The sequence below is a fragment of the Ornithorhynchus anatinus genome, chromosome X1 (assembly GCF_004115215.2).
Source record: "Ornithorhynchus anatinus isolate Pmale09 chromosome X1, mOrnAna1.pri.v4, whole genome shotgun sequence".
Classification (NCBI taxonomy): domain Eukaryota; kingdom Metazoa; phylum Chordata; class Mammalia; order Monotremata; family Ornithorhynchidae; genus Ornithorhynchus; species Ornithorhynchus anatinus.
Window position 1 is genome coordinate 43,820,179 of NC_041749.1, and position 287,486 is coordinate 44,107,664.

At 49.8% G+C, this 287,486-nt stretch overlaps 3 protein-coding genes across 8 annotated transcripts; 1 reads left to right on the forward strand and 2 right to left on the reverse strand.

The window, feature by feature from the left end:
• Window positions 1-55,645: 55,645 nt before the first annotated feature.
• Window positions 55,646-183,602, forward strand: TCF7 (transcription factor 7). 6 transcript variants are annotated; one of them, XM_029051590.2, is made up of 13 exons: window positions 55,646-55,818; window positions 55,958-56,024; window positions 56,864-56,964; window positions 98,876-99,052; window positions 154,577-154,685; window positions 158,314-158,404; window positions 165,431-165,520; window positions 167,215-167,328; window positions 170,478-170,640; window positions 171,191-171,298; window positions 176,012-176,060; window positions 178,896-178,968; window positions 180,752-180,838. In XM_029051590.2, the coding sequence occupies exons 1-13, from the start codon at window positions 55,669-55,671 to the stop codon at window positions 180,753-180,755; spliced, it is 1,296 nt and encodes a 431-aa protein (XP_028907423.1). In that variant the 5' UTR covers window positions 55,646-55,668; the 3' UTR covers window positions 180,756-180,838. The 6 variants fall into 6 exon arrangements, with proteins under 6 accessions (XP_028907423.1, XP_028907424.1, XP_039766234.1 ...); XM_029051591.2 differs by lacking the exon at window positions 178,896-178,968 and having other exon boundaries at window positions 180,752-183,602; XM_039910300.1 differs by lacking the exon at window positions 165,431-165,520.
• Window positions 183,603-190,057: 6,455 nt separating this feature from the next.
• SKP1 (S-phase kinase associated protein 1) lies at window positions 190,058-204,784 on the reverse strand. Its single transcript, XM_029051620.2, has 6 exons — window positions 204,590-204,784; window positions 200,404-200,500; window positions 194,631-194,704; window positions 193,731-193,874; window positions 191,445-191,585; window positions 190,058-191,006 (listed from the first exon to the last, which is right to left on the reverse strand). Exons 2-6 carry the CDS (start codon window positions 200,498-200,500, stop codon window positions 190,971-190,973), a joined length of 492 nt encoding a protein of 163 aa, XP_028907453.1. The 5' UTR covers window positions 204,590-204,784; the 3' UTR covers window positions 190,058-190,970.
• A 31,320-nt stretch (window positions 204,785-236,104) lies between these two features.
• PPP2CA (protein phosphatase 2 catalytic subunit alpha) lies at window positions 236,105-263,986 on the reverse strand. Its single transcript, XM_029050789.2, has 7 exons — window positions 263,610-263,986; window positions 241,588-241,797; window positions 240,470-240,643; window positions 240,264-240,353; window positions 239,920-240,081; window positions 238,079-238,197; window positions 236,105-237,000 (listed from the first exon to the last, which is right to left on the reverse strand). The coding sequence occupies exons 1-7, from the start codon at window positions 263,709-263,711 to the stop codon at window positions 236,928-236,930; spliced, it is 930 nt and encodes a 309-aa protein (XP_028906622.1). The 5' UTR covers window positions 263,712-263,986; the 3' UTR covers window positions 236,105-236,927.
• Window positions 263,987-287,486: the final 23,500 nt, after the last annotated feature.

The following is a 287,486-nucleotide window of genomic DNA, read 5'->3' on the forward strand; positions in this document are numbered from 1 at the left end:
GGCTTTTCCCTTTTCTTTCGCCACGATGACAAAATGCAGAATCATTCTTTTTCTAAACTAAAGGGCTCAGAGCTTGTCTCCAAGTCTTCACTGGAGCCTGCTTCATTGGAGTCTGCTTCTCTTGCCAGTTGGTAGAAATTATTACCTCACCCAGCTGTTGGAGTTCCCTTGGAGAAATAGAAGAGAAATAGAAATAGACAAGAAATAGAGGAGGGGACAATAAATCAATAAAATTTGCCTTACCCCCTTGCTCCCTCCTACCTCATCTCGCTACTTTCCTGCTACAACCTAGCCCGTGCACTTTGCTCCTCTAGTGCCAACTTACTCACTGTAGCTTGATCTCGTCTATCTCACCACTGACCTCTCTCCCACATCCTGTCTCTGGTCTGGAACGCCCTCCCTCTTTCTGACAGACAATTACTCTCCCTACCTTCGAAGCCTTATTGAAGGCACATCTCCTCCAAGAGGCCTTCCCTGACTAAGCTTTCTTTCCCTTTTTTTCACACCCTTCAGTGTCACTCAGACTGGCTCCCTTTATTCATCCCCCCTCCCAGCCCCACAGCCCTTATGTACATGTCTGTAATTGTTTTATTTATATTAATATCTCTCTCCCCCTCTAGACTATAAGCTCCTTGTGAACAGGGAATGTGTCTGTTATACTGTTATTTTGTATTCTTCCAAATGCTTAGTACAGTGCTCTCACACAGGAAGAGCTCAATAAATATGATTGAATGATTGACTGAGGGACTATTGTAAAGCAGTGTGGCCCACTGGAAAGAATACAGGTCTGGGAGTCAGGGGATTTGGTTTCCAATCCCAGCTCCATCACTTGCCTGCTGTAACCTTGGGCAAATCTCTTAACTTCTCTGTGGCTGTTTCCTCATTTGTAAAATGGGGATTCAGTATCTGTTCTCCCTTGCATTCAGACTGTGATCACCAAGTGGGACAGGAATTGTATCTGATCTGATAATCTTGTATCTATCCCAGTGCTATATAAGCACTTAACAAATACCACAATTATTATTTTACTCTTGCCTTCAGAAGCTTAAAGCCATGCTTTACTTGAAGGTCCCAGCGAGGTCGAACATTTCTACTTATTTTGGAAGAAACTTTAAAACTGCAGATATAAGATGGGCAATCTGAGGAGAAACTGAATCCTTTGATTTGAACAACAAAATGGTGGAAGGTGAAGGGGAGGGGAAGGTATCTTGAGTTTCACTACTACTCACCTAATGGTTGTGCCTGAACAGAGAAAACTGGGCCCTCTGTACTGTCACCCGACTTTGAAAATGAACTAAATCCACTAAGGCTAAAACAATCAGGAAACCTCTGTAATAAGATTTGGGTGATTTTTAGAGGGAACAGATTGCCTGACAGAACCCCCTCACAGTTTACTGTTTCTCTCTCTGGTTAATGTGGTTTTCATTTTAAGGAAGCTTTTACTCCTTTGGAACATATAACCAATATGAAAAATTACATAAATTAGAGCTCTGGGGAGCAAATTTTCTATGCGGGATTCATTGGCATAAACAGAAAATGAATGCAGTGTTTGTGTCCAGCCCAGTGGCACTTGGGGCAGAGGGCATAGCAGGGAGAGACGCACTCTCTCCTGGAGTCAGTCATGACTGTACCTTACCAGAAGGTGGATTTTTTTTATGGTATTTGTTAAGCACTAACTATGTTTCAAATACTGTTCTAAGCGCTGAGATAGGTAAAATTAGTTAGGTCAGACACATTCCCTGTCCCACATGGGGCTCACAGTCTAAATAAGAGGGAAAACAGGTATCCCCATTTTACAGTTGAGGAAATTGAGGCACAGAAAAGTGAAGTAACTTGCCCAAGGTCACAGAGCAAACAGTTTGCAGAACAAGGATTAGCTTAGTACAGTGCTCTGCACACAGTAAGCACTCAGTAAATACAATTGAATGAATTGAATGAAGCCAGGTCCTTCTGACTCCCAGGGCTGAGCTTTATCCTCTAAGCTGCTTCCCTTTTGACTAGTTTGTTCTTGAACCTGTTTTTGAGAATGGGACTTCGCAGGAAATTACTGCTCCAGGCCCCTTGGGTTGTGAACCAAAATGCTTCCTGGATAACTTTCCATTGACTCTTCATTCCGTCGTATTTTTTGAGCCCTTGGGAGAGTACAGTATAATAGTAAATAGATACATTCCCTGGCCACAATAAGACTATGGACGGAGGATCCAGTTGGTGACTTTCCCGGCCTCTGAATCTCCTGCCACCACAGGTGGTGATGCCGGTCATTAGACCAAACCCTTATTTGCCCACACCTTCAGAAAAGGTGGAAATTTCAGTACACAAATAAATTTAAAAGCCAACTCCTCCAAGAAGCCTTCCCAAACAACCCCCGTCTGGCCCCAGTCATTCCACATTCTCCAGCTTCCTTTAGGATTTATCTGGATCCTAATTAGTTTTGCTTAAATGTTTCCATTGTTTGGGTCCTGGCATCTTTCTAGTTTTTCCTGACATTTTTTCTCTTATATATATATATTGCTTTGTGTGCTCGATACCTATTCCATTCATCTTGACTCTAGTGTTAAACGTGAGCCTCCCGGAATGCAGAACTTTTCTCTTTTTTCCTGGGTAGCTCACCCAATTAATTCCCAATCCCCCAGGAGCAATCAATCCAATAATTACCTTGGCCCTTATGTATGCCTTCTTCAGCTCTTATGGATCTATGCATATTTTCATGTTCAGTGAACTATTTATTCTGATTAATTTTGCTATTTCCTCTTGGCATCTTCTCTCCACAACCTATTTTATTCTTCCTTATTCTTCCTATTGTTCCTCACTACATGTAAATGCTTTGTGTCTGTCTGGCTCCCTGATCAGATTGTAAACTCCCAATGGCCAGAGAATGCTCTTTCTTTTACTTATGGTATTTGTTAAGTGCTTACTATGTGCCAGACACTGTACTAAGTACTAGTGTAGATGCAAACTAATCAGGTTGGGACATAGTCCATGTCCCATTTGGGGCTCACAGTCTTAATCCCCATTTTATAGATGAGGGAAATGAGGCCCGGAGAAATGGAGAGACCTGACCAAGGTCACACAGCAGGCAGGTGGCAGAGCCAGGATGAGAACGCAAGTCCTTCTGACTCCCAGGCCCGTGCTCTAGCCACTGGCCAACACTGCTTCTCTGTGGGTGTATCTTGCAGCTGTTGTACTCGCTCAAGAACTTGAGACAGGGATAAAGGACTGGCCAGTAGATGTTCAGTAAGAACCATGGTTTGATGGCTGCCAGGGCAGTACTCGGCCCATGGTGGGTCCTCTATAGGTACCGCTGACTAATGGACTCGACGGTATTCACATCCGTAAAATGAAATCCTCCTTGGTGACGATTGTTGCTGTCACCCCAAGTTGCCACCCAAACTGTTAGATGCTTCTAAAAATATGGCGTTTTTGTCAAAGGTGAACCTGCTTCCGCTTCTTTCCATCTTTGATCTCCTTTCTCTCTTGTCTTCAAGGGGAAAGTGAAGCCTTGATCAGGGCATCTTAGAACCTCCATCTCTCTTTGGGAGGGTGCATCTCCTGGTTCCCTGCCTCCTAGGGCAGGTCTCTTGCACCTGTTGCATCTTGAATACCTACCCACCTGCCACTTTCTTTCTAAATGGTATTTTTAACATCCCCAGGGCTGAGTGCACCGGAAAGAATGTTTTCCTGACAAGCATCCCTTTTTCCTAAGCATCTTCATTCATTTGATTCAGTTGTATTTATTAAGCACTTACTTTGCGCAGAGCAATGTACTAAGAGTATGGCAGAGTACAATATAACAATAAACAGACACATTCCCTGCTCACAAAGAACTTACAGTCTTGGGCATTCAGGAGCTAGGAGCAGGGTGGGCCATTCTTTCCTTTTTGATCAACAAGATCAGATTTCTCCAGCCCATCTCCTTCCCTTCCCTGCCACTTGGGAAAATTATGACTGAATTGATAGGGCAAAATTTATCTGTGTTTTCTTACATCCTCCAACATCTCTTTAGGGCTTCATGGCAACTGGCTCCTTTGCAAAATGCAAAACTGTGGCCAGGTGGGTTTGATCTGGGAAGACTTCCTGGAAGAGTTAGCTTTAAAATATAGCTGAGGAGGGAGACTAAACTGCCATGAATTTTTAAATTTGGACTGAATTTATTTCCCTTACTCCACCTTTCCTTGGGTGGGGTGGGAAGGGTGAGGGGAGTTACAAAGGAGGGATCTAGTCTGTGCTTAATCTAATGACTCTGAGTCAAATTTTAACCAAAGTGAACTCCAACGCCCCTCCTCTGCGCTACCAACTTTCACCTGAATGAGCTCCCTAGAGTTGGGGCCTAACACTGTGCCTGGCCTATAGGATTTCTAGCTTTGGATAAGGGAACCAAGTCTAAAGCAATTTGGTGGGGCTCAGAGAGGGGTGAGAATTGGGAAGTCAAAGGGAGGGGCCAGGGGATCTACAGGCGCAGATATCCCGACACGGGCATGAGAAAACACATACCATCCTGCACACTCAAAGATGATCATTTGAGAGATTTTATCCTTGGCTAAGGGTGAGGCAGAAGTGACCATCACGTGACCAACAATCCCTTCAGCATTGTTTAAGGATTGCCCCTGGTGGCAATCAATTAATCAGTGGTATTTATTGAGCATTTACTATGTGCAGAGCACTGTATTAAGTGCTTGGGAGAGCACACCACAACAGAATTAACCTTTCCCATAGCGAGCTGTTGCATTTGTCACCTACAGTGACTGGTGCTGTTTTCATTTCTCCTTCTTGCTCGATATTCTCAGGACTTCTGCTCTAAGGCAGTGCTCTAATAAAGTACACAATAAATACCACTGTTGGATTGATTGACGATGGGATGGGTATTGCTTCAAGGCTGGCCATCTGACTGCATTCCAGGGCCCTCCCTTTTCAGGATCCCATCTTGGCCATTTGATGTTTAGCATTTACACGTTAGTGAGGGCACTGTTGAAATTTCTCTAGATGTCAAATGTGTTGTCTTTGGTAGGTCCATGTCTCACAGCTAGAAAGAAAGTTGGACACTACAACTGGCCTAAACGTTGACACCACACTCTTTCAGTCCCCCAGGGACTCCTTGATTTGTGGTTGAGAAGCAGTGTGAGGCCTAGTGGAAAGAGTACAGGTCTGGGAGTCAGAGGACCTGTGTTCTAATTCCAGCTCTACCTCTTCCCTACTATATGACCTTGAGCAAGTCACTTAAATTCTCTGTGCCTCAGTTTCTTCATCCATAAAACAGGGATTTAATACCTGTTCTCCATCCTAATTAGGCCTTAATTCCCATGTGGGACAGACATTTGACCTGATTATCTTGTATCTACCCCAGTGTTTAGTTCATTGTTTGGCACATAGAAAGAGTTTAACAAATACCATTATTATTACTTTTCTTCTTCTTTTTCTACCCTTCCATTATTGAACAGTGTGCTACCCAGCTCTTTTATTCAATACCAGTACTCAACTGTATGTCATCATCATCATCGTCATCAGTATTTACTGAGCATTTATATTATATTGAACACTCCTGTGAATAGAACACTGAGTTCAGTGCTGGTAGCTTACAACAAAAATAGATAACATGTCCCCTGCCCTCTAGGAGATTTCAGATCAATCAATAAATAGTATTTATTGAGCTCCCACTATGGGCAGAGCACTGTACTGAGTGCTTGGAAGAGTACAATAGAATAAGAAAACATGATCCCTGCCCTTGATGATCTTATAATCCGTAGACAGACACAAAATAATTTACAAATAGAAGAAGAGGAAAAACAGATATGTAGATGATAATGTGCTGTATGTTCAGAAATACCATAAGAGGATGTGAATGCATCGGACCACCAGTGTCCGAGGTGGTTGTTGGGAGATATGACCTGGGAGAAGAAAAATGAATCAAGGAAGGTCTCCTGGAAGAGGCCTCAGAAGGGCTTTGAAGATGGAGAGAAGTGTGGCCCTTCGGGGGTGAAGGGAGAGGGAGTTCCTAACAAGAGAAAGGGTGTGAGCAAGGAAAAGGAGAGAGGAGAGAAAAAGTAGTTTAGCTTGAGAGGTATAGTGAGAGTGAGCTGGGGTGTAGTGAGAGATTAGACAAGAGATTAGACAAGATCTGAAAGGATGCCTTAAAGGTAATCAATCAATCAAGGAAGCAAGAAATTGTATTTATTGAGTGCTTACTGTGTGCAGAGCACTGTACCAAGTACTTGGGAGAGTACCTGCACCTTGCCCACAAGAAGTTTACGGTCTACAGGGAAGCCTGGGTCAGAAACTTCTGCTTGGTGCTGGGAAGAAGGAGTAACTACTGAGGTTCTTGAGGAGTTGGGAGACAGGTGCAGAATTATGTTTGAGAAAAATGATCTGGGCAACAGAGTGAACTACGGTCTGGAGAAGGGAGAGACTGGAGGCAGGGAGACCAGTGGAGACCAGTGGAGACCAGTAGTCAAGCCAGGCTATAGAAAAGGGCCGAACCAGGCTGGTGACTGTTTGAACAGGGAGGAGGAAGTGGATTCCGGAAATGTTCTAAAGGACCGTTCCACAGACTGGCTATTTAGAGTTGAAAGACAGGGAGGAAACAAGGACAATGCCACAATTGTGAGCTCCAGAGACCGGCTAATTTCTAATGGGGGGAATCCCATAATAAAGTCCAAAGTCACTCCTCTCTCATTCTTCTTAAACACCTAATCACAGTGGCATCCTGAAAAACCCTGTGACATTTCCTCAGTGATCCACTTATATCCCGCCGTCGACCCCTGGGCCACATCCTCCTGCTGTCCTGGAATGCCCTTCCTACTCACCTCCGTCAAACTAATTCTCTTCCCCTCTTCAAAACCCTACTTAGGGCTCACCTCCTCCAAGAAGCCTTCCCACACTGAGCTTCCCCTTTTCCCTCTGCTCTCTCTGCTCCCCCCACCCCCCCTTCACCTTCCCTCAGCTAAGCCCTCTTTTCCCCCCCTTTCCCTCTGCTCCTCCCCCTCTCCCTTCCCCTCCCCTCAGCACTGTGCTTGTTCGCTCAGTTGTATATATTTTCATTACCTTATTTATTTTGTTAATGAGATGTACATCACCTTGATTCTATTTATTGCTATTGTTTCAATGAGATGTTCATCCCCTTGATTCTATTTATTGCTACTGTTTTTGTTTGTCTGTCTCCCCCAGTTAGACTGTAAGCCTGTCAGTGGGCAGGGACTGTCTCTATCTGTTGCCGATTTCTACATTCCAAGCGCTTAGTACAGTGCTCTGCATATGTAAGCTCTCAATAAATGCTATTGAATGAACGAATGAATGAATGAATGAATGAATATTGTTCTCTCCCAAGCACTTAGTATAATGCTCCTCATTACACTACAGCAAGCACTCAACAAATACCATGGATTGATTAATTGATTGAGCCACAGGTTGGAGAAGATCCCCATCAGAGGACTGAGCAGCATGCCCACACACCCCTAGTTTGTGGGACTCAGCTGGTAGCCATCTGGCCCGGTCCAGTCCGGTTGGGTCCAGTCCAGTCCGATTCGGTCTGGTTCTTTTCACCCAGCTCTGACTGCAGGGGTGTCTTCATGAATGTTGGAACGAAAGCCAGATCTCCACAGGTTGATGGGCAAACTACACTTCATAAAGTGTCCTCCTCAGTGAGGGGTGAGAGGAAAGGTAGAAGCTTAAGGAGATGGTCTCTTTGAGTAAGACTCCCTCCTTGTCAGTGATGAGGGAAGCTCGGGCTCTACTCTCCAGCGGTACTGGGGGCTGGGTGGGGGTGGGGAGTGGGTTCATGAGAAGCAGTGTGGCTTAGTGGATAGAGCATGGACCCGGGAGTCAGAAGGACCTGGGTTCTGATCCCAGCACTGCCACATGTCTTCTTTATAACCTTAGGCAAGTCACTTCATTTCTCTGCCTCAGTTCCCACATTTGTAAAATGGGGATTAAAATTGTGAGCACTATGTAGGACAGGGACTGTGTCCAAACTGATTAACTTATATCTAGCCCAAAGCTTCAAACAGCGGTTGGCACATAGTAAGTGCTTAACACATACCATGATTATTATTATTATTATTACCCTAGGGGAGGAGCAGAAGTCCTTAATTGGGTTTTGCTCTGGGGGGCTCTGTAGCTTTTCACCTTGGCATCCCACCCCTGGTCAGGCCTGCTTCTTATCCTCACAGCTCCAGTGCAGACAAGAGGAGAAGAAGGAGTATAAAGAGAAAGTGGAGGAAGAGGTGTTGGAGGAAGGAAAAGAGGAGAAGGAGGAGGAGGGGGGACAGGGGAAAGACTGTAAGATCATTGTGAGCAGGGAATGTGTCTGCTGACTCTGTCACATTGTTATAATGTACTCTCCGAAGTGCTTAGTAATGTGTTCTGCACACAGTAAGTGCTCGAAATATAGTATCGATTGATTGAGGAGGATGAGAAGGAGGAGGGGGAGGAAGAAGAGAGTGATAAGTAGAGAGAGGAAGAAGAAAAGAAGAGGGAGGAGGGGAAGGAGAGGGAGAAAGAGGAAAAGAAGGGAGAGAAGGAGGAAGAGCAAGAGGAGGGGGAGAGAGAAGAGAGGGAGGAGAGGAAGAAAGAGAAAAGAAGGGAGAGAAGGGGAAGGAGGAGGAGAAGGAGGAGGAAGTGGTAGAGAGGAGGAGAATGGGTGGAGAACGAGGGGGAAGGAGGAGGGAGAAGGAAGAGAGAGACGAGGAAGAAGAGGAGCCCTGTCCTCCAGCAACAGGAGCCACCCCCATTGTCGCCACAATCAAGTGGTTCTCTCCCGGCACCCCAGCCCAGGATGGGATCCACAGCCATTTGAGCTTCCCAGTTCTCTTGTTCCATGTCATTTCACGTCCAAGTCGACTATTTCCGCAGGAAAAACCTCAAAGTGATAAGACCATCCCAGGCAGACTCGGCCTTCCTCTTGACCCTGTCTCAGCAGCATCGTTTGTTCTTGAGCCATGCAGACTGCTTCTCCAAGTCAGCACAACGTCCGGCCCAGGGGTCTCCATGAGGTCCTGGACCCTGGCTTGGCCTAAGACCCCCCACTTGGCTTGAGACCCCTGGCCTAAGACCCCCCCTCCTCCTTGGTGAGGGTGGAGAATGGGGGTGGCGGTGAGGGGGGGAGCCATCTGGGAGGAACACACCCCTCTCCTTAGTAACAAATCTCTGGCCCAAAGCTCATCCCATTGCCATTCAGAAGGCAGATTCTCCCTCAGGATCTCTTCCAGAGAGGACACATTTTTCAAACCCCAAATGCAAAAAAAATGAAATGATCGCTCCACTTTGATCTTTGCTTCAAAACCACAAAACTAAAACACAGCTTGGAAGTGTCTCTGGAGTGGGCAGACCCACCCCAGTCCCCGGGAGTGAATGAATGAGACCCACAGATATTCACAAATGAAACAGAGTCAGGGGGCACCCAATCAAATAGCCAGTACACACATTTATTGACTGTCTCCTGTGGGAAGGGCCAGATGCTGGGCACCCACTCTGTCCAGGGGTACTAATCACTGCAGGTCACTGTACTGGATACCTGCCTTGGGCAGAGCACTGTACTAGACATTCACTATGTGCAGGACACTTTACTGGACACCTGTGGTTCTCAGACTACTGTATTGGGTGCCTACTATTATGCAGAACACTGTACTGGGCATCTGCCATGTGCAGGGCTCTGGCCTGGGCCCCTACAGTACAGGGACTGTACTAAACATTTACTGTGTGCCAAGCACTGTACTAGACAACTTCTGGGTGCAGAGAAGCATTCTGGGTACCTTCTGCACCCAGGGCACGGTACACCGTGCAAAGCATAGTGCTAACTGCTTTGCAGAGAACAATGGAGGCAAATTTCTGCCCTCACCCAGTCAGCACCTGGCAGATGCCAAGAGTTAGAAACCATGCCCCCCAGCAACTCCTCAGATGTGTAACTGCCAGGGCCAACCAAGCCACACTGACAACAAACTGTCTTGCCAGACAGCAGAGAGAAAAAAAGAAAAAAAAAGTCTTCTAGGCCTTCCTGCTTCTCAGCAAGAGCTCATTCACTCTGTCCAAAGAGCGCTTCAAATTCCCTCCAAATCCATGTTTAATAGTAATAATAAAATAATTATCATGGTATTTGTTGTTTACTATGTGTCAATTACTTTTCTAAGCACTGGGATAGTTAATCAGATTAGACACTATCCCTGGCCTACATGAGGCTCAGAGTATAAGTAAGGAGAACAGGTATTGAATCCTTATTTTGCAGATGAGGGAATGAAGACCCAGAGAAGTTAAGCAACTTGCCCAAGCTCACACAGCAGAAAATGGCAGATCCAGGATTTGAACCCAGGCCCTCTGACTCCCAGGCCAGTGCTCTTTTCACCAGGCCATGCTGCTTCTCCTGCTTGTAGAACGCGGTTCTAAGGACTGGAAAGCCTATGCAGAGAAGAGAGAGATCCAGTTCCTGGCCCTTCGGTACTCACAGTCTAAAAGTAAGGTAGGGGAGTGGTTTAGTGACAAACACGGCATGGAGGCTGACATAATGAAATCCAAAACAAGATGAAAGATTCAGAGTCCAACAGGTCTGGTGGTAAAGGGAGCCTGTAAGGTTCTCGGGGGGGGGGGGGGCTACCTGGGTCATCAGGAGTCTAGTCTCATCCGAAGCTTCCCAAAATTCTAAAAATTTGTAGCACCTGCCCCTGTTCAAACCCCCGGAACCCCAGAAGAACAAGGAGTGATGAGAGTCAGTTTCTTAAGTGAGGAGGGTGGGTGGGAGGCATGAGGGAAGGTGGCCATGATTCTGGTGGCTTTGCTTGCCAGTTTTGCTTGCCGGCCTGGGGGAAGAGAAGTCCTGCAAACCAGGCCACCCCACTCTTCTCAGACAGGCTCTCTGTCAGTCAGTCAGTCAGTGAGCCAGTCAATCCTATTTATTGACTGCTTACTGTGTGCAGAGTACTGAACTAAACACTTGGGAGAGTGCAATATAACAATATGAACAGACATCTTCCTTGCCCCCAGTGAGTTTACGGTCTAGAGGGGAAGAAAGACATTAATATAAAAAAGTAAATTACAGATATGTATATAAGTGCTGTGGGATTGGGAGGGGAGATGAATTAAGCATATGGCCGACCCAGCCCGGCTCAGAACTCTGCAGCCCCAAGTTTTACCAGACCAAAAAGCAGAGACAGTGCAGAGTGGTGAGCCTCGCTCAGCGACCAAACCAGCTGCTCCATAGCCCTCCCAGGCCCACTGCTGTTTTCCTCGGCCGCACACTGGTTCCATTCACTCATTCATTCATTTGAGTGTGTTTATTGAGCACTTACTGTGTGCAGAGTACTGTACTAAGCATTTTGAAGAGTACAGCATAACAATAAACACATTCCCTGGCCACAATGAGCTTACAGTCTAGAGGAGGAAGACTGAGGGCTCATCCTCACCAGGTCACAGGGGAGATGTATCCTCTGCACAAATTCATTCATTCATTCAGTTGTATTTACTGAGCATTTACTGTGGGCAGAGCACCATACTAAGTGCTTGGGAGAGTACAATACAAGAATAAACAGTCACATTCTCTGCCCACAACGAGCTTACAGTCTAGAGGGAGGGGAGACAGACATAGATACAAATAAATTGCAGATAGATACTTAAGTGCTGTTGAACACACATGGCTTTACTGAGCATCTCCTGAATGCAGAACACTACACCGAGCACTTGGGAGAGTCCTAGAGGGAGAAGATGGGAGCCCTGCCCTCACAGGACTTACCATCTAGTCAGAGAGGAAGACAGACATTGATGATTGTCAGACGCATAGCCCTAATGGTATTTTCTCCACGCATCTCAGCTAGACAGCCACAGCGAAATGAAAAGGGGAACGCTCGTCCAGTAACACCAGCCTGGGTGGACACAGCACTATGTGGTGTCAGAAACAACAGTTTGGGTGTGTGTGGTGCGGCTTCAGACTCGGGATGACTGCTGCAACACATGTTGTCCTTAACACTGGTTTCTGCAAGAATGCACATGCCACATTCTAGAAGTGGGCAGAGTGGAAATGAGTGGAATATATATCAGCTTAGTAGAGTGGTTGGCACATAGTAGGCAATCAATCAATAATGGTAAGCTTTGAATGCTTACTGTGTGCAGAGCAGTGTATTAAGTTCTTGGGAGAGTAAAGTACAACAGAGTTGGGAGACATACTCCTTGCGCACAAAGGGCTTTCAGTCTAGAGTCTAAATACAGTCTAAATACCACAGTGATTATTACTACAAAGAAAATCAGGATGAATAAATGAGTGAATAATTAAATGTACAAGTAGCTTGCCACTTGTCTGCTGAGTGACCTAGGGCAATTCACTAAACTGTTCTGTGTCTAAGTCTCCTTATCTGTAAAATGGGAATTACATCCTACTTCCTCCTACTTAGACAGTGCATCCCAAGAGGGACAGGTAGTTGTCCAACCTACTTATCTTTTATCTACCCCAGAGCTTAATGCAGTGCTTGGCACATAATACGTGCTCAATAAATACCATAAAAATGTATTATTTGTAAATATATATATAATAATAATTATGGTGTTTGTTAAACACTAATTATGTGCCAGGTACTGTACCAAGGGCTGGGGTGGATATAAGCAAATCGGATTGGACACAGTACCTATCCCAAGTGGGGCTCAGGGTCTCAATCTCCATTCTAGAGACGAGGAAACTGAGGTACAGAGAAGTGAAGTGACTTGCCCAAGATTACACAGCAAACAAGTGGTGGAGCCAGAATTAGAACCCATGACCTTCTAAATCCCAGACCTGTATTCTATCCACTAAGTCATGCTTCTTTTTTACAGCATATTGCTTCTCTACGCCATGCTGCTATTTGCCATCTCTCTCTCTCTCTCTATATATATATATATACACATAGATGGATAGATAGATACACATCTGTATGTATGGCTATATAGATATCAGTACTGAAGTTGGGTTTGAATACACAAGGGCATAATGGAGCTATAAATACGTTGTTGTATGAAGGGAATGAATGTAGGGAGGACAAGGGGACCGAGACCGAAGGTAGATGTGTGTGTGAACAAGAAGAAACCTGAGGGCAATAATCTGCAGGTTATTAGACGATGAGTCCCTCTGGGAGTTGGGTCCTCGGCAGTGCAGGCGTTGGCCCACATGTGGCCATCCCCTACCAGCCCCACACTTGGGAACCGCTGCCCAAACCCAACCCCGTAATTGCCCTGGTCCCTGTTGCCAATGGCTCTTGCAAATGGCTGGCCAGAGTTGCTATTTTTTGATTTAATGAAATGTCATTAACTTTTATGCCTGGAAGCGGGAGACCTTTTTTAGCCTCCCCGCACCCCCACCCCGGCAAGCTGCTAGATGGTCAAGAAGGGGAAGAGCCATCCTGTGGGATGACTGACGGGGATCACGCGGAGAGACTCCTGGGAAACAGCTCCTGATCCAGGGAGAGGCAAGTGGGAGGGGTGGGCAGATGAGACAGACCAGGTCTGCCCTTAAGGCAGCCCCCCTGGGGATGAGCCCACCCCGGAATCTGTGGGTCCCACCACAGCTCAAAGTTTTTATTGCTTGAGTCCAACCCAGTGCTTAGTACAGTATCTGGAACACAGTAAGGGCTTAACAAATACCATAATTATTTAGTCTGCCTACCCCTCTAGACTGTAAACTCCTGATAGGCATGGATCGTGTCTTCCATCTCGATTGTCTTGTGCTCCCTCAAGTACTCCGCACTCAGAGTTCAGTAAATGCCATGGATTGATTCTCAAGTCTGTAAACTCATTGTGGGCAGAGAATGTGTCCATTTATTTTTGTATCGTACTCTCCCAAGCACTTAGTACAGTGCTGTGCACACAGTAAGCGCTCAATAAATACAATTGAATGAATGATTAATACTTAACTGGGGTTCCAAGCCCCTCCCTCCTTCTGCCCCCCTTCCCTCCTGGATCCTAGGACTCCTTCCCCCAAAGGCCCAGACTCCGTATGGCTTTGGGCAGATTGCTTATTATTAATAATAATAATAGTATTTGTTAAGTGCTTACTATGTATCAAGCACTGTTCTAAACCCTGGAGTAAATACAAGCTAATCAGATTGGACAGTCTTAATCCCCATTTTACAGATGAAGTACCTGAGGTACAGAGAAGCGAAATGACTTGCCCCAAGTCACACAGGAGACTAGTGGCAGAGCCTGGATTAGAACCCAGGTTCTTCTGACTCCCAGGCCCAGGCTCTGTCCACTAAGCCGCTCTGCTTCTCTTAACCTCCCTGGGCCTCAATTTCCTCATCTTTAAAATGGGGAAAAGTTTTGTCTTCTCCCTATCTTTTAGTTTGTGAGCCCCTTGTGGGACAGGGACCCTTGTGGATTTGATAAAGCTGTAAATACCCCAGCGTTTAACACAGCGCTTGGCACCTAATCAGCATGCAATAAACACCCTAATTAGAGGGTCAGGCAAGCACTTTCCACCTTCTGAACCTATGTGCATTTGGGATCCAGCTTCCAATGGCCATATTCCCCCAGACTAGAGTTGACCAAAGTTTGGCTTCTCGTCTCACAGTAAACAAACTCCCCAAAGCCTTTCGATGACAATAATGGAAAGTGTGACAGCCACTGATGTGGCTTCTCCCGGCTTATTTACTGTTCTCGTTACTGGAATAAGCAATCGCCGGCTAGCAAGGTGAAACCCAAATGGATGCCCATGATATTGAGGCCTGAAGTGAATCAATACCATCAACTGTGGTTTGTGCTCACTACTGATATGATGCCCCGTGAAAGTCTGTGTGGAAAACGTTTGCGGCTAAAGCTTCAGCGGCCCTCGACGCTCCCCAGTGGTGCATCTGCGGTGGTCTGGGCCCTGTCAGAAAACGGTTGCTTCAGGCCCTCTGTCTGACTTCTCCGTCAGATTGTAAGCTTCTTGAGAGCAGGGAGCTGGTGTCTTGCTGTGTCTGGGCCCTCCCAAGCCTCTAATTCCATACTTTGTGCTCAATTAAGCTCTCTAGTAATGTCACTGTGAGGGAAAAGGTCGGAAATGCCTTCTCAGGAAAGGGACAGATTTCTGTAGGAAAGGACTGATGTTCTGACGTAAAGGGTGGATGACGAGGTTATCATGAGAAGCGTTGGGGCCTGGTGGAAAGAGAACGGACCTGGGAGACAGAGGACCTGGGTTCTAATCCTCACTCCACCACTTGTCTGCTGAATGATCTTGGACAAGTCACTTCACATCTTGGTGCCTCAGTTACCTCATCCGTAAAATGGGGATTAAGACTGTGAACCTTTGTGGGACAGGGACTGTGACCCAACTGATTATCTTGTATCTTCTCCAGTGCTTAGTATAATGTCTGGCACATAGTAAGCACTTAACAAATACCAGTTTAAAGAAAAATGATGTCAGCCTAGCCTACATCCCCACTAACAAAGCTAAAAATACTGGGGACTAACAATCTCAGTTTCCAACAGCTCCTTCCTTCCAAAATTTCCAAGAGATTTCATGTACATCATAAATGGTTCCTGCACATTGCAGAAGGTAAGAAAGGGCACCCTGGGCTTGCTCCATTTTACAGAGGGGTGGGAGGGAGGGGAACGGAGGGCCAGAAAAGTAAGGGACTCACCCAAGGTCACACAGCAGGTCAGTGATAGACCTAGGACTAGAATCCCGGTCTCCTGACCCCCAGCCCAGTGCACGACCTATTAGGCTATTCTGCTAATGAGGGGACCCCCTCCCCCTGCAAAGGAACTCATTGGCAACTTCTTTGCACATGAAAAGGAAAAGGTGAGGACAGATGATTCTGGAAAGGGAGACTAGCTAGGCCCTTTCCACTCAAACTGCTATCACCTGCTCTCCAAGAGTTTGCATTATAGCCACCTGACAGTGGTGTATAATAGCCTCCACCCTGTTGCAAAATATCAAAGAGCTCGGCAGCCATGAAATGGATGCTTTAGGCAGTGAGTGGCAGGAGTTTTAAGGAATGTTCCAGTAGGAAATGAGGGGTTTGTGTCCAGTTCTGCCCAAGATGAATCAATGTGGGTGAGCTGAGCAGGCAGGACCATTGGCCCAATCCCAGTGGAGCTGCCACGAGCCCCACCCCTCAACCTGCCCCTGTCCTCAGCTGGCATCAATCAGGGGGACAGGTGGTTTTCCAGGACTTTCCATTCCTTTGGCCCTTTGCTCCATCCCTCTTCCATCCCAGGTCAGTGGGAAGTGAATTAGGCCATTCCCAGAGTCCAGGCAAGCTGCAATGGATTATGGGAAGAACTGAAAGGGAGCTGGTGAATGGGCAATCAATCAATCAATGGTATTTATTGAGCTCTTATTGTGTGCAGAACACTGTGAAGCAGCATGACCTAGTGGATAGAGAGCAGGACTGGAAATTAGAAGGACCTGGGTTCTAATCCAGACTCTGCCACTTGTCTTCTGTGCAACCTCAGGCAAGTACTTAAATTCTCTGTGCCTCAGTTACCTCATCTGTAAAATGGGGGTTAAGACTGTGAGCTTCATTTGGGACAGGAAATGTGTCCAACCTGATTAGTTTGTATCTACCTCACTATTTAGAACAGTGCTTGACACATAATAATAATAATTGTGGTATTTGTTAAACACTTATTACATGCCAAGCGCTTTTCTAAGCACTGGGGTACATACAAGATATTCAGGTTGGACACAGTCTCTGTTCCACATGAAGCTCACAATCTCAAGCCCCATTTTACGGTTGAGGTAACTGAGGCTCAGAGAAGTTAAGTGACTCACCCAAGGTCACACAGCAGACATGTGGCAGAGTCATGTCCTCTGACTCCCAGGCTTGTTCTCTTTCCACTAGGCCATGCTGCTATTAAGAACTAAACAAATATCATCATTATTATTACTTTACTAAGTACTTGGGAGAGTACAGTACAACCGAGTAGGTAGACATGATCCCTGCCCATTAGGAGCTTACCATTTACAAGAGGAGACAGGCATTTACTGAGTGAGTTCGGGGCTGAGCACGAGGACACGATCTCATGGGGAGAGATGCCCTCTCTGCATGACCTCTTCTTAATGCTGTTCTGCTCTTCCCTGTTGCCTGATGGCCGATGATAAAGGCCCTTGATCCCTCTAACGTCAGCGGGCTCACCCCGAGGAAGAAAGAGGACCAGAAGTGAAATATCCAGAAAGCTGCAAGCCTCCTCCAATACTAATGATATTTTTAAGTTCTTATTGTGTACAGAGCACTGTTGACAGCACTGAGCACTTCCTCCAACCTTGGAGTTTGGAGAATTGACCTTCAACCCAATTTTCCATCTTATTTTCCAAACCCTGTTTTAAAGGGAGAAGTAGTGTAGCCATGTGGAAAGAGTGGCTCAGGCACGGGAGTCATAGGACCTGGGTTCTAATCCCAGTTCTGCCACTTGCCTGCTGTGTCATCCTGGTCAAGTCAATTCACTTCTCTGGGTCTCCATTTCCACATCTATAAAATGGGGATGAAATTTCTGTTCTCCTTTCCCCTTGGATCATGAGCCTTACGTAGGGTAGGGACTGTGTCTGACTTGTTTATCTTGCATCTCCCCCAGTGCTTAGAACAGTGCTTAGCACATAGTAAGTACTGAATAAATATCATTATTATTATTGTTGTTGTTGCTATTATTATTATTGTAAAAGGTCTTGCCACCTCCTCAGACCATCTACCTCCTTCCCTACCTGGTCCTTCCTTGTTCTTGGGCCAGAGGGGTAATAAAGGCTTTCTAAGTCTGGGCCTTTTTCCAAGGCCATTGAAGTGTTCTGGGCTAGTCTGCCCAGGCCTTGTCTCCTGCCTTTTGTCTGTCTTGTCTGCATGCTTGAGGAGGAAGGCTCAGGTCTTTGGGCCCAAAGCCACTTCCTGGGGAGATCAACACTTCACCCAGACAAAGGGGAAATGCCCTTTTCTCATTCAGGCCTGTTACAATCCTGCCTGGCCCCTGGCCCACCTAGCCGCTCCAAGATGCAAGGAGCCCCAAGCAGTCAGAAAATACATATAAGAAAGAAAAGGAGACCAAGTTCCTCTGATCAGTGGGGAGACCTAACTGGAGCTAGAAAGCCAAGGCCAAGGCCCTGGCTTCGAGGCCAGGGACTCCAAGGTATGTGTTCTGGTTTCGGTAATGACCTTGTCAAGAGAGCTAGTGACTTTCCTCCTAACATAATGGATCCTAGACTGAGCCGAGTACAGAAATGCAAACTCTGTGGATTCCACTGTAACCACTAGGCAACCCTTCTTGGTGGGCCCAGGGAGAAGATGGGAAATGCTTCAGGGAGTCATGCCTGGGCCCAGCCATTTCTGTTTGGGACATATCAATGGCACAGCTGGTTGGACACTAGAATGAAATCAATTGGAAATGGCTAGCAGCTAAAACCAGCTGGAGTGTCACTGAAATACAAAAGAAAACCGAGGCCATGAAGTTCCTCTCTCCCCCCATCATGCTCAGATAAGAAGGTACTGGTGGACAGCCTGGAGAAGCAGGATGGCCTAGTGGCTAGACCCCAGCCTGGGAGTCAAAAGGAGCTGTGTTCTAATCCCAGCTCTGCTATTCATCTGCTGTGTGAACTTGGGCAAGTCACTTCACTTCTTTGGGCCTCCTTTACCTCATCTGGAAAATAGGGATTAAGACTGTGAGCCCCATGTGGGACCTGATTAGCTTGTATCTACCCTAGAGCTTAGGACAGTGCCTGGCATGTAGTAAATGTTTTGTTTTGCGTTTTTTTTAATAAAAAGGGTGGCTCCTCTGGTTCTTCCTAAATTGGCAACCTGTGCCTGTGACTTATCTAGCCCAATGTTTGAGTGTTTGGCACAATGCTTGGCACATGGTAAGTGCTTAGCAAATGTCATAATTATTATTATTATTATCAAAGCCTCCAGCCCTCAGTCTCCAGCCACTGAAGTGCATTCATTCATTCAATCATATTTATTGAGTGTTTACCTTGTGCAAAGCACTATACTAAGCACTTGGGAGAGTACAACAATAAACAGACACAATTCCTGACCACAAAAAGCTTACAGACTAGAGGGGCTCAGAGTAAACTTAAACTGGATAAACACCATTCTCAGTTTAGATGCATCATCACCATCATCATCATCACAATGATTCTTTGGATTCCTGAGGTGCTTTTTTGTTCCAAAGCACTTTCACATGACTTCACATTTTGTCTTCACAACATCCTTGTGAAGCAAGGTAAAGTAGGTATTTCTATCCCCATTTTGTAGATGAGGAACCATAGTCCAGGAGATGTTAAGTGACTTGTCCAAAGTCACACAGCAGGCCAGAAGCAGAGCCCAGTCTAGAACCTGGGTTTTCTGACTTCCAGAAGAGTCTGGGTTCTAGGCACGGCCCACTAGACCATACCTCCCTCCAGGAATCCAGCTCTGACAGATTTCAGGAGTGCCCCCATTTCCTTTTTTTAATTGTATTTGTTAAGCACTTACTATGTGTCAAACACTGTTCTAAGAGCTGGAGTAGGTAAAGGCCACTTAGGTCAGACACAGTCCCCGTCCCTCATAGGGCTCATGGTCTAAGTAGGAGGAGAACAGGTATTGAATCCCCATTTTATAGTTGAAAAACTGAGGCCCAGTGAAGTCAAGTGACTTGCCCAAGGTCATACAGCAAGTAATCAGCAGAGTCAGAATTAGAACTCAGGTCCTCTGACTCCAAGGCCCTTGTTCTTTCCACTAGGCCACGCTGCTTTTGCTGGTTTCTCCTGCCCTGCCAGTTCCTCTCAGAATGCTCTTATGAAGCGTTGATCACTCATCGGCACCTTCTTCTGAATCTGCCAGCATTAGAAGCCAGCTGCAGTTGGGAAAGCTTTGGCCAAGCAATTCTCCCCGGTCTATTTTCAGCCCAGACAAACTCTGTGATCACTTGATTTTATTGCTGGTCGTTAGTGGTTGGAAGAGCTGCCCTATGCTCTTTATATTAGCATGGCTGCATTCTCTAAAATGACATCTTAAATATATATTTCCCCATCTTGCTTGGCCCCATTCAGAATGAAACCCAAATTTGTATATTAGAGGGATGCAGACGACGGTTCACGAAAAAGGTTTTGCCTTCCTTAAATCTAGGGGATTCTTGTAAGTTTTCCCAGTAGCTTTCTTTCCTCCCATCCTCCATAAACCACAAAAAGAATGAATGGGGTAAACCCTCAAATGTCTGATTTTGCCATAGCCCCAACCTAAACAGAACCAGAGAGAAGGAAATCGGGAGAAGGGAGTCTTGGAGTATATAAATAGTAATGTGGGGAGGAGTCACTGGGGAGGAATGGTGAGGTGCTTATGAGGAATTAGGTGGAAAGAAAAAGAGTTGAGAGAAATCTACTACTCGAGTTCAGAGAAATGCAGGTCAGTCCAGGCAAGGACTCCAGGGACACACAACTCTTGTCGGAGCTCGATGCCAAATGCAAACCACTTTTTCACCTTGGTTCCTTTCATCTGAGGAGCTCGGGGTAATTCACAAGCCCCAATGAAGCTTCCACTCACCTCTATTATAGCCATATCCCCGATGAGTAAACTGAGGCGAAGGGGAGTCAATAATGGCGGGGATCGATCCAGGTCAACAGGTAAGCCAGTTCAGAGTCAAAGGTCTCTCACTAGTCTAGGGAAGAGCAGACAGACAAGGAGGAGGAGGAGCAGGACGAGGTGAAACTACAGAGAGAGGGGTCTCTGCTTGTTCTCCCAAGCATCAGATCCAGTGTTCTACACACAGTAGGCATTCGACAAGTGCCACTGATTGGTTGAACTACCACTTCAGCACTTCTGTGCCTGCTAAAGACTAGTGTAGTCAGTCATTCGTATTTATTGAAGGCTTACTGTGTGCAAAGCACTGTACTAAGCATTTGGAAGAGTAGAATATAACACTACAAGAGACACACTCTCTGCCCACAGCGAGTGAAAGTGTACTCAAAACTTTCCAGACCACTTACATACATACCCTACAAATTCAATTACTTAAGCATGAACTCAGGTGCTTAATGTTGGTATTTGTTAAGCGCTTACTATGTGCCGAGCACTGTTCTAAGCGCTGGGGTAGACACAGGGGAATCAGGTTGTCCCACGTGGGGCTCACAGTCTTCATCCCCATTTTACAGATGAGGTAACTGAGGCACAGAGAAGTTAAGTGACTTGCCCACAGCCACACAGCTGACAAGTGGCGGAGCCGGGATTCAAACCCATGATCTCTGACTCCAAAGCCCGTGCTCTTTCCACTGAGGTGCTTACAACCCTTTCCTCCTCCCTCCTAGCTGCAGGTTATTTTAGTATTTGTCTCCCCACTATATTGAAAATTCCTTGTAGTCAGGCACCATGTCTACTAATTTTATTGTCCTTTCCCAAGCGCTTACTCGATATGTCGAAGGTGCTCAGTAAATACTGTTCAATTACTATTAAATCACCAAACTCCGGGAACTCAGCAAGCTATCCCTGCAAAAATTAAATCTGTGCTTTGATGGAGATTTTTTTTTTGGTATTTGTTAAGCACTTACTATGTGCCAGGCGCTGAACTAAACATTGAGGAAGATCAGCTAGGGCACAGTCCCTGTCCCACATGGGGTTCACAGCCCAAGTTGGAGGGAGAAGGATTTAATGCCCATTGTACAGAAGAAGTAACTGAGGCATAGAGAAGTTGTGACTTGCCCAAGGTCACAGAGGAGGCAAATGATGGAGCAGGATTAGAACCCACATCCTCTGACTCCTAGGCTACTTCTCTTTTCTCTGGGCCATGCTGCTCATTCATAGAGATGATCATTATCAGCTGGTTCTTCATTACCCATGTAATGGTTCTTGGATTCTCACTCACAGAAAGCCTGCTCTCCCTTCCAATCTTCTACCACTCAGTGCCATCTTCAGCATCAACAACAGCGTTTCCTGAAGGATGCCTGGGTGCTGTGCACTGCACTAAACAATGGGGAAGCTGCATTATTCCCTGTCCTCAAAGAGGTTTATAATCTAATGGTGATTCCCCCCGAGGAAATCGGAATGAAGTGTTAACTGATCCAGCCCAACTGTCAGCATAGCAGAGATGGCTCAGCAGGGAGCAGCCTCTAGATGCCCACCCCCATTCTCAGGGGACACTACCTCAGTGAACTTCCTCGGGTCGAGACCACCAGTAACCGGATGACGGTCTCCGTTCCTCTGGTTCTGCTGGTTGGCTCCAGCCGTGCCGAGCTGGGTCCAGCTCCATTTGACAAAGCTGCCAAAAGTCCCTCTCAGCCCCATCCACATCCTTCGGGACCAGGAGAGATGGAGGACCCCCATGTCATCATGAGTGGGCTTCCCTGAATGCTCCGGGGCCCAGGATGCTCCCTGACCTCACCACTTGAGGGGATCTTTTTGTGAATGGAGGCCGGCCACAAGGTCCCGACCCTCCCAAACTGAACCATTATTTCAGATGTGAAATTCCCAGTCCTCGTGTCCTAAATGGGAAGCACATTAAGTCCACAATGGGCTCTTAGGGCCCCCATTGGATGGCACTTTATCATTGTCAAATAAATAAATGACAGTGGTGATTCCCACTGACTGTGAGAGACCATTAATAGTATGGCAATCAATGGGACCTACAGAATCTCAATCATCCAAATTCCAACATTTTGACAGCAAACATGCTCTTTTCCTTTCTGCGGAAAAGCAGGTTGAATGGATTAGTGAATAACATTATTTAACAATAGAATTGGGTTTTTAAATTAATTTCCCCTCCCCCTAAATGACAAAGTCAAATAATCCCTTTAATTATACGTTTAAAAATCCAGAATGGAAGAAATTAAGGAGGACAAAAGAGTAAACCTAAACTAATTATTCCTTGTTTTGCAGCTAATATATTTCTATGGTAACCAGCTGAGCTCTTGAAAGAAATAAATGACTTTTTAAATCAGTTCATCAAGAAATTCACCCAGATTAGCCACAAAACAAAAATCTTTCAAATGAATCTTTAGATGATGAAGTGGGAGAGGATGGGAGTTTCTTCAGTTGTTTACCCCCAAGTCAATTGAAATAGCCTGGTCATTAGCAAGCCTCATCTCCTATTGGAGGAGGTTTAAGCTACATGTGCTGGAGTGTTTGCATCTGTGCCTGTACGGAATGGAGAGGGCAGTGTCTCTGTGTGTAGATCAGTCCATCACATAATCTTATTTACTGAGCACATACTGTGTGAGGAGCACCACACTGAGCATTGAGAGACTATAGTATAATGGAATCGGTAGACATGTTCCCTCCTTACAAGAAGCTTAGAGACTAGAGGGGCCACAGGACTGAAAGTCAAGACCCGGGTGTGTGAGCTGGGGCGTCACTTCCCTTCTCTCTGCCTCAGTTCCCTCATCTGTAAAATGAGGAATTAATACCCGTTCTCCCTCCTTCCTAATAATAATGATGACAATAATAATAGTGTTATTTATTAAGTGCTTACTATGTGCCAGTCACTGTACTAAGTACTAGGGTAGATATGAGCAAATTGGGTTGGACACAGTCCCTGACTCACATGGGGCTCCCAATCTTAATCCCCATTTTACAGATGAGGTAACTGAGGCACAGAGAAGTGAAATGACTTGCCCTAGACCGAGTCCCGTGTAGGTCAGGGGACTGTGTCTCATCTGACTGTTTGGTATCTACTCCACTGCTTAGCATGGAGCTGACACTCAACAAACACCACAAATATTACTACTGCTTCTCTTCTGACGATGACATTATTTGTGAAGCGCTTACTATGTGCCAGGTGCTGTACTAAGCTCTGGGGTGGATACATGCAAATTAGGCTGGATGCAGTCCCTGTCCCACGTGGGGCTCGCAGTCTCTTCTGGGACTAGGGGAGCTGGGCCGAGCCCAGGGGACATAGTACCTCTAATCTCACGGCTTGCCTTTTCAGGGTGGGGACTACCAATGGAAGGGACACCTGCGGTTCATATACTTTGTCCCCTCTTCTCCCCCCCACCCCACTGCCACCTATGACGGGCCCCAAGAGAGAGGCTGCTGTGTTCACATGCCTTGTCGCCACTTCCAACACTGGCATGGTGCCCACGGACACACACCCTGTACTACTGGTCCAGCCCTCCCTTCCCCAGAGGTGAGGTGGGTGGGGGTGTTCATTATCATTAGTAGCAGTAGAAGTTGTTGTAACACATTTGTTAAGCACTTACTATGTGCCAAGCAATGTCCTAAATACTGGGATAGATACAAGATAAGAAGGTCAGACACAGTCCCTGACCCACAAGAGGCTGGTGGTCTAAGTTGTGGGGAGAACAGGCTTGACTTCCCATTTTACAGATGTGAAGACTGAGACAAAGAGCAGTTAAGTGATTTGCCCAAGGTCACACGGCATGCAACTGGCATAGCCGGGATTAGAACCCAGGTCCTTTGTGTTCTTACCACTAGGCCATGCTGCTTTTCTTTAGCAGAATTAAGCCACCTGGGCCCGGGGCAAGACTGGGTACAGCAGGAATGGGGCTGATAAAGGTGGACTTCTCACCCTGCTCTTCCACTTCTTATGCTGGCAAAATTTGAGTTCAGATTTCCCAGGACAGTCAGATGGCGGACTACGGTCTGTGGGGCACAGACGCTCGTGAGCCCCTCATCCAGTTCAAGTGTTTCCCGGCTTCCAGGCCCTGCTTTGGGGGTTCTGGGCCAGGATATCTGTGGCCAGGAAGAGCCCAGTGCCAGGCCTGTGGGTGGTACTCTGCGAAAGAGGGGGTCTCCTCTCAGGGACTGGTGACTGTCTCCGAGAAGTCAGTGGGTGGGGGCGGACCTAGGTGTGAGGCAGACGAAGAGGCAGAGCCAATGCTGTTCCTCCCCTTTGATGAGGTAATAGCCCACCCTTAGAAATTGGAGCCCTTGGCCTTCTCTCTCTCCTGTAGAGTCAGGACCACACCTTCTATCCAGTGTGTTCAACACCTAGCAGGGTGTCTGGCACACTACCAGTGCCCAGTATACAGGATATGTACAAGTAACAATCTTCCACTTCCCTCAGGGTATGAGTTAGGGAATGGATTTGATGGAGGAAAACATATCTCCATCTCATACTCTGTCAGCATGCGTGAGCTTAATTTGGGCAGGAATGTGTCTATTTGTTGTTATACTGTGCTCTCCCAAGGACTTAGTACAGTGCTTTGTACACTGATTGAATGAATAGGTGTCCCCTCCTCTGGGGCAATGGGAGTGAGGTCCCCAAAGCTGTTAGACCTGAACTCCCAGCCCAGCTCAAGCCAGGGCTCTGACCAGATTTAGGAGTTTCCAATCAGAGCTGAAAAACCCTCTCTCAATCCTCACAGTCACCTAAAAATCCCGGCCCACCTCTCGCCCCCAAACTCAACATGAAAAGCTGGGCATCTGTTTTTGCAGAATACCCAAACTAACCCTGCAAGGATCTGGGGCCGCCATGAATCCTTTGACAGAGACTCCTGTGGTCCACACTGATGACTTCAAATCTCAATCAACTGATCAATCAACCAGTTGACCAAAGGTATTTATTAAGCACTTAGTCTGTGCTGAGCACTGTACCAAGTGCTCGGGAGAGTCAAGAGAGTCAGTAGGCACGATCCCTCCCCTCGGGGAACTTACAGTCTAGTAACCTATAAGCACCCCACTACCGTGCTAGCTAACGGTCTAGTAATTATAATAAAAATAACAATCATAGTATTTGTTAAACGCTTAATACTTAAGGTCAACCAGCAAGCAAGCGATGGAGCTGGCATTAAAACCCATTAAAACCCAAGCCTGTGCTCTTTCCACTAAGCCATGCTGCTTCTTCTAACAATCCAACCTCCATTTTCTTCGACTTAGAAGACTAACTGGCCCTCTTCAAATTCTGTTCAGTTGACCCAGAAAAGCAGACAAATCAGGACATGCTAATAATAATAGATATTGTTATTAATAATTATTGTTATTATAATAAAGGTATGAAGTTAGTCAGTTGAGTGCTTACCGTGTGCGGAGCATTATATTAAATGCTTGGGGGAGTTCAATATGCCAGATACATTCCCTGCCCACAACGAGCTTACGGTCTAGAGGGCCTTCACTATGGCAAGGACTACATCAAATGCTCTGGTTGGTCCAGGATAATTACTAACAATAATAATAATATCAACAATAATAATGGTATTTATTAAGTGCTTACTATGTGCCAAGCACTCTTCTAAGCACTAGGATAGATACAAGGTAATCAGGTTGCCCCACGTGGGGCTCACAGTCTTAATCCCCATTTTACAGATGAGGTAACTGAGACACAGAGAAGTTAAGTGGCTTGCCCAAGGTCACACAGCAGGCAAGTGGCAGAGGTGGGATTAGAACCACATCCTCTGACTTCCGAGCCCCTGCTTTTTCCGCTAAGCTATGTAGTTCCTCCGCTGCTACTTCAAAAGTTCCTACATGTGGCTCACCACCTAAGAGGAAGACAAAGCAGTTTATCCACTCCTCATTTTGCAAAGGAGGAAACAGAAGTCCAGAGAGGTTTAATGACTTGCCCGGAGTCCCGCAGCAGACGGGTGGCAGAGCTGGGGCTAGAATCAATCAATCAACAGTATTTATTGAGCGCTTACTGTGTGAAGGGAACAGTACTGAGAGCTTGGGAGAGTACAATGATTGTTGTATTGAACTCTATTCTTGTATTATACTCTTATTGTATTATACTTATTGTTGTACTGTTCTCTCCCAAGTGCTTAATTCAGTGCTCTGTATACAGTAAGCGCTCAACAAATACAATTGACTGACTGACTACAATACAGTGGAGTTGGTAGACATGCTCCCTGCTCATAATGAATTTCCCGTCTAGAGGGAAGGTTTTCTGATTCCCAATACCGTGTTCTTTCCACTGAGCCATCCTGCCTTTTCCAGCCCAGAGCAGCCCACCCAGGGCCAGGGAGACTCCTCCTGACTTCCCACTAAGGTGAGAAGTCTCCCCAGCCTAACACAAGGACTGAATAAAAACCTATGAGAAAACAACAGAAAGGCGCTGTGGGGAAGAAGAGATAAGAGATTAGATAATACCAAGAGATGATTCAAAGCAAGAAAGAGAGACTCAGAAGTAGGGAATACATTCTGAGGAAGCGATGGTGCTAAGGACTAGATGCAGGATTTCTCACTAGGCCTGGAGCATCGGAGCCACGCATCCATCAGAAAGTCCTTCCTAATGCTCAATCACAACTCAGAAGAAAATGCCAGTCCATTTCCTCTTTCTCCTTAGACCAAGAGTGTGGCAGTTTCACTCTCATACCTACTTGTGCTCTCCCATCCCTCCTGCTCATGTTCCATTGGAGAAAGCCTGCTTTCCCTCTGTGCCACACCCAGTTTCTCGGAATAGTAATAATAGTAACAATAATAAAAATAACAATAGTAGTATTTGTTAAGTGCTATGTGGCAGGCAGTATACTAAATTCTGGGATGGATAAATGATAAGTCTCACATCGGGCTCAGAGTCTAAGTAGGAGGGAGAACAGGTATCGAATCCCCTTATGTGGATCAGAGAACTGAGGCCAAAAGAAAGGAAATGACTGGCCCAAGGTCACACAGCAGACGACTGGCAGAGCCGGGATTAGACCCCAGGTCCTCTGATTCCGAGGCCCGGGCTCTTTCCACTAGGCTACTCTGCCTTTTGGGGAGTGCAGGGTGGGGATGGGGCTAGGGGTTGGCCATTGGCCCCTGCCCACTGCTCCAACCAATGACCCCGAACCATCCTGGGGCCCGGCTCCTGACCTGCCCTGTGCCAGCAGGAAGGAGACAAGTGGCAGCAGTGTTCAGACACTGGAACTTCACGAATGCTGCGGCTCCGCTATTGTGAACTCTGGGTTGTCAGAAGCCTGCAGCTCTGATTCTTTAGCCGCCATTTCCTCCCGCTCCGGTTGCGCTTCTTATTTTCCTTGTCTTGTATGTTATTTTGTGTTTATATCGTATCTTTCCTTAGAGGTACACTGCCAACCCACTCCCCCTTATTCTTAGATTGTGAGCCAGGGATCCAGTCTAATTCTCACCCATGTATTCTTTCCCAGCACTTGATACAGTGCTTTACACACAGTAGGAGCACACTTCCCCCCTTCAAAGCCCTTCTGAAAGCTCACCTCCTCCAGGAGACATTCCCAGACTAAGCCCCCCGCTTTTCCTCTGCTCCTCCTCCTCTGCCCATCGCCCAGACTCTCTCCCTCAGCTCTACCCCCCTCTCCGCCCCACAGCACTTGTGTATATATGTACATATTTATTATTCTATCTACTTTATTAATGCTGCATATATACCTATAATTCTATTTATTTATATTGATGCTATTGATGCCTGTTTACTTATTTTGATGTCTGTCTTCCCCCTTCTAGAATGTGAGCCCGTTGTTGGGCAGGGACTGTCTCTATTTGTTGCTGAATTGTACTTTCCAAGGCTTAGTCCAGTGCTCTGCACACAGTAAGTGCTCAATAAATACGATTGAATGGATGAATGAATGAATGAATAATAACACCATTGCTATTATCACTACTGGTATCTAGATATAGATATCACTGGAGTAGATATAAGATGAGCAGGTCAAATACAGTCCCTGTCCCACATAGGGCTCACAATCTTAATCTTATTTTACAGATGGGGGAACTGACGCACAGAGAAGTGAAGTTACACAGGAGACAAGTGGAGTCTCAGCTGGGATTAGAAGCCAGGTCCTTCTGACTCCCAGGCCTGTGCTCTATCCATTAGACCATGCTGCAAATGTCCACAAAGATCCTTTTCCTACATGTCCTTAGGAAACCCTTACCTACTCTTGTAAATTTTGTTATGGGAGACTGAAGGGTGACCAGAATTCTTTTGTGGTGACATTACCGGAAAGATCCTGTGCCACCTGGAAAATTAAATATGGCATCCGGGGATGGCTTCAATTATTTGACCTCCCTGAGTGGGCAAACCAGCCGCCCACCGCTCCTGTTCTGCATGACATCAATCCCTCAGGTGGTGGGCAATCACTCAGTGGGATTTTTTTGAGAGCTTATTGTATGCTCAGCACTGTGCATACACAACATAAGAGTATTTAGAGAGCTCTGCACAAAGTAGGTGCTCCACAAATACCATTGATTGATTGACTGTTCTCCAAGGGGTCCAGACTCTAAGAGGTAGAGGGAGCAGAGACGCACTTTATAGATGAAGAAACAGATTTAGAACAGTTAAATGCCTTCCCTTAGTGCATTCAATCATTCACTCATTCAAATGTATTTATTGAGCATTTACTGGGTGCAGAGCACTGTACTAAGCACTTGGAAAGTACAATTCGACAACAGAGACAATCCCTACCCAACAACGGGCTTACAGTCTAGAAAGGGGAGACAGACAACAAAACAAAGCAAGTAGACGGGCATAAATAGAAGTCTCATGGCAGGCCATTGGCAGAGCTGGGAAGAGGACCCCAGATAATAATGTTGGTATTTGTTAAGCGCTTACTATGTGCCGAGCACTGTTCTAAGCACTGGGGTAGACACAGGGGAATCAGGTTGTCCCACGTGGGGCTCACAGTCTTAATCCCCATTTTACAGATGAAGTAACTGAGGCACCGAGAAGTTAAGTGACTTGCCCAAAGTCACACAGCTGATAAGTGGCCGAGCCGGAATTTGAACCCATGACCTCTGACTTCCAAGAGACAGGCCCCCCTTCACCAGCAAACCAGGCCAGAGTCCAGCCCTAAGGGGGACACCTGATGGCTAAATTCCCTGACAGGGAATCAGGAATCATTACTCTCTCCCTAGTTCTGTCCTCACTTGCCTTGCTGTGTGACCTTGGGCTAGTCACTTGGTGTCTCTGGGCCTGTTTCTCCAATCTGCAAATGAGTTTAATCTCCCCTGTGCTACTGGGAATAGCACGAGGGTGAATGAGCCAATGACACAGAAATCTTCTCTGGAGGAAAGTATGTCTGTGGACAGGAATAATTTATTTATATTCATGGACACGCATACACACACATACATAGACACACACACCCCAAATTGTGGAGAATTTTTCAGCTAAGGCAATTTGCAGAGACTTCATATTTTCGGTTTGGGTTGTATATAAATTACTAGTTTTTGAGCTGTGATCGGTGTTTTGCCGGCAAAATCTGGAAGAAATATCAAACAAAGCAACTCACAGAGAGCAGCCCACACACGCCGTGGCCCACATCGAAGATATGGAACGTGCCTACAAGGAGAGAGAAAGAGGGACGGAGAAGGCGGGGGGGGGGGAGAGAAAGAGAGACAGAGACCCAGAGATAGACATGGAGAGAGATGAGAAAAAGATAGATGGGGCAAAGAGAGATAGAAGGGAGGATTTGGGGCAAAGATAGATAGAAGGGAGGATTTGGGGGAAAAGAGAGTAAGAGAGAGATGGGAAAGAGATGGGAGAGAAATAGAAAGATAGGGAAAGAGATGGGACAGAGAAGGTGGAGGTGGGGGAAAGAGGTGAGATGGAGTGGGGAAAATGGGGGAAAGCAACAAGGGGGAAGAGAGGAAAGAGATTGTAAAAGAAGTGGAAGAGAAAGAGAGCTAGTTGGGGGAAGAGGGATGTAAGAGAGCTAGTGGAGAAGATGGGGAAAAGAGATGGGATGGAGTGGGGAAGATGAGGGAATGAGATAAGGGAGAGAAAGAGAAACAAAAGTGGAGGAGAATGAAGGAAAGAAAGGACAGAGCATATGCAGCTGTTATCTCCTTGTCTGTTATTTGGCCGCCTTTTGGGAGGTGTGCAAGCGCAGACAGAATGGATTTCTTTCTTTCCCACCCATCAGCCGACACCCCACCTAACCTCCCCCCCCCCCCCCCCCCCCCCCCCCCCCGGCTCCCAGCCTTTCCTGCCACAAGCCAGCCAGAGCCACGAGGGCTTGCCAGCCCTGGGACAACCACCAGGGGGCAGAAACGGGCAGCGCTCCCGGCCTTGCCTCCGGCTGCCGCCAGAAACACCCCAGGTAGGTGGGAGATGGGAGATTATTAATAACAATAATGGTATTTATTAAGCACTTACTATGTTCCAGGCACTGTACTAAGCACTGGGGGGATACAAGCAAGTCCAGTTGGACACAGTCCCTATCCCACTTGGGGCTTATAGTCTCAATCCTCATTTTACAGATGAGGTAACTGAGCACGAAGAAGTGACATGACTTGCCCAAGGTCACCCAGCAGACAAGTGGCAGAGCAGGGATTGGAACCCATGACCTTCTGACTCCCAGGCCCGGAGATGGGAGATGGGGCAGAGGCGAGGGGCCTGGGACCCTCAGAGCCCTCCGGGTGGAGGCTCAGGAAAAGCCAACCTAAATGTTGAGCTAGCCAGCCAGGGAAATAGCCTGCCCCAGACAGTTGAGATCCAAATCCACTTTTACTTGGGACTGTAAGGGTAGCTGAATAGGGGATGGGTTTTTGTCTGGCAGATTTGCCAATGTAGACCAAAATGCAGGAGTCCAGCCTGCAGGACCCCTCTGGACTTTAAGCTCTTTGTGGGCAGGGAGTGTGTCTGTTTATTGTTGTTTTTCACTCTCCCGAGCCCATCGTACAGTGCTCCGCATACAGTTAAGTGTTCAATAAATATGACTGACTGAATGAATGAAAGGACAGAGCTTGAAAGCTTCGGGGACAAGTGTCCAGAGACAGACCACCCCCACACCAAGCCCCATAAATCAGTGACTGGGGCAGAGTCCCATCTCTGCTCACCAAATCTGTATTCCAATCGAGAGTTCAGCGGGAACCTACTATGTGCAAAGTACTCTACTAAGTACTTAGAAAAGTACAATAGGATTGTTGGTCATGATCCCTCCCTTCGAGGAATTTACAATCTATAATCTAGCCAGAGATACAGACGCTAAAATAAATTACACTGAGGAGGAAGAAGGAAAAGGGAATAGGTACATGAGTAAATGCTTGGGTAATCGGATATGTTAAGATATGTACAAGAGTACTATGGGTGCTCTAGATGTACTGAACTAGCAACAAGGGAGATTGGAAATTAATCTGGGAAGGCCCCCTGGAGGAAAGTCACATCAGAAATGCTTTGAATTGAGAAGAGCAGTGGTCTGTCTAATTTGAAGGGAGGCAGAGGGGTTTTTGCTTTGTTTTTTAATGGTATTTAAGCACTTACTATGTGCCAGGAGATGTACTAAATGCTTGGGTAGGTACAAGACAATCAGGTTGGTCACACCCAACAAGTGGGGGGAGATGGGATTAGAACTCAGGTTCTCGGACTCCCAGGCCTCATTCCACTAGGCCGTGCCACTTCTCGGTTCCAGGCGGAGGGGATGATGTGAGCTAGGGAGAGGTGATGGGAGATTAGCAAGAGATACAGTGAGTGAGTTGGCTTGAGAGGAACAAAGAGTGCAAGCTGGGGTATAATAGAAGAAAAGGGTGGGTAAATTGGATGGAGAGAGTTGACTGAGTCCTTTAAAGCCAGCGGTGAGTAGTTTCTGCTTGATGAGGAGAGGAATGGATAACCCTTGGAAGTGTTTGAGGAGTGGGGAAGACTAGTACAGTGGCCAATTTTAGGAAAATGATATGGGTGGCAAAGTGAAATATGGACTGAAGAGAGAAAAACCTGGAGTCAGGGAGGTCAGCATGGAAGCTGATGCAGAGAAGCAGAGAAGGAGAGTGGCCTAGTGGATAGAGCATGAGCCTGGGAGTCAGAGACCCAGGATTCTAAGCCCAGCTCTGCCATTTGCTGTGTGACTGTGGGCAAGTCATTTCACTTCTCTGGGCCTCAGTTACCTCATCTGTAAAATGGGGATGAAGACTGTGAGCTTCATGTGGGACAACCTGATTACCTTGTATCTCCCCCAGTGCTTAGAACAGTGCTCTGCACATAGTAAGCGCTTAACAAATACCAACATTATTATTTGCTTGCTGTACAACCTTGGACGAGTCATTTAGATTCTCTATGCCTCAATTATCTCAACTACAGAATGAGAATTTGATACCTCTTCTCCCTCCCCCTTAAACTCGAAGTCCCATGTCAGGCAGTAACTGTATCCAACCTAATTATCTTATATCTACCCCAGAGCCTAGGACAATGCTTAACACAGAGTGGGTGCTCAACATATACCAGTTATTTTTCTTGCTGAAACTCTAAACCAACCTTGACCTCTTCTTCTTCCCAGCTACTTTCAACCAGATCAAGTTCTTCCATCCCTGACCTCTACTTTGAAAGCAGGCCCCCACCATCCTACCTACTCTCCGCTTGGAAGAGTACGATATAACAGACACATTCCCTGTCCGCAGAGTGAGGGTTAGGGGAAGGGCAGGTATTATCATCCCCATTTTACAGTTGAGGGAGCTGAGGCCCAGAGAGGTTAAGTGACTTGCCCCAGGTCACAGCTGATCAGTGGCAGGGCTGGAATTTGAACCCTGGATACCTGCCTCATAGCCACATGCTTTTTCTGCTAAACCACGCTGCTTTCTGAGGGAGGGGGAAGGGTGTTCTAGGGTCCACACCACTAACCCACATCTAAGCCAGTGCTAAGCCCCTTGTTTGGTGTGTAGTATCCCAGCCGGGGAGGCAGTTAGTCTGGGCAGAGGGTCGAATGAAGTGGAATGACTCATGACCTCCACTATCACCGTGCTGCATCTCTCGGCACCACAGGCAAGGTAGGGCCTGAGGGAGGCCGTTTGAGGTGCGAATCACCCCATCTGTGCTATTGATTGACCACCTGCTGAACTCGAAGCAACAGTACCAAGCACTTGGGAAGGTTCTCCAATCAATCATATTTATTGAGTGCTTAGTTCATTGATTCATTCAGTCTATTGAACGCTTAATGTATGCATAGTACGGTACTAAATGCTTGGAAGAGTATAATAGTCCTTCAATCCTATTTATTTAACGCTTTCTATGTGCAAAGTACCGTACTAAGCTCTTGGGAGAGTACAATATAGCAACAAAAAGACACATTCTTGCCCATAGTGAGCTCACAGTCTGGTGCCGGGGGTGGGGGGGGGGGGGGGAAGGGAACGGGAACGGGGATGGGGACATTAATTTAATTAAATAAATAGATAGATAGATAAATAAATAAATAGATGAATAAATAAATTATAGATATGCGCTTTGGGGATGGGAGGGAGGATGAATGAAGGAGCAAGTAAGAGCAGTGCAGAAGGGAGTGGAAGAAGACGAGAGGAGGATGTAGTCAGAGAAGGCTTTTTAGAGGAGTTGTGCCTTCAGTAAGGCTTTGAAGTGGGGGGGAGAGCAATTACCTGTCATCTTAATGAGTGCAGAGCACTGAAGTAAACTCTTGGGAGAGTACAATACAGCAAAGTTGTACGCCTTCCCTGCCCATAAGGAGTTTACAGTCTAGAGGGGGAGACAGACATTAATACAAATAAATAATGGTTAGGAGTATAAGTGCTGTGGTGCCTGAGTGGGAGAATAAAGCATGCAAATCCAATTGCAAGGGTGAATCCAAATATGAGGGTGAATCCCAGTGGAAAGGATTGAATTGAACCAGAATCACCCCCATCATCATCATTCATCAAATGATATCTATTAAGCGTTTTCTCTGCAAGTGCTGTGGTAAGCACTTGAAACACGAGAAACAGTGTATATTCCCTGTCCACAAGGAGCTACCAATGTAAGTTGGGAAGATGACCGAGAAACTCACTGCATCTCAGGTTTCCGGCCCCCTGCTGGGCCTTTTTGGGGCCCTCCAAGGAGCTTGGGAATCTCCCTGACAAGCCTGAACTACTGGGGGAAGGGTCTGGGTGAAGTCTGGGTGAAGGGAAGGCCAGAGGAGGTGGACTTTCAAGAAGCATGGCCTAGCAGAAAGAGTATGGCCCTTGGGGTCAGAGGCCCTGGTTTCTAAGCCCAACTCTGCCACTTGCCTGCTGTGTGATCTTGGGCAAGTCACTTAGCTTCTCTGTGCCTCATCTGCAAATTGGGTATTTGATACCTGTTCTCCTTCACCCTTAGATTTCAAGCCCTATGTGAGACAGGGAATATGTCCCGCATGATTATCTTATAATCTAACCCAGATCTTAATACACTGCTTGATACAGAGTAAGTGCTCAACAATATCACATTTTTTCCTGTTGGAACTCTAACCTAACCTTTCATTCATTCATTCATTCAATAGTATTTATTGAGCGCTTACTATGTGCAGAGCACTGTACTAAGCGCTTGGGATGAACAAGTCGGCAACAGATAGAGACAGTCCCTGCCGTTTGACGGGCTTACAGTCTAATCGGGGGAGACGGACAGACAAGAACAATGGCACTAAACAGCGTCAAGGGGAAGAACATCTCATAAAAACCGATGGCAACTAAATCCCCCACTAAACCTTGACCTTTTCTCCTCCCCAGCTATTTCCAGCCAGATAAAGTGTAGGCACTCTCCTCCTCAACTTTGAAAGCAGGCCCTCACCATCCTAGTCACCCCTACCCCAACACATTAACATGCACACACACACACACACACACACAGTATGGCCTTGTGGAAAGAGCAAAACCCTAGGAGTCAGATAATTTGTCTTCTATGTGATCTCGGGGAAGTCATTTCACTGCTCTGTGTCTCAATTCCTTCATCTGTAAAATGGGGATTAAGAGTGTGAGCCACATGTAGGACAGGGACAGTGTCCAAGCTGATGATTTTGTATCTGCCCTAGCGCTTAGTATGGGTACATAATACATAGTAAGCACTAAACAAATATTACTACCAAAGAAAAAAAACCCCAACACAACGAGCCCCTCTAGTCAGCCCAGAGTTTGGGGGTGATGGTGACGATGTTTTTCCAAATTGTTTGAGCACTGTGAGTCATGATGCCTATACGGATACAAGTCAGTCGCCAGTGATGTCATGCTACACAACACGAGCTAATGATGACAAGTGCACCATGGCCTAGAAAGAAGAGCAGTGTGGTCTAGTGGAGAGAGCATAGTCCTGGGAGTCAGAAGGATATGGGTTCTACTCCCGGCTCTGCCAACTGCTTGCTTTGTGATCTTAGGCAAGTCACTTAATTCTCAGTTTCCTCAATTGTAAAATGGGGATATCAGTTCTCCCTCCTATGTAGGCTGTGAGCCCATGCAGGACAGGGGCTGTATCCAACCTAATTAGCTTGGGCTTACCCCAGTGCTTAGTACAGTATTTGATACTGAGTAAGCACTTAACAAATACCATAAAAAAGTTCTTAACCCCGTCTAAAGCTATAGCTTTCTCTACAAGAGGACCCCTTATCCCCAGCCCCCAAACCCAGAGCTACTGTGGCCCCCTCATGGACCCCCACAAACATGAGAGCCACTTCCAAGCTGCAGAACTCAGCAGCAGGAAGACAGCAGGCATTTGGGGATTTAAAATAAAAATTGGGGGCACAAAGGCGCCCAGTGCTTTATCTGTCCTAGACAGCCAATGGACCAGCTGAAAGTCCGGCTGTCCGTCCCTGTATAAAACCGGACCGCCGCAAACCACACAGATGATCACCCCAGGTGAGAGTGCTTCCTGCTGTCTCTCCCCGAGTCAGCTGAGTGACCTTTACCCCTCTGGACAAGCCAGCCAGACGAGTTTCGCTTTAACATATACTTATATATCTGTAGCGTATTTATTTATATATTTATGTATATTAATGTCTGTCTCCTCTTCTAGACTGTGAGCTTGTGTGATAGGCAGAGAATGGGTCTATTTATTGTCATATTGTACCCTCCCAAGTGCTTAATACAGTGCTTTGCACACATTTAATGCTCAATAAATACGACCGGATGAATGAATGAATGAAAGGAGCTGAGGGGACATGGCCATGAGTGGGACTTTGCCTTGCCTAGCTCTGGGCCTGGGGCTCCAGCAGCAATGGTGTCTCGGGAGAGCACCAACCTGGGACTTCCCAGCCACCACACCACTAGACAGTAAACTCCTCAGAAGCAGGGATCACATCTACCAACTCAATGGCCTAGTGGTTAGAACATGGGCCTCAAAGTCAGAAGAAGCTGGGTTCTAATCCTCGCTCCGCCACATGTCTGTGCTGTGTGACCTTGGGCAAGTCACTTCACTTCTTTGGGCCTCACTTACCTCATCTGGAAAATGGGGATTAAGCGTGTGAGACCCATGTGGGATAGAGACTGTGTCCGACTTGATAAACTTTTATCTACTCCAGTGCTTAGAACAGTGCTTGGCATATAGTAGGTAAGCACTTAACAAGTACCATAATTATTATTATTATTATTGTACCAGCTAACTGGTTGACTGACTTCTCTTGCAAGCACTGAGTACAGTACTCTGCATGCAGTAAGCTTTCAGTAAATACCATTAATTGATTGATTCACACCTAAGAGTGCTTTCTGAGGCTGGGATGTCAGGAACCAATTTCTTAGATGGAAAAGAAACTCACCTTGAATTTAGTGGGAGGGAAAAATTTTGGCGTTCAGAACTGGTCATAGGATGAATTGGTGACTAATCCAGCAGGTTCTTTATTTTCTGAGCTAGAGAGCACTTGTCAGATCACATCTCTCCTACTACATCAACCTCCTGGCTGACTTCCCTGCCTTCAGCCTCTTCCCTTTTCAATCCATTCTTCACTCTGCTGCCCAGATCATTTTTCTTCAGAATCGTTCTGGGCACATCTTCCCACTTCTTAAATGCCTTCAGTGGTTGCCCATCTGTCTCCACATCAAGAAGAAACCCCTCACCAGTGGCTTTAAAGCTCTCATTCAGCTTTCTCCCCATCATTTACCCTCAATTCTCTTCCACTACAATCCAGCCTGCACACTTTGCTCCTGTAATACCAGCCTACTCACTTTCCCTCCCTCTCACCTCTCCCACCATCAATCCCTTGCTCACACTCTCCCTCTTTTCCCTAGCCTGATTTTGTCACTGGTCTGATCTACTTCTTTTTCTCCTCGACCCCTATGAGTGGGAGGGGTGGAAGCTGCTGGAAGACTATTTGACTGTTCCCTCCACCCACCAGATGACAGAGAAGCACTCCTCACCCCCATCCTCCCCACAAATCTCAAAAATGAGTCCAGGTTTTCCCATCAGCATTAAGCTGGGGAGTCCCGTCCTCTCTCTGATTGATTTCAATCAATTTAGTGTCTGTCTCCCCCTCTAGTCTGTAAGCTTATTGTGGGCAGGGAACGTGTCTGCTAATTCTATTGTACTGTGCTCTCCCAAGCGCTTAGTACAGAGCTCTGCATATAGTAAGCACCCAATACATACCCTCAATTGTTTGATAGTGCTCAATAAATACCATTTGTTGATTGATTGATGAAATTCCTTAGGCACCAGGAGCAACTATTCCCCATATTTGCAGAATGTCCTGAACAATGACACTTTAGTTCAGCTCCGTCTCCCTTGCTTCATCCGCCATCAACCCCTTGTTCATGCCCTCCCACCTGCTTCCCTCCCACTTCATATTCAAAAGGCCAGGACTTTCCCCAGTTCTAAAGCCCTACTGAAATCATAACTCCTCCAGGCAACCTTCCTGGACAAAGCTCCCACCCCCCTTCCACCCTACTGTCCCTCCCTACTGACTCTCCCATGCACTCATTTGCAACCCCACGTACTTAGATACCCTCCCCTGGCCCTAGAAGCAGTTACATACATTTTCTTGTACTCACTTTCTTATCTTACCTGTAATTTATTTAGCCTCTGCTTTCCCCACTAGATTACAAGCTCCTTGAGTGCAGGGACTGTGTCTACCAACTCTATTTACTCTCTCAAGTGTTTTGTACAGTGCTCTGCACAAAGTGAGGGCTCAATACATACCACTGACTGAGTGATCAATTCAGTCAACTGATGAGAGGACATGACTCCTCAGCCTAATGTTTATGTGAAAACCTGGACTTATTTCTGGGGTGTATGGAGAGCAGTGGAATGGGAGGTACTTATCTGTCATCTTGGGGAGTAAATAGCCATCTAGAAGCTCCTTCCCCTCCTACCCAGGGGGGCAAGGAGAAGAAAATGCTGGTCAGAGCAGCAGAATCAGGCTAGAGTACAGAAGGCAACTACGCCAGACTCAGCTTGGTGAGGATGCCGATTGAATACAGAGATTTTTCCAAAAGAAGGAAAACATAATGCTCATGCTCTGCCTAGAGAGCCCCCAAAATGTGACACCAGAGGCATTTCCTGAGCCTCTCTAGGAAACCAGAGCATGTCCTCAATGGTTTGATCTCTCCAGCAGGGCCACGGGCAAGAGGAAGATAAATTCATCCTCCCTGCCTGCCCCCTAGAGACATGGCAGCCCAAAGCCAAGTTGTCACCAACTCACACATCCTTCCCACCCTTCAGCCCCCACAACTGAGAATGTCAGTTGACAAGGAAAAGGGCTCCACTTGGTGAAATTTGCTCCTGGTACTCAAACCTCTAGTGACGTCTGTGGGGCTGAGCTGACAGCTGGTATTATGCAGCTGTCCGAAGGCACGTCCCACCCTCATGCCCCTTCCCACCACCACCCTTGAACTGCAAAATCCCTGTTTGGCAGCTTCCTCAATGGCTGGTGCAATCCGAATTAGAGGGGAGAATTCAGAGCTGCCAGCCAGCAAAAGGAGGGTGAATACATCCAAAGGAATGCAGGCTATGCAAATCAAGCGTCCTGAGCTATGTCAATAGTAGTAGAAGGGGTAGTAGTAGTACTGGATTCATTGAGCAATCCACTGTACTAAGCACTTGGGAGATACGTCAGAAGCACCAAACGTGTTCTCTGCCCACAGGAAGCTTACAGTCTAACTGCAGAGGCAGCCCTGAGAATGGACATAAATCAATAAATGCAAAAGTGCAAGAGGGGGCTGAAGGTTTGATAAGAATCTAGGTACTGATAATTAGTTGAGATAGGCTTATTGGAGGAAGTGGGATTTAGGAGGGCTTGAAGGTGGGGAGGGCTGAGGTCTGACTGATAAGAGGGGGGCAGTTCCAGGCCCTGGGGGCCCTGCCAGTCAAGTGTTCAGAGCTTTGCAAACGAAGTGTTGGGAGTGGCAAAGGGGCCACTGGCCATTGGACTAAGCAACCTAAACCTGTCCTGGGGAAGAGTTGGGAGTCCCTTGGCAGAGAGAATGCAGTCAGTCACCTATGACTTTTGGTTCTTGTTTGTTATCTTCAAGCCACTTAGCTGCTGAAGCAATCTGAGCAACTCTGCTTCCTTCCTGCCTCCCACCTCCTTCCACCAGCGGTGAAGACTTTGGGGCCAATAGATGCTGACTTTGGGGGAGGGGGAGGTGAAAGCGGCTGCCAGCCCCAACTCCTTTATAAGTCAGGGGGAGGGACTTGGGAGGGAGGTGTCATGTTTTCTCGGTGGGCGATAGTCACAGAATCAGCCCACATTTGAGAAAGTTGTTAAGTTACTGCAGAGGTAACATCCGGGACGAAAAGTACTAGAGTGTTGAATGAGAAAACCACGGACAGCCACCCAAGGGAAGAGAAACGGTTCCATCTTGGGCACAAAGAGCAGGTAAACAGGCCAGGTGAGGAGATCCTCACGGTGCAGAGGCGGAAGACAAGAGGCCTGGCTTGATTAAACGGGCAAACAAGATCCCGTGAGAGTTCTGTGCTAGTCCACTCTGGGGGAAATTAATACTTGAGTCCAGCCAGTGAGTCAGAAGTGAGTTTGGATTTGCTTCCACCAGAATGTTCTGCAGGTGGGAGAGCATCTGGCTGTCAGGACAGGCTGCCGCACATTGCAATCTCTCTTGGATGCCCACGCCCACTCTTGAAATGAGGGGAGCCCCCTCAAGCTCCCCAATCCAGGTTGAGGGGAGGGGCTCGGTTTTCCCCAGGGAAGCTCTCACTGATGATCCTCAGGGATTCACCCTGACAGATCTATTCAATCATTTATTCTGCTCTTTCATCCTGACCCAATAGTATCACTTCCTTTTACATCCTTGACTTCCTCCCGCTCCCACTAATGTGTAATGTATAAATTTCATTTCTTTCTACTAAATCATGCTGCTTCTCTTATATCTCAAACTCCCTCAGTTTGACAGCTTGCTGATGATATTCACTCAGTCATTTTTTGAGCACTTACTGTGTGCAGAGCACTGTACTAAGCACTTGGGAGAGTGCAATACAAGAGACACATTTCCTTCCCGCAATGAGCTTACAGTCTAGAGGGGGGTGGAGACTGACATTAATGTAAAAAAAATTACAGATATGTAAATAAGTGCTGGGAGGCTGGGAGGGGGGTGAATAAAAGGGAGCAAGTCAGAGCAATGCAGGAGGGAGCAGGAGAAGAGGAAAAGAGGACTTAATCAGGGAAGGCCTCTTGGATGAAATGTGCCTTGGATCTTGGATGAGATAAGGCTTTGAAGATGGGGAGAGTAATTGTCTATCGGATTTGAGGAGGGAGAGCATTCCAGGACAGAGACATGACAAGAAAAAAGGGTCGGTGGTGAGATAGACGAGATGGAGGCACAGCGAGAAGGTTAGCATTAGAGGAGTGAAGTGTGCAGGTTGGGTTGTAATAGGAGAGTAGTGAGTTGCGGTAGGAGGGGGCAAGAGGATTGAGTGCTGTGAAGACACCGGTAAGGAGTTTTTGTTTGTCGTGAGGTGGATGGACAACCATTGGCATTTTCTGAAGAGTGGGGAAACATGTCCTTAACGTTTTTGTAGAAAAATTATCCAAGCAGCGGAGTGAAGTATGGACTGGAGTAGGGAGAGACAGGAGGCTGGGAGGTCATCAAGGAGGCTGATGCAGTAATCCAGGCAGGATAGGATAAGTGATTGTATTAACATTGTAGCTGTCTGTCTGGAGAGGAAAGAGCAGATTTTAGTGATGTTGTGAAGTTGGGACTGACAAGATTTAGTGAATATGTGGATTGAATGAAAGACAGGAATCAAGGATAATATCAAGGTTACGGGCTTGTGAGAGAGGAAGGATGGTGGTGCCGTCTACAGTGATGGGAAAGTGAAAGTGAGGACAGAGTTTGGGTGGGAAGAAAAGGAGTTCTGTTTCTGACACAGTAAGCTTAATGGAAGGGAGTGATGGCCAATTCTTGGGTATTTTCAACCCCGGCTCCCCATCCAGCACCCTGCAACACTACCATGTCCCAAATCCATCTATTGCTTCTCCCAGTGGCTTTCTGGAAATGCTCCTTTTCCAAGCTTCCTTATTTCAAAAAAGTCAAAGAGCCAGTCTGGGTCTTTCAGATTGAAGGCATTTTTCTTTTTTAATGGTATTCGTTAAGTGCTTACTATGTGCCAGGTACTGTACTAAGCTCTGGAGTAGGTAGAAGATAATTAGGTTGGATAAAGTCCCTGTCCTACATAAGGCTCACGATCTCAATCCCCATTTTACAGATGAGGGAACTGAAGCCCAGAGATGTGAAGTGACTTGTCCAAGGTCAAACAGCAGACAAGTGGTGGGGCTCGGACTAGAACCCAGGTCCTCTGACTCCCAGGCCCACGCTCTTTCCATCAGGCCATGATGCTTTCCGAACCAAAGGCTGAGCCATGCTACAGTGAGTTTGGTTTATGGATACATTACAAATAAGTTACCGCCAATTAGCATGGCTGGATTTTGGTTCCAGAGCAATACAGAAGCTTAGAAAAGTTGAAAGTATCACAGAAAGACAGTGCCCATCCAAGTTCTCCATCATCTTTGAGTTAGAATCTCTGGCTATCAGTCAGTCAATCAGTAGTATTTATTGAGTGCTGGCTGTGTGAAGTACTCTTCTAAGCACTTGGAAAAGTACAGTAGAGGCAGTGGATCACATTACCTGCCCTCAAGGAGTTTATCTTCTAGCTTGTGATTTCTTAATTACCTGCTTCTGTATGTTTTTGGGTCTATCTCTCTCTCCCTCCCCATCTGAGTCTCTCTCTATGGGAACATGCTTTTTCTCCAGGTGCTCTGAGATATTTGGGGAGTGGACCAACCCTCAATCACAGCAACTAGGTCTGGCAGGTCAAAAGTTCCAAGAGCATGTCTTAGTGAAAAGAAACTGGGTCTGGGAGTCAGGAGACAAGGAGCTGGGGGTGGGGACTGGTCAGGTGGGGGATGGGAACCCCAGGAAGGGAGGCTTATCCCTCTCCACCTTCCCTGCCACATCTAGAAGGGCGGGGGTGCCGGGCCACTCCCCCAGGGGCCCCCTCCAGGACCAGGGGAAGGAGCCACCTAGGCAGAAGTAGAACCACAAAATTCAGGTCTCACTATCTACCCCAGAGCTTAGTATTGGACCTGGCACATAGTAAGCACTTAACAAATACCACAATTTTCATTAAAGTGAAGTTTAATCATGTAGAACTCAATAGCAGGAGCCACAAAGGAGAAAGGCTCTGCACTTCCAAATCCTCCATAGAGGAGCACTGGTTATGGTACTTGTTGTTTTACAGGTCCTATAACCTGGTTTGTTATGGCTTATTTTCATCTCCATCTCTGGGGTAGCGACATGGGGGCTCTCGAGGCTGCTGTTGCTGCTTTATTCAGCTCACAGTGAGAGATTTGGGACCCCTGGTGTGAATCCCCTCTGCATCCCCTCCCCACGACATTGCCATGGGGAAGGGATGGCTCTCTCATCTTCAGGACAAACTCCAAAAGAGCTCCAGCACACGCTGCTTCTCCCAACACATAAGAGGACACCCTTTAGTAAAGACAGCGAGTCATAGGAGATAGCATGACTTAGCAGAAAGAGCATGGGATGGGACTAAAAGTCCTGAGATATGGGTTCTAAATCTGCTCTGCCATGGGCCTGCTGGGTAACCGTGGGCAAGTCACTTAATCGCTCTGGGCCTCTATTTCCTCATTTGTAAAATGGGGATAATAATACCTGCCTTACCAGGATGCTGTGAAGATAAAAATGAGATGAGGAATGTGAAAGTGCCATGGGAAAATGAAAGCCCTATATAAAAACACTCTAGGTGTTTTAAGGAATGGGATGCCTATTGGGTTGTGTCAACAGAGAGGCCTTATATTTGTTTCTGAAGGCTGCATGGTGTTTTTCCTTTAGACTGTAAACTCCTTGTGGGCAGGGAAATGTCTACCAACTCTGCTATATTGTACTCTCCTAAGTACTTAGTTCAGTGTTCTGCACACGGTAAGCCCTCAATAAATACCTTTGATTGATTGACAATACTATCCTCAGTAGGGTTGATTCTCTTCCTCTCAGCCCTCTCCCCTCCCCTTAAGTGCCCTCTCCCCCCCGGCATAAACCGTGGCCCCCACAAGCCCAGGACACAAGGTGAACGAGCCTTATCCTGGGCAAAATGAGGCCATAGAGCCTGAAAGGGGGGCTTGACCCTAGGAGATGGAGTGGGCAGCAACAGGGCAGTGGTCTCTGGCCAGTCCACCCGAGAGGAGACAAAACATGTTCACGTAGAGAAAGCTGTTAACATCCTATGAAAGTTTCCAGCCCCCCAGCCTGGAACGTTTCTCTGGGGGAGGGATCCCTGACCCCACCCCTCTGCAGAGCCTCCACTTTCCCTCCCAGTCCCTCCTTCACACAGGCATTGCTTCCAACTTGGGAACGTGTCAATGTTTAATAAGGAAGCAGCATGGGCCTAGTGGAAAGAGAACAGGCCTGGGAGTCAGAGGACATGGGTTCTCATCCCGGTTCCCCACTTCCCATCACTTCACTTCTCTGTGCCTCAGTTCTCCTGTTCTCTCCCCTACTTAGATTGTGAGCCCCATGTGGGACAGGGATTATGTCCAAGCGCTGGAATAGATAACTAGGACACAACCTAATTAACTTGTATCTATTCCAGCGCTTAGAACAGTGTTTGACACATAGTAAACACTTAACAAATACCACTAATAAAACAAAACAAATCAACTGTATTTGCTGAGCGCTTACTGTGTGCAGAGCACTGTACTAAGTACTTGGGAGAGTACAATATAACAGACACATTCCCTGCCCACAACAAGCTTACAGCCTAGAGAGGGAGACAGACATTAATAATAAAGTATGGATATGTACATAAGTGCTGTGAGGCTGGGAGGGCAGAAGAATAAAGGGAGCAAGTCAGGGTGACACAGAAGGAAGTGGAAGAAAAGGAAAATAAGGCTTAATCAGGGAAGGACTCTTGAAGGAGATGTGCTCTTCAATAAGGCTTCGAAGGAGAGGAGAGTAATTTTCTGTCAGATATGAAGAGGGAGGGCATTCCAGGCCAGAGGCAGGATGTGGGCCAGAGGTCAGCGGTGAGATCGATGAAATCAAGGTACAGTGACTAGGTTGGCATTAGAGGAGTCAAGTGTGAGGGGTGGGTTTTAGTAGCAGAGCCGCGAGGTGAGGTAAAAAGGACCAAGGTGATTGAATGCTTTAACAAGCCAATCAAAGAGCTAGTGGCCTCACAGAAACCATTCTCCATGCCAACTCTCTTCCCCATCTCTCTGCTCTCGTGCCCCCCTCTCTCCCCTCTGCCAGATTTGAGAAGCTGGCACACCCGTAGCCTGCCCCTCTGCCAGGAACGGATGTCTGTTCATACACAACACTTCTCTCGCAGCTCACTGTTGGAACATGTAGATGAACTAAAAGGTTCTCTTTATATACAAATGTCCCCAAACAAGCGCTTCGATTGTCCCTGGCTGATGGGAAGGATTTAGCCTCTGTCTGTTTGGTCTGGGATTAAGTACCTCCCTGGGCCTGTGCTCTTCTGGCTTGTATTAAGTTGGTTCAGTAGGCAGCAAGGGGGGCAAGAGGAGGTGGGAGGGGGCAGGGCTCCAGGTTGCAGAATTTCAGCCTCTTCTTCCCCTCTTCCTCCTAGCTGTGCTACCTCTGTCTCCAGGCGCTCTGCCTGAGGTGGCCCAGAGGATGGAAATGAACTGTCAAGCATAGCCCCTTCTCCTTCAGACCTGTTCTTCCTGTTCTGGGGGCTGGCTGGTGGGCAAGTGGGGGTGGGGGGCGGGGGGTTGTCCTTCTTTCAGCGTGGCTCAGTAGAAAGGGCACGGGCTTGGGAGTCAGAGGTCATGGGTTCGAATCCCGGCTCTGCCACTTGTCAGCTTTGTGACTGTGGGCAAGTCACTTCACTTCTCTGTGCCTCAGTTCCCTCATCTGTAAAATGAGGATTAAGATTGTGAGCCTCACGTGGGGCAATCTGATTACCCTGTGTCCACCCCAGCGCTTAGAACAGTGCTCTGCACATAGTAAGCACTTAACAAATACCAACATTATTATTATTATTATTAAGAGCCAATCGATCAATCAATCAATCATATGTATTGAGCACTTACTGTGTTCAGAGCTTGGGAAAGTAAAATACAATAGAGTTGATAAGCATGAGCCCTGCAAGGAGAGATGGGGGAAAAGTCAAAGACTGTCAGGCCCAGCTTTGGGCTAAAAGGAGAGACGTTGCCCCTCAGAATCTGGACACATCTGTCATCCCCTCTCCACTCCTTTCCCTACCCCCACTGTGACCTATCTCAGACTGAGACGCTATGCAACCTCTAGACCATAAGCTCCTTGTGGGCAGGGATCGACTGTACCAACTCTGTTATATTGCAGTCTCTATACAGTGAGTTTTACATACTGTGCGGGCTCAGTAAATCCTATGGATTGATTGAAAGATTGACCCATATGACTATAGATGATAGCTGTGGGGGTGAGGGTGGCTGGTGCCCCAGCTTCTGAGCTCTGGAGGGGTGGCAGCCAAAGCCCCATGGTGTTTCCAGCTGAAGGGGTGAAGCCATTGTCTCCTTCACAGCTGTCCTGGATTGGACTCCCATGCTCCCTCAATCAGCTCTTTGCCTAGGCTGGGAGCTTCCCCATGGGACACGGGGAAAAGAACAGTGTGTTGAGAATCAGTCCGTCGCCCCCCCCCCCCACGCCCAGCTCCCCAGCCCCGGGGTTCTAATCCCCACTCTGCCCCTTGCCTTTTCTGTGGCTTTGGGCAAGTTGTTTCACTTCTCTGTGCCTCATCTCTAACATGGAGATTAAATGCGTGTTCTTTCTTAGTCAGTGAGTCCCATAGGGGACAGGGACCATGTCTGGTCAGACTGTATCTACTCCAGTGCTTAGCCTAGTGCTTGGCACACAGGGTGCGCTTATCAGTCAGCTCTGTACAGTCTGCCAGCACCTCTCTACCCCCTTAACCCCTTTATTCATTCCAAGACAATTCCCAGCGCTGGGGGGAAACCCCCTGGGAGTGACGGCTGTCCAGGGAAAGTGGGTGAGACAAGGGGAGGGGAATTCCCCTCCATCGGCCCTGGGACCCCCGTTGCAAAGATTGGCCTTGAGGGCCTGCCCAGCCCCGTTCCTTCACAGTGGCGGCTCTCGGACTGTAGCCCTGGCTCCGGTGACCCCCTGACGCCCACCCGGCACAGCTGGGCCGGAGGATGCACATCTGTCCAGTCCGGATAGGAGGGCCGGATCTGGACCCTGTTGTCCCGGGTTACGGTGGGGCGAGCTGGAGCCCCGCTAGAGGGCCGGACCCGGACGGTTGGCTTCACTTCCTAGGACATTTCCACCAGGCCCCGGGGGCTTTATCATCCAGGGGCGGGGCGGGGCGGGGGGGAGGAGGGGGGTGGAGGGAGGAGGGAAGGCTGGAGGAAGGAAAAGAAGGGAGAGGAAGGGAGGAGGGGGAGAGAAATGGGGGGAGGGGACAGGGAAGGGGAAAGGAAAGGGAAAGCGGGAGGAAGGTGGGAGGGAAAGGGAAAGGGGAAGTGGGAAGAAGGTGGGGAAGGGGAGGGTGGGAGGAAGAGGGGAAGGGAAGGGGGAAGCGGGAAGAAGTGGACAAGGAAGGAGAGCGAGAGGAAGAGAGGGGGGGAAGGAATGGGCAAGGAAAGGAGGAGGGCGAGAGGAATGAGGGGAAATGAAGGGGGAAGTGGGAAGAAGGTGGGGAAAGGAAGGGGAGGGCAGGAGGAAGGGGGCAAGGAAAGGGGAGAGAGTCAAGAAGGTGGTGAAGGGATGGGGAGGGCGGACGGAAGGCAGAAGGGGAAAAGGATGAATAATAATGTTAATAATGTCGGTATTTGTTAAGCGCTTACTATGTGCCGAGCACTGTTCTAAGCGCTGGGGTAGACACAGGGGAATCAGGTTGTCCCACTTGGGGCTCACAGTCTTAATCCCTATTTTACAGATGAGGTAACTGAGGCACAGAGAAGTTAAGGGACTTGCCCAAAGTCACACAGCAGACAAGTGGCCGAGCCAGGATTCGAACCCATGAACTCTGACTCCAAAGCCCGTGCTCTTTCCACTGAGCCACGCTGCTTCTCTAATGAGGGAAGGGAAGGGGAGCGGGAAGAAGAGGGGAAGGAGAAAGAAAAGGGGAGGGAGGAGGAGAGGACGGGAGGGACAGAGGGAGGGAGAGAGCGACCCCGGGAGCTTTGGCAGCGTCCCCCTCCCCCTTTTCTCCTCCCCCTCCGCAGCCGCTAGAAGCAAACCTCAAACTATGTTAGCGACACCGCCCCCACTTCCCACTCCATCTCTCTAACCACCTCCCCGGGCTTCCGGAGTGAGAGAAGACGCCCAGGGCTCCCTGCAGCGCAGCAGGGGTCGGTGTCACCTGCGGGGCGCTGGGTGCGGATTCTGCGCGGGGCAAGCGGCCAAGCCTAGGGCAGTACGGTCCGCCTAAGGCCTCGGCGGGGTTGGCGAGGGGGGAGACGGGGGAAGGGACTCTAACGGGGTGATGTGTGTGTGTATGGGGGGGGGTCCTTCTCCTTCTGCGGGGTGGAGGGCAGAGTGAGTTTACCCCTCCCCCTCAGGCCCGGGGCTGCGGGGATCAGGGACCGTCCGGTCCTTGGGAAAAGTCGTCCGGATGAGAGGCGGGGGCGGGCGGGGGCGTAGATAGGATCGGACACCCGAGCCGGACTTCTCCCGCCGCTTTGATCCCGGTCCAGAACGGAGGGGGCCAGGAGGAGGGGCAGGGCCCGGGCAGGGCCGGACAAGGGCAGGACCAAGGCAGGGCAGGGCCGGGCGAGGCGCCTTCCGCCTTTGATTTCTACCTTGGGCGTGAGTCCGAGGAAAATGTTAGGCTCTGGGGCGAGGACTCGCTGCCCCAACTCCCCCCAATCGGTCTGCCAAATCTGGGCTTTCAAATTTACCTCCCGATTAGGGCCCGGAGGGCTGTGTGTGTGTGTGTGTGTTGGGTGGGTGGAGCGAAAGGAGCCTACCCTGCGGGAAAAGCGCGGGCTGGGGATATATTTCCCCCCTCCCGTCTTCTCCTCACCTCACCTACCCCCCAAATACACCTTTTGCTTCCAAACGAAGTACCCGAAACACCTGTAGTGTGGACCCAAGCGAACGGGATCCTGGTTTGAAAGGGGAAGGAGTCTTGGCCCTCCCGCTGCTCCAAACCAATCAAACGCTCAATCGGTCGTATTTATGGAGCGCTTACTATGTGCGGGCCACTGGACGAAGCCCTTGGGAGAGCACAATATAACAGAATTAGTAGCCTGGCTTCTTCTTCCCTGGCCCCTCCTCAATCGCACGGCTTAGTGGCAAGAGCACGGGCTTGGGATTCAGAGGACGTGGGTTCTAATCCCGCCTCCGCCACTTGTCTGCTGTGTGACCTGTAGCAAGTCACCTAACTTCTCTGTGCCTCAGTTCCCTTATCTGCCAAATGGGGATTGAGACTGCGAGCCCCCTCACTTGGGACAACCTGATTACCTTGTATCTACCCCAGCGCTTAAAACAGTGCTTGGCACATAACGTTTAACAAATACCATCGTTATTATTATTATTATTATTAGTCCGGGACTCAGAGCCCTGAAGGAACTCTGCATCCCTCCTTTCTTCTCCCTCCGCCCACACATGCTGATCCGGAGCTCCTAGCCGGGGGACTAAGTTCTGATTCTCGCGTATTTATTGCCTTTTTTGAAATCCAGATGTGGATTTTAATTTTGACTTTGGGTTTCCAGATGAAAAAGAGAAGGGGAGAGAAAGCTTCTTCTTTGGCTCCTCCCTGCCTTTGCATCTTGTTTTAACAACAGGATGAGCGTTCTGCAGTCCCGAGCAGAGAGACAAAGATCTGGAGAATAAAGATGGATTTCTAAAGGATTTTTTTCCCTCTTTCTTCCTTCAAACAAATTGGCAACTGTTCCGGGAGGACAGAATTAGTCTGGTCCCCGGGCCCGCCGCTTTCTAGGGGTCAAGGTTAACGGAAATAAGATAAAATTCGTGATGTTTTATTTTGGGTCTTCTCGAACTATTATTATTAAACGGCGACCACCCGAAATGGCAGGAGAGACTATTTACCCTGCCTTGAAGATTCTGTGATATTGGTGTTCTGAGCTTCACCGCAGCCGGTTTCTTTAAATAGAAGCCTATACTTTGCTCCTAAATTGCTTAAGGCGAAGGAAGCAGAGACGATGTTTTTATGAATGTTTAAATGCAAATGGATCCGTGAGTGAATGCTATGCTAGCTAACATCAAAGGATCACCAAAGTCTCTGCATTAATGAGGCTCTTTGTTTCCTGGATCAGAGATTACAACAGGTTTCCAACTCATTGCCAAGGTTTTATCTCCATTTGGGAGGGCTGTAAATCTCAGACATTTTTTTTTCACATGCAAAACAAGAAGATCTTCGAGAGAGAGAGAGAGAGGCGGCGGGGGGCACCCCTTAACCTGAAAGTAAAAAAAAAAATTTCTTCTATCTATTCCCCTCCCTATGGGTGTACCTTAGTTCGGGGGTCGGGGAGGGGGAGGGGGAGGGACGTTGGAGATGAGAGAGTAATCTAGAGAAGGAAAGAAATTTACCAGTGGATCCCTTTGAGCAGGAGAACATATTCCCACTCGAATGAATACCCGCCTGGAAGGAAATGAGGTGAGATCATTCGATAGATTCAGCTAGCGCAACTCTCCCCACTCCAAATAAACAGGCAAACTCCAAACACGGCACCGGTAAGGAAACAACAATTTGGAGAGACCACGTGGCTATTGCTCACAGGTCGTTGTCAGTGGAAGGTTCGCACGATCGTTTATGTTTTTAAGCAAAACCCAGGAATCTCTCGCTGTCATACCTGGCCTGGACAGCCGTTGTTTTCGGTTGACTCTACTAGACTGTCGTCCGGACAGTCCGTGGTTTATGAAGCAGTGTGGCTAAGTGGCAAGAGCCCGGGCTTGGAAGTCAGAGGACGTGGGTTCTAATCCCGACTCCGCCACTGATCTGCTGGGTGACCTTGAGCAAGCCACTTCACTTCTCTGTGCCTCAGTTACCTCCTCTGTAAAATGGGGATTACGACTGTGAGCCTCACCTGCTTACCTTGTATCTACCCTAGCGCTTAGAACAGTCCTCGCACATCGTAAGCGCTTAACAAATACCATTATTATTACTATTATTGTTATTATTATTATTCATGAGTGGATTATCCAATGTAGGCATAATTGGGAAGAGGGCCCCTTCCCTGGCCCTGCCACCCCGTCTACCCCGCTTCCCTTCTACTTTCTTCCGCATGCACATTCCTGCCTCCCCCCAAGACATCAGTGACCCACCGTTTCCCCTCTTCCCCCATCCCCCCCACACCCTCTTTCTGCCCGCTTCCCAGCTGGGGCCCAAGCATCCTGCCACAGTTTTCATTATCCGACGGTTCCTCATTTTGTCTGGGCTGGTGCGTGTAATCGAGAGAGCCTAGGAGTACATCCTAGGGCCCCATAGTTCATTCAGGTGGGAGTCCGGTGAGCCTTCCGGTTGCTGCAGGCCATGGACGGCCTCCAGGAGCCCCAAGCTCCATTTTATGCTATCTGCAATGAAGAACAGATCGGGGTCTCTTCTCCCCATCCTCGTGAGACGAGCACACCGGGCTGAGCCACGCTGAGGGAGAAGGAGGGGACGAACGGGGAGGGGGAGACTACTGGAGCTGGCTTTCTTCTCCATTTCAAACCCCGCCAGTCTAGAGGAGAGACAAGAGAGACAGAGACACAGGTAGCGAGACACAGAGACAAAGACAGAGAGAGGGACAGAGACACGCACGGAGAGACAGAGTGTGTATGTGTGGAGGTGTATACCATGTTACACAGAAAAAGAGAGCAGAGTCATACATGTTACGTGTGTAACATATAGCACACCATGTTAGACAGAGACAGACACAGAGAGAGACACACAGAGACAGAGACACGGAGAGATGGAGTGTGTGGGGTCTGGGTGTACACACCATATTACACAGAGACAGAGGCACAGAGAGAAAGACACGCAGAAAGACAGTGTGTGGCGCGTGTTTATATGTGTGTGCACACCTTGTTACAGAGAGAGAAAGACACAGAGTGTGGTTTGTGTGTGTACACCATATTACAAAGAGACAGAAACACAGAGAGAGTGTATGGGGTGTGTGTGTATATCATATTACACAGAAACAGACACACAGAGACAGACACAGAGTGTGTGTGTAGGGGGGGGGTTGTGTACAACGTGTGACAGAGAAAGAGACAAGAGTGTGAGGGGTGTGTGAGTGTGTGTATGCGCGCGCGCGCCCGTGTGTTTGTGTATACATTGTGTTACAGGATCTTGGAGAGGGAGCCGCGAAGATGTTAATTTCAGGTTTCCTGCCCCTCCGGCAGGTTGGAAAAGTAATAATTTTCTGCACTGCCCAAGTGCCGCCGGTGGCTCAGCCGAGGTGGCTTTCTTTCACCGGGTCCAGAGATGAAAAGCTTCCCCCGCTCCACCCCCCCCACTGCTGGGGCAGAGGGAGCCAAGAGCCGGTCGGAGGATACGCCGGAGGCGGCCGGGGGCTCCGGGGTCTCAGCTCCCCAAGGTCCCCGACGGTCGCAGAGCTCCTGGAGAGACAGATCTTTAGGGTTGGCGGGGGGAGGGGGGGAGGAGGTGGCGGCTATCCTGGGGGTGATTCGGCCCGTTCGCCGGGCTGGTCAACTCGACACTATTGATGCCCGTCTACTTGTTTTGCCTTGTGGTCTGCCTCCCCCTTCTTGACTGTGAGCTTCTTGTTGGGTAGGGATTGTCTCTATCTGTTGCCGAATTGTACTTTCCAAGCGCTTAGTACAGTCCTCTGCACACAGTAAGCCCTCAATAAATACGATTGAATGAATGAATGAATGACCATGAGCTATTCCTTGGCCGGACACGGAAAGACCGAGCTGGGAGGGGGAAACAGCAAGAAGTCTACAAGGAAGCGCTCTAGTCTCCCCTTCTAGACTGTAAACTCCTTATGAGCAGGCCACATGTCTGCTAATTCAATTGCACTGTGCTCTCCGAATCAGTCAGTCAATGGTATTTGCCCAGGGCTTAGAACAGTGCTTGGCACGTAGTAAGCGCTTAACAAATATCATCATCACTGATCGCTTAGTATATACGGAGCACTGTCCTAGGCGCTTGAGAGAGTACAATGCTACAGAATTAGCAGTCACGTCCCCCCGCCCATAACGACCTTACAGTCTCCAAAGCGATTAGTACAGTGGTCAGCGCAGAGTAGCGCTCAATAAATACAATTGATTGATCGAGTCCGTTACCTCTCACCCTGTCCCAGCTGATCCTGGTGATATCGCCTTCGAATGTGGCCACACCCTCCACCTCTACCCTCTAGTGGAGAGAAAACACACACATACACACACAGACACACACACACACACGCCCCCGACCCAGCCTCAACCAAGCCCTGAAACAAAAGCCACCCACTCAAGTCCCACAGAGAGCCCCATCCCAGCACACGGAGTCATTCAGAGACAGCAGCACTTGAAATCCCACAGAGCGACGCACATCACCGGCACACAATTGCCCAGGGGGACATAAATTCACACAAACACGCGGGAACCTAAAAGCATCGCTGAGGACAGACTCCCCGGAGTCAGCCCTAGAAACACACACACACACTACACACGCCGTGATGCGGACAAGACCCACTCCCAAACACGATGCCACACAGAATCAGTCAATCGCCCCGTCCCACAGAGACATAACTTCACAACCCCAGTCACAATTACACCCCTCCCCACATATCTACATAGAGCTACCCACGCTGAAGTAGTTGCGCATACCCATAGTCAGAACCCCCCCCCCCCCACACACACATTGACACACAAACACACAAGCACACACACACACACAGACCCACTCTTTTGTCGGCCAGCCCCCCGCCCTCTGCTATTGCCGGCAGCCTCGGGGCGAGGTCGTGGAGGGGTCGGGGCGGAGTTGGGGGCGGGGGAGGAGGCCTACAATCCGTCCAACCCCGGAGGGAAGCGCGGGGGAGGAGGGCGCCGAGCGGGAACCGGACTTGGCAACTTTCTCGCAGCCCGCACAACTTGGAGAAGCAGCGTGGCTTTAGTGACAAGAGCCCGGGCTTGGGAGTCAGAGGACGTGGGTTCTCAGCCCGGCTCCGCCACTCGTCTGCTGGGTGACCTTGGGCAAGCCACGTCACTTCTCTGTGCCTCAATTCCCTCCTCTGTAAAATGGGGAGTGAGACTGTAAGCCCCATGTGGGACAACCTGATCAGCTTGTATCTACCCTGGTGTTTGGAATAGTGCTTGGCACCTAATAAGCGCTTATCAAATCCCATCATTATTAGGGTTATTATTGTTCTGTGTGCCTCAGTTACCTTCTCTGTAAAATGGGGATTAGCACTGTGACCTCCATGTGGGGCAACCTGATTAGTTTGTCTCTGCTCCAACGCTTAGAACGGTGCTTGGCACCTAAGCAGCGTTCAACAAATACCATCATTATTAGGTTTATTAGTATTCTGTGTGCCTAAATTACCTCCTCTGTAAAATGGGGATGAAGACTGCGAGCTCCTTGTGGGACAACTCCGCTCGCTTTAGAGAAGCAGCGTGGCTCAGTGGAAAGAGGCTGGGCTTGGGAGTCATTCATTCATTGAATAGTATTTATTGAGCGCTTACTAGTGTTGGAATTTGTTAAGCGCTTACTGTGTGCCGAGCACTGTTCTAAGCGCTGGGGTGGATACAGGGTAATCAGGTTGTCCCATGTGGGGTGCACAGCCTTCATCCCCATTTTCCAGATGAGGTCACTGAGGCACCGAGAAGTGAAGTGACTTGCCCAAAGTCACACAGCTGACAAACGGCAGAGCCGGGATTAGAACCCACGACCTCTGACTCCCACGCCCGTGCTCTTTCCACCGAGCCACGCTGCTTCTTTATGCGTACTATGTGCGGAGCGCTGCTACTAAGCGCTTGGAACGTACAATTGGAGTCCGAGGTGGTGGGTTCTCATCCCGGCTCCTCCACTTGTCAGCTGGGGGACTTTGGGCCAGTCGCTTCACTTCTCTGGGCCTCAGTGACGGCCTCTGTAAAACGGGGACGAAGCCTGCGAGCCCCCCTTGGGACAACCTGAATGCCTTGGGGCGCTTAGAACAGACCTGGGCACCTAGTCAGCGCTTAGCGGAGACGGTGATTGGGGTGATTGGGGTGATTGATTGGGATGATTAGGATTCGAGGACGAGGGACAGGGCTGCCCTCCTGGGCTGGGGTCGGGGGGAGTCTTACCACCCTACCCTCGGGGTTCGAGGAGAGCGCGGCCTCTTTAAGGAGCCCCCGTCCGGGGCCTCTCCCCCCCCAGAGCCGCCCCGCCCCGGCCCGGACACGCCCCGGCCCCGCCCCCAGCCCCAGGCCCCGCCCCCAGCCCCAGGCCCCGCCCCCACGCTGTCAATCAGCCGGCGGCGCTTTGATGTCGAGAGCCGTGGCCTCCCGGGGAGCCCGCACTCGGCCGCTCCGCGCCGGTCCCGCGCCTCGCCCGGTCCTGCCGCGCCGCCCCGCAGCCCCCCGCAGCCCCCCGCTCCCCGGCTTCCCCGCACGCCGCGGCGGGGGGACCGCTCCGCCGGCTTCCCGGGCCAAGGGAGCCCCCCGCCCCCCGGCCCCTCCTCCTCCTCCTCCTCCTCCTCCTCCCGCTGCTCCGGCGCCCGCAGCCCCTCTCCCAAAGTTGGTCCGGGCGCGGGAGAGGGGAGCGCCGGCCCGCACCATGCCCCAGCTCGGCGGCGGCGGCGGCGGCGCGGGGACCGGCGGCGCGGGGGCCGGCGGCGGCGGGGCGGACGACCTGGGGGCCCCGGACGAGATGCTCGCCTTCAAGGACGAGGGCGAGCAGGAGGACAAGCTGCGGGGGGGCGGCGGCTTCACCGAGCGGGACCTGGCCGACCTCAAGTCGTCGCTGGTCAACGAGTCCGAGGGCAGCGGGGGCGGCGCGGCCGCCGCGGGGGAGGCCGAGGTCAGTGGCGGGATGCGGGGCGGTCGGGAGGGGGGCGGCCGGGGAGGGGGACGGGGGTCCCTGGCCGCCCCGGCCTCCCCCCGGCCAACCCCGCTGTCTCTGTCGCCCTCCCCCTCTGTCTCTCCCGCCGCATCTCCAGGCGATCCGGCGAGCTCAAAACCCCCAGAGGCTCTTCCAGGACAAACTCCAAGACCCCTTAGAAGACGGTAAGTTTGCAACCCCCCCGCCCCCTTCCTCCTCTTCCTCTTCGCTCCCTGATTCCCCTCCGCCGCCCAAGACCCCCTCAAAACACAGACACACACACACAGGCACACAGACACAGACACACACACACACACACACACACTGCCCCTTGTCGAGCCGGCCGGGGGCGGGGTGGAGGGGGTCACCAGGGAGGGGGAGGCGGGGTATTATTTTTCTTATCTCCTTCCCCCAAATCAAAACCCAGACGAGTCAGCGAGACTTTGATTTCTTTGGGGGGGGAGCGGGGGGAGGGGGCGAGGAGGAGGGGTTCCCCGGCCCAGAAAACGCCGCCACCCCTGGGTCGAGTCATTTCCTGCTCGTGAGAAAGAGCAAACGGACCCCACAGCCTGGCCAGTTAGCTTCGGGGGGGACTCCGTGGAGGGAGCTGGACCTGAAAAAAAGTTCAGGGGGGGAAAACAAGTTGTTCCGGCCCTGGAAGCAGGTAAACAGGGAGGGGTTGAGGTACTAGGCGGACGCTTAGTACAGTGCTCGGCACACAGTAAGCGCTCAATAAATACGATTGAGTGAAAAAGAGGGGGCTTTGAGGTGGTGGTGGTGGGGGTCTTTCCTTCCCCGATCAGGTGGGTGAGTCTCTGCCAAATCGTAAATCTGACCCACCTCCCGACCCCCATCCCCGAGATTCAGGGCCCCAAGAGAGAACAGATACCTTCCTACCGTCCTCCCCACCGACTCCTCTTGCTTGAGACTTAATCAGTGGGAAGGCACAAAGGAACACCCATCCTGGGACACGTCTTTGGCGGGTTGACTTTTTTAAAAAATTATTATTCTTATTCTTTCAAAGGTTTAAAACCACAAGACGGCGGAGGGATGTACAAAGAACCTGTTTATCCTGGCTACAATTTGCTAGTGCATTATCCACCCAGCGGGTCCGTCCCTCCTCTGGTGAGTCTTGGATTTCCTTATTAACGAGTTTTTTTCCTCTCCTCACCAAACCTAGTGGATATACCGGACCGAGTTTCGTCTAGTTTATCGTTGCTGCTGTTGTTGTTGCATCTGTTTCCCCCATTGAAGGGCAACGGCCCCTTTTCTCTCCCAGTTAGGCCATGCCACATGAAAGCCAACTCGGGGATAGCAGGTAATTAGCGAAGATGGACAGCCTTTCAGAGGCAGTATTATCTGGAGAAATCTTTTAGCAGGCAGCAAAACGCTCAGTGAGTAAGCAAGGCTCCCATCCTGACCCAGTTCTACTGATTATCATCGTGTTGTTTCAACAAATGAGGCGTCCATCCGAAGGTTGTCAGTGCAGGTGGCAGATGGGAGAGGATCTTTTCCCCAGTTCTGATCACTTTCTCCCCAGATCCATCTCCCAACCCCAGGCCTCCAGGGCAGCACTCAAAGCAATAGCTACCTAGCCTCCAGAGAGGCAGCTTCACGGAAAGAAAGCAGCAGCATCCAGCAAAAGTCTTCAGGGTCCCGGTATTAGGGGAGCTGGACTTGGTTCTTCTTCGATTTCAACGGGAAGCTAACCACTCCTGTCAGAGCGGATGGAGCTATTATTATTACTGTTGTTATTCTCGTTATGAAAGGAAGCATTCCTCACCTTGACAGCAAGGCCAAAATTTGAGTGGGTGTTATGCCTGATATTCTGGACCAAAGCGTTTAAAACCCTAAATCTTGGGCCTTGTCCTGGGTAATAGCTTCCGCCGTGAGTGAGTAGAGCTAAAATTTAATTTCTGTTCCCCATCCAACCTGTAAATGAAGTAGCACCATAGGATTAATGGAAAGAGCGTGGGGGGGGTCTTGCTTGTATTAGCCCCCAATTATCTCCAAAGCGCACACAGTCTTCATTTTACTGGATCTTGCCCCGTTTTAAGCAATGTACAGAGGGCGAGGGATTTTGCCGGGCGAGAGCGGTTTTGGGCTATAGACAGTCCAAGGCTGTGGGTAAGCAAGTCTACAAGGGTTTTTTTTCTAGGTTCTGCCAATCGCCCCCTTATCATAGCTCTGATTAATGTAGTTTTTCAACTCCCTAGCCAAAGCCTTCAAATCTCTTAAGTAAGATTGATACTTGTGTGCTGGCGGGCACTGAACCCTGCCACAATGCTTAGGGGAAAGCAGCTCCATAAGTGCTGTCGAATTATGGAATTACACCTATGGAAACTGTGAGAAATGGTGGATACCTTTTCCATCAAGAACGTATGTGTGTGCGTGCGTGTTTGTGTTGAGATTACTCATTATCTCAGTAAATAGATAATGCCCCATATATCATGGCATTTATGCTGTAGATACTCCCTACTGGGCCACTTAAAGTTTAGAAGTGGAAAGGCGTAAAGAACACATAATCCTAAAATGTTTTGGGTTGCAATCCTCATTTATTCAATATTACAATAGGATCAAAGCATTCATTTTATACCCTTATTAGAAGATGCTTCTCCCTCTCTCCTACCCCCTGTCCTCACCCCCAGAGCAGGTACAAAAAGCAAGTGTTATCCAGGTTAACAACAAGTTGCTTGCATTATCTGGGGGAGGGAGGGCAAACTGAACAAAAGAGCCAGCTGCCCTAAAAGGGAAAAAAAAAAATCTGTGTTAACACAGCAAAACTTTGTACCGCATGCAGTCAAACCGTACACAGTTTAAGACCATACTGCTCTCTAAGTGGCACTTGATCCACCGTATATGTGTTCAATGATTTGAGGATCAGGGTGATAATTTAAGATTTAGAGTTTTAACCGCCAGGGGAATATTGCGCTTAATTAAAATGCTTGCCGGCAGAGGATCTTTGAATGTGTAAACAAATGGGATTTTGTATCGTGTTCTGCATCTCTTTTTGTAGCAGAGAGCTTATTCCATCTAACTGAGACTTCCTGTAAACATTCGTAGGCAGCCAGGATTAGTTTTGTAATCCCCTTCTTAAAAAACAAAATAGCCCACAGTGCTTTTCCAAAACTGTCAAAAGCTTCTTGCTATTAAACCACCCTAAATATTACAATTCCCCCTCACACCCACCCACTGCCCCGAGAAGGGAGAAAGCGTCCTCCATCGGGACTCCCTCCAGCCTGAAGTGTGAGGCTCAAGCCGCCACCCGGCACGGACCTCTTCCGTAGACTGACTTAAGGCGGCGGGGGAGGCCGGGGGCCCGATGTCTGCCTCTCCCGGCCCAGTGGCGGCAAACGTTTTAACTTCTTTTTGGTGCCGGGTCCACCGCTCCCGGGCTCTGACTGTTCTAGTTCCTTTCGGGGGGCTAGGGTCTGGTCACCACAACCCAGTGGTTTTGCAATTTGGCAGCCTGAAGGGCTGGGAGGACAGCTCGGCCAGAGGTGGAACCAGACTTCCGCCTGCTTGCCCTGCCTCTGGGTTTGGGGTTTTTTGTAATTAGGGTTTTTTGTGTGTTTTTTTTTTTGTTAATCAAACCATAAACAATAGGACTGCAGCCATCTCACCCCGGTGTCTTCTCTGGGACACTGGCACTGGTTCCCCTGGCAGAAGCCCACACCCTGCAGAGTTGATTCTGGAACCCCATCGTTCTCCCCTTGCCCCCTCTCCTCCCTTTTCTGCCCCCACCCCCCAAACCTCTCCTCCTCAAGCCTCAACTCTGGCCTGGACAACCCCGCTTCCTAGACCTTAAGCTGCTCTGGAGAAGCTAGTCCAACCTTCCTCAGGCCGGGGAGGGATGCCGTGGGCCAAGTTTAGGACTGAGCTTTTCTTTGAATTTCCAAACGAAAATGCTTCTCCGACACCCAGACCCGGCCTCGGCTGCCAACCACTACTTTGGAAGGAGCAGAGAGGAAGCCAAGCTGGGTTTGGAAATACAGCTCCTTGTTAAATGGAACGGTCTCTCCTGGGCCCACGTCCTGGGTAGATGGATCCCGGGAAGGCCCAGCCTCCGGCCAGATCCATGAAATCTCATTCCATTTGAGCTCTCTCCCAAGAATAGTCATGGTGAAACCCCAGAGTCATTGCCTTCTGTTTCTGGATTCATTATTGACTTGTTGGCCCACACCGAGGCCCATCCCACAGCCTCTCTGGTTCTGTTATTTCCCTGCACCATCAGGTGGACTCTGGGCTCCCCAGTAGTTGGCCCCAGCGTGTGGCAGGGTCAGAGAGGGGACGGCAACCCATCGGCAGACCGGTGGCTTCTAGGAGCTGAGGGTACCGACGATTACCCCGCGAGCAAATCAGCAAGTACCCCCATCTCCCATTTGGGGACTCGGAGAGGGTGCTACTGCTAGGCTATTTAAAAAAAATTTTTTTTTTGAAAGGCGAATTTAGGTGGACCCTTGTGACACTCTTCGGGGCTGGCTAATTGTCTCCATCAGCTGTTTCAGAAGGGCCAGTAGTAAAGAATCTTGATTTCCGGCACCCCCTCCACACCCACTTGGCCTTTTTAAATATCAGTCTAACCTTGAAGGGGAGAGCAGGCTGGGAAAATGGGCCGCTCTACAGTGGTCTAGGCCACCTCCCCAGTTTGTCTGCAAGCCTGATTTAGTAGCTAAAAATGGTGTCAGCTGGGATAGCTTTCTCACTAGCTCCCTCCCTTCTGCAACTGACTTTTCTCTAACTTTTTGGGCAGCTAAAAGTGTAGCCTAAGATCTTTGGAAAAGGATTGAAGCAGCTCAACCCAGATTGGGGTCCAGACCAGAACCTCTTTGTAATTCTAAAGTAACGTTCAACATTCTTAGAAGATAGGGATGGGTCTTTAACTTCCGGCGTGTTCTCCCAGGCGCTTAGCTGTGTGACCTCGGACAAGTCACTTAACTTCTCTGTGCCTCAGTTACCTCGTCTGTAAAATGGGGATGAAGACTGTGAGCACTACGTGGGACAACCTGATTACCTTGTATCTACCCCAGAGCTTAGAACAGTGCTTGGCACATAGTAAACGTTTAACAAATACCAACATTATTAATATTAGCACACTGTTCTGCACTCAGTAAATAGATAATCCTGATGATTAATTGCCCTTGCCCCAAGGAATAGAGTAAGGCACACAGAGACAGGGCCTTTGTCCTGAAGGGGCTTAGAGTTGAAGGTCATAAGGTAGTCTTGCCTCCCTAGCCACTTGTCAGAAGGAAAAAAAAAATCGTGCACCAGATACCCGTGATTATTATTTGTGGGGATTGTCAGCAAGTGTTAGGTGCTTTGTCCCCTAACCATTATGCAAGATAACCAGAAGGGCAAGCATCCAGTCTCCATAATTGAAGACAGCCTGCTGGGTAGGATGGACCACTGGGTTGATCCAGTGAGGCCGTTGCCCATGGTCTTCTGTTGGAGACGAGTCATCTTCTGCCATTCTCAGCAGCTAGGGACTGGGATGAACGTGTGTATTTGCCCAGAGACGACACGCTGACTGTGAACCAAGATCAGAAAGCCTCATTTGACTTTCACTTCCTCCTGGCCCCTCCCTAGAGACAAGTAGAAGGGATCGCTCGCTTGAGTTGATAACCCTCAACAGCTCCCAGAAAATTCAGGTTAAAACTCCGTTCCTTTCCTTCTCTGCCTTCCCTAACAACCTGGCCAGCTACGAGAGTCTTCAGCTCCAGAGCCAACCCAAGGCCAGAGCTAGTTGTGACCTTACAGGCTCAGGCCATCTGAATCTTGCTGTGCCCCCAGGGTCTAGCAGGCAGATACAAGACCAAATGCTGAATCAGGTCAGAGTACTTAGCCACGTCTGGCTGAATGTCGTCCCTTGGATCAAGAGAGTTCTGGTGGCATTTACTGAGCACTTGCTGTTTGTAGGGCACTATACTAAGCGCTGGGGAGAGTACAATACAGCAGAGTTGGTAGGCATGATCCCTGACCTTGAGGAGCATACAGTCTACTGGATATACACCCTCAAGCCCCTCCCTTTGCCACAGGCTAGACATCCCTTACCAAGTCACTGCTCCCCAGAAAGCAGTCAGTCAACAGGGTTTACCAAGGGCTTACTTGAAGGTAAAGCGCTGTAGTTGGTGTTTGGGAGAGTCCACTAGAAGCAAATCATATGTTCTTCGCTCTCCAGGAGCTTCCAGTCTAAACTTCCGTCTCCACCTTTTGCTGGGGAAGCTCTGGGTTCAGCATTTACCAGTTTGTTACTTCCCCTGGTGCGGACCAAACTGGAGTCAAAGGTCGTTTGGTTGTGTTCTTAGGCCCCATTCACCAGTGGGGTAACCCGTCGCTGGGGTAAGCCAAGGGTTACGATGCTATTGCCCATTTGATGGTCAACTTTTGAGCCCCAGGGATCTTGCCTCCCACCTCTCCAACCTGGGAATTCCCCAGACCCAACCTGGGGTCCAATGGGAGCTGTGTTCCCTTACATAGCTACACAAAGGCCCCGGAGAAGGTGGCAGACCCCAGGTGGGGATCAGTAAAGTTGTCTGATCAGGAGCCCATCTTTTGCCCTATTTCCTCAAAGATCAACAGGCAAGGCCAGTTTGGGATATCATCCATTTTCTAGGAAGGCGTGGTCTGTCTGGAGGCCATGGATTGGGCCGGTTGGCACCTCCCTCCCTCCCTCCCCACCCTGGTCCTTCTCATTTGTGGTAGTCTGATCATCCTGATGATTTTAAGAGCATTCAGCCTATGCCTGAGGATCTGTTGGGTGGGGCTGGGAGAAGGCCCTCTTCCTTCTGCACCAGCAGGACCACCCTCCCAAAAGCTCAAAGGAGAGGGAGCAGCCCCCCATCCTCCACCTGGTTGTAATCTCCGTGGCCTCTGGCCAAATGGACGGCAGCTTCCCCTTTTGCCCCAGTTTCCGCCCTTCCCTATCCCTTTCCCTCTTCCCCCTCACCAAGTCTGGGGAGGAATGGGAGGAATCTCAGGATATATCTCAGCGGAATGTGTCCACCCCAACTACAGAAGGAGATGAGGACCCAGAGAGGTCCCCCGGGTCAGAGGCTCACCCACCCTCACCGGGCCAGACAGCTGGGGGTGAACCCTGGAGTCCTGACTCTTGTAATCCCAGGTTCTCTTCTGGCTGCAGAAGTAGGATGGGGGGGGCTCCGGCTGACCATCCCAGAGGGCACAGCCATCCCCTCGCCCTCCCGTGTGCCCCTCTCAGGGTAGGACTTGGAGGTTTAGTTTCTGTTTGTTTCCACGTGAAGCCGTTTGCTTCCAACGGGCAAACCTGTTCTGGAAGCAAACGAATGTTACCAGAGAGGTGCCGTGGGCATACCGAGCAGGTCCTGAAGCTGGGCCCCTTGACTGAGAAGAGCCCCTCTTAATATATTGTGGCTAATAGCAGTATATCTCTGGAAATGTTCCTTTCATTTTCATGATGTATCTATTCTTGGCTTTTATTCCCCACCATTCATGTTGGGGGCTCATCTTCAGATGCGACTCAGGATGTGACTTTAGCCCTTTAAATGATGTCACTATGGCACAGAAGCACACTTATTGTGGGAATATATGTAAGTGTATACGAATGTATACACTTACATGTATAAGAATGCCTGAATGTCTTCCTTGTCTTATGATGAGAGGTCCAGAAAGCTTCCATACAGGGAGACACTGATGATTGTTTTGGTGGCTTGGAAGAGGGCAAGGTATTTTACGCAGGGTCTTCTTATCAGAAGGGGGGGGCGAAGATCTCCTCTATGGAGGAGAGAACCACCCTGACTTCCTTGTTGATCTAGGATTGGAGTCCTTTGTCCTACCTATGCTGATTACAGGCTAGAGTTTGAAAAAAAACCCAGGATGCCACTACTCCCCCCCCCCCCCCCCCGCCTCACCACCACCAAAAAAAAGAACAAAACGCTCATTTATGAGGTCTTGAAAATGGGGAATTCTAAATGAAAAATCTTTTAGACATGGGGTTAAATCAAGCCAGTAAACAAGTTCCAGAAATGTATCATTGGTTACCAGCCCCCTATGAGTGATTTCATGGAGAAACAGCATGGCCTAATGGAAAGAACATGGGCCAGGAAGTCAGAAGGACCTGAGTTCTAATCCCAACTCCTGCCACTTGTCTACTGTGTGGACTCGGGCACGTTGCTTAACTTCTTTAGGCCTCAGTTACTTCTTCTATAAAATGGGGATTAAGACGGTGAACCCCACCTGAGACATGGCCTATGTGCTATACAATTATCTCGGATTCACCCCAATGCTGACTACAGTACCTGACACGTAATAAACGCTTAACAAATACCTTTTTTTTTTTTTTAAAAAAAAAAAGGAAAACAAATGAAATCTGCAGGTTGTTGTTTTTTTCTTTTTCCTCTCCCGACATAAATCATTACTCATGCAGAATCAATCATCGGGTATTTCCAAATTTCCCTGCTGCATTTTTGGCACTCAGTTTCCAAAATGTCTCGCACGAGTGGGTAGCACCATCCTGTCTTTCCACCCCCGAGAAGGCAGGTGAGCACTCTGTGTCCTCACCCTACACACCCTCATCCCTCCTCGCTGGATGTCTAGGGCCCCGCCGATTCAGGGAGCTGGATTCCAGTGCTTACTGTACATCTAGAAAGGTGGTGGATTCGATTCATATGGGTAAATTTCAAGTTATTTATGGAGGTGTCACTCGGAGACATTTACGTCTTCGGGTCTGGATGTAGTAATACCGTAAATGGTGAAGTCGGGCAGCAGACGGGCCTTTCACACACCTTAACACTCTGGCTTCCTTTAGTGATTCATTTAATAGCCTCTGAGATAGCAAGAAAATGCCTGGCTGGGTGCCTGGCCCATCCTTTCTGCTACAGGATTTATTCACACGAGCTCTGCTGGGGGATTTTGCGTAGTTTAAGGTGGCAGATGACTTCGCTGAGAAGGTCTCGGATGGTGCCGTGCACTGTCGTCTTCTCATGAAAGATTTTTTCTAATTAGCCATTCCGCCAGTTGTCCTTGGGTCAGGTATGAGTCACTCGACTCCCTGTGCGGTCTGGCAGGGCCCAGCCATCCCGTCTGGAGTCGGGTTGGCCCGGGAGAGCACCTCGACTTGGTGGAGGGAGCTGGAGGGTGGCAGCGTCCTCTTGGAAACTCACTTCCAACTGAGGGGGGCATGGAGGAGGGGGCGCCCGGCCCGGGGACCTTCACCCTCTGCATCTATCTGAAGGGAGCCGGCCAGGAGGACGGCCAGTTTGTCCGATCCGCCTCCTGCCGCCTCAAGAGCTGGACTTCATGCCTCTCTCTCCTACTCCGAGGTTGGCAGTACCGGAAGGGCTGCCCGGCCGGGTGGGTTCCGGAAAAGCAGGCAGTCGGCCAGTTCATGGGCCACCCCCTCCCCCCCCCCAAAAACCTCGGGGGTTGGCAGCGGCAGCCTGATCTGGGCAATCTCCTTCTCAGAGTCAGGATCACCTCATTAGAGGAGAAAAGGCTTCCTGCCTCGCTCTGGCCGACATAGAGCACTGTGCCGTTGCCGGGGGGCAGCGGGTGGGTGTCTGGGGCAGGAGGAGCACAGCTGGGGAAGTTGCATGTAGTAAATCACTCTGCGACTCACTCCCTCTCCAGGTGGACTTTCTCACGTCGAGCTCATTGAGACACTTTCCCCCGGGAAGGGGCCTCCGCGGGGTCTGTGCTTTCATCTCCCCCAGCAGCCTTGCAGCCCTTGTGCCGCAGCACCCTGGCTGGGGTCCCTTGCCTGGTGGGGTGGGCCCCCCACCTCAGAGAACCCTCTGGGAAGCTCAGGCCTCCTCTTGGGTCCCTGTACTTGAGGATGCTCCTTGGGACTGGCGGCTGGCGCTGAACCAGGCCTGAGGACGTTGAGTTTCATGTCCGGGGCGGGAGGATGGAGGAAATACCCTGAAGATTTAGACTGCCTTCGGTTAAAGCCTGAGCTCCCTGTGGGAAGGTTATGGGACCATGATCTTCTGTTATAATCCCATAAGTGTTTAGGACAGTATGCTGCACTTAGTAGGTGCTCATAATAATATTAATAATAATCATGGTATTAAGTATTTACTCTGTGCCAAGCTCCGTTCTAAGCACTGAAGTAGACAAGGTAATCAGGTTGGACACAGTTCCTGTCCCAAATGGGGCTCACAGCCTTAATCCCCATTTTACAGATGAGGTAACCGAGGCACAGAGAAGTGAAGTGCCTTGCCCAAGGCCACACAGCAGACAAGTGGCGGAGCCGGGATTAGCCGCTCACTATGTTGCCCATCAGTGGTTTGCATCATTCATTCATTCAATAGTATTTATTGAGCGCTTACTCTGTACAGAGCACTGTACTAAGTGCTTGGAATGTACAATTCGGCAACAGATAGAGACAATCCCTGCCCAATGACGGGCTTACAGTCTAATCAAGCACTGACTCTGTGCAGAGCACTGTACTGAGCTCGCGGGAAAGTACAATATAACAGAGTTGGTGGGTGTGATCCTTGCCTACCAGGAGCTTCCAGTCTGAGATGGCCTTTTCTCTCTCCCCTTCTCTCCTCTGTAGAGACTCGTCAGTTTCCTCTTCTTCTGCCACCTCTTCCCTTCTCAATCCTTCCTCAGCTCCATTTGCCACTTGCTTCTTCTAGCATCATCATCGTCAATGGTATTTATTGAGTGCTTACTATGAGCAGAGTACTATACTAATCACTTGGGAGAATACAGTACAACAGAGTTGGCAGGCATGTTCCATGCCCACAACGAGCTTCCAGTCTAGCACCCACTCAGTCAATAGGAAAAAAGAAAAAAACATTTAATAAAGGATCGAGCTCCCCTTCAGGCCACCCTAAAGCTCTCTGGCCCTCCCTCCCTCCCTCCCTCCCTCCCTCCCTCCCTCCCTCCCTCCCTTCCTCCCTTCCTCCCTTCCTCCCTTCCTCCCTTCCTCCCTTCCTCCCTTCCTCCCTTCCTTCCTTCCTTCCTTCCTTCCTTCCTTCCTTCCTTCCTTCCTTCCTTCCTCTTTCCAGCCTCAGGGAGACCGCAGGGAATGCTGTAACTCTTTGCAGAGCACCAAGCCACCAGCGTGGGCGAAGAAAGCAGTGCCATGTCATAATGGCCCACTGCCAACGAGAAGGGGGCGCCTATTGTACAATGCTTATTAAATGGTAATGATTATTTTTATTCTAAGGACAAAATTTAGTTAGGCATTAAAAATTTCTCCAGAGGACCTGATTAAAAATGTAATTATTGGATGAAAGGCAGAGCTAATTGGCTGGGATCGTGATATCCTCATTAGCCTGACGTTCCCACAAACTCTCCCAGCAAAGACCGTCAAGTGTCAGTAACCTGTAATTTTCTCCGCCCGCATTTCCACTTCCACGGTCGCGCTGTTGTTGGCTAGGTAGGCGAGGCCTCATCTGGGACGCGTTGGCTCCTGAAACTTGTACTTGGATCTGCACCCTTTAGACACTCGAGAGAAGCAGCATGGTTTAGTAGAAAGACCCCGGGCTTGGGAGTCAAAGGTTATGGGTTCTAATCCTAGCTCCACCATTTGTCTGCTGTGTGACTTTAGGCAAGTCACTTAACTTCTCTGTGCCTCAGTTACCTAATCTGTAAAATGGGGATTAAGACTGTGAGCTCTACATGGGACAACCTGCTTACTTTGTCTCTACCCCAGTGCTTAGAACAGTGCTTGGCACATAGTAAGAGCTTAACAAATACCATAATTACCAAGCGCTTAGTACAGTATTCATGTGCTTAGTACAGTGCTCAAGTGCTTAGTACAGTGCTCTGTACACCGTAAGCATTTAGTAAATACGATTGAATGAACGAATGATATTCACCCCATCGTCAGCCCCATAGCACTTATGTACACACACAGAATTTACTTAATAATAGTAATGTTGGTATTTGTTAAGCGCTTACTATGTGCAGAGCACTGTTCTAAGCGCTGGGATAGATACAGGGTCATCTGGTTGTCCCACGTGAGGCTCACAGTTAATCCCCATTTTACAGATGAGGTAACTGAGGCACAGACAAGTTAAGTGACTTGCCCACAGTCACACAGCTGACAAATGGCAGAGCTGGGATTCGAACCCATGACCTCTGACTCGCAAGCCCGGGCTCTTTCCACTGAGCCACGCTGCTTCTCCATTCAGACATTATACTAATGTCTGTTTTCCCTCCCTAGACTTGTGCTCCTTGTGGGCAGGGGACAGATCTGTGAACTTTGTCGTACTCTACCCAGTGCTCAGTAAAGTGCTGTGCACCGACAGTAAGCACTCCTTAAGTACCACTGATTGATTGAAACCAGTCCGAGCCAACAGGTGTCCCATTTGGTCTCGTTCTAACCTAGCAAATGCTTTGGCTACAAAAGAATACGTGTGTTGGGCTGTAAGGGAACATTCATTTTGATTCTTGGAGCCCAAACAAATGTTAATATTTTATAACACTCCCTCTCTCTGCCCCCGCCTTCACCCCCATCCTCCTCTTGCCCTTTTCAAGCCATGCTTACTAATAGGTATGTTGCAGAGGGCTTTGGGCAGACAGGCTGGTCCAGAACTCCTTAGAAATGGGTGCTTCGCAGGAGCTTGATTGCAGCTAAGACACTCCATTTTGCAAATGTTTGTGCTTTCCTGGAATGGGATGGGGCTGAGCCTAACCGAGGCCGGACTTCTATAATAATAGTGATAAGAACAACTGTGGTATTTGTTAAGCACTTACTGTGTACCCAGCACCGTACCAAGGGCTAGGGTAGGTATGAGATAATCAGGTCCCTCATGGGGCTCACAGTCGAACTAGTAGGGAGAGCCCATATTGACTCCCCATTTTGCAGATGAAGGAACTGAGGCAGAGAAAAGCAAAATGACTTTCTCAAGGTCACACAGGAGGGATGTGGCAAAGCTGGGATTAGAATCCAGGTCCTCTGAGTCCCAGGCCCCGGGTTCCTTCCACTAGGCCTCGCTGCTTCTCGTATCCCTCTCCTCCTGAAAGGGCAGGATCCCTCTTCAGGTTTGGGGTGGGGGGGAGCAGGGAAGGGCAGGAGAGACTTCTGATCAGAAAGCCTAAGATCTTTAGCCCTACCACCTTCATCTGTTCTCCTAGCTCTCTTGTCCTGGATGGCACCGATCTTACCCGACTCTGTCACCCTTTAGGCTCCATGTCCCCTGCTTGGGCACCCCACCTCAACTCCAACAGCCCACCGTAAGGTTTCGGGTTATCCACGGCAAATTCGGAGTCCTTAATTTCCCAGCTGTCCCCCAAGAGCTGCCCCGATCTTGACTGATCCTGGCTAGTTGCAGTGTCACCATCCCAGCCACATCTGGAAATGCGTCTTTTAGATTGGAAGTTCCTCGAGGGCGGGGAGCCTATCTTTCACTGCTGTTGTACTCTCCTAAGCACTTGGGACAGTAGCCTCCCCACAGCAGGACCCAGAAGAGCGCCCTGCTGCTCGCTGATGCTCCATAAGCACCATCGATTGTTTGGCCCACTTAGAAAATCACTGCCGAAGTCAGTTATCGATCCTCTCGAGGGCACTGGGGGGTGGGCGGGAGTGGGGAGACCGGATAAACACCAGGACCAGGGCAGTCCTAGGCTGCCAGGCTCATAATCGCAGTTCCATCACTGGCTCGTTGTGTGAGCTTGAGCAAGTCACTTCACTTCTCTGGGTCTCAGTTCCCTCCTCTATAAAATGGGGATTAAGTACTCGGGCTCCCTCCTACTTAGACTCAGCGACTGTGTCTGACCTGCTCGCATGCTCAGTGGAAAGAGCCTGGGCTTCTGAGTCAGAGGTCATGGGTTCGACTCCCAGCTCTGCCACTTGTCAGCTGTGTGACTGGGGGCAAGTCACTTCATTTCTCTGTGCCTCGGTTACCTCATCTGTAAAATGGGGATTAACTGTGAGCCTCACGTGGGACAACCTGATTACCCTGTATCTACCCCAGCGCTTAGAACAGTGCTCTGCACATAGTAAGTGCTTAATAAATACCAACATTATTATCTCTTATCTACCCCAGCACTTGATACAGTGCATGGCATGTAGTGAGTGCTTAACAAAGACCACCATTTTTATTGCGTGCCTCAATTGTTAGGACAGTCAGACTAAGAGCCATGCGGTAGTGGTGCATTAACCCTGCAGAAAGGCCATCTCCGTGATCCCGGGAAAGCTGTGGAATGCCCAAATAAAGCTTCCCTCCTCCCGCCAGCATCTCTTCACGCTCCCTCCCCACCCCCACTTTTTTTTTTTTTTAGTAGCCATTGAAGCTGAATTTGTTCTAGTGTGGTTTCTCCTTTGGAATGACATATGTGAGTGTAAACAAACCCTCCCTGGGGATGGGGCACACATGAAAAGGAAATGTGAGGGCCTCAGATCAGAGGGGAGATTTGACTCAGCGTATGCCCAAGTGACCAAATTGTGAATCTAGGCCAAGGGTCCAGGGCCCAAGACTCCCTTCCCCATCCCCCCCATCCCCTCCCACCCCATGACCCAGGGTCCCGCCCCCAAATCCCACTGCCCCAGAAAAAGGGGGGCCGTCCTGGCCCGGCTCCACTCTGTGGGATGTCCGGGGATCCAGAAGAGCAGCCGAGCGGATGGGCCCAAGCCGCCGGAGATGCGGCTGGGATGCTTCTGCGCTCTGGCAGAGGTGGATGGGCATCATCCCTCTCTGTGAAGTATGTGGCTCGAACCTGGCTGTCCTGGAGACAGGGGGCTGGATGAGGTAGCCTCTGGTGACCCCAGCAGTCAGATACCCAAGCGACAGAGTTTGAGCCTGTTTTGGGGCCTTGTGGGGTTTTTTGTTTTTTTTTTAATTCACCTCACCCCTGCTCCGTCCCCCTCACGGAGCTGTGGTGGCAAGATTCCACGCCATCTGAAATGCATTATAAACGTTCTTGTAAAATCCACATTATTCTACCACATGAAAAGCTGGACCTAAAAATAGTCATTCACAGAGGATGCAGGGTAGTAGTAATTTCTCCGATCATGAAATGGGTGTGTTGCCCTCCACACGCACAAACACACGTGTACACCCAAACACAGCACTTTCCCCAGAAGGCATCTCAATAAGGGATTTTTTCCACAGTATCATCCCATAAATATTTCCCCAGCCTCCCCCGGCCACCAACCTATTCTAGAGAAGCAGCGTGGCTCAGTGGAAAGAGCACGGGATTTGGAGTCAGGACTCATGAGTTCGAATCCCAGCTCTGCCACTTGTCAGCTGTGTGACTGTGGGCAAGTCACTTCACTTCTCTGTGCCTCAGTTCCCTCACCTGTAAAATGGGGATTAAGACTGTGAGCCCCACGTGGGACAACCTGATTCCCCTATGTCTACCCCAGCGCTTAGAACAGTGCTCGGCACATAGTAAGCGCTTAACAAATACCAACATTATTATTAGATATGTGTCTCTACCCAGAGTTCTTCTCTAATCCAAGAATATGAAAGTCAGTAAGAATTTGCCACTAGCTCTGAGTGTGAGGAATGGAGTTTAAGCTCGCTGTGGGCAGGGAATGTGTCTACCAACTCTGTTATACTGTTATATCTCGAGTCTGTAAGCTTGCTGTGGGCAGGGAAGGTGTCTGTTATATTGTTGTGTTGTATGCTCCCAAGCATTTAGTAAAGCGCTCTTTGTACACAATACAGTTGATTGATTGAACTCTCCCAAGTGCTAAGTACAGTGCTCTGCACTCAATAAGAGCTCAATAAATATGATTGATGGATTAAACTCCTCGTGGGCGGGGATCACATCTCTCGACTCTGTTGTACTCTCCTAAGTGCTTAGTCCAGTGCTGTGCATACAGAAAGTGCTCAGTAAATACCATCAATTGATTGATTATGGAGTGAAAGAATTAGTTGGATGGAATCAGCCCGTTGCCTTTTCCTTTCCACTTGCTAGGCTCCTCCAAAACTTTCCTTGCCCTTCCTCATAGACTCCTGGGACTGGAGCCTGAGAGATCACCTACTTTATTCTGTCACCTCTAGACCCCCACCCCCTGACCGCCCCCCATCCTCCTCCTAGACCATCCCAAACCAATGGACAATGCCATTGTTTTTGTGAGATGTTCTTCCCCTTGACTCTATTTATTGCCATTGTTCTTGTCTTCCTGTCTCCCCCATTAGACTGTAAGCCCGTCAAAGGGCAGGGACTGTCTATATCTGTTGCCGACTTGTACATTCCAAGCACTCAGTACAGTGCTCTGCACATAGTAAGCGCTCAATAAATACTATTGAATGAATGAATGACAGCTGAGCCTATCTATAAAGACCTCCAGAGAAAGAGACTTCACAACTTTCCTTGTTTCTCCCCCTCCTCCCCCTACCCATTTTCAGTGTTTGAGCAAACCTCAGGACTGGGAGTTCGTTCTCCGAGCTTGCCTAAATTCCTCATACTGCAGCTTAAACTTGTTGCCTTTTAACCCTTTCCCTGGGAACTCCGAGAAGAGCTGGCCCCCAGATTCTTGGGGAAGACCCCTTTATGGGCACAGACACTTACAAAATGGTGCCTGTCCTTCCTCAGAGCCTACCCAACTGAACAGAAACCAAAATCATGTTGGGTCTGATACCTTTTTGGAGCACCTACCTCTCAGAGATCTTAAAGCACCTTCACAAACACTCCTCTTCCTCCCTTTTTGCTGCCTCCTCCTTCAATCAATCAATTGTATTTATTGTATCTACTGTATGCAGAGCACCTACTGAGTGCTTGGGAGAATACAATATAACAGAGTTGGTAGACACCTTCCCCGCCCCCAGGGAGCTCTCTCCTCCATTTCCTCTTCCTCCACAGTCCTCCATTTCCTCCTCCTCCTCCATCTCCACTTCTTCCTCTTTCCCCATCTCCTCCTCAGAAGGCATCATCTCCTCCAGCGGGAGGGAGGTCAGCAAAAAGGGATAATAATAATAATTATTATTATGGTATTAAGCGCTTACTATGTGCTGAGCACTGTTCTAAGCGCTGGGGTAGATACAGGGTAGTCAGATTGTCCCGCGTGGGGCTCACATTGAAGCAGTGTGGCTCAGTGGAAAAAGCACGGGCTTGGGAGTCAGAGGTCATGCGTTCTAATCCCAGCTCCACTGCTTGTCAGCTGTGTGACTTTGAGTAGGTCACTTAACTTCTCTGGGTCTCAGTTACCTCATCTGTAAAATGGGGATGAAGACTGTGAGCCCCATGTGGGACAACCCCAACCTGATCTCCTTGAATCCCCCAGTGCTTAGAATAGTGCTTTTCACATAGTAAGCGCTTAACAAATGCCATCATTATTATTACTATTATTATTAATCCCCATTTTTACAGATGAGGTAACTGAGGCACAGAGAAGTTAAGTGACTTGCCCAAGGTCACATAGCAGACAAGTGGTGGAGCCAGAATTAGAACCCATGACCTGACTCCCAAGCCCATGCTCTTTCCACTAAGCCACGCTGCTTGCGTTGCCCAAGACAATCAACCACCAATGGTATTTATTGAGTGCTCTCTGTTTGCAGAGCACTGAACTGAGCGCTTGGGAGAGTACAGTACAATCAAGTTGATAAATGTAATCCCTGCCCCCAAGGAACTTACAGTTTGGAGGGGGAGGCAGCAAAGGGATTTAGAGTCTTCATGTCTGAGGAGTATGGATCTGTGTTTTGTGTGGTAATAATAATAATGTTGGCATTAGAGAAGCAGCATGGCTCAGTGGCAAGAGCCCGGGCTTTGGAGTCAGAGGTCATGGGTTTGAATCCCAGCTCTGCCACTTAATAATAATGTTGGTATTTGTTAAGTGCTTACTATGTGCCGAGCACTGTCCTAAGCGCTGGGGTAGACATAAGGGGATCAGGTTGTCCCACGTGGGACTCACAGTCTTAATCCCCATTTTACAGATGAGGGAACTGAGGCACAGAGAAGTTAAGTGGCTTGCCCACAGTCACACAGCCGACAAGTGGCAGAGCTGGGATTCGAACTCATGAGCCCTGACTCCAAAGCCCATGCTCTTTCCACTGAGCCACGCTGCTTCCCCACTTCCTGCTGCTCCCCATGCTGCTTCCCCACGCTGCTTCCCACATTTGTCAGCTGTGTGACTGTGGGCAAGTCATTTTACTTCTCTGTGCCTCAGTTACCTCATCTGTAAAATGGGGATTAAGACTGTGAGCCCCACGTGGGACAACCTGATTCCTCTGTCTACCCCAGCGCTTAGAACAGTGCTCTGCACATAGTAAGCACTTAACAAATACCAACATTATTATTATTATTATTATTATTATTATTATTATTAAGTGCTTACTATGTGCCAAGCACTGTTCTAAGTGCAGGGGTAGATACAAAGTAATCAGGTTGTCCCATTCGGGGCTCATAGTTTTAATCCCCATTTTACAGATGAGGTAACTGAGGCACAGAGAAGTTAAGTGACTTGCCCAAACTGTAGAACTATGCACTTCAACCCCTTAAGGAGGAAAAGGGTCCTGCTCCCCACCCCCGACACTTTGGGGGCTTCTAGGAAAGGTCTGATATGGAATCATGTGGGATTGATTTTAGGACTCTTTTCTTGTCCTGGCTTTCAGTGTTTTGGGTGCAGGGGAGACTTTGCATGATTTCAAGCCAACTGGTTACCACTTTATCCCCCTAAAAATAAATTTGCTTCTGGAATTGGGGAAAGCTTCATCGCTATCCAACAAAATAATAAAGGGTTTGAGAAAACGATATCGCTTTTTAAATAGCTGGCATGAAAATCGTTAGGTTTGAAGTTTCATTCGAATCAGATGTAGCCGAGGCTCCACTGGGAGGGGACCCAAGGTCTCTGGGACGCGGACCCATTAAGTGGTTCCCTGTGGGAGCCCTGCTTGGCTTTCAAATTAGGCTTTAGCATTAAGGAGAAATCTTGCTACATATCCAGCAGTGGGACTCTTCAACCAGATTTTTAATCAGGGTCGATTTAATTCCAGTTGAGGCTGTGAGTGTTTTTGAAGTATGAAGCCACATCTCCCAAACCTCTGAGTCGTGAGAACCAGGTGCCGCTAGCAGGAAAATGTAGAGCAAGTAGGCAGAAATTCCAAGAGATTCTCCAGTCTCGGAGTTTCCCTTCGAGAATGAACGGCCTTGGTCAATCAATCAATGGTATTTATTGAGCGCTTACTGTGTGCAGAGCATTGTACTAAGCGCCTGGGAGAGTTCACTACAACAGAGTTGGCTGACACTTTCCCCTTGTTTTTATGGTATTTAAGCGCTTACCATGTGCCAGGCCGGTATTAAGTGCTGGGGTGGATGCAAACTAATCAGGTTGGAAACAGTCCATGTCCCATATGGGACTCACCTTCTTAATCCCCACTTTACCGATGAGGTAACTGTGGCACAGAGAAATGAAGTGATTTCCATTCAGTCATATTTATTGAGCGCTAACTGTGTGTAGAGCACTGTACTAATCACTTGGGAGAGTATAAAAACAATAAACAGACACATTCCCAAGGTCACATAGCAGAAAAGTGGTGGAGCCCACAAGGAGTTTACAGTCTAGAGGGATTTCCGCCTGGAAGGCTGCAGATATGTTGGGGAGAGTGTAGTCCATTGAGCTCCTTCCACCCAGGAAGATGAGGGTGCGAGCAGGGTCAAAACCACTCAGGAAGGCAGTGGGGACTAGGAGAAATCAAGTGCGTTCTCTCCGATCTCTTCCTTGTTCGTGTCTTCTTGGTTGGGCTAGGTCTTGAAACCCATGTTTTGGCAGAGTGGAGGGGTAGAGGGCTGAGTGTATCTGATTGTGGGGTGGGGCTGAGTGAAAAAGGGCTGTCTCTTGTTTTCTATGGTATTTTATGGTATTTACTAAGTGCCAGGCACTGTACTAAGCGCTGGGGTAGATACAAGATAATCAGATTGGACACAGTCCATGTCCCTCGTGGGGCTCACACTCTTAATCCCCATTTTACAGATGAGGTAACTGAGGCCCAGAGAAGTTTAAGTGACTTGTCCAAGGGTACACAGCAGACAAGTGGCAGAGCTGGAATTAGAACCCAGGCCCTTCTGACTCCTAGGACTGTGCTCTATCCAATTGGGTAGATTGCCTTACCTCTAATCCCAATGATAATAATAATGATGATAATAATTGTGCTATTTGTTAAGCCTTCACTTTTTGAGCCAAACACTCCACTAAGCACTGGGTTAGGTACCAGATGATTAAGTCCAACGTAGTCCCTGTCCCACAAGGAGCTCATAGTCTAAATAAGAGGGAAAACAGGTATTGAACCCCACTTTACCCATGAGGGAACTGTGGTACAGAAATTAAATTACTCTGCACACAGTAAGGGCTCAAAAAATACAGTAGACAAGCGGCGGATCTGGGATTTGAACCCAGGTCCTCTGACTTCCAGGCCCCTGCTCATTCTCCTAGGCCATGCTACTCCCCAACCAGGGCTCCTTGCTCCTCCAAAGTGAACTTTTACTTGCCCTTTCCTCCCACCCCACCCACCTTCGACCCCTTGCTCCTGCCCCCACCACTATCTGCAATTCCATCCCTCTTCCAATCTGCCAGACAGCAGCGCTTCCCATCTTCAAAGCCCTGCTGAGATTCCTGCTCCTCCAGGAGACCCTCCCTGATTAATTTTCTTCTCCCCAGGTTATTCTCCCTGTCTCCTTGGCACTTACATAGCATGGAAGCAGTGTGATCTAGTGGAAAGAGTAAGGGACTAGGAGTCAGAGAACCTGGGTTCTAATCCCTGCTCCACCACTTGGACAACTCACATCTCTGGGCCTCAACTTCCTACACTGTAAACCAGGGATTCAGTACCTGCTCTTGTTGCCCCTTAGACTTTGAGTCCCGTGTGGATCAGGGACTGTGTCTCACCTGAATTATCTTGTGTTTAGTACAGCTCTTGGTGTATAGTAAGCGCTTAACAAATACCACAATTATTATGTACTCTCAGTCACCTATAGCCCTTGGGTATATATGGCCTTCTGTGCTCTACGCGGCACAGTGGAAAGAGCACGGGCTTTGGAGTCAGGGCTCATGAGTTTGAATCCCAGCTCTGCCACTTGTCGGCTGTGTGACTGTGGGCGAGTCACTTCACTTCTCTGGGCCTCAGTTCCCTCATCTGGAAAATGGGGATTAAGACTGTGAGCCCCACGTGGGACAACCTGATTCCCCTATGTCTACCCCAGCGCTTAGAACAGTGCTCGGCACATAGTAAGCGCTTAACAAATACCAACATTATTATTATTATTATTAAGGAATTATCCAAATATCCACCCTTCTGTTCTCCCCCTCTAGATTGTAAACTCCTTGTGGGCAGGGAATGTGTCTGCTGATTCTGTCATACTTATTCTCTCAAGGGTTTAGTACAGTCTTCCGAACACAGTAAGTGCTCAATAAATGCCAATGATTGATTAATTCCGTTCTCTCTTTCCATCCTATCTATAAGTAATTTTGTGTCAGTTTCCCCCATAAATTTGTAAGCTCAGTCAATCAGTGGTATTTGTTGAGCACTTCTTGGAAGAGGGACAGAGTTGTAGGTAGTGGTGGGGTCAGGAGCAAGGGGTCGAAGGCGGGTGGGGCAGGTGGAAAGGGCAATGAGAAGGTTCACTTTGGAGGAGCAAGGAGCCCTGGCTGGGGAGTAGCATGGCTCAGGAGAAAGAGCAGGGGCCTGGTAGTCAGAGGACCTGGGTTCGAATCCCAGCTCTGACACTGCTTGTAGGCAGATCACTGTACTAGGCTCCTTGAGGTCAGGGACCGTGTCTTTTATCTCTACTGAACTCTCCAAAATGCTTAGTTGCACAGTAGGTGCTCAGTAAATACCATTTGATTTACTGGGGCCAACCAGATTTTGAGGGTTATGAGCAACCTATGTGGGCGGGAGGATTTTTCCCATGCCTATCTGCAACTAGCATTGTCTTCCCAATTCTGACTGGGTTCCTCAGGAGAACTGACTTCAACAAGAGCAACAAGCAAAGGAAAGAATTGAACCGACTCTCTTGACTAGCCAGGGTTCTCTACTAGTGGTTTGTTTCTTTTTCCATGACTAATTCCGTGGCTGAAACTAGAGTAAACATTTGTGTCAGAAAGATGGTTGACTTCCGACCATTCAACCGCATTTTAATTGGTCATTATGAGGTGCTCTTAATTAAAGCATTCCACCGAGAGGAAAACGAGTCGAGCAGGTGTCTCCCTTGAAGGACGGTCTTGCTTCTTAAGAGATTGGATTGCCAGTTGCCAATAGAGTTGACTTTCTCCTTGCCAAGGGGAATTCTCAATCTGACTGTCAGCAGCATTCATCAACCAGTGGTATTTATTGAGTGCTTGCTGTGTGCAGAGCACTGTACTAAGTGCTTGGGAGATTACAGTGCTCCCCTATGATGGATGCTTCAGTATTGTGGAAAACACATCATTCCCACCTGTGTAGCCTTTCCCAGTGCTTAGTACAGTGTCCTGCGTAAAGTTAGCACTTGACAAGTACTATTATTTTTGTTGCTGCTGCTGCTGCTGCTGCTATGACTCCTACTCCTTAGAGTTCACAAGCTGTTTATCTGCAGCAGATAATTCAGAATCTACACCAATCATGGCCTGTTCCCATTTGCTGAAGTTCCTAACTGTGGCCCTCTCATTCAGTCGTATTTATTGAGCGTTTACTGTGTGCAGAACACCGTACTATACACTTGGAGAGTACAATGCATCAACCAATGGAGACAATCCCTGCCCAACAACGGGCTCACAAGCTCCTTAGCTTCCTCCCCCGCTTGGGAAGTACCAAATAACAAAGTGATGTTTCTTGCCCATAGGGAGTTGATGCTTTAAAGGGGAAGATGAGGCATTAAAGTATTTCCAACACTGTCAAAATAAATCAATATGCCCAAGTGTTAAAAAGGATGTAAATAAGTTCTTAAGCGCTTGAGTTGGCTGGAGGGATGGGAAATTAATCAGGGAGAGCTTGAATCTAAGCTACCTTCTCTGGTTTGCGTCATCTTTTGTTCGGTAGGATCATGGCCCCACCTCGCCTTCTTTGGTGCAGACGAGCGTGAGTTGGCTGAACTTAGTGTAGGACAGAGCCAACTGGTTCGATTCTCCCCCGGCCAGCTTGAACATGGCCAGTGCTGCCTCAGCCTCAGCTCTTTGTGTCCGACTGCCCTGGAGGGAAGCACGAGGGTCCAAAAGAAGCCAGGGTGGGCAGCGGTACCATTTTAAAAATCCCCATCCTAATGAGTCAAAAGTATTTGGAACTCTCAGCTCCAGATTGGCTAAGCCCAGAGAAGGTCACAGGGGTCCGACAAGGAAGGAGACTGCTTCACTTGGGTTGGTTTTTGGGGGGTTTTTTTGGTGGGGGTTGGGGAGGTTGGTTGTTTTTTTTACAGCTTCTTAGGAAACCCACTTAGACCTCAGAACACTCTTTGACGTGTCGCGTCCTTCCCAAGAGCAGGCGCACTCCTCCCCAACACTCCCCCCCCCAACCCCTCCCAGTGCATTTCCCCCTGCCCCCCCAGGAAACACTGACCTCAAAGGGTTTTAAGAGAAGGGGAGGCAGCAGGGCTGCCTCGAGACAGAGGGATGGACGAGGGGAAGGGGAGGCAGCAGGGCTGCCTCGAGACAGAGGGGTGGACGAGATGACAGTATGACCTAATGGAAAGGGTGTGAGTCTGGGAATCAGGAGGTCTGGACTGTAATCCTAGCTCTCTCTCCACCACTGGCCTGCTGTGTGGTCATGGGCTAATCACTTAGCCTCTCTGGGCCCCAGCTGCCTCATCCTTAAACAAACTGGGGTTTGGATTTGGATACCTGCTTTCCCTCCAGCTCATATTGTGAATCCTAGGAGGGGCAGGGACCGTCCATAGTAATTGTCCTTTATCTAGCCCAGTGCTTGGAACATTGTAAGCCCTTAATAATTACTGGAGTTGTTTTTCATCACAATGAAATCTCCTCTCAGCTTCTGTTTCTCTTATCTTTCAAAGTGCAGTCCAACAGTCAGTCATAGAATTTATTGAGTATCCTCTAGGTATGCAGAGCACTTTACTAAGCACTTGGGAGAGTACATAGAAAGCGTGATTCCTGTCCTCAAGGATTTTACAGTCTAGCGACTGCAGGATTCCATTCCTTCTAGGATCAAACCCCACCATTCCTTTTTGGCCAAATCGCACACAGCTAAACCCAAAGTCTGCTCTGTACACCACACGTGTTGTACACATGCCCGTTGTCATGCCCTGCACCTAGCAAAACAGTGAGATGGCTAAGTGTTTCGGACACACGTTCCAAAACCCTGGACCTGGCACTCCGATTCCTCAAGGCACAGAGGGGCTTTGTCGATTGATCTCGGAAGCCTCCCTTTTAACCTGTCATCTCTGGGAAATCATTTAAGAGCTGTTAACTTGCCCGGTGCTGTTAACTTGCCTAGTGCACTTAACCTCCCTGTGCCTCAGTCTCCTCATCTGTAAAATGGAGATTCAGTACCCGATCTCCCTCTTCCTGAGATTGAGCCCCAGAATTTAGCACAAAGTCTGTGCTTAACAAATAGCACAATTATTATTACTTTAACAACCCAGGAGTGTCCACCCGAGACCCTAGGTGGCATCAGGAGTGAGTGGAAAACTTTCACTAGGCTTGTGTCTCTTGGAGTGGAGCCCAATGGCTGATAGACTCCACCTTGATGATACTTATCGGGCACCCGGTGCCTGCTACCAGGAGACAATCCCAGGAGCAAAGGGCCATGCCCCTGCCCACTTGAATATCATAAGGACGGGAGGAATTGAAGAAGAGCAGCCCCTGCAGGGCTTTGCCAGCAGGCTTTTTGAGCGTCGTTAGCGCTTAATGTTTGTATCCTTAGACCCTGATCCGGCCCCGCTCCCTGTAACTTATTTTAGTGTCTGTCTTCCCTGCTAGATTGCAGCCTCCTTGAAGGCAAGGAACCAGGCCCCCTTATAATATTGTACTCCCCCAAGCACTCAGTACAACGCTCTGCGCACAGTAAGCACTCGATGAATCCCGTTGATTGATTGGATGGGGACCGGGGCCGGCTCCCGGAGTGAGAATTTGGATTCTCTTTGTGGCCACTAGGGGAGCCATGGAGGACCATTGGCTCAGTGATTCCCTCTAGTGACCGATGGAAGAAACGAGCTTCCCGAGGACCAAAAGGCGGACTTGGCCCTCCTTGTCCGCGCCTTGTTCCCGAGCCAGTCAGTAATAATAATAACGTTGGTATTTGTTAAGCGCTTACTATGTGCAGAGCACCGTTCTAAGCGCTGGGGTAGACACAGGGGAATCAAGTTGTCCCACGTGGGGCTCACAGTTTTAATCCCCATTTTACAGATGAGGTAACTGAGGCACAGAGAAGTGAAGTGACTTGCCCACAGTCACACAGCTCACAAGGGACAGATTCGGGATTCGAACCCATGACCTCTGACTCCCAAGCCCGGGCCCTTTCCACTGAGCCACGCTGCTTCTCTACTGGAGAACACAGGCTGGACAGCCGTACTGTAAGCTCCTTGAGGGGCTGGATCGCTTCTACCAACTCTGCCGTACCCTCCCCAGTGCTCTCCACATAGTAAGCGCTCAATCGATACCCAGTATACCTGTTACACGGCTTGCATCATTCAAGAACTTGTTATTGCCAGGGGCCTATTGAGGGGGAAAAGAAATTGGAGAACAGATGAAGTAGGTGCAGTCCATTATGTACGTACCTATAAATCATATATTAGAAATGATTTATTTACCCAATAATAATAGTTGTGGTATTTGTTAAGCACTTATTTTGTGCCAGGCACTGGGCTGAGCGCTGGGGTGGATACAAGCAAATCGGTTTGGACACAGTCCCTTACCCACGTAGAAATCACAGTCTTAATCCCCGTTTTATAGATGGGGTAACTGAGACACGGAGAAGTTAAGCGACTTGCCCAAGGTCACACAGCAGACTAGTGGCAGGGCTGGGATTGGAATCCAGGTCCTTCTGATTCCTAGCCCTGTGTTCTACCCACTAGGCCACTTGTGTTTACCGGCTCTATTATCCTAAATTCGCTGTACAAATAAGCATTCGATGAATGCCATTCATTAATGGATTGGGGTTTAAGTAAAAGAAAGAATCTCTTGTTGGTGAGTCAATAGTGGAAATCGATGACCAAGGGAGGAAGATTATGGAATTGCTTTTCCTTGTCTCTCCGGGATGGTCTCCAGCCTTGCTTTAAGAGTGAGGGAGAAAACTAAGTAGTTTCCTGAGGGCCATTTCGACATGGCTCCTACAGGATCTTCACCCAACAGAGGCCCATTCGTGGTAGAGGGGAGTGGGTAGCTTTGTGCTGGGCAGAGTCCCAGATCTTGGCAAGTGAATGCAAAAATAAGGACCCTTAGGGATTTCTGCCTCTTTTAACCCATTTCCCCAGTCAATCAATCCGCCCTTTAATAGTATTGCTTGAGCACCTCCAAAGTGCCCAGCACTTCCCGGAGAGTTTGGGGGAGTGCAACAGAGGCAAGATACAGGCCCCCTGCCCTCAAGGTGCTAACGATCCAAAGGGAGGGCCAGGCAAAAATTGATTAGAAATTGGAAATATATAAATTGTTTATATTAATGCCCATCTCCCTGCCTAGACTCGTAAGCTCTCTGTGGACAGGCACCACGTCTACCAACTCTGTTATATTCTCCTAAGCGCTTAATACAGGGTTCTACATACAGTAAGTGCTGAAGAAATACTATTGATCAATTGATAGCAAGTGTGGGAATCAAATTGTCTGCGGCTCGAGTATCGCAGTGGCCCTAGGCCTGGCCCAGACTCTGTCAGAACGGGCAAAGACCTCCATCCTGACCCTCCGGGGTCATAGGTCCTGGGGTGTGATCATCCTGGCTGTACAGGATGTAGAGGTTTAGAAACCTGGCTTTGAGTTTCAGACAGTGCTCGGGGGATGGGTTGACAGTGAAGTCATTCGTGGTTCCCGTGGCAGAAAGAGAACGGGGGTCCGGATGGAGACGTGCCGTGTCCATAGTGCTAGCGGCAATCCCTTGCCCAGAGGGATAGAGCTTCCAGCCACCTTGGTACATTATCAATGGTGGGGAAGAGGCTTTAGAAAGGTGGCTGCCTGGACCGGAAGGGAAATAAGATGTCCCACCTGCCCATCGAGGGTCTCTGGGAGACTGATGGATTAAATGTTGCCTCCCTGGTCTCCTCAAGGATGGAGATTGAGGGCTGGAGAAGCAGTGTGGCCTAGTGGGAAGAACATAGGACTGGAAGTCCGGAAACCTGCGTCCTTATCCTGGCCCTGCGACTTGCCTGCCTAACCTCGGGCAAGTCTTAACTTCTCTTAACTTCTCTGGGCCCCAGTTGCCTCACCTGTAAAATGGGGATGAAATGACCCATTTCCCCCCATATTAGACTGTGAGCTTCATATGAGACGACCTGAGTGGACCGTTTCTATCCCAGCACTTAGCACGTAATAAGCACTTAACAAAGAGCACGATTGTTATTCCTGGAAAAGGTGGGGCAAGCAACCTCTTGAAGGACCCCCTGACAGGGCTACGGGCTGTGAGGACACAGACTTAGCCACTGGAGGGGTTATGCTGCCACTGGTCACCGTCCAAATGGGTACCTAGAGTTGGACAACTCACCTTGGAGAGGCCCTGGTCTCCTGGGGCCTACCCCCCAACCGCATCCCACTTGGCCCCCAGGCTGGTGTGAGCTGAGGTTGGGAGCCAGCTTGGAACCGCTCTGAGCCAGCTGCACTAGCCCATCGCCTCAAGCAGACCCATTCTCAGTGGTGGGTATGAATCTGTTTGGGGCTGGGGAAGGTTGTGTCACAGAGAAGCGCTTCGTATTGTCATGGCATCATAGTGTCTGGCCCACACGGATAGAGCTATTCCCCTTCTGTGGAGGCAAAAGGTGTTAAAGTATTTCCTGCCCTCCTCTGAGTCATCCCATGGGAGACTTTGGCCATTGAGTCTGAAGCTGGCAGAAATATTTCCCCTCATTTGTTTGTAGAAAGCCGGAGTGGGGCAAGGAGTGAGGGAGGGGAGTGGGCAGGGAGTGGGTGGGGGGTGAGTGGAACTGGGAGCAGATGAGTAAAGTTGGACAGGGAGTGGTGAGGGGAAGAGTGGGGTGGAGAGAATGGGGGAGGGAGCAATGAGGGAAAGAGTGGGGTGGAGAGAGTGGGAGTAGGAGGCGTTGAGTGGGGGAGGGAGTGGGGCCATTGAGTGAGGCAGGGAGCCGGGGGAGGAGACTAGGATAGTTAGCAGGGGGAGGCGAGTGGGACAGGGAGTCGGAGGGGGAAGAGTGGGGCAGGAAGTCGGAGGGGGAGGAGCGGAGCAGGGAGTTAGAGGGGGATGAATGTGTCAGGGAGCCAGGGGAAGAAGACGTTGGTAGGGTGTGGGGGGAGGAGAGTAGGGCAAGGAACGGGGGTGGGGGTGGGAGAAGAGTGGGACAGGGAGCATAGGGAGGAGAGTGGGGCAGAAGCGGGACGGGGAACCAGCCCCACTCAGAGTGGAGTTAAGAAGGGGTTAAACCAGACATGCTAACTTTCATCCTGGGGCAGAAGAGGAGGGTGAACTGACACCCGCCTGCCAGAGGATGCAGCGATCCAGACCAAACGATCCAGACCAAACGATCCAGACCAAACGATCCAGACCAAACGATCCAGGCCAAACGTTGTTCGGCCAGAAGACAGAGTCCATCAGGCCCTTGGGGCTTGTTAGATTGGGCAGACCTGCGAGGGATCCACTCTAGCCCTCTAGCCATAGGCCAGGAAGCCTGAGTACCTCCCTTTGTTACCCGCTCCCTTGGGGGTTGGGGGTGGGGGGCAGAGGCCCTCCTTCCAGCATGTCTCGGGGGTTCCTGACTAATGCCACTGTGACCAGGGGGGTTCCTGGCATCTGTCGGCATGACTTTGGACCGTGAGCCCCAAGTGGGACAGGGGTGGTATCTGACCTGATTATCTCCAATCTACTCCAGCGCTTAGTACAGTGCTTGGCATGTAGTAATCGCTTCACAAATACAACAATTATTATTCTCTCGGGGGTCCCTGAAGTCTGCCGACATGACCTTGAGGACTCCTTGACTTGGGCTGGCATGACGTGCCTGTGGCCCCAGAGCCTTGAAGGGGTGGTCCCCATTCGTTCTGTCCCAGAAAGCCCCAGCAGCGGGACCCCAGGTGCCTTTGGCTGATAGAGAGCAGGGCCGGGCCGTGGTCAGGCCAACCGATGTAGGTCAGCGGAAGGTCGGAGGATGGCTGATGGCTATCTGGGCTGAGTTTTAAAGAGGTGACCTAGAAGCCAGAGGCTGTCCATCCTGCTGGCCTGAGTCCTCCGGCCGGTCCATCCGCTGCTCCAGCCTCAAGTCCCCCCCCCAACCCCCAGCATAACTGGCAAGGGTCCAGACAGGCAAACCTCCTCCAAGTTATCTTGCCATGTCCGAGGCCGATGACAGAACAACTTCTTTGGTGGCCCCCCATGGTCCAGGTGGGCTGGGAGTGTCCTGGCCCCGGCCTCAGATGACTGCAGCTCAGGGTCACCGAGGACCTGGGGACTCTTTTGGAGCTCCCTGGGGTCCCTCCTGGGGCACACTCCCACCCTGACACCCGGCACGCGTGCCCCGAGACCGAGGACGGCAGGCAGGAGCACGCAGCTCATGTTTTCATCCAATAACATCCTGTCCCGGGGGGTATTCGCTGCGAAAAGGAGGAGAGGGGAGAGAGCAAATGCCCCACCCAGTAAGGGGAATCGGCTCGAGTAGGGGAGGAGAGATATTTTGATTGCACCCGCCGCTGTGTGGTTTGCTGACAGCTCGGAGGAGGAACCGCGGCCCCGCGGGCTGTGTGAACACGGAGACTCGCGTGCACTGGGAGCCAGCGCTCTGCGGCCGCGGTCCCGCTCTTATCTGATTTCATATACAGTCGGTGACAATGCGACGCGGAAGGGAGGCCGGGGTAAACAGTCGGAGAGTCGGTAACCGCACACACCTGGCCCCCGTCCGCACAACGTCTGTAAACAGTCTGGGTAGGAAGCGGGGCCCCGGGGGGTGGGGCGGGGTGGGCTCAGCGGGACGGAGGGTGTAACGGCTTCTCGCTCAGCCCGCTGGACCCAGGTGAAGCTCCCGTGGCCCTGGCCGGGACAGCAGCGAGGGTCGGGGATGGATCCGGGGTGCTGGGATGGGGGCAGCAAGGGAAGACGAAGAGGGCAAAGTGGACCCTTCTCAGGTCATCTGGATCTGGATCCTTCCGGTTACACCAGGTGGAACCGTCGGGAAAGTTCTTGGAGATGCTGGTTTCTCCCAGTCTTCCCAGACGGAGCCACTGACCTCCGCGCTCGGGGGCACCCGCACAGTTTCCAGAGAGACGGGGTGTCCGGCCTAGGGGGCGGCATGAGGCGGGGGTGGCTGATCAGCTTCTCACTCTTGGGTGGGGAGGATGCCCCCAGGCTGGTCAGACCACAGCTCTCCCCCCTTCCACAATCCCACCTCCTCCAGGAAGGCTTCCATGATTAATTCTCAGCACCAAAGGTGCATCGGTCCCCTAGCCCCTCCTTAGATGTACTTCAGTTGTATTTTCTCATCTGTTAAAGGGGAATTTAGATACCCATGCTACCTCCCGCTTAGGCTGTGAGCCCCAGGTGGATAGGGACTGAGGCTGCACTGATTATTCAACTCTTAACTTGGTGCTTGCCACCTAACACTTAACAAATGCCACAGTTGTGATGATGATTGTTACGTTCATTTATGAATAGATGCGTTTTAGGAACGACCTTTTTGCGTGTCCAATGCAGCCAGGACTGTGGAGCTCACAGATTGGCCATTTCAGCCACATACAGTCTCCTAGGTGACCTTCACCATCCATATGCGTTTGTGCAGCTGATTTCCATCCTATTATGTCTGTGCTATTTCGTGTTCTGTCCTGTTTTTCCTTCTCCCACTCACTAAATCAATCGGGTTTATGGAGCGCTTAATGTGTACAGAGCACTATACCAAACATCTGGAAGAGTACAATATATCAGAGTTGGTAGAGAACATCCCCTTCCTACAATGAGTTTTCAGTCTGGTCAGTGAGATTACAGCATAGGTGTAAGTAATTTAGGCCAGTCTGTCTCCCCCATTGGACGGTAAACTCCTTGAGGGCAGGGAATAGTGTTTTGCTTCTGTGCCACTGCTCCAAGCACATAGTTCAGTGCTCTGCCTTCAGTAGGTGCTCATCAGTACCATCGATCGATTTGCCGATTGACTGGGAATGGGTGTCGTGGAGACTGACTAGAACTGCAAAGCAGTGGGGTCAAGGGAGGAGTGGGGGCGGGAGGACTCACTTCCAGCAGGCCATCACCACGGGATCTGGAGGAGTAATGATTCCCTGGGAACAGGGTGGCGACCTACATTCAGGCATGAGGGGAGGTCCAACATATTGGGGTGCTGCTTCCACCCACGTGGGATATCATGGAAAAGAACCTCCAGATCTCCACTTTAGTGGGTTAAAATAGAAACTCTCACATGTTTGAACTTAGGAAGAGTGCTTGACACATAGTAAGCACTTAACAAATGGCGTCATCATCCTCATCATCATATATGTCGTTTCTTACCAGTCTAAATAATTTTAGGGTGTGGGTGTCCCGAATGTTCTTAGGACAGGGTCATGAGGATTTAGGACAGAAAGCTCCCACTGTCTGCTGAAAAAGTGAACTCTTCCCCCACTGATTTGTATTTGTTTGAGCATTTCACATCCCTTTAGACTGTGAGCTCGTTGTGGGCAGGGAATGTTACTGTTTAGTGTTGTATTGTAGTTTCCCCAGCACTTAGTACAATGCTCTGCACACAGTAAGCACTCAATAAATACGACTGAATGACTGAATGAAGAAGATCATCAGCCTCCAGTGTGCCTTCAGAATCCAGAAGAATCCAAGGGGATGGGGAGGGGAGTGATGGGGAACTCCCCCTCATAGACAAACTGGAGGAACACAGGACCCTACTATTTCCCAGATCCCTAATCTATTTTCTAATACTACTACTAATAATAATGGTATTTGTTAAGCACATACTATGTGCCAAGCACTGTTCTGGGAACTGGGGGAGATACAAGGTAATCAGGTTGGTCACAGTCCCTGCCCATATGGGGCTCACAGTCTCGGTCCCCATTTTGCAGATGAGGTAACTGAGGCACAGAGAAATGAAGTGGCTTGCTCAAGGTCACACAACAGACAAGTGGCGGAGCTGGGATTAGAACCCATAAACTCTGACTCCCAAGCCCGGGCTCTTTCCACTAAACCATGCTGCTTCTCTCAAGTGTCTAAAGGGTGCAGATAATGTATATATCCGTAATTTATTTATTTGCGTTCCTGTCCATCTCCCCTCAAAACTGTCAGTTCGTTATGGGTGGGGAAGGTGCCTAACAACTCTGTTATGTTATGTTGTACTTTCCCAAGCGCTTAGTACAGTGCTCTGCACACAGTCAGCCCTCAATAAATACGATTGATTGATTGACAAAGGAGTGCTGCTAGGACCAGAGATATGAAAGGCCCCACAGCAGTCAGTCAGTCATATTTATTGAACACTTACTGTGTGCAGAGCACTGTACTAAGCACTTGGGAGCGTACAGTACAACAGCATAACAGACACATTCCCTGCCCACAAGTTTATAGTCTTGAGGGGGAGGCAGACATTAATATAAATAAATAAATAAATAAATAAATAAATAAATAAATAAATAAATAAATAAATAAATAAATAAATAAATAAATAAATAAATAAATAAATAAATAAATAAATGTTTTACAGATATACAGTGTGGCTTAGAGAAGCAGCATGGCTTAGAGGAAAGAGCCCAGGCTTGGGAGTCAGAGGTTGTGGGTTCTAATTCCAACTCTGCCACTTGTCAGCTTTGTGACTTGGGGCAAGTTACTTAACTTCTCTGTGCCTCAGTTACCTCTTCTGTAAAATGGGGATTAAAACTGTGAGCCCCATGTGGGACAACCTGATTACCTTGTATCTGCCCCAGCACTTAGAACAGTGCTTTGCACATAGTAAGCGCTTAACAAATGCCATCATTGTCATTATAATTACATAAATTGCAGCACCTATGCCCAGATCTCTAAATCATATATTATAGACTATTTATATTCCTATCTGTCTGCCCCTCTAAACTGTAAGCTCAGTATGGGCAAGAGAACATGTCTGCCAACTCTGTTTTATTGTACTCTCCTAAGCACTTAGTTCATTGCTGTGCACACAGTAAGCATTATCGTTGATGATGATACTTGGGAAGGAGAAGGAGTTTAGATACAACAACAGAACCACAGCTAGTGGGCCAGAGGCTAATGGTGAGGGAGAAGATCATGGACTTGGGAAAACTTCCTGAGCATCCCTCTCTCCTCCGAGTGATGATTTTCCAGAAACTAACTCCAGAGAAAAACTAGGGACTGTGAATCTTGTGGTGTGTCTCCTGGAGAAGAGAAGGGAAAGAGAAAGGAGGTGGGTCAGTGAGAAGTGGGTGACCATCTGCTACCCAAGCCACTGGCTCCAGGTTAGAGTACAAACACAGCTTTGAAACTGCCTCCCTACACCCACCAAAAAATAAGCACAAAGCATTGATAAGATAAGCATCACAGAGAAGGGTTGAAACCCCATGAAAGTGATATTCAGAGAGAGCCTCTAGGTGAATCCTTAACACACCTCAGATCTTAGTCTGGTCACGGCTGCCTGTCTCTGGCCAGTCTCTTTCCTTCTCCTCCTTCTCCCTCTCTCCTTCTCTCCCCCTCTCTCCTTATCACCCTCTCCCTCCTTATCACCCTCTCCCTCCTTCTCCCTCTCTCCCTCTCCTCACCTTCTTCCTCTCCTCCCTTCTCTCTCTCCCTCCCTCCCTCCCTCTTCCTACTTTATCCCCCTTCCCTCTCCCTCCTCCTTTCTCCCCCATCTCCTTCTATCCTGTCTCTCTTCTCTCTCCTTGTCTCTTTCCTCCCTCCCTCCCCCTTCTCTCACCTTTCTTCCTTCTCTCCTCCCTTCTTGTCTCTCCTCTCTCTCCTTTCTCCCTCCCCCTCCCCTCTCTATCTCCCTCCCTCTTCTCTCCTCTTTCTCCCTTTAACCCCCCCCCCCCCGTCTCTCCTCTCTCCCTAGCTCTCTCCCTCCCCCCCTCTTCTGCATCCCCTCTCTCCTTTCTCTCCCTCCTTCCCTCTGTTTCCCTCCTTCTCTCCCCTCTTTCCCTCCTCTCTCTCTCTCTCTCTTTCTCTTTTCTCTCTCTCTCTCTCTCTCTCTCTCTCTCTCTCTCTTTCTCTCCTTCCCTCTCCCCAGCCAGGCCTCTGATCTCTCCAGTTTGAGGTTGGGCCCTGGCTGAAGGGGCTGGTCTTTGATCATGTAGCCGGCATCTCTGGGACTGGAAGGGTGGTGCCAGAGAGGCAGACTGCAGCTGGGTCTGTGAGGGGCAAGGGTTTGATTGGATTGGCATTTTTGCTGGGAAAATCCCTCTCGACTCCAATCTGCCCAGAGGTGAGCCTGAGGTAAAGGGCGAACTCAAAAAGAGCAGGGATCGCACTGTGCAAACAAGTTTAACGTGTGTGGAGCCTTACACTGCTCAATCAGCCAACCCCTTGGCATCCCTCACGGCAGCCCGGGCTCCTAAGTGGCAGGTGGAGATTTAGGATTGTATGCTGTGCTCTACCCTCCACACCCAGCCCAGTCTTCTCACCCGATCACCACCCTGAGGGGCTTCAGGGCAAGTTTCCAGAAGCCCACAGGCTGATGATGGGGTAGGGCTGGGAGAGATGGCGGAATTGTCAACCCCAGTGGGCAGCAATTGTCAATCAAAAAGATGCCTGGGTCAGTCAGAAGACATCCGTTGGCACGCAAGCTCTAGGGGGAAACGCCTATCCTGCACATTTTCAAGCCGATGTTTCTCTCACCTTCCCTAGAGAATCTTGACCCTCCCACCCGCAGCCACCCGCTAATCTAAGATAACTGGGGCCGTGATGGGTCCTGTAAAAAAAGAAACACATTATCATTACCTTTCGCAGGCAAGACCCTTGGAGGGAATCCCTCCTCTGATTTGACCTCGAAGTGTCATTGGACCAGAGAAATTCTTAGTAGCTAAGTTGTGAGTTTAAAGCAAAATATCAAGACATCTATTTTATGCAAGGGGGAATCTGTTGTGTGTTCTGGATGCTGTCGAAATAGTGATGGGTTTTTCAAAGTTGGACTTTGGGTCAGCGAGGTTAAGGCTGTTTCTCTCTTGATGGTGACATCAGTGTTTTATCACAGGCTAGCCTGGGTGATTTAGGGAAATCATAGATGCGTAGGGCTTGGAGATCATCCAGGCCAGCCCACTGTCTCCACGCCTTTAAATCACTCTAGACAGAAGAGTGCCTCGAGCGTCTTAGCTTTAACTGCCCAGAGACAGTCTTCCTTAGTCACTTCCTTAGTCAACCATTCCATTGTCTCACAACCCCGAGTGTCAGAAGCCTAACTTAAATCCTTCTTGTTACAGTCCCAGTCCCCAAACTAGTTCTTTAGCTGTTTGGTTGGCATAGCAGAGTGGAACACAAATGACCTTGTGTTTTTCCTCATTTGACCTCGGCGGACGCGATTGTGTGTTGCACGACTGTTTGTGTAATCTATCAGTCGGTCCTATTTACTGAGTGCCTCCTATGTGCAGAGCACTGTACTAAGCACTTGGGAGAGTAACACTATAACAGAGACATTCCCTGCCTATAACAAGCTCCAGCATCTTCTGTGGGCTGCGTCCCAAGGATGCCAAATTGGGGGTTAACAAGCTGGGATTCCGGGACAAGCCTCACTCCTGGAGATCCCGGTGGGGGTTCACGATGGTGGGGTTATAGTGCCCGGGATCTGAACCACTCCTGGACAGCTACTGAGGCCTGTATCCCTCTGGGATACAGCTTGGTCTAGGCCTTTGGGTTCCTCTGGGTGGCAAAGGGAGACAAACAGTAACAGCGATCTGAGTTCTAATCCTGGTTCCACCGCTTGCCTGCTGTGTGACCTTGAGCAAGACACTAGCTTTTCTGTACTTCTGTTACCCCATCTGTAAAATGGGGATCCAATACTTGCTGCTGCTATTTGTTAAGCGTTTACTATGTGCCAAGCACTGTTCTAAACACTGGGGTAGATACAAGCTAGTCTCATTGGACACAGTCCCCGTTCCACATGAGGCTCACAGTCTTAATCCCCATTTGACCGATGAAGCAACTTGCCCAAGGTCACACAGCGGCTAGATGGTAGAGCCGGGATTAGAACCCAGGTCATCTTGACTCCCAGGCCTGTGCTCTATCCACTAGGCTATACTGCTTCCTACCTGTTCTCCTTTCCCCTTAGATGGAGAACCCCGAGTGGATGATCAGGAACTGTGTCTGATCTGATTGTATTGTATCAATCAATCAATTAATGGTATTTATTGAGAGCTTGCTGTATGGAGAACACTATACTAAGCGCTTGTGGGAGTACCAGCCAAAAGAGTCAGTAGACACAATCCCTGCCCACATGGAGCTTACGATCTAGATGGGGAGACAAGTAAAATAAATTACAGATAGGAGAAGTGGGAGAGAAAAAGGATTCATTCATTCATTCAGTCGTATTTATTGAGTGCTTACTGTGCGCAGAGCACTGTACTAAATGCTTGGAAAATACAATTCAGCAACAAATAGAGACAGTTCCTGCCCACAAAGGGCTCACAGTTTAGAAGGGGGAGACAGGCATCAAAACAAGTAAACAGGAATCAATAGCATCATTGTAAATAAATAGAATTATAGATATATACACATCAAAATGAGTAAACAGGCATTAATATAAATAAATAGAATTATAGATATGTACATATGTACACAAGTGCTGTGGGGTGGGGAGGGGGTAAAGGAAAGGGAGTGAGTCAAGGCGATGGTGGGGGATATGTTCATAAGTTCATAAGAGAAGCAGTGTGGCTCAGTGGGAAAGAACATGGGCTTGGGAGTCAGAGGATGTGGGTTCTAATTCCACCTCTGCCACTTGTCTGCTGTGTGACTTTGGGCAAGTCACTTAACTTCTCTGTGCCTCAGTTACCTCATCTGCAAAATGGGGATTAAAAGTGTGAACGTGATTGTCCTGTTTCTACCCCAGTGCTTAGAACAGTGCTTGGCACATAGAAGTGCTTAACAAATACCATATTAATAATAATAGTTATCATTATATCATTATTATTATTATTATTAAGTGCCATGAGACTGGGGGTGGGGTAAATATCAAGTACTTAAAGGGTACAGATCTGAGTGCGTGAGTGACATAAGTGCATAAGTGGGAGGGCTTAGTCATGGAAGGCTTCTTATAGGAGATGTGATTTTAGGAGGAATTCGAAGGTGGGGAGAGTGGCTGTCTGTCAGATATGAAGGGGAAAGGAGTTCCAAACCAGAGGGAGGATGTGGGCAAGGGGTCAGTGGCGAGATAGATGAGATTGAGTTACAGAGTGTAGACTGGCATTAGAAGAGCAGAGTGTGTGGGCTGGGTGGTAGTTGGTGATCGATTGCCAGGGACTGTGCCAGTCTGATCATTTTGTATCTACCCCAGTGCTTAAAACAGTGCTTGGCACAGTAAATGCATACGAAATGCCTCAGTGAAGAGTAGCTAAGTGGACTATGACTTTTTCACCTGTCCAGTTTTAACCCAGGGCCCACAGCCGGCCTTATTTACACGTGAACTGCTCTTCTTTTCATTTAGGGAAGCCCAACCTTCACAGCCCAGGGAGATGGTCAGTAAATGTTCTTTGATTTCGCTTTCCCCCGAAGGTTGTCTCAAAGACAAAGAGCAGCAGCAAATATCTGCCATGTTCCTAGAAAGTCTCAAATGGGCATGTACCCATTGGACAACCCACAGTGGCTGCAACTGAGTGAACCGTTTGGTCAAATATGTGCCTAGAATTCCTTTCGACCCTTAAAAAGCCACTTTCACCAGAATTTTTCTAGGAAATTCTCTACATGCTTTTCTTATCTCCAAGCTCCAATTAGAAGGCTCATTTTCTTCATCTTTGGGTTTAAGTGTGTCCTCTGGGTCAAGCACTGAGCTAAGCATTGAGTTAAACACTGGGGTACATCCAGGATAATCAGGACAGACCCAATTTGTCCCACATGGGGCTCATAATCTAAAATGCAGGGAGGGGGCGATTGTATTCCCGCTTTACAGGTGAGGAAACAGAGGCACAGAGAAGCTTGGTTACTTGCCCCAGGTCACAGAACAGGCCAGTAGCAGAGAAGGGAGCCTCATGATATCCATACTTTTTGCCCCGCTGCTTAGCACAGGTTTTGCCAGGGAGCATGTCCAACTTCATGCTGGGAGCCCCACATGAGACGGATTATCTTGATTACCTTGGTTATCTTCTTTCTACCCAGCACTTAGAACCATGCCTAACTTACAAGTACCATAAAAAACAACAACAAAAAACCTTTCACCTGTGTATTTTTTCATGTAGCGCTTAGTATAGTGTAGTACAAAGTAAGCACTTAATAAATGTCATCATTACAACTGCTATTACTATAGCCTCGAGGTAAATCTGTGTAAAAGCCATGGGTCGGTGACCCCTGCATCTATTCAAAGAGTCCCCAGGGTCACCAGCATCTTATATTGATTTGAAAAATTCCCATCCCGCAAGTTGAGCTGAGTTCATGGCAAAGCCTAATTTGATAATTGTGGGGAAGTGCCTTCTGTGTCCCAGGCACTGTATTAAGTGCTGGAGTGGATACAAGTTAATAAATTGGACACAGTCTCTGTCCCATGTAGAGGTCCCAATCTTAATCCCCATTTTACATCTGAGGGAACTGAGGCACAGAGAAGTGAAGTGACTTGCCCAAGGTCATGCAGCAGACAAGGGTGGAGTTGGGATTAGAACCCAGTTCCTTCTGACTCCCAGACCCGTGCTCTATCCAGTGGTCAGGGGCTTGGCGGTGACATGGATTGGTGAGGAGCCCTTGGAGGGTGAGGGGCTGCTCTACGAGATTAGCGCTAACAGTGTCCCCTCTCAGAGCTCTGGGCGGCCCCAAACCCAGAGAGAAAACACAGCAAGAACTGCTTCCACAGACTCCTTGAGGGCAGGGATCGTGTCTACCTACTCTGTCGTGTTGTACTTTCCCAAGTGCTTAGTACAGTGCTCTGCACACAGTGAGCACCAGTGAATACCACTGATGGATTGGGTGGCTCGGGCAGGGTAGCCAGAGAGGGTCAGCCCAGTCTGACGCCATGACGAAGAGGCTAGTCTGGGTCAGCTCTCCAGCCACTCTCTCTCGGTAACAGGCCAGAGTTGGAGGACGTGGATGGCTGAATTCGCTTTGTCCCTTCCCTCCTGCCACCCGTCCCCCGACCTCCCAGATTCCCTTTTCAGGGTGCAGAGCCACTCTGGGGGATGAGGGGATGGCAGGGCAGGCAGCCAGATGGGGTAAGAGGGGGCGTGAACTGATCCACCGCTACTTGGCGGGACCGAGGAGGCCCCTTTGATTTCCCAATGCCCTCTAGGGGCAGGAATACAGATTGGCATCAGCCCTGCCCAGGTAGGAGCCCAGGTAGGAAGTCATTATGAAGTGTGCCAAGAGGCATGGTCAGGAGAAAAAGGCTTGAAAGCGACAGTTTGCAGCTCAGGAGTCGTGCTATTTCTTGAGTGCCTGCTGAGAGCGAAGCACTGCTCTGAGCACTTAGCAAAGTGCAACAGAAGCTAAAGTCACGTTCCCTGCCCTCAAGGAAGTTATGGGCCTAAATGGGGAGACCGACAGATACAGTTAATAAATGCCATCGCCCTACTGCTGTTTCTACTACTACGACCTGGAAGACCTATGTAAAAGCCAGGGGTGGGTGACCGTTGTAGCTATTGAAAAAGTCCTTAGGGTCAATACATCTAATTTTTATTTTGAAAAATCTCTTCTTGAGGCAAGTCACTTAACTTCTCTGTGCCCAAGTTACCTCTTCTGTAAAATGGGGATTAACTGTGAGCCTTACGTGGGACAACCTGATTACCCTGTATCTACCCCAGCGCTTAGAACAGTGCTGTGCACATAGTAAGTGCTTAACAAATACCAAGATTATTATTATTATTGAGTTGAGTTGCATCATTCCAGAGTTCATGGCAAAGCCGTATTCAGCCGGTGGGAGGGGAAACAGTACCAAGAACAAGGAACCTAAAGGCAATAGACCAAAGATGTCAAAATGAAATGTGAAGAGTAGTTAAATGTACAGTTAATTGTACATTTATATAGAATACTTATGCTTATGAACGTAGTAATTTTAATGACTGTCTCCCCTTCTAGACTGCAAGCTCCTTGTGGACAAGGAACTCATCTACCAATTCTGTTGTACTCTCCCAAGTGATTAATACAGTGCTCTGCACTCAGTAAGCGTGCAGTAAATACCATGGGTTGCTATACAGAATCAATCCATGGTATTTACTGAGCGCTTACAATGTGCAGAGCAGTGTACTAAATGCTTGGGAGAGTACAATACAACAGAATTAATAGACACAGTCTCTGCCTATAATGAGTTTACAGTCTGAAGGGACTGAGCGCTCAGGCAGAATTTAAGTAGCGCTGAGAAGCAGCGTGGCTCAGTGGAAAAGAGCACGGGCTTTGGAGTCAGAGGTCATGGGTTCAAACCCCGGCTCTGCCACTTGTCAGCTGTGTGACTTTGGGCAAGTCACTTCACTTCTCGGTGCCTCAGTTACCTCATCTGTAAAATGGGGATTAAGACTGTGAGCCCCACGTGGGACAACCTGATTCCCCTGTGTCTACCCCAGCGCTTAGAACAGTGCTCGGCACATAGTAAGCACTTAACAAATACCAACATTATTAAGTACATAAGTGCAAGAGGTGGCTGTTGGCATAGGAGGTATAATCAGGGAAGGCTCCCTGTAGGAGCCCACACACTTTGCTCCTTGAGTGCCAGCTTACCCTCTGCCCCAGAGTATATAAATCCATATTTATAAATTATTTATTTTATATTCATGCCAGCCCGGCTTCCTCTCCCACCCCCCCATCCCAGCCCCCGGTGCTACAGACTGTAAGCCCACTGTGGGCAGGGAATGTGCCTACCAACTCTGCTGTATTATACTCTCCCAAGTGTTTAGTACAGCACTCTATACACAGTAAGCACCCAAAAATACCATTGATGATGATGATTGAGGAGGAGGAGGAGGAGGATGTGGAATCTTAGGGCTTTGAAGAGGGGAAGGCTGAGGTCTGAAATATTGTGGCAGGAGGGGTCTAAGACTTGGGGAAGAGATTCAGAGCTGGAGACTGCATTTGGAGACCACCCCTCCATTCGCAGCCCCTTCTAGCCTGCTGAATATGGTTTTGTTCCTGGAAGCGTGGCCTAAACACCTCCAGTGGTTGCCTATCAACCTCTGCTCCAAACAAAAACTCCTCACTCTAGGCTTCAAGGCTCTCTTTCACCTTGCCCCTTCCTACCTCTCCTCCCTTCTCTCTTTCTACTGCCCACCCCGCACGCTCCTCTCCTCTGCCGCCCACCTCCTCACCATCCCTCGGTCTCGCCTATCCCGCCGTCGACCCCTGGGCCATGTCCTCCTGCGGTCCTGGAATGCCCTCCTTCCTCACCTCCGCCAAACTAATTCTCTTCCCCTCTTCAAAACCCTACTTAAAACTCATCTCCTCCAAGAGGCCTTCCCAGACTGAGCTCCCCTTCTCCCTCTACTCCCTCTACCACCCCCCCTTCACCTCTCCGCAGTTTAACCCTCTTTTCCCCCCATTTCCCTCTGCTCCTACCCCTCTCCCTTCCCATCCCCTCAGCACTGTACTCGTCTGCTCAACTGTATATATTTTCATTACCCTATTTATTTTGTTAATGAAATGTACATCGCCTTGATTCTATTTAGTTGCCATTGTTTTTACGAGATGTTCTTCCCCTCGACTCTATTTATCGCCATTGTTCTTGTCTGTCCGTCTTCCCCGAGTAGACTGTAAGCCTGTCAAACGGCAGGGACTGTCTCTATCTGTTGCCGACTTGTTCATTCCAAGCGCTTAGTACAGTACTCTGCACATAGTAAGCGCTCAATAAATACTATTGAATGAATGAATAATAATAAAAATAACTGTGGTATTTGTTAAGGGTTCATTATGTGCCAAGCATTGTGGGTCATCAGATGGGATGCAATCCCTGTCCCACATGGGGCTCACAGTCACAGTAGGAGGTAGAACAGGTATTGAATCCCCATTATACAGATGAGGAAACTGAGGCACAACGAAGTTAAGTGACTTGCTCCAGGTCACCCAGCAGGCAAGTGGCAGAGCTGGATTTAGAACCCCTGTCCTCTGACTTGTGGTCTTTCTGTAAGGCCACAATGTCATACTGGGAGTCAGGTGATCTGGGTTGTAGACCCAGTTCTGCTGTTACCTGCTATGTGACCTTGGGCAAGTCACTTACCTCCCTTGTCCTCATTTCACCTATCTGATCTTAAATTTTGCACCCAATGTGAGACAGAGACGATGTCTGATCTGTTATCTTATATGTACCCTAATGTGTAGAAACAGTAATTTATTTGTAAAAACAATAATTTTTGTTGTTATAGTTATTATGGGATGGTTTTAGTAATAGACTGTCAGGGGGAGCTTGTGAAGCATCTGCTCCATGTCCACTCTGACCCATACATTGGATTGGAGGAGTGAAAAGCAAGGGGTGAGAGGTGTTTGGAAGGAAGGAGAGAGGGAGAGAGAGTATGTGTGTGTGCTGGGGGAGGGGGGCTGACCTTCTCTGGGTTCTAGTGCTGCCTTCTACCAGCTAATGGGTAGCCTCAGTTTCCCCATCTGTAAAATGTGGATATCAGTCTTCATTCCTCCTCCCCGTCCGCAAGACACACATAGATGCAGAGAAGAACAGTAAGAGAACAGTTGGAAAAGTATTACAAGTTAGGTAGAAATCAGAGGGAATCAACCCACACTCGAAGGGGTGGTGGAGGAGCTGAGGGGGTGAGGAGGAAGAAAGAAAGAGGAGAGGAAGGCAGACCTGACTTCAGAGTTTGTCGGGTGAGGCCCTGAGGGGTGGGAGGCCCTGAGGGGTGGGAGGCCTTGGGGGTGGCCTTATCTCTACTGCACCAGTCCAAGCCAGAGGGGGGAGAGACCAGAGTCCAGGGATAGGACAGGCCAGCTTCCCCCCATGTCCCCTCACCCCACAACTTAAACCCCTGCATGCTGTGGTAAAAAAAATCTCCCCTCCCCTCCTCTCCCAGAGCGACAGCGGTATTGGTGGAGAGCGGAAGGAATTCCCGGAGTGCCGGCTGCTGGCCCCCGGGATGCCAATGGGGAATGACACCTTGTTGGCCAGCCCAGGAGTCAGACGGTGCAGCGCTGCGGCCGCAGCGGGCGAAGGAGACCAGAGGGTCAGATACAGGACACGACCGGAAGAGGTAGACCAGACCCCACTCTCTGTACTTGCTTGGGACTCTCTGAGGCCGCGGGGAGAGCATGGGGGGCCGGGGAAAGGGGCAGTTCAAGGGGGAGACCCCCCCACACCCTCAGAATTAAACCAAGGGCCAACGTGAAAGCCCCAGAGCTCACCTGGCCAGAGGTATGATCAGCCTCGTTCTCTGCCCCTCGGGGACATGGCCAAATGTCCCGCTTGAGGCATGAGGAGAGTTGGGAGGGAATTGTTCATTTAGGTCCAGGGGAAAGCTGCCCAGCCTGATATTCCTTGAGAAACCGTCCTCCCCATCTTAAATGCAGGACTGCTGCTCCCTGCCTGGAGGCGACCTTCCAAGGCTCCTTACACTTTCACTTCCCTCACCCTTCGTAACTCTCCTCTCCATCCCTCTCATTGCTCTGGCTCCAGTCGGGGGGGCAGGGACCCGGGACCACACACATGCAAACATGCATGCACACACACGTGTCCCGTGGTAACAAGCTGATGGTCCAGCTCTTTGTTGCCTTCCCCGCTGGTCTCTGGCAGGGCTGCCGATGCTTCCTCTGCCACATCAATTGATCAGTCGGTCATATTCACCAAGCTCTTACTGTGTGCCGAACACTGTAATAAGCATTTGGAAGAGCACAGTAGAACAGAGTTGGTAGGCACGTTCCCTGCCCTCAAAGAGATTATGAACCAGAGAGGGAGACATCCCTCCCTCTCACCCTCTTGTTCCGGCTCGGCCTCCAGCGGCCAGTGGGTGTTGTCGGTCCAGCCGTGCCGGAGAGCGGGTTCAGCAGGCTGGCAACCAGGCAGTTTGCATGATGACGTTTGGCCCGGCCCGATCGGGACCAACATGGTTTGTTTCCTTCCCTCCACACCCCCATCCTCCGCTACTTTTGCTTCCACTCTCTGCCGCCCTGACGAACCCACCTGGTGCCACCCATCGGGTGTGTCAGGCTTGGAGCTAAGCGAGGAACAGGGATTCCCTCTGAGGGCTCGCGGTGGGACTCGGGAGGGAAGACCGCCCCTGAGGGCCAGGCCGTGAGAACAGTGCTTGCTCCCAGGAATTCTCCTTATGGGTCTGGAGCAGGGACAGGATGTGCACATGGTCAGGGATGGGTGGGGCCGGGCGGACGGGTGGCTTGTGGCAATGCCGGGGCTCTCTGCTCCTGAGAGGCATTGGAAACTCTCCTGGGGTGGGGGTCTCTTTGGGTCATTACTGGACTCCCACCTCATCTTGGGCCAGATTTTGTCTAGAGGCCTGCCCCTGAGTGCGTTCCAACCTGTAAAAGGAAGAATAAGAGTGGCCACGGCAGCTGCGTTGTAGGGTGCAGCTGGCAGGAATTGCTGTCTAGGGGCAGGGAGAGAAGGGATGGTGCGGCGGCTAAGGACCTAGTCCCGGAACATGGAGATGACGGAGAGCCCTTCTAGAAAGACCACATGCTCAGGAAATGCTCCCTAGGAAATGCTCAGGGTCCCCTGGGAGGGCAGAGTTTGAGCAGCCCTCCCACCCCCACACTCTTGGGGAGTTGCCAGTTCAGTGGTTCCTCACCGATTTGAGGTCCTCTCTTTGAAGAGCCGGCCCCCTTCCGCCCTCCTCCAGCTTCCCATTATAAAGGCCATGGGACAGGCCTGCGGGCAGGGCTTTGAATGAAGCGGTGAGACTCTAGAATGGAACAAACTCTCAATAGGTCATCTGGTCCAACCCTCAGCCTCTGAGCAGATGAATGCTGAGACTTTTTTACGTAGATGCCTGTAACAGACTCCAACATGCCCCCAGGTCCATCAAGTAAAGTGGGACCAATAGACCAGTTTTATTTATTTATTTATTTATTTATTTTTTATTTATTTATTTATTATTGGACATAACCTGGTGAGGTGGACACCCTCTCCCAGGAGGTGTTTCAGGGAGGGCTCTGAATTTGAGGAGAGTTGGGGTCTGATGGATTTAAAGTTGGGGGATAGGAGGATTCTAGTCAGGAGGAAGGGGATGAGCAAGGGTTCGGTAGCATGGAGAAATTTGGGAGGAGGAGCCGAAGGTCCTGGGTCATAAGGCAGTGGGAGAACAGAGTGGCTAAGGAGGAGGAAGAGAAGGTTGCTGGTAAAACCAGTGGTCAGGAGTTTGTGCTTGGTGCCGAGGAAATGGGGTCATCATTGGAAGAAAGAGGTTGGGGACACGTTGGCTAGGGCCGGGCCTCTGCCTGTCTCTCTGGCTTGGCCTGCCTGGCCCTGCTGCTAGCACAGGAAATAATGCATGGCAGGGAGGCTGTGAGGTCACAGTGCAGCAGCCAAGCCCTAATATTATGATTATGTTTATTATTATTATCATTATGGTATTCTTAAGCACTTACTATGTGTCAAGCACTGTTCAGATCACTGGGATAGATGCAAGTTAATCAGGTCAGGACATTCCCTGTCCCACATGAGGCTCACAGTAAGAGGGAGAACAGGCATTGAATCTCCATTTTACAGATGAGGAAACTGAGAGGTACAGAGAAGTTAAATGATTTTCCCAAGGTCATACAGCAGGCAGCTGGCAGAGCCAGGATTAGAATCGAAGTCCTTTGATTCCCATACCCTTTCCAGGAGGCCACGCTACTCCTCAATGCCCCATAGATGGGATTGCCCGAGCGACCGAGGCCACTGGGGAGCCGGGCTGTGGGGTCCAACTGGCCAGCGGTCTGCCTCCCAGCCAGTGCGGCCAAGGGCTTCTGGCAGCTGCCCAGGGCATGTGTGCAGTCAGGCTCCAGGGAACCTCCAGGGCAGACCTCCTGGCCGATCGCCTCCCCTCCCCCTACCTGCCAGTAGTCTTGGTTGGCCCTTATTCACCCTTTGGGGGAGCAGAAGCTGAGAGAGCCATGTTCCTGGCAGGATGGAGGAGGGGATTAGCCCACCTCCAGGCAGGTCTCCACAGGGCCCACCGTAGAGCAGGCACCATTTGGCTGTAGCTGGGGAACTGCTAGGTCCTAGAGGAAAACACAGGCCTCACGCTAGGCGGAACATCTGATGGTGTGCCTTCGCGAGGGTTGGGGGTGGGCTGGGCCCCAGGAGACTAGCCTGGCCACCCCAGTGGACAGAACCTCAATCTGCACTGTGGACCCAGAATGACCCCCAGGACTTCCAGGCCTCAGCTCAGAAGCATTCTCTCTTCTTCCTCCTCCTCCACCTTCTCTTCCTCCTCTTCCTCTCCTCTTCATCCTCTTCCTTTCATCCTCCTGTTCCTCCTCCTCCTCCACCACTCTTCCTCTTTCTTTTCCTCCTCCTCATCCTGCTCTATTTCCCCATGTATTCCTCTGCTACCTCCACTCCCACCATGACTTCCCTTTAGCATCTGTAGGACAACCATATCGGGAAACTTCTTTCCCTTTCTCAGGTGTAGGGAAAAGGACCTGCCAGCCTGTAGCCTAGTGATGAGGTCTCCATTCCCTTGTCACCCTTCAGTCGCTTTAGACCTCAAAAGACCATTTGGTCCAGCCCCTGCCTCCAGGGAAGATTGGCTCCTCTCCAAGGATGGGGCTTTCCCCGGCCCCCGCCCCTTGGTCATTTTGGAAGTACTTTCTTGCACTCAACCCAGTGCTCTATTGCTGCAACTTCAAGTGGTGCCAGAAATCCGTGTCTCTGATGATTAGACCAGAGAGGCCAAGGAGTAACCCCCTGACCCTTCCCTCCTGCTTCTTGGGCTCCTGCGTTCTCCCGGCTGCCTCCCTGTAAGCTCTGCCACCTCATTTTCCTACTCTGATCACGGTCCTCAGTCTAGACCGCATGCTAGAAGTGTCCGTCCTGGGAGAGTCTCTGGATGGGACTTCCAAAAGGGGTCCACCTCACCCTCCCAGAGGCTTCTGGGAAATTGCCGACAGTCCCGAGAAGAGAGACAAGAAAGGTCATGGTTTGAGAGCAGGCAAGGGCCTTATCTAGTGCGATCAGGGGCAGAGGCGATTGGGGCACCTCCCAGATACAGAAACATTTTCCTTTTAGGCCAGAGAGTGGTTGACTGCCCCGAGAGCCATTTGACTATAAGTTCCTGGAGGACAGGGAACATGCTTAGAACAGGGCCTAGTGCTTGGTAGGCGCATACTCTGTACCACTAATCTCGGGGCAGCTCAGAAGCTCAACTGACAGGACCCAGCATCAGACGCCCTATTCTCAAAAGGTCGATCAGCTGCCCCAAGACCACCTGTATTAAGGGCTTTGTGGTAGAAAGTAAGAACTTTCAGAGAAAAGAAAGCGCTCTGACCATCGAGCAGTTTGGGAGTCTAAGATTCTAACTGAAACAGGGGTTTATCTGCACGCAAAAGCTGTTTGTGTGTGCAAATACAGTGAGCGAGATTAACCCCATTGTGGTTGACCATGGAAAATACAGACTGCATTTATTTTTCACCTGAGCCACACACAAACTGCAGGAAGGGGAGAGTGAATTAGAGAGGAGAGGGAGTGAGAGGAGTCGATGGAGTGGGAGCAAGGAGGAGAGGGAGAGCGAAGAGGCGATCAATCAATCTTATTTATTGAGCACTTACTGTATGCATACTAGCGCTTGGAAGAGTGCAGTGTAACAGAGTTGATAGACACATTCCCTGCCCACAATGAGCTTACGGTCTAGAAAGGGAGGCAGACATTACATAACTAAATAAATTATGGATTTGTACATAAGTGCTGTGGGACTGAGAGAGGGGTGAATAAAGGGCACAAATCCAAGTGCAAGTAGAGGGGGTGAGAGCAAGGAGAAGGAGAGAGTCCTTGAAAAGGCGAGGGAGTGAGGGGAAAGAGAGAGAAGAAGGGAACAGAAGAAGAGAGAGAGGGAAGATTGCCACAAGCCATCTGAAGCATAGTCATTGAATTAAGAGAAAATTCTCCTGCCAGGATGTAGGAATTTGAGGCTGGGTATCATAGGAACTCTCAGTTCCAGAGGTGGGGGAAGGGGGAAGCTTCTGGAGTTCAGGTTATTGAAGTCTGGGCCACATCTAGGACAAGGAAATGGGGTGGATGTGACATCACCTCAGCCCAGTAACTTTTTGATTTGGTGGGAGTAGCAGAGCGGCTCAAGGTTCCCCTCCCACCCACTTCCCAACCTTCTCCCCTGCACCTCGCCGCAGGGTCTTTCAGAATGGAGACTGTATCAATCAGTGGTATTTATTGAGTGCTTCCTGTGTGCCGAGCTCTGGACTAAGCACTTGGAAGAGTACAATGTAACAGTATAACACTATCCTCTAGCAGGATACTGATCTTCCAAATCCAGCAGGCACTCCAGGGGCCTCAGACCCAGGCTCCGATCCTTCCTCCTTCCTCTTCTCTTCTGAGAGAAGAGGTGACCGGTTTCTGAGGGAAACTTGAGTTCCTAGTCACTGAAATCAATCATTCAGTTAATCAGTGTTATTTATTGAACACTTACTGTACTATGTTCTGGGAAGAGAGCAATCCAATAGAGTTGGTAGACATGATCCATGGCCATAAGGGACTTACAATCAAGTGTCTAATGAAGCAGCATGACCTAGTAGAAAGAGCCAAAACCCTGGAGTCAGAAGACCTGGGTTCTAATCCCGACTCTGCCACTGGTCAGCTGTGTGACCTTGGGCAAGTTATTAACTTCTCTGGGCAACTTAGGCAACTTCTCTGTGCCTCTACCTCATCAGTAAAATGGGGATTAACTCCTATTCCTTCCTACTTAGGCTGTGAGCCCTATGTAGGACAAGGACTGTGTCCAACCTGATTATCTTGTACCCACCCCAGTCCTTAGAAGAGTGTTTAACACATAGAAAGTGCTTAACAAGTACCATAATTACCATAAAGCCACCCTCTTCCCTCAGCTGACCCTCCATATGCTTGGGCAAAGAGAGAGGGGCCTACCCACACCTCCACATTTTCCCAACTCATCAAGGATGCCCTCCGTTTTCCCTGGGACTCAACTGTCCTCCCAGAATCCATGGCGCTTGATGTCTGTTAGCTTGGGCCTTAGTTCGCCCTGGGTTCTCCTCTCTGTTCTAGAGACCTGAGAACAATCCCAATGTGGCTGATTGGTTTAGGAACCCCCACCATGTCTCAGGCCCCCCTACACACACTTGCCTCCTCAGTGGGTGGACAGGACTTGAGTTCCAAGAGGGTCAGATGAGCCGGTCACACCTGTGTGGGCCTAAGCATCTCTAGGCCAAGGGAAATTCCAGGACCTAAGCCTAGGTCAAGGTGTCCTCAGCTGGAGGCTGGAGCATTTACTTACCATCTTACCCTCCTCCTTCCCCTGCCCCAGTCTTCCATCTCTTCTCTCTTCGCTCTGGTCAATACTAACCCAAGGTGGTCAGTGGCAACGCTCCAGAAAACTGGACCTCAGGACATCTGTGACCTCACGCATGCCCCGTCAGCAAACAGTCGCCATTTTGTGAAAGTCGACCTGAATCAGCCCACGCCTAGAATACCGTCACCTCCCAGTTGCTCCAGAACCACTGCATTCCCCCTAGAGAGCGGTGAACTCAGATCTTGTGACTGAACTAGGGGCCTAGATGGTGGGAGCTGTGGTAGTGGGAGCTAGAGGCTGGTATTGAAAATAACAGACATAAAGGCATCCGGTTCTGACTCTGCCCCAGACAGGAGGATACTGGACTGCCCATTGTAAAATGGGATGAGTGGCCACCCTCTGCTGTGCCACCTTTTCCAGCCAGCCAACCAGCTCTGGACCCTCACTGCTTCAGGATATTCTTTTCCATTGGACTCACTCAGTTCCTTCCACTGTTCCAACTCCCTTCCCATTGCTCCCGTCCCTCCCTGCTCCCAGGGCCAGTGCCACCCCTGTGCCCCCTCCACTGGGCTCCACTCGCTGGGGTAAGTGAGGGCTGACTAACTGGAGATGTGTGGGCACGATCAGGACTCCCCAGTGGCATAGGAGGAGATGGTCTGCAAGGAGAAGGGACCACCAGGTTTTATACTACAGTCACGGTCTGGTTTCCAGTTGGCCTCATCCCTGTCCGGCGGAATAACTTCATGTCCAGTTGTTTAATTTTCAGCATCTTTCCCCCTACTGCGATTCTTGCCACAGAGTTCCATGGCTACGGAGCCCATCTGCCCTGAAAAGTAGCCACGATAGCTCAGGGGCTATTGCGGGGTGGGGGGCAGAAACCCTCTAGAATGCCCACGATTGGTATGTTTTTGCTAAATGGCACCTATGGCATTGCCATGCAGCTCTGTGTGCCCCAGGTGACCCGTGTGATGTCACATGCTTCTCCTTTTTTAGTAGGGGCCACTCTAGCCAGTGGGGAGAGCACTCAGTCCATCAGTGGCATTTATTGGGCCCTTACTTTGTGCAGAGCACTTTACCAAAGTTGTAGACACCCTCCCTGCTCTCAAGGAGTTTTCAGTCTAATGAGGCAGACAGACATTAAAATCAATTATAGGTAGGGGAAGCAATTTTTTTAAGGTATTTGGACAGACATTAATATCAATTACGGGTAGGGGAATCAGTTTTTTTAGGTTATTTGTTAAGCATTTCCCATGTGCCAGACATTGTACTAACTGCTGCAGTATATACGAGCTAATCAGGTGGGGACAGTCTGTCCCACATGGGGCTCAGGGTCTTAATTCCCATTTTACAGATACAGTACCTGAGACACAGGGAAGTGTAGTGGCTCGCCCAGGATAACACAGCGATACGTAGCAGAGCCAGGATTAGAACCTAGGTCCTTCTGTTCCCAGGCCCATGCAATATCCACTAGGCACCAGTGCTTCTCCAGTTTAGTATTAGGAAAAGGTCATATGCATTGTGAGGGTGGGGACAGGCAACACAGAAGCTCAGCCAGGTCTGGACCCAGATCTCCATCTTCTCAAGCAATGCCACTGGAGTGGGGATTGATGGCAAAACCCCTTCCCTTTCATCTCTGCAAGGAAATCATTCCCAGAATGGGACAGAGGCATGAAGCTGGTGTATAGGATGCTGGCTTAGTTCTTGGTTGAGAAGTGGTCCCTGTACATGTCTATAAATTATATATCATACATTCTTTATGTTAATGTCGGTCTCCTCCTTTAGGCTGTAAACTCGTTATGGGTAGGGAATGTGTCTACCAACTCTGCTGTATTGTATTCTCCCAAACTGTTAGTACCGTGTTCTGCACAAAGTAAGGGCTCAGTAGTTACCAACGATGAGGAGGATGATGAAGAGTTCCCCTGACCCAGTTTCTCTCCCCCCGGCCCCGCCCATGGTCTCTTGTCTTTGCTCTCCTGGCCCAAGTAGTTTGAGTCCCCAAAGGGGTTTGGGGTGGGTGGATGGGTGGCCATATGGGATGATTTCAGCAGAATTCTCAGTGGAAACAAATGGGCCCATCTTTAATAATTTAATTGAGATCACTGTGTCGCCGCCTGCCCCCCAGCCCCTTACAATTGTGAAAGATTTTGTATGAGTGCCTTTGTCAGGCCCCCACTGCCCAGAGACACCCTCTTGCCTTTCCCCAGGCTGGAGTGGGGACTTCCAGTCTCCTCGAGTAGAAGGCAGGGCTGACAGGGCCGGAATGATGGGCATGCTCTGAGCAGCCAAGAGCAAGGGCCCACGAAGCAGGCACAAGGGGTCGCCTGGTCTCCAAGCAGTCTGGGCAGATTGTCTCAATCAGTAGATGAATAACAGCCAGGAGGGATTAGGAAAAAAGATGGAAGGAGGAAGGATTGGTCAGGGGAACCTGCCGTCCTGAGCCAGGAAGTGCCGACAACTTCCAAGATTCACATTCTCCCAAGTGCTGCAAGTTCTGCTCAGGAGACCCTGAGTTGAAAATTTAAGACACACAAAAAAAATACCATCCCAAGTCAATCATATTTGTTGAGCACTGACTGTGTGCAGAACACTGTACTGAGTGCTTGGGAGAGTATAACACAGCAGAATTGGTAGACACGTTCCCTGCCCATAATAAGCTTATAGTCAAGAGGGGTAGTCAGGCAGGCATTAATATAAATAAATATTACAGATATGTACATAAGTTCTGTGGGGTTGAGAGTGGGATGAATATCAAAAGGTACAGATCCAAGTGTGATGCTGAAGAGAGAGGGAATCAGGGAAAAGAGGGCTTAATTGGGGAAGGCCTCTTGGAGGAGGTGTTACTTCAATAAGGCTTTGAAGGTGGAGAGAGTTGAGGTGGTCTGGCGTATATGGATGGGGAGTGAGTTCCAAGCTAGGGAAAGGGTGTGGGAAAGGGTTTGGCAGCAAGATAGACGAGATGGGGCACAGTGAGTAAACTGGTGCTGGAGGAGCGAAGTGCATGGGCTGGGTCATAGTAGGAGATCAGTGAGGTGAGGTAGGAAGGGGTGAGCTGAAGTGCGATAAGGAGGTCTCCCCTCCCACAGAAGGTAGCAAGAATTGATCGATCGTGGTGAGAGGAGAAAGGAGGTTAAGCCAGACTGTCTCAGTTTGGATAGTATTTACTGGCATCGACTGGGTGTGGGGCGGCATGCTGAGCACTTGAACATGGAAGTGTTGCAGTGGCTACCCTCGATGTGCTTACAGTCTAACGAAGGCAGAGAGTCATAAATTGAGATACGATTCCACTCCTTGCCACCTGGGTTCAGCTCCTCCCTCCACCTGAGATCAGGACCTGTTTGCCTCAGTTTCCCTGAGGAACCAGGGGAAGGTTTTGAGACCCCACAAAAGCACTGAGCATTTGCTCTTTCTCATTGCCATCGACCACTGACAGGCTAATAATAACAGTTGTGGTGTTTAGTGAGCATTTACCCTGTACCAAGCACTGTACTAAGAACTTGGGTAGATTCAAGATAATCAGGTGAAACACGATCCCTGTTCCACACAGGGCTCACAGCCTAAGCAAGGGGAAGAGCAAGCATTGAATCCCCATTTTACAGAGGAAGAAGCTGAGGCCCAAAGAGGCGACTTGCCCAATGTCACATAGCAGACCAGTGGTGGAGCTGAGATGAGAAGCCAGGTCCTTTGACTCCCCCAGCCACACTCCTTCTAACCGCGGGAGGCAGGGAGTCCAGGACGTCTGGCCTGGCAAAGAATGTCGGGCGCCCACACGTTCACCCATGCTGGGAGGTCAGGAAGACCTCCGTTCCCACCCTTCTCTCAGTTCGCTCCCGCTCCACCGCCTCTTCCTTTCCTATCCTCCCCCAGGAGAACGTTTCCTCCCGCAACTTTCCCGTCTCGGGAGAGGAAGCCATCGTCCAAGGGCAAGGGAGCGCAAGCTCTACGCAACGGGGCGAGGTTAATTTAAGGGGCAGCAGGGAAAAGCAGGGGGTCAGGGTTGGGGGTGTCTGGGCCTATGGGCTGGAACCCCCCAGGGTCTCCAGAGAGTTGTCAGTGGGGAGGACCAAAGCCTCACCGGCCTCTCCAGAGGCCACCGGGTGACGGGAGGCCGAGGGGAGGAGACCAAGGGGAAGGGACTGAGCTTCCTTCCCACGTCTGGGCTGCCCCCGGGGGCCTCTGGGAGGCGAAGGCAAACCTCCAGCGGACAGAAACAGCCCTGAAGGCTGATATTTCCTGTAGCCACCCAAACGGAAAACATGGTTACTAATACTCACTGTTTGTATGGGTGACCACAAGTTTACATTTCAGATAACAGAAAACAACAACTCAGCTCTGCCTCGTCCGCAGCCCCACCAGCCTTGCTCTCTGGTTTCCTCCGACAAGGCCCCCCGACTGACCGGGCGGGCCCCTCTCCCCCCACCCCTTGCACTCTCTGACCCCTTAGGGCGCGGAGGTCCCACCTGCGAATCTCACTAGGGCAGTAGGGCAGACGTTTCCCAGAGCCAAAATTTCCCTTCCTGGTTGGTTTATGGGGGCCCAGGGGTGGGCTGGACCAGCCTGGTAGTCCAAGGGTTCTGTCCCCTGATAATAATAAGAATTGTAGAATTTGTGAAAAGCTATATACCGAGCACTACTAAGCGAGGTAATTTGAGGTAATTAGGTCAGATGTATCCCTGGCCCACATGGGGCTCGCAGTGTAAGGGCGAGGGAGAACAGATACTGAATCTCTGTTTTACAGATGAGGAAACTGAGCAAAGAGAATTTTAAGTGACTGGAGTATAGTCACACAGCAAGCAAGTGGCAGAGCCAGGATTAGATGTAATTCTGCTGCCCCGGGAGTCTGGATGTGCGATTGGGAGTTGTGCTCAAGCCCATGGAATCAACTCAAGGCAGCAAGCCCAGGATTTAAGCATGTCCAGGGGAATAGGTAAGCCTAGGGCATAAGTCATCTCTCAGGCAATGCCCTAACCATCGCAGGAAAGGGAAGATGCCCCTTCCCCCCGAAGCAGGGCCCACTGTAGCCAAAAAAGTTGGCTGCAGCATTTATTGTGTACTTACTCTGTGGAAAGCACTACCAAACACAAGATTATCAGATCAGAAACAGGCCCTGTCCCACCAAGGGCTCATCCCCATTTTACAGATGAGGAAACTGAAGCCCATAGATGTTAAATGACTCATCCCAAGTCAAACAGCAGGTCAGTGGCTGGGACCAGAGTCAGCCTCCCAAATCTGAGTTCCACACACTTTTCACTAGGCCATGCCTCCTCTCTAGAAGATGAGGGGATAAGGGGTGACCAGCACAAAGGTGGTGAGTGCGGGGTGGTAGGCTGTGTTCTTCTAAGAAAACATGATTTGCCCACATTTTTGGTACCCCCAACTTAGCCACAGAGGCCGGGGCCAGAAGCGAACCCCCGATCCACTGCTCTTCCCACTCCAGAACCCCCACGGATTCGGGACTGTATTTAGCAGCTCCTTCCTCCGCCTGGGGTGGGCTCAGAACAAGCAAAATAATAATAATGATGGTATTTGTTAAGTGCTTACTCTGAGCCAAGCAGTGTTCTATGTGCTGGGGTAGATACAAGGTTGTCCCACATGGGGTTCACAGTCCTAATCCCCATTTTACAGATGAGGTAACTCCCAGAAAAGTGAAGTGACTTGCCCAAGGTCACACAAGAGGCAAGTGGTGGAGCCAGGATTAGAGCCCATGACCTTCTGACTCCCAGGCCCGTGCTCTATCCACCAAGCCATGCTGCATCATTCTGGCCTAATAACTCACTTGGGCCTGACTTACCCAGCTATTGCAGGGCAAAACATTTTCTTCTCCTGAAATGTGGGAGGTAATAATAATGGTGGTATTTGTTAAACACTTACTAACTGCCAAGCATTGTAGTAGATATAAGAAAATCAGGTCGGACACAGTCCCCATCTCTCATCGGGCTCATGGTCTTATGTAGGAGGGAGAGCAGCTGTTGAATCCCCATTCTCAGATGAGCAAACTGAGGCCCAGAGAAGTGAAGGGACTTGTTCAAGGTCACTTAGCAAGCAAGCTGCAGAGCCGAAATTGGATCTCGGGTCCTCCGATTCCCAGGTCCATGCGCTTTCTACACTGTTTCCTTCCTCAGGTGATCAGTGTTTATCGGGGCCTAGGGGCAGGTGGATCATGTCCTGGGGTAGACTCAGACAGGAATTAGGACTTTTTTCCCTCAGAGGTAACATTGGTGAGGGTGACCCCCATGGGGCTTCTTTGGCCCTGGGCTAGGGCTTAGCCCAAGGACTTTGGGAGAGCGGGTGGGGGTAGGGGGGCATGGGCATGTGTGGTTGTCCTCCAGGGCAGCAGGGCTGGTTGACGCAGCTGACTGGGGGAAACCAAGTTTCTTCCCCTGCTCCCCACCGCCCGCCCCAGGCTCCTCTTCCGGGAGTGTCAGGGGGTCAAGCCCCGGAGATGTGGGGGTGGTGAGGGGGGAGGGAAGGGTAGAAAATGTGATAAAAATACAGGGTGTTGATCATTTTTTAGGAGGAAAAAGTCCCTAAACGTGGGGTTTCCCGCCAACATGAGGCAAGTCCTTCCATAATGAAGGTTTTCCCCTTTCATTCATCCTGTGCCCTTCACTAGCGCCCCTGATTCCCACCCTGGCACTGCCCCAGAAAGCCCTCAGCCTCAGCCCCAGACTGAGCTTCCCTTGAGGTCACTCAGCCCTTTTGTCTCAGCTTGGGCTTTGTGATAGGAGGGAGCGGAAGCAGGAACCCCCTGCTCCCACAGCCCCACGTCCAGGCACGTCTGCCGGATTTGGTGGCTGGAAGAAAGGCCCATGACCCAAAAGCTCCTGGATAATGGCAGGCTGCGGGATTAGAGACTGAAGCTAGGAGAGGGGGGCAGGGGCCGGGCCAAGCAGAGGGGGCAGTGGTCTGGATTCGATTTTCAGGGAGCCAGAGGTGTAGAAGAATTTTTTAAAAAATGGAGACCAGGGCCCAAAGGAGCCTTTGCTGAAACAGTTGGAAACCTAGCATGGAAGATCAGGCCAGGCTGGGCCTAGTGTTGGCTGGGGTGGCACTGTCAGGGGAGGGAAGGGAGGAGAAGGGGCAGAGAAGTGGGTGGGATAGGGTGTGGTGGTGGCAGGATGGTGAAGGAAGCAGGGCAGCGTGCCAACTGTTTGAGGCTCTGCATCCCGTCGTGCTGCCAGGCTGAGCAGGGGGGGCAGTGGGAAGCAGTGTTGCCTAGTGGAAAGAACACAGGCCGGGGAGCCAGAGGATTGGCATCCTCATTTTGGTTCAACCACTCGCTTGCCTGCTGTAAGACCTAGGGTAAGTCACTGAACTTCTCTGTGCCTCAGTTACCTTATCTGAAAAGCGGGAATTCAGTCTTTCTCCCTGTGTGCCCCTCGTGACAAAGGGACTGTGTCTAATTACCTGATTGCCTTTTATCTACCCCCAAATTTAGTACAATCCTTGGCACAAAGTGAGTGCTTAACAAATACCAGTATCATCATCCCCTATCCTAGTACTTAGTACAGTGCCTGTCCCATAGTAAGCACTTAACAAGTACCGTAAAAATAAAGAAAAATTGTACTTTCCACAGGGAAACTGGATTGGGGCTTAGAATGGGGAACTGGGTTCCTGGGCTCAGGAGAAGAGGTGTCAGCACCATACCTAAATTTCCCCTGGGGCATATGGCAGTCTTGGGGCAGAAAGTTCTGCGGGTGTCAGATCCCCAGGAATTGCCTTATCTGTAAAATGGGGATTCAGTCTGTAAAACGAGGGGGGGGGGGAGGCGGCTCCTCGTTTAGCAGCTCCCTGAGGAAGAGCGGGCCTGGGATCTTCCACCTCTCCTCTAGTCCATCTATCTGCCCGCCGCCACCCCCAAAATTCTCCAGCCTTGAAGCCTTTCCCAAATCAAGCTGTCTCCCCATTCGCCATCTAACTTGATGTCCACACTCTCCAACCACTCACCCCCAGACCCAACCCATAAATTGCCCTCTCTGTCTGGGGCTGTTTCTTTACCCAGCTTCAGAGGTCTTCCTACCTCCAGTTCCCCATTCTAGCCGCTGGGAAAATAGGGGCTCTGCCCTCCTCCTGCCTATTCATTCATTCGATCGTAATTTTTAAGCACTTACTGTGTGCAGAGCACTGTATTAAGTGCTTGGGAAAGTACAGTACAACAATGCCCAGAATCATTTCCCTTCCCAGGGTCTTAATGTCATGAAAAAAGCCAGACCTGCAGAGAACTTGCAAAAGCAAACAAGCATAAGGTTTAGGTCAGACCAGAGGGAGATTTTTCTGCCCCAGTCAGTCATAGTACTTATTGAGTGCCTACCATGTGCAGAAGATTGAACTAAGTGATTGGGAAAGTACAATATAAGAGTCAGCCACGATCTTTGCACACAAGGAATTTACAGTCCACAGGATGGAGGGTGATCAGGGAATGTGTCTGTTCATTGTTATATTGTACTCTCCCAAGTGCGTAGTACAGTGAGAAGCAGAGTGGCATAGTGGAAAGATAACGAGCTTGAGGGTCAGGGGACCTGGGTTCTAAGCCCAGCTCTGCCACTTGTCTGCTGTGTGACCTTGGGCAAGTCATTTAACTTGTGTGTGCCATCTGTAAAATGGGGATTAAGACTGTGAGCCCCATGTGGGACAACCTGATTACCTTGTATCTGCCCCAGCACTTAGAATAGTGCTTTACACATAGTAAGTGCTTAACAATACTGTAACTATTATTATTATTACAGTGCTTTGTACACAGTAAGCTCTCAATAAATTCGATTGAACAAATAGATGAATGAATGAGGGAAAGAATTCCCTTCTCTGGAAGGGTCCGGAAAAATAGGAGACAGGTCCACCTGCCCCATTTGGTTAAAGGGACTTGCCTAAAGGCAGGAGGTTGGACCAAGTGACCTGGCCCATCCAGGGCTTTCCCAGAGACCAGGGAAGACAGGGGTGGGCCCAGCACCCCTCCTGGGGCAACCTTCAGCACCCCGGCATGGCACCAGGGATCTCCAGGAACGAGTTTCCCTAGGAGCCTCCCTCCCCAGACCCCCAGGATCCAGTGCTGTCACAGGGGGCCTACCCCTAACCCCATACACAGCCCCAACAATGAGAGACCTGCAACTTTCGCTACATCCCCTGACCTGTACTCATCCCACTTCGGATAGTCTGCAGAACATGCACAAGGGAAATCCCCAGAAACCTCCCTCCTCCCCACTCGCCTACAGGAAGATGGGACTTTGCGCCTTGTAGACCTCTGGCCTTCAGGAAGGACCTCCAGTCAATTAATCAATAATATTTATTGAGCGCTTACTATTTGCAGAGCACTGTACTAAGTGATTGGCCCCACTACCCTGCAGGATCAGTCCAGACCCAGCTGGGCTGGAAGTTTTTGCTTAGCTCCCTCAGCCGGGCTTCCCCAAAGCCCTGGAGGAGGCGACCTCCAGATCTCCAGACTTCCCCACCCCTGCATCCTTCCCTGACTCCGGTGACCCTAACTGGTGGCAGCGGTGATACAAGTGGCTACATTTTCTGGCCACCCGGAGTCCCATGCCCACTCTCCAGAGAATCTGATGGCTTACAGTTATAATATTAAGCACTTGCTATATGAATGTCAAACACTGTGCCAAACGCTGGGGAAAAGAGAAGACAATCAGATCAGACAGTCGCTGTTCTGCTTGGGGCTCACAACCTAAGAGAGAGGGAGTGCAGGGAATCTTATCTTCATTTTACAGATGAGGAAACTGAGGCCCAGGATCTTTCCCAAGGTCCAGGTAGAAGCGGGACTAGAACCCAGGCCTTCTGACCACCTGTCCCACGGCTCTTTCCAGATCACACCGAATATTATCCCCATTCCTCATGCTTGACCCCTCCCCGACCCCTGCGGCCAGATCCGGGCAGGAAATGTGTCTGTTGCTATATTGTACTCTCCCAAGTGCTTAGTACAGTGCTTTGCACAAAGTAAGCGCTCAATAAATACAATTGACCAAATGGATGAATTAATCCAGCCCTCCAGTATAGGTGAGGGAGGATTCAGTTCTCTCCGGGCCCCAGGGATGGGAAGGAATTTTCCACCTTGCTGTTTTCACACGTCTTGCACTCTCTTGGGGAGTGACTCAGCTAAGGGCAAAGCATAACAGCTTGTGGGAGTGCTAATTCGAGCTAATTATAGCTTGATTCACCTGCCTGGATAGCAAGAAGCCACGCCTGCTCTCCCTAGCCTGGTTGGGGCAGGAGAGGGGGCCGAGGCCAAGCCAACTGTTTTATGGCTCTCCAAGCCACCGAGTGAGCAGAACGACCCAGGAGGGAGCCCTCGGTACACCCGAGGCCACCTCCAAGGAGAGCCCAAACCCCCGCCCCACAGAGGCAAAGCCTTGGAAATAGAAGCAGTGTGGCCTAGTGGAAAGAGTTCAGGCCTAGGAGTCAGATCCTGGGTTCTAATCCTGACTCTGCCATTTGTCTGCTGCATGACCGTGGGCAAGTCACGTGGCTTAGTGGAAAGAGCACGGGCTTGGGAGTCAGAGGTCATGGGTTATAATTCCGGCTCTGCCACTTGTCAGCTGTGACCTTGGGCAAGTCACTTAACTTCTCTATGCCTCAGTTTCCTCATCTGTAAAATGGGGATGAAGACTGTGTGCCCTAAATGGGACAACCTGATTACCCCAGCACTTAGAACAGTGCTTGGCACATAGTAAGTGCTTAACAAATACCAACAGTATTATTAACTTCTCTGTGCCTCAGTTACCTCATCTGTGAAATGGGGAATAAGACTGTCAGCCCCATGTGGGACAGACTGTGTCCAATCTGATTATCTTGTATCTGCCCAAGCACTTAGTACAGTGCCTGGCCCATAGTAAACGCTTAACAAATACCATAAAAAAATACGAGGAGGCAGGGATTTACAAAGTGAGTTGCATGCAGAGTTGCGGACTGTCTTTATGTGACTGCCTGTCCCCCCACCATTCCCTCTCCAGAGCTCAGTTTTCTTCTGGAAAAGCCCCACCCTGCTGGACCCAGAAGATTAAGACTGTGAGCCCTATGTGTGACAGGGACTGTGTCCAACCTTATTCATTTAAACCTACCCCAGTGCTTAGGACAGTGCTTGGCACATAGTAAGCACTTAGCAAGTACCATTATTATTATTATTATCAAAGGAGGGGCGTGGGAGAGGAGAGGAGTTAGAGGAGGAGCCCAGGGCCCTGCTGTGGGGTCGGGGGAAGGAGTTGGGGGACATAGTGTAATCACTACACATGTTTCATTTCTGGATATCTGTTTCCCGCTTCAAAGGGTCTGACTAACCGTTGCAGGCCACACGCCGGCAATTTTGACAGCTTGATCTGGGCCCGGACCTTTTCGATGCTCTGAGGGCCCTTGGGACTGTTCCCGCCTTCATAGCCAATTTCATAGAAAGCATTTTTGGTCTTTCCCCCAACCCTGTGCAGCAGCCACCTGCAAACTGCTCAGGGCCTCTTGCTCATATGTACAAGTTTCAAGGTTCCTGGTCAGTCGCTAGCTGACTGTGCTGTGCAACCTTGGGCAAATCACTTCACTTCCCTGAGCCTCAGTTTCCTCATCAAATGGGGATTCAGGAGCTATTCACCCTCCACCTTAGACCGTTAGCCTCAACAGGGGTGGGGACCGTGTACGCCCTGCTTATCGTGTGTCTCCCCTAGTGCTTGGCATAGAGTGAGTGCTTAATGAATACACCCCAGCTATTGATTATTAGTTTTGACGTCATCCTGAGGGGCTGTGGACTCCTGTAGGCAAAGTCAGGGGACAGTTTCAGGGGTCAGACTGAAAGGCACATACCTCCAATGCTGCCTGACTGTCATTTTAGGCTAGCTACTTGCCCCTCTCCCTGGGAATGTTGATTTCATACTTCCCTTCTTAAGCTCTTTATGGAATTTGAATTTTTAAAAACCAAGGCAGGCCTCCCCTGAAATGTTTCATAATTGCCGTGTGTCCCTCCTGAAAAAAGTGTTTCCAGAAGAAAACTGCCAAAGTAGCCTTCTTCCTAATTCCTTCAGTTTAATCCCGCCTTCCGACTGAGCTTTTGTGACCCTCCTTGGGCGGAAGCCAAGATTTTCTTTTGCCAGGGAGAGCAGTCGGGTGAATTTTGGAAGCTCGGTGTGTGATTCACAGACAGGGCCATGTCAGCCAATCGGGTGCTTGCAGGGAGGCCCGGGATAGGAGGCAGCAGAAATCAGACAACTATGAAAACGGCCTTCCCGGTTCATCTCTACCCCTGCCTTCCCCAGCCCTATGCAGGGCTGGCACCGCCACACCATCCCTCCCTCCTCTTCTCCCTCCGGCCCACACGCCAGCTGCCCCCAGCCGGCACGGCATGCCTGCCCGTGGCCCTTTACGAGGACAACCTGAACACTACATGCCCATTTTCTCACGCTGCCTCATGAGTCAAGATGGCTCCCCGGTGTCTGTCCCGTGGCGTTATGACCACAGACCACACCCCCTCTGGGCATCTGCTAGGTGACTCGGGCAGGGCCTGATCCAGCCCACCCAGCAGTTGATGGTCTCCCTTCTGCCGCTGAGTCTGCACAAAGCGTCGCCCCTCCATTGGAGAGACCCAACCCTTGGGTGTGGCCCGAGGGGAAGAGGGTGGAGGGGCAGGATGGCGGGCTAAACGGGAGGAGATACCTTCAGCCGACCCAACCTGGGCACGGAGGGGATGGACCAGTCACCCTCTCTGCTCGCTCCCAAGCCAAGCCAGGGTGGTCTTATGATTAAATGCCGCTGGGAGTGAGTGACGGTCCCGGCAGTGGGACCATTGGGCCAGACATTTGGAGCGCATTCGTGATCCGTCCTGCCATACACGGCCACGCTGGTCATTTTGATTTTGAAAGAATAGTAGTAGTAGTACTTAGTAAGTGCTTCCTGTGTGCAGAGCACTGTACTAAGCTCTGGGAGAGATTCCACAGGCGGCAATTAGACACAGTCCCCGGCCTCACATCACAGGGTTCACAATCCAAGAGGAGCGCTTGGAATGCCGAGCCCTTGAGAAATGAGCCAGACTTTAGCGTTGGCTAGTTTATGGGTGGCCCATCAAAACTCCCAGAGTGTCTCTCCCACGCCCCCCAAATCATCGTTAGCTGGGTCAGTTTCGGGCTAGCTTCTGTCCATTGGAGAGGTATTTATTAGGCACTTACTGTGTGCAGAGCACTGTATTAATTGCTTGGGAGAGTACAGTACAACAGAGTTGGCATAAATGTTCGCTACCCAGAAGGAACTTACAGTCTAGAAGTGTAAAGTCTAAAAGTGGCTCTACCACTCACCTGCCATGTGACCGTGGGCAAGTCACTCAACTTCTCTGTGCCTCAGTTCCCTCATCTGAAAAATGGAGATTCAATACCTGTTTTCCCTCCTACTGAGTCTGTGAGACCTGATTGTCCTACATCTTCCCCAGCGCTTAGTACAGTGCTTGGCATATAGGAAGCGCTTAACAAATACCACAGTTATTATTACTATTAGGGTGATTGCTCAGACCAAAGACATTATTCTTCATAAACCAATGAGGTAACAATAGAATGTTTTAAAGGTCCAGTGTGAATATATAAATATGTTGATTCGGGAAGATTTGAGGGGTCTACTTTCCCTTCCAGTATAATTGTGGTATTTGTTGAGCTCTGGTTATGTGCCAAGCACTCTACTAAGCACTGGGGTAGACACAAGATATTCCACATGAGGCTCACAGATGAAAGGGAAGCAGGGTGGCTTAGTGGAAAGAGCATGGTCCTGGGAGTCAGAGGACCTGGCTTCTAATCCCGGCTTCACCGTTTGCCTGCTGCGAGCTTGGTCAGTCACTTCTCTTCTCTGGGATTCAGGTTCCTCAACTATAAAATGGGGATTCAATATCTGTGCTCTCTCCTACTTTGACTGTGAGCCACCCCACGTCAGACAGAGAACGTGTCCGACCAGATTAACTTGTGTCTACCCCAGCATTTTGAACTGTGCTTGACCCTAGAAAGCACTTAACAAATGTCATAAAAAATAGGTAATCCCTATTTTAATAATGTTGGTATTTGTTAAGCGCTTACTATGTGCGGAGCACTGTTCTAAGCGCTGGGGTAGACACAGGGGAATCAGGTTGTCCCACGTGGGGCTCACAGTCTTAATCCCTGTTTTACAGATGAGGTAACTGAGGCACAGAGAAGTGAAGTGACTTGCCCACAGTCTCACAGCTGACAAGTGGCCGAGCTGGGATTCGAACCCATGACCTCTGACTCCAAAGCCCATGCTCTTTCCACTGAGCCACGTATTTTACAGATGAGGAAACTGAGGCAGAGAGGAGCTAAGTGACTTGCCCAAGATCACAAAGCGGACCAATGACTGAGTTGTCTCTGTCCCATTTGGGGCTTAAAGCAGTGAGCAGGTGGTGAGCATAGGTATTTGAGGCAGTAACCTTGCTTTGTCCTATAGCCTGGTGCCTAGGTTAGTTAGTCAGTCATATTTATTGAGTTCTTACTGTGCAGAGCTCTGTACTAAATGCTTGGAAGAGTCCAAAATAACAATAAGCAGACACGTTCCCCGTGTGAGACAGGGACTGTGTCCTGCCCTACCCCCTACCGACCCTTCAGTGGGCTCTGTGGAAGCCTTCTCCCCAAGTCCCTCTCCTAGCCGTGCCTCGCTTTCATTCATTCAGTTCTATTTATTGAGCGCTTAATGTGTTCAGAGCACTGAACTAAATGCTTGGAAGAGTACAACAATAAGCAGACCCATTCCCTGCGCACACGAGATTGCAGTCTAAAGGACTCTCCCACTTCCAACCCCTCGTTCCCACTCTTCCCCGGCCTGGAACACCCTTCCCGGCCCTGCCAAATCCGTTAATCCATAGCCCTCCCTATTTTCAAAGCCCTCCTAAAATACCTCCACCCCCATAAGAAGCCTTTCCCACTTAACCTCCCAATCCCTGCGTCATATTAGCGGAAACAGTTGTCCCCCAGCCCTCCTGTAGTTACTCTTACCCTTCCTTCGCACTTGGAAATATATGCACAATCAATCATACCATCCATTTTTTACCCAGATTGCCTCATTTGTAAATATTTTCTGCCCATCTCCCCCTGTTGTAGGGGAAGCTCCTTGTGGGCAGGGAATGTGTCTCTGGTTCCTGGGGAACTTTCCAAAGCCCTCAGTACAGTGCATTGCCCTCAGTGAGTGCTCAACACATCCCTTTCCCCCTTAGCTCCTTGGTGGCGGAGCAGCCGGGCAGGATGGATTGCTCTATGGAGCTCTCAGAGGGCTGCCCTGTGACCAGACATGTGCCGGGCTGGGGGAGAGGCGCTTGCTTCCTACCTTGGCTTCCACGTTGGGTTGCGTCTGTCGCAGGTGGAGCCCGGGTCCCCAGCCAGGGGTTGGAGGGCAACCAAGCAGCAGGTGCCCCACCTTAGGGCAAGTGGATGGTTGTCTGCTCAGACTGATCATGACTGACCCTTAACTCTGAGCGAAGCCAGCGTGGCTTAGTGGATAGAGCAGAGGCCTGAGAGTCAGAAGGACCTGGGTTTTAATGCCAGCTCCTCCACATGCCTGCTTTGTGACCTTGGGCAAGTCACTTCACTTCTCTGTGCCTCAGTTACCTCATCTGGAAAATGGGGATCAAGACTGTGAGCCCCATGTGAGACAGGGACTGTGTCCAACCTGATTAACTTTTATCTACCCTAGTGCTTAGAACAGTGCGTGGCACATAGTAAGCGCTTAACAAGTACCATAATCATTATTATTATTAGAGCAGAGTCTCTTGCTCCCTCTCTGAATCTCCTTTCCCTTCACCCACCAAAGCAATCTCTGATCTTGTCTCTTGAGGGCCCCAGGCAGAACTCCTGCCCCAGATACCCATGGTAGGATGACCATGGTGAGCTGGAGGTTATTTTATTTCCCTGTCCGAGTTTCCGGAAACTCAGCTGGAACTCTGACTCGTGGACTCGTTTTCCCATGTTTACTCACCATGGGCCAGCGGTGGGTGGGGAGGAGGCACAGGCATCCTGTGCGGAGGGGGCCTGGGGCCTGGCCATAGGGAAAGGCAGTCCCTGATCCGGGCTGGACACTAATTCTGTTATATTGTACTCTCTCAAGTGCTTAGTACGGTGCTCTGCACTTAGTAAGTGCTCAATAATTGATTGACTGGGCAGACCCAAAGAGCTGGGACTGGCTCACCAAGGAAGGTGGTCTGGATGATAGCGGGACATACTGGGCCGGCTATGGTCGGGGGTCCTTCAGAGTTGTGGTATTTATTAAGCAGTGTTGCCTTGTGGATAGAGCACGGACCTGGGATTCTAATTCCAGGTACGCCACTTGCCTGATGGGTGAACTTGAACAAGTCACTTAACTTGTCTCAGTTTCCTCAGCTGTAAAATGGGGATTCAATACTTGTTCTCCATCCTACTTAGACTGTGAGCCTCATATGGGACAGGGACTGTGTCTGATGTATCAATCAATCGTAAATATTGAGCACTTACTTTGTCCAGAGCACTATACTAAGCAGCTGGGAGAGAACCCTATAATAATATAATAGTCAATAAACATATTCCCTGCCTTGTAGCGAGTTTATGGTCTTAGCTCTGAATGCTTTGTATCTATTCCAGTGCTTTAAGTAATGCTTGACACATAGTAAGCACTGAACAAATACCATTAAAAAAAGGCACTGTACTAACCTCCGGGATAGATGCAAGATAATCAGGTCCCACATGGGGCTCCCAATCAGTAGGAGGGAGAGGCGGCCTGGGGCTGGCTGGCCAGCTTTCCCACTTTGGGCGGATTTGGGGCGATGTCACTCTGATGAAAGTGTGGAGCGTCAGACTTGGCCCGTCCCACCCTGATTCCCAGACTAATCGACTGCAGAAATGTTTCTAAGGCCCAGGAAATCATGGCCCCAAGGCCACCTGCTAAAAGAGATCTCTCTTGCCTGCCCTTCCCTTCCTTGCTGCCTTCTCTCCCTACCAAATTTCAGCTGGCAAAGGCATCCCTGGTCCCCGGCCTTCCCAGCCTCTTCTTCTGTAGGCCGGGTTGAGATCCCAGGGGAGACGGGAGGAGAGGCAAAGGGCAGAGTTGGACCCAGGCAGGCTTGGCTTCAGGGCATCGCTGGCATCAGCAGCATTGTGCTGCCTGATGAGATGGGATTGGTCCTCCGTAGTGACTCCTACCCTCATATCTGCACCCCTGACTCTTCAGGCAGAGGGTTTTAAACCCCCTCTAAGCCAAAGAAACTCTCCAGACACTGGGAACAGCCAACAGATCCATTAAGCTTCTCCTCCTGGTTCCCTCCCGCCCATTTGCAGTTTTCCTCAAGATGCCCTGAATGAAGCCTCAGTTCAGAAAAAGGGAGAGGTGTGACCCAGTGTAAAGAGCATGGGACTGGGCATCAGAAGGAACTAGGTTCTAATCCTGGCTCTGCCACTTGTCTGCTCTGTGACCTTGGGCAAATCACTTAACATGTCTGGGCCTCAGCTATTTCATCTGTAAAAGGGAGATCAAGACGGTGGGTCCCATATGGGAGAGGGACTGTGTCCGATCTGATTAATTTGTATTTATCCCAGTGCTTAGTACAGTGCCTGGTACATAGTAAGTGCTTAATAAATACCACATTAAAGAAAAAAATATTTTTTCCAATACTGTCTTCCAGAGCCCTAGGCTTTCGGGGACCATTGGAAGGGATTTGGAGGGGGAGAATGCCGTGGCATGTTTTTAATTAGCTGAACTCCTCAGGCAGTCTCACTAATAATATAGGTGTGAAATGGGGAGCAAGGGCCCTCTTCCCCTCCCCCACCCTCGCCCCTGCCCCCTGCCAGGTCTCACGGTCACGAAAGGCAGAGCATAATACATTTTGGGGTGTGCTTTCAGTGAAGGGGGACGGTGGAAACCTTCCATCCTCAACCTACTCGAGGCACTGGGTGAGGTGGCAGTATTAATTTCCCTCCCTGGCTAATTGTATGCAAATCCTCCCCTCACTGCCTCAGTGCAGTGTAGCGCAGCACAGTGCAGCGTAGCACGTCACAGTGTGGGAGAGGGTACCGGTTCCGGGCGGGGATCGAAAACAGTACTTTCCACCGGCACCATCGTGTACCTCAGGGACCACCTGGAAGTGGGTCTTGGGCAGAAGTCCCTTTTTCCAGGGAGCTGGGAATGGAAGTGTCTTAGTTCTGGCTGTGGAATAATAATAATAATTGTGGCATGCCATCAGTAGAAATAGCATTTATTCAGCACTTGCTGTTTGTAGAGCACTGTTAATATGAGACAGGCATTATGCTAAAATACAATAATGAAGTCAGGACAGCCCCTGTCCCACACTGGGTTCACAGTCTAATGGGAAGAGAGAACAGATATTGAATCCCCATTTTGCTGTTAGGCCCAGAGAGGTGTAGTGTCACACAGCAGGCAGGTGGCAGAGCCAGGATTAGAACCCACATCCTCTAACTCCCAGGCCACCCTGCTTCTCCCGGAGCATGATCCCCATTTGGCCACTGCACTGGGGTCAGCACAAGAGCCTCTGAAATAACCGCAACATCTATTCAGGACTCACTGGAAACCTGGCACTGGAGATGGATGCATCATTAGAACAGACACAGTCTCTGTCCCACATAGGGCTCATAGCCTAAGAGGGAGGGGAGTAGGTATTTCACCCCCCCACCATTTTTCAGATGAGGAAAGTGAAGCCTAGAGAGGTAAAATAAAAATAATCACAATTATGGTATTTGTTAAGTGCTTACTATGTGCCAGAAACTGTACTAAGTGCGGGGTGAATTTGAGCAAATTGGTTAAATAACAGTAATAATCATAATTATGATATTTGTTAAGTGCTTACTCTCTGCCAGAAACTGTACTAAGCATGGGGTGGATTTTAGCAAGTTGGGTTGGACACAGTCCCTCTCCCACATGGGTCTCAATCTCCATTTTACAGATGAGGTAACTGAGGCACAGAGAAGTTAAATGACTTGCCCAAAGTCACACAGCAGACAAGGATTAGAACCATGACCTTCTGACTCCCAGGTCAAGGGCAGAGCAAATGTTTTGCCTAGGTCACTCGAGCCAAGGGCAGAGCTGGGATTAAACTTCCAGGTCCCAGCTCCACCTGCTAGGCCACGCTGCCTTCTTGCAGGCATGTTTCCAGCAGTAGTGATCCCCATCTGAATCTGCTCTGGAGAGTGGTCCTTTTTTTAATGGTAAATGTTAAGTTTTAATGATATTTGTTCATTTTATTTGAGGCTCAGTCTTAATGAGGTAACTAAGGCCCAGAGAAGTTAAGTGACTCTCCTGGGGTCATACAGCAGACAAGTGGCAGAGCTGGGATTAGAACCCTGCAATCATCCCTGCAATCCCAGCTAAAGGAAGGGAGGATCGAGCCGATCCATTTGAAGTCGGGGGAGAGAAAGGGAGTCCTGATCAGTAGGCAGAGAATGTAGCTACCAACTCTGTTGCACTGTACTCTTCCAAGTGCTTTGTACAGAGCTCTGCACACAGTAAGCCCTCAATAACGACCCCTGATCGATTAATTGATCCCCTACTTCCTCTCGCCACCAGGTGGCCCATGCAGCTCCTCATTAGATGCAAGCACCATCAGGGCATCGCCACTTGCCTGCTGTAAGACCTTAGGCAAGTCACTTCATTTTTTTGGATCTCAGGTTCTCCACCTGTAAAATGGGCATTCAAGACCTGTTCACCCTCCCCTTTAGGTTGAACATGTGGTACAGGATCTAGGTCTGACTTGATTATCCTCTATCTATCCCAGTGCTTAGTACAACGTTTGGCATATAATAAACATTAAAATAGCATTATTATTATTATAGGGGACCCTGACATCTATCTCTTTGGTACACTCCCATAGAGCCTAGAATAGTGCTCTGCGCACAGCAGGTGGTGGCTAAATACTGTAGGTTGATGGATTGGAAGGAAGGAAGTTGGAGAATCCCAGTGCTCAGACTTCCCTGTTGTACTTCCCTGGCTGGCTGCCACCCAGGATTTCCGGCCCAGAATGTCTCTCGGGGGTGATGGGAGCTGCGGCCTCTGTAGATGGGATGATGTCCCCCACTCATCGAACCTTGAAATTCCTCATCAGCTGTGGCTGCCCTGTGCTTCCCAGCCTCCCTGGGATTTGGGGTTTGGTTAGTAAAGTGGTCCATCTGACCCAGTCCCACCTCTGCCACTTTGTGAAGATAGAGTTGGGGCCGGGGCCGAGGCCGATTGAGCATTACCACCACAGGGAGAAGTAGGCAGTGGAAAGAGCACGGGCTTTGGAGTCAGGGCTCATGAGTTCGAATCCCAGCTCTGCCACTTGTCAGCTGTGTGACTGTGGGCAAGTCACTTAACTTCTCTGTGCCTCAGTTCCCTCATCTGTAAAATGGGGATTAAGACTGTGAGCCCCACGTGGGACAACCTGATTCCCCTGTGTTTACCCCAGCGCTTAGAACAGTGCTCGGCACATAGTAAGCGCTTAACAAATACCAACATTAGGCACTCAGTCTCCCTCTCCCCACCCCATCTTCTTCTCCCTTATCCTGCACCCTAGAATCCAGAGCCCCCTTGTCCATCTCCTCCCTCCCACTTGCCCACCTGAGGGTCTCTTCCTTTCTGTCTCTTTCTCAATTTTTGGTTCTGTTTTGTTTTTAGTGGTATTTGTTAAGTGCTTACTATGTGCCAGGCACTGAACTAAATACAGGCTTGTACTTAGTACAGGCTGATCTGGTTGGACCCAGTCCATGTCCCATGTGGGGCTCATGGTTTTAATTCCCACTTTACAGGATGAGGTAACCGAGGCACAGAAAAGTTAAACAACTTGCCCAAGGTCACACAGCGGACAGGTGGCGGAGATGGGATTACAACCCAGGTCCTCTGATTCTCAGTCCCTGGTGGGCAGCCCTGTCCCCCTCCCTCTTTGTAGGCTGGCCCCCTGCACCAAGTAGTGGGAGCAGTAGCATTGGCTGAATCCCCACTTAGTGCAGAGCACTGTGCTGAGCACTTGGGAAATATAAAACCAAGAAGTGACCTGTTGTGTCAAGAAACTCATGGGCTGATGGCTTCCCTCTTCTGGATTAAAGGCAGTACCTCTCCCCACTCATCTCTCCCCTAGCACCCCACTCATTTCACTGATGGAGGAGAATCCTAATACCTCCCCCAGCGGTCATTTCTCCCCTCTTGGGTGGTCTGCCAGTCAGTGGCTCTCAAAGGTCACCCGTTGGTCAGTCACTTGGACCACAGCAGGAAAGATCAGTGATAACGACAAAGGAGAGGGGAGGTGACAGGGAAGCATGGGGCTTCCTAAAGTCAAACTTGCGGTAGGATCGGTGAGAACTCACCTCTGTTGCTGACGTTTCCCCCTGTTTGGGGAAGCCTTCTCCCCACTAAATGGGCCAACAAACTGAGGCAGTGCAGAGGGTCAGGGGGCCAAGCCCAGGGCTTGAGACCCCCACTCCCCCACGGGAGAAAAGTCCACTGGGACCCATCAGAGGCCACAGGCTGATGGTGAAGCAGGATAGATGGTGAAGCAGGACATGGGGTGGATTAGTTCATTCATTCATTGATTCAATTGTATCTATTGTGTGTTTACTGTGTGCAGAGCACTGTACTAAGTGCTTGAGAGAGTACAATACAACAATAAACAGACACATTCACACATTCCCTGCCTACAATGAGCTTATAGTCTAGAGGGGGTGAGACAGACATCAATACAAATAAATAAATTACAGTTATGTACCTGAGTGCTGAGAGTCTGGGGGAGGAAAAGAACAAAGAGAGCAAGTCGATGCAGAAGTAAGTGGGAGAAGAGAAAAAGGGGGGGGTATTCTGGGAAGGCCTCTTGGAAGAGGAGGAGAGTAATTGTAGGATTTGAGGAGGATTTGAGGAAGGAGGGCCAGAGGCAAGACCAGAGGCCCAACGAGTGGGGTAGGGGGTGATGGTGAGATAGGCGAGATCAAAACATACTGTGAGATGGTTAGTCCAGGGGCAATAGTGACAGAGCCTGGAGTCCCCTTGGGCTCTGTCCCCAGGAGCCCAAAACTACTCCTTTTTGCTTTGTAAACCTGCTACTGCCATCAGTAGCAGTAGCATCGAGAAGCAGCATAGCTCAGTGGAAAGAGCCCAGGCTTTGGAGCCAGAGGTCATGAGTTCGAAGCCCAGCACGGCCACTTGTCAGCTGTGTGACTGTGGGCAAGTCATTTCACTTCTCTGTGCCTCAGTTACCTCATCTGTAAAATGGGGATGAAGACTGTGAGCCCCACGTGGGACAACCTGATTCCCCTGTGTCTACCCCAGCACTTAGAACAGTGCTCTGCACATAGTAAGCGCTTAACAAATACCAACATTATTATTATTATTATCAGCAAGGGCTAGTGGCCATCACCATGCTGGGAGCGGAAGCTCAAAATTCAAATGGCAATACTGAGTAAAAATGAGGGGCACAGTTTGGAGGTGGGAGGGGGGTTTTTTTGATGTTTTTTATGGCATTTGTTAAACACTTGAGTAGATACACATTAATCAGGCAGAGTACAATCCCTGTCCCTCATGGAGCTCACAGTCAAGTAACAGGGAGAACAGGTATTGTATCCCCATTTTGCAGTTGAGGAAACCGAGGCCCAGAGAAGTGAAGCGACTTGTCCAAAGTCACACAGCAGGAAAGTGGTGGAGCCAGGATTAGATCCCAGGCCCATGCCCTTACCAGTAGGCCACACTGCTTCCCTGAAAACGAGTTATTATGGGTTTTGTGTGCAAAGGTTTGCTCTTGTCTAAAAGTTTCAAGTTGCATGGGTGTGTGGCCCAGACCATCAGAAAACTTATGCTATGTGGAGTTTTGTCTGAATTTTGGCTTCCTGGCGGGAGTGGGAGATTAAGAGGTTTGGAAGATGGGGAAAGGTGGGCTGTGGTGGATTTGACAAGGGGAGGGAGTTCAGGCATTTGGGGGGTGGTGGGAGGGGGACCTGACCCAGCCCAATGGGAAAGTCGGCAAACTGGCCTAAGTCTGCTGGACACTTGGTGCTCTCTGCTGTGTTTCATCAGCTCTTGTTATTCCTCCCCTTGGAAGGGGCTCCCCGCCCACAGTTGTGGCAGTGAGGTTTTCTTCGAGTCTGGTCCGTCCACACATTGGGAACCCCAAGTAGCCGCCTCGCCCGTCCTGGGACCATCTCCTTAGTGTTTTCGTCCCACTCCACTACTTTGAGCAGCATCCTTGGACCACTGCGTGTCAACCTTCATGTCTCCCAAGCCCCCCGGGATCTTCTCGCTCTACTCCACCTATGCCGGTGCCCCATGCCAAGGCATGCCCTCTGCAGAAGCAGGGCAGGTTGGGGCTGGAGAAGGCAGTGGGGACCTGGGGGCAGGGGTCTGGGAGGAGCCAAGCTGCTGGAGTCGTGGCCATTCCTAGCCCCTGAGGCTGACCGGTCCAGTCCAGTCCAGGCTAGGGAGAGCTAGAGGGGGTGCTGCTCACCTCAACCTTACCTCACCCAGGCCCCCTCCCACGTACCCTCACTCTGGCCTTCAACTCCTCTCTTCAGGCTGATTTCTGGCTCAGTCAGAGTAGTAGCAGTCAGAACAGCAGCAGTGGCAGCAGCAGCAGCCTGGGAGTCAGAAGGTTGGGGTTCCAATCCCTGCTCTGCCACTTGTCTGCTGTGTGACCTTAGGCAAGTCACATTACCTCTCTGTGCCTCAGCTACCTCATCTGTAAAATGGGAATTGAGACTGTGAGCCCCACATGGGACAGGGACTGTGTCCAACCCGATTTGTTTGTATCCACCCCAGTGTTTAGTACAGTGCCTGGCACTTAACAAATACCACAATTACTATTATTAGTGGTACCTATTGGAGTGCAAAATGGAATATACTGTACAGTTTGGAGGCGTACTAATCTCTAGATCCATTCCCTGCCCACAGGGAGAGTTGGTTCTTAATAGGGAAAGAAGATGCCTTTTGAGAGAGCAGGGCTGGATTAGGATGGAGTGAGATGCCTTGGAATCCACCCATTCACACCCACCCACCCAGCCCCACCCCAGGGCCTCCTGCAGGCGGGCGGCCTATCCGGAAAGCTGTGGCGCAGGGACCCTTGAGGGCAGCATCATGGAAACTGCTGCCTCCTGCTAGGCCTTTTCAGAGGGTGTGGACTCTATTGGCCAGTTTCCAGCAAACTCAGCCTGTTTGGCAGGGGACCCTTTGCCCCACAAACCACTGGTTAAGTGGGACCCTTTTGCCCCTCATCCCTCTGACAAAGCAGGAGACACTAGAGAGGTTGCCTGTGGTCAGCAAAGGGTTGGGAAAGCAGCTAGCTCTGAGAAGCCACCACACATACCAGCTCTATTGCTATTATAATATCTATGATAATAGAAGAAGAATGGCATTTATTAAGCCCTCTTCAAATCGAAGGACAATTTTACTGTTCTGACTGCTCTGTGTCAAGCACCGTACTAAGTCCTCAAGAAGATATGCAAGATGACCAAATTAGATGCACTCCACGGGAAGCTCATGACCTAAGAGGAAAGGGAGTCCAGGTTTCTCATTCCCATTTTAGGAAGGCTTGAAGAAGTTAAGTGATTTGCCCAAAGTCACATGGCAGGCCGGAGCTGGGGTTCTAACTCAGATCTCCTGCTATTTCTCCCCAAGCCCTTTCCACCCAGTCACGTTGCCTTTTTGGGCTAGCGGAAGCCCGCCGACCCTGGGCCTTAACGAGGTTAGCAGGTGAGACCCAGACAGCTTGAGGTTAGAGGACAGAAGTTATTCAGAATAGAACCAAGAAGCGGGCCGATTTAAGTGTCTAAATTTCCTTGCCGTCACCCGAAATGTAACTGTAGCATTGAGGAGAGTGTGGAGAAAGGTGTGGTGAGCTGCTAAGCCTTTATGGTGGGCCAGTGAATTTATCTGCAAGGCTATTGCAAAATCTCAGGCTGGGGTCTGGGTGCAAAACCAGCCAACTTTGGGTGTGGTCACCCGCTACCTGCTCAGGAGAAGCAGGCTCGGGTTTGCTCTCCCCTTAATAATAGGTCTTTAGCACCCCTACTATCGGGACAACAGTGAGGGACTGGATTCCCCTTACCAGAGAGGCTCCATCTCTTATTTTTCCCCTTCTGAGAGGCAAGAAAAAGCACCATCCCCAGCAAACATTGCAGCAGCTATGGGACACCAGAGTGGAGAAGAGATTCAGAATGCCTCCCCATTTCCTTGTTTTCCATTGCGCTGCCAACAAGTGTACCGAGACGCCTTCCCAGAAACTTCCATTATTTCCAGTTGCCGTCTGAGGCCACACTCAGTTGAGGGCATCTATCTGTGGGGACCACCCAGCTTTGATCACACGACACGGGCTTGGAAGGGCTCGGTTGGCGGATGCCTCCCCGGGCTCCGAGGAGCTCAGCGGCCTAAAGAGACCCGGGCCTGGGACTCCCCTCGGTTTGCAGCCTCCCTGGGCCGGTGGCCATTCTAGATGGCATCCCCAAAGCCCTCCGGTCAATCAGTGGTGTTTACTGAGCACTTACTGTGGGTGGAGCACCGTACTAAGTGCTTGGGAGAGTACAGTACAACAGAATTGGTAGACACATTCCCTGCCCAAAGTGAGTTTACAATCTACAGGGGAAAAGCAGATAGGAGTGAGATTCAAACGAACCCGTGTCTCCAAAGACTGTGACCTGAATGCAGGGCCTCCCTGCCTCCCGTTACATGCTGTGGGATCTTGGGCTCTGTGCCTCAGTGTTCTCATCTGTAAAATAGGGATTCCATACCTGTTCTCCTTCTCCCTTAGTCTGTGAACCCCATGTGGGACAGGGACTGTTTGACCTGATTATCTATTACAGCGCTTGACATATAGGAAGCAGTTAGTGCTTAAAAAAAATACCATGATTATTATTCCTATTGTTATTGATTGATTCAACACAAGCCAGTTATCCAGATCAATCAATCATATTTATTAAGCACTTACTACGTGCAGAGCACTGTTCAAAGCACTTGGAAGAGTACAACAGAATTAGCAGACATGTTTCCTGCCCATAACGAGCAGATAACTCACCTCTGAAAAATATGGCAGTTCTTGAGTTTTTCCCCCCAGTTGATTTCTGTTCACCTGAGCTATCGAGGTAACTGGGACCAGAGCACTGTCTTTCCACTTGAATTGAATTTTCTGAATAGCTGGCTAACCGGAGACCCAATTCTATTGAGTGTGATCCTTCCAGAAAGAATGACCATTCATTCAGTCATATTTATTGAGCACTTATTGTGTGCAGAGCACTTACTGGAAAGGGCACGGGCTTGGGAGTCAGAGGACGTGGGTTCTAATCCCGACTCTGCTACTTGTCTGCTTTGTGACCTTGGGGAAATCAATTAACTTCTCTGTGCCTCAGTTACGTCATTTACGTCACATGGGACAACCTGATTACCCTGTATCTACCCCAGCACTTAGAACAGTGCTTGGCACATAGTAAGCACTTAACAAATACCATCATCATTATTATTATCATTATTACTAAGCACTTGGGAGAGGACAATATGGCGATAAGCAGACACATTCCCTGCCCATGACAAACCTACAGTCTAGAGGGGGAGACAGACATTAATAGAAATAAATAAATTCCAAAAATTCAGATGGGAAGAATTTGTGAGGGGGCTGTGGGCGTGGAGAAAGCATCAAGCGGCCCCTGCCTAATGATTCCTGTGGGCACGGGGAGGAAAAGAGTGATGGTAAGGGCCCAGAGGAAGAGACTGGCCCTCGGGAATGGGGGAGGAAAATCTTAGGGTTCACTTTGAGGTTTGGAAAACAGATTGTTTTTATATGTGTGTGGATCTTCCCCCGCAAAATTATCAACTCCATATGGGCAAAAACCATCTTCACTTGTTAGGTATTTTGTTTATTCCCAAACGCCCAGTGCAGGGTACAATGTAGGTGGTGAACAGATACAACAGCTGAGTGATCTCTCCTAGCGCTTAGTACAGTGCTCTACGCACAGAAGGCATTAATAAATATTACTACTACTACTATAGCTAGTACTGCTACTAGCAATAAGAAGAATAGCTGTGGCTCAGCACACAGCTCCCACCTGCACTGTTGAAATGGGAATCGTGCTGTCCCCGTTCCTCTGGGCGAGTAGGCTAGTAGATTTTTGCAAGGTGGCCGTATCGGCTTCCCTGCCTCTGCGCTGGGCCATGAGTGCCTGGATTTGAGAGCAGAGAGGTGTGAGCCAAGAGGCGTGAGCAGGCTGGGCCTGGAGCCCGATTTTCAGGCCGGTCCAGGCTTCTCCCGCGGGTGGCCCCAGGTGCCCCTTCCCCAGGGAGCTCAGAAGGTGACTCGGTGGACAGGCGGTTTGGGGTTGGGGCCTGGAGGTAGAATGTGGAGGGCGGTGGGCCCACGCTCCCCGGAGGCCTTTGATCTGGCGGGCGCTTAATTTTTTCCACCCGTTCGGCTGAACACCGCCCACGACTTTCTCTCCAGATCAACACGTGCGAGCCACAGCAGCTCTTCCTGTGCCCGTAACCCGACACACCAGCCGTTTCCCTCACAGGGCTTAGACCGAACGATAACAATAATAACAACAATAATAATAATGATGATGACGACGATGATTCCGACCTACCCACATCCCCTTGATGAGGGGTGGGGAAGGTGGGCACCTCGCTGGTGATGGGGCACACACCACGGAGACCAGTGAAAGGAATTGTAATACCCATTGTGGGATTTATTAAGAACTTCCCTATGTGCCCAGCGGTGTGCTAGGCACTGGAATAATAATAATGACAATGGTATTTGTTAAGCGCTTACTGTGGGTCAAGCACTGTTCTAAGCACTGAGAGAGGCACAAGCTAATCAGGTTGGACACAGTCCCTGCCCCACATGGGACTCACAGTCTTTATCCCCATTTTACAGATGAAATAACTGAGGCCCAGAGAAGTTACGTGATTTGTCCAAGGTGACACAGCAGACAAGTGGCGGAGCTGGGATTGGAACCCAGGTCCTTCTGACCTCTAGGCCCATGCTGTGTCCACTAGGGCTTGTTGCTTCCCTGGATCTGGACTTTGCTTGTTCTGTACCAAAGGGAAGAAGGCATGATTTCCCTTTCTGTCCAGTTCTCTTCTGTCTTTTGAGGAGATTAAATTGTAAAAGTCTTGAGGGCAGGGTTAGAATGTAAGTTTCTTGAAGGCAGGGTTAGAAAGTAAGAGTTTTGAGGGCAGGGGATATGTGTCTTGCAGCTATAGCACTCTCCTAAGTGCTCAGTACAGTGCTGTGCACTCAGTAGGTGCTTAGTCATTCCCTCTTATTTATTGACTGAGGTTCTCCGAAACTGTGGCCTCCATTTCGGGTGATGTGACCATCTAATAGTGGAAATTTGGTGGGGGAAAACACAGGAGTGGATTTCAGGAATGGGCTTGCCTCCTGTGTGGGAAAAGGGGGTAACTCCAAGTGCCCCCCTTTTTCCGAGCCTTCCTCCGACTGGCAATGGGTTGATCCCTCCAGCACCCTCACCTCTGTCGGCATATGAATGACTGGGCAGGGCTATTGCCCCACAAGGGTGAATGTTGGGAGACATAGCCTAGTCGGGATTCGACAGCCCTCAGCTCAGGGATCGCTTGGCATACAAATCTCCTCAACCTGTGCGATCTCCTCCACCGTTAGTCCTCCCGGGCCAAAAAAACCCATTGCCTGGTTGTCCCCGCTATTGTTATTCCCTGAGAGGTCCTCCCTAAGGTTGCCTGAGTTGCCAGAGTCCATAGGGAGAAGTTGGGGGTAGAGAAGGTCAAAAATGCACAGGTCAAAGAGGGGTGGTGGCCAAGACAGAAGACGTCCAGCAGAAAGAGATCCAGGAGGCAGAGTGGGAATATCAAGGCTCTAGCGGGGTCCGAAATCCCAGGCCCTGGCCCAGTCACAGCTGGGATTCTAGGTCCTCCAACAGCCTGATCCTGCTTAGGGGCAGGAACATGGAGACACGAGGCATGGCATAATGGATAGAGCATGGGCCTGGTAGTCAAAACATTATGGGTTCTTATCCCAGCTCCGCCACTTGGCTGCAGTGTGACCTTGGGCAAGTCACTTTACTTCTCTGTGCCTCAGTTACCTCATCTGTAAAATGGGGATTAAGACTGTGAGTCCCAAGTGGAACAGGGAGTGTGTACAATTCGATTTATTTATATCTACCCCAGTGCTATAAAGTGCCTGGCACACAGCGCTTAATGAATACCATAATTACAATTATTATCATGCCAGCATCTCTGACCCCAAAGCCGGCTCTGGCCAGCAGCCGCGCCTGAACTTCTGAGACTTCCACCCGGAAAGTCAATGGAATCGGCATTCCTGATTGATCAGTCAGTCAGTCAGTAACTTTTATTAAGCACATTCCAAGGGTGAGGGACTTCACTAAGCACTCAGGACAGTGCAGCAGAAGCAAGACACCTATTCCTTGCCCTCTCCGGACTTACAGTCTAATGGGAGAGACAGAAAGAAATGATCGACCTAGAATGGGAAGAAGAATTAAGATGTGACACAAATAGCATAGGTACTTCAGGACAAAATAGCTGAATAATTGGATATACAAATACTCCTGTGTAAATGACTGCTGAGGACAGGAAGAAAATATACAGGTGCTAAAGGTGGCTTTTGGATTGATGCAATGAGGATGCTGTGAGTTAATCAGGGAAGGCTTCCTGTAGGTGTAGGCATTTCAGGAGACTTTGGAGGTGGGAAGAGTTGACAGCTCGCTCAGCCTAACTGAATACTGTAAGCTCCTTGTGGGAAAGGATCACATCTCCCAAATCTGTTGTATTATATGCTCCCAGTGAATCAATCAACGGTATTTATTGAGCACTTACTGTGTGCAGAGCACTGTACGCATCTCTTGGGAGAGTACAATACAACTCCCAAGCATTTAGTTCAGTGCTCTGCACACAGTAAGCCCCCAATAAATACCATTGATTGATTGATTGACCAATTTAAGCACCTGGGCAGGGGAACAAAGATGTAATCTACAGACTCCAAAATCTGGAATGGAAGAGTGTCTCTTAGCTTGTTGTGGGCAGGGAACCGTTCTACTAACTGTTTGTGTTGTATGCTCCCAAGTGCTTAGTACAGGGTCCTGCACAGAGTTGGCACTCAATAGATACCATTCATTGATTGATTGACAGGGCAAGTCTGACTGGAGAGGGGGAGTCAGCTGCTGGCCTAGTTCCCAAGTCTGACCTCCCACCCCTCCTGGGCCTGGTCCTCCGGCCCTTCTTCGGGTGGGGGGTAGGGGAGCCAGGGGGCACCTGTGCCCAGGGCCAGCGCAGGCCCCACACCAGCAGTTTCACACCGCATTTCTTGGTTTTCCCTTGGTGCTCTCGGAGGTGGTTTTTTTGTGGTTGAATTAATGAGTGTCGTTAGGCTCGAGCATTTCCCATCATGCCCGCGTAGGGCTGGGCCCTGGAAGCCCATTTCCCAGGCCTATATGTGTGGGTTTTCTGATTTGCAAAGGGACCCGTTTTCAGAGGCATCAGCTGAATTCTTTCCCTCCAACTGGTTTGGGCTGGGGGCAGCAATCGCTTCCTTAGGTTGTGGCTCAGGGGTCCGAAATAATGATGAGGAGGATATGTCTTGAGTGCCAACTTGGTACCAACCTATGCATTGGGGGTGGTACAGGATAAGCAGATCAGCCCAGTCCCTGTCAAGATCTAAGAGTGAGGGAGAGTGGGGAATCTTCTCCCCATTTTATACATGAGATAACTGATGACCAGGGAGCTAAAGTAACTTGCCCAAGGTTACCCAGCAGGCCAGTAGCCGAACTGGGACTAGAACCCAGGTCTCCTGACTCCCAGCCCCACACTCTTCCTTGCACCACTCTGCCAGATGCCTACATGTCCTATTTCTACAGGGAAGAGAGAGAGAAGGGGTCGCTGCCATTTTAAACAGCATTCATTTGGCAACAAAACTTGCTTTCGAAAAGCGAGGGAGTCCAGGGAGTTGACATTTTGTGCTCGTGATGGGCGGCTACACACTGGTGCTGCCCCTGTGATTATTCGACCTCTGAGCTTTCCCAGGCAACAAGCGGGCAGGCCTGGAGGCGTTCCATTGTTCGCTCCCCTCTGCCATATTGTCCTTCTCTCCAGCTCTTTGATTCTCACCTCTGAAGAGGGTCTGAGGTGAATTTGGAATCGCCGCCTGTCTAGGGTAGGGAGGGGGATAGAGGAGCTAATTGGACCAACATACTCCTTGTCTGGTTGCCATCCTTGGGAGCACAAGAGGAAGCCATCATCCTCGGAGCGGTGAGCCACCAGCTGCACTGCCAATGATTCCCACGAGCCTAGCAAGGACGCTCTCACCTCCTGTCCTGCTCCTCTCTGGCCTCAGCAGGTCGGGTCCACTTGGTTTCTTTCCATCCTGAATCCTGGTGTCCTGTCTCTCTCCCCCTCACCTGACTCTCACTCTTCCTCCTCTTTCATGGGTATTGGGTTGGATTAGGGTCCGGGTAACGTCTGAGGTGGCAGAGCACAGGACTGGAGTCAGAAAGATCTGGCTTTTTATCCCAGCTCTGCTTGGTAGGGGCCCTCAGGCAAGTCACACAACCTCTCTGGGCTTCAGTTTTCTCATCTGTAAAATGGGGCTGGGATCTCTGTTCTCCCCACCTGTGAAATTGTATTAGTAGGATTTCGCATATAAAATATCGTGTGCTTAATAAATATCATTATCATTATTATCAGAGCATTATCTGGACTTTATGAAGCTGCTAGTATCTTGGAGGAAAGAGAGGGAGAGAGAATGAGAACGAGCATGTGCAAACATGATCCTGAATTGGAATCCCAAACCTTGCCCCTCCCACCCCAAAGACAGTAGCATAGAGACTCCTAGAATTTCTTCCAGGAGACCCCGTCCCAGCAGTCACGGACTCAGAGAAGCTAAGAAGCAGTGTTGCCCAGTGGAGAGAGCACAGGCCTGAGAGTCAGAAGGACCTGTGTTCTAATTCTGGCTCTGTCAATCGCTTGCTGCGTTACCTTGGCCAAGTCACTTCACGTCTCTGTGCCTCAGTTTCCTCAAAAATAATGTGGGGACACCTGTTCTCCCTCCTTCTTAGACTGTGAGCCTCACACAAGACAGGGGCTGTGTCTGACCTAATTAACTTGTAGGTCCCAGCGCTTAGAACTGTGTTGGACATGTAGATACATAATAAGTGCTTAACAAATACCATTAAAAAAAGAGGAGGAAGGGAACACAGGGGAGCACTAAAATTGAACTTCATTTGATCATGATTACTGAGTGCTTACTGTATGCAGGACACTGTACTAAGTGCTTGGAAAGTACAATACAGCAATAAAGAGACAGACTTGTGAATGCAAAGACTTTTTCCTTTGCCAGACTTACCTTTCCCCAGCTCCTCCACAGTCTTGAGAGCAGTGTCCCTGTAACCTCCACCTCTATGTCCAAATAACCATAAAAGAAAGGGGGGATCAGCCCTCACCAGGATGGAATTGGAACCGTCCCAGGACCAAAATTTCAGGGGACAAGGGGCTGCATCACCACCCCAATTAAATACACACTCACCTGGGTATTTATTGAGCTGTTTCCCTCTTTTTTTTTAAAAAAAAGATATTTGTTAAGCGCTTACCCTGTGCCAGGCACTGTAAGAAGTGCTAGGATAGATACAAGATTATCAGGTTGGATATAGTCCTTGTCCCACCTGGGGCTCACAGTCTTAATCCCCATTTTACAGAGGAGGTACCTGAGGCCCAAAGAAGTTAAGTGACTTCCCCAAGGTTACGCAGCAGACAAGTGGCAGTATGGGGATTAGAACCCAGTTCCTCTGACCTCCAGGACCTTGCTGTTTCCACTAGACCACACTGTTTCCTTGCTTCCGACATACTAAGCGCTTGGAAGAACACAGTTCACTTGGTAGACACCATCCCTGCCCTCACGAATCTTATCTCTCAGTTGTCCCCTGCCTCCCTCTTGTCAGCTGGCTCACAAGCTCAGAACGGCCAACCCCATGAACACCCAAAAGATTCCAGGAGTGTTCTCTGTGTGCCCGAGCAGTCTGGGCTTGGCCCTGGGCTCAGCATCCAGGGTGCAGACTACCCTCCCGTCCGTAGTTGGGCAGGCCCGGTCTCGGGCCGAGGCAGAACCCGGAGAGGCCCAGGGGCCTGAGGCCTCTCTTTCTGGATAGCCCCTTCGCAGGGCCTACTTTGTCCACCCTGGGGTTATCTGTCTCTCCCTCTCAACCGTAAGTTCGAGTCTCAAGAGCAGTGAGAGCATTAGGAGCCTCGGGAGCACTGAGGAGCTCATTGTGGGCAGGGAACATGTGACTTTGGGCAAGTCACTAAACTTTTCTGTGCCTCAGTTGCCTCATCTATAAAATGGGTATTAAAACGAAGAGCCCCATGTGGGACTTGGACTGTGGCCAACCTTGAATCTATCCCAGTGCTTAGTACAGTGCCTGTTACATAGTAAGCACTTAATAAATACCCATTAAAAAAAGCAGTAGCCCAGAGAATCAGCCAACTCAGTTATATTGTACTCTCCCAAGTGCTTAGTACAGGGTTGTGCAAAAAGTAAGTGCTTAATAAATATCCTTGATTGACCTGAAAGAGGGGACCAGCTGTTGCATTATGGGAACTCTGGGCCGGCTGTCTCTCCATTGGTTTAGTGAGATAGGGCCTGCAACTGATTAACAGCACAGAATCTCTGAGCAGTGCTTCCACACTCATTGGTGATTCTGAGTCCTTAGGCTAATGATGAAGACCCTTCAGGCAGTCGGTCTATCGTAAGTATTTACTGAGCACTTCTTATGTGCTGAGCATCGTGATGAGCACTACTGTGTGGAGAGCACCGTACAGGTTGCCTCTTGTGGGCAAAGGTCCCATGCTGTGTGCCTACTACGTACAGAGTACTGAGCTGGGCACTCGCAGTGTGCGGAGCACTGTACTAAGCATTTGGGAGAGTACCCCAGAAGCAAAACTTGTGTCAACTTGCACTTGGATTTGCACCCTTTATTCATCCCTCTCTCAGCCCACAGTCCTTATGTACATATCCGTAATTTTTAAAATTTATATTAATGTCTGTATCCCCCTCTAGACAATGAGCTCGCTGTTGGCAGGGAACATGTCTACCACCTCTCTTGTATTGTACTCTGCCAAGCGCTTAGTACGGTGCTCTGCCCACAAGCACTTAATAAATATGATTGATCTATTGATTGACTGACTTGGCCTAATGGAAAAAGCACAGATCTGGGAGTCAGAGGGCCTGGGTTCTCATTTCAGCTCCATCACATACTAGTCTGCTCTGTGACTTGGACAAGTCACTTAACTTCCCTGTTCCTCAGTTACCTCGTCTACAAAATGAGGATTCAGTACCTTTTCCCTCTCCTACTTAAAAAATTGTGAATCCTATGTGGGACAGGAACTGTATCTGACCTGATTACCTTGTATCTTCCCCAGCGCTAATAAATGCGCTTGTCACATAGTAAGCGCTTAACAAATATTATTATTATTATTGATTGAACTTCCCTCCCTCAAGAAATTACAGTCTAATGGGGGAGTCAGAAACAAATAATTTGCAGAGAGCGGTAGCAGGAGGGAAAGCAAGAATATAACTGGCAGTAACTAGAGCGTAGTAAGAGGAAATAGGAGAATGAACAAGTTGTGGGGAGGACTTGGTCATCTCAGGATGAACAATTGGACAGCCTATGTTTACAGCCAGGGCCCACTGGAACAGGAGAGACAAGTCCTGATTTCCGGCTAGCCTGCCACTCCCGAATAGGCATGTGCTAGCCTGTGGGGCTCACAATCTTAAATCCCCATTTTTCAGATGAGGTAACTGAGGCACAGAGAAGTGAAGTGGCTTGCCCAAAGTCACACAGCAGACGTGGCAGAGCCGGGATTAGACCCCACGTCCTCTGACTCCCAAGCCCGTGCTCTTTCCACTAAGCCGCATTGCTTCTCTGGTTTGCTGTGTGACCTTGGACAATTCACTTCACTTCTCTGGGCCTCAGTTACCTCATCTGTAAAATTGGGATTGAGACTGTGAGCCCCTCGTGAACAGGGACTGTGTCCAACCTGATTTGCATGTCTCCATCCCAGCGTTTAGTATAGTGCCTGGCAACGTAGTATATGCTTAACAAATACCACAATTATTATTATCACTTTACTATTATTATTAACACCTGGAGTTGGAGAGCTAATTCTAAGGGCAGGACCTGAGATGTCATGTCCATACGATACGCAGAGCACTGCCAGTACTCGTGGCTCAGTGGAAAGAGCACGGGCTTTGGAGTCAGAGGTCATGGGTTCGAATCCCGGCTCGGTCACTTGTCAGCTGTGTGACTTTGGGCAAGTCACTTAACTTCTCGGTGCCTCAGTTACCTCATCTGTAAAATGGGGGTGCAGACTGTGAGCCCCACGTGGGACACCCTGATTCCCCTGTGTCTACCCCAGTGCTTAGAACAGTGCTCGGCACATAGTAAGCGCTTAACAAATACCAATATTATTATTATTATTACTCCCGGGACTCCCAGTGCTCCTGGGGCTCTCGGAACTCCCAGTGCTCAATCAGTGATATTTATTGAGCGCTCACTGGGTGCAGAGCCCTGTACTAAGCGCTTAGGAGAGGACCCTATAACAGAGTTGGTAGACACATTCCCTGCCCATAATGAGCTCTTCAGTGCTCCCGAGGCTCTCGATGCCTCCAGGGCTCCCTATGCTCTCAGTGCTCCTGAGACTCCTGGGCCTGTCAGTGCTCGCCAGGCCCTGCTCTCTGTGCTCCTGGGGCTCCCAGTGCTCTCTGTGCTTCCAGGGATCCCAGGGGTCCCGGAGCCATCAGTCCTCCCAGTGCTCCCAGGGCTCCCGGAACTTGCAGCCCCTCCCTTTCTCTCTCCCGGCCTGAGGATGGCCTCTCTGCAGAAGCTCCGGGGCTTGGGGAGAGCGCGAGCCCGAGGGAAAGGCAGAGGCGCGAATGAGCCGTGGCCTTTGAGCTGATGCTTTCCCTGTTTCTGTGCAACGACCACAAAAATAACAAGTTGCCATCCGCTCAGCTCTGCTGCTAAATCACCCCCTCCCTGGGACGAGCAGGCAGACACCGGCTTTATTTCTGAGAGAATGAGTTGAAAATGGCTGGTGAGTCTTATTCTTGACACCCAGTAACCCTATCCTTGTCCCCAACCCTCTGTCCCGGTCCCACCTCCCACCCCTCACCCTCCTCTCGGCTCTAGGAGATATGAGACACTCCCCTCCTATCCCCACCCCCTACGCGCTTTCTCGATTTGATATTTTGGGGCCAGAGATGTGGGAAAGTTTGAAAGTGACATGACTAATAAACACTTACCGCTGCCTAGGTTACCCCTGCGAGGGCCTGAAACCACAGCAGCAAGCGAATGTGCCGCTGTACAGTATCTGGTTAGTGACAGTGACAGACAAGTCAGAGCAAAACTCAGGGGTTGTTTCCAGATTCGCCTGCTCCCGGCAGCCAGGGCCGCCAGGGCAGACGGGGCCGCCAGCATGAGCTCAGGCAGCCCGGGAGGCTGAGCGCCGGGACGCGGTAGAGGGAGGCTGGGCGAGTGCCTCCGGGCCACTGGGAGTCCCCGGAATTCTCGGGGAGTCGGGGCGGGCCAGTGGAATGGGCCATCCCGGCGGAAAAGGGGGAGCGTGGGTGGGGCGACTCTGGACCTGGGGTTTGAGCTTCACCCGGGGGGCTGGGTGCAGGGCAACAGGGCGGTAAGCTTAGGGTGCAGCCGGAGGGATTCAGGCTAGATCTAAGGAAGGATTTTCAGGCTGTGAGGACAAGTTTGCTCCATGAGGTCAAATGCAGGACTGTGAAGTTTTTGTGGTGGATGTGGAGCCCCTCAGTGGCTCCACTCTCGAGCCCAGCCATCCCCGGGCTGCAAGTCTGTCTGCGAGTCTGTGTGTCGGGGGCGGGGCGGGAGGGGACCTGGCTTGAACAGCTGTTCGGACTGGGGGGAGGGGGCATCCCAGGGTGAGAAGCCAGTGGATATGGTTCCTTTCACTTAAATAGGCAAACGACCAATTGATCGGTGATATATATCCAGTGCTTATTGGGTGCAGAGCGCTGTTCTAAGCCCTTGGGAGAGTTCAGTACAGTTGCTAGACAGGATTCCTGCCTGATCGCCAATCCCTGAACCATCCAACTTTTTGGTGTGCCTGCTGCAGCTCTTCTTACCCCCTCAAGTCCGAGAATTGAGGCTGCCAGTGGAGTTGTCTCTATTGTACTCTCCCAAGTGCTTATTACAGTGCTCGCTACACAATAAGTGCTCAATAAATACCATTGATTGGTTGAGTGAAAGAAAGTGTAGACCACCTTTGAGCTGGAATGGGTTAAGGGTCACAAGGGAATGAGCTAGATAAATGAGCACTCACCCTCCTTGCCAGAGCAAGGATTCTAGAATAATCATCCGGTATTTATTGAGCACTAGTTAAGTGACAAGCACTGGGGTGGATACGGGATGATCAGTTCAGACACAGTCGTTGTCCAAGGCTCCCAGTCCAAGAGAAGGGAGAGCAGGTATCCTATCCCCATTTCACAGAGGAGGAAATGGAGGCCCTGAGTGGTTAAGTGACTTCCCCCAGGTCACACAGCAGGCAAATCTAGGACTAGAATGCAGATCTTCTGACTCCTGGTGTCACCACAAGCCACAGGCTTGATTGGGTCAAATAAGAGAAGATGGGGCGGAAGGCACGACGGTGGTCGAGGAAGGTGGGGAGAGTCGGTTAGACTTAAGGCGGAACTTCCTGACTGGGAGGGCTGGGAGAAACCGGAACAGGCTTCTGTCACCCACCCTCAGAGCACCCCAAGCGCTTAGTACAAAGCTCTGTGCAAAGTAAGCATTTAATAACTACCTTTACTACTACTATTACTGCCCTTCTGTTGGGAATGATCTGGGTGAAGCCAGTCTGGAGACAGGGGGATGGATTAAATGACCCTAGGTTTCACTGCCCACCCCGAGCTCCTGGGATTCTCTTTGAAGTGCATCTGTCACCATGGAAACTCTCATCGGTATGGGAGGAAGGAAGTGGCAGAGTGCAGCCCAAAGGCAGTTTATATAATGGTTTGAGAAAGGGAGGGGCCGCTGTCGGCTTTGAAGTCCCTCCGGCCGGCGGGCCGCCCCGTGGGGTTAATATTCGGTTTATCGGCGCAACAGTATGTCTAGAAGGTATGATTTGTGGCCAGAGGTGGGCCGGACCAATAATCGCTCTGCTAATTTTCAAGGGGACTGAAAATCCCCTTGAGAGTTCCCGGGCAGCAGGCAGATGCCTGATATTAATTTATTTTATTTTTTTAATGGTATTTGTTAAGTGCATACTATGTGTCAAACACTGTTCTAAACACCAGGGTAGGTACACATTGAAAGTGTTTTTCTGGCAGGGGGCATGGATGAAGTCCCTGGATCCTGGGGCCTGGTTTCATCGCCGGAGGCGGCTCAGTCAAGACCAGTAGAGGAGTTGGGTCAGGAGAGGCTGGAACTGAGGTCGGGGCTCTCGGAAAAGGGAGACAGCCGAGCCGGCCCTTGGAATGGGGACTCGGGAGACCCCGGTTCTAGTTCCCACTCTGCCGCTGGCCTGCTGTGTGACCTTGAACATACCTCTTAACCTCTCTGGACTTCAGTCTCCTCCTCTGTAAAACAGGGGTAAGATCCCTGCTCTTTCTGCCTCTTAGATTATGACCCCTAGGGGGAACAGGGAACACGCCCCATTGGATTCTTCTGGACTTAACTCCCCGCTGAGCATCTGGTGAGTGCTGAACCTGCATTCCATCCTTAAGACAGAAGTGGGGGCTTTGGCCAAGGACCGGGCAGCAAGGTCTGTGTTAAAGAGCGTGGACGCAGCAGGTAGAAAGGCCCGGCTGACAAGAATCCATTGACAATCCCGTAGAACGTGTCTGCCAACTTTACTGTATTGCATTCTCCCAAGTGCTAAGTAGAGTGCTCTGAACATAGTAAGCGGTCCATAAATACCGTTGTTATTGTTGATGATGGTGATGATGAGAAATCCACAGAGCAGAGCAGAGTGGTTCCACATTGCTTGCCACTTGTGATTTTACTGACTCCCTGAACCCAGCTGTGTTTGGGAAAATGTCCCAGTTCCCATCTCTTCCATAAAACAGAAAGCCTGTGTGTCTTTGATCCCAGTTCCCCTGTGCAAACTGCACCCCCTCCGCCCCCAACCACCATCACGGCACCAAAGAGCATCTTTCTCCCAGCCGGCAGGCCAGGCCAGGGAATCTGGCTGCTCCCTGGTCAGCATGGGGGCTGCGAGGACATTGGCGGCCATTTCCCGGAGCAAGTCCGGGGTGCCGAAGATGGGAGATCTTTTCCAAAAGTGTTGTGGGGGATACCAGGGGACCCCAGGATTTCAAAACCTTCCCTCCTACACCATCCGATAGGCTTGGCCTGGAAGAAGTTTTAGTCAGTCAATCAATCAATCATTCGTTGAGCACTAACTGTGTGCAGCGCAACTATACTAAGTGCTTAGGAGAGTACAATATCAAACATATTTATTGAGCACAGATGGTGTGCAGAGCGCTTGGGAGAGTACAGTATGATAAAGTTGGTAGACACGTTTCCTGCCCTCAACGAGCTTGCGATATAATGGAGTTGGTACAGTCCAGCTCAGGGGAGACCTTGAGGGGCTTTAGTCCAGTAAACCCCAGGGGGACAGGCCCCCAAATCATCCCAGCCACCACCTACCTCCTTTGGGTAACCCTTCCCTTGCTGGGGCAGAAAGACTGGGGCCAGGCCAGTCTACCTGCCTGGGCAGGTGTTCTGCCTGAGGACGGGGCTTTTCCTTTCAATCAGTCAATAAATGGCATTTATTAAGCACATACTGTGTGCTCAGCACTGTATTAAGTCCTTGGGAAAGTACAATTCAATAGAGTTGGAAGACGTACTCCCTGACCAAAAGGAGCTTATAGTCTTCAGGGGGAAAACAGACATTAAAATAGATGAGATAGGGGAAATAGAGTACAGAGATATTCACTTATATAATTAAGGCTATTTAAGTGCTTGTGGGGCTCGGATGAGTATCAAAGTGCTTAAAGGAATTTTCCTTTTCCAAATGAATTTATTTCCAACACCTGAAGTCATTCCTCCATCTCCAGACAATCTGGAAGCCATGGAGTCTAGGCCACCAATTTTTCCTCAGGTTTCTGGAGTTGCCTCTAGATGGTATGCTCATTGTGGTAAGGGAACGTGTCTGCTCACTGTTGTATTGTACTCTCCCAAGAGCTTAGCACAGTGCTTTGCACATAGTAAGTGCCCAATAAATACCATCAATTGATTGCTCCTTTCCTATCATGCCTCTGGCCCCTGAGAAACCACCTCCTAGTCCTCTAGGGCAGCCTCGAACACTTGACTCACTCTGTGCTGCCATTGCTGAGGGCACCCCCGTGGGGGCAGGCAAACCTCCCAGCTGGCCATCAGCCAATTAATCAATGATATTTATTGTGCGCTTACTGTGTGCCGAACACTGTACTAAGTGCTTGGGAGAGTGATGTATAACAGAACTGATAGAAACATTCCCTGCCCCTCTAAACTGTTCTCCCCCTCTAGACTGAAAGCTTGTTGTGGACAGGGAATGTGTCCATTCTACTGTTATATTGTACTCTCCCAAGCACTTAGTACAGTCCTCTGCATACAGTAAGCGATCAATAAATACAATGGACTGATGGATTCCCCACAGTGAGCTTAAAGCCTAGAGGGGTTCATCCACCTCTCAGGGTCCCTCCTGCAATGGACCCCAAAGGCACCAGCCAGCTCAGAAGAACCCCGCTCCCGAGGACCCCCCATCACCGGTGTCCAAGCTCCGAGGTCCGGATCGGTGTCCGGGCCAGCAAACCGAACACTTTCATTCTCCCCAAAGGCAACCCCGGCCCAGCTCCGTCCCCTGTCCCACCCTCATACTCCCCCAGCCGTTTGAGTGCGCTCAGGTCCAAAACTTGAATATTTTCCCCCAGCCTCCTTCCCACCATGGTCAGCCCCCATGGAGTAAAGCCAGTAGAGGAGCGGTTAATTTGGGGGCTCTGTAGGGGACACCTGGAGAGTCGTGGCCAGTGAGGAGCAATTTGACAGGGCACAGGGGTAGTGGGGTGGCCACTAGAGGAAGACCCAAGGCGAGGCCTGCCGGACCACATTCAGACTCCCATTTGCCAGGGGTGGTGGCCACCCGCTCCGAGAGAGAGCTCTCCCTTTACGGGGGACAGGCTCTGCTCAGCTTCTCTGTGGGAAACCGCTTTCCCGCTGACAAAGGGGGATTCAGGAAAGATGCGGAGATGCTGGGAGGCCTGAAACCGAGAAATCAGACTGTGCCTTCTAAAGCCGACCAGATTCCCTTCAGTTGCATGGTGTAGTAGATGGAGCACGGGCCTGGGAGTCAGAATTCTTTCATTCAGTCAGTCGTATTTACCGAGCACTTACTGTGTGCAGAGCTCTGTAATAAGAGCTTGGAATGTACAGTTCGGCAACAGAGACAATCCCTGCCCAGCAACAGACTCACAGTCCAAAAGTTCTAATTCCAGCTCTGCCACCTTACTGCTGTGTGGCCTTGGGCAAACCACTTAACTTCTCTGTGCCTCAGTTACCTCATCTGTAAAATAATAATAATGATGGTATTTGTTAAGCTCTTACTATGTGCAAAGCACTGTTCTAAGCACTGGGGGGGATGCAAGGTGATCAGGTTGTCCCACATGGGGCTCACAGTCTTAATACCCATTTTACAGATGAGGTAACTGGGGCACATTGACGTTGTGACTTGCCCACAGTCACACAGCTGACAAGTGGCAGAGCCGAGATTAGAACCCATGACCTCTGACTCCCAAGCCCGGGCTCTTTTCACTGAACCACACTGCTTCTCAGCATGGGGATTGAGACTGTAAGCCCCAAGCAGGACAGGGACTGTGTCCAACCCAATTTACTCGTATCCCCCCCAGTACTTAGTACAGTTCTTGGCACATAGTAAGTGCTTAACAAACACCACTGTTATTATTAAACCATTCAGCTGAGAGCCAAGGTTCAGAACCTGGCCATCTACTTGCCAACCACCTCCTGCCCCTCATCCCAGTAAACCCATGTTGGGCAGGATAAAGCTCCAGCCAGCTTCTACCCAGCAGCTTAGCTTCCTGTTTGGGTGCTCCCCATTAAACCGTACGCTTGTGCTCTCCCAAGTGCTTAGAACAGCCCGCTCACTTCACTCATTTATTCAATAGTATTTATTGAGCACTTACTATGTGCAGAGCACTGTACTATGTACTTAGTATGTACAGAGTAAGTATGTAAGTACTGTATGTAACCATGTATGTACTGTACCTACTGTAAGTACTATGTACTTACTATGTACAGAATAAGTATGTACTTACCTTGTACAGAGCATAGATAGAGAAAATCCCTAACCAGTAACGGGCTCACACTCCTCTGACACCAGCTTGCTCACTTGCTCTTGTCTACCTCATCCCGGACCCCCTTTCCCACATCCTTTGTCTGGCCTGGAAATCACCTTCCCCTCCGTTTATGCCAGAATATTCTCCCCACCTTCCAAGTCTTCTTAAGGTCACATTCCCTTTGCGAGGCCCTCTCTGATTGAGACCTCTTTTCCCCCTACTCCCTCTCCTTTCTGCATCTTCTAGGCACTTGGAGCTGTACGCTCTGGACACTTGATATTCACTTAAGTTCCTATCTGTAATTCATTCACCTACATTAATGTCCGCCTCCTGCTTTAGACGGTAATCTCAGTGTGGGCAGGGAACGTGTCTGCCAACTCTGTTGTAGTGTAATCTCCCAAGTGCTGAGTACACAGCAAGCATTCAGTAAATACCATTGACAGATCAATTGATTGTTCTGTAGACAGTAGAGGCTCAATAGATACCACTGATTGATCGTGGGTGTGGTTCACTGGTAATGACCCAGTCCTTTTAAACAATGATCCATCAATCGGGGTAGCATCGATTGTCTACTGTGTGCAGAGAATTGGTCTAGAAGTTAACTGCAGGCTGATCTCTGTAATGAATGCCTGCTGTGTGCAGAGAGCACTGTACTACTATCTGTTGCAGACCGCTGTTCTAGGAGGCCTGCTGTGTACAGGACACTATACTAGTGCTTGAGAGACTATCTTAAATGTAGAAGGGAAGCAGCAAGATCTAGCAGAAAGAGTACAGGCCTGGGAGTCAGAGGACCTGGCTTCTAATTCCGGCTCCAACACTTGTCTGCTATGTGACCTTGGGCAAGTCACTAAACTTTTCTTTGCCTCATTACCTCATCTATAAAATGAGGATTAAGACTGTGAGCCCCATGTGGGGCATGAACTGTGTCCAATCTGATCAGTTTTATCTACCCCAGTGCTTAGTAGAGTGCCCGGCACATACTAAGCACTTAACAGATATCATTTAAAAAAAAAGACCTTGTTCTCACCCTCAGGCGCTTATAATCTCATGAATCTCTGGGGTTATCAGCTCCCAAACCTAATGCCCTGTCTTCCAGAATGTTGCAGAGCACTACAGTGTGCAGAGCACTGTAGAAAACACTTGGGAGAGGACAGTATAATAGAAAGGGTTGGCAGGAAGCGAAGGGTCCAGCCCCTGGAGGCTGCATCTCTCATTGCCCCAAAGAATCCACCCCCAAACACCCCATTCCTCCATGACAGATGCGGCCCAGACCCCCACGCTCCAACCCCAGGGCCCGATCCGTATCTCGAACTCCACCCCCCGACCTGTTTCTGAAAGGAAATGAGATGAGACTCTTGTCGCATGAGGTTTATGCAATTGACAAACTGGCTAAAGGGCACCATCCGGCCCTCCCCGCTCTAATGCCGGGCGCCGTCGGCATCCCCACTGCCATGGGCTGTGCTTCTCCCACCCGGATCCGTGGCTCTGCCCCAAGAGGGCCCGACCGCACTGCCATCCTGTGTCCCAGGAGAGGTGGGGTGAACCAGTGGACCCGGCCCCCCACGCCCAGTGCTCAAAGTTAGATGGATTTGAATGGCAGCATCCAATGGGCTTTATGGAGGCAGGGGGAGTGAGAGGGGGCGAATGGAATTTTGTGAGGAAGGGGCAGAGCTTCTGCCTCCGCCTCCAATAATAATAATAATAATGTTGGTATTTGTTAAGCGCTTACTGTGTGCCGAGCACTGTTCTAAGCGCTGGGGTAGACTTAGGGGAATCAGGTTGTCCCACGTGGGGCTCACAGTCTTAATCCCCATTTTACAGATGAGGGAACTGAGGCACTGAGAAGTTAAGTGACTTGCCCACAGTCACACAGCCGACAAGTGGCAGAGCTGGGATTCGAACTCATGAGCCCTGACTCCAAAGCCCGTGCTCTTTCCACTGTGCCACGCTGCTTCTCTGCTCCCTGCCTCCTGCTCTCTGCCTCCAGTCCCTGCTCCCTGGAACAGCCATCCCAGGATCTTTCCTTCTGCCAGAGCTGAGGTCCAGCTTCCTTCCGGCTCGGCCTGGAGCCCAAGTGTTGGAGAGCAGGTGCTCCCCGCCCTACGGGGCCCCACCAAATACACACTCTCCACCTCCACACCCACCTCCCAGAGCGGCTCATTTGGGCCAGGGAGCTTGAAGGGACCAGGACCGCCTGGTTTGTCCGAGTCCCTTCCAGCCGCAGATGTCAATCTGGTCGGTGCCCAGCATCCGATCCCAGCGTCCGTCCATCCGTCCGTCTGTCCCCAGGTGGCACCACCAGATGAGGTGGGAGCCAGGGCAGGCAGGAACAGGCAGGTGGTGCGTCTGAAGGGGATCAGGGCAGGGGAGCGATAGACCGTCCGCCCCAAGGAGCAGAGACTAGGTCACTGGCTTGTGGCGTCCCCCCACAAATACTTAGTACAGTGCTCTGCACACTCAATACTTCTGATGGTGGTGGGGGTGAGGATGATGGTGAGGATAATGATGATGATGAGAATAACGATGATGATGATGATGATGTTGATGATGATGATGATGGTAGGGTTGACTCCTCCGGGACCAGCCTGACAAGTCCAAATCCTGGATCGGAGTCTGTGAGGTTGAGGCAGGTCTCGGGGAGGAGCACATGGGGCCCTCTCCATCCCATGTGTTTATCTGGGAACAGGAATTTTCTGAGACGAGCACACATTTCAGTAGCGCCTAAATGCACTCGCATGTCCTGCTAATGCTCCCAATCTCTCCGTGAAGTAGGAAGAGCAGGGATCCCGATCCTTGATTGGCAGGCCAAGAAACCAAGGCCCAGAGGTTGAGCATGCTGCCCGTCACCCCATGTGGCAGACAGGTGTAGCAGCCCCCTAAACCCAGAAGCTGGAGGGCCACTCCACCAGGTTTCCTGGCCCGGGTGGGGGCTCTGGGGTGACAGGACGGGGTCTCTTTGGGGCTTTACTGGGCGACCCCACTGAGAGCTGCCTGAGAGGCCATTTCCCAGCAGCTCTCGGGGCTGTCGTTGCCAGTTGAGGGGAGGGCCTCTGCTCTAGCCATCCCAGCAGCCCCTACGTGAGCTTCCCTCCTGAGAACGGAGAGTGAGTCATCTCGGCTCCCCATCTGGTGACCACTGTGAAAAGTAAGAGTTCTGTGGGCTTGTGCTTGGTGGGAGGCCAGAAGTCTGCTGGGAGCAAGCAGTGTGGGTTGGGCCAGAGATCTATTTCAAAAGGGTTAAATGTGGAATTTCACCTGAGGGCTTCCTGCTCTGGGGACCCCTTCCTCCAGGAAACCCCTTCCTCTAAGAGAATTTCATAGTTGTCGCTGGTTGGATACCTCAGAGCGTGACTCTCGGTCATTCCTTCAATGGGGTATAAATGAGTCCCTGCAGCCTGGGTGGGGCCCTCCGGGTGTCTACTCTGTACAGAGCGCTGGACTAGGCCTGTAGAACTGTGTGTCCAACTGGATTATCTTGGATCCACCCGAGTGGTTACTACAGTGCCTGGTACGTAGTAAAGGCTTAACACATCATAAAAAAAATAGACCAAACAACAGAGGTAGAAGACGTGATTCCCCTGCCTTTAAGGAGCTTGTGAGACCTAAAGCCACTTACAGTTAGGAGGAAGTAAAGGGAATGGGAAGATGAACTAGCATACACGGATATATACCAAGCATCATGGGCATAATTATGAGAAGCAGCATGGCTATGAGAAGCAGCGTGGCTTAGTGGAAAGAGCACGGGCCTGGAAGTCAGAGGTCATGGGTTCTAATCCTGACTCTGCCACTTGTCAGCTGTGTGACTTTGGGCAAGTCACTTAGCTTCTCTGTGCCTCAGTTACCTCATCTGTAAAATGAGGATTAAGACCGTGAGCCCCACGTGGCACAGCCTGCTTACCTTGTATCTACACCAGTGCTTAAATGCTTAGAACAGTGTTTGGCACATAAGTACTCAACGAATACTGTAATTATTATAATTACCGGGGTGGTCAAAGGGAAGCTGTAACCTGAGAAGAAAAAAAAGGTTTTGTTTTTATGGTATTTATTACGTGCTTACTATGTGCCAGGCACTGTACTAAGCACTGGGTAGATACAAGCCAATTAGGTTGGACATAGTCCGGGTCCCACATGGGGCTCAGTCTCAATCCCCATTTTACAGACGAGGTAGCTGAGGCACAGAAAATTCAAGGGACTCGCTCAGGGTCACACAGCAGATAAGTGGCGGAACCCGGGATTAGAATCCATGTCCTTCCGTATCCCAGGCCCATGCTGTGTCCAATAAGTCCCTCTGCTTCTCACTGAGAGGGAGTTAATCAAATAATCAGAGAAGGCCTCTTGGAGGAAGTAGGGTTTCAGGAGGGCTTTGAAGATGGACAGGGCTGTTGTCTCAAAAGCAGCATGGCTTAGTGGAAAGAGCACGGGCTTGGGAGTCAGAGGTCATGGGTTCTACTCCCAGCTCTGCCACTTGTCAGCTGTGTGACTGTGGGCAAGTCACTTAGCTTCTCTGTGCCTCAGTTACCTCATCTGTAAAATGGGGATTAAGACTGTGAGCCTCATGTGGGACAATCTGATTACCCTGTATTCATTCAATAGTATTTATTGAGCGCTTACTATGTGCAGAGCACTGTACTAAGCGCTTGGAATGCACCCCAGCACTTAGAACAGTGCTCTGCACATAGTAAGCGCTTAACAAATACCAACATTATTATTATTACTTATCAGCTGTGTGACTTTTGGCATGTCACTTAACCTCTCTGTGCCTGAGTTACCTCATCTATAAAATGAGGATTGAGACTGTGAGCCCTACGTGGGACAACCTGATTACTTTGTATCTATCCCAGCACTTAGAGCTTGGCACATAATAAGCGCTTAACAAACACCATCATCATCACTGTAATTTTTATTGTTATTATTATTATTATCATCATCTGAAGTGAAAGGGAGCTCCGGGCAGGAGGAAGGGTGGGAGGCAGAGTCAGAGCCGGGAGAGGCAAGAGCAGAGTCGGTTGAGGAGGTCGAGCTGGGAGGAAGCATGGAGACCCAGCTGCGGATCGGTGGCCGAAATGGGTTGCTCTGTAAGGAGAGGGCTGCAGGAAAGAAAGCCTCAAGGCAGACCCGCAGGAGTTTCTGTTTGATCCAGAGAGAAGCAGGGCACGTTGGCCCGGGCAGGCCACTGGCCGGGGCAGGAGGACGGAGGAGGTGCGATGGGAGGGAGGAAGAGGCCCAAGGATGCCCCCTCGTGGCTGGCTGGCAGAGGGTCTTCGGGCTGCCCCTTGCAACGTTGGGCAGATGTTCCCCCCCCCCCCCCCAAGAGCAGGGATGTTTGTGCTTGGGAGCTAGGTGTGGTGGAGGGGCTAGGACAAGAGACACTGAGCCAAATTCAGGAACAGGGAGGGGCCTCAGGGAACCAGGTGCTTTGACGTCGAAGCGGGACATGTTCGCAACTCCCCTCTCGGCAGGAACGGCACTGCCCCGCGCTCATTGAGACTGGCCCACGCCGCCTCCAGCCCCCCCAGCACAGTGGGCAAACATGTCAGGCCCCAAGGTGCCCGACGCCAGGGCAAAGTGCCCACGGAGGACTTAGATTCTAATACCGACCCTGCCGCTTGCCTGCCGTGAGACCTCGGGCAAGTCGACTTCACTTCTCCGGGCCTCAGTTTCCTCATCTGTAAAATGGGATTCAGTTTCTGTTCTCCCTTAGGCCGTGAACCCCATGTGGGACGGGCAGGCTGTGTCCGACCTGATTATCTTGTACCTACCCCAACACTCGGGTCAGTGCTTGGTCCAGAAAAGCGTTTAACAAATAGCATAATTATTCTTGTTATTAATATTATTAGTAATAATAATATTTATCACCCTGTTGTTGCTGGGGTCCTGGGTTGATCACCAAGAGGACAGTGAGATGGGCCCCGGATCTAGGAAAACTTCCCCTGCTAAATGGATCGCCACGTGCGAAAACTGCCTGCCCTTTGGAAGACGCTTTTCCCCTGCCCCCCAGCCTCCTCCCAAAGTCACTCCCGCCGAGCCCCACAGCGCCGACCTCCACACCGTCTCTATTCATTCCTTCGATCGTATTTATTGAGCGCTTACTGTATGCAAAGCACTGTACTAAGCTCTTGGGAGAGTACACTATATCAACAAACGGACACATTAGTGCCCACAGCTAGCTCACAGTCCAGAGGGGAAGGCAAGCGTTAATATAAATAAATGAACAGATAAATAAATCAATAACATATATACAGGATATATATATGAGGATTAAGACTGTGAGCCCCACGTGGGACCACCTGATTACCTTGTATCTATCCCAGCACTTAGTGCTTGGCACATAATAAGCGCTTAAACATCATCATCATCATTATAATATTTATTACTATTATTATTTGAAGTGAAAGGGTGCTCCAGGCAGGAGGAAAGGTGGGAGGCAGAGGCAGACCCGGGAGAGGCTGATGTCGAGACGGGAGGGAGGGTGAATGAAGGAGCAAGAACGGCACAAAAGGGAGTGGGAGAAGAGGATAGGAGGGCTTAGTCAGGGAAGGCTTCCTGATGGAGATGCGCCATCAATGTGCCTTCCACCACCCGTGTCCCCTCCTCTCCTGCGACCTCCCCTCAAGAACCCCCCAAAGTGGGCCTGCAGATTGGGCCGGCTCTAATGCCCGCAGCCGAGGCCCCCCCCGCCCCCGGGGGCCTTCACCTCTTCCCACCTCTCCTCTCCCCATCTAGCTGCGGCCTCAGGCGTGTCAATGGGGGCGTTTATAGGTCCGCTGGCTGTCTCTGCCGCCTCCTACCTGAAGATCCGAAAGCCCCCGATGGGGGGCAGGGGTTACCGTGCTTCCTGGATTGCTGCCCCTCCCCAGGGTGGGGGGCCTGTGGGTGGGGCCGGGGGGAGGTGGGCAGGTGCTTCAGCCCCAGGCTCAATTCCCTAGGCCGTCGGCCTATCTTCTGCCCCGGGCCGGGCCGACTGCGGGACCAGGCGGTACCGCTCCCCACACCGGCCCCTGACCCTGACCTCTCTCCCTCGTGTCTTTCAGCACAACAAAGTAGGGCAGCCGTCTCACGGAGTCCCCCAGCTCGCCCCCCTGTACGAACATTTCAGCTCCCACCCAACCCACCTGCCGACCGACATCAACCAGAAGCAAGGTAGGGCCGGACCTTGGGCTGGAAGGCGGGGGAGGTGTGGGGGCCAGGGGGGACAGCGGTGAACACGGGTGGGTGGGGACCATGATGGGGAGGGTGGGAGCCCGGAGGGGAGCTGGGTGGTTTCCTCCTCTGCCTCCCCTCCCCCGTCAACCCCACACTGGATAAATTCACCCACCTCTCACCCCACCCTTCTACCTCTGCAAGTGTTGGGAGGGCCTCCCACCGAAGCAGACGGTTTGTCTCCCACCTCCCACTTCAGGTAGGCCTGAGCAGATCCCTCACCTGGGGCCTCTTGTTGGCTGAGGGTTTTGGTTTTGCTTTCCTAGAAAGGTGTTGCATGTAGGAGTAATGTAGGGGGTTGGGGGGAGGGAAAGGGGCGGGGAAGGCCTAGCTTTATTCTCCCTTGTTTTATAGACAGTCCTTTTAGCTTGTGACTCTGGAAAGCGCTTTACCTGTGTCTTTCCAAACAACGGGTCTTTCCTGAAATTCTGAGTTTGCTGGGGTGATTGCCCCCATTTTACTCCTGGGGAAACTGAGGCACAGCACTAATGTTGGTATTTATTAAGTGCTTACTATGTGCAGAGCACTGTTCTAAGCGCTGGGGTAGATACAGGGTAATCAGGTTGTCCCACGTGAGGCTCACAGTCTTCATCCCCATTTTACAGATGAGGGAACTGAGGCACAGAGAAGTTAAGTGACTTCCCCAAGGTCACTCAGCTGCCAAGTGGCAGAGCCGGGATTCGAACCCACGACCTCTGACTCCCCAGCCCGGGCTCTTTCCACCGAGCCACGCTGCTTCCCAGCATGAGTAGTTTTTGATAGTGGTATTAGTATTTATTGAGCACCCACTGTACTGCGTGTTTGGGAAGTACCAGACGAAGAATTGTCTCATTCCCTAACCTCAAGAAGCACACTCTGACAGGGGAGAAAGACTTTCAAAATATTGACAAATAGTCAAGTTAAATAACTGAATGTACAACTGACTAAATGTCTAGATGAGTTACATCAGATAAGCAGGCCAGCAAAGACTTGCTGGCCTCAGACCTAAGTGAAGTTAGCTTAGGCATAAAGAAAACCAGATCGGGCAAGTAAGAATTTTAACTCAAGTTGTAAACTGATCCCTCCCACCAGAGTGTTCTGGTTTTTCGTGCTACTGATGTTCCCAGTCATTAGGTGCATCACTGCTCTGGCAGCTTGTCAACTCTTTTAAATCCAAGGCGAGGTGAAATTATCCACTAGGGTCTCAAGGTCTCAGGCTACTGAGCTCCTTCTGCCCATGGATCTGACTCTGTTTTGGAAAGGTTCAAGCTCCAGGGGAAACCTCCTAAAACCCCAGAGCCAGGACTGCGATCATCAATCATCATCATCAATGGTATTTATGGAACGCTTACTGCGTGCAGAGCACTGTACCAAGCGCTTCGGGGGGAGTACGATACAAGAGAGTCCGTAGGTATATTTCCTGCTCACGGCGATCTACGGTCTAGAGGGGGAGACGGTCGTTAAGGGAAATTCAGGAAACTCGTGTTCTGGGCCCTGTACAGTGCCCTAAGCCTCAGTTTCCTAAGCTGGAAGTTGGGTTGACATAGTCCATGAAGGTCTCTGAAAAAGTTCTCGGGTTCCCTGGAAGATTCCTTTTAAAGTGCAAAGCTTGTATTGAAACTGGAAGGGTAGGTTTGGCCTCACTGCTGGCAAGTTTGAGAAATAAATACAGGCGCATACATGTGCACCCCAATTTCAAACCAAACCAGAAACCCTTCTGCGGTTCCCCATTGCCATAACCGTAGACCAGCCCTCCCTCCCAAAGGGCCCAGGTTGGCAGAATGGCCCACTTCAGGGCTCAAGGCCCCAAGACCAAGCGTCCTAAACCTTAAGACCCACCACATCTGGGTGCCGGGGGTGACGGGGGCTCCTGGTAGGTGGTTTGGGAAGTCCCTGCCCAAATCTATCCCCCGCTTCTCTGGGAGCATTTGATGGCCACCTTCTCGATGCTCCTCTCAGCTTGTCACTGCTGAGCTGAGCTGAGCCCCAGGGCTCCCCGTCCCCAGGAGCAGAGTCAACAAGAAAATGGAAAGTGACCTGGCCTCTGATTCATCCTCCACTGTGAGAAGGAGTCATTCTTAGAAAAGGAGGGTTCAGAGCCGGAAACGCACTGACTCAGTCAGCTCTTGGGAATCGGACCATCTCCCCTTCCGGCTGGCCCAGGCCAGTGGTTGGAGAACCCTTTCACCCCCCACCACCCCTCCAGCCCCCCAACAGAGCTCCTCCTCTCGACTGTCTCTCCTCTTCCCCCACCTCCGGGAAGCCCCTTTATCTGTGTGCCCGCATATCTCCTCCTTGGAGGTGGTGGCCGTGGCTAGAGGGTGCTGCGGATGGAGATGCCCTGTGAACTCTGCTCTCCTCTTTGCCATCTCTTTATCTCCGCTCCACTGTCACCATCGCTTCTGCTCGCTTCTGCTCTCACCGGCGAGGACAGGCTCTGGGGGTTTCCTTTGCACTTTTAATCCCGGCTCCTGAGCCACTGCCTGGAAACTCCCTCCCTGGCCTCGCCTGCCTTGTTTCTGAGCACCATCAGAGGAAGGGAGATGTGGGCCCAGAAATGGCTCCTGAGATGGGCCATTGGCTTTGTCCACCTGGGATGAAACTTTTCCCCCAGCCCGGACACTAACACTCCCAGTCCTCCTTCCCATTCATTCATTCAATAGTATTTATTTATTTATTGAGCGCTTGCTATGTGCAGAGCACTGTACTAAGCGCTTGGAATGAACAAGTCGGCAACAGATAGAGACAGTCCCTGCCGTTTGACAGGCTTACAGTCTAATCGGGGGAGACGAACAGACAAGAACAATGGCAATAAATAGAGTCAAGGGGAAGAATATCTCGTAAAAACAATGGCAACTAAATAGAATCCCCCACTGCCACCCGACCCCTGGGGGATTCCATCCTGCCTTCTCTTGGATGCCCCTCTGCCTTGGTCTGCCCCGCCCCCACTCGCCTGGCTAAAGGAGGCCCTCGCCCCAGGCGTCCGGGGGGTCGTGGCTGCAGTGGATGCTGGGGAGGACCAGGGGGCGGGCTTCGTCAGAGGGTGTCACCCACACTCAGGCCCCACCACCTCTGCACCCTGTAAATCCCAGTGCCCAGTGCTGTTTCTGTGCAAGTGCTCAGGGCGCAAGCTGGCCTCTCCCATCCCAGGTGGTGGGGCCTCCCCAGCCTCGAACAAACAACGTGTCAATGATGCCGCTCCCTGGGCAGGGCATGGTCAGACTGGACCTATCTATTTCTGGAGCAGGCACCCAGGCCACCAGTCTCCCCCGGGTGGGGAACAGACCGGGCTTTCTGCCCTTCGGCAGGGAGAGGGGGCCGTTAGTGGGTCCGTGGGCCCCGAGGATGCATCTCCCAGGAACCCCGCCAGGTTTGTGCCCCAGGTAAGAAGCGCTGTCTGAGGAGCTGGAGGACAGTCCCCGGGTGCCCCCAAGGCCCCCACGGCTCAGGGGGTGCCGGCGGGGGAGGATCCGAAACTTCAGCCCGCCCCCTCCACTCCCCCAGCTAGCCCTCCAATCTCGGAAGCAGCGGGAACCCCCAGTGGCCCTCCGGCTCCCCATCTAATGCGGTCGCTTTGCTCCTCCCCCAGGCGTGCACCGTCCCCTGCAGACGTCGGACATCCCGAGCTTCTACTCGCTGTCTCCCGGCGGCGTCGGCCAGATCTCCCACACCATGGGATGGTGAGTGAAGAGGGCCAGCTCCGAGCCAAACAAAAAGCTGGGGCCTCTCGGGCCCCCAGGCGAGTCCTCCTGGGCCCATTCCAATCTTCCTGCCTCACCTCGGACAGTCCGGGGACTCCCCCAACCACCCCCCGGCTCCGGGGGGTGGGGGCCTGGGACCCCCATCCCTCAGGGAAACCAGGAACAGGTTCACTGTTCTCCACTCCCTTGCCAGGCCTCCGGCCCCTCTTTCCCACTGAAGTGAAAAGGCGGTGCAGGGTGGGGAGGGGCATCCCGCAGGATGAACAGCCAGCTCAGGGGGTCTCGCCTAGCCCCTCTCCACACCCTGCCACCACGCCCGACCCTCCACAACCACCCCTGGAAATCCGGGCACCTCGCCCCACGCCGCCCGAGACGCACCCCCTGCCGATGTTTGGAAACAAAGCATCCGGCCCTCTGCCGCCAGCCAATGTGGGTGACGAAAACCGAAAGGCGCTCACCAGGCTCATTCGCTTTTTACCTTGAAACTGTTTCACTTTTTGGCATTTCTGAGCCACGTTTGGACAGTGAAGACCAGGCTGCTCGGTTTCACTCCTGTTCCCAGTCAAACCTCCCCGGCCCCCCGGCTCCCCCCGGCCCCCCCAGCCCAGCCCGATACCACAGCCGTTTGATTCCCCACACCGCAGGGGAGACCGAAAACACCCTGCTCGCCCTCTTCCTCGACATCTTCCGATCTTCCCTTTAAAACGCTCTTGTTTCTTTGCCGTTTTATGGGCCTGGGTGGTCGCGGCTGTTGTTGTTTTTCTGAAATAGGAAACTTCTGGGGACTGGGAGGGGGGTGTTGAGGCAGGGGAAGGGTTGGTCAAAACTCAATTATCAGTGCTGAAATCATTACAGGGCTGAGGGGGACACTATCGGTAGAATTGACTGGGTGCTTACCATATGCAGAACACCGTACCGGGTTCCTGTTGCCCACAGAGCAATGTCCTGGGCGCTTACTGTGTGCAGAGCACTGCACTGGGCACCTACTGCCCACAGAGCACCGGACTGGGTGGCTACTGCATGCACCCTGTGTGCTGGACTGAGCTGCTGTGCACAGAGCACTCTAGAGCACAGACTGCAGGCAGAGCATTGAAGTGGGCTGAACATAAAAAAGAAGTGAAAGACACCATCCCTGCCCTCGAGGAGCTTCCTGTCTAACCAGGGACATCTAAGAAGGCCTGAGCCAGGCCTTGCTATGTAGAAAAATTAACTGTTTGGGAGAGTTAGCGTGTATTCATTGTGGCTAACCCAAATAGAAGGGTAGACCTGGGCCTTGGCTTGGAGACGCCCTCGGTGGCCAGCGGCTCTTGGTCCCAATTTGTAGTCCATGCTGGTGCCTGGGCCCCAGAACAGTGCCATGGCCAAAAAAGCCCATAAGTGGGTGGCCAGGGCTCCAGAAAGGGGGAAACAGAGCAGGCACCTTTGTCCCGACAAGGATCGCAACCCTTATCTCTGCACTCAGAGCCCCGACCCAACTCCCGCCAAGGGCCCCTGGCAGGCTAGGGTGGGCCTGCCCAGAATTTCCCGGGGCCAGCACCCTTGGGGATGACTGCTAGCTGTTGGAAAGGTGGAGTTCGCTGGTTGGTTTCGCAGGAAATTTTCTTCAGCTCCCCACCGTGATCACAGCTGAAAGAGTTTGCACCTTAACCACGAGGGTGAAATGAGTTTATTAGTGACTGAGGCAGCCGGGCAGGCCATGTCATTGGGCCGACCCCCAGAATAGAAACTCACACTCGCACCTTTTCACCCCTGCTGAGGACAGGGCTGAGCCGGACCCCTCCTCTCCAAAGACAAGGCTGGGAGGCTGTGCCAGATCCTGAGGCCGAGGGGCACGGAGGCAGGGCGGGCCAAGATGCAGCGAAACTCGCAGCAGCGTCCCCCACCCACACAGGCTGGCGGAGCCTGGCATTGGGCACATGGATTCCCCAGGCAGAGGGTCTGGGGATGGCGACTGGGAAGTGGGCAGAGGTCCCCTTTCAGGTCTGTTTGGTGAAACGTGATGAAGCTGAGCCAGAGGGATTTTGCGAAAGTGAAGGGAGGCCAGCCTAATAGAGGCTGTAAAATCTCTTTTCCTGGGGAACGGTAAAAGTAGGATTGGCTCCCCGTTCCTCTGCGAGGATATGGGGTCAGGCGGCTCAGAGGTCAGGGGCTGGACTAGATCAGTGGGGTCTTTGAGAGATGGGAGAGGCCTGGGGGAATCAGGCTGAGGGAGAACGGGGATTTGTTGGAGGGGCGTGCACTGGTTTTGATCCTTGGGGTGGAAGCGATCAGGGGATTCCAAACCTGAATCTGCATGATGAAGTCCAACATGGTGGCATCCAGAATTGCTCTGGCTAGTCTGGGCAGGACCCCTAGTTCCACCTGGTGTAGTGTATAGCAGCATGGTGTAGTGGATAGAGCACAAGCCTGCAAGTCAGAAGGTCATGGGTTCTATTCCCGGCTCTGCCACTTGTCTGCTGTGTGATCTTGGGCAAGTCACTTCACTCTTGTGAGTCTCAGTTACCTCATCTGTAAAATGGGGATTGAGCCCTATGTGGAACAGGGACTGTGTCCAACCTGATTTGCTTTTATCCACCCCAGCGCTTAGTACAATGCCTGACACATAGTAAGCGTTTAACAAATGCCATATTACTATTATTACCTGCTGGAACCCTGGGACAAGATGACCCCAGGGTGATGCTCCCCAGCTGCAGTGTTCTTTGGGGCTGAGTTGTCCAAGGAGATTCATTTACTGTATACAGAGCACCGTGTGGGCCCCCGGTTGTATGCAGGACACTGTGAAGGACACTTATTGGGTGCAGAGCACTGTGCAGGATGCCAACTGTGTGCTGAGCCCTGTGGAAGGCACCTGTCGGGTGCAAAGCATGCAACCCTGGGGAAGCAGCATGCTGTACTGGATAGAGCATGGGCCTGGGAGTAAGAAGGTCAAGGGTTCTAATCCCAGCTCTGCCATTTGTCTGCTGCTGTGTGGCTTGGGCAAGTCACTTCACTTCTCTATGCCTCAGTTACCTCATCTGTAAAATGGGGATAAAGACTGTGAGCCCCACATGGGACAGGGATTGTGTCCAACACAATTTGCTTGTATCCACCCCAGCGCTTAGTACATGCCTGGCACATAGTAAGTGCTTCACAAATATCACAATTATTATTATTATTTAGAAGCATACAATAGAATTAATAATAATAATAATAATAACGGTATTTGTTAAGGGCTTACAATGTGCCGAACATTGCTCTAAGCCCTTGGGTAGACAGAAGGTAATTAGATTGTCCCACGTGGGGCTCACAGTCTCAATTCCCATTTCACAGCTGAGGTAACTGAGGCACAGAGAAGTTAAGTGACTTGTCCAAAGTCACACAGCAGTCAAGTGACAGAGCCAGGATTAGAACCCACGTCCTCTGATTCCCAAACCTGTGCTCTTTCCAGTAAGCCAGGCTGCTTGGTCCATTACCTCAAGAGGAAATCTGTCTTATGGATCAGATTTATGAGCCAAAAAGAATAATAGTAATAATAATGATAATAGTCATAATAGTTCTGTTAAATGCTATTACATGCCAGGCACTATACTAAGTACAGTCCCACTTGATGCTCACTGTCTCAAATCCCCATTTTCCAGAGGAGGTAACTGAAGCCCAGAGAAGTGAAGTCATTTATTTGCCCAAGCCCACACAGCAGACAAGTGGTGGAGGCGGGATTAGAACCCATGACCTTCAGACTCCCAGGCCCTTTCTCTGTCCACTACGGCCTGCTGTTTCTCCAAAGAAATGGCCAGGCGCCCCCTGCTGGCTTCCCGAGGAAACGTCAGCGGCCCGACTCGGTTGGGCCTGAGGCGATTACTGCCAGCCGCCGGGCTAGTAGCCAGGGCCGGACCACCAACCAGCGGCCCCCTGGGCCTCCTGCTTCCTCTGCGCCTGCCCGCGGCCTAACCCGGGACGAGCTTCCCCGGGGCTGGGGGCTGCCGAGCGGGAGGAACTGGAAACGCCCCGATAGGACTTCCGGACCCCAGATGGGCCCACCAGCCCCTCGCCGGCCCGTCGCCTCACCCGTTCTGCCCCCTCCCTCTCCCCCTCCTCCTCCTTTCCCTCTTCCTCCTCCTCCTCCTGCTCCGGCGCCCAGCGGCACTTTGTTCCCACGGAGTCCTGGGAGGGAGCCCGGGGGCCGCGGGGCGGCTCGTCGTTTGATCCCTGGAGCCTGACCGCCTCACCGTGCCCCGCCCCTCCAGGCCCTCCAGGAAATTCCCCCCATCCTCCGGGCTCCCCGAAACACCGGCTCCCCTCCTTTCCCCATCCATCCATCCATCCATCCATCCATCCATCCATCCATCCATCCATCCATCCCAGGAGTGTTCGTCGCCTCTCTCGGGCCCCAGGGGCTGGAGCCCCTCACCCTAGGGGCTGACGGTTAGGTTCTTGCGGCTGCAGTGAAATAAATGGAAGGGGCGCTGGGGCTCCAGACTACCGCCCACCTCCATGCTCAACCACTGCTCTGCCTGGCCAGGCCTGGCCAGGCCTCCCCGAGTAGCCAGTGTGGTTTGGGATTAACTTCAGGTGTCTTCTCCCCCTGGGTGGGGGAGGGTGGGAGCTTCAGGGTCTGGGTTGGCGGTTTGACGGATTGTATCCCTGCTGGGGCCCAGCTGGCAGCTAGGGAGTGATGGAATTTACTAAGCACTTATTACATGCCTAACACAGGGATGAATGCAAGATCAAGCAGAGCAGGCTCAGACCCTGGCCCACACAGGGCTCACCTTCCAGGGAAGGACAGGCAGGATTAACTCCATTTTGCGGATAGGGAAACAGGCCCTGAGAAGTTCAGTGATTTGTCCAGGGTTGTCCAGGAGTCCAAAGAGTGATAACTTCTTAGGGAGCAGCCCGGTAAAAATTAGTTTTGTTTTCCCCAAACGCTGTAGGGGATTTTACCCTGTGATTTTTTAGAGCTAAACAAAGCTTGCTTTTCGAGATGGTGGCCCTTTTTGTCATTGATGAGGGCACCGTGCCATTGGATGTCTGGTGATGAACTTGAGCTTCTCTCCTGGGTTGTCCCTGGGAGGACAACCGGGAGACTCTCAGCCCCTGCTTGGGCTGGAGGCCGGTAGCGCCAGGGTCAGATGAGCTTTCAGCTTTGTTAGAAAATGGTGTGTGGCCTCGGCTCCACGGGGGGCAGTGGGGCTTGCCCCCTTCACCCCGAAGCTGACAGAGGTCTGTAGCCAGAATGGCTGGTCTGCCCGGCGGTCTCTATACCGGTCCTTGACAAATGAATGGCACTATACGCTGGCGGGCTGGGAGTGAGAACAGGAGCTGGAGAAGCCTGGGTCCCTCTGGCTCCCCACATTGCCTCTGGGCCCCAGTACTTGGGGATGAGGAGAATTGGCTATATCTGATCCTGTGAGAGACACCCTAGCCCAGGGCTGCCAGAGATTATCGGTACGGTCGCTGTTCTGGTGGCTGAAACCGTCACCCTCATTCCAAAACTAGTGCCATGATCTCTTTGGCCAGGCAGTGCTTCCTGACCCTAGCCCAGCTTAGCAGAGGAGAGGAGAGAAGGCTGAGGCTGGGAATTTAGGCCGTCCACCCTTAGCTGAAATGCCTTTCAGGTTACTACCTGCCCATCACGCTGGAAGCTGTTTTGTTGGCTTCTCTTTTAGTAAAGACTAATTCCGGGACTAATTCTGGACGCCTCATTGAGCCACCCTTCTCCTTTGCGTGGGAGGAATTCAATGTGCAACAGTGACCCTCCAGTGCCCTGGTAAAAGGCTGAGGTTTCCCCTGCCCCAAAGCCAGGAATTTGGAAGAGACTCACCTGTCTGCTCTGTCCTGTTTTCCCCGAGCACCCTTGGCTCCCTCATCTCCCACAGGGTGGAAACTTCCCTCTCCGGCCACTGACGTTTTTCCCGCAGGGGAGCCCGGGAGGGCTTCCTCCGCCCCTCGCACCCGAGGTGCCAAAGGTCCATCCTCTGGGGGACTCATTTCTCTTCGGTCACGGCCTGGAACGGTGTCAGCCGGCTGCCCAAGCCAGTCCCGGGCCTCTCCCACAATCTTCAGTGGGGTCCGTCGGCTAGGATTCTATCGAGAATCGGGTCCCAGGGCGCCAGGCAGAGTGAGCCCCAAAGGAGGCTGGTGTCTGCTTTGACCGATCCATTGCCCTCCCCACTGCTTTGCTCCTGTTGTGTCCAGTGTCGGGGGGGGGGGGGGGCGGGGGCACTGACGGTGAGAGCCGCTTCCCTCAGAGGAAGGCCTGTGGGCCTCCGCGGTGTTCTGGCTCCCTCCCAAAGAGGACGTGGGGGGGAGAGGGGGGAATCCCCGTGAGGGAAGGGGCTGGAACACACCTCACCCCAGGGGTGCCGGGAACAGATGTCGGGGCAGTGACCTGTCAACCCCCAAAGGGAGGCTCGGTCAAGAAGAACCGGGTGCCCGGGGAGTCAGAGGTTAAAGCGGCTCCGTGGGCGGATGCTTCAGCTCTGCCTGCCTCCCATATTTTCCCGGGACGGGGGCAGCGGGAGAGTGTCATCGTGCCAATTCCGTCTCCGGGCTCAGCTTCTGAGGTGGTCGGCCAGAAGAGGAAATGTTTCCGGGAGGCCAGATGGAAGAAGCCCAAGGTGTTTTTTGGCCTGGGTCCCAAGCCGGGGCTGGAGGATTGATCCCCGGGCTGGAGGATGTGAGCAGCGGGCCTGCGGCCCCCTCTAGTGGCTATAGACGGTGGTGCGGGCGCCTCAGGGTCCCAGAGAGCCACAGAACCCAGGGGTGCTGTCGGCCCCCCACAGAGACCACTGGGTGGACACTCTTTAGATCCTCTGCCTGAAGGGAGGTCATCTAATCCACCCCCCTGCCTCCAGCCCGCTAGCCGTCTTGGAAGAAACTCCACAGTCTCCCCTGCTTTTCACCCCTCCCGCCGCCCCGGAAGAAAACCCTTCCAAAGTCTAACCAGAATCTCTCCTCCCGCCGCCTCCTCCTGTCTGGCCTTCAGAGGGATCGGGGATCTCGGCTCATACTCTCTCTCCCCGATCACAGGACAAGCCCACCTCTCTATCCCCTCTCCCCCTCATGTGGATATAGACAGCACTTTTCGACCACGGTGAACCCGGGGGCACCGTATCCCAGGTGAGTACGGGCGGTTCTGTGTGCGACAGGAGACGGCCCCGCCGGCCTCCCGCAGCTTGCAGCGTCCGCCGCCGTGGCTTGCAGCAGACCGCTAGGGCCGGGGACGAGGCCCGCCTCCCGCCCTCCCTGGCCCGGGCGTCAGTCGCAGGATGAGACGTTTGCTTTCAATGTGATGTCCACCCCGTCTTTCAACCCCCAGAGTCAAAGAAAAGGGGGTGGTGTTGGGGTTGGGGGCCTGCTGAGACCAGTCCCGTGTGGGCCCTGGGGCAGGCCTGCCTCTGAGACCCGCCGCTCTTCCCTCGTCTCGTCTCTTTGCCGCTGTAAGCTCGTTGTGGGCAGGGAATCTGTCCGTTTATTGTTGTGTTGTACTCTCCCAAGCACTTAGTACAGTGCTCTGCACACAGTAAGCGCTCGATAAATACAAATGACTGACCGAATGCTGCTGCTGCTGCTGCTACAGGCCCAGTCACCATCTCGCTCCCACCTCCGGCTCCGGGTGGAGACTAGGGCCTGAGGGTTAGCATCATTCTTGGGGGGCCTGAGCTCTGCCAGAGCAAGAAGAGCAAAGTTCTTCTCAGAATTCAACTCTCTGAGCCATTCCGGGGAACATCGCGAAACCCTGAGGGACCTGGAGAGGTCATCCTGTCTGTCCCCCGGCCTCTGGGGAAGACAGGCCCCAGTGCGGTCCAGGTGGAGAGAGTTACCTGAGGCCATCAGCAGTGTCTGTGCGTGCATGTGTGTGTGTGTGTGTGAGTGCGTGTGTGCTTGTGTGTGTGCGCACACGCGCGCAGCTCTGCTTCTGCTCTTTGTCACTGGAGTCAGTGATGCTGCTCCTGAGTTCGAGGGTGGGGTAACAAGAAGGGGGAATAGGTCTGGACTCCTAGACTGGTTGGCTTCTTGACTGAGCTATCAAGCCTTTGGGCTAGTCAGGGCTAGCCGCTCTGAGCCTTCGTTTCCCCTAGAATGGGGGCAAGACTCCCCTCCACTACTTGCCTCTGAAGGGATGGTGTGCAGATAATGAAGCGACTCACTGGGGGAGTCCTAATCCGCCCAGCTGTCCCGTCTGCAGCACTGAGAGGCAGCAAGTTTGGGAGCCTATCGTTCTGATCTGTGCCCCAGCTGGACCTTCCAGGAGACCCCGGGGATCACTGACCCGCCTGGTCCTCTTCCTTGGTCCCCTCATCCGCCAAACCCCCTCTTTCCCCATCCTGACCCCCTCGCCTGGAAACCGGGACACATCCTCCTCTGCCTCCCATTCAGCTGGAGCCAGGGCGCCCAAGCACGCAACCCAGGGGGCCTGGTTCTCACCTCTACATCGTGGGCACCCGACCTTCTCCCCACCCAAGCTCTGGGGCCGGGTGACTCAGACGCCAGTTCCGCTGCCGTGAAGCCTGGGAGACGGGGTTTGGTTTTGTGTGTATATGCCTAGGTGCGTTTGTGGGTGTGTGGGCATGTGTGGCTTTGAACCCAAAGGCCACAGCTCTCTGTGCTCAAACCCCTGTGTCTCTGGTTCGTGTGCCTTTCTCTGCACCCCGGGAGACATCGTCTCTTCAGGCTGCTGGCTGGGCCAAGGGGGGAGAGCCCGGAAGTTGAAGCCCTCCGAGATCCCCGGCGCCCAGACCCTCCAGGGGCAAGGGGAGAGGTGGCGGCATCTCAGTGAGTCATTGTGCCCTTGGCCTCTCTGCCCCCCGTAGGTTCACCCACCCATCACTGATGCTGAGCTCCAGCATGCACAGCCCTGGCATCCCGCACCCGGCCATCGGGCCCCACTCCGGGAAACAAGAGCTGGACCACTACGACCGCAACCTGTAAGTGGGGGGCGGGGAGGGGCTTTGGGAGGGGAAGCCGCGAGGCAGGTGGATGGGAGGGCGGGCTGGCGTAAGGAATCTCAGTTTCTCTGCTGCTTTCACTCCTAACTCTCCAGCCGCTCCCTCTCAATCTCTTTCACAGGCTCCTCCTCAGCCTCCCACCCCCTAACTGTGGGGGGGGTCCCTCAAGGCTCAGGTCTGGGTCCCCTTCTCTTCTCCTTTTACATCAACTCCCTGGGAGAATTCATCCGCTCCCTAGCTCTACACAGATCTACCTCTCCAATCCACCTCTCCGCTCCCGACCTTTCTCCTTTTCTGCTATCTCAGCTCTCTTCTTGCCTCCAGGACATCTCTATAGGGCTGTCTCACCAGCACCTCCAGCTCAATTTGTCCAAAACTGAACTCATCTTCCCTCCCAAATCTTCCCCTCCCTGCCACTTTCCCATCGCTCAACAGCACCACCCCCTTCCCCCCACCCCCAGACTCTCAAGTCCAAACCTTGCTGTTATCCTTGGCCCCTCCCTCTCTTTTGAACTCCATATTCAGTCTTTCGGTTTTCCCTTCCCTTCCTCTCTATCCATACTGCCACAGTGTGATTCCAAATGCTTGTCCTGTCCTGACTCGACTACTGCATCAGCCTCCACGCAGACCTCCCTGCCTCCAGCCTCTCCCCTCTTCTGGGGACATCTCCCCACTCCTGCATAATCTCTACCGGGTGCCCATCGCTCTCCACGTTAAGCCGAAACTCCTGTCACTCTATTCTCTCCTGCGTATTTATCCTAGCTTCATTCTACTCAAACTAACGTGCTAGGCTGTGTTCTAATTTCTCACACTGCCCACGCTTTATTCACACCCTCCCTTCTGACTGAAACTCCCTTCCCCTTCATTTGTGGCATAACATGGCTCTCCTCATTTTCAAGGCACTTCTGAAGTTACACCTCCTCCAGGAGGCCTTCCCTGATTTATCTCCCCTCTCTTCACCCTAAGCTCCTCCCACCTACTGCCGTGTCAGCACTTCCTCTTCTTCTAACTACTTGGATACCCCTTCACGGCCATAGCACTCACGTATATATCAATGAACTCAGTTGTTTCTCCATACCTGCCATTTATTTTAGCGTCCCTGTTCTCCCCGCTAGATTGTAAGATCCTCGATGGCAGGGATTGCATCTGCTGGTTCTGTTGTACTTTCCCAAGTGCTTAGGACAAGGCTCTGCCTAGAGAAAAGTGCTCAATACATAACCTTTGATTGATCGAGAGGGACAGAGAGTGAGGAGCAGAGAAACACTGCAACTAAAAAGGGGAGGCCATGTGGCGTAGTGGAAAGAACATGGGACTAGGAGCTGGAATACCTGGGTTCTAGTCTGTGCTACCGGCCTGGGCAAGTCACAACCTCTCGGGCCTCAGGTTTCTCATTTGTAAAATGGAAAAAGGATCCCTGTTTTCCTGCCCATCTAGACTGTGAGCCCTGTAAGGGATAGGGACTGCGAAGCAGCATGGCTTAGTGGAAAGACCACGGGCTTGGGAGTCAGAGATTGTGGGTTCTAATCCCGACTCTGCCACTTGCCAGCTGTGTAACCTTGGGCAAGTCACTTCACTTCTCTGTGCCTCAGTTCCCTCATCTGCCAAATGTGGATTAAGACTGTGAGCTCCACGTGGAACAACCTGATTAGCTTGTATCTACCCCAGCGCTTAGAACGGTGCTTGGCACCTAGTAAGCGCTTAACAAAAGCCATCATTATTATTATTATTATCACCTATATGTACCCCTTATGAGGGCTTAATAAATACCCTAAGTGAAATAATCCCATGGAGCCGAGGAGTTCTGTGATTCAGAGAAGTTTAGGGATTGGCCTGAGGGCTTTTTGTGGAATTTTTTTTATGGTATTCATTCAGTCGTATTTATTGAGCGCTTACTATTTGCAGAGCACTGTTCTAAGCATTTGGAATGTACAGTTTGATAAGGGCTTCTATGTGCCAGGCACTGTACTAACCACTGGAGTAGATACAGGCTAATCAAGTCAGAATCAGTCCATCAGAGTCTTAATCATCATTTCCTAGGTGAGGCAACTCAGGCACAGAGAAGTGATGTGCCTAAGGTCACACAGAAGACAAGTGGAGGAGCCAGGATTAGAACCCAGGTCCTTCTGACTCCCAGGTGCATGCTCTATCCATGAATTAGGGCTAGGGTTAGGTTAGCCAAGCTGCTTCTCTAAAAAGCAGGCCGTGGACCCCGGAGGGTCCTGACTCCCTCGCCCCATGACTCACTTTGCCCTTCTAGCTCCTTCTGCTGCCCTTTCACCTGTCACTTGGCTGGACTTGGGCTCACCTACCCAGCAGATTGGGGTTGGAGTGGGAAGAGGGGACCGCCTGGGGACATTTGTCACTGTCAGGCAGTAGTTGAGCCTTGGTCAATCATTTGTACCAAAATGAGAATCGCTGTAGGCTTAGAATGCTGTCGTTTCCTGGTTTCATTTTTAGCTTTGATTGATTGATTGAATAGCATCAGGATGTATCAATGTTGTGATTGTTATGAACCTTAGATTTCCATATCTTCCAAAGAACAAAAAAGCACATATACCAACTGTTATCCCTGTGAGGTCAACAGGTATCCCTGTTTTACAGATGGGTAAACTGAGTCCCAGAGAGGTTAAGTGACTTACTAAGGAGCCTTCTGCAGACCAGTGGCAGAGCTGGGACCAGAACCCAGGTCTCTCAGTGCTCTCCCTGCAGCTCGACTGTAAGCCAGACTGTGCTGGAGGCAGGGAGGTCTTAAGGAGTCAGCCTGGCCTCTGGGCCAAGATCCAATGGGTTTTCTATGTCCTGGGTGTCAGCAAGCCACCAGCCTCTGCCCCGGTCCACTCCTTGGGGGTAGTGGGGATGATGGCCCCCATGATTTCTGAGCTGAACTCCCACCCAGATTCACCCACCCTAGTTCTTTGACCAGACCTGAGTGTTTCTGATCAGGGCGGAGAAGACCAAAATTGTGGCCTTCTGCCTCACTGGCCCTGTGAAGCTCACCCCTTCCCAATCCTCACCCCCTAATCCCCACCGCCAAAATCCCCATCCCCTCCTCACCCCAACATACACAACGCCAAGGTGGCGTCTCTGGCAGGCCGTGGAGTTCACCCCTCCTCTCACCTCCTGACCAGGAAACCCCAGCCTGAGCCCAAGCGGGAGAAGGAAGCCAAGAAGCCCACCATCAAAAAGCCCCTCAACGCATTCATGCTGTACATGAAAGAGATGAGGGCAAAGGTCATCGCAGAGTGCACGCTGAAGGAGAGCGCAGCCATCAACCAGATCCTGGGGAGACGGGTGAGAGCGGGTAGCCGGGCCCTCATGAGGGGATGGGGGGGCTTTGGGGCACAGACCGCTCCTGTAGTCGAGGTGTCCGATGAAGCCCGGCCTTGAAGGCCATGGGTAAGAGAAGGCAGCTGATCTCTGATCTTCCCGGACTGGACCGGACCGGACCAGACTGGAGGCTAGCAAGGGAAGAGACTGAAGGAAAGGCAGTCACGGGGAGGGCTTCTTCCTGGGCCTCCATACAGATAAGAGGCAAGGGGAGGAGAGGGGAGGACCGAGGACCGAGCCAAGTCTCCCACCTCTCAGCCTCTGGGAATCAGGCAGCTAAACCCCAGATAAATCCCTTGGGGGCCAGGTCAGGATTCTCCCTGGACAGTCCCTCTCCTGAGCCTTGGCAAACAGCAGCAGTGATGAGACCTTACCCATCCACGCTACCCCTGCCTGGGGCAACTCCCGGGCCCTGCAGGTTTCCAGGAAAGTAGGCCAGCCCCGACCCCGGGAGGGCAAGTGAGGCAATAGTGTGTTGGGGGCTCACTCAAGGCCAGTCTCATCTTTGCTACAGTGGCACGCGCTGTCACGGGAGGAACAAGCCAAGTACTACGAACTAGCCCGCAAGGAGCGACAACTCCATATGCAGCTGTACCCCGGCTGGTCCGCCAGAGACAACTACGTGAGTGTGGGGTGCCCCGGGAGCTGGGAGACCTCTCGTTCCCACCTTCCCTACTGTGACCCTTTTCCCTAGAGCCAGAACTCTGTCCCCTGGCAGGAGTCCACGAGGCCCTTGGGCTTCGCGGCGATCCCAGGAGAGGCTGTGGGCGAGACCTGTGCAGGGAGTGAGGAAGGGGGGCACCCAAGAGCCCTCCGTGGGGAAGAGGTGCAGGGAGGATCTAGACGGGGGCCCCCGAGGCCACCGGATACACTGACTGGGCAAGACGAGCAATGTATTCCATTCCCAGTGGGTGCCTGAAGAGAAGTCTTGGTTTAAAAGGATCTTGGCTCACGAAAGTCTAAAACAGACGATTTGTTGGGGAGCTGGGGAACGATGAAAAACGTCTGAGCGGCTGCTGTTGCTTAGTTGCTGGAGGGTTTCCAGGGCCACGTTCCGCCCAGAGCCGGGGGAGTTGGGAAGTGAACCGAGCCTGTGGTCCCTGGAGACCAGGTGGGCTTGGAGTGCTTGATTGGAGAGCGGACAGGGCAGAGCAGGGAAGACTGCCCAGCCGGCCTCCTGCTGACCCAGGAGAAACAGAACCCCACTGAGCCGCAGGCCACCGTGACGACAGAGAGCGGGTGTTTGTGGGCCTGGATTCCAAAGATGACGGGGTTTGAGAATCCATGAAGACAGCCATGCAGATAGAATCCAGAATCCACCAGCCTCCAGAAATTCATCCTAGTCTGGCCATTTCCAGCAATCCTTCCCAGACTGGCCGGTGACAGGGCGATTGATGTCACGGATGGAAGGGAGGCTCAGAGCCCAAGACAAGTGCAGTTCACAGGGCTGTGGGGCCGGGTGGGGCGAAGGGAGGGGCTCACGATTTCTCTTTCTGGAACAGTTCTTACCAGTGCCCGGCACTTTGCACCTTGGGCCCCTTTCTCTCAGCCTGATGTGCCTGGCTACGTTAAGTGGTGGGGCCGCAAGTGGGCCCCCGCTGTGCTAGCAATTAACAGGAATCCCGTTGTCCCGACTGATTTAGATCACCCTTCACTGGCCCTGCTTCTCTGGGCTCCTTTGGACCCGTCCATCCATCCATCCGTCCCCCAGTCTGGCGGTTCAGATCCAGGTCAGAGCAGCAATTCACTGCACAGAGACGGGCCTGATCCGGAAGTATTGCCCCTTCCTTCCCCTTCCCTCCCCCACCCCACTACCTCTTTCGAGGCGGTCCCCAGTGGCAGCTGCTCACAGACAATCTGCTGCATGTGCTTGGAAGCCTGTAGCTGCTCCTGGGGCCTCAAAGTTCCAAGAGCCCATGAGGACATAGCACATCTCCTTCGCTCCCTTGCGCCTTTCCTCTCTCTTCTCTTCTCCCTCCCTCATTCTCTCTGCACCCAGTTCCTTCCCGGAGCTTGGGACTGGGTTGGTTCTGGTTCAGACTCCGTGCCCCTGGGGATGAAGCTGACTCGCACTGGGGCCTGGATTTTCCACCTGGGCAGGCCTGGTCCTGCCCATTCATCATCTCCCATGGCCTGTGCCAGTGCCGACTTTCTGTGCCTTAGGCATGAAGCAGCCTGGTGCCTGGGGGTTTTCATTCATTCATTCATTCATTCATGCTTGCATTCATTCAGTTAGTCATATTTACTGAGCATTTACTGTGATCAGAGCACTGTGCAGAGCTTGGGAGAGTACAGTACAACAAGAAGCAGACACATTCCCTGCCCACAACAAGTTTACAATCTAGAGGCGGGGAGACTGTGTGGGCACAGCTTAACTTTGGGGGCTAAATTCCCACTGAGTGGGGTCTTTCAGCTTTGGGAAGAGTCTTAAGGGTCAGAGGGTCTTGGTCTTTTCAATGGAAGCATCTCCCGGTCACCCAGACATGACGTGAAGTGGACCCTCCTGATTTTGGAGTTTCAACTGACGGGACGGCAGGAAAGCAAAAAGCATGACCAGGTTGGGGAAAAGCCGATGAGGTACTGAGAGTTCTGTGGCCAGCCCTGGCCCTGGGACAACCAAGTCCCCAGCTCCGAAGAACTGGAACAGCGAGTGTCCTGGTGGGAATGGAGGCTGAAGAAACTACCACGGAGACGAGATCGGCGTCCCAAAATCGCCGACCCCTCTGCACTGCACGTTTATTGAACTTCCCCAGGAATCTCAGGAAATCCATAGTCTCTGATGAAGGGGGACGGCAACGTGCATAGTACGAAACAGTGGATCGGGTGAAATGGAAAAGAATCAGATTCCTCTTGGCCCTAGGAGTGGCCCGGATTGGAGAGAGGAGGCAGCCTGGCCAGCAGGAAGTATTATCACTACAGAGCAGCAGCGTCATGCGTGGCAGAGAAAGCCAGGGTGCAGACGGGCAGACTGGGAACTGGTGGGAATGCAGCTCTCTGCCATGGATAATTGAGAGTCTTTGTCCATCACTTCTGGGTTTTTCTTTAGGAATACGGGGTCTCCCTTAACCCTTTCCCTTTTGCTCTGCAGCCTTCAGGCTCTGTCAAAGACAGTACCAGTTCCGCTAAGGGTCTCTGGGATTCTGCTGCCCAGCCATAGTGGGTTCCGCCACCAGGGTAAGAGAGAGAATCCTGCGGGAAATGTGTGCCCGAGTGGGCAGTTGCCCAAACCCGCCGGGCTCCCGGCCCCTTCCAAAACCCACGAGAGCTGCAGAACCACAGGCCCTAAGTTCAGAGGGCTCGGCCTCCTCGCTGCGGCAGGTCTCGAGTCCTTGTTGATCCTGTCCTCGCCCATGAGGGTATGGAAAACTGGTCACCTGGAGCTCCTCCCCTTCCCCGACCCACCACTGTCCTTCTGACTAACGGGCGGCATCTGTTCTAAATGCCTGGCACACAGTAAGTGCTTCACCATTAGGAGCAGTCAGAGGGAAACACACACACACACACTCCCTGTGCTGTCGTGTTGATGCTGTTTCCAGTTTTTCTGCCTTGTCCCTCAATCTCTGACCTTCTCCTTTCCAGTTTTCAGTGTGCCATGCTGTTCCTTCTGTGGCAGCAGACCCTCCCAGTTTTCAGCTGGAACGTAGCATCGTCGGAGGCTAAAAACGTTTCCTCTGACCACAGCCTCGAGAAGCTGTTCTGGAATCGCCCATTGGTGGGCAGCCCCCCCACCCCACCCCAGACAGCCGGGTGTGGGCGGCAGTTCTTTCGCCCACTGAGACTCTGGTTGGGACAACCAGAGGGGCAGCTGCTGTCATTAGTACGGCGAGTCTCCAGTGGGCATTCTTCGGCCCTGAGTGACAGGGGCTAACATGGGGTCCGTGGCCTGGAGAGCCAGCCCACCCTCACCCAAGAGGTTGGGCGTCCAGCCTGCTGGTGGGGGAGACGGTGAGGGGGACCAGCTGCCAGCTGTTCCCAGAGGTGGCCATTTCCATGTTGCCATGGTAGCTGGCTTCCGGCCTGCTGGCACCGGCACTACTCTGGTCCCCACCACCGGGTCACGGGCCAGAGCTGAGGCTGAAGGAGCAGGACGAGCGTAAGCCCGAGGGGGTGTGGGTGTACCCGGCCGGGACCTCGCCCCCACCGTGGGTGAAGACGGGCAGCCGGCTCGAGTGCAAGCACTGAAAGCAAGGAAAACTCCAACTTACCGGGCCACAAAGATCATGAACCACGATGACCACGCACTGCAAGCGCCATGGGCTGCAGCTAGTCCACGAAGAATCTTTCCTGGGAAAACCCAGGCTCCGTGTTAGAGCTCCAAACGCCCACCTGGGGCAAGAAGTGGGGATACCAGCTCGCTGTGAAGTAGTCGCCTCACCATAGGAGGTGCCAGTGCTCCCGGAACCTTTCCCAGGAGAGGGTGAGGCCAAGGTGCCTGGTGCTGGCTTTGGTTTTGTGGCTCGCCCTTGCCGCAGCTGGGTTGCCCCCATCCTTCGCCTGCCAGCTGGCTCTCAGGATGGATGCATGCAAAGTGCTCAGCTGGCAGTGGCGGGGCCGTGGGAAGGGTGGTGGTGGGCTCTCGAGGGCTGGGCCTTTGCCCGACTGAGGTCTGAGTTCCTTCCTGGAATTGCCGTTCCTTGGGCTGCACCCGTGGTCCGGGAGAGTCCCGAGAGAGGTGGTGCTTGATCGAGCTAGGATAAAGTTGATCTGGCCTCGCCGTTATCCTAAGGGGTCCCCACTACCTGTTCAGGGCTGACATCTGATTGAGAGCAGGAGGCCTGGGTGGAGGACAGAAGCTGTTCTTCCATACCAGGGTATGCGTGGGTGGGTGTGCATGTTAGAGAAAGACAGACAGACATAGGCGGGGGAAGACAAGCGGATGGGGGCTCTTGTGGGCCTGGCAAAGGTTTCCGTTGGCCATCGTCACCCTTGGGGCACGGGGCCTGGGCCAGTTCAGTAGGTACAGACAGTGAAGGCCATGAGTGGAAAGATCACCGATCGCTTAGGCTCATGTTGATCCTGGATGACAGGGAGGGCACGCGGCGGCTGTCGTTGCAAGCCGTGGGACAGTCGGCGATCCGGGAGTTGTCCCGTGCTGGGAATCCCCAGCTCCGAGGGCCAGTGTGTGCAAATGGGCAGGGCCCCTGGCTGCCCTCTTCACCCACACCAGCACAGCTTCAAATCCTCCCCTGCAACCCCCACCTCTTCCCAGCTAGCCGACCCATGGGCTTCAGCTCCTGGGGGGCACGTTCCCTCCCCTGAGCAGTGTTGTGCCAGCCCTGCCCCTGCCCCGGCTTGATACATACCCAAGGTTCATGTTTTCCTCTTTCCCCTGCAGGGGAAGAAGAAAAGGCGGTCACGAGAGAAGCATCAAGAATCCAATACAGGTAAGCCAATTAATCGATAACGTTTATTAAACGACTGTTGTGTGCAGAGCCCTGTACTGATTGCTTGGGAGAAGACAGAAAGGCACAGTTCTTGCCCTTACAGAGCTCCGGATCTAATGGGTGGGGCAGATGCAAAATCCGTTACAAGTGGGACGGAGAGGAGAATGGGAAGATGGAGAAGTGGCTGAGCACAGGTGTGGGTCGATGGTGTGTGGTGGGAAAGGAAGGGATGAGGTGAGGTGGTGATGTAGTCTAGGGAGGCGAAAAATTTAATTGGGCCTTGCTTAGTGGAGGAGCTAAGATTTCAGGTGGGCAGAGCTGTCTGCGGTCTGGGGGCCAGGAAGGTCACGAGCCAGGGCTCAGAGGTGGGAGAGATGAGAAAGGGGCTCAGGGAGTCGGTCGACATAGAAGAGACAGAGAGTGTCAGCGGAGGAGCGAGTGGGAGAGAAGAGTGGATGGAAATGTCTCGAACCAGCGGTCAGGAGTTTCTGCTTGATGTAGAGAGGAGCGGTTCGCCATTGGAGGCGCCGATGGAGTCAGGAGACGTTTGGAGAAAGGCATTTTTGAAAAATGATATGGGCAGCCAAGTCTAAACTAGCCAGAGATCGGAGGCAGATACATCAGTGAGGAAGCCGAGCCACAGATTATCTGGCAAGTGCTTATGTGAGTGTCACGCACCCCATTCTTCATCTTTTTAAGCATTGTGCCCCTTCCCTTTACGGTAGTAAACCCCAGGAAGACCTAGAATAGCTCAGTTTACCAATGGAGGAGTGTGCAGGAGAGGATGTCAAAGGTTGAAGGGTTGGGCTGGACTCCTGGCTTCCAGCTGAGTCATTTTGACCCTCCTCCAGGAAGTCTCCCCATTTAATTCCCCACCGCCCCTAGCTGCTACCTCAAGCATTTTAGGTATTTATGTCCATCCTCGGCATGTGGGTTCATTGAATGTATATAATTTATTTTGATGACTCTAGTTGCCTCCCTCTCCTGTAGAGAGTATACTCCTTGTAGGTAGGAAACGTCAATAATAATGATCATTGTTATTATCATAATAGTATTTGTTAAGCACTTACCATATGCCAAATGCTATACTGAATGCTGGAGTAGATACAAGATAATCAGGTAGGATCCAGTCCCCATCCCACATGGGGTTCACAGTCTGCGGTAGGAGAGAATAAGATTTAATCCCCATTTTCCAGATGAGGAAACTGAGGTCCAGAGAAGTGAAGCGACTTGCCCAGGCTCAAACGGCAGGCGAGTGGCAGAGCCGGAATTAGAAGTCAGGTCCAGACTCCTAGACCCGTGCTCTTCCCTGTAGGCCAAGCTTGTCGCACCCATGCACTCTCTACTGTGAATCATACGTAGTGGGGTGCCCACCGGCTACTGCTAGGACTATTCCTGGCAAGTCCTGGCCCTATAATTCCTCTATTCTTTTTATGTTTGAACCACATCCGCTTGGCAGGAAGGGGTGAGGGGGGCTAGATCTATGGCAGCAGAACTGGGCTTGCTCTACTGTCAAGCCTGGGCCCTGCCCCGCAAGGAAGAAATAGAAATAGAACGGCCACCCGGGGAAGCCGGAGCCAGGGAGACTAGTAAGGAGGCTGGCCAAGAGCCCAGGGCAAGGACCAGAGCAAGAGCGGCTGTTTGGGTAGAGAGTAAGGGGCCCATATGGGAAAGAGTAGAGGAAGTATCAACAAGATTTAAATCGGACTGAATGCGAGAGTAGAAATAGACGGCAGAGTCCAAGGGTTGCTGGCTTCGGGGCCAGGGAGGATGGCGGGGTCATCAGCTGTGATGGGAAAGTTGCAGGGAGGAGAGGATTTGGGAAGGAAGGTGAGAAGTTCCATTTTGGATCTCCCGAGGTTAAGGTGTTGGGTGGGGCCAACCAATGAATCGATCCGTGGTATGTATTAAGTGCTTACTGTGTGCGGAGCATAGTACTAAGCGCTTGGGAGGGTGCAATACAACAGAGTTGGTAGACTCGTAAGGAGCTTATGGTCTAGAGGAGTTTCCTGTGGTGTGGTCAGGTGGGGGAGAGGAAGTGGGAGATTGCTAATGGGGCAAGAATGCTAAATTTGGGAGTCGTCCACATTGAGGTGGTAGCTGAAGCTGCGGGTGTGGAGGTGCTCCCCGTAGGAGTAACCGGACGAATCCTGAGGCTAAAGAAGCATTATTGCTTAGTGGAAAGAACACAGGCCTGGTGGTCAGGGTTCTGGTCCTGGTTCCTCTGCTCGCCTACTCTGTCTCCTCGCCTTTTCTGGGCCTCAGTTTCCCCAGCTGTAAAACAGAGTTTAATACCTGTTCTTCCTCCTACTTAGACTGTGAGCCCCATCTGGGGCAGGGATTGCATCCAACCCGTGCACTTAGTACTCCATCGCAGGGGCGTCTCAGGGGACAATGGCATGCTCCTGTCTAGAGGCGGGGGGATGGGTCAAATGACCTTCCAAAGCCCCTCACCCAAGAGATCCCATAAGTCATAGGACTGAGCAAAGCTTTGCTTGAGATGGGGGAAAGGGGTACACATTCAATCCTCTACCTCCTCCACGCATAACCCCCCACCCCCGACCCCCTTTCCTCCTCCCGTGCTGTGCTGCAAGGCCCCCGCTTTGCTGCTGGACTAACCGAGCTCTCTTTCAGCTCGGGCTGTGGCTGCTTTGGAACACAGGGTTTTGGGGTGCGTGGGAGCATGTGTGTGGATTCTTTTTTTTTTAAAAAAAAAAAAGGTGTCTAAAACTTGTCGCCTGTTTTCTCCTTCCTCCTCTTCCCTGTCTTCTGCCACCTCCGTCCTTCCTGTGCCTCTGCCTTGCCCCTCTCCGCCTCGCATGCTTCTGTGTTCAGATCCTGGCTCGCCTAAGAAATGCCGAGCTCGCTTTGGCCTCAACCAACAGACGGACTGGTGCGGTCCGTGCAGGTGTGTACCCTCCCCTTGCCCAGCTACCTGCCCTAGCTCCCCTATGGCATGGGGCTCCCATGGGGTGGGGGATGGCAGGAGGGGGAGGGCAGGGACAAGAGGGCTGCTTGGAGGAGGTGAGGGAGCCTCTGCTTCACCCCCTCTCACCCGGGAAAGACTGGCACAGTGCTCATTCCCAAGGGACTTCCTCTCAGGCCCATTTCTCCTCCTCCAGGTTGGTGGAGGGTGGCAAGGGGGAAGGGGAGAAGAGAGAGACACACAGAAAAACAGCAAGAGAGAGAAAGGCCGAGACCCAGCTCGCTTGCTTCCTCCCCACCATCCCAGGGTACAAGGATCTATTGCCAGCGAGCTTGGATACCAAACTCGGGGCTGGAGGCAGTTGTAGGGTCAAGCAGAATCAGAGGCAGCAAGCAGGGCAGCCCAGACCGAGCCGGGGTCGGGGGGGAAGAGGGGGAATGAGTCACATCCTGCAGTCCCTCTGTCCCTGCTACTAACCTGCCCCAGCATGGAGCCTAACCCCTCCGCCCTCCCCCAGCCTCCGTCTCTGCCTGCCGCCTGCTTCCTTCACACCTTCACTAACAGCCTTCCAGCCCATCTGTCTGAAGCCATGGCCCGAGCACGAGGCATCCCCGTTAACCCTAGGGGAATCCCACCAAACAGCTAGGCCCTGGGGGTTGGTGCAGAAATGCCCCCCACTTCTTCCGTGTCCCCCCCAACACACTCAGAGGGTTTTCAGTGGTGTTCACAGCTTCCAGTTGAGGGCCCTGGCCTGGACCCCAGTTTGGCCAAGTGTTGGATCACATGGGGATGGGGCGGGGGTGTTAGTGGGAAGCGCCTCCCCTCAGGCAGGTGTGGGCCCAGCCCTTCTAGAGCTGGCATACTGCTGCTAAGAAGGGGTCCCAGCCCCTGCAGGGATTGGGCATCCCACCGTTTAAGGTAAAATAAAATGGGGCCAAGGCTGGAGGGAGAGGTAGCCCCATTCAGGGTCAGGCCCACAGGGGACAGCGGGGTTCAGGCAGCCAAACCACTGAGAGCCCCGGATGGCTGAGCCCAGATGGGCCAACTGGAGAGGGGTGAGATTGCCGAGGCAACCCCGGCACCCCTTCCAGCCCACCGGGGGCTGCAGACTTCTCTCTGCACTCAAGGACATGGAGTGGGACTTCCCTCAGAATACCCATCAAACGAGCCCTTTCCTCCCTGCTCCCCTGCCGCAGTAGAGGTAAGCACTCGCCGGCCACACCGGCGTGGTGTCCCGACAGGACTGACCCTGTGTGGTGGTCGTGGCTGGGAGTGGCGAGAAGCTGAGGAGGGCCCTTCTGGTCCCCCAGTGGCTGTCATCACCCCCTACCCCCCCGGACCTAAAAGTAAGCACCAGCATAGAAATGAGGCACTGCCTACGGGATGGGATGGGCCCAGCTTCCCCCAGTTCTGGCAGGCAGGAGAATGGCTGCCCTCTCAGGAAGCCCCCTTCCCCCTCCTGGAACAAAGTCCCTGAAGCTGGGGACCCAGGGCCACAGTCACCCCGCCAAAAGGGCAGGCTCCACTTGTCACCCATGGTAAGCAGACATTCCCCCATCTCCCCCCCAGTCTCTGCCAGCTCCTGCTCACCCTAGGGAATGTGTGGATTCGAGGGCAGGTGGGGGAGGGGTGGGTGGGCCAGGGAGGTGTTGGAGGGAGGTGGTGGTAATCGAGGAGGGGTTGTTTCCAGCTGGGAAGCCCTGTTACTCTACCTGAACTTTTCATTTTAAGAGTGTGACCCTGTAAATTCACCCTTTGTTTACAGATAACTCTCTTCACTATTCCTAGGAGGAAAAAGAAATGCATTCGGTACTTACAAGGAGAAGGACGCTGTGCCAGCCCCGTTTCTTCCGATGGCAGTGCTATAGACTCCCCTCCTTCCCCTCCAGACGCGCTCCGCTCCATCCCCGCTGCTTTTACCTCCGATGAGCTTGCTAGCCCCGCCGACCTCACCCCTAGACACCAGGTCCACCCTTTGCCCACCCACCTCCACGGCCCCACGGCCACCCCCTCCTCCCGGTGCTCCTCCACACTCCGTTTGCCGGTCAGCTCTGACGACCCTGCCTTCGTCGGCGCGGCCACAGGAACATAGCAGCCCTCCACAGGTGCCAGCCGGCGATCCTTCACGCTTCTGACACTCTGCCTCCCCGGGCTGGGGACAGGAAGCAGCCTCAAGCCCCCGCCCGGCTCCTCGGCCTCGCCCACCGGGCTTCCTTCCGCTGCCTGGGAGCAAGGCGGAGGAGGGTGGAGGACTGGAGCCAGCAGCTACTGTGGACATGTCCCCTCTAATCAGTGTCACCCATCCTCTAGGATCTGCGGGGAGCAGCTCCAGGGTACGGCCCCCGCTCTCCCGTCCTAGGAGCGAGGGGCACAGACTTGCTGACTGTAGAGCCGTTCCGGGGCCCTGCCGCACCAGCCGCAAGCCCGTGCCCGTGGAACCCGGAACCTCCCCGGGGGACCGCGTGCCAGCCCAGCTGGCACTGGTGCCCAAGGCGGATGATCAAATAGGAGAAGGGAAGACGCCCACAGCCCAGGTGTCAGGGCGGGAAGACGCCGTTTGCAGAGGCTGCTCGAGACCGGGACTGCTGCTTGCAATAAACCAGGCCGGGGAGGTGACCTCCCAATGCCAAAAGAAGCCAGAGCCAGGGTGGGCCGGGCCTGGAGCCCCAGTGGCCACGTGCCAACAGTTGTTGCCTTGGCTGATCAGGTAGCTCAGACTAGAGGACAGGGCGTGCGACAGTGGCCATCTGGGTGGGCCAGAGTAGGGAAGAGACCATGCTTTTCTCTCTCCCATGATTTCAGTCTGGGCACCAGACCCACCTGAGGCTCGGTGGAAACAAAGAAAGCAGCAAAAGCAATCCCACAGCGACCCACAATCCTCAACACGCATTAGTCTTAATCCCTTTCTCCGCCCTGCCCCCCCCCCCCACGGTGTTTTTGGGGTTCCAGAATGGTCCCTAATTCACCCCATGGCCCCATTTCCATTTCCCCTCTTCTGCCTGGCCCAGCTCTGCTCTACCTACCCCTGTGGAAAATGCACAGCAGCAATAAAATGGCCAAAAGGCTGGGGATCAGGAAGAAGGAAGAGAGGTCCCAGCGGGCTGGTTAGTCAGTCCTTGGCTCACTGACCGGACAGCTCTAGTAGGATGTCATAGTTGACAGCAGTAGCCCACTAGGAAACACATTAAAAGTCAACAGCAGCCCAGCAGGCAGTTTTAGCATTTTGGAGCCCGTGTTTCCATAGTGAGCATTGGAAACCAAAAAAAAAAATCCAAAATTGTCTTTTTTTGGCTCGCTTTCCAAAGTGTATATACATTCTTGAATGCAGAAGGGACCACACATCATTCTTAGTAGATTCTCTATTTTCCTACTCTACTTGATGGCTCTTGGATACTGAAGACAAAGTATTATTCTTATTGTAGCATTGCCAGAATTCCTCAAAAGAGACAAAGAATCATTATAATGTACAAAGTATTTTTGTATTGTTTTCTTAAGGCATCACCACAGAGTTGACCTTTTTTTACATGAGAATAAAGATACTTTTTACCGGGGTTCTGTTATCAACGCTTGAATGTTAACAGGCAGTGCCCGGTGCCCCATACTAGTTTGCTTTCACTTACCTTTCTGCCACTCTGGCTCCTCGTCGCTGCTTGCTCCCTACAGTATTTATTCTCCAGCTCTCCCCACACTAGGCAGCTAGAAGGGGTCTCGGATCCCGCCCTTGCCCAGGACTAACCACTGGCAGAAGGTTTAACGTGCTCTTGGGATGGCTGGAGGCAGGGGGAGAGACGGGCACTTTTTACCCCCGTAGCAATTCTGCCCAGCCTCCAGCCCTGGGAATGGGGACCAGTCAGGAACCCCCTCACAGAGTGACCTCGGAACCCCAGCCCGGAACGCGAAGGAGGACGTGGCGTGGTCAGCCCGGCCAACTCACGTAGTGGTCACCTCCTCAAGGAGAACAGGTCGCTCTCAATCCCACGGATGGGAAGGGAGGCGGTCTCCCATTCTGGCCACCCGCCGTTGACAACACCTTTCGTTCCGGCTTCACTTGAGTTCATGCAAATGGCAGGCTGCTCAGATTTACTTGCACAAGTGTAAAAGGAAAAGACTCAAGAGGCCTGCCCATTGCCCCTTGCAAGGAAAACGGGAGTAAATAAAATGTTCTTCTCCAGCAACATTGTAACAAGTCAAGAGAGCCTTCATCGGGAACCCCCAAAAGCAAACACGGTTTGGGTTGTAACATCTTTCGACCTTAAACAAGAGTATCGCTCTTCAGTTGGGGTTGCAGCCAGATTTCCATCTACAGACGGCAGTTTCAATTGTGTTAAAATCCACTGTACTTCCCGCAGTGCTTTATGAATGTAAAAGTCACTGCAACGTCCCATCATTAAGCCACACCACTGTACGTATGGAGCAGGGATAAATGTTTTTCGACTGAACAGACCTTGGTCCAATTTACCCATCCACCCCGAGTTGTAAGTTGTTTTTTTTAAACTCCCAACGATTTTGTATTTTTTTTTTTGGCTTTCATGTTCAAAACGTTTATAGCTTTATAAATAAAGTGATCTGCCAGTAAGCTGCCCATTCAGCAAGGGGTCAGTGGCAGTCAAAACCCACCAAGTGTTTCTTTTTGGCGGGATGGCTGGCAAGGGTTCAGATCCAGGGGAGTCCACAGATGCCTTCCCACCTGGCTTCAGAGTGGTGGCAGGGGGCTTTGGGTCAAGCCAGCAATGAATAGGGAGAGGGGAAGCAGGCATCCTTCCTTGAGGTCACAGTGGTCGCAGCACAGCATTGGTGGGTGGTCACCCCGCCCGATTATCAGTCAGTGGTACTGAGTACTTAGGGTGCAGAGCATTGTAATAATGATGATGGTTCTTGTTAAGCACTTATGTGCCAAGTGCTGTTCTAAGCACTGAGGTAGAAACAAGGTAATCAGGTTGTCCCACCTGGGGCTCACAGTCAATCCTCATTTTACAGATGAGGTGGCTGAGGCACAGAGAAGTTAAATGACTTGCCCAAGGACACACAGCCGACAAATGGCAGAGCTGGGATTAGAACCCCCGTCCTCTGACTCCCAAGCCCTTGGTCCTGTCACTGGGCCATGCTGCTTCTCTGTACTAAGCACTTGGGAGAGTACAATAGAACAGGTTAGGCTACTGTCTGTGGGGCCTCGGGGGTGATGGGACCCGGAGGCTAACCAGTCCACTCCCCATGCCCTATCCTGTTCCATGACTGACAGCTGGAATCTATACCAGCATTCACGCTCCAAGCCATCTTAGGTCTAACCCAAAGGCACCCGCTGCCATGGAGCAGCCCGTTTCCCGTCACTGGGGATGGAGTGGCGATGGCCACCCGCTGGTCACTCCCCTCCAGGATGAGCCCTCCCTTACTGGCGGCGGTCAACTTCACAGTCCAACTCGTCAAGCCCTTTGAACCCCCAATCGGGCCAGTCCCCAAACCCATCGACAGGTAGGCATCGTGGCCAGTGGGCAGGGCAAACAACGGGGAGTCTCGTGCTGACAATAAGCCCTGGCCACTGAAAGGGAGCGGTTAGGGCCCTCCCACTGCAAATAGAGGAGGGAGGAGAAGCTTGCAGGGAGGACAGGATACGGCCCCAAGAGGTCAAAGCGGGCACAGACTCCAGAAAGAAAACCAGCGTCAGAGTAACGGGAGGCTGAGCGGGAGGGTTCGGCATACAGACTGGGAGGAGAGCCCACAACACAATCTGAGTTTGTTCTCCTAAACAAAGAGAGCTTTGTTTCAGTTGGGGTTTTTTTTTTCTTTTTCCCAGAAAACCCATTTCTCTTTATACCCAAGCTGGCAGCTCTCACTTTACCTGATTGGCTCTGTGAACAGTTGAACTCAGTTAAGCCTTGTTCAGAAGACAATTCTAGCCTAAAAAGAAACCGAAAATGCCAAGAACATCTTGAGTTTCCTTAGCAGCTTCCTTCTAGGGCCCCAGCTGCTTGATCTTGGGCCCATCACACCTTCATACATGGGCGGGGGCTGGAGTCACCTATTGTCCCCGCCAGTGGGGAAACTGAGACCCAGAGAAGCCATCAGTAAAACTGGGATCAAAAGGTCCAGTTCTTGATTTCTCTAGCCCTACCAGGAAGTTCTGGAGCCATAATGAATGGAGGGCCGGGGGGATGCAGCGGGAGATCAGCTACACGGGTGGAGGAGAGGCCAAACAGAGCTGTGTTGGAGCCCTGGCAGAAGAATGCAGAGAGGACCGGGAGGCAGCCGCCACACACTGACCCGGCCCACACGGTGCTGAATTCCATCAGCACCAAGGGCTTAGGGGAGCCTGGTTGCTGGAATTTTGAATGGGGTTCACTGCCATCATTAAGAATCCTCGAGCAAGAAGCCTCGTCGGGGATTTGCCACACTGGCGGACTTGCAGATCGATTCCCAAAAGCCTCTAGGACATGTCCACCAGCGGACCCGGGGGCGGCCCTGACTCAGGGTCCACGGAAACACGTGTCAAGCAGCAGCAGCGAGGAGCCACCATCTCAAGGGGTGCGGATGGGGGCTTCGGACTGAATTGGGACACTTGGGCTCCCAAAGGGCTAACTCAATCCACCAGTCATATTTACTGGGCACTTGCAGAGCACTGGCGAGCCAGGTCCTCCAGGAAGGCACACAACCCACACCTCCCCGGAAGGCACTGACACACCAGGAGTGCTTCTGGGACCTAATGATGACATGGGAGACCCAACCCCGCCTCATTTGATGTAATGCAAGAGTGGCTTTTTAAGAGCTTCTGGAGCCAGAGGGTGGACGGGGGCACCGATCGATTGTTATACCACAGCGGCCTCCCGGCCTGGTGTCGCACGAGATGATTCTCCCCTGTCCGACTTCAGAGTTCAACTTAAGCCAAAGGGGAGGGAGATGGGGATGTATGTTAGGGGATGGGCACCAGTGAGAGGTGATGGATGGGGAGCAAAAGCACCAAGCACAGTTATCGAGGGCGACGCCAACAGTTTCCCTAATGTGCCAGACTTCTTGGTGCTCCTGGTTGTGAGCCCGCACGCTTCAGTTCAGGGGCCCGCAGGGAGGGTGGGGCAGGAAACGCTGAACAAAGCAGTAACACAGAGCTGCCAGTGGGGGAAGAAGCTGGGGTTTGCAAAGGAGGGCTAGAACCACTAGGGCAGAGGGTCGGCTGGGGGTGAGACTGTGAGCCTGTTGAGGGCAGCAGGGAAATGTGTCTGATCAGTGTTACACTGTACTCTACCAACAGCTTAGTACAGTGCTATGCACATCTTAAGCACTCAATAAATATGACTGACTGAACAAGTCAGCAAATGCCTAACTGCCCAGGGCCTCAGGGAGGCTGAATGCACGCATGCATGCACACGCACATGTACACACAGATGTACACACACTCTCTCCTCCCCCCCCCATATCGATCACCCTCTGTAACAGGGCCATTTCACATCTGAAAATTTTTCCAAATTACGACCGTCGATAGACACAACACAGCTAAGTTAGCAGCAGCAGCGGGTCAGAGTAGTTTGCCATTGGCCCCCTAGCCAAGGAAGCACAGGGGAAGAGGAAGCCTCGCTAGACAAGCCTGGAGCCCTACCTGCAGTCCTCCAAGAACATCCCCACCCACCGACATCCAGACGCTTCCTTCTCGGTCCCATGGGCACAGTAAGGCTCTGGACCAGGTACCCACTTGGCCCCTGGAATCCCATAATAATAATGGTATTTGTTAAGCGCTTACTCTGTGCCAGACACTGTACAAGTGCTGGGGTGGATAACAGCAAATCGAGTTGGACACAGTCCTGTGTCCCTCATAGGGCTCACAGTCTTCATCCCCATTTTACAATTGAAGTAACTGAGGCACAGAAAAGTGAAGTGTCTTGTCCAAGGTCATCCAGCAGACAAGTGGCAGAGCCAGGATTAGAACCCAAGACCTTCTGACTCCCAGGCCCATGGTCTAGCCACTACGACAAACTGCCCCCCGTGGCAGCCGTCCCAACTGTCATATATGCATCCCCAGCTCCCAACAGGGAGATTGAACTCCCTGGCTGCTCCCTCCCCGGGACAAGCATCAGTCTAGCCAGGCCCTCTAGACCGTCCGCTTGTTGTGGTCAGGGAATGCTCCCGCTGACTCTGTTGGACTGTACTCTCCTAAGCACTTAGTCCAGTGCTCTGCACATAGTAGGCGCTCAATAAGTCCCACTGATTGACTATTCCTTCAGCCTCCAATTTAAACCACACACAGTTGCACGGATCATTTTCCTGAGACCTCGCTCGGCCCACAATCACTCGTATTGCTTGAGCACTTACTATATGCAGAGCACTATACTAAATGCTTGGGAAAGTACAATACAACAGAATCAGGACCTTAGTCCAGAGGGAGACAGATGTTAACATGACTTTGCTCTCCTCAAATCCCCACACCAGTTCCCATGACCCTCCACGGCAAACAAACTCATCACGGGCTTCGGGGCTCTCCCCCATCTAGCCCTACCAGACCTATCAGTCTTTTTTCCCCCACTATTCCCCAGCCCGCTGTCCTCATTGCCCCCAAACCAACCTCCTAGCTGTACCTCGCCCTCCAGTTCCCCACCGATGTCCCCTGGCTCAAGCTGTTGCCTCAGCTTGGAACTCCCTCCCCAGATCCGACAGACCACAGTTCTCTCCATATTCAAAACCTTCCTTAAATCCCACCTCCTCCAAGCTTCCCTCATTTTCCCAGCAACCTTTCAGCCAACTCTAAGAACTTACTTATATTCTCCAATCACCGTATTTATTGAGCATTTACTGTACCCTCCTCGGAATCTGTGCATATATGTGTACTCTAATATTTATTTTGATCACTCGAGTTTTAAATATCTGTATGCTTGTCTCCCTCGCTAGAAGTGGAAGCTCCTTGTGGGTGGGGAAGTGGGCACATCTTTCTTCTTCCCAAGTGCCCAGTAGAGTGCACTGTCAGTGGATGTTCAATAAATACTGCCACCACTACCACCCCCAGGCCCAGGGTTGCTCCCATCAGCTAGGTTTTGGCAGGGAAGCAGCTATGGCCTAGTGGAAAGAGAATAATGGGTCTGGAGTCAGAAGACCAGGGTTCTAATTCCAGCTCTGCCACCGCCCTTGGGCAGTCACAACCTCTCTGGGCCTCAGTTTCCCCATCTACAATATAAGGATACAATACCGGTCCTCCTCTGCCTCTTAGATTCTGAGTCCCATACGGGATGAGCACACACATTCCTGGGGGTCACCTGGTGTTCCCTTTGCAAGTGTCACTAAAAGGAGTTGAAACAGGAACTCAACAGTTGTCACTGGTCCCCGTAATTACCTATTTGTCCTTCTAAGCTTTTCCTAGCAGAGGCACTCCTTTGTATCTTGTCTGTCAGTCTGTCCCTTGAAACGGCAAGCTCCTTGAGGATAGGGCCCATGTCTCTTACTTAGCTGTGCCTTCCAAGTTCTTTAATATGCTGCTTGGCACACTAAATGCCACTGATTGAAATCCTCCACAAAACCCAGTATGAGCATCTTGCTACGGCAAGGGGTAACTATGGCACTGGGGTAACAGAGGCAGGGACTCCGGGCTCTCATTACAACTCATAGTTGGGGAATTTTATAAGTTTTCCTATAACTCTTTAAAATACTTTCTCCCCCTCCCCTCCCCCCCCCACACACCAATCTCCCCCCAGTACCTCTAGACAAAGTCTGTTATGGGCAGGGAATGGGTGTGCTAATTCTGTTGTACTGTACTACCCTAAGGCCCAGTACTCTGCACTCAAGTGGTCAATAAATACCACTGGCTGATTGTCTTTACTAAGTTACAGCTCTCCTCCAAGCCTGCCCCTCGATCACTTCCTTTCCTTAAATAAGTCCACTTCCCATAGCTACCTTCCTTCCTCCACCCTGCCTTTGCATTTTACTTTTTCCACATCACCCATCTCATTTTGTCCCGTCAAGTAAAGAGGAGCAGGATCAGGAAGATCAGGAAACTGGGGCCCAAAGTGGTTCGGCGATACACTCAGGGTTTCCCAGTAGCCCACTGGCAGAGCTGGAACTAAAGCTTAGACCTCGACTCCCCATTCCACTGCTCTCCACTACAATAGGCCCATTTCCCTTTCCCAGCTATTGAGACCGGCCCATTTGCTCCAGAGCAAAACTTCAGGGGAAATTTCCTACCACTAATCCGAAAATCCTGACCATCTTTCATTCCAGCTGAAAGATAGCAATGCCCCTTTATTCTCTTTAGGCCAAGTTACCAACTCATCCATCACAACCTTTAGTAACTCCACCAGGGCAATGGCAGGGTCACAAAAAAGACAGCACACTCCTGACCAATAAATTTCCTGTCCCAAGACGAGAGGAGAACTTGGGAGCCAAGTTCTGCAAGGTCACCCCCGGCAACATAGCCCGTTAGCACTGAGCTGCTTCAACCACACAGCACTTCGCTATGCTCTGCCAGGTGACAGAGATGCACAGTGGAGGAGGAAGGCCAAGGATAGGCAATAGGGGACCCAGAAAGAGCTCAGGTTGAGGGGTACCGAGAATGAGACAGGTCCAGACATTCAGGAAGCCCCAGGATGAGCTGCCACTGAGCCCCCTTGAATGGGGCTGGATTAGACTAGTTTCCTAGACTGGGACATAACGAGAGGGTGGCGGGGGGGAGGGACGGAGAGAGGGAGGGAGAAAGGGAAAGAGGCAGGCAGGCAGAGACCGTCAAGAGAGGGGAGTGGAACAACTTGAAACAGGCCCAATGCTAACGTTGGGAATGAAGTTATGATCAATCAGCTAACACAAACAACTAGCTGGCCAGGAGACCGACCCCCGGTCCCTACAGTTCCAGAGGCCACGGCATTCAGTTGGGGAAGGTTGTGGGTGTGTGCGCGTGGGGAGGTAGTTGGCGGTCCCTTGGCTCCTCATTCCCAATGTCTTCACAGTAACTCTGAACACCACTGGGAACTTAGAGTGTGAAGAGGCAGAATTGCTTCAGGTACATAGAAACACATTACACCTTTTCACTGTTTCAATATGGAATGATCCGAGGGGTGGAGGACGATCCATGGAGCATTTACCCAAAGGAATCCACTTAAGCCACCCGCTCTGCAACTTGATTTTATTGAAACGGTCTCGGATTAGGTTCACTTGTGGCCCTCGTGTGGGTGTGGGTTTCGGCCGAACACATCGCTATTAAGAGTTAAATTCATACTTCGCATGCAAGCGGGGTTGTTACTAAATTCCGCCAAGCGGGAACAGGGATGAACGGGGATGACCAACACTGCATGGGTTCAGTGTCTCATCTGACGGTGAAAGTTTCCCAACATGCCTAGTCACACCTCTGCCTGACCACCGCACTCTGCCGGTTAGTAGCTGGACCTCTAGACGGCCAAACGTCCAAGCTCAGAAACATTCATCGGTCGAGATTTCCGATGGCCACGGTGCCATCTGCCTACGTCCCATCACGGGGAGCCCGTGGGCTACCCTGGCCCTGGGCCGCCGGGAGGAGACGGCCGGGAACCCCGGCGCTAGGAAAGCTCTCGGACAGCCTCTCCCCTGTTCCGGACTCAGGAAGAAAGAGAACGCTTGGCTGGTTCTGTTTCAGAAAAACATTTTTGCAAGTGGTTTTATTTACAGTGCCAGCGTTTCTTAAAAGGTCCGCTCGAAGAAGCAATAAAACTAAACTTATCACTGGACAATCATGGCTTTACACAAACCAAAGAAGAAAAGAAAGCCAAAATGTTCCTTTCCACCCAGGACTCACGCATGGTGCGGTTTTATTCAGAGCAGAGGAAAGTAAAAAGACGTGTGATTACACTGGTAAGAACGGCCGGGGGGGGGGGGGGGGGGGGGGGGGTTCAGATTGGGACTCAGAAGACACACTACCCATGCAAGAGGAATGAGGTCCTGCTGAAACAACTGCCGCATTTGCCTAATATTAACAATTATAAACAGAGCAGTGCAACTAGTATTTGGAACAATCCTTACAGTGTTACAGTGTCGACAGGCACAGAGCTTCACTTCTCTTCACACCACTGGTTCTCTTTGCGTACCTAGAAGGCAACAGTTTGCACGTATGTGTAAGAGCCCAACTTTGAGACCTGCCTGGCTCCCCGCCTCCAGCCTCCATCCTCACGACAAGCTCAAAATAGCAGCTCCTGTAGCCTGGGTTTTGTGAAAGCCAGGAGGGGGCACGCCCCCACCCTCCCCGTAAGATACCTGGGGAAGCAGGCAGAGGGGTGAAAGGCCACCATGGCTCATGGAGGGGATGGAAGAGCCCGGCTGGAGTCCAGGCTTCAGGTCACAGCCACCTACTGACTCCCTTCCTTCCCAAACCGCTAAGCTGGGAGGAGGCAAAATGACTCACACAATTCTTTTTCCATATAACATGGAAGCTACAGGAGCGCAGCTTTAAATAGCATCTCGATCTAGATCGTTTTACTACAGTATCAGGACAGCCATTTTCTTCCCCATAAAAGGTCCCCAAATACCTGTGCTTCTTCCTCTTCAGTAAAGTCATTCTTGATGTTGAATGTCTTGCGAATCTCTTCTGGGGTTTTCCCCTTAATCATATTTGCAACAGTCTTGCACGTCACATCAAGCAAACCTTTGATGTCTAAATAGTTTGCAGCCTGCGGTGAGAAAAGACACAGGACTGAAATCAACATAAGAGCCCTCGGGAATTTAAGAGTTCCCTGGGATCGGGGTAGGTGGGGTGCTCAACTGTCTACTCTCACTAGTTTCGGTAGCTCATTAAGTTATGCCAAAAAGCCAAGTCCACATTTATCAATGAATTCTCAGTCAATGGGAGCTCAGTAATCAATGAATTGATTGAGTAATCCTTCCTTCATTCAATCGTATTTATTGTGCACTTAATGTGTGCAAAAAACTGTACTAAGAGTTTGGGAGAGTACACCACCACATTCGTAGTCATAAGCTCAGAGTCAAGAAGGGAAGGTAGGCATTGATATAAATATATTAAATAAATTATATTATTTAATTATGTACAAGAGCAACGAAGGAATGGGGGAGCAAGTAAGTTGAGTTCAGTAGAGAGGATGGCGTTGAGAGAATCAATCTGGTCTTCATGGGGAAGGTTGTTTGGGTATGGAGGCTAAATGGGGAATGATAATGACGAAATTGAATGGGGTCAAAAGATCAGAGGTCTCTTTGGGGGAATAATACATATTTATGGGGAGGAGGTGTGTGGGAGAGAAGGCAGATGAGGAGGTTGTGGTCAGATAGAGGGATTTCATTCATTCATTTGATAGTATTTATTGAGCGCTTACTATGTGCAGAGCACTGTACTAAGCGCTTGGAATGAACAAGTCGGCAACAGATAGAGACAGTCCCTGCCGTTTGACGGGCTTACAGTCTAATCGGGGGAGACGGACAGACAAGAACAATGGTAATAAATAGAGTCAAGGGGAAGAACATCTCGTAAAAACAATGGCAACTAAAGAGAATCAAGGCGATGTACATTTCATTAACAAAATAAATAGGGTAATGAAAATATATACAGTTGAGCAGACGAGTACAGTGCTGAGAGGGGGAGGAGCAGAGGAAAATGGGGGGAAAAGAGGGTTTAGCTGCGGAGAGGTGAAGGGGGGGTGGTAGAGGGAGTAGAGGGAGAAGAGGAGCTCAGTCTGGGAAGGCCTCTTGGAGGAGGTGAGTTTTAAGTAGGGTTTTGAAGAGGGGAAGAGAATCAGTTTGGCGAAGGTGAGGAGGGAGGGCGTTCCAGGACCGCGGGAGGACGTGGCCCAGGGGTCGACGGCGGGATAGGCGAGACCGAGGGATGGTGAGGAGGTGGGCGGCAGAGGAGCGGAGCGTGCGGGGTGGGCGGTAGAAAGAGAGAAGGGAGGAGAGGTAGGAAGGGGCAAGGTGATGTAGAGCCTTGATGCCTAGAGTGAGGAGTTTTTGTTTGGAGCGGAGGTTGATAGGCAACCACTGGAGTTGTTTAAGAAGGGGAGTGACATGCTTGGTGAGGGTAGAGATTGTGCAGTGGCTAGAGGTGATGAAATTTAGCATATATCCAAGTTGGTGAGTGAGGTGGGGTGGAGCAGGTGGTCAGTGGAACTGAGGAGTGATCGAAGGTGGGCAGTGGGAAGGGGTCATCAGGAACATCTACGTGGATACTGAAATCCCCAAGAATCCCCAAGAATCAATGTAGGCAAGCAGAAAGAAGGAAGAATGTGAGAAAGGGATCAAAATGGTTAAAGAAGTTGAAGGTGGGACCTGGGGGCGGTAGATGACAGCTACTAGAATCTGGAGTGGGTGATAGAGGTGGATGATATGGGCTTCAGAGGAAGGGAAAGAAAGGGATGGGGGAGGTGGAATGGTGCGAAAGCGGCACTGGGAGCGAGAAGGAAGCCAACATCTCCTCCTTTACCAGTGAGTCTGGGGGAGTGGGAGATGAGGCCCGCTCTGGAGAGAGCAGCACGGGAGATCGAGTCATCTGGGGAGAGCCCAGTTTCAGGGATGGTGAGGAGGAGGAGTGACCAGGACAGGAACAGGTCAATAATGAAGGGAAGCTTCCCCACGATGGAGTGGGGGTTCCATAGGCCAAGCTTGGCTGAAGCTGTGGGGAGGGTGCAAGGGGTGGGGATGGGGCGAGGAGTAGGAAGGGGTTGAATGGGGATGAATTGGCGGGGGCAAGTACATGGAGAGGGAGATGAAGGACGGCACTGGGATGGGGCGGAGGAGAGGGGTGGGGAGGTGTTACTGCCTGCTGGATCTGGGGGATTTATAGTGCCTCACCCAACCACACTGAACCATACCAGAATGAGTTCAAAAAGGGTTCCTTGGTCCACTTTCAGGAACTCTTGGTCCCACACAGGGATATCATCTGTTCGCTTCTCTTTGTTCTCGTCGTCCTCGGGTGGGGGGGGGTCGTCCTTGTGATGAGTACACCACTGGATGACCTGAATTTAAAAAAAAGAGGAGACAATGCTGAATGAAGCCAGATCACCGTACCGATCGCCAGAGGACTCTTTCCAAAAGACTCTACTGTTGGAGCCCGGAGTCAGGCACAAGGAGGTCATTTTGCTACCGGTCCCTGAGGGGTAAATAGGGCCACCTGGGCAATGGCTGTGTGCCCCCACACTGGGCCCCCCAGAAAAGGATGCCCAGAGACTTTCTAATGTAAAACTGCTTGCCCATTAACCAGAAGGCCCCAAATATTAACTCCCTACCTCTCAGAGACTGAGAGCTCCGTATTAGACAGGGATTGTTTCTGCTACCCCAGAGTAAGTGCTCAATAAGCTCATTAAAAAATAAGGGGTGGGGGGGTTACTAAGCAGAGGTCTAAATGTAATTCTCCAAACCAAGCAGTCACACCATGCTAAGCTGAATAACCTAATGCAACTGGGTGACACAAAAGTGTTCAAATAACACTGTTCAAGGACACAGCAAACAAGTGGCAAAGCGAAGATTAGAACTCAGGTCCTTGGACTTCTAGGCCCCTGTGTTCTTCCCACTAGGCCACATTGCTTCTTTAGTGACAGGACAACCCGTCTTTGAAGGGTTTGCACACCGCCCTGAACACTGGGCATCATGACTGATGCAGAATCACATGGGAAGAGAGAGTGGGTAAAACCCTGCACATCCTCTCTGATAATGGGCGGTGCACCCACAAGAGGGGAAATGACAAAGTCGGCCACCACCATCAGCTAGCTTACCTTTTTTAATATTGCCGCGTTGACGTTCGGAAGAGGGACCGGGTCATCATCTCCTTCGTCGTCCATACCCAAATCTACAAACAAATACGAATTGAGTGCCAGTTCAAAACTGAAGAACAAGCCCTAATTTGAGATGTGTGGCCCGGCTGCACACCACCCCATCCTGTGCCCTCCCCACAACAAACACCTTACTTAAGTCAGGGTTTGGGGACTGAGGGAAGGATGAGGGGAACCGCGATCCTGGGTCCCCTTCGGAGATGCTGAAGGAAGTGTGGACTTCCTGAAACCATCTCTGACAGTCAAGTCTTCGACCAAAGGGTGGAGCAGGCCCTGTGAGGAGGGCGGTCACTGCTTTAAGGCCAGTGGTAGGCCATCATCGTCTCCAGGGCACCGGTGCAGCTGACATGCTATTTCCAGAGACTGCTGAGGCCCAGACACAAAAAGCCCAATATGCTCGGTGTGCCAGATTTTCAAGTGTACAGCCAAAATCATTTCTGCGACACCCACCCTCCCAAAAGTCATCAAGCCCAAATGACTGTTTCAAGAAGGCAGTCTGTAATATGAATATGGGGCTGGGGAAAAAATGCTAGCTTTCCAGCTAAGACCCCAGTGCTTTCTGAAAATGATGAACCAAGCTTAGCTAGAGACCTCCCTAGGGGCCGATATAAGTCACCTGCAGGGCATCAAGCTAATTCGGAGGTCAACTGCACCACCCATCGAGGACCAGTACTCAAAGGTATTTATTGAGCATTTACTGTATGCAGAGCACTTGGGAAAGTACAATACACTAAGGCAATCACCTGGAGTCCTAGTCATTACGCTGCATGACTAAGTCAGAGAGTTTTCATGCACCAATGGGCAAAGCATGAAAATGAAATCTGAAGGATAGATTTGGTTAATCTATTTATGGCCAGGGGTTGGATATCTCAACATATTTCATTTCTCATTTGCAGTGTGATTTCCAGTGCCCCTTGGAAATAATTTTAAATCCACAAAATCTGATGAAGGGTCAAATGAGTAAGGTGCCCCAGGGGGAGGAAAGAAGGAGGTACATCCCACCTCCTTATGCAATTGTTCTGGTAGTGTATCCATAGAGTTTTCTTGGTAAACATACAGAAGTGGTTTATCATACAGCAGGCACTCAATAAATGCTGTCCCAGGAGAAATAGTAGTAGCCACAGACCTCTCGCCCATGTCCTGCCTCTAGTCTGGAACGGCCTCCCTCTTCATATGCAACCAACAATCTCTCCCCCCTTCAAAGCCTTATTGAAGGCACGTCTCCTCTAAGACGCCTTCCCTAGGCCCTCCTTTCTTCTTCTCCCACTCCCTTCAGCATCAACCTGACTTGCTTTCCGTATTCTTCCCCCTCTCAACCCCACAGCACTTATGTACACATCTCTATTTCATTATTTCTATTAACGTCTGTCTCCCTCTCTAAACTCACTGTGGGCAGGAACTGCGTTTGTTTATTGTTATACTGTACTTTCTCAAGCAGTAGTGCAGTGCTCTGCACACAGTAAGCGTTCAATAAATAGCACCGAATGAAGCAGTAATGACATTTGAGCTTCTCTTGAATACAACTCACTTGGGAAGGACAACACAGGCACAAGACCACAAGGATCTTACATTCTAATGAAGGACGGCACAGAAATAGTATATGAATAGAAGTGGTGGAATTGGAGCATAAAAAATTGAATGACAAAAATGTAAGCTTGTGAGCAGGGAACATGCTTAGTACAGTGCCTGGCACATAGTAAGCTCTCAAATACCATTAAAAAAAATGCTGTTACACTGTACTCTCCCATGTGCATACAGTTCTCTGCATATAGTAAGCACTTGAATACCATTTTTTAATGGTATTTGTTGTGCGCTTAATATGTGCCGGGCACTGTTCCAAGTGCTGGGGTAGATATACGGTAATCAGGTTGGACACAGTCTATGTCCCACAGTCATGGGGCCACAGAGGCAAATGAGATCCAGAGAGGTTAAGGGACTTGCCCAAGGTCATACAGCCAATAAGAGCCAGAGCCAGGATTAGAACGTAGGTCCTTCTGACTCCCAGGCCTGCGCTCTATCCACCAGACCACACCACGTCACACATACGTGAATGTTGAGAATGGGATATGCACACACACACACACACGTATATATGTATATATATACGTGTGTGTGTGTATATGTATATATGCCTCTCTCTCTATATATATATGTATATAGACATATATGCACGTGTGTGCACACATGCTACAAGTGGCAGATGGGTTGCTAAGATTTGAAATAGGATATTAAATCAGGGAGGCCTCGTTAAGACTAGATTTTCAGAGGGCTGAGAAGATGAGGATGGTCTATTGGATTGAGGCAGGAAAGTGTTCCTTCCAGATCCTAGGGACAATATGAGTGAGGGGCGGGTGGCAGGTAAGGGGGGGGGGGGGGGGGGGGGCAGGCAACAAGGAGAGCGTTGCCACTGAGGAAACCTGCCATTTAATTCCCCGCTAATAAAGAACAAACTTCAGGGTGGTTAAGGTCACTCAACTGAGAGAAGCAATGTCTGTGGTCCAGTCAAGAGGACAGAGCTGGCAGATTTAATTTTGGCTGTCCCTAGATAGAAAACATGAGCCTATCTTAAAACTCAGAAGTTACTTTCAAAGGACCTAGGTCTGCGATAAGGAAATGAAAGGCAATTTTCATCTAGAAAATGCATAAACTCGAAAGGTTTCCGAAGTTTTCTCTCTGCGCGTTTAACACATGGAGAGACAGGAATTTAAATCCAAAAATAAAACCGCACCTGGTCACCATAGGATTTTTTTTTTTAAGCTATTTAATTTCAAGACCTTTGTGAAAGACTCTTGTGTACCCTAAGGTCTTCCATCCCCTATATTTGATTACCCTATCACTTGCCAACATTTTGGGAAACTCTCATCGTTCCAACTTTAAATGTCTTTATTCCATTTTCTCAGGTTACAGAAGTCCTGTAATGCTACAATTAGACCAGAGAGAGAAACAAGTGCCTGGTTCATAAGCTGCCAGTGTGAAATACCTGAATTCCCCATGACCCATCCACATCAGTAAGATAAAACCAGAAGCCGCTAACCCTTGAAGCGCTGAATAGCTTAATTGGGGCTAAAGCTAAACTCCTACCAATATCTGCCCGTGTTCTCCAAGAATTATGCTGCCAAGGAAAAAAGAGCTCTCAGGCAACAAAAAAAAAAACCACAAAACTGGCAGCTGCCACTCCAAGGTAGCAGAAGGTCAAGTCACCAAATGTGTTTCAGCCATCTACCAAGAGGAAACCAAGAACGTTATTTATCTGCCGGAAGAAGGTTTCGGCCAGCCAGTTTCAGTTTGGGTTCTGCCAATACTCTCAGGACAAAAGGTTTGCCTGTGCCCCCGCCCCCACCCAGGTCACTTTCCCTGCACGTCATCCTTGCTGGCAATTATTTGTTAGGACAGGAACTATGCATTCCCCCAAGACTACATTTTGGCATAGTTAAGAGCTCTTAGGAGAGAAGGCAAATAAATAAATATGCCTCCTGAGGCTCCCGTGGACCCTGCAGTCCTGGGAGACCAAGAGCCTTGGCTTAAGAGCCAGGCTTCAACTCGGACAGCATCCTCCACAAGCATCTAGAGAGACGGCCTACCAGGAAGCCGGTCAGCTTGCTGACCCTTCAAGGTGCTTATCACCTGTGGATTTAAACAAAAATGAGACATACAAGTGTCCGATCCAATCATCGTGATTCGATTCCAGCCATTAGCACAGTGCTGAGTGCATAAGAAGCTCTGAATAAATTCCATAAAAAAACAGAAAATATTTTCTAATTAGGATACAGAATGCATCAATGCAGTTAAGTTGATTTCCCGCCCTTTGGGTCCATTTCAATCATTTTATTACCCTCCCCCTATCCGCAACCTAAATGGCTCAATGTAAGCACGCGTACCAACATTTGGGAAGACTGCATATTGTTTATGGTAGATTACAGTCACTGTACGCTAATCCACAAATTCCTTATAAGATTAGTGGGAAAGAATGTGGTTTGAGGCAAAAGAATTAATCTCTACACTGGCCACAGAAAGAGGATTGTAAGTAACCTCTTCTGACAGGTCACCACTTACTTCAGATCTGGAATCTTACAAGTTCACTTCCACTCTTGAGAAACTAAAGCCTAATTATTATTTTTTTAACCCTTTTTCGCTAGTTTAGCACAAAAATACAGAAGGGAAGAAAATCCTACCTCCCTTCCCTTTAAAATCTGAGTTACCATGTGACCAGGCAATTGTAGCATTTTATTAAGTGTTTTCTTATGCCAAAGCACTGTACTTAAGCACTGGGGAAGATGCCAGACAATAAGATAGGTCAGCCCATCCAAACATGGGGCTCACTGGTTTTTTTTAAATGGTATTTGTTAAGCCCTTATTATGAGCCAGGCACTGTACTATGATGCTGGGGTAGATACAAGCTAATGTGATGGGACACAATCCATGTTCCATATGGGGCTCATCTGGAAATTGAGGCACAAGGTAGTTAAGAGACTGGCCCAAGGTCACATGGCAGAAAAGTGGCAGAGCCAGGATTAGAACCCAGGTCCTTCTGTCTCCCAGGCAGTGTGGCTCGTTGGAAAGAGCACGGGCTTTGGAGTCAGGGCTCATGAGTTCGAATCCCAGCTCTGCCACTTGTCAGCTGTGTGACTGTGGGCAAGTCACTTAACTTCTCTGTGCCTCAGTTCCCTCATCTGTAAAATGGGGATTAAGACTGTGAGCCCCACGTGGGACAACCTGATTCCCCTGTGTCTACCCCAGCGCTTAGAACAGTGCTCGGCACATAGTAAGCGCTTAACAAATACCAACATTATTATTATTAGCTGTTTATTTATAAAGACCCTTTCCCCAAGCAGCCCAGGTGATTTTAAAATGCCTTATACACTCTTTTAATGCCATCAGATTTCACCACAGTGCGGTATAACAATAAGAATATCGAGCCACTTAGGTGAGAAAATGGAGAGACAGGAAGATTACTCTTCTGGATTATTCCCCATGAATCTTCAATTGACTTTTTAACTGGGTTGAAGATTTTAGTGTGGCAACAGGAACAGAGTAGCAGATCCATTAAAAACACTGACCCTTGAAAGATAATTCAAATGGGCCATATTCAATTATTCCACACTGTTATTTAAGAGTAATCTTCTAAGCAGAGCAGGCCAGCTTTCTAAAGAGAAAAGAAATTAACAGCAACAACCTGTAAGTTGCAAGCAACTAGTTTATGTCTCCAGCTTTCCCTTTTTCTCTTCCCTGAATGTTCCTTTCAACAGGAAACACACTTTGAAGTTTAACCACAGCTCTTAAGTTACTCCCCCAAATCACCACTTCGATTAGAACCAGAAAAGGAGAAGCCCCCCAAAATGGGCTTTGAAAAGCTGCAGAAACAATTCTGAGATATGCTCAATTACTCTACATTCTGGAAAGAGCTCAGAACTTTAAAACTGTGTTTCAGGTTTCCCAGTTATAAAACCCCAAGAGGGAGGCTGAAAAGGCAAAAAATACTCTGGAATACAACTCTGGTCGGACTAGAACATTCTCAGTAGAACTTTCTAATGGCTTGCAATCAATTACGCATGCAAAAATCAAACTGTTAGAAAATACACCTCTCTTCCAGTGGAGCCTGCTTTAGTAAGGGAGGCTAATAGAAGCAAATTCACTGTTTTTGCTATGGTGGAACCTTTCTGAAACAAAATCTCCCACCCTCTTCCCGGATCCGGACCCCTCAGCTTGACATCCTTACCTTCTAACATGGTCTTGATAGTGACAGACTGTTTTGCAATTTCCACATCAACTTCGAATATCTCTCCATCAGAACTCTGCAGTTTAATCGAAGGCATCTAAAACAGAGAGTAGTTTTACTGAAATTAAAAGCTGCAAAAGAATTGTGAAGGCTCAGCTTGCAGATCCTCATCCCAATATATGTAGAACACGGCATACTTCGGCTCTTACGTATAGTGATGTTCTTGGACTTTATAACTGAAAGCCTAGAACATTCACCTAGGTCTCAGTATGTTCTTGTTCAATCCAAACTGATAAGTTCCTCTATCTCCAGCCAGGTAATCAGTAGTAATACTATTTGTTAAGCATCTACTGGGTATGTGTCTGTGGGGGCGGGGGGGAAGAATGGTGTTCTAGGGAAAGCGGGATGGAGGAGTGAAGGAAAGAATAATTCTGTTGGGTGACTTCCAGTGAATGATTTGGGCAACGGGTGCAGCTTGCCAGCAGGGGCGACTGAAATGAGAAAAGCCTGTGATGGTGACAGCAAGATCCGGGGGAATCTGGGAAAACACTAAGGTCCAGGAAAACCTCATGAATTCAAGGTTTTAATTTTACATATATATGCGTGCAGGCGTGTGTAGTCAGTGTGTGTATATATATAAACATATATCCAATATTTCTCGCTCCCTGGTGGATTAAAAAAAATCTACATTGTGTCATTCATTATCATCTGTCAGGGATAAGGGATGAGTCTTTGGTAATGCACTTGCAAATATGCCTGTCTACATATTTTGTTTTGTTGTCTGTCTCTCCCCTTCTAGACTGTGAGCCCATTGTTGGGTAGGGATTGGCTCTATTCGCTGCTGAATTGTACTTTCCAAACACTTAGTAGAGTGCTCTGCACACAGTAAGGGCTCAGTAAATATGATGATATACGAAATATACCTGGGCCTTCAAGTCCTCTCCTCCTTAGCACTGCTAGTATAAGCAACTTAGTGAATCGGTCAATCAATCAGTCAATCAATGGTAATCCCAGCTCTGCCCCTTCCCTATTGTGTGATCTTGGGCAAGTCACAACTTCTCTGTGCCCCACTTCCCTCACGTGCAAAATGGGAATTCCATCCCTGTTCTCCCTCCTACTTAAACTGTGAGCCTCATGTGGGTCCGGATTATCTTATATCTCCCCCAGCACTTAGTACAATGTTAGGCACTTAGCGCCTAAATCCCACAATTATTATTATTAAATAACATTTCAAAGGGGAAGTGTGTGAAGTGAAGGGGTCAGAAGTTTCACTGGATTGGTGGGTCGCACATGAAAATTCCCCAGGGTGGTCAAAGTAGACATCTGCTCTGGTTTTCTTTCCCCTATTGACACACCAACGGATAATGCTCCCTGCTCAGATGGCCCGCCGCCATCCTCCCACTCAGGTTACAGTGGAACTGATAGCCATTGAAAGCAGTACCAAACAACCTGGAAGTTTCCCACAGAAAGTCCTGCCAGGGAAAAATAGGTTTAGGGCAGACAAGTAGGTCAGAATAATCGTTTAACATCTGGACCCGGACTAAATCCCGAGGGAATAAAATGTCGGCGGGAAGGGGAAGGAGGGTGCAGATGGCAGGTCTGTTCACCGAACCCAACTCGGAGCTTCAATTTCACACCAGACCCCAGTTCATTTCTAGGGCTGACGGTGCCACTCTGGCAGGTGAGTGCCACTCTATCAAGGACAGACCGGGGTCCTTATGGTCTTTTTTGTTTGTTTGTATTTAAGTGTTTACTATGTGCCAAACACCCTGCGGTAGATACCAGATCATCAGGTTTGACACATTCTCCATCCCACATGGAGCTCAGAGTCTTGTTTCCACAGGCAACCGATGGCCTCCTAAAACACAATGGGCAAACAGGGTCGCCTTGTGACCTTGTGGAAAGAGCCCAGTCACCCTGGTTCTCTTCCCGGCTGCCGGACTTCGGGCCGGTCACCTAACGGCCCTGTGTTTCTGGTTTCCTCATGGGTTCATTCTCTCTCTAGGTTGGAGGCGATCTGATCGTCGTCTATTTACCCCAGTGTTTGGCGCACAGTAAAGCATTTAATCCCATTGTGATGTTTTGGGAACAGAACATGTAGCGGCTCCAGGAATAGGCTATTTTCACATATTAGCCACAATGCATGTGTAATTTCTCTCTAGGGTGCCTCTGCTCTACCCTCTTCAGGGACAAAACCACTGCCAATGGTACAGTTCATATCCTTCTCTTCAGCTGCAGTGTCTGTAAAATGAGGTCATCATTTCACACACTGTCTTTAATCGCCAGAAAATTGCTAAACTAGCTGAACAGAATTATTTCGGAAGACATCTCTTCGCCATGCCAAGTGAGGCAGAGGAACACAATTCTGGAATCTTCTCCCATAAATCAGTGGGTTTATTTTCAACTTCAATTTAAACAACAAGTCTATTGGCTTCTTCAATGTTTTAGAGGCTGAGAGCAATGACTATTTTACAGAGAAAATATTCAAACTGGACACCGCAGCTGCCTTTTCAAAAATCTTTGGAGAATGTAATACGAAGACGAAAAGCCAGTCACGAATCAATTCATGAAACTGGGAGAAGGTGGCTAATAAGACTTTCGGACACTTAATAGCCATGAATATCTTATTCCTTGATGCCGTTACGAGTCAAAAAAACTGGGCTCTGTAATTTGCGAATTGAAACTCACAAAAACTTCGGTGGTTGTTTATTGTTGTCGGCTCCTTAGCAGGATGTCAGCACTGCAGTCCGCCCTGCTCGACGGAGCAGAGCCCAAGGCAGATGGGCTCTAAGCTCCAAATTCTGAGGTCTAGCCCCGAATGAAAAAGTACCAAAAAATGTGTTTTTCCTTTACCAAGGAACCAAAGGAGGTGTCACAGTACACCTAATACACCAAAGGGCTGTTTATGAAATTATTTTCGAGGTAAGAGCGCAGAACATTCCATAAGGCTGCAAGTCAAACCCTTCCCTCACAAGATCAAAACAAATTAAGTTACCAAATTCTGCTTAGTCAGTCTCCACTTCATCTCAAAGTTAGGGTGAAGGCTTTAAATACTACAGAGATCATCTGGGAACCCATAACGTTAATGCAATTTCCTATATTTAGCACGCTTATTGTTAAACAATATTCGTGAGAGGTGCTGCGTGCGTGAACTGAACCTAAAACCAGGCCTGTTGCGTCTGAAGAGTGTTTTTGGCAACCTTCTTCGCTTGCAGTGGCTTTCACATGAATTCCCAAATTATCTCTGCAAAGCTCCGCACAGTTTCACTGCACGGCAGGGATTAAAAATAATAATAACCGGCCTGAAACTGAACACCCTCACTGGGGCTACAACGCAAAAGGCCCCCCAAGTGGGCTGCTCTCCTTTCCGGTGTCGACCCGCAGAAAACCTCATCCCGCGGGCACTCTACGACGTAGAAAGGGGAACTCCTTTCCCGCACGGGAATCTCTCCCGATCCTGACGGGTTGGTTCTCCTTCAAAGGTCCGGTGTCTTCGCCAGCCCCTTTCTGCCCCTGCCGTTGAGGCCCGGGACGATGCGGGGTTGCGAGGGGGATACTTTTCCCTCGGGTCGGCGACCCGGCGGGCGTCGACGACCCCTTTGAAATAATCGTATTTCTTGAGCGCTTACTCTGTGCAGGGCAGGGCAGGGCAGGGCACTGCACTAAGCGCTTGGAATGGGCACTCCGGCAACAGAGAGAGACCAGGCCTGTCCAACGACGGGGGCGCCAACCGACTCCAGCAGTCTGCAGGGCCGGGGGGCGGGGAGCAGCCCCCGGGACGGGCATCTTCTACCCCAGCTAAATTAAAACCGTTGGGGGCAGATGGTGGGGGGAGGAGGGTGTGCGCGCGCGGGCCTTCCTTACCCCAGACCCTCTCGGGGGTGGGTTGTGTCCCCCCAGACAGTGCGATGGAAAGCAGGGGTGCTCGAGGGGGGCCGGGTGACTAAGCGCAACGGCCAGCGGCCTGACGCCCCCCCCCACCGCACCCCCCCAACACACCTCGGGGTCCGGCTCTGTGGGTGGGTGTGTGTGTGTGCTGGGGGAGCACCACAAGCCGGGCGCAGGGACAAGCCCGGGCCGAGCGGGCCGAGCCCCTTGAGGCGCAGGGGCCTAGGCCGCGACGCCGCCGCCCCACCCCCCCGGCCGGCCCGCCGGCCCGCCGGCCCTCCCGCCCGCCGCCACTTACGGTCCACGCTCGCAGGAGCGCCCGGACGGACGGACGGGCTGACGGAAGGACGGGCTGACGGAAGGACGGGCTGACGGAAGGACGGGCTGACGGAAGGACGGGCTGACGGGCGGAGAGAGGGGACGCGCGATGGCGGCCGCCGGCACTACCCTCTCCAACCGCCAAAAACCACTGCGGTGCAGACGGCGGCGGCCAACGCGCTTTTATAGACAGACGCGGGGCGGCGCGAGGACCCCGGCGGGCCGCGTCACAGACACGCCGCGGCTGCCCGCCCACATCGCCGGCCGCCCGACAAACGGTTACGCTCCCACACACTACACACAACCCCACGCCCATTCGCACACACACACACACACACACACACACACACACACAACCCCCAATTTACGCGCACACAGCCGGCCGCCACTCACTTCTCCACACAGGTCAACAGCTCCGAGTTCCCACTCCGGCGAGGGGTCCTTCAGGCAGAAGGTGCCCTAAGCGGCCCTGCCTACAGAGCGCGCGTGCGCGATAGTGGGGCCGTTGGCGGGGGGGTAGTTTGCTAGTAATGAGTTATTATTTGTTAAGCGCTTACTCTGTGCCAAGCACTGTTCTAAGCGCTGGGGTGGATACAAGGTAATGAGGTTTAGTTGCCATTGTTAGTTGCCAATGTTTTTACAAGATGTTCTTCCCCTCGACTCTATTTATTACCATTGTTCTTGTCTGTCCGTCTCCCCCGATTAGACCGTAAGCCCGTCAAACGGCAGGGACTGTCTCTATCTGTTGCCGACTTGTTCATTGCAAGCGCTTAGTACAGTGCTCTGCACATAGTAAGCGCTCAGTAAATACTATTGAATGAATGAATGAAAAAGGTTGCCCCACGTGGGCCTCACACTTTTCATCCCCATTTTCCAGTTGAGGGAACTGAGGCCCAGAGAAGGGAAGTGACTTGCCCAAGGTCACCCAGCAGCCAAGTGGTGGCATTAGAACCCACGACCTCTGACTCCCCAGTCCGGGCTCTTTTCACTGAGCCTCTGCGAAGAGGAGGGAAGGGGAGAAGGAGAGAGGAGGGAAGAGCAGAGAAGCAGTGTGGTCTAGTGGCTGGAGCACGGATCTGGGAGTCAGAGGGACCTGGGTTCATTCATTCATTCATTCAATAGTACTTATTGAGCGCTTACTATGTGCAGAGCACTGTACTAAGCGCTTGGAATGAACAAATCGGCAGCAGATAGAGACAGTCCCTGCCGTTTGACGGGCTTACAGTCTAATCGGGGGAGACGGACAGACAAGAACGATGCCAATAAATAGAGTCAAGGGGAAGAACATCTCGTAAAAACAATGGCAACTAAATAGAATCGAGGCGATGTACATTTCATTAACAAAATAAATAGGGTAATGAAAATATATACAGTTGAGCAGACGAGTACAGTGCTGAGGGGGTGGGACGGGAGAGGGGGAGCAGGAGAGGGAAATGGGGGGAGAAGAGGGTTAAGCTGCGGAGAGGTGAAGGGAGGGCGGTAGAGGGAGTAGAGGGAGAAGGTGAGCTCAGTCTGGGAAGGCCTCTTGGAGGAGGTGAGTTTTAAGTAGGGTTTTGAAGAGGGGAAGAGAATCAGTTTGGCAGAGGTAAGGAGGGAGGGCGTTCTGGGACCGCGGGAGGATGTGGCCCAGGGGTCGACGGCGGGATAGGTGAGACCGAGGGACGGCGAGGAGGTGGGTGGCAGAGGAGCGGAGCGTGCGGAGTGGGCAGTAGAAAGAGAGAAGGGAGGAGAGGTAGGAAGGGGCAAGGTGATGAAGAGCCTCGAAGCCTAGAGTGAGGAGTTTTTGTTTGGAGTGGAGGTTGATAGGCAACCACTGGAGGTGTTTAAGAAGGGGAGTGACATGCCCAGATCGTTTCTGCAGGAAGATGAGCCGGGCAGCGGAGTGAAGAATAGACCGGAGCGGGGCGAGAGAGGAGGAAGGGAGATCGGAGAGAAGGCTGACACAGTAGTCTACCCAGGATATAACAAGAGCCTGTAACAGTAAGGTAGCCGTTTGGGTGGAGAGGAAAGGGCGGATCTTGGCGATATTGTAAAGGTGAAACCGGCAGGTCTCGGTAACAGATGGATGTGTGGGGTGAACGAGAGACGAGTCAAGAATGACACCAAGATTGCGGGCCCGAGAGACAGGAAGGATGGTCGTGCCATCCACGGTGATAGGGAAGTCCGGGAGAGGACCGGGCTTGGGAGGGAAGATAAGGAGCTCAGTCTTGCTCATGTTGAGTTTTAGGTGGCGGGCGGACATCCAGATGGAGACATCCTGGAGGCAGGAGGAGATGCGAGCCTGAAGGGAGAGGGAGAGGACGGGGCAGAGATGTAGATCTGTGTGTCATCTGCGTAGAGATGGTAGTCAAAGCCTTGAGAGCAAATGAGTTCACCAAGGGAATGAGTGTAAATGGAGAACAGAAGAGGGCCAAGAACTGACCCTTGAGGAACTCCAACAGTTAAAGGATGGGAGGGGGAGAAGGCGCCTGTGAAGGAGACCGAGAATGACCGGCCAGAGAGATAAGAGGAGAACCAGGAGAAGACAGAGTCCGTGAAGCCAAGGTGAGATAAGGTGTGGAGGAGGAGGGGATGGTCGACAGTGTCAAAGGTAGCAGAGAGGTCAAGGAGGATTAGAATGGAGTAGGAACCATTGGATTTGTCAAGAAGGAGGTCATGGGTGACCTTAGAGAGAGCAGTCTCAGTAGAGTGGAGGGGACGGAAGCCAGATTGGAGGGGGTCCAGGAGAGAATGGGAGTTAAGGAATTCTAAGCAGCGATTGTAGATGACTCGTTCTAGGATTTTGGAAAGGAAGGGTAGTAGGGAGATAAGGCGATAACTGGAAGGGGAAGTGAGGTCAAGAGCGGGTTTTTTTAGGATGGGGAGACCTGGGCATGTTTGAAGGCAGAGGGGAAGGAGCCATTAGAGATTGAGTGGTTAAAGATAGAAGTTAAGGAAGGGAGGAGGGCAGGGGCGATGTTTTTAATAAGGTGAGAGGGAATGGGGTCCGAGGCGCAGGTGGAGGGGGTGGCACTTGCGAGGAGGGAGGAGATCGCCTCTGAGGATACTGCAGGGAAGGATGGAAAAGTAGGGGAGAGGGTTGGTGGGGGGGAGGGGAGAGGCGGAGGGGTGACTTTGGGCAGCTCAGACCTGATTGTGTTGATTTTTGTGATGAAGTAGGTGGCCAGATCACTGGGGGTGAGAGATGGGGGAAGGGGAGGAACAGGGGGCCTAAGGAGAGAGTTAAAGGTACGGAACAATTGGCGGGGGTGACGGGCATGGGTGTCGATGAGGGAGGAGAAGAAGTTTTGCCTGGCAGAGGAGAGGGCAGAGTTAAGGCAGGAAAGGATAAATTTGAAGTGTGTGAGGTCGGCTTGGTGCTTGGACTTTCGCCAGCAGTGCTCGGCAGCTCGAGCATATGAGCGTAGGAGGCGGACAGAGGAGGTGATCCAGGGCTGTGGGTTAGTGGAGTGAGAGCGGCGGAGGGAAAGGGGGGCGAGAGAGTCGAGATGAGTAGAGAGGGTGGAGTTGAGAGCGGAGACCTGATCGTCGAGAGTGGGAAGTGAGGACAGGGCGGCAAGGTGAGGAGAGATGCTTTTGGAAAGATGGATGGGATCGAGAGAGCGGAGGTCTCTGTGGGGCAGTAGCAAAGATTTGCAGGGGGAGGAGTGTGAGAGATGAGGCAGGTGAGAAGGTTATGGTCAGAGAGAGGGATTTCAGAGTTGGTGAGGGAGGAGATAGTGCAGCGGTAGGAGATGATGAGATCGAGGGTGTGACCGAGTCGGTGAGTGGTCGCAGAATGGTGGAGCAGGAGGTCGGCAGAGTCGAGGAGGGATAGCAGGCGGGCGGCAGAGGAGTCATCAGGTACATCCATATGGATGTTGAAGTCTCCGAGGATCAGAGTGGGCAGAGAGAAGGAAGGTGAGAAAGGGGTCTAGGTGGTTGAAGAAGTCGGAGGTGGGACCAGGAGGGCGGTAGATGACAGCGACAAGTATCTGGAGGGGGTGGTAGAGGCGAATGATATGGGCTTCGAAGGAGGGGAAGGAGAGGGAGGGGGGAGGAGGGATAGTGCGGAAGCGGCAACGGGGAGAGAGGAGGAAGCCGACGCCTCCTCCCTTACCGGTGAGTCTGGGGGAGTGGGAGAAGGAGAGGCCTCCGCTGGAGAGAGCGGCGGCGGAGACCATGTCTTCGGGAGACAGCCACGTTTCCGGAAGGACGAGGAGGAGGAGAGAGTGGGAGAGGAAAAGGTCATGGACGAAAGGTAGTTTACCTGTAATGGAGCGGGGGTTCCAGAGGCCACACTTGAAAGTAGCTGTGGGTGCAGGGGGTGGGGGAGAGCGGGGGGAGGGGAGGGTTTGGATGGGAAGGAGGTGGCGGGGTCCTGGACGGGGAGAGGGGGATGAGGGGTAGCGGTGGGACAGGAGGACTGGGATGGGGCGTGGGTGGGGAAGAGAGAAGGGGGAGGGGGGCAGGAGGGGGTTTGGTCGGGGGGAGAGTACGGGGAAGGGGGAAGAGGGGTAGCACTGGTAAAGTGGGGTTCTAGGGTGGGGAGGGGAAGGGGGGGAGGAGGCAGAGGAGAGAGCGGGAAAGAGCTGAGCGAGAGAGGGGAAGGGGAAGGGGAGGATAGGAAGGGGCGGGAGGGAGGAGGCGGGGAGGAGGGACATGGTGAGGCCAGAGAGGTGGGTGGCAGCACTGACAACAATAAACAGTAACAAACGAAATCGGTAATATAGCAACATGATACAGTATGATACAATACAGTAGTGTTAATAAGCGGGCGATGACCAGGGTCGGGGGTAGGCTTGATTAAGGGCCGACCTGATCAAACTCAAAGTCAGGCGGCTGGTGAGGCCAGAGAGGTGGTGGCAGTACTGACAACAATAAACAATAACAAGCGAAATCGGTAATATAGCAACATGGTACAGTATGATACAATACAATAGTGTTAATAAGCAGGCGATGACCAGGGTCGGGGATCGACCCGATCAGACTCAAAGTCAAGCGGCTAGTGGCCGAGAGAGTCCCAGAGCTCATGACCAAATGTCCCTGAGGTGGCGGTGGGGGCCCTGAGGTTGTCCGGGGTGGGTTGCGCCCGTAGGCAGCGGCTAAGGTAAGGTAACACGGTGAGAACAATCTGATTCCGCTATGCCGCTTATTTGCTGCGGGACATTCGGCAACTTACTTGGCTTTTCTAGGCCTCCATTCCTTCATCTGTGATTAGACTGTGAGCCCATCACTGGGCAGGGATGGTCTCTGTTGCCGAAGTGTACATTCCAAGCACTTAGTACAGTGCTCTGCACATACTTAAAACTCACCTCCTCCAAGAGGCCTTCCCAGACAGCTCCCCTTTTCCCTCTACTCCCTCTACCCCCCCCTTCACCTCTCCGCAGCTAAACCCTCTTTTCCCCCCATTTCCCTTTGCTCCTCCCCCTCTCCCTTCCCATCCCCTCAGCACTGTATTCGTCCGCTCAACTGCATATATTTTCATTACCCTATTTATTTTGTTAATGAAATGTACATCGCCTTGATTCCATTTATTTGCTATTGTTATAATGAGATGTTCATCCCCTTGATTCTATTTATTGCTATTGTTCTTGTCTGCCCATCTCCCCCGATTAGACTGTAAGCCCGTCAGAGGGCAGGGACTGTCTCTATCTGTTACCAATTTGTACATTCCAAGCACTTAGTACAGTGCTCTGCACATAGTAAGTGCTCAATAAATACTATAGAATAGAATAGTAAGTGCCCAATAAATACTATTGAATGAAAGAATGAATCTGTGAAATGGGAGTTAAGACGGTGAGCCCCATGTGGGACAGGGACTGTGTTCAACCTGATTAACTTAGATCTACCTCAGCGATTAGAACAGTACCTAGCACATAGTATGAGCTTAACAATTACCATATATATATGTGTGTATATGTATGTATGTATATAGAGAGAGAGCTATATACATTCATTCATTCAATAGTATTTATTGAGCGCTTACTATGTGCAGAGCACTGTACTAAGCGCTTGGAATGAACAAGTCGCCAACAGATACAGTCCCTGCTGTTTGACGGGCTTACAGTCTAATTGGAAGGAGTGGAAAAAAGAGGGAAGAGAGATGTGAGAGAGAAAGGAGGGTGGAGAAGGAAAAGAAGGGAGGCAAAAGAAGGAGGAGGTAAAAGGAGGGAAGGATGAATTATGAATCTAAATGTGGCTATTTAGGAGGGAGGGGTTAGGTGAATAAATGGCCAGGCTGCAGGAGCAGGGATGTATTAGGAGGCAAGCGTTAATAACCGACGGCCCAGTAGTCAGTAAAAGAGGGGTCTTGGTAGGTTCCAGAGACTTCCTGACAGAACCCATGTGAGTAGTGGGCACAGCTCCGACTGTACTCTGGTTCCTATTTGGTCAGTGGGTTTAACAAGCAGGTGTGCCGGCAGGATGTGGCCCATTGCCAAGTGGAACCTTGTACAGTCAAGGTGACTATAGCTTTCTCCAACATTCTCAACATGTGGAGCCTAGTTACATACTTATGCATGCATGTGCATGTGCACACACACAGAGCATTTATAAAATACGGGGGTTAAGTTCTCGCAACACCTTACATTAAGGAAAATCCACACCATATTACCATGTTTGAACCCACGTCTCACACACTCACACAGAGTTCTAAAATTTAGGGGTTATGTTTTTGCAAATCCCTAAAATGAGGAAAATTCCGACCCTATTACCACATTTGACCCCGACCTCCACGCAGACTATTCTTCTGACACCACAGGACAGCTTATCCAAAAGGGTTTGCCTTATCAGACAAAAGGACCCTAATTCCCTAATGACCGTCCTAGCCAAGACGGATAGTGAAACCCAGCAATAGGACAGAACTGAGTATATGTAGAGGAAGACAGAACAGAAAACTGTCCATCATGGCAGGTCTCTGCTTGGAGCCTAATGGAGCCAAATAAAATTGGAGGATGACTTCATTGTTCCAAATATATTATTTTCAATTAGTCTGCTCCCACACCGGCATTGTGCTGGCATTTTCACATATATATATATATATATTCCACCCCCATATTGCTGACTGGGGCCCCTTCTCTGTTCTTTTGTACCAGTAGACACAGTAGAGCCAGCCATTAGCTGAACTGTCTCGTGCTCTTCATTCTTTCTGTCCCGTTCCCTGGGGAGGAAACCCACTCAACTCAACCACATTAAGAGGCTGACTCCACTGACAGCCCTCACCCCCACCCCCGAGAAAGAACTGCTCCTGCATAACAAAAGCGGACTCGTTAAACCACTGTTCTGATGTTTCCATGCAGACATCTATAGGCATGGCACAGCAAATGGCATTCGTTATTATACAGGCATCTGGAGCTCTCCTGCTTTTCATTCAAGCTTCTCCTCTTTGACCCAGGATCCCGAAACTCTAACCAAATGGGGCAGGGTTCTTTTCTACATATTCTTCTCTGGCCCCCTGCTCACCAAAGGATTCGCCAAGCTTCACAGTAGCATGGCCTAGTGGAAAGGGCAAAGGCATGGGTTCTACTACTGGCTCTACCACTTGTCTGCTGGGTGACCTTGGACAATCCACTTCACTTCTCTGTGCCTCAGTCCCCTTATTTGCAATTCAGGGATTCAATCCTGTTCTCCCTCCTACTTAGACTGTGAGCCCCGGGTGAGACCTGATGATCATCTTGTATCTATCCCAGTGCTTGACACATGGTAAGTACTTAAAAATACCACAAAAAAAATGCCACAGTGATTATTATTATTGGCCCGGCCCATCTTTGCTCGGATTGTGAGTCCTCTGTAGGACAGGGATGGCCCCGGAATTGAAGGTTTGCTGGAGGGTGGACCAGAAGCCAGAAGACTCTCATTCCCCTAGACTGTAAGCTTGTTGTCAGCGGGGAATATGTCCGTTTATTGTTCTTTCATTCATTCATTTAATCATATTCACTGAGCACTTACAGTGTGCAGAACACCGTATTAAGCCTTTGGGAGAGTACAATATAACAACAGACATATTTCCTGCTCACAACATATTGTACTCTCCCAAGCACTTAATACAGTGCTTTGCACACAGTAAGTGCTCAATAATTACGACTGAATAAACGAATGAATGAATGTGTACATTTCCATTTACCCACTAAGCTATTGGAGTCCATACTCATCCACATAGACATCTTTCCATTCTCTTTTTCCTCCTCGATGTAGATGGCTGGGGCCTCCCTAGTAGAAGGTAAACTCTTTAAGGGAAGAGATGGTGTCTTCTACCTCTACTGTAGTCTCCCAAGCACTTAATATAGTGCTTTGTGGCATGTAGGTGCTCAATCAATAATAATAATGGTGATATTCATTAAGCGCATACTATACCATTGATTGGATTGATTGATGAGTGCAGTCGGTAACTACAGGGTGCCAACTTTAAAAGGGACAGTGAGAAAATGGTGAGTACACTGACCCCGAGGGGTCTTCCTTGGTTTTTTAGCAGACAGATCCTCCGATTAACAGATTAACACCTCCCTGCCCCCCATCCCCGACATACACACTTCATCTCTCCTCCAGTAACACCCCTCCCCTCTCTCCCAGCCTACCCTGAACTGGGCCTTGAAGGCAAGAACAAGGAGACTGTTCAAATGAAATGTTTGACACCAGACACCACTAGCTGGAGCCCCTAAAAGACTCATTCAAAAGTCCATTTAAGCGTGGAATGTGGGCAGAGGGCTGTACTAAGCACTTGGGAGAGTCCAAGAGAGTTATGATTCTATTGCAGTGCTCAGCCCACAGCACGTGCTCAATTAGTATGATTGATTGGTTATTTTCAGACCAAATAGTGGGGGGGGAGGGGGGCGGGGAAATAGGGGAAAAGGTAGAAATCATGGCTTCCTGTCAATTAGGGAGTGAGCACCCTTCCCCAAGTCAATCAATCAGTGGTATTTATTGTTTACTATGGGGAGAGCACTGTACTAGGTGCTTGTGAGAGCACAACAGTGTGGGTAAACACGTTCCCTGCCCACAGGGAGCCTACAGTCTAGAGGGGGAGCTTAGGCTAAAGTATTGAGATAATGGTGGTCATAAATTCAGTTTTATACCAAAGAGATTGATTTTCAGCTGGTCCGTTTCCTAACCGGTCAACTAAGGGGCTGACTGATATTTATATCAATGTCTGTCTCCCTCTCTAGACTGCAAGCTCGTTATGGGCAGGGAATGGGTCTGCTCATTCTGAGGCATTGTATTCTCCCAAGCTCTTAGTACACTCCTCTACCCATAGTAAACGCTCAATAAATGCCATTGATTGATTGATTACCCAGAGCTTCGGTGGCCAGCCTAGTCCTGTGGGGAACAGTGCTGCGCCCACTGAATCCATATCTTCTAAAAAGACAGAAACTTTGTCAGCTAGCCCCGCCGCTTCCCTTCCCCATGGGAGAAGAGAAGTCTGACCTAGCAATAGCATTTGCTGAGTAGCCCAAGGCAAAACCGAAAATATAATTATGCAAGAAGCTTCAGCATCATTAAAATAGCTTCTCCCAGCCCTGGGTTTTCCAAGACAGGACAGCGGTAGGAGACAGAAGGCAGATGGCTGTGGGCCTTGGAGCCAGAGAGTTAATTTGGGATAAGGAATCTGAGGAATCGAAGATGGAAAATTATTTCTCTTCCTTCCTTGGGCTCCTAATGCACCTTTTCCTCAAACTACATCAAAGAGTTTTTCTCGAGGAGGCGAGTCAGAGAAACCCCTAGGGGACAGGGATTGTTGCTTAATAGATTTTCTGGCATTTACCCCAGTGCTTAGCACAGTACTTTGTCCCTTCTAAGTGCCAAACAAATGGTAGGGGTGATGACAATCATCATAATGGTCTCTGTTGCTCAGATGGGGTATCTGGGACATAATGGCTACCAAATCTCTTGCACTGTACTCTCCCAAACGCTCAATACAGAGCTCTGCACATAGTAAATGCTCGATACATGTCACTGATGCTGAAGGAAAAATCAGGGTGGGACCAGTGAGTTGACTCCTGCAGTTTCAATGGATAGGCGACTTTCACTAAATCTTGTTATTAAGTACTTTCTTTATGGAGAGCTCTGTATTGAGAGCTTGAGGGACTACAGTAGAGCTAGTGGACACAAACTCTGCCCCCAGGGAGCTTTCATTTAGTGGGGAAACAAGACTAAAATGAATTACCCATCTGGGAAGTAAACAAGTATGACAATATTTAAGTGTTGTGGGGTTGGGGTGAGTAACAAAGTGCTTAGGGAGTACACACCCAAGGACAGAGGTGACACAGAAGAGAGGGAGAATAGGGGGGAGAGATAAAAGATTTGGCAGGGAAGGCTTCCTGGAGGAGATATGACTTTAGTAGGGAGTTGAAGAAGGGTAGAGTGATGGTCTGTCAGATACAATTCATTAATCAGTTGATTAATCATATTTATTGAGCGGTTACTATTTGCAGAGCACTGTGCTAAGCACTTGGGAGAGTACATACAAACAGAGTTTAATCAATAGTATTTACTGAGCACTTACTACATGCAGAGCACTGAACTAAGCGCTTGGGAGAGCCAAATACAACAGAATTAGCAGATTTGTTCCCTGCCCAAGACGAGCTTATAGTATAGATGGAGAGATGGGCTTTAATATGAATAAATTATGTGTATGTACATTTGTGCTGTGGGGCCAATAAAGGGTGAAAATCTAAATGCAAGGGTGATGCAGAAGCAAGTGGAAGAAGAGGAAATAAAGGCCTAGTCAGGGAAGACCTCTTTGAAATGGAATGACTGAAGGAATGAAAGAGATGTGCTTTCAATATGGTTTTGAAGTTGGGGAGAGCGATCGTCTGTCGAATATGAAGAAGGAAGGCGTTTCGGGCCAGAAGCAGGATGTGGGAGAGAGGACAGCGGTGAGATAGATGAGATCTGAGGTATAGTGAGTAGGCTGGTATTAGAGGAGCGAAGTGTGTGGGCTGGGTTGTAGTAGGAAAGCAGCCAGGTCAGGTAGGAGGGGACTAGGTGATTGAGTGCTTTTAAGCCAACGGTGAAGAGGATGTGGAGGTAGATGGCAACAATTGGAGGTTCTTGAGAAGTGGGGAAAGGTTCTGTAGAAAAATGACCCTGGAAGCAGAGTCGAGTATGGTCTGGAGTGGGGACAGGAGGTGGGGGATGATCAAAGTGGGATAGAAGTGCTTGGATTAAATGTTTTCAATGTGCCAAGAACTACGTTACAAGTTGAGGCAGATAGAGGGTAAGCTCAGTGGACGCAGCCTGTAGCCCACGTGGGACTCAACACAGTCAGGAGAGACAAGCACTTTAGCCCCATTTTGTCTTATGCTGTCAAGTCATTTCCCAAACCATAGCAACACCATGGACACATCTCTCCCAAAAGCCCCTAACTCCATATGCAATCATTCTGGTAGTGTATCCACAGAGTTTTCTTGGACAAAATACAGAAGTCGTTTACCGTTATCTCCTTCCAAGCAGTCAACTTGAGTCTCCGCCTTCAACTCTCTCCCATGCTGCTGCTGCCCAGCACAGGGGAGTCTTGATTTGTAGCAGATTGTCTTCCACATGCTAGCCGCTACCCAAGCTAGGAATGGAATGGATGTGCCTCTGCTTGACTCTCCTCCCATAGTCAAGACTGGTAGATTACTGGAAACTCTCCAGGTGCAACCCTGAGAGGGAAGCCCCATTTTATAGAAGAAGAAAGTGAGACCCAAGGTCACACAACAGGCCATTGTCAGAAGTAAAGAAGCAGCATGGCTCAGTGGAAAAAGCCTGGGCTTGGGAATCAGAGGTCAGGGGTTCGAATCCCTGCTCTGCCACTTGTCAGCTGTGTGACTGTGGGCAAGTCACTTAACTTCTCAGGGCCTCACTTACCTCACCTGTAAAATGGGGATTAACTGTGAGCCTCACGTGGGACCTCCTGATTTCCCTATATCTACCCCAGTGCTTAAAACAGTGCTCTGCACATAGTAAGCGCTTAACGAATACCAACATTACTATTATTATTATTATTATTAAGTAGCATGGTTTAGTGGAAAGAGCACAGGCTTGGGAGTCAGAGATCACGGGTTCTAATCCCAACTCCGCCACTTGTCTGCTGTGTGACCTGGGGCAAGTCACTTCTCTGTGCCTCAGTTCCCTCATCTGTAAAATGGGGATTAAGACTGTGAGGCCCATGTGGGACAACCTGATAACTTTGTGTCTACCCCTATGCTTAGAACAGTGCTTGGCACACAGTAAGTGCTTACCAAATACCATCATTAGTGTTATTATTATTATTATTTTCTTCTTACTCCCTCCCCCTTGCTCTTTCCAGTAGGACATCCTGCCTTTCTATACCTCCTCCACCTCCAGTATTCCCTGGCTCTGAGTGGTTCTAGATATTTAAGCACCCCCGGCAATTTTTTTTAATGGTATTTGTACCAGGCACTTTATGAAGTACGGTTCACGCTACTGAGGTAGATTCATGATAATCAAGTTGGACATAGTCCATGTCCCACATGAGGCTCACAGTCTTAATCCCCATTTTACAGATGAGGTAACTGAAGCACAGAGAAGTTAAGTGATGTGCCCAGAGTCACAAGCAGCCAAGTGGCGGCACTGAGATTAGAAGGCAGGTCCTCTGACTCCCAGGCCCAGACTCTGGCTCTTTGCACTAAACCACCAGGTGCTTCTCCCACAAATGTTCTAAAACAGTGCCAGACTAAAGCCTGTCCCCCCCCCATCCCCTCCCCAGAATATACATCTCAGAACCCCACTCTCCACACATTCTCTCCTTTCTGATGTTGCTATTTCAGGAGCTGCAGAGAAAAGAGCAGAAGAGTGGGGACCCGACTCCTTTATACCAAAAGATGTTGATGGTTAAAAATGAAGTGAATCTCAGGATTTCCTCTGGAAGCAGTTTGAGACCACAGATCACGAAATATTATCATCAAAGGCATTTATTAAGTTGAGCACAGGATGCTGTGTGCCACTTGTCTGCTCTGTGACCTTGGGCAAATCACTTCACTGCTCTGTGCCTCAGTTACCTCATCTGTAAAATGGGGATGGAGACTGTGAGCCCCACGTGGGAAAGGGACTGTGTCCAACCCGATTTGCTTGTATCCACCCCAGGGCTTAGTACAGTGCCTGGCACATAGTAAGTGATTAATAAATACCATAATTGTTATATCTGTGTGGAGCATTTGTACTGGGCCCCTATTGTGTATTGAGAGCTGGACTGAGGACCTATTAGGTGCAGAGTGTTATTTTGAGCACCTGAGGGCAGCTAAAATAGGCCCCTGTCCTCAAGGAGATTTCAATCTACAGGAGAAGACTGGAGAAAATAAATAGCCAAGCATATAATATGGAAGAGTCAAATCTGGTGCACTTATAGAACACCTACCATACACAGAGCACTGGGCTGAGCTCCTGGGACAGTAACGCTATTTTTATTTTCAGCATCCAGACTCCTTTGGCTCCTGCTTTTTTTTTTTTCCAAATGGTATTTGTTAATTGCTTACTATGTGCCAGACACTGAACTAAGTGCTGGGATAGATACAAGGCAATCAGGTGGGACACCGTCCAAAGCCCCCATGGGGCTCACAATCTTAATCCCCATTTTACAGATGAGGTAACTGAGGCCCGGAGAGGTTAAGTGATAAGTGACTTGCCCAAGGTCACACAGCAGACAAGTGCCAGAGCAAGCATTAGAAACCAGATCATTCTGACTGCCAGGTCCGGCTCTATCTACTAGGGCATGCTGCACTTAGAAGCGGTGCCTGTGTTCATAGGGACTTGGGAAGGGAACACAAAGGCTCGGGAGCCAGTGTTTCCCTTATGATACGCTCTTGGTTTTACAGATTTCCACAGATGGCCTCGTCGTGTGTCTGTATGCCACCATTCTGTTATAATAATGTTGGTATTTGTTAAGCGCTTACTATGTGCAGAGCACTGTTCAAAGCGCTGGGGTAGATACAGAGCAGCGTAGCAGGTAGAGAAGCAGCGTGGCTCAGTGGAAAGAGCACGGGCTTTGGAGTCAGAGGTCATGGGTTCGAAACCCGGCTTGGCCACTTGTCAGCTGTGTGACTTTGGGCAAGTCACTTAACTTCTCGGTGCCTCAGTTACCCCATCTGTAAAATGGGGATTAAAACTGTGAGCCCCATGTGGGACAACCTGATTCCCTTGTGTCTACTCCAGCGCTTAGAACAGTGCTCGGCACATAGTAAGCGCTTAACAAATACCAACATTATTATTACAGGGTAATCAGGTTGTCCCACAGTTGTCACAGTTAATCGCCATTTTACAGATGAGGTGACTGAGGCACAGAGAAGTTAAGTGACTTGCCCACAGTCACACAGCCGACAAGTGGCAGATCCGGGATTCGAACCCATGACCTCTGACTCCCAAGCCTGGGCTCTTTCCACTGAGCCACGCTGCTTCTCTGTTATGTGACGTAACCCGCTTAATGCACGGAAACTGTGCCTAGAACTTTCTGTCGACAAAGGATTATCTTCCTCCTCCTTCAGGGCCTGCTCAATTTTAATTTGGGGATGGGAAATCTTTGCAGGACAAATCTGGGTTCGGGAGTTTTCTCTCCCCACGCCTAGGCCTGAAATCAGGCTGGAAATTGGCCACTCCTCAGACGCCTCTCCTTGGCCTTTCCATCCCTGGCTCTTTCGGGGGGGTAGGAAGGGAAGGTGGGAGGCTGAGCCGAGGGCAAGCCACAGTCTTAGGATTCTCAGGCCGGTTTGGGCTGTTGGATGGAAAAGGTTGGATGACCCAAGTGGGAATTAGTACAGTGCGCACACACACAGTAAGCGCTCAATAAATAGGATTGAGTGAAAAGCCCAGGCAGGGGCTGGGTTCTGCTTTGCCGGCGTCCGCCCACCAGATGGCGCCAGAGTCACCTCCCGGGTGGCCATTTCTCTCTCTGGCCCCGCCCGAAATTCTTCGAGGAAGGATAAGGAGGTCTGGCCTCCCTCCAAATTCTAGCTTCAACCCTCCACCTCCCTCGCTGGGCCAATCAGGGTGCCCCATTAGGAGTCTTGCTCAGGTGTCACTTTTTCCTCTGAAGCACCCAGCTCCGGTTTAATTAGATAATTACACGGTAAAACTCCAAATTGCCACAATAATCAGGGCTCTCTTTCCTCAAGCCGATTTATAGCCACTAATCTCCGGGAACCGGGCCGCCACTAAGGACAGGCGGGTAGCCAGTGGCCTTGGCCGTGGAGGAGGGGCGGGTTGGCCGGCGGGACGGCCTAGAGGAAGCCACACTGGACTGGGAGTCAGGACACCTGGGGTCTAATGCCAGCTCTGTCGCTCGCCTGCCGGGTGACTTTGGGGAAGTCAACTAACCTTTCTGGAACTCGGTTTCCTCACCTATTCAATGGGGATAAGATAGCTGCTCTCTATATCTCTTAGGCTGGGAATCTGGGTGGAATGGGGACAGTGTCTGGTCTGATTATCCTGTACAATAATAACATTGGTATCTGTTAAGCGCTTACCATGTGCCAAAGCACTGTTAATAATGTTAATAATAATGTTGGTATTTGTTAAACGCTTACTATGTGCCGAGCACTGTTCTAAGCGCTGGGGTAGACACAGGGGAATCAGGTTGTCCCACATAGGGCTCACAGTCTCAATCCCCATTTTACAGATGAGGTAACTGAGGCACCGAGAAGTTAAGTGACTTGCCCAAAGTCACACAGCTGACAAGTGGCCAAGCCGGGTTTCGAACCCATGACCTCTGACTCCAAAGCCCGTGCTCTTTCCACTGAGCCACGCTGCTTCACTGTTCTAAGTACTGGGTAATCAGATTGTCCCACGTGGGGGGTCCCACTTTTAATTCCCATTTCACAGATGAGGTAAGAGGCACAGAGAAGTTGTGACTTGCCCAAGGTCACACAGCAGGCAAGTGGTGGAGTCAGGATTAGGACCCGTGTCCTCTGACTCCCAAGCCCGTGCTCTTCCCACTAAGCCACGCTGCTGCTCTATCCACCCCAGCGCTTAGCACAGTGCTTGGCACACAGTCAGTATTACAATTCCTGGGAATGGATGGCCCACTGGGGAGGCCTGTTGGGCCCTAGGAGGAGTCACTGAGGGAAGATTGGCCTTGATTAGAAATCTTGAAAATTCAGACCCATTTGGCCAATGGACTCAAGTAAGCGAGGTCTACACAGCCCAGAGGGCCCTGGGAAAACAGGAAGCACCTAGGTTGATGGTCCATGGGGACAACCAGTGATCCCTCAGAACTCAAAGTGAATTTCAGAGCTTGAATGATCTGGGTGGGCCAACAACCAGGAGTCAGATTAACCGGCTCCAACTGGCAATTTCCTTTGCTGTTGGGAGTATAGACACAGTCAGTACTCACTAGCTTTATTTTGTCACAACAGCCCAGGCAACAGGAGGCAACCAGCACCATACATTAGGTAAGTCTTGGGCTTATTGCCGCATTTCTTTTAGATCTCCGGTCATGGGCCAGTGCTTATTTTCATAATTGTATTAAAAAGGAAAAAGGAGGCTGTACCTACCCCAGCACTTAGAACAGTGTTTGACACATCGTGAGTGCTTAACAAATACCATAATTGTTTTTATGGAGGCATTTCAGCTCTTCTTTGATTTTGGCCCCACACCCGCCCTGGTGAGTTGGAATTCAGAACCAGGTCTCTTCCGGGAGTGAGTCCTGACTCGGCCTTCAAAAGGCTAAGGGAGGGGCGGGAGGGGCGTACTGACGTTCTACCCTGGATTCCATGTTCTCCCTGGAACCCATCCCACAGTGAGATGGAATTCCAAGGAGCTCCATGGCTTCATTCTACCTTCCAGGGCGGAAAGCAGCAACCTCACACGGGGCCCAGGGGAATGAGGGAGTTTGACACAGATAATTTTGCAGATGGCAGTGGAATCCAGGCAGGGGACTCCAGTGGCACAAAGAGGGATGGGGCTGCTCTGTCCAGAACCAGGGCTCTCCTGAAGCTTGAGCAGATTGTTTCCTGGGCCACTCAAGGCCTGAGTTTATCACTCGGGGGATGGGACAGGGCATGTTGATGGCTGAGATGGCCCAGTGAGAGGGAATGTATTTCTAGAAGCAGGCCCTTTTCCCTCTCGGGGCTTGGGCAGCCCCACTCCCGTTACAGCTACAGCTGCCCTGCCTGGGCATGGGGCAGTGGTCCAGGGTCAGACTTTTGGCCCTTGGGGACCACAGTCACTCAAACCCGTGGCCAACAGGCAGAACTGGTCACGGCAGGTGGACGGGCGGCAGTCCTGCCAGCAGTCCTACGCAGCCAGGGTCCTACCACCAGCGGGTGGCCCGTGGAAGTCACGGACCGGGAAGAGTTGGCTTCTACGCTCCGGCCTCGGCTGGGAGAGATGGGACAGCCCACCGTTTCCCAACCCTGTGGGACTGGGATCCCTTGCCTCCTGCCCCAATGGTACCACAGGGTGGAGGAGCCAGAGCCTGAAGCCACCTCTCTCCCTCACCACAGGCAGAGGTCTGGGTGCACACTGGCTCCCCTCTGACTTTAGCCCCCACCTTGGTCACGGCTATCCCACTCCCCTCCTCCCTGCCCCCATATTTTGGCCAGCTGCCCCGTGACCAGGGTCTGTCTGGATAACGGAGGAAAGGGGTTGGACCAGAAGAGCAGGCCCAAACCTATCTGTTCCGGTTGGAACTGGCCCGGTCCCTAATCAGCTGATGCTCTGCTGCTCAATCCACCATCCTATCAGGTTTTGTCTCTGAGCTCCTTCTCCTCTGGGCCAGAACAGGGCCCAAGTCCTTCTCCAAATATCACTAAATCCTGGGCCACCTTCATAACATCACCCAAATCCACCCTCCCCTCTCCAGCCAAACTGCTACCACATTAATACAGTCACTCATTCTATCCCAACTGGATTACCGTACCAGCCTCCTTGCTAACTTCCCAGCCCCCCAGCTCTGCCCGCTCCAGTCCATAGTTCACTCTGCTGCCCGGATCATCTTTGTACAGAAACATTCAGGACATGTCACCCCGCTCCTCGAAACACTCCAGTGGTTGCCCAGCCACCTCCAACAAAAACTCCACACCATTGGCTTTAAAGCACTCCATCACCTTGCCCCCTCCTAATTTACCTTGCTATTCTCCTACTCCCACCCAGCCACACACTTAGCTCCTCTAATGCTAACCTTCTCCCTGTGCCTCCATCTCACATACCTCACCGCCGACCCCTCGCTCACTTCCTGCCTCTGGCCTGGAATGCCCTCCCTTCTCAAATCCAATAGACAATTACTCTCCCGCTCCATTAAAGCCTTATTGCAGGCACATCTCCTCCAGGAGGCCTTCCCTGACTAAACCCCCTTCTCTTCTCCCACTCCCTTCTGCGGCGCCCCGACTTGCTCCTTTTGTACTTGCCCCCTCCCAGCCCCGCAACACTTATGTACATATCTGGCATTTATTTATATCAATGTCTCTCTCCCCTCCTCTGGACTGTGAGCTCTTTGTGGGCAGGGAATGTGTCTGTTTATTGTTGTATCGTACTCTCCCCAGCCCTTAGTCCAGTGCTCTGCACACAGTAAGCGCTTAATGAATATGATCAAATGAATGAATGAATGTCAGGCCATTGGGTCCACCAGAACCAGACACACTCCCACACACAAGCCAGCTGGCCCCAACCACCTCCTCTCTGACCAGGGTCCAGGTCTGGCCTGCAGTCAATCTAGTAATGCCATAAAGACAAGTTGGCACCTGGGAACTCTCACCTTAGGCTGGAGGGGCAACCGGAATCATTTGACTGCCTGCCTCCAGGACCGGACAGCCCACAAGCTGCGGCAGGTCTGTGCAGAACTGGAAGGCACTGAGGCAGGTTGCCCGGGGAACCAGGCACAGGGGCCAGGCAAGCCAAAAAGGGCTGGGGCCCATGGGAAAAAAACAAGTGTCTGAAGAGGAGCCTTTGAGATACCATCACATTGGGCATTACCCATGAGCCATAGGGTCCAGAACAATGGCTACTGGTGATAACAGTTAAGCTGCTGTCTCTTCTTTGTGGCAGGTGGGTAAGGACCCAAATGTTTAGTAGTCAATTGGATTTATTGAGCACTGTACTCAGCACTTGGGAGAGTGCAATAAAACAATATAACAGACACGTTCCCTGCCCTAGTAGAGTGCTGTGCACACAGAAAGTGCTCAGTCAATACCATTGATCGATTCAGAGTGTAACAGCATGGCCAAGAGGAGCCAGGAGACCTGGCTTCTAGTTCCAGCTCTGCCATGGGCCTGCTGTGTGACCCTGGGTAAGTCACATCTTCTCCAGATGAGTTTTCTCATCTGTAAAGTGGGGATAAGATACATGCCTTCTACCTCTTAGACCATGAACCCCAAGTGGAACAGGGACCGTGTTAGATCTGACTTTCCTTTATCTATTTATCTAGCACAGCTTGGCACGTTGTAAGCACATAATACTTAATTACCCAGGCTACAGACAACACTCTGAACGGCCACATCGAGTTCCTCTTTCTGAAGGCAAGGCTGGCTCCTTTTCCAGGGGGTTTTCGTTCCAGCCTCCGGGATCCGGGTCCTCCATAGAAATGGCCTGAGTTGGTCTGGTATTGCTACCCCAGAGAATCCAGAGTCAGGTGGATATGGTTGGAGTTCACAGGGCCCTGAAGCCCGAAGCGGTTCACTTGCCGTGTCTCTTGGGACCACTGACTCCACTGGGGTTGTCCCTGCTTCCCCCAGGAGTCTCTTGGGACCCTCAGCATAGTTCCACTTCCTACACGTCTCCCCTAAGCACTGTTCCAAGAATCCCAGCACAAGCCCACAGTTGTGCCATAGCACAGCAGCAACAACGGTGGTATTTGTTAAGTGCTTAACTATGTGCCAAGCACTGAACTAAGCACTAGGGTAGATGTAAGATAATCTGGTCGGACACAGTCCCCATTCCACAGAGGGCTCACAGTCTAAGGGAACGGGTATTAAGTCCCTATTTTATGGATGAGGAAACTGACACAGATCACAGAGCAGGCAGGTGGTAGATCTGGGATTAGAACCCAGGTCCCCTGACTCCCAGGCTCATGCTCTTTCCTCTAGGCCATGGCACTTCTCATGCCAGAGCCACGTTGGGGCCATGCCACATACTAGAGTTAAGTTGGAAAACAGGAGTTGGCAAAGGGGACAGGGGAAAGTTAATTCTGAGACTGAAATGGCAGGAAGGAGAAGGGCTCGGGGTTGGCTGTTTTGGGCCCAAAGCCTGGGAGTAAGGCCATGAACCTAGCTGAGGTCATAAGAAGGATCCCGAGAATAGGGGCCAAGGCACCAAGTAGAGGCAGTTAGGAAACTGGGAGTGGAGAAGGTGGAGCTATGGGGTCACCAAATGAGGGGGCCAGAGGAATCTGACACTCAGCCGGATGGATGCTTTGCAGGTATCACCATCTTGGCTTAGGTGATCTGAGAAGTTGCATCCTTAGGAGGTCAGGAATAGCTCTAGTGAGACCCAAGTCCCTGGGATGAATGAAGTGGAAGCCTTCACCCTGAAAATGCAATTTCCTCCATCCAACGTTCACTTGCCCTGTGGGCCCTGGGCGTGTGATCCATCCAGGTACACGACACGCGTGAATCTGATAAACTGTGAGTTGATTCTCATCTAATCGGAGCATCTTGGAGGAATTCACCCAATCTCAGGTCCATAAAGCTGCATTTCCTTGATGGAACTGACCATCATTCTGGCCACGGGGGTTAGGAATGGCCTGCTTAATTTGCTGATCTGTATTTTGACCTGGCCAGTGTCGTTCAGGATTCTTTCTAAAGAGCATTAAGCATCGGTCTGCAGAGCTCAGCCCCTCTCCACCTTTTGCCACCGTCACTGGGGACTGACCAGAAAAAATATTCTCTCTCACTGAAGGAGGGAAAGTCATAATTCACTGATACGGAGAGCAGTTACAGGGTACGGAATAAGAGTGGCCTTGTAGATAGGGAGTCTATAACTTTGATATTCGGTACTTCCCAAGGATGTATTCTTCTACTGCTAGTCCTACTGCCCTGTAGGTCACACCTTCCCTGCCCTGGAGGCTCCACTCCAAGTGACCCTGCTCCACCAAGGCCGGGTTTCTGGCTGTTCCACAGCTTCTGAGTTGCTCCTGACAGAGCTCTGGACAATTCCCCAAAAAGACCGGTCCTGCCTGGATTGTACCACGTGTCATCTGGGTGCGGTCAGGTGGGGAGGAAAACATCCCCACAAGCTCTCCACAGGCGCCCAAGCCAAGCTTAAATCCAAACCTCAGTCACCCGTGGGCCCAACCGAACAAGTGGGTGGGCACCATGGGTACCTGCTTCCGGCCCGCTTGGTTTGGGCAGCAGCCACATCTCTACTCGACAAGTTTCTGTCAGGGGAGGGAGGGTTGGGGGACACTCCCGGCCCACAACCCATGATGCACTTGAAGTCAGTTCTGGGCTTCTGGGAGCCTCGGACAGAAGCGCACGATTCAGACTCAAGGCAAGGGCAGTTCAGACCAAGAGGACCTGCGTTCTAATCCCAACTCTGCCAACTCCTTGTTGTGTGTCCTTGGAAAGTCATTTAACTTTGAGGGAAATTTGAGGGAAGCAGCGTGGCTCAGTGGAAAGAGCCCGGGCTTGGGAGTCAGAGGTCATGGATTCAAATGCTGGCTCGGCCACTTGTCAGCTGTGTGACTGTGGGCAAGTCACTTCACTTCTCGGTGCCTCAGTGACCTCATCTAGAAAATGGGGATGAAGCCTGTGAGCCTCTCGTGGGACAACCTGATTACCCTGTATCTGCCCCAGCACTTAGAACAGTGCTCTGCACATAGTAAGCGCTTAACAAATACCAACATTATTTAACTTCTCAGTGTTTGTTTCCTCAATTCTAAAATGGGGATTCAATACCTGTTTTCCCTCCCACTTCAGACTGTGAATCCTGTGATGGGCAGGGACTGTGTCCTACCTAATTAACTTGTACCTATCCCAGTGCTTAGAAAAGTGTTCGACACATAGTAAGCGCTTAATTAGTACCATAAAACAAACCAAGATTCTTGGACAGTTGGTTAGGGAGGCATAACGGCCTAATGGAAGTAGTAGGGCTCAGGAAGCCAAGAGACTGAGGTTCTAGTCCCAGTACCGCCACTGACCTGCTGCATGACCCTGGCAAATCTCGCTGGGCTTTGGCTTCCTCATCTGAACAATGGAGATCAGATATCTGCCTTTTCTTTTTAAAAAATGGTATTTGTTAAGCTCTTTGTGCCAGACACTGTACTAAGCACTGGGGTAGATACGAAATAATCAGGTTAGGCCCAGTTCATATCCCACATGGGGGTCACAGCCTTAATCCCCATTGTACAGATGAGGTAGCTGAGGCCCAGAGACATTAAGTGACTTGCCCAAAGTCACACAGCAGACTAGTGGCAGAGTTGAGTTTAGAACCCAGGTCTTCTGCCTCCCAGGACTGTGCTCTTTCCATTTGGCCACCCTGCTCTGTTACCAGCGGTTCAAGGCTGGGCACACAGTGTGCCAGCTGCAGAATAACAGCAAGGTATCCACTTTGTCTATCACGGTCTAGGGAGAACAATCTGATCATCTCTGGAACTGCTCAAGGAGACACCAGGCATACGAGCATCAAAACTAAGATCCTTCGAGGAAAGTGCTCCCACAAACCTTCTTCGAAAGGCAGAGGTATCAGGACCATCTACATTAGAAGAATTTCCTTGAGAAGAGGACTCCCTGTCATCAAAAGGAAGGTGGAACTTGCTGAGCCTGCAGAACTCTTTAATGGTCTGGGACTAAGGGGAGGAATCTGGGAGGCATTTGGGAGTTTGGATTTCTTTGGCTACAAAAGGCACAAGATTTGTGCTGTAAAGTTGTGGGTTTACTAGATTATGCTGGAATGGTGCATTCTGACAATAAGGCACTTTTACAAAAAGAGCGACTGTTGTATGCCATGATCCTAGACTGTAAACTCACTGAGGGCAGGGAATGTGTTTGTTTACTGTTCTATTGTACTCTCCCAAGCATACAGTGCTTTACACACAAGCATTCAATAAATACAACTGAATTGAATTGCGTATGGTAACCTGGCAGGACCATCCTGTTACCTGGGTAGGTCAGTGGTCATACTCTTCCCTCACAGATAGAAAATAAGAATTAGCAATTCATCAGAAAAATTCAAACTGAAACAGTACTGGTCAATGACTGTATTTGAGCCATCTGTTACTCACAGGCAAACCCCACTGTCCCTCAGATTCTTGGGGGGGAGGGGCGCGAGGAGGGGCGAAAATTGTGCTTTGCCTGTGGTTTGGCCAAAGAAAAACCTTTAACATGGTGTCTTCAAAATACTTCTCTTTCCTTACCATCTCTCACCACAGAGCAACCACCTCCAAGACTCCCTGCTTCCACTTACCACCCACCACTCATCTAGGAACGAGGCCTCTTTAATAATAATTTTAAAAAATGGGAATTGTGCTGCTTTTTAAGTGCTTACTGTCTGCCAGTCACTGGGGTAAGATATGACAAAATCAGACTCTCTGACTTATCAAAGTTCTCAAACTCATTGGCCTAGTGGAAATAGCATGGGCCAGGGAGTCAGAGGAGCTGGATTCTAATCCCAGCACTGCAACTTACCTGTTGTTAGATCTTGGACAAGCCACTCAACTTCTCTTCGCACAGTTTCCTCAACTGTAAAATGGGGATTCAATATCTGTTGTTCCTTCCACTTAGACTCGATCTTGTGGGGGACTTCGATTAATTTGTATCCGAGTGCTTAGAAAGGTGCTTGATACATAGCAAGTGCTTAATAAATACCATAATCATTATTATATCAAGTTCAAACAGACCAGACAGCAGAACCTGGACCCTGTACTACAGCTCCTGGATGCGGCAACCACTGATGACCTTTTGTTCTGACCCCTAGAATCCTTTGCAATGCTTGGCTGAAATGAAGAGTGCAGGACAAAATCACTTGGCTCAGGGAAAAAAGCAACGCTGGGGCTCAACTGCCCAGAAGTATTAAATATGAATTTCAGGAGACAGAGAGAAAGACAAGCAGGAGTGTCAGCACTGCTGGAAGTTTCAAACCTTTCTAATAGGCCTCGGAGCCACACAACACAAACAGGATTCATCGTCACCGAAAACCTGTCCTCTCCCTGACTTTCCCATCTCTATAGACAGCACCACCACCCTCGGTCTCCCAAGCCTGTAACCTTGACACTATCTGACTCATCTCTCTCATTCAACCCACATATTCAGTATCACCAAATCCTGTAGGTTTAACCAGCTGAACCCTCGCCCACATGCCACTTCTGGCCTGGATTGCCCTCCCTCTTCATATTTGACTGACACTCTCCCCACCTTCAAAGCCTTATTGAAAGCTGTAACCTCGTCCTCTACACTGTGGGCAGGGAATGTGCTTACCAATTATGTGTTGTACTTTCTTAAACACTCAGTACAGTGCTCCACACAGAGTAAGCACTCAATAGGTAGCCTTGATGATGATGCAAAGATGGGAGGCCATCCCTAAGTAGATCATAGCTGCTTGGAAAACAGAAAACCTGGGTTTAGAGTCCCAGCACTGCCACTCGCTTGCTGTGAGACCTTGGGCAAGTCATTTACCTGTGCCAATTTTTTCATCTGTATAATACCTCTTGGGATGGAATTCCTGTGTGTGGCAGGGACTGTGTCCAGTCTGAATATTTTATATCGACTCCAACACTTAACACAAGCCTTTGCCAACAAAATCAGTTGCATTTACTGCCTAGGTCCCTGCCCTTAAGGATCATAACTAGTGCAGGACACAGACACTCTAATACCTGAGTGTTTCAATAGTAGAGGGTATAGGTTGGAATGTACATTAAGTGCTACAGGTGATTGTGTGTAGAGTTGGTGCCCGAGTACCGATGGGGTAGTATTTTGGGGAAGACTCCCCAGAGCAGTGGTTTCAGTAGGGCTTTAAGGTTAGGAAGAGCTGTGGTCTGGCAAATGTGAAGAGGGAGTGAGCTCTAGCGTGGGGAAAGGGGACAAACAAGAGGCTGGGGCAAAAAGATAGGAGACAAGACCCGACGAGTAGCTTGAGAAGAGTGTGGGCTAGTATGCAGTGGGAAAACAGAGTGGATAGGTAGCAGGGAGATATTTAATTGAATGCTTTAAAGCCACATATCAGGAATTTCCACTCAATCTGGAGAATAAGTAACCACCGGTTTTTGAAGGGAAAAATGCAGTATTTTCAGAAAAACCATCTGGGTAGCCATCAAGTATGGGACTAGAGTGTGGAGACATGAGGCAGGAAGGTCAGTGGGGAGGCCAATTTGGTAGTCGAGATGTGCTAGGTGCCTGGACCAGCCTGGGGGCCATTTGGAGGGAGGAAAAGGACTGGATCCTGGAAGAGGGAAGTGCTTAATAAATACTATGATTATATTCTGAAGTGCACAGTTAATGAGTAATACCATCCATTGCTAATCAGAAACTTACAGGCACCTGAGTAGTCAACACTCAGTGCGCCTCAATGCTGTTTACATTGCCATAAATACCAGGCCTCAGAAGCATGCAAAGCTTAGTTCCATGATCGGATTTATATTCTGCTCTCTGATTTACCAGGTCTGATGTTTACCCTAGAATCGGGGTAAATCTGAATCAAGAGCAAACAAGGCACCTACAGGCTGTTCACTGTGAAAGAGATTCCAGCTGATAATTTGGGATAAGTTGAAAAATCCAACCAACAGACACAATGCTGAGCACTTTAGCCCCTGTAGCCAATCTGCCTACTAGATTCTGTCCTTGCTCTGGATTCTGAAGGTGGTGAGATCTTGGGCCAGTCATGAAACTTTCCTGGGTCTTGTTTCCTCATCTTCAAAGTAATATGGGGCTAAGCTATCCAATGCACTAAAACAGGACATGCCCACATGATCACACTGCTGGTCTCTGAACACAGTAAAAGCTCATTTAAGTGGCAAGGAGTCACGAGGAAGCCACATTCCCCCTTCCTTTTGGAACTCTAGCCCTAAAGCCCAGATCTGTCAGCAAGGGCTCCGCTGTTCCCACCTGCCCATAAGAGCCTGCCCTAAGCTTACGGAGTCCAGGGTCTCTGCAGTGCATTGCTGTCCTCCCCTCACGCCCTTGACAGCAGGCAAAGGCCATACGGGCTCTGCCTAGGAGTGGAAGATGCTACAAAATCCCAGCTACGTTTCCCCAAGGGGTCTGAAATGCCTAGACTATTGGATCTGTGACCTGCTCCAGTACGCCCAAAGGGGCCTCAGGAATCAGGTCAGACCACCTCAGGGCCCCTCTGGGTGATTGGACTCCATGAGCTCACTCTGGCCTGAACCACAGACTCCTGGGGAAGAGAAGTAGAGGGGAAGGCCAGTTGGTCCCTTCCTGGGTAGCCATGTCGATGGGCTCAGCTCACTCAGCCACTGCTCTCAGCCCAGTTATGCATCTACTCCTGTGACTGCTGGGAGCGCAGGCTATCCACACCAGCCCACCACCTCATGTATATTAGTCCAGATCTAGACCAAACTTTCTGGAAGAGAAAAAACCCTTTAACACCCACAGGAAGTACAGTACAGCCCCAGTAATCCTTTTCTGGCTACATACAACCAGTCATGCCCAATAGTTGGGCGATCTCTGATTTCAAACAGCATGGGGAGGGATGGCAAAGTGTCAGTTTTGGGGAACTACGACTACAAGCAGAGCCAATTGAGCCATGCAAGTATGTACAGAAACACAGGACAGATGGCTCAGATCACTGTCCTTTATGGTAGCAATGGGACTTACTGAGCATCCATTGGGTGTGGGGCACTTTGCTAAGAACATGGAGAGGTACATTGGAAGTGGGAGGCCCATTCCCTACCCACAACCCACTGATACTTTCCACAGGTTAGAACATCTGTGGAGATGCGGCAATGGATTCACAATCTATTCCTTCAATGTAGACAACCAAACTGGAACCTACTCAGGACAGGGGGTTTTCGAATTCAATCTCTCTACACTGATCCTTTTACCCGGACATGCGTCAAATCTCAAGTCTCCCGAGTGCTATATCCACAGAGCCAGTGGATTATATGGAGAGAGACTAGCCCAAATCTCTCAATTGCGGATTCCTCTCCCCTACCAGTGGAACATATTGACTCAGTCTCAAGCTTCAGAGTGAGCCAACACATGAGGTCAGTGAGGCCTTTGTCCCTTCCTAAAGGGCAACGCACTTGTAACCCACAGCATCATTCTAATTAAAACTACTGATTCACATCTCAAACCCCAGACACACCTGGTTACACTGAGCTCACCCTCCTGAGTCATGGATTTTCTCCAGCTTGGGGAAGGAGAGGCCCCTGACAGAGATGACAATGACCATAGAGAATGTCACCTTTTCTTCATTTATTTATTTTGTTAATGAATTGTACATCGCCTTGATTCTATTTAGTTGCCATTGTTTTTACGAGATGTTCTTCCCCTTGACTCTATTTATTGCCATTGTTCTTGTCTGTCCGTCTCCCCCGATTAGACTATAAACCCGTCAAACGGCAGGGACTGTCTCTATCTGTTGCCGACTTGTTCATCCCAAATGCTTAGTACAGTGCTCTGCACATAGTAAGTGCTCAATACTATTGAATGAATGAACAGTCCAGTTGATAGTTTGCTGAGCCTTTCTTCAAGAACACTATTATTAGAGGTATTTGCTGCCCATAACCAAGCAGAGCCAGCCAAAGGTGATGTTGCAGCACCTTTAGGCTGACCTCAAGGTGGTGCTTTAAATAGCTGACATTTGTTAAGCACTGTGTGCCAAGCACTGTTTTAAGCACTGGGGTATATAAGAGATTAAAGGACTGGACAAAGTCGCTATCCCACATGGGGTTCAATCTGAGGAGGGAGCACAGATACTAAACCCCATTTTACAGATGGGAAAACTGAAGCACTTACTATATGCCAGGTACTGTAATAAAGTAGATACCAAGTTCATCAAGTTGGACACAGTCCATATCCTACATGGGGCTCACACATTTAATCCCCATTTAACTAAGGTAACTGAGGCCTACAGAAGTTAAGTGACTTGCCCACAGTCTCACAGCGGGCAAGAGCTAGAGTTAGTATTAGAATCCAGGGTCCCCAACTCCCACACCTGTGTTCTTTCCACCAGGCCACACTACTTCTTGAAAGAGCAAAGCTGAACCATTCTTGCTCAGTGGTGGCCCTCACCTTTGTAGCCCACTGGACTCCCAGCAGGGACAACCTGACAGCCACCTAGCTTCAGTTTTAATGTAGGGGTTTCTGGTAATACAGACCAGGATGCACATTTTCAAAAATTCATTAAAAAACCAAAAATAACCACCTATGCCCAGAGGTTTTGGCAAAGTTACAGAAGACAGTGAATAAAGCAGTATTTGATGCTTAGCTTTTGAGACTGGTTTGTGAGGTACACCCAGTTCGGCTGTTACGGATTTCCATTACATGATTTGGAGAGGGACAGATGGCTGAACTAAAGGGATGTTCTTCCCACAAAACGAGCCTGGTTTTATGACCTAAACCCCAGGTTGGCAAAAGCAGATGTGGAGTAAGAAAAAATAGCTGTGTAAGCATTTGGAGTCAAAGAATGACGCTAAGCTTTCCAATCTCTTTCTCAGCTGTAACATACCACATGGTATTGTATATCTGTTTTTGCAACTTTACCATATGCAATATAGTAAAACTGCAACAAGTGACAAGGACATAAAGCATTCCTTTTGGGGTGGCTATAACAATTTGAGAATTTCCATTAAAAAATGTCAGTGATGTTCAAACCACCTACTCCATTAATTCTCACAGACAGCAGACTGAAATTTTCTGTATTATGAGCCCCTTCACAAACACAACTCCTGCACTTTAGAACTCCCTATTTCAGCAATGGTGAACTACTTTGAGTGTAATGGCCAAGCCACAAATGAGAACACAGCCTCAACTACTGAATTGGTTATTCCCTTGTTCATTCTATTCACAGGCTTTAATGGCATCATTCTCAAGCTTTTGCCTCCATGCCTTGCCCCAATTAAATTGTAAGCTCGTTAAGGGCATATTCACAAGTCCTATTTCTCTCGTATCCAAGTGCCTAGCTCTGTGCTCGACCCCAAATTCTCACAAGAACAGGACTAATGAAAGATGGCTATTGGACTACAAGTGGACACCCACAACCGTATTCCATTACCCATCTCTCTCAATCTACGCTAATTGCAGCGCCTGCTCAGCCCAGTTTACACTTGCAAAAGGTGGACTTCCCAACTTTCTTTTTCCAGGACCCCCTGGACAGTTTGGGGAGGGGAAGAAGATGACTCAAAGGTTGCCATGCCACTTTCAGAATGCCCCAGCATGAAGATGACCTGGACCTACAAAGGACGTATCCAAAGCCACACATCAGTCTAGAAGCCTCTCTTTGCTCTCCCCTGCTCCCACTTCACCCAAATGCCTTCAAACCCCTTGCAGTAGTACCCAGTATTGTGGCAGGAGATAACTTGCTAAATCACGAAGACTGGACGTCACCATCCTTAAAGACTGAACTAAGAAGGAAGCATGCTGCCAAGGGGTAGGAGCCGGGGGAGAGAAGAGAACACAGGAGGTACACCGCCCCCCCCCAAATAAGTGCTTTTTCTTGTTAGGGGGTAGATCCTTTTTTCAGATAAAGTGGCTCGAGTTTAAAAAAATATCAGAACTACATCCAAACTATTGCAGTCCCATACCAGATTAAACCGCCCACCTCTCCCCAAAACTTCAGGATCCAAACGGCAGAGCAGTTCACCACTGCTCCTAGCTTTGTGTACTCCAGGCACGCCTTCTCAACTGCTGAATTTCAGGTTGCTGTTCAGCGAGCCTGCCGATTTCTTTTGCTGGGGTAGGCAACTTCCCAAAGCCTCCTGAAAAGCCCATGAGGGGAAGTCCTACTCAGCCCAGCTAGAGACATTTGGTGCTCTGTGGCCAAATCAGGTCAAGAATGAGGATCTGGTTTTGCAGCTCTCCTCTGGTCTTTTTACAGCAAGTTAAGGTGGGTCCCTCTCTCATTCCCCCTGCTTTCCTGGGACGGCTGCATCTTGAGTGGGCCCTAAAGAACTCCTAGGGAAGGGAGGGCTTCCAGAAGCCGGATGTTCCCGCAGTTACTCACGCAGATCCCACGTCCCGGAGGGTATTCAATATTCAGCAAAATCTGGCCCCAAGTCCAGCTGAGCCAGCCCCCACCCCTTAAAGGGAACATGGACACACATTAGCAGCACTTCCCATCAATCACCAAAGCGCATGCCATTTCAGCATCGTGGGACCGCAAAAGCAGCTGCATGAATAAGTCTGCTACGGCCAGTGTCCGGCGGTCCTTGAACATGAGGCTGTCAGGCTGGACTTGTTTTGAGTAGGAAGGGTAAAAAGTTTACCCAGAGAGGGGGAGGAAATGCAGAGAAAGAGTTCGAGCGGTTTGACGTACCCAACCAAACCCTTACAAAGCACTATACAGCAGTTACCTGCCTGAAGTTTGTATACCACTCATTTCCCCAGAGATTTAAAAAACCCCTCAGTGGAATTCCTGAATAAGCTCTGCTTCTGGGAATATGCGGCATTACTATCCATGGAGGCATAAACAGTTTTGTTTTTTTTTAAAAGTCACATTCGGTAAAACCTTAGCTAAAAGGAATCACCCCCGCTGGTCCGTTGAACAGAGCGGGCCATTAAAATAACATCACATTCCAAAGACATTCTTTTATGAAAAACACATCCAGTTTGGTTAGATTCCCCACAGTGAGAAGAGGTGCGTTGGATCTGGCCATCTTCGAGAAGCAGCGTAGCCTAGAGGAAAGAGCCCGGGCCTGCGTGTCAGAAGAACCAGGATTCTAATCCCGGCTTCACCATTTCTCTGTGTCACCTAGGGACGAATCTCTTCCCTTCTCTGTGCTTCAGGGTAAAAATGGGGATTAACACTGTGAGCCCCTCATGGGACAGGGAAGGGACTGTGTTCCACATGATAAGTTTATCTAGTCCAGCGCTTAGTAAGTGGAACACAGTAAGTGCTTAAATACTATTAAAAAGCAAGCACCCTCCTTTTGGGTGGAGAAGACATTGTGATTCTTCTAAGATTCACAGCAGGAGAATAGTCCCCACACTTTACACCAGAACACGAGTAAGAACCCTTCAGCTTTGACAGCTCACTAGGCGGTGACATTCTGGGAGGCAGTCCGGCCCGGTGGAAGGAGCCTGGGAATCAGGAAACCTGAATCCATGGATCCTGGATCCCAGCTCTGCCACTTGCTGCGCTTTGACTTGAGGCAAGTAGCTTAACGTCCCTGGGCCCCAGTATCCCCATCTACAAAATGAAGAAGAGATAACTGTTCTCCTGACCAGACTGTGTGTGAACGGAACTGAATCTGACCTGATTATCTTGTATCCACCACAGTATATGCTTAATAAATTCGATCATCCTCATCAAGTGGTCAAATTTTTAAAAATCTCGGTTTCCGCTTCTACAGATACGTGTTGGCGAGAGATGCCACAAGTGGTGCCCTGGGCATTTGCCAGACTCTCCCACCTTCAGCTCGGGGTTGAGTAGCCTTGAAAAGGGACTTGGAAGAACTGGCAATGACTTTCCAGAGAGATTCTGTGGTCTTGGTTTATTATTTTCTCTTAACTGGAGGTTTCTACAGTTTTCAAAATCTATCAACAGATCGGTCTTTTTTAATAAAACAGCATTAACCTACCTTGCAGTACAATTAATGGGGACGTTTTCCGTACTTAGTTCACAAGTTTATTATGAAAAACACTGCAGTCCTCGGTTGTGCAGTAACATCGTCTTACAGAGAGGAAAAAAAAAACAGTTCTGTTCAAAACAACTCACCAGGATCTGACAATAACAAGGAACAACAGTGGGGCTGGGAGGGGAGATAAACTGAGTGCAGACAAATCAATATAATTAAATTAAACAGTATTCCCTGAAAATAAACAAAACAATTTCAAAACTCACAGAGGGGAGGCCTTGGTACTGATCTTTTAAAAACGTTCATTAAGCTCCAATGATTGTTTGCTGCTATCCTTATCTACAGTCATGCTGAGTAAAGCTATAGCTAAATGGAAAGTTAAATTGTATTCACGAGGTGTTAATGTTTACATCTTAATATCTGCAGTCTCTCAGAGAAAGCAAAAGTAACTACAAATAGCATTATGCCAGAAACTGGTTTCTTGACCAACAATGTCGCTTCGGCATGCAATGAACTGGTTCATTCTAAAGTGGTCACAGCTGTTGATGACAAGAGGCTTTGTATTTTAATATGGCACATCTTTTGGTCCGTATGAAAACAAGTGTTTTGTTTTGTTTTTTTGAATGTTAACTATTTTCTGACACTTTGGAGTTACTGTTGCTCTTCCCATTTCCTTTAGGTCAACATAGGGTTCATGGCAATACTGTACAAGGGTAAAATCTCGTTACAGGAAGTAGTCTGGGGTACGGCGAGTAACATGTGGTTCACCTCTACGAGGTGCAGGGTCAAACTGCAAGCTGAAAGACAAAAAAAAAATAAAAATCACAGTTTCTCATGGCAGTCCAGGTAATGCCCATCACTGGGCAGGGATTGTCTCTATCTGTTGCTGAATTGTACATTCCAAGTGCTTGGTACAGTGCTCTGCACATTGTAAGCGCTCAATAAATACTATTAAATGAATGAATGACAATTTCTCCCATGGCAGTTTATGCTCGCATTCTGCCCTAGAGGAGTTTTCACTTCTCTCAACTCCCTACCTGGACAGGTCACCAAATTTTGGGGGGAAATTTGATCTGCAGCAGCTTGTGCTTCCTTTTTCCTAGTCTCCACTAGCCCTTCTAAGGATTTAGCTGTATGGTCCACTCTGTGACTGGTGCCAGAGTAGAAACTGCTGAAAATGTACTCTGCTAACATCTGCCCTATGCATTTAGGAGACTTAGAATTCTACAGCAGTGTTATTGAAAGCGGGAAGCCAAAGTTTCTGAAATGGCCCAAATCCTACAATTAGGCATCCTGTCTCACATGCCTCCAGACAGATCCTTGCTTTGAAAGCTCAAATTTAAAGATATCAAACACACACAAATAAAAGTCATACCAACACTCTAAACTCCAAAGGCTAGCTACGTAGCTTTTGGTGGAAAAGCCTTTCTGAATTTAAACCAAAGATGTATGCTCGTTGAGGGGAGGGAACATGTCTGTTAACTCTTGTTCTGGACTCTTAGTATAGCATTTAATTCAGTGCTCTGCACATATTAAGTATTCAGTAAATATCACTAATAGCTGAAAACTCAATTACAGCTGCATAAGCCACAAAGTGAGAACAGAAAGCACGGGCAGCGTCTTCCACGGCTCGGCACTCATTTTTTCCCTCTAGACTGTAACCTTGTTAGGGGCAGGGAACGCGTCTGCCAATTCTGTTACACTGCATTTTCCTAAATGCTTTAGACAGTGTTCTGCACATGGTAAGCACTCAATAAATATCACCGATTAACTGACTTCTACCTATTAGGACTCTGTGATCTTAACCAACTTCAATATACTTCGGTCAAACCTATCATATCCTTAGCAGGTTATTGGTTAAATGAAAACACTTACAAGGAGTATTTTAGGGTATCATCAAGCTCCATGATCGCAGCTTGGTTACCACAGCGGTAACAATAGTTTGGAGCACTGAAAATTGTTACTACATTCCGGTCATGGCACCAGTTATAACCCTAAAAGGGAAGGAAAGCAGAAATCGAGTCAGAAAAGCTTTTGTATAGATTGACTTAGAGCAAACATTGTTCTCAGAGGCAGAGAAATAAAGCTCCCAAGAGGAACTATGACCTGGGTGGGTTTTGTTTTGAAGTAGTTAGCACCACCCATTTGTAGGGAGTCTCAAAGAGCAAACTCAGGAACTCAAGACAGATACCACTCTGAGGGCCAGGGGTCATGTCTAATTCCCATCTGTATATTCTTTCCTAGTATTTAACAAAATGCTCCGCACACAGGAAATTCTTACTTCTATTACTCCTCTTCCTCAAGGGCCAGACACTAAATGGATGGGGTCCCTGAGATGAGGAAAGACCTTTCAAGTGCATCAAAATTAGAGAAACTAATCCAGGGACTAAAACAACCCCAAACCGAACAACAACCCGGAGCGGGATAAAATGGCTGCTCGCAATATGAGGAATAGTAGAATAGGAAAGAGGTAGGTATCTTGCAGTACTGATTATCTGGCAGGGGGCCTACAGGCTGAAGCCTTGGATACCAACCACTTCAGCATACCCCATAAGCCATCCTCGGTGACCAAGAATGTTAAGCAGTGTGGGTCTAGTGGAAAGAGCACAGACCTTGGACTCAGAGGACCTGGGTTTTAATCCCGGATCTGTCACTTGCCTGCTGGATAACCTTGGGCAAGTCACAACTTCTCTGTGTCTCAATTTACTCCTCTGTAAAATAGGGGTTAGATTCCTATTCTTCCTTCCCTTTAGCCTGGGAGCCCCATAAGGGGCAAGGATTACATCCAGCCTAGTGCTTAGCCGATAGTAGGCTTCAATAAGCACAATTATATCTTCATTGCTGTGGCTTCCTAGTTTTACCTTCTACAGAGCACAACTCCTACTAGCTTCTCTGACTTGTTACAACGCAGCCGACACACTTAGCTCCTCTAAACCCAACCTCTTTCTTGACACCAAACCGAACTCACAAGACTCATATCTGGTAAGCAGCCACTCTCCATATCTTCCAAGCCCTACTAAGAGCACACCTCCTCTGATCTACCCATTTCCCCTATCTGCCCTTCCTTTTGCTTGGCTCTGTACCCCTTAAGCACTTGGATATTCACACCTTCCTCTGCCCTCACAGCACTTATATACATATAGTTTATTTTAATGCTTCTCCCCTTCTTGTCTGTAAGCTTTTAGTGGGCAGGGATAGTGTCCATCTATGCCACTGAATTGTACTCTGTCAAGTGCTAATTACAGAACTGCTCGCTAAATACCTACAGGTGACTGTTTCCGATATGACTCTAGAAGCATCTCCCAAACTTATGAATCCAAAACTGTGACACATTTAGAGCCCCCACACTTGATCAGAAACTGGGTGCAACCTCACATGTCAAATCCAGTACATGTATTTCATCGCTAAAGCCCCTGCATAGAAAACTCCCTCCCATTAGCCAAAAGTTAAAAAAATAAATAAATAAATCCCAACATCGTGGTAAGTGCTTTTCAAACCACTCGGTGTACATTTCTTTTGCTGTACATGCTTTCTGCTCTACCACCTGGAATGATGAAACAGCCAATTTTAGTAAAAACTATGTGTTTCGGAGTAGTTCCAAGTTGGAGATTCTAGGAATGAGTGGGGATGTAAATAGCATTATCTCCTTACTAAAAATTAAATGCATCCACTATGTTTTGGAAAAAACTAAACCTAATTCAAAGGTCACTACTTACCTCCATCACCAACTGGTGAGCTCTGGACACCAGCGTAAGGCCATTGGCATGATTAAAAGTCTCTGAGATATCTTGCCCAAAGGTATAACCAGCACCACGAGGAGAAATTCCCCAACCACCACGGTCATCTGGGTCTGACCACAGCAAGTCACACATTGGACCCTGCAACAGATTTGAAAGTTACAAAATCCCACTCATCAAGACAATGGCTGATGTCATCCAACATGAGGATGTCATCGACCATCTCTGTGGCACTGTATTCTCCCAGGTGCTTAGTACAGTGCTCTGCACGCAGTGAGCGCTCAATAAATACCTACTCCCTACTCTGAAAAGAAAAGAAATACCTCATGAGGAACTTCTTGCAGGCGATCCAGTGCTCTGATGTGATCCAGTGTATCTATGGAGGGTGAGAGCCCACCATGTAGACAGAAAATCTGAAAGAGTTATTTGGACATTAAGATGTGCCCACGGGATTCACATTTGCTATAAAAAAGCTTCTCTGGAAAATGGATTCTTCAACGAAGAATCAGCAACAAGATCCATAACATACCTGACCATCCACCAAGGCAGTTAGAGGAAGGTAATCAAAGAGGTCTGTAAAATATTTCCAAACATTTGCATTTCCGTATTTCCTTAAACACTCATCATAGAAGCCGTATACTTGTGTGATTTGTCGGCTCTCGTGGTTTCCCCGAAGAATAGTGATGCGTTCACGGTAACGAACCTGAAACCCAAAATGGGGGACAGTAACAGTTTGTGATTTCAGTCCTTTCTAAAAAAAACTTTAACAGCCACAGTTTAAACACAATTTAATCCCTAGGGCAAGGGAAACTCAAGTTTCAGGTTATCAGGAGATACAAGATTGGAGCTTAATACTTTGATTCAATTTAGGAATGCACCCCCTCAAAAAAAATCCAGGAAGACTTTGATGACCAAGTTCTGTGTTCCCCCTACATACATAGATTCACACCAATGCTCCTCTCACCTAGCGATACTCAAGTCACAACACAACATTTTTCTACAGGTCATAAAGTATCCAAGGAACCCTAATAAAAAAGAAATAAAATCAGTAGATCTTTCATTTTCTATGCACAACTTGGCTTTTGGACACAAAGAGACTTGCTTTGGTACTTTAATTATCCCTTAGAATGTCAGGCAGCTTCAGAAACCTAGAAAGGAAATTCATTAACTTTGGACAAGAACAAATTTATGACTTGGGCGTTAGGGAAGTTTACGGTGTGGCTGATGGGTTTCAAGACTTTATATAACCTCCCATAAAACGGTCAAGCTGATGATAGGATCTGGCTTTCATATTCTTCAGCTGCATTTTATCTAATTTTCTGTCCAGGAAACCTAGAGGTTGCTGATGAACTTCAGGGTTTTTATGACACATCCTACTTCACCCACTCAAAGCTCAGTGAAGCTTGTACTCCCTGACCATATTGCATCAGCTGAAGTGGTACAATTTTCCTCCAACAGTCTCCTTTTTACCCAAAGATAGCTTCTGCTTCCCTGTCTTTACCCAACAAGTCCAAAATGTTGAAAGCAAAAAAAGTGACAAACCCTCCCGAACATGGAAAAAACAAACCAAAAAAAGGCTCTAGGACACAAAAACCATTACTTTCTTAAATGGAATATAGTAAAGAGGACTCAGAATTCAAAAGTTACCTTGAGCGCTACGAGCAGTGTGACTGTTTCAACAGAATAGTACCCTCGGTCAACATAGTCCCCCATGAACAAGTAATTTGTGTCTGGTGATTTGCCCCCAATTCTGAACAGTTCCATGAGGTCGTGAAACTGCCCGTGGACATCCCCGCAGACAGTGACCGGACATCGAACTTCTTGTACATTGGACTCCTTAGTCAGGATTTCTTTAGCCTGCAAAGAGAGAAAAGAGTTTACAATCCTAAGGCACTGATTCCAATTTCCCCACCTACTTGTGCTTGCTGCCCCATCCCCTTAGTCCAGTTCAAACCGGCCTGTCAGACGGTACAGGCCGTCATCCCACGTTCTTACTGAACGCCGCCTTCACTGTTTTCTTTATAGTCCCCTGGAAAATGGTTGGAATAAAAATCAAACCCAATTACCCTGAGGGGGAAAGGGAACTGTCTGGCAGCTGAAGTCTGCCCAAAGAACTCCCCAAGGGTGGCCACCTAGATTCTGCCTTTTTCAAAGGTTTCAGGATCTTTGTCATGAACAGTTTGGACGTTCCAGGGAAAGAGCCAGCAGTAGCCACGGACGTGAGATCAGGAGGCAGGGCAGGAAGTCAACCCTCTCTCCAGCCCATCTATCACTCATCTGAACAGCTTCAGCCAGGAGTGGTGGCTGATGGGCACGGCAGAGCGAGCTCATCATGAAGAGCAGTCCTGCCACTCATTCAACTTTGGGGAACTATAATGTTCCTTATGGCTGTCCCAAGAGAAACAAATAATGCATCATAATTCAACATTAAAGGCAACGCAATTCCAGGAGGCCTTCCCAGGCCGATTCCCACGGCCCCATCAGCTCATCCCTTCAGCCAATCTTAGGCCTTATTACAAACTGGTCTGACAGTCCAGGAATTAGCTATTTTTGGCATGCCCAGCTTCATCCAACTGCAAGATCCTTTAGAACCCAGGCTTCTGCTCTTTCTCAATTCTCCCATGTATCAGCAGGAGGGTATTTTGCACACACCAGGTATTCCGATACCAATGAGGTGATGATCAAAGACCCTAAGGACAACTGAGTATTTGAATATGACAGGTTTATTCTGCTTCAAAATTCCTCTTTCCTCCAAGATTTTTCAGTTGGTCTCGTTTTTGTATTGAAGCTCACTGGGTAGCAACGGTCAAATGCTATGTTGGATGCAGCACCTTGAGCCTCCCAGCACCCAATATGAACAGCAGAAATTGAGTGGCAAACCAGAATCAATCTGCTCTGATATTAAACTAGGTCTCCACATAAATAAGACACTGCAAGAAAGCCCATGGAGTATGAGCCAGGGAAATCTTCCTGTAAGAACCCTGCTGCCCACTCGTTAGAGACCCAAATTATATTTGGAGGTAGATTCAGAATGCATTCCAGACTTAATTCTTCAGGAATGGACACTTCCTTACAGAAAAGAATGAATCGCTACACAAAACAAAACATCATTGGCTGAACAAACGTTATCTTTTAGTTGCAGGGGTAAGCACCAGATGGGCATTTTAAAAATGGAAAGTTGCAACTCAAGACTATTTCACAGAAAGCCAAATGAAAGCATTCAAATCAGAGAATCTCTTCAAACTGGCTTAATGAATTTGGATCCAGGGTGCTACTTTTCCCTTTCCACCTCTCAGAAAAGAATTCACTTTTAAGGGGAGACAAATTCAGAACAGATGCCCCGCCCCTCTGGGAAAGGAACAAGTGCCTACCAGATGAACCAGGGAGACCACCAAATTTATTCCACCCTCTCCCTTCAGCCTGATGGTTTTGTTGACTAAAACAAAATGACAAAGTCCTGGAGATAGAACATGATGCTCCTTGGATGGAATATCCCAAACCTAATCTGGCTAGTTGATGCCAAAGATTTAAACAATTCAACCTTGAGCCCTCTGCTTTCTTATTGTTATGAGGAGTCCTGATTTTCTCTTCATTTTCTGATTCAATTTCAACAGATCTCCAGGGATGCCATAATTAAAAGGGTCCACATAAGAGAAAAAAATAAGCCAGCTTTCTATGCCACTGGTAAGAGCAATAAATACAGAGCTAGGAAAAAGGGTATTTATGGGCTAAAGACCTAGAAGCAGTTCCAGGGGCCATGTTAAGTCTCAGGCAGATTGAATTCCCCTTCAGAAATGTAATGCGAAGGGGAGGGTGTGTGGAGGGGGCGGTTATCAGCTACTTCAAAGGAAAGCAAATCTGCTCCTTTAGTAGAGCATTATGCAAACTGTTGTTTGAATGGAGTCTTGCCCTATTCCTAACCCACATGCCCTTGACCTGGTGGTCCCTCTTCACCATGCCACACCTTACAGAGCCCTCTCAGTTCTATTGTGAGACCGGGCTTCTGCTGTCCCACTGACAGCCCACTAGGAGAAACTACTTGGGGGTTGGGGAGGGAGGGAGGGAGAGACCAGCTCTGGAGGGACCCTCTCAGGTAATTCTCAGCCTCAAAAGCTTGAAGGTCACTGATAATCAAGATCTCTTTTGACCCAACTCATTTGTTCTAGCATTTAAAACCACAAAGTTTAGTGTCATGGGTCAATTAATTTTCTCTTAACTGTGAATCAATGGTACTCACTGAGCACTATGCGCAGAGCACCACACTATGCACTTGGGAGAGTACACTAAGCATTTGGGGAATTAGCAGACACATTCCCTGTCCATAATGAGCTTACAGTTTATATAAATTATTCAAATTTTAAATTTTCCTCTAAAGATGAATCCCTCAATTTTGGATGGCTATGACTGACTTGTATTTTCACAGAAGCCTAGGTAACACATACATGGTTATATTCATGGTCCGATTATCTGTTTTTCACCCCCTTTGCTAACTTCTCTCTCCCCCAAAGTACCAATGACCTTCATGTGTCCTTGTCCTCCCCAATCTCTCTGCTTCCTTTGAAGACTGTAGACCACTCCTTTCCTTGAAAACACTCACCTTGGGTTTTCTGACCCCATTCTCTCCCGGTTCTTCTCTTATTTATCCCTGTTGCTAACTCTTCCTCTAGCTACCCCTCAAAAGTGGGAGCCTCCAGGGTTCCGTTCTGGGTCTCCACTATCGACACTCGGGGAGCTCATCCGTTCCCACAGATTCCACTACCAACTCTATTCAGACGACCACTATGCCTACCTCACTACCCGCTCTGCAATCTGGCATTTCCTTCTGCCAAGACATCTCTGCATGGCTCTTTCAATGGCACCTCAAAATGTCCTAAAATGAACTCATCTTCCCTGCCAAATCCTATCCTCCCACAATTTTCCCATCACTGTTGACAACACCAACATCCTCCCTGTGTCTCAAGCCTGCAAACATGGCATTTTCCTTGAAGCCCCTCACTCTCTTCAACATATTTAGTCACTCACTCACCCACAACCTCTTCAGAACTTGCCCCTTCCTTTCCAACCAAACTACCACCATGCTGGTCTAAGGAGTTGTCAGAGCCTAGCCTGATGACAGCATCGGCCTCCTCACAGACCTCCCTGCCTCCAGCCTCTCCTTGCACTAATCCATATTTCACAATGTTGCCCAGGTCATTTTTCTAAGTCATTCTGCACCCGGCTCCCCACTCCTCTCCACATCAAGCGGGAACTCCTGGACGTTACCTTTAAGGCAATTAAGCCTCTGCTCCTACTTACCCAACTTGCACGCTTCCCTCTTCTTAAGTCAAATTACTCATTAAGCCTTGTTCTCATCTCTTCTTGCTCATGCCCTCCCTCCTGCCTCTACCTCTCTCTATTCCCACAACAGGCAGACCACTGCCGTTACTCATCTCCCAAAGCCCTTCTGAAATCAGCTCTCCTCCCAGAGGCTGTATTCGATTATACTTTTCATCTTCCTATCCTATGTCCCTGTTGAATACCTGTTCTCCCTCCTATTTAGCTTGTGAGCCCCAAGGGTGGACAGGGACTGTGCCCCGCCTGATTATCTTACATCTACCCCAGTGCTTAGCACACAGTAATACCGTTATTATTACACCATCCCTCCCAACAGTCTCCTAAGCACTCACCCACCCTCTAACACTTATGTACATATCTTTATATTCTATTGCTTCTTCTCGCTTGTCACTTATTTTAATGCCTATCACCCCGACTGGTCTTTAAGCTCCTTGAGGGCAGGAGCTTGTCAAACTGGCCGTATTGTACTCCCCCAAACTATCAGAACCACGCTGGGAACCAACAGGCACTCAAATACATCTGACACTGATAAAGTGTCAGAGATTAAATCCATGCAAATACTGGCATGTATTTCCAATAGTTTTATACAGTTTCATTGAGACATTAAATCATCTGGCAAATCCAAGCAACCTTAGTTGTTCTCTTGGGAGACGGAGACACTGGGAGACACTGGGAACTTTTGCTTAATGTCAAATGCCTTGCAAGTATATAAAGTTTAAATTCAGAAGCATGTATTTCCCACATATGCACATAGCCTGCTATAAAACAGTCATAGAAATAGGGAATGAAGCGCAACCTAGCCTTTACATTCTTGGGAATGACAATCTAAAAACTATGGAAACAGACTTGCAAACATACAGCACCAAAACTTCTTGGGCATAAACAAGACTTTAAACTACAATCTGGCACCCCGGATCATTCATTCAAAACATTTCACTTTATCTTTCATCTCTGTAAAGGCCCTTTGCCTCTCAAAGGAGACAAAAATATTGGGATGATCACGGCAGTTAAGACTACTGGAATTTGGACAGCACCTTCCGAGAAGAGAGCCCGAAAACCGTTCCATTGAACGCAATGTTCAGTAGCTCTTCTGGGATTAGTGGCGGTCCTTGTGTTCCTTTATTGTCTTGGCTTAATTTAACCTTTCCTCATGTACCAGTTGCCAACTCTCTTCCTTTCATCCCTTTTAGACAGTGAGCCTCCTGAGCGTTGGGCACTACCACAACTATATTTCATCCTCCATTTTATTTCCCCTCAGATCTCAGAATGGTGCTTTGCACAATGAACATTACTGCATGAATACTAAGTCTCTCCTTGTTTTGTTGAAACATCCAGAAAAAAGCCTCACCCTAAAGACTGAATATAAAAGCGTGATTGATGATATTTATTGAGTGCTTACTCTAGGCAGGGCACTAAGCACATGGAAGAGTACAATACAGAGTTGGTAGATGTGTTCCCTACCCACGAGTTTACAGTCTGAAGTATACAACCGTTTACCTGCTCATACCATCTTTCTTTGGAAGAACCTAAGAGTTTTCTTCCAAAGAAAAGATAACTGGTCTGATGTCAAGAATTTCTAGACCTACTTTATTGATAGGACAGCAAAGAGGTTTGTACTACGGAAATATTAACTGCAGTGGTCCCCTTGTTTTTCAGGACCAACCCACCTCACCCCACAAATTTCGGGTTGCATTAATCTTTCAGCTACTAGTGACTGGGGGGAGGGGGAGAGAGAGAGAGTTACTGGCACAATGAAGGTCCAGTCTACAAGCCTGATTGGCTAACATCAAAGACTGGAGGCAGATTCACTCTCAGAATATTCTTCTCAAACACTGAAAGCCACAATTCTGGCAGCTAATACAGTAGTCCTTGTTTTTGTTGTTTGTGTAGAACTTATTTTCTGAAATACATTGCTTCAGTTGAATCAGATAATTTGAAATACTCTGAGGGAACTGACTTTGATTTCACCCAATGATTCAGAAAATAAGAGCCAGTGAGTTGGCTGAATTTTTCTTCATGCCAAGGAGCCACAGAACTCTGAAATAGGACATCAAGCCACCCATGGAGAGATTCTCAGTGGGGTTTTGGGGACCTTCAGGAGTACACCCAGGTCTTCCAAAAAACACAAAGAATTAAGGGATGTTCTTCCCACAACAGCAGCCTGTCTAGGCCAGCACCACCCATGGTACCGCCATAACACAGGTTTCTACTACACTTTTGTTTACAACATAATCAGGGATTTAAGGAAACATTTTCCTTCTCCAGGGTAACACCATCTTTGTCTACGTGGTTAGAACGTGACAAGGGGCTGGAAGAAGCTATTGGGCACAAGCAAGCAGTGTCTTTCAGGGCATACACTCTATCTGACTTTTCCTTATCGTGGGGTGAAGCACTCCCTTGCTCGAGGAGAGGTGAGTGATACAACCTGAGTTCATCTTAATGCAGGGAGAAGGCAACTCCTGTGTCAGAGGAGAATAGGGTGCATTTCACTGTACTTGTGGGGGCAGAGTGGTTTTAGCAGTGGGGACTGACACTGGGAGCTGTAAGCCCATCAAGAATCACCTGCTCCTCCAGGACAGGGAAGTTCTGTCCTCCCCCCACAAGCCAGAAAACAGGCTTCCATTAGCATGCAAACAATACTGCTAATCTTTACTAAGCATTTTACCTTAGCATTTGAACAAATGTAACTGCAAGAAAATCAAGTGGTTGGAATGACTATCAGGAGAAGAAAAAAAAAGAAAATCCATTTGTGCTAACCCAAGGTTCTTCTCCGTTGCAGTCTAAGGTACACGTAAATTTAGACATTAGGAGCCCACAGTCCAACCTGTATGCCATTTGTCAACCAATGGGTAGCCTGTACATTTCTAAACAAACCCTTGTGGGTGCTGTCTGGAGAAAATCGACAATCCCTTACTGTGTCCTTCCTCCCCCTGACATTTTTCAAAATACAATTCTTATATTACCAACAACCTTTTCACACAGAAAGGCAAAAATTACATGCCTTCCATCTAAAGTGAATATTAAGTCAACCACTGAAGAGAAGCTCCCAGGGATTCAACCGCTGAGCAAAATGTGCAAAAACACAAGACTTCATTTCCTGATAGTACATGTTAACCCGACTTATTTCGTTCATACCGGATGGCAATTAACCCTTTCAATTAATCGCTGGTCAAAATCATCAACATTTAGAGAGCTCTAGGTGCACGGGAACACACAATGGCAACAATAATATTCACAATCTCCACTTTTTAAGAATTTACAATCGAACAGGGACTCATGCAAGCATGTACTAACGAAAGAGGTAAAAGAGCAACCACCATAGATACAATACCAATTAAATACTGGATACCAAGTGTTCCTTGTTTCAAGAAGCACTGGCCTTGCTGCTGTCCAGGACAACTGCTGAGAGACACTTGGAACCAACAGGCTCCCTACTGTTTCTCTTAGTGTATTTAGGGCAATCCTTGTTCTTTCAGGAAAGGCTGCCCAATGAAAAATCGTCTAGGAGTCAACCTTGCTAGCCAACCAGTCAGCCAGTGGGCATGGAGCTTTTAGAGTGCCTACAGCAGTAACTCTGATCTCAGGTTATGGTTTTTTTGTTTTCCAACCCACACCACTAGCTATAAAGCAGTCCATCACCTCGCCCCTCTCCTTCTACAACCCAGCCTGCACACTTCGCTCCTCTAAGGCTAACCTTTACACTGTGCCTCGATCTGGTCTTTCTTGCCACTGACACCTCACTACGACCTGCCTCTGCCCTGGAACACCTCCCCCCCACCCCCACCCCCAAATCCGACAATTACTCTCCCCACTTCAAAGCCCTACTGAAGGCACATCTCCTCCAAGAGGCCTACCCAGACTAAGCCCCGCTTTTCCTCATCCCCCACTCCCTTCTGCGTTGCCCTGACTTGCTCCTTTTCTCTTCCTCCCCCTTTCCCCACCTCACAGCACTTACATATATATCTATAATTTTATTTATTTATATTGATGTCTTTTTATTTTTATTGATGTCTGTCTCCCCCCACCCCCAGGACTGTGAGCTCATTGTCGGCAAGGATTGTCACTTTTTATTGCTGTATGTACTTTCCCAAATGCTTAGTACAGTGCTCTGCACACAGTAAGTGCTTAATAAATATGAATGAAGAGTGAGTCTGACTACATTTTAATGCTCAGTTTATGCAAATCGAGACCTCATTCCCTTTAAATGAATGCACCAAAGCACATCTCCAACTCACATGAAAGCCTGTGATTTTCAAGGATGCCCTTTCAATCGGTGGTATTTATTGAGCATTGACTGTGTGCAGAGCACTATACTAAGCACTTGGGAGAGTACAATACTAAAGTGCTGGTATTTAGCAAATGTACAGTCTAGCGGGACCGTACTTTTCCTTAGCCAAATTCAGTGCCATAAAATCTATTTCAAAAGAGCACAATTCACATAGTGTACTCCAAAAGGCTGGATAAAAGCCTGACCTATGCCTACAGTGAATTTGAGCTTCCTGCCCTGGAAGAGAAAATTGCCAGGTGTTGGGAGGGATAGGAGCGGTCGCTACTCCACCCTCTCAGTCTGGTAGCTCCAGTCCTCTAGGGAAGGTTGGTGCACCCAAAAGGACGATCCTGCAGATGGGTCCAGCAATAAATATGGGAGAGAATGATGGGATTTGTTTCCTGCTCTGGAAGCGGGGATCACAGTGCTAATCAATTGTGACAGTCATCTTTTATACTGTGAATCTTATTAAGCCGTTTCCCCTGTTTATTATTTTAATCTCAATTTATGCTCTCAAAAGCCTGCCTATTAAATATCTGCTTGTCTTCCCGCATTGGACTGTAAGCTTCTCAAGGGGAGGGATCTTCCACTTCACTGTTCCCCAAGTGCCTGGAAAGTGCTCTTACACAGCTGGCATTCAATAAACAGTGTTAGTAATTCAATTCCCTGGTAGGCAGTTTCTTTTAGGTTAGTTTTATAGGGTTCAATGCTTTATTTGCTTTGTATTAACCTATTGGTTCCTTGGAAACAGGTTTCCAGGGTAATGTCTGCAAAAAAAGTCTAAGTTTTTCACTCAAGAGGTACCTGGTGCCTGACAACTTTTATTCCTAGCCATCAGTGTTAGCTTCAAAAGATAAACACCATGGGGCATAAGCCCAGAAGGAAACAAAATTTGGGTAAATAACAAACCCACATTTATTTTTGTTCTTAAATAGCCTATTTTCAAAGTGACTGATGAACCCAAAACAGCAAAATAACCTTAGAAGAGGAGACAGCAACCATTTTGTTTTTTGCATAAGAGACAAAGAGCCACACAATTTCTGACCCAAGTGATGACAGTGTGTCACACTGCTGCTTCATAACAGCTTCTACTGCCAGCTAGGATGAGAAAGGGGAGGGGGAGAGATGGGATGACCAGAAAAAAAAAGGAAAAAGGGGGGTCGGGGGTGGAAGGAAGGGCAGGAGTCTTAGTAATAACAAGGACAGCAATGATATTATTTGTTAAGCACTCACTGTGTCAGTGGTTGCACTAAGTAATGGACCAGATAAGATAATCAGGTCTGACACTGTTTGTTCCACAGGGGGCTCACTGCCTAAGGGAGGGAGAAAGGGTCCCCACCCCCGGCCAGCGATGAGAGGGCCCAAAGACCACATGCTGCCTGCTGTGGCTTTGAGATAGGCTGCAGTGCAGGGTGTTCAGTGGGCCCACTTGGCCCAAGGCCCTGCTCGAAGAGCCACACTAACTCCAACAGCCTTGAGCCGTGAGTTGCAGACCCCCTTCCTAAAAATTCTATAGTTCTCCATCTGAATATACACTTCATTCATTCAACTGCATTTACTGAGAGCTTACAGTGTGCAGAGCACTGTACTAAGCGCTTGGGAGAGTACAGTAAGACAACAGACACATTCTCTGCCCACAACAAGCTTACAGTCTAGAGCGGGGGAGACAGATATTAATATAATTTACGTAAGTACTGTGGGGCTGCGGAGGTGGGGTGGGGGGGACAAAGGGAGCAAGTCAGGTTGACGCAGAATGGAGCGGAAGAGGAGGAAATGGGGGCTTAGTCAGGGAAGGCCTCTTGGAGGAGACATGTCTTCACTAAGGCCTTGAAGGAGTGAAGAGTAATTGTCAGATTTGAGGAGGGAGCGCATTCCAGGCCAGAGGCAGGTCATGGGCGAGGTGTGAGCAGCAAAAAAGACGAACATGGAGGCACAGTGAGAAGGTTAGCATTAGAGGAGTGAGGTGTGCAGTCTGGGTTGTAGTAGGAGAGTGATGAGGTGAGATAGGAAGAGGCAAGGTAATGAACTGCTTTAAATATCTGCTTGGAGGAGTTTTTGTTTGATGCGGAGGTGGATGGGCAACCGCTGGAGTTTTGGGGGGAGCGGGGTAATATGTCCTTAACGTTTCTGTAGAAAAGTGATCTGGACAGCAGAATGAAGTGTGGACTGGAGTGGAGAGAGACAGGAGACTGGGAGGTCAACAAGGAGGCTGATGCAGTAATCCAGAGCGACAGGATGAGTGATTGTATTAAAGAGGTAGCAACCGACAATGTAGTGATGGATTGAATCTGTGGGTTCAGTGAGAAAGAGGAGTCAAGGGTATGGACAAAGTTACGGGCTTGTGCGACAGGAAGAAATTAGAAACTATGTTTTTACAATCTACCTTTATTCAGTCACATATCCCTACTTTTAGGATCAACCAACAGTATTATTGAGGAACTGAAGAGTAAAAGTAACACTGAAAACTAAGCTCAACGATTTTCTTTTAAGAAAAAAACACTGAGGCCCAGGGCCTCAGATGCAATTCTCATCCTCAGGTCCACAAGAATTATGCCTTAAATCCAGAAGCCCTTAATGGGCAGGAAACATAATAATTCAGAGAAAGATTTTAAACATTCTGCTTAATAATGACCTCTCAACTTAAAACCTCTCAGATCAGGGGGAAGATGACAGGAATGTTAAGAAATGAAATCTACTGGGAAATGCCAGTGGCAACTGTGTTTATTTTACTTTGGGTTCCCAAAAGGTTCTAGAACTTACTTATTAGAAAGAAATAACAATATGACTTTTCCTCACAGAACACCTTTCATCACAAAGTCTTAGAGCACTTCATAGAAAATTATTTTACTCTTCAAAAGGACCCTTATGAAAGATGATAAGCACTATCCATTGTTGGTGGAAAGAGTGGACAAATTGGTTCCTTTTTTCTGTATCTCTATCGCAGTCACTAGCAAGGCATCGATTCCAACTTCTATCCACCGCTAAATTAAGCTACGGTTAAACTCTTTTTTGATAAGAGGTACCTTGCTAAAATACCGAGAGTGAGACGTATGATGAACCCTTGTCTAAGCAAGGGATTCTGTCCAGAATTTGAAAGAGGACAGTTCTCCCCTTCCTAATCTCCTATCACAAACCTACTGGCACACTTTGCTCCTCTATCTACTTTCTGCACCTTGCTTGTCTTGCCGCCAACCCCTTGGTATCCCCCTCTGGCCTGGAACTCCCTCACCCCACCTTTAAAAGCCCTAAAAGTTGCATCTCCAAAAGGCCTTTCCTGACTAATCTCTCATTTCCCCTATTTCCTCTCATCTATGCACTCACATCTGTACCCCTTAGGCATCTAATACTCTGTCCACTCCCAGTTCCACAGCATTAAGTACATACACTCCCATTTCCCCTATATGCAATTTATTTTAGTGTCTGTCTCCTCCTCTCTAGACTGTAAACTCCTTCCGTGGCTACCAATCCCACTGCTTTGTACTCTCTCCCAAGAATTTAGATCAGTGTTTCTGATCTATTGATTGCGAGTCCCTTAAAGAACTATAAATCTGACTAAAATATTATTCTGTACTATATTAAACTATAATGCTCATAAGAGTGGCATTATCTTTGATTCCTCTCACTCAAACCACATATTTAATCTATTATTAAATCCTGTCGGTTCAACCTCCAAATCAATATTAAAATCCGCCCTTTCCTCTCAAAACTGCTACCATGTTAACCCGCTTACAAATGTTTGCATTTACTTTATCCCACCTTGATTACTGTATCAGTCTCTTTGCTGACCTCCCTGCCTCCACACTTCACTCTGCTGCCCAGATCATTTTTCCATAAAAACATCCAGGCCAGGTTTTCCCATTCAAGAACATCCAGTGGTTGCCCATCCACTGCCACATCAAACAGAAACTCCTTACCATCGGCTTTAAAGGACTCAATCCACTGCCCCCCTTCTTCCTCACCTCGCTGCTCTCCTATTACAACCCACCCCGCACACCTCTCTCTTCTAATGCCAACCATCTCACTCTACCTCAATCTATCTCGCCACCAACCTCTTCCTGCTGGCCTGGAATGCCCTCCCTCTTCATAGCAGACGGAAAATTACTCTCCCCTCCTTCAAAGCCTTACTGAAGGCACATCTCTTCCAAGAGGCCTTCCCTAAGCCCTCTTTTCCTCTTCTCCCACTAGCTTCTGTGCTGCCTTGACTTGCTCCCTTTATCCCTAGTCCACAGCACTTACGTACATATCTGCAATTTTATTTAAGCTCGTTGTGGGCAGGGAATGTACCTGTCACACTATACTCTCCCCAGTGCTTAGTACAGTGCTCTGCACACAGTAAGCATGATTGATATTTGTAAGCACACATATTGGAAGTACAGTGGAAAAGGATGCAAGAAAGGAAATTCAAACAAAGTTGTTTGAATGGACCATCAGCCCCCTCTTCTCTATTCTACCTTCTCAGTTTAACAGCTTAAGAGATAGGGACTTAACCGTGTGGAGTCAGCTCTGAAGAGGTTCTTCACTCACCCAAGGTCAGGAGAAAAAGAAAAGCAGAAATCCATCCTTCCCTACCCCTATTAAGGCAACTCCTTTGCCATTCTTCAAAAGGAGCTTTTGGATGTCCAAAGGCTTACCACAGTGAACACTATCAACACACTGTCCTCCCTTGGTCCCCTTTCCACACTAACCTGGTTTTCACTCTAGATTTTATTTTTTAAATGGTGGCACCTTAATGCTCAAAGACTTGAATGGGTAACATCTGCTGCAAAAAAAGAACGGAGCTCAAAACACTAAACTATTTGGCAACAAAACATGAATCAATAGAATACCCTGTTTTTCCCAGAAAGTGGGGTTCCACTATGCGTTTTAGCTAGAACACAACCTAATTTGCAAATGTTTTCCAAGCACACACACCTTGTGAATATATCCCAAAATCATGGCAGACATGGGGTGAGTGATGACATTCAAGATTTGCTTAGTATGGGTTAATAACAATAGGATGATAATAATAATTGTGATATTTAAGCACTTAATGTGTCAAATACTGCACTAAGTGCTGGAATAGATAAAAGATAATCAGGTCTCACATAGGGCTCACAGTCCAAATAGGAGGGAGAACATATCCTGAATCTCGGTTTTATAGATGAGGGAATTGAGGCAGAAGCTGGGTGACTTGCCCAAGATCACAGAGCAGGCAAGTGGCTGAGCTGGGATCAGAACCCAGGTTCTCTGCCTCCCAGGCCCGTGCTCTTCCCACTAGGCCACGCTGCTTCTCGAAAGGAGGGGTCCTGAAAGAACACATTATAGAACTGGGTTCACTTTTCCATTTTCATGAAGAACTAGGATCTCAAATAGGTATCACTGCAACAGGACTTATTGCTATGATTGCTTTAAAGAGAAAAAAATTTAGATTGAGTCATAGGTCGAGCTAAGGAGGAGCTACTAGTAAAAGCATATTTCTTGATGGTGCCTCGAGTTACCACTAGCCTGCAGTAGGCAAACCCTACAAAGTTCTCCAACTCCAGAGCTCACCTAATCCTCTTCCTCCCCAATCCAGGTCTACTTGGCCTTCCTTTCACACCCTTCCAACCAATCTATTTCCTGAAGCAGAAGGGGCTGAACAGAAAACTTATTCAAGACTCTAGTTCACTCACTCGGAGGAGGGAAAGTGGGGAAAATGGGGAGAAGGGATGAGTGTGGGAAACAAGTTTGAAAACTAGACAGGAGAAAGACAAATAATGAGAGGAGAGGGAAAACCAGGAAGGGAAAAAGGAAGATGACAAAGAGAATGGGCTTAGTACAGGGCTCTGCAAAGAGTAAGCACTCAATGAAGGAGAAAAGGAAAGTGCAGCAAAGTGAGAATAAAAACTTTTTCTCCTGACATATCCCCCTTTCTTTCCTTTCCTCAACACCTATTTTAACTTGTCATCCCCCACTCCAGCTGATCACCCCCCAGTGAGTCATCTAAAACGAGTGCTGCGTCATACATAAAGCAGAACTTTCTGCTCTCCTCTCCCATAAGCGAACAAGTTCATCTAGGATATTAGCTGCCATGCAAGGAGTACAGAGAGAACACCGGAGTTTGTGAGGCCCCACCCAATAGATACAAAGTCTCTTAAAGGGCTACTAGATTTCATCTGGTCCTGACCTCAATTTGCAAGGTGAGGTAGGCCTTTTGATCTGGGGATGAAAACCAAGGAGCCCTGGCCACTGGATTTACTCTGCAAGACCTTCTTGCATGAACCTTCATTACTGAACCATCTAAGGCAGCCAAACTTTGGCAACGGCCTAATGTGATCCCTCCTCATTACTTTGTCCTTCATCTGGATGAAGATGGAGGGAAACCTTGGAGTTGGTCACTGGAAATTTGAATCACAAGGTAGGAACCTGCCAAAAGTCTTCTTATGGGTGATGGACAATATCTACTGCATGGAGCTCACAAACACAGGTGCAAGAATTCTTAATGGCTAATAAACATTTTTATTCATGTTTACTTATCCCCTAAAGCAATGGGCCCTGGAGAAGGGACTTGGCAGACACACAGGGAAGAATCCAATTAGAAAGTGGAAGAAGCCAAGGGGAACAGTAAAAACAATAAAAGCAGGACACAAGGAGAAGTGCAGTTCTCAAGAACTTCACTGCTCCAGCAAATGGGCCAGAGATCTAGTCATATCCATATACTTTCAGTTGTTCCAAATGTTTGGAACCACTGGTGCTGCCATCCTGACACCCCCACCCCTGACCCCACCCTCGCAGGGAGCACTGTGGGGAGATGTTTCTTCCTCTCAGGTCTGAGTTTGGCAATTCAAAGGAGGGGAAGTGGGCAGCAGAGCACCTAGGATGGTGTTAGCGTGGGGGTTGAGTAAAGGCAGCTCACTACCTTGAAATAAAATGGGATTCTGCCTGCCACAGATTCTTGTAATCTAAGTTATTTGAAACAGGAATTTGCACATTTGGGTCATTTTGGCTGGGGACAAAACAATTTGGGGATTCCCATCTCAACCTAAAAATGCCTGGCACATTTCTTCTCTGAGTCAGCAAAAAGGCAAGGATTCAATGGACAGGGAGCTGACCTCTGCTCCCACAACACTAAAGGCCAGTTACTGTGAATATTTTCATCTAACCCTTTTATATTACCAAGGGTTTTCACAGTACTGATCCCTCATTTTGGTCCTCACAACATTCCTGAGGGGTGGGGACTATTATTCCCATTTTCCCGTGAGGAAACAGAGGTCCAGAGGAGTCGCCCCAAGTCAGAGCAGACCGGTGACGGAGCTGGAGCTAAAACTCCCATCCTCCGGCTCCCAGATCTGTGCTCTTTCCACGACAGCTTGACACAAAACACCAATTTTTAAAAAGGGGCTTCTTCTTGCAGAGCTGTCAATCCAACTCCTGGAATAAGCTCAGATTCACTTGCACCTGGTCTTTATCGAGGCCTACAATGCTAGAAGATGTTCAAGATGATATAAAGCACAAGGTCTCCACCCTGCTTTCTGGACCTGTTTCATTTCCAGCGATGATAATGCTCTCTGGCAGCATTAGAACAAGAGGGGAGAGCAAATGGAGACGGTGTGACAATTACCTGGGGCCATACCCCCACTTCTTCCCCCACACCAAGTCTCTCTCAATCACGTCCACCCAGAATCCAGAGTCCACAATTGTGGAAATATTATGGATTGCACATAAGGGGCTGAGACTGAGTGGAAGAAAGACTTGAGCTAACATACACAAAAGCAGGATTTTCCCACTTAAGAGAGACTCCTCGGGGATGAGAATTTTAACCTAGACAACAAGCTAATCCCCCAGGCAATGCAATCACTGGTCCTAGGTACATTCAGTTCGTACCTCTTTGGAAAAATGTTTCAAGCCACTTAGTATATACCCCAATCACTCTTTTAATGTTACATCTGGATAACAGTTTGACAAAGGAAGAGTAACGGATTCTCAATCTACTCTGGCTTGCCTTTCTGAGGCTAAGCTGCGCTCTTGTAAATTTGATTCATGGGGTAGAAGAAACCTGCCAGAGTACCCTAATGGGCCAATGTGTGGGAGCCTGCATAGAGAGGTGCAAGAATTCGTAATAACCTGGCTGGAGTCACATTTCTTTAACTTCTCCAACATCGCATTTGTTCGGGGACCAAAACAATTCTGGGAGAGATGTGTTCATGGAGTCGCTATGGATCAGAGACATCTCGATGGCTAAAGACAGAACTATGGTTTATTCCAATTTCAGGAAGGACAAAGGTGACAATAACCAAGTTTCAACAGTTATTAGGGTAAGCAGGAGGAATTTTTTTTTAATGGCCACATTACTGTACACTCGTTGTGGGCAGGGACTGTATCTCACATTGTGCTCTCCCAAGTGTTTAGTACAGTGCTCTATAAAGAGTAAGCACTCAATAAATACAATTGACTGACATGGTTTTCCAAGTAGAAATGCAAGATGCACATCTGAAAGGAATTCAGCTAAAATGACGTAGCTCATTAAGTGAATCACATTGATGCCCAACTAGATTTTTCTTAACAGCACCTTAATTTAAAGCTCAAACCACCATATAATCTCACCCACCCACCCCAAACACATTCGAAGTTTTCCTAACATCCTAACAAAATGTCAACATGGGATAATTTCAAGGGAGCTTACAATCACATCGGTTGATCGCATACCATGTGCAGAGCACTTTACTAAGCACCTGGTAGAGGTTTTTAAAAAAAACAAAGGTTGTAGAGCTGTTCCCTGCCCTCAAGGAGTTTACAGTCCAGAAAGGGAGACATTAAGATTACAGATATCAAAGGAATTTGCTGAACACTTAGGAGCACTGTACTAAGCGCTTGGGAGGGCACAGTACAACAAATTTTGACACAATCCTTGCCCACAACGAGCTTATAGTCTATAAGGAGAGACGGACACTACTATAAGAGTGCTGTGGGGTTGAGGGTGGGGGTGAATAAAGGGTACAAACTCAAGTGCAAAAGTAATGCAAATGAGAGAGGGTGTTGGGAAGTAGCATGGCCTAAGAAGTCATTGGTCGTGGGCTCTAATCCTGGCTCCCCAACTTGTGTGCTGCGTAATCTCGGGCAAGTCGCTTAACTTCTCCGTGCCTCACTTACCTCATCTAAATAATGGGGATTGAAACTGTGAGCCCCATGTGGGACAGGGATGTGTCCAACCTGATAACCTTGTATCTACCTCAGTGCTTAGAGCAGTGCTTGGCACATAGCAAGCACTTAAATACCTTTGTTTTTTAAGGGAAAAATGACAGCGTAGTCACAGAAGACCTCATGGAAGTGGTGTGATTTTAAGAAGTCTTTGAAAGTGGGGAGTGATCGTCTGTGGGATATGAAGGGAGGGAGAGTTCCAGACCAGAGGCAGGCCATGGGCAAGGGGTCAGCGGAGAGACAGATGAGATCAAAGTACAGTGAGTAGGTTGGCACTGGAGGAGTTCAGTGAGCGTGCTGAGTTGTAGTAGGAAATCAGGGAGGTAAAACAGGAGGAGGTGAGCTGATCAAGTGTTTTAAAGCCAATGGTAAGGAGTTATTGTGATGTGAGTTTTTGAGTCAGGAGATGTGATTTCCTTTATTTTTAATATAAAAATGACCTGGGCAGCAAAGGGAAGTATGGACTGGAGTGGAGTGGAGTGGGTCAGTGAGGAGGTTATGCAACAGTGGAGGAGGGATACGATAAACACTTGGGTGAGTATAGTAGCAGCTTGGATGAAAAGGGTGGATTTTAGTGATGTTGTGAAGGTTGAACCGACAGGATTTGGTGACAGATTGAATATGTGGGTTGAATGAGATAACTATTTTTTGTTAAAAGGCAAAAAAGTTGCAAAAAGTTAAAATGAACAAGAGAACCATCATTTTCCTTAAAAAAAAAATGTTGCACAGACCCACTGGTGAGCTGATTTGAGCAATTTTTAAATCTAATGTTTAGCTGACTGGTATTAAGGGATTTATTTTCTGCTTCCCACACAGACACTCATTATTGTCAATGATTATTCATAGGGTTCTAATGCTAAAGGCTTCATTCCTCCCCCTACCCACCTCCAACTTCAGATTATGGATTAGCAGAACCACTATTGAATCTTAAATATTTTTGCTAGCCCTTTAACACAACAGACAGTTGGAACTCCTATAATCACTCAAGATCCAATCTTACATGGTGGGAATTTTTTAAAAGCCCAGTTACATCTATTTTGAAAAAAATTATTTAAGACACTATTCACACAAAGATCATATTCAGTACAATAGCTTGTAGTTTAATAATGTGACCAGTGAATGGCATTTGTACCCAACAGTGAAGTAGAATTTACAATCTGTTTATCAAAAATACTCACACTCACATACAAAAAACCTGAAAATTTCCAGGGTAACACTCTTCCATATGGATAATTGCAGCAATTAAGGCTGATTACATAGGTTGGGAATTTAAGTGATCAAGAAATGTTATCTGCATTTCTAGAATGAGATGTCACACCTGTCCCTGCTGGGGGGGTAAGGATTTAAAAAAAACACCCCAAAACTTTATCTCATACACCTTACCTATTAACGATCTGAATTAATAGAAGGCACCAAGGTACCCAATGGACAATACAAAATGGAGCCAGGCTACTACACTAGCCCTTTGACCAGAGAGAAAACGCCCCGCTAATTCAGTTTCCTCATCCGTAAAAAAGAATATTCTCCAACTTGAACCTTCAGAGAAATCTTATTAAAATAACTATAATTTTGAAAAATAAGACTTGTATGTGGTCACTTCTTTAACCCAAGATACACTCTTCCAAAAGATGCTCTAGTGTTCTATTTCAAGTCCACTGTTTGCTTACATAAAATTTCTACAAAAGGTCAGTGATACACTAAAGATTTATTCAAACTCAATTGTATGACTCAATCTCTACCATTTACAGTTCCTAAAAATGTAGAGATCTGGCAGCTTTAAACCAGAATATTTTCAAATCAAAAGATCACAGCAAACCAAAAAAGCTTTCTCCTTCATCCAATCTCAAAAACCAATCAATCCATTGGTTTTACCAGGCTCTCTCACTTTGTAGAGGGCTCTTAAGCACTTGGGAGTGTACAATACAGTTTGGATTACATGAACCCTGCCATCAAGGAGCTTACAGTTTGACCAGGAGACTTATAGTCAGTTGTCAAAGGGACCTTATACAATTCTCTAAAATTAAGGGCCAATAAATACCATGATTTTCCAGGTGTCGCATCCAAACGGCTTAGATGTCTACCAACATAACTTGTCTATACTCGGAGTTGACTCAGGATAGGACACTGATAGAATGCAATCCCTGTGGATTTTAAAGCCTGCTTGTTCAGTTCCTGAAGTCTCCAGTTGCAACAGATCTTTCAACATCCTCCAATTGAGAAGGATGGAGGCCACTGTGTAGTAGATTTTCAAAGACCTCACATTGCACTTCTTTCCTATTAGAGGAATTACAAATCTAGAGGAGTTTTTGGGGGTGGGGGGAAGCGGGGGAGTTACCCCCTTTCCCCTAGCTCAAAGCTTTTCTGTTTCTGCTGCCCTCCGAAAGGAGGGTAGCATTCCCATGAGTGAATATTTGGGGTAAAAGAGATGCATCTACATAAATATATACAGAGACTACGTGAAAAGACATTTGTTTTCATATATATGTCTATAGTCTCTGTGCTTCAAACCCTGTATTCGTAAACTCATGGGTAGATGGGTCTAAAAGAACTTGAAAATAATCAGGATGATAAATTTCAATGCAAATTTAATTGTTGTTCAATAGCTATGGCTATGGAAGCAAGATCTGAAAAATGCTAAAACAGACATCCATTCCATTAGAGCGCATAATTTGTCGATTGTGATTACTTATTGTATGCTTGGGTGAGAAGAAAGTAGAGTACAGTTAGTTTAGCTTCCCCCCACCAAAAAAAAGACACCCAACCATCCGGTTTTTCTGTTTTGCATGTGATTCCACAAAGACAGAACTGTCAACAATACTCCTCAATGATGATTACAAGTTCAACACCTGAAAAGTGAGAGCTGCCATGAAGATACAATTTCAAGAAACGTCTAGAAACAAAAAGCACTTAATACATAACTAGTGAGTATGCCTTCCAATTATAGCACCCATAAAAATAAATGGTAAGATTGTGAAAATATCTCAGATGGCAATCTTAGGAAAAAGTCACACTCTCCCATTTTAGAAACGGAATACCAATTGCGTGCTTTAAGCATACTACACAAATTTCACATTCCAACGCAGATCTTCTCCAACGCGAGGGTTGGAGACATAGCAATCACCGGGCCCTCCATCCGCCCCCACCCAGGGGGAAACCGTTATCGCTTTATCTAATCCGACTTTCGCCTACCGGCATACTTGGACCACTCTATTCCCAACTCAGTGGGCCCTGGGGTTTCTCCCAATGGGTAGGACGAGCCAGTGGCCCGGGGCTTGAGAAAGCTGCTTCTCCCACCTGGCTTGACCCAGCTTTAACCAGTTATGGCCCCACTGGGGCACTTCTGTAGCTCCAGGCAGCCTTCCAGGAGGTGGGGGTGGGGGTGTGTGCGTGCGTATGTGTGTGTATCATCTTGTGGCAAGCCTTGGGGAGGGATGTGGGTGAATATTGGGGTTGGGGGGGAGAGGAGAAAAGAGAGCATTCTGTGGCTCCAGGCAGGCCTCAAGGAGGAGGAGGAGGGTGGGTGGGTGTCTTCTAATCCCGGCTCTGCCACTTATCAGCTGTGTAACTTTGGGGAAGTCACTTCATTTCTCTGTGCCTCAGTTCCTTCGTCTGATAAACAGGAATGAAGCCGGTGAGCCCCACGTGGGACAGCCTGATGACCTTGTATCAACCCCAGCGCTTAGAACAGTGCTTGGCACATAGTAAGTGCTAAACAGATACCATCATTGTCGTCAAAACGGGGATGAAGACTGGGAGCACGACGTTGGCCCACCTGATGACCTTGTCCCTACCTCAGCGCTTAGCACAGTGCTCGGCACATAGTAAGCACTTAAATACCATCATCATCATTCTGTGGCTCCAGGCAGGCCTCGGGGAGGGGTGGGGGTGAAAGAGAGAGCACATCTGTGGCTCCGGGCAGGCCCCGGGGTGTGTGGGTGTGGAGGTGTGTGTGTGACTTCTGACGCAGAAGCAGCGGGGCTGAGTGGCAGGAGCCCGGGCTGGGGAGTCAGAGGTCGTGGGTTGTCAGCCCGGCTCCGCCGCTTGTCAGCTGGGGGACTCTGGGCCGGTCACTTCACTTCTCTGGGCCTCAGTTCCCTCGTCTAAAATGGGGATGAAGCCCTTGGGCCCCACGTGAGACCACCTGATTACCTGGAGTCCCCCCAGCGCTTAGAGAACAGTGCTTGGCACACAGTAAGCGCTTAGCAGATACCCATCGTGCTTTCCGGTGGCTTCGCGCAGACCTTGGTGGGGGGGAGGGGCAGCAGAGAGAGTGGGGATCCGTCCTCCCGCCGCCGGCCACGGGCATCCGCCTTCGCTGCACTCTTCTCGACGCCCTTATCAGGGTTCGGGGGCTGCGAGCTCGCTCGCGTGCGTCCGTCCGTCCGCCCGCCGGCCGTCGGTCGGTCGGTCGGTCGGTCGGCGGCGGGGGGCGGGCCGGGCCGGGGCCGCGGCGCCATTTTAGGCAGTGGCGGCGGCGGCGGCGGCGGCGGCGGCCCCTCCCCGAGTGGGCGCCAGGGGGCGCCGGAGCAGCCGCGGCCTCGGACGCCACCAGGGCAGGGCCGGGCCGGGCCGGGCCGGGCCGGGCCGGGCCGGGTCGGGTCGGGCCGCCCCAGCCCGCCCCAGCCCGCCCAGGCCCCCTCCCTCCGCCCGGACGCCCTCCCTCCGCCCTCCGCAAGGCCCCTCTCCCCCCGGCCGGGGACAGGCTGCCCTGGGCCGCCAGGGCCCCACCACGGCGCCCGGACGGCCGCCTCCGCCATGTTACGAGCCACGGCCGCCGAGCCGGGAGCCCCGGCCTCCACGGAGGGCGGGACGGAGGACGGGCACGCAGCCCCGTCTATGTGTATGTGTGAGTGTCCCCGTTGGGCCGCCCCACCTCCGCCGCGGCCCTCGCCCAGCCCGCCAGGCCTCTCACCTTCTCACAGAGGCTCTTGACTTGGGACTCGGAGAGCTGTTTACACTCGTTCAACTGCTCGATCCACTGGTCCAGCTCCTTGGTGAAGACCTTCTCGTCCATGGCGGCGCCGCGGCTACTGCTGCTGCCTCCTCCTCCGGCCCCCCCCCCCGGCTCTCGCTACTCCGGCGCCTCCGGCCACCCACCCACCGGGCCCCTCGATCCCCGCCGCGGCCGCCGGTGTTTACTCCCCCGTTCCCGTCGACGGGTGGCGGCCGGGACTGGCTCGGCGAAGGCGGCGGCCACCACCGCCCGCTGGCTCTCCGCAGTGTCCGGCTGCCGGCGACGGCGTCTTCCCTCGCTCCGGCTCCCGAGCTCGGCTCCTGTGGAATGGCGGCCGCCCGACGCGTTGACGTCAGAGCCCGGACGTCGAGGGGCGGGGGGGAAGGGGGGCGGTGGCTCGAGGCCGGCCGAGGGAGGGACTGCGCGCAGCCGCGCTGCGAGCCAGCGGGAGGCGCTGGGCTCCCAGGGGCACCTTCGGGGGGGGCGACGCCCCTCCGAGGGCGCAGGCGCCGCGATCGGGTGGGCGTCGAGGTGGACCTGCGCAGGCGCCGCAGCACCCCTGAGGGTTGGAGAGGCGCGAGCGCGCTCCCCCCCTCGGGTCGTCCCGCCGCGCGCGCGCGCGCGCGCCCGGCCTCGGGCTTCGTCGCCCACCCGCTGAGGGCGTGTGGCCGCTCGGCCGCCCTACATGTTAACGACGGGCTTCGGCGGCGTCAGGGGAAGGAGGGGGCGGACGGGCAGTCGATTTGTTTTCGCGTGGTCGAGAACAAGGAGGGAGGGGCGGTTTGGGGGTGGAAATGTGTGAGGCTTTGGTGCGGGAGCCATTGGCGGCTGCTATTAGGCCGTCCGACCGTCCGTCCTCCGTCCGGACCGCAGACGTGGCCCCGCCGACCCCCGACCCCGGCCACCGGCCCCAGCCTTTGTTTCCCCGGGAACCCCCCGGCTGTACTGTTTTAAGGAGATGTTCATCCCCTTGATTCTATTTATTGCTATTGTTCTTGTCTGTCCGTCTCCCCCGATCAGACTGTAAGCCCGTCAAAGGGCAGGGACTGTCTCTCTCTGTTGCCGATTTGTCCATTCCCAGCGCTTAGTCCGGTGCTCTGCACCCAGGAAGCGCTCCATAAATACTATTGAATGAATGAATGAATGAATGAATGAATGAATGAATGAATGAATAATGGATGGCTGGGGGAAGCCCCGGTCTCGGGGGAGCCGTTTGGGAACAGCTCGCTCCCTCGCCGGGCCCCCGAACTCCTGCCTTTCAGCGGACACCCTTCCTTCACTGTCATACACCCTCACCCCCGCACGGAGGACCATTGGTTGACTGGTGATGATCATAATAAAGACTGGGCTATTTGTCAAACCCTCCCTATGTGCCATTCGGTCGTATTTATTGAGCGCTTACCGTGGGTAGAGCACTGGACTAAACGCTTGGAATGGACAACTCGGTAACCGATAGAGGCGATCCCCGCCCAACGACGGGCTCCCAGTCTAAACGGGGGAGACAGACAACAAAACAAGTAGACAGCCATCAATACCATCAAAATAGAATCAGAGATATATACACATCTTTAATAAAATAGAGTAATAAACAATACACATATGAATATGCACAAGTGCTGTGGGGAGGGGAAGGGGATAGAGCAGAAGGAGGGAGTCGGGGCAATGGGGAAGAGGGGCAGAGGGAAAGGGGGGGCTCAGTCTGGGAAGGCCTCTTGGAGGAGGTGAGCTCTCAGTAGGGCTTTGAAGAGGGGAAGAGAGTTAGTTGGGCAGAGGTGAGGAGGGAGGACATTCCTGGACAGCGGGAGGACGTGGCCCAGGGGTCGACGGCGGGATAGGTGAGAACGGGGGACGGTGAGGAGGTGGGCGGCAGAAGAGCGGAGCCTACGGGGTGGGCAGTAGAAAGAGAGAAGGGAGGAGAGGTAGGAGGGGGCAAGGTGACGGAGAGCTTTGAAGCCCAGAGTGAGGAGTTTTTGTTTCGTCCGAACGTTGATAGGCAACCACTGGAGGTTTTTGAGGAGGGGAGTGACATGCCAGGAGCGTTTCCGTAGGAAGATGATCCGTGCAGCAGAGTGAGGTATAGACTGAAGCGGGGAGAGACGGGAGGATGGGAGATCAGAGAGGAGGCTGATGCAATAATCCGGTTGCGATATTATAAGAGATTGTACCATCAAGGTAGCAGTTTGGATGGAGAGGAAAGGGCATTGGGGTAGATACAGCAAATCAGGTTGGATACAGCCCCTGTCCTATGTGGGGCTCACAGTCTCAATCCCCATTTTACAGATGATGTCACTGAGGCACAGAGAAGTAAAGTGACTTGCCCAAGGTCACACAGCAGACAAGTGGCGGACCCGGGATTAGAACCCATGACCTTCTGACTCCCAGGCCCATGCTCTACCCACTGAGGAGGCCAGGCTGACACTTTTTTTTATGATGTTGGCTAAGTGGATACTATGGGCCAGGCACTGTACTAAGCACTGAGGTAGATACAAGCTAATCAGGTTGGACCCAATCTCTGTCCCAGGAGGGGCTCACGATCTGAATCATCATTTTACAGAGGAGTGTTGCAGGGTACTTTCCCACGCACTTTTTTTTTTTTGTTTGTTTTTTGTTTTTTTTTTTTAAAGCGCTTACTATGTGCCGAGCACTGTTCTAACCGCTGGGGTAGACATAGGGGAATCAGGTTGTCCCACGTGGGGCTCACAGTCTTAATCCCCATTTTACAGATGAGGGAACTGAGGCCCAGAGAAGTTAAGTGACTTGCCCACGGTCACACAGCCGACAAGTGGCAGAGCTGGGATTCGAACTCATGAGCCCTGACTCCAAAGCCCATGCTCTTTCCACTGAGCCACGCTGCTCACTTTCCACTGGCTTTCCACTTTCCAGTGGCTTTCCAGTGGCTTTCCACTGAGCCACGTGCTTCTCCCACGCGCTTAGAACAGTGCTCTGCGCACAGTAAGCGCTTAATAAATATGATTGAATGAATGAGAAAATTGAGGCACAGAGACGTGAAGTGACTTGCCCCAGGTCACCCAGCAGACAATTGGCAGAGCTGGGATTAGAACCCAGGCCCTTCTGACTCCCAGACCCGTGCTCTTATTCACTAGACCATGCTGCTTGTTGGAGTTGGGGAAGGTGTTTCTGTGAGAGATGAAGTGAGGGGTGGGCCTGGGGGGCCAGAGGTAGTGCAGCCTGGCACCCCATGGTGTTGAAGCCCCAGTCTATTCAGTGAATGCCCCCCTTTCCTCCCAGCTCCCATATGGGGCTCACAATGCAGTTTCCCCCACCTTTGGGCGGACTGCTGGCCTAACTAGGCTACGGAACCGAGTTTGTCCTGCTTTGCAGTGAGAGTGGTTTTCTTTCACCTCAGACAACCTGCTCAACAAGGCCAACCAGCTCTATCCCTCCGGCTTTGAAATCAGAAATTGGGCCTCTCTGCAGCTCAGAAAGGTCTCCCGGATACTTCTCTGTGCCAGCTACTGTGTTTTCATTTTTGTTTTAAAGTCCCTCTTACCCAAATGCTGACACGACCTCATAACAGAAAACCCAGGAAAATGAAGTAAATCTTTTAGCTGGGGAGAACGTTTGGGTCCTGAAAGTCTGGAGTACAGGTAGATTAAAAATAAAAAATGTTTCCTCAAATGAGAAATAGAATCCAACAACAGTGTTGACTGAACATCCTACTGCGTGAAGAGCGAAATACTGGGTATATGGGGAACATACAAAAAATCAAAGACTCAATCTACACCCTCAGGGGACTGATCATCTAATCAGTTGTATTTCCCGAGCACTTACTGCATGCAGGGCACCGTACTAAACGCTTACTTGAGTTGAAATATAACAATAAACTGACACATTCCTTGCCCACGAAAAACAGACACATCCGTGCATAGCTAAAAAGGATATAAAGAATGATATTAACAATGATAGCATTGGTTAAGCACTTACTATGTGCCAAGCACTGTTCTAAGGGCTGGGGGGTCACAAGGTAATCAGGTTGTCCCACGTGGGGCTCACAGTCTTCATCCCCATTTTCCAGATGAGGTAACTGAGGCACAGAGAAATTAAGTGACTTGCCCAAAGTCACACAGCTGACAAGTGGCGGAGCCGGGATTTGAACCCATGACCTCTGACTCCCAAGCCCACTGAGCCACGCTGCTGGTATAAATAAATGCACAAGGGCCAGTGGGATGGCACTTCTGGGAAAGTGTGAGATCAGGCAGGAAATGCTTCTTGGAGGAGGTAGACTTTTAGAGGAATCTAGAGGGACGGGAACACTGATTTGGGGACGCGGATGGAGAAGGCAATACTTTGGGGACACGGATGGAGAAGGCAATACTAGGCAGGGGAAAAGGGAGCCATGGGGTTTTTTTTGTTTGTTTTTTAATGGTATTTATTCAGGGTTTACTATGTGTCAGGCACTGTACTAAGTACTGAGGTAGAAATAAGATAATCAGGTTAGTCTCAGTCCCTGTCCCACATAATAGAGCTCACAGCCTAAATCCCCATTTTCCCGATGAGGTAACTGAATCACAGAGAATCGAAGTGACTTGCCCAAGATCTCACAGCAGATAAGTGGCAGAGCTGGGAAGAGAACGCCAACCCTCTGACTCTCAGGCCTGTGCTCTATCCATTAGGCCACACTTCTTCCCTTCTGTGTGGGAGGAAGGACAGGTGAAAGTAGACTTTCTTAGGGAGCAAGTAGCCAAGAACACAGACTGGAAAAGACAGCAGAGAGGGAAAGAATCAGGCACAAAAAAATGAAGTTCAAGGACCACCTGCCTGACATGATTTTTTTTTCCATTTGCAGTCAAAGAGTGGGATGCTCAGAAGACCCGTTTTGGAAGGCTTAAACCCCCTTTTTTTATAGTATTTGTTAAGGGCTTCCTATCTGTCAAACACTGCTCCAAGTGCCAGGGTAGATAAAAGCTAATCAGGTTGGACACAGACCCTGTACCATGTGGGGCTCACAGTCTAAGTAGGAGGGAGAACAAGTATTTAATCCCCCTTTTACAGTTGTGGAAACTGGGGCACAGAGAAGTGAAATGAGTTACCCAAGGTCATGCAGAAAGCAATTGGCAGAGCTGGTATTAGAACCCAGACTCCCAGGCCCGTGCTCTTTCCACTAGTCCACACTGCTCTGCGTGGCACAGAGTAAGCATTTAACAAATACCGTTATTATTGTTATTTATTATACCTTCTTCTCTAAATTTCATTTCCCCGGGACAGTGGAGACTTGGAGAGCAGGGGAGTTCTGGGTAACCTCCCGATTACACTCAGGAATACTAGAAATGGAGGGGTACTTGACATCACACCCATACAACACACTGGCCCCACAGCATAAAGTGGTGACCTTGTAAGTGCTATTCTGCAGAAGGATCTGCGTTTGTCAGAACCTAGAACCTTTCAACATGGAGGGCCTGATCCTCCCCCCCCAAAAAGTTTCTCTAGAGCCATCGTGTTCTGCAGCTCGGTCCATGTTAATGCCAAACATCACTTCTGAGCCATGGGCCTTGGCAACAAGAGCTGAGGGGGAGGGAGCTTGGGCGCTGAAAATAAAATGCCCGCCCAGACAGACCAGCTGACAACCAGGCTGCCACCATGGTACAAAACTGGACACATGCCCATCCTAGAAAAATTTAATTGATGAAGGTTTTTCAACGGATGATGATGATAATGGCATTTGTAAAGCACTTACTGCTGTGTCCAACACTGTTCTAAGCGCTGGGGTAGACACAAGTTAATCAGTGAGTCCCTGTCCCACATGGAGCTCACAGTCTAAGCTGGAGGGGGAACAAACAGGTATTGAATCCCCCTTTTACAGATGAGAAAATTGAGGCACAGAGAAGATAAGCGACTTACTCAAAGTCACCCGGCAGGTGAGTGGTGGAGCCGGAACTAGAACCCAGGTCCACTGGATCTTCTAGGCCACATTGCTTCAAAGCATGTGTTTTTATTGCAATCTGCTCATCGGGAAGAAAAACCTGGTGATGTTTCCTTCTTCCAGAATGGACTTGCTGGGTCCAGCGATGAAAGAGCGAAAGGTGAAAAGGTAAGAAGTGAAATCTGGTAGGAGCCTGGATCTCAGCCGAAGATCCAGCAGGGTTGATCCAGGCCCATCCAGTTGTGGCAGACTGTTCAGTCAGTTTTGTTTCAGCAAGGACATTGTCTCTTACTTACTGGGCTTGATCTTTGTCTTTTCTAAAGGTCAGTGTCCTATGACTCTTCCATCTATAATTAGAAGTTGGTGGAAGTGCTTAAGTTTCTCTCCAAAAGACAAAATCCTCTCCCTTTAGGAACTCATTGTGCTAATGGGAATTATTTTGGTCCCTTTAAATAGGGTGTGGAATGATGACATCATTTGGAAAGAGGAACAGAGAGGCAAAGAGAAAACAGCACCAGGTGCTGCGAACATGAAACACAACAACAGAAGGGACAACCTTTTTGTGTGCCCAATGCGGCCAGAATTGTGGGTCCCACATTGGCCTTTTCAGCCACTTATAGGGGAACTTCATTGACAGTGTTGTCTTTTTCGAATACAATGGACAACTATATATAACACTCTCTCTTTCTGTATATATATAGTATCTATTAAGCACTTACTATATGCCAAGCATTGTTCTAAGCGCTGAGGTAGATACAAGTTACTCAGGTTGGACACAGTTCCTGTCCCACATGGGCCTCACAGTCTCGGTCCCCATTTTACAGATGAGGTAACTGAGGCACAGAGACGTGATTTGCCCAAGGTCACCCAGCAGACAAGTGGCGGAGATGGGATTAGAACCCATGATCTCTGACTCCCAGGCCCGTACTCTCTCCACCACACCATGCTGCTTCCCATTATACACAGAGAAAGTTATATATACTATACATATATAGTTCTATAAATTATCTCAATCAATCGTATTTCCTGAATGCTTACTGTGTGCAGAACACTGTAATATGTGCTTGGGAGAGTACAATATAATAGAGTTGGTAAATGCATTCCCTACCCACAAAGAGCTTACAGTCTAGAGGAGGTGTTCATTCATTCAATAGTATTTATTGAGCGCTTACTATGAGCAGAGCACTGTACTAAGAGCTTGAGTTTATCTGTAGAGATCTGTAGATCCACCCCTTCTTCTCCATCCAAACTGCTACCACATTACTAGCAGTGAATTATTGTATCAGCCTCCTTGCTGGCCTCCCTGCCTCCTGTCTCTTTCCACTCCAGTCCATACTCCATTCTGCTGCCCGAATCATTTTCCTTCAGAAACATTCGGACCATGTTTCCCCACTCCTCCAGAAACCCCAGTGGTTGCCCATCCACCTCCGCATCAAGGAAAAACCCCTCACCACTGGCTTTAATGCACTTAAACACTTTGTCCCCTCCTACCTCACCCTGTTGCTCTGCTACTACCACCCAGCCCTTACACTTGGTTCCTTTGGAGCTAACCTTCTTGCTGGGCTTCAGTCTCGTCTATCTCACCGCTGACCTCACTCCCACATCCTACCTCTGGCCTGGAATGCCCTCCCTCCTCATATCAGAAAGATAATTGCTCTCCGCCACTTCAAAGCCTTACTGAAGACACATCTCCTCTAGGAAGCCTTCCCTGACTGAGCCCTCCTCGCCTCTTCTCCCATTCCCTTCTGCACCACTCTTACTTGCCCCTTCATTTCCCCACAGCACAAATGTGTATATCTGTATGAATCTGTTATTTATTTATTTATTTATATTAATGTCTGTCTCCCCTTCTAGACCATGAGCTCGCTGTGGTCAGGGATTGTGTTTGTTGCTACATTGTACTCTCCTAAGCACTTAGTACAGTCCTCTGCACACAGTAAGCACTCAGTAAATACGATTAATAAATAATAATACTAACCTCTCATCATACCGCGATCTCGTCTATCTCGCCACCGACCTCTCGCCCACATCCTACCTCTGGCCTGGAAAGCCATATTAGACAGATAATTCCTCTCCCCCACTTTAAAGCCTTATTGAAGGCACATCTGCTTCAAGAAGCCTTCCTTGACAAAGTCCTCCTCTCCTCTTCTCTCACTCCTTTCTGTACTGCTCTTACTTGCTTCTTCATTCATCCTCCCTTCCATCCCCATAGCACGTATGTATATATTTGTAATTTATTTATTTATATACATTAATGTCAGTCTCTCCCTCTAGACTGTGAGCTCATTGTGGGCAAGAATGTGACTGTTTTTATATTGTACTCTCCCAAGCGCTTGGAACAGTGTTTTGCACACAGAAAGAGCTCAATAAATACGATTGAATGAATAAATGGAGACCCAATCAGATTTATGACAGGAGGGTTAAATCAATCGTATTTATTAAGTGATTACTGTGTGCAAGCCACTGTACTAAGCGGCGCTGGATGCCCAGCAGTTTAGAAGCTATCATTTACGCAGAAGAAGTCACCTATCAGAGAAATCTGGTTGGAAGTGAGAAATTCACTTTGGGGAACTAAGCACTTGGGAGAGTACAATACAACCACAAAAAGATGTATTCCCTGCCCACAACGAGCTCACAGTCTATTTTTATGGCTTTTGTGAAGCACTTTCTATTTGCCATGCACTGTACTCAGTTCTGGGTAGGTACAAGATAATCAGGTTGGACACAGTGCATGTCCTGCATGGGGCTCACAGTCTTAATCCCCATATTACTGTGGCCCAGAGAAGTGAAATGACTTTCCTGAGGTCACCCAGCAGACAAGTGGTGGAGTAAGGATTAGAACCCAGGTGCCCTTACTCCCAGGCCCTAGCTCTTTCCACTAGACCATATTGCTTCTCACTTCAGGGTGGTTGGAGCTTGTCAGACAAAGCAAAGCAAGCCATGAATGAGAAATTTTGACCAGACCACAGAAGTGGATTTTCCTTTTTATTTTGCCTACTTCTCTTTGCATTCAGTGGCAGAAAGAAGTTTTGCCCTTTACCCACACTGGAGCCTGGGAATCTCAGATTGAGCTGTTCTATCAGCGTTCCAGGCAAAAGGAGTGGATAGGAAACCATAGGGCCAGATCCCATGTCGAAAGGCGGGGTCGTCTGATCGACCAGATTGCCCTTCACTGGTGTTATTACCTGCACGGGGCGAGCCACTTTGGCCAGGACGACGGAGGGGCTGGGGGACCAACCCGTCTCTGGACGAGGGTGATCACGGACAGCATTTCAAAATTTCAGACTCCCTTTGCCCATCCTGTAACATCCAGGTATCGGAAGAACACAAGCATAAGTTCTTTGCAGGAGTTTGCAGCACCTGGGTAGTTGCTGAGCAAGGCACTGGGTAGATCCTCTCCATTACTCCAGGGCCTTCCCATTCCGCTCTTGGGTCCCTGGAGACCTGGGTACTAGTTCCAAACAGTGGAATTCTAAGGCAGAAGCCAAGGTGGATGCTGAAAATAAAAATACCAGGCTTGAAGGCATCTGGTGCCACATCCACAACAGACAGCCAGAACAGGGGCCGTCTGGTATAAAACCAGGAGAATGGCCACCCCACTGAGGATCCATTGGCCAGTGAGGCGGTGGCTGGCTCTGGGTCAGACCAAAGAAGGCTCCTGGTGGCAGGGGTTGGATGAGGGTTGGTGGAGCCTGCGGGAGGAGCTGAGGGTGGTCTTGCCAGGGCCAGCCATGCCGGGGCAGCCGACACAGAGGGCAAGGACAGGAAACCCCCTCCTGGACCAGGTCTGTCTGCCGTTCTGACTCGGGCCCACCCCAGGCCCCTCCATAGGCTGGGAATACATCCTGAGATGGGGAAGAAGTCTCAGGAAATGATCCGGGATTGGTGCATCCACACCCTCCTCTGGGTCTCGCTGCTCTCGCTTGAGAAGCAGCATGACTTCGTGGATAGAGCACAGGCCTGAGAATCAGAAGGACCTGTGTTCTAATGCCAATTCCACCACAAGCCTGCTGTGTGATTTTGGGGAAGTCACTTAACTTCGCTGGGCCTCAGTTACCTCATCTGTAAAATGGGGATTAAGACTGAGACCCATGTAGGGCAGGGACTGTGTCCGACTTGATTAACTTGTATCTCCCCCAGTGCTTAGAACAGTGCTTGGCACATAGTTAGCACTTAGCAAGTACCATAATTACTATTATTATTATTGGATAGAGCATGGCCCTGGGAGTCAGAAGGACCTGGGTTCTAGTCCTGTCTCCGCCACTTGTCTGCTATGTGATCTTGGGCTTTGACCTGACTTTTCTGTGCCTCAATTACCTTATCTGTAAAACTGGGGTTAAGACTGTGAGCCCCATGTGGGACACTGACTGTGTCCAACTGATTAGCTTGTATCTACCCCAGTGCTTAGTACAGTGTTTCACACATAATAAAGTGCTTAACAAATTCCAATATTCCACTCCCAAATAGGTAACAACTCGATGGCAGTGGAGATAGTGGCAATTCACATGATTTTGATAAATGACTAGGTGGAATTAGAATGGATTCTTTAAGTGACATAAGTATCCCGGCAACAAACTTGTTAAGAAAAAATGAAAAACCTAACAGATTTGATTTTAATTCAAGGTCGGGGGATTGAACCATAATTTTATGAGAATGATTCAGGAGGTAGAAATCTGCTTAGTTTGGTAAGGCCAGTGCAGGAAGTAAACCAGAACTGACCTGATAGCTCCTGTAATGGCCAAAATCCTAAATGGCCATTCTAGTATGGAAATAGGTTTACCTCAATAGTGGCCCTTTTGACCAGCAAGGGCAGGGAGGGACTACTGCCCCTCCCTCACCCCCTCCACACCCACAGGCCCTTGATAGCTCCTCTGTCATCCCAGTTAGACTGCAAACTCCTTGTGGTCAGGCATTTGGTCTTCTCTTGTCTACTGTAATCAAGCAATTAAGCAATCACTCAGTGGTATTTACTGAGTGCTTACTGTGTGCAGAAGACTGCACCTAGGTGCTTGGGAGGGTACAATACAACAATAGAGAGAGATTCGCTGCCCACAACAAGCTTATAGTCTGGGGGCAGGGGAGTAGGACGTCAATATTAAAAAAAAATGAATGACAGATATATGTACATAACTGTTGTGAGGCTGGGAGGGGAGAAGAATTCATTCATTCATTCAATAGTATTTATTGAGCGCTTACTATGTGCAGAGCACTGTACTAAGCGCTTGGGATGAACAAGTCGGCAACAGATAGAGACAGTCCCTGCCGTTTGACGGGCTTACAGTCTAATCGGGGGAGACGGACAGACGAGAACAATGGCAATAAACAGAGTCAAGGGGAAGAACAAATAGAATCAAGGCGATGTACAATTCATTAACAAGAACAAAGGAAGCAAGTCAGAGCAATGCAGAAGGGAGTGGGAGAAGAGGAAAGGAGTGGGGCTTAGTTAGAGAAAGTCTCCAGGAGGAGATGGACCTTCATTAAGGCTTTGAAAGGATGTGGGCAAGGGGTTGGTGGCGAGATAGATGAGAGTGAGGCACAGCGAGAAGGCTAGCATTAGAGGAGCGAAGTGTGCAGGATGGGTTCTAATAGGCGAGTAGCAAGGTGTGGTAGGAGAGGAGTCAGTTACAGTTTAGAGGGGGAAACAGATATTAATATAAATGAATAAATTACAAATATGTATTCATTCATTCATTCAATAGTATTTATTGAGCGCTTACTATGTGCAGAGCACTGTACTAAGCGCTTGGGATGAACAAGTCGGCAACAGATAGAGACAGTCCCTGCCGTTTGACGGGCTTACAGTCTAATCGGGGGAGACGGACAGACGAGAACAATGGCACTAAACAGCGTCAAGGGGAAGAACATCTCGTAAAAACAATGGCAACTAAATAGAATCGAGGCGATGTACAATTCATTAACAAAATAAATAGGGTAACGAAAATATATACAGTTGAGCGGACGAGTACAGTGCTGTGGGGATGGGAAGGGAGAGGTGGAGGAGCAGAGGGAAAAGGGGAAAATGAGGCTTAAGCTGCGGAGAGGTAAAGGGGGGATGGCAGAGGGGGTAGAGGGGGAAGAGGAGCTCAGTCTGGGAAAGTGGGGTTCTAGGGCGGGAGAGAGGAGGGGGGGAGGAGACAGAGGAGAGAGCGGGAAAGAGCTGAGCGAGAGAGGGGAAGGGGAAGGGGAGGATAGGAAGGGGCGGGGGGTGGGGGAGGATGGACATGGCGAGGCCAGAGAGGTGGGTGGCAGCACTGACAACAATAAACAGTAATAAACGAAATCGGTAATATAGCAACATGATACAATATGATACAATACAGTAGTGCTAATATAGCAACATGATACAGTTTGATACAATATAGTCGTGTTAATAAAAGGGGTGATGATCAGGGTCGGGGGTAGACTCGATTAAGGGGCGACCTGATCAAATTCAAAGTCTGACGACAATAAACAATAAAAAGCGAGATCGCAAATATAGCAACATGCTACAGTAAGGCACACTACAATAGTGTTAATAAGCAGGCGATGACCAGGGTCGGGGGACGAGCCGACCCTACCCAATCAGACTCAAAGTCAAGCGGCCAGCAGCCGAGAGAGTCTCAGAGCTCATAACCAAATAACCCTGTGGCGGCGGGGGGGCCCTGAGGTTGTCCGGGGTGGGTGGCGGCCGTAGGCGGCGGCTAAGGTAAGGTAACATGGTGAGAACAAGCTGAGGACCTGAGAGAGAGGTGAAAAAAGTGTGTAAATCCAAGTGCAAGGGGGACATAGAAAGGAGTAGGAGAAGAGGAAATGAGGGCTTAGGCAGGGAAGGCCTCTTGGCGGAGATGTGTTTTTAATAAGGTTTTGAGGGTGGGAAGAGTGATTGTCTGTTGGATATGAAGAGGGAGGGCGTTGCAGGCAAGAGGCAGGACATGGGCGAGAGGTTGACGGCGAGGAAGATGAGATTGAGGTACAGTGAGTAGGTTGACAGAGGAATGAAGTGTGTGGGCTGGGTTATAGTAGAAAAGCAGTGAGGTCAGGTAGGAGGGGCAAGGTGATCAAGTGCTTTAAAACCGATGGTAAGCAGTTTCTGTTGGATGCAGAGGTGCATAATAATTAATCATAATAATTGCGGTACTTCTTAAGCACTTACTATGTGCTAAGCACTGTTCTAAGCACGGGGTAGATACGTGTTAATCAGGTTAGACAGTCTCTGTCCCACATGGGGCTCAACTCTTAATCCCCATTTTACAGATGAGGTAACTGAGGCCCAGGGAAGTTAAGTGACTTGCCCAAAGTCACACAGCAGACATGTGGCAGAGACAGAAATTAGAACCCAGGTCTTTTGACTCCCAGGCCTGTGCTCTATCCACTAAACCATGGTGTTTCTCAGCAAGGGCAACCACTGGAGGTTCTTGAGGAGTGGGAAAACACTGATTAAATGTTTTTTGCAGAAAAATGATCTGAGCAGCAGAGTGAAGTATGGCTTGGAGTGGGGAGAGACAGGAGGCAGCGAGGTCAGCAAGGAAGCTGATGCAGTAAGTATCGAGGCTTAGTGGATAGAGCATGGGCCTGGGAGTCAGAAGGACCGGGCTTCTAATCCTGGCTCTGCCACATGTCTGCTGTGTGATCTTGGGCAAGTCACTTAACTTCTCTGGGCTTCAGTTACCTCATCTCTAAAATGGGGATTAAGAGCGTGAGTTCCACATGGGACAGGGATTGTGCCTAACTTGATTAACTTGTATCTACCACAGTGCTTGGCACATAGTGAGCACTTAACAAGTACCATTATCATTATTATTATTGTTATTATGATTATTATTGTTAATAAGATTGAACAGTAAGTGAGCATTGAGCAGTGCTCTATACCACTGATTGATAGGAGGTACAAATACATCAGAATAAAATAACTGAATAAGTCACCAAATATACCTAAGTGAAAAGCAGCATGGCCTAATGGAAAGAGCACGTGCTCTGTTAGCACGTTAGAAAGCACGTGCTCTGTTAGCTCTGTTAGATCTGTTAGAAAGATCTGTTAGAGGACCTGGGTTCTATTTTCCCAGCTCTGCCATTTGTCTGCGGTGAGATCTTGGGCAAGTCACTTCATTTCTCTCTGCCTAAATTCCCTCATCTGCAAAATGGGGATTAAGACTGTGAGCCCCATGTGGGACAGAGACTGTGTCCAACCTGATTACCTTGCATCTACCCCACGGCTTAGTACAGTACCTGGCACATAGTAAGTAACAAATATCATAAAAAAATGTGAGGATGGGCATAAAATTCCTAAATGACTATTGGGTGAGTATAACTTTGGGTATTGAGAAGTCATCTGGAAAGGATCCCTGGTGGAAGTAGGAACACGGGGAGGGTGTGGCCTGGTGAATCTGAAGAGGAAGAGAATTCCAGGCAGAAGAAACAGCCTGGGTGAGGGATCAGTGGTGCGAAAACTGAGAGAAAGGCATGAGCAGGTGATCTTGGAAGGGGGGAAAAGTGTGAGCCGGGAAGTGGTGAGAGAAGAGAGCAGATATGTGAAATAGGAAGAGTTGGTGGAAACTAATGATCAGAAATTTATTTTGGTTGTGGAGGGAAATGAGGAGCCAGTTTGCATCAAACTTTGGTTTACATCTCAGTTTCTGGCTCTCCACACCTCCCAGGGAGCAACAGGGGGAGTTCATTGGGGGGTCGAGGGCTGGGATGGGTCACAATTAAACTCCTACATGGTGGAAAATTCACTTTAAGCCAAGCCACAAACTTCACCATTTATGAAATGAGGAAACGAGTTTCCTAGGGGGGCTGCGCTGATGGGGACCCTAAGCTTTACAGAAACCCTTGTTGCCATAGAGATGAACCTGACACCCAGAGTCTAGGAGGCAGAATAGTTACGTAAAGATGTGCTCTGATCCATTATATTTAGTTTCTCCGGATCACCACGGATTTACCCATGTGCTGCAATGAAGAGTCAGGAAACAAAAGTATTCAAAGAACCAATCATATCCCTCAAACACAGTGCCACTCCATACTTGTCCCAAGAGGTCTCCTAGGGAAACTGGGAATAAATTTAATTATGGAAAGCAGAAAGCATCAGCTAGGAATGATGATGAAGTCATCCTCTGGAATGACAGACAAGCTAAGGCTTCAGAACAAAGAACTTGTGCGGAAGAACTGATTTTAGTGCTAGTGATTTGCACAGCCCCAACTTCCACTTTCTCGTCCCTGTCAGTCACGTTCCCAGTGGGGCCCAGAATATAACAGTTGAGTAGGTGGGCAGGGGTGAAGCACTTTGCAAAGAGCATATTTTTTGCTTTCATGGCCAGAGGGACCATAGCGCCGTGTCAATGCGGTATCTCATTTTGGGCAGGGATTGTGTCCATTTATTGTTGTATTGCACTCTCCTAAGTCCTTAGTATGGTGCTCTGCACACAGTAAGTACTTATAAATACGACTGACTGACTGACTGTGTCATAGAACAATGACTGTGACAGGTGCTTGCCTGGGTAGCAGCTGAGGACTTTTTTTTTCACCCAGGATTCCTTCTGGGTTTGTCATCCATCCCATGGAATGAATGAGTGAATGAATGAATCAATCAATGGTATTTACTGAATGCTCTTAGTGGTTCTTTGGCCAGAAGCTTTCACTTCTGATGGCTCAGCTCGGCAGGTGGAGCTGGGACTAGCACCCAGATCTTCCGATTCCCAGAGTAATGCTCTTTCCACTGGACCAACAACAGGGCATAGCTAGGAATGCTTTGCCAAACTAATTGGGCCCAAAGCTGGTGCCCCAATCAAAAGTTCAGCTAACCATCCTGAATTGTGTCTGGCTGGGGTCATCTTCACCTCAGTCAGTCAATGGTATTTATTGAGCACTTACTATGAGCTATCCTCCCCTTCCCCTTCCCCTCTCTCGCTCAGCTCTTTCCCGCTCTCTCCTCTGTCTCCTCCCCCCCTCCTCTCTCCCGCCCTAGAACCCCACTTTCCCAGACTGAGCTCCTCTTCCCCCTCTACCCCCTCTGCCATCCCCCCTTTACCTCTCCGCAGCTTAAGCCTCATTTTCCCCTTTTCCCTCTGCTCCTCCACCTCTCCCTTCCCATCCCCACAGCACTGTACTTGTCCGCTCAACTGTATATATTTTCGTTACCCTATTTATTTTGTTAATGAATTGTACATCGCCTTGATTCTATTTAGTTGCCATTGTTTTTACGAGATGTTCTTCCCCTTGACGCTGTTTAGTGCCATTGTTCTTGGCTGTCCGTCTCCCCCGATTAGACTGTAAGCCCGTCAAACGGCAGGGACTGTCTCTATCTGTTGCCGACTTGTTCATCCCAAGCGCTTAGTACAGTGCTCTGCACATAGTAAGCGCTCAATAAATACTACTGAATGAATGAATGAGCAGAGGCAAGTGATCCATTTCCAGTATTTGGGACTTTGAACAATTATGTTCTGTGCCTAAAGGTGACAGAACTGCTCCTGAGTTGCCTGCAGTAGGTTCCTACGTGGCATTATTCATTCATTCATTCAATAGTATTTATTGAGCGCTTACTGTGTGCAGAGCACTGTACTAAGCGCTTGGAATGTACAATTCGGCAACAGAGACAATCTTATCATAGAGTCGCTCCTCTGTTCGAAGACTTCCCTGCTGATGGTGAGATTATATCTGAGGGAGCAAAAGACCCACTGAGAGAGTCTCATACACCCTTCCACACCCCATCCAGAAAAAAAATAACACGCACCTTTTCTGGGGCCTTGCCATTTGGAATGGATATTGCTCAGCCCCGTGTGATTCAGAAGGGAAAGATCTGTCCCATCACCAGGATGACAGACGCTCACCCTACTGTGTTCAGGAACCTCTGCCACCTGCTTGCTGTGTGAATTTGGTCAAGTCACTTGTCTGTCCTTCAGTTTTCCATCTGTGGAATGGGGATTCCCATTCTCCCTCTCCTTCAGATTGTGAGCACTGTGTGGGGCAGGACCTATGTCCCATCTGATCAACTTGTAACTACCCCAACATCTAGTACAGTGCTTGACACCAAGTAAGTGTGTAGCAGATGGTACAATTATCATTATTTGGCCTAGTGAAAAGAACAAGGGCCTGGGAGTCAGAGGACCTGGGTTCTAATTCTGGCTCCTCCATGTGTCAGCTGTGTGACCTAACTTCCTCATCTGCATAATGGGGATTCATTCATTCATTCAATAGTATTTATTGAGCGCTTAGTATGTGTAGAGCACTGTACTAAGCACTTAGAATGTACATTTCGGCAACAGATAGAGACAATCCCTGCCCAATGATGGGCTCACAGTCTAATCGGGGGAGACAGATAGCAGAGCAAAACTGAACAAAACAAGCCAAGGCAAGACAACATTATACTATACCTGTTCTCCCTCCTACTTAGAATGTGAGCCCCATGCAGGACCTGATTATCTTTGTATCTACCCCAGTGCTTAGTATAGTGATTGGCACATTATAAGCGCTTAATTAATACAACAAAACCAAATCAAAAGTCAACCCTCTCATGATGGAAAGCCTCATACCAGGGCCAACTTTAAATGTAGGGAACCAGAGGGAATTACAACCTCATTGTTCTGTTATAGGCTAAGGGCTAATGACAGCCTCTGGGAGAATCTTAGATTTTAACTACCCTTGGTCATATTAGGCAATCTGAGGCTTAGCTGATAGTCAAGAACACTGGTCTGAGGCAAGAGATGAGTCAGTCAGTCAATCGTATTTATTGAGCGCTTACTTTGTGCAAAGCACTGTACTGAGCACTTGGTAGACTACCCTATATCAATGTAAAAGGCACATTCCCCGCCTGGAGAACCGAGAGAAGCGGAAACTAGAAGTTATACTTGGGAGTCATTTCCTCGGCAGTGGAAGAGGGTGCGTTCCCAAAGAATCAGTTGCAAGTGAGAATAATAATAATAATAGTATTTGTTAAGCTCCTGCTATGTGCCAGGCACTGTTTTAAGCACTGGGGTAGATAGAAGATAATTGGGTTGGATACAGTTCCTGTCCCATACAGGACTCACAGTCCTAATCCTCATTTTATAGATGAGGGAACTGAGGCACAGGGAAGTTAAGTGACTTGCCCAAAGTCTCACAGCAAACAAGTCACGGAGATGGAAATAGAACCCATGACCTTCTGACTCACAGGCCTGTGCTCTATCCACAAGACTATGCTGCTCATATGGCCTAAAGCAAAGCTCTGCAGGGACCCCAGAGTAGTTATTATTATCATCATTGTTGTTATTATTATAGTTGTTAAGCACTTACTATGTGTCAAGCACTAAGTGCTGGAGTAGATACATGTTAATCAGCTTGGACACAGTCCATTTCCCACATGGGGCTCACAGTCTAAGAGGGAGTAGGATTTAATCTCCATTTTTAGAGTTGAGGAAATGAAAGCCCAGAGAAGTTAGGTGGCTTGCCCACGGTGCCATAGCAAGCAATTGGTAGAGCTAGAATTAGAACCCCACTCTTTTAGGGTCGCACCTGGAGAGTTTCTAGTTGGGAGGGAAAGTCAAGCAGAGACATACCCCTTCCATTCCTAGCTTGGGCAGTGGCTAGCAAGTGGAAGGCAATCTGCTACAAGTCAAGACTCCCCTGTGCTGGGCTGCAGCAGCATGGGAGAGAATCAAGGGCAGAGACTCAACTTTACTGTGCGGAAGGAGGCTGTGGTAAACCACTTCTGTATTTTTACCAAGACGACTCTATAGATCCACCACCAGAACAACTGCAGATGGAGGAGGCGCGTTCTAGGAGAGATGTGGGTCGGAGACGACTCGACCGCATAAGACAAGACAAGATTAGGATTAGAACTCAGGCCCTCTGACTCCTAGCCCTGTTTTCTTTCCATTAGGCCATGCTGATGCTGTTTCTCAGAGTTATAGAAGGAGGGAAGAGCAGCCCGCAAAGGAAACCAAAGAGGAGCTGTCAATCAATTAATTAATGGCATTTATTGAACTCTTACTACATGCAGAGCACTGTACTAATGCTTGAGAGAGTATAGAACAACAGAGTTAGCAGAAACAATGACTGCCTTCAAAAGGCTCACAGACTCGTGGAGTGTCCATGACAGGGATGAGACCCAAGAATAAATCGTGGCTGTAAAACCAAGGCCGGAGAGAGATGGAGAACAGTCATCTGTTTTGAAAGCAACACAAAGGTCAAGGAGGATGAGGATGGAGACTTGGATGTTAGATCTTTCTGATCGTTTTAGACCTTTGTGAGAGTAGGTAGGAGATTGTAAAGGAGCAAATTATGAACCTTGAAGGGGCAGAAATCAGGTCTTTGCTTCTGGGATACTCTCAAACTGACTACAGTGCTCAGCACACATTAAACGCTCAGTCAGTAGTATTGATGATGAGGACAGGAAGCAGAACGAGTAGGAATGGCCAAACCAAGAGCTTTAGATAAGAAAGGGAGGGCAGTAACTGGAAGGGGTTGTGGGGTAGAAGAGATTTGGAGATGTTTGGATGTAGGTGGGAAGGACCCAAAGGAGACCAGAGATGTTGAAGATAGTGCAGTAGTAATAACAATAAGGTATTTGTTAAACTCTTACTATGTGTCGAGCACTGTTCTAACCACTGGGGTAGGCACAAGCTAATCAGGTTGGACACAGTCCCTGTCCCACATGAGGTTCACAGTCTTTACAGTTGAGGTAACTGAGCACAGAGAAGAGACATGACTCGCCCAAGGTCATACAGCAGACAAGTGACAAAACCGTGATCAGAACCCAGGTCCTTCTGACTCCCCGGCCCATGCTTTATCCAGTAGGCTATACTGCTTCCCTTTAAACCAGAGGAGATGGGGTCCACAACTCCGGAAGAGGGGTTAACTTTAAAGAGCAGATGGGGTAATCTTCTTTTTGGGAGATGGCTGGGAAGGAAGAGGACATGGGTGGGGTTATGGAGGAAGGCTTGTGGCTTAGGTCTCCATGTGAGGATGTCAGGAGTTGGGAAGGAAGAGATGGAGACACCCGAAGGCTTTAGGAGAGCATTAAAGACCGGGAATGTGCCAGGCGGGGGGGACTCAGAGCAAAAGAATTGGTGTGAGAGGAACGACAGCATTATTTTGCTAGTGAAAGACAGGGGTGGATAATGAATGGATAAATGTACTGTCACGAATGTCAGTGTGGTTTCTGGTTTCCTGCCAGAGCTAATAGTAATAATAATAATGTTGGTATTTGTTAAGCACTTACTACGTGCAGAGCACTGTTCTAAGCGCTGGGGGAGATACAGGGTAATCAGGTTGTCCCACGTGAGGCTCACAGTTAATCCCCATTTTACAGATGAGGTAACTGAGGCACAAAGAAGTGAAGTGACTCGCCCACAGTCACACAGCTGACAAGTAGCAGAGCCGGGATTCGAACCTATGACCTCTGACTCCCAAGCCCGGGATCTTTCCACTGAACCACGCTGCTTCTCTAGATGCATGAATGTAGGAGATGAAGGAGAGGACTAGGGGTGATTCAGGGCTGGCAGGGAGGGAGAAAGGGGGAGAGAGACAGGGATGGAGAGAGTTGTTGGGTGTGGGGTGAAGAAGGCTGTGAGCAAAGTGTTATGGGCACAGAGGGCTAAGAGACAGGAGGGCTGAATTGTTGTGGGGGAGCAGAGAAGGGGCTTGGAGGGGCAGCTCAGAGGTTAGGAATAGAGAGTGGAAGTCTGCAGTTGGAGTGGCAGATGATAGAAACTAGGGATACCAAACTGGAAGTCTGACCTCACCAGAGCAAATATTCTATGACTCTATCAGAAGGAGCAAACAAAGGACATTAGCTCTGACTAGTTGTGCCCTGAGATAAGGACTCCACTCCCCCCTGCTTCTCTCTGTCAGAGCTATGACTGATATTGCAAACATGTTGCCCACAGAGCTAGCCAAAAATCCAGAGCTGACACCTCAGGCCTCCTGTTGACTTGGTGTGGGTGTGTATGTGTGTCTCTGTGAGTGTGTGTTTGTGTGTTTTCATCACCAAAACACAAAGTCCTTTCCACTGCATAGAACTCCATACTTCCTCAAAAGTGCCAAACGACATCCTCCTAATCTTTCAGTCACCTCCTCCCAGAAGACTTCGCTGACTACTTCCACTCACCTCAGCTCGTGCCACTCCATCAGCCACCATAATTTGATCTTCCGGCACTTATTATAACCCTACATTATTCATTAAAATTTATTTTTCATTTCTATCTAACCTCATACGCTTTATCTACTGGTGTGTGGCATTCGGAGTCTATTGGTCTCCTGCATTAGACTGTAAGCTTCTAGAGGGCAAGGTCTTTTAAGTTGGGTGCATATTCCCGAGGCCCAGGAGAGTGGAGGCACAAAGGAGACACCCTGCAGAGTGCTCTGCATTTATTAGGCGCCCAGTAGAGATGTTCTGCCTACAGCGGGGGTTGAACAATGAGGATGAGGCTTTGCCTCAGTGACCCGATCAAGGAGCACGTTGGCTGAACCTCGGTCCTGAAGCTCCAAGGGCCAAGATCCTGCCCCTAGGAAGCAATTATATTCAATCATATTTATTGAGCGCTTACCGTGTGCAGAGGACTGTATTAAGTGCTTATGGTGATAGTGGGTTACATAGCACCATTTGCACTCTCCCTTTCCCATACGGTTGGATCTCCCCCCGGCACACCACCACCACCACCGGAGCACAGGGTACCACGAGTGAGAAGGTGGGCGAGAAGCAGTGTGGCGCAGTGGCAAGAGTACAGGTTTGGGAGTCAGAGGACATAGGTTCTAATCCCGGCTCTGCCACTTGTCTGCTGTGTGATCTTGGGCAAGTCACTTCACTTCTCTGGGCCTGTTACCTCATCTCGAAAATGGGGATGAAGACTGTGAGCCCCATGTGGGACAACCTAATTACCTTGTATCTACTCCACTGCTTAGAATGGTGCTTGACACATAGTGAGTGCTTAACAAATACAGATACTATAATTATTATTTTGCTGGACACTGCAAAATATCTTCGCCCCCATTAGCCAGTTAGTTGTTGGTCAGGTGGAGGGAGCAGTTCTCTGGAAATCAGGGACCCTGGGTTCTAGTCCCAGTTCTGGCCCTAGTGCAGTTCTGTAGGTTTTGGATAAACAGTGTGGCCTAGTGGTAAGAGCAGAGGCCTGGGTTCTAATCCCGGATCTGCCATTTATCTGCTGTGTGACCCCAGGCATGTCACCTCACTTCTCTGTGCCTCAGTTCCCTCATTTGAGAAATGAGAATTCAATACCCGTTTGCACTCCTACTTGGGCTGTGAGCCCCATATGGGACCTGATTACTTTAAATCTACCTCAGGGCTTAGAAGAGTGCCAGCTCTTAGTAATAATAATAATAATAATGATGGCATTTGATAAGCGCTTAATAAGCGCTTACTATGTGCAAAGCACTGTTCTAAGCACTGAGGAGGATACAAGGCGATCAGGTTGTCCCATGTGGGGCTCACAGTCTTAATGCCCATTTTACAGATGAGGTAACTGAGGCACAGAGTAGTGAAGTGGCTTCCCCAAAGTCACACAGCTGACAAGTGGCAGAGCCGGGATTTGAACCCATGATCTCTGACTCCCCAGCCCGTGCTCTTTCCACTGAGCCATGTGCCTGGCACCCAGTGAGCGCTTAAATACCATAATTATCATTATTATCATTACTATTAAGAGACCTTGAGAAGTAGCATGGCATAGAACGGAGTAGTGGATAGAGCACGGGCCTGGGAGTCAGAGAGTCGTGCGTTCCAATCTCGACTCCACCATTTGTCTGCTGTGTGAGCTTGGGTAAGTCACTTTACTTCTTTTCTGCCTCAGTTACCTCATCTGTAGAATGGGGGTTGAGACTGTGAGCCTCCTGTGGGACAGGGACTACGCTCAGCCCAATTAGCTTGTATCCAACTAGGCACTTATTAAAGTGCCTAGCACATAGTAAGCCCTTAACAAATACCACACTTATTATTATTATTGTTATAGTCAGTGCTTAACAAATGCCACAGTTATTATTAAAGCTACAGAGCCGTGTTGTGCAGAGCAAGATCTGGGTGAAATGTCGAATTCCTGTCGGGCTGCCATGTGCCTGGGGATGCCAGCTCCAGCCAAGGGAACAGCTGCAGTGGGAAACAGACGTCTTATTGGGCCAGCAGTGCCCGGGAGACAGGGAGGAGCAGGGGTAGTTAGCAAACCAGAAAGTGGTTCCCTTTAAAGAAGATATTTAGCCGTCACGGTGGAAGGTGATTATCTCCACTGGGAGTTTTTTAAAGGGGAGAAATGAGTGCCCTCTTTCTCTCTCTCTTTTTTTAATAGTATTCGTTAAGCGCTTAGCAAATGCCAGGCACCTTACTAAGTGTGGGGGAGATACAAGATCATCAGGTTGGGCACAGTCCCTGTCCTACATGGGGCTCACAATCTGAATCTTCAACTTACAGAGGAGGTAACCGAGGCACTGAGAGGTGAAGTGACTTGACCAAGGTCACACAGCAGGCAAGTGGCGAAACCTGGTTTACAACCCAGGTGCTTCTGACTCCCAAGCTCTTTTGAGGGTCTGTGTTCCCCACCAAACCTCCTTGGGACACTCTGCTCAGAGGAGAGTGAACAAGGGAGGTCAGGCTACGGGGTGCCTGGCTACTGGCAACACCCCTCCCTTCCTTGTCTGTTTTCTTTTCAGATGGGCCCTGGTCCAGGCCTGAGATCCAAGGCCACAGAATGGGAAAGAAGCCAGGTGTGGGTGGACGGGCGGATGGGGTGACTTCCCCCGGGATGGGGGATAGTCAAGCTGCCGGGCTTCCCGCTGGCTGCCGTGTCACGCCGCACACTCTCTGCTTCCCATTCCCTGCTCCTCAGGGGTCCAGTCTGCATGCTGTTATCCGGGTGAGGGCTCAGCAGAGCCAGCGGACCCGCCTCTCCCAGGGTCCGGTTCCAGGCCCGCTGTTTCAGCTCCATCTGCCGGATGGAAAACCCCAGACCTGATTGCTTCTCCAGAGTCAGGCTTTCAGCCCTGCTGCGCCCTGCTGCTCG

Coding starts and splice junctions, on each gene's coding strand:
- TCF7 (XM_029051590.2), top strand. CDS start 55,669: ATGCTCGCCTTCAAGGACGAGGGCGAGCAGGAGGACAAGCTGCGGGGG. Junction 99,053..154,576: donor ACAGGACACGACCGGAAGAG/GTAGACCAGACC, acceptor CGTGTCTTTCAG/CACAACAAAGTAGGGCAGCC. Junction 176,061..178,895: donor GCATCAAGAATCCAATACAG/GTAAGCCAATTA, acceptor TTCTGTGTTCAG/ATCCTGGCTCGCCTAAGAAA.
- SKP1 (XM_029051620.2), bottom strand. CDS start 200,500: ATGCCTTCGATTAAACTGCAGAGTTCTGATGGAGAGATATTCGAAGTT. Junction 194,705..200,403: donor TATCAAGACCATGTTAGAAG/GTAAGGATGTCA, acceptor ATTTGTTTGTAG/ATTTGGGTATGGACGACGAA. Junction 191,586..193,730: donor CCCTTTTTGAACTCATTCTG/GTATGGTTCAGT, acceptor TTCTCACCGCAG/GCTGCAAACTATTTAGACAT.
- PPP2CA (XM_029050789.2), bottom strand. CDS start 263,711: ATGGACGAGAAGGTCTTCACCAAGGAGCTGGACCAGTGGATCGAGCAG. Junction 241,798..263,609: donor TCAAGAGCCTCTGTGAGAAG/GTGAGAGGCCTG, acceptor CTCTCTTTGCAG/GCTAAAGAAATCCTGACTAA. Junction 240,354..240,469: donor CTGCCTTGGTGGATGGTCAG/GTATGTTATGGA, acceptor TAACTCTTTCAG/ATTTTCTGTCTACATGGTGG.